Raw genomic sequence first — 235,119 nt, forward strand, 5'->3', positions numbered from 1 at the left:
CATACATCTTCTACATAATGCATAATTTATAGAATTAGTAAAGCTTATGAAATTACTAATCAGACTATTGATCGATGAGACCATATATAGGATAACTAAATGTCTTTATGGATCTATTTGTAATTTGTAATTTAGTTATCGATTAATATTTTATACCGGGATTCATTAATATAATTTGATCTAATTGATGTTCATTACCGCCACATTCGACATATGAACTTATTAAGAATTAAAGTACAACAAGTAACAAAGTCGAGGGTGCGCGACTGTGAGATACCCGCTACATATTTCTAATAAAACCATATTCTACGAATATACTAAATATACTGAAGGCTTTATTTATTTGGACTTTGCTATAGTATAGTGTTAAAAATATAACATACTAAACATTCCAGATTGTCAGCCCAAGCTAATAAGACCCGGTTGTAGTAAGAGTTTTTGACATGCCAAAGTTTTTGTTAAATAACTTATACAATTTTTATCTGATCGCAACCGACTTTTTATATATTTTATATACTATAGTTATTATTAAATTACGCTTGTTATTATATTTATGTTTTTTTTTTTTTAGGCGTGGCAAAAATTTGAACTAAACTTGATCTGCGAGCATAAGAAATTCTGTCGAAAAAAATATAGCTCTATCTCTTATAATCTCTGAGATGTAGACAGATTGATAGACAATCAGACGAACATTGCTATATCGTGTCGGCTGTTGACATTGGTCAAGAATATATACATTCTTTATGGGGTCGGAGATGACTCCCTAAGCCTGTTACATACATTTTCTGCACCTAAAAAACAGGTGGGCTATACATAGTCGAATGTGTTTATATGCATTGCAAATAAACATTGCAAATCTGATATATAATTATGATAATATTCGAATAATAACGTTTATTTATACGAGTATAAGGTGCAATTTAAATTGCTTATAATCAAAGTCACACTAATGTACAGTTCGTAGCGTTACTGATGCCTCTTATTACATTGTGTTGACGGGTAAAGAAATAATTAAGCGAATGATTCGGTAACTTAAGCGCGAGTTTGAGGAACTTTCCATAATAAATCACTATGGACTTTTGGTAGATATAAGAATCCTTATTATTTGGTTAAAAATCATTTCGGAAGTCAATCAACTTGATAGAGATGGAGCCCCTAGAACCGTTCGCAAAGCCTGAGCTGAGCTGCCAAACTACAAGAATGGCAATTAAACATTTCCCAAACAAAATTGTGTATGTCAACGCCCACGCAGAGCACGCCTCAAGAACAATTAGGCGAAACAGGGAGCAACACTTAGCTGAAAACTTTTAAAAGCTCATTAATGCATAAATTAGGTTGTAGCCCCGCTGACAAAGCGGACAGACTGGCCAACATGCCCTTAAATAGCCGACGCGAAGCTCACAGATGAGCAGTTAAAAGGCAAATAGCCTGGGAGCATGGCTGGTTTGCAGTTTCACGGCGGCATCGATGCGAACATTAACTACGCCGAAAGAGACCAGGATGTGCCTCGTGTGCCTCAGCTGTTTGGACTACAGTTGAAGTTGCAATTGCTGACGGGTCTGTTACCCACGCCGGAACTGTCACACTGCCTACCCCAATGGGTGCAGGTGGGACTGATTGGCATTACTCGTCTGTATTGCCTGCTGGTCATACTCATCTCGCTTCACCTGGGTCTGCTATTTAGCAAGACAACATTGGACGCGCTGCCCACGGGCGATCTCGAGGATATAACCGATGCACTCACAATGACAGTCATTTATTTCTTTACGGCCTACGCCAGCATTTATTGGTGTGTCCGCTCCAGGCGACTGCAGCTCTACCTGAACTATATCAATCAGGAGTATCGACACAGCTTCGTCAATTGCTACACCACCTACCGCTGGGCGCGAAGCTTTTCGGCTCTTTGGATGGGCGCTTGTTTGGCAGGCGTCATCTTTTGGGGGATTACACCTCTGGTATTGGGTCATCATGCGCTGCCATTGCATTGTTGGTATCCTTTCGATGCGTTAGCCGATCACATTTATCCTTTGGTATACGCGATACAGCTCTATGGCCAGATCATTGTAGGTGCCGCCTTTGGCTATGGCGGCTTGATGTTTGTTACCTTTAGTCTACTGCTGCTCGCCCAGTTCGATGTGCTCTACTGCAGTCTCAAGAATCTGGATGCACACGCTAGGTTGCTATCCGGTGAAACCTTGCAGCAATTGCAGTGAGTGTATAATTTCGTTGTTACTGACTAATTAATCGATTGCTATCTCTTTGAAAGTGCTCTACAGTGTCATCTGCTACTCGATGATGCCACCTGCGAGCTCGGTCAATACGCAATGCTGAGAGAGCACGCCACGGATTTGCAGAAAATGACAAGGCAACGCATGCAGCCAGCTCCCAGCTTGAAGAGAGCAGCTCACGACGGTCTCGTAGAATGTGTGCGTCTGCATCGATTTATCCTAAACTGCGCTGCTGAGTTGGAGCAAATATTCAGTCCATATTGTTTGTGTAAGTCGCTACAGATCACCGTTCAGTTGTGTCTGCTCGTCTTTGTGGGCGTATCTGGTTCCCGCGAAGTGGTTCGCGCGATCAACCAGCTGCAGTATTTGGGTCTGACACTTTTCGAGCTCCTTATGTTTACGTACTGCGGCGAACTGTTGCGACGACACAGCGTCCGTGTTGGGGATGCTTTTTGGCGTGGCGCTTGGTGGCAACATGCTCCGCAAATGGGCAAGGATATGATTATTTTCCTGGCAAACAGTCGACGTGCCGTTCAGGTTACCGCTGGCAAATTCTACGTTATGGATGTGAATCGGTTGCGATCGGTAGGTTGCTGATATAATATCCCATTCCTGCCTGCCAACCATCCTGACTTTTGTTTTTGCTTTCATTGCTTCAGGTTATTACACAGGCCTTTAGCTTTCTGACGTTGTTGCAAAAATTGGCCGCCAAGAAGGCAGTCGCGGAGTCCTAGCTCGTCTCTGTAAACTGCCGCTGATTGTTTGCCTTTGTTAATATTTATTTTTCTCATTAAAAACATGTCGAGTAAAATGCAAATATTATTTACATACATTTACGCCTTGTTCATTTATTTGCTTAACATTTTACAGCTACAGCGCCCACCTACAAGTGTCAGCTTGGGTGTGGCCCAAAGCGACGAAGATGGGATGTAAATGGAGTTTCTTTGCTCGTCCTTGACCTATCATTGATAAGAAACCCATGCTGACGCGAACAAGCGCGAGACCTAACTCAAAACTCTTAAAAACCAAGTCTTGAATGTATACTCTTCATAATGGATAGGGTGGTTGACAATACAAGAATAAATAAGAGAGAACGAGGGACATTAAATTTAATTTGCTTAATTACCCACTGCATATTCTTAATATTCTCTCTTGTAGAAAATAGGAAATTAAAGGTCTTGTATAGAGCATCAGAAGTTCTGCTTCCAGAAGTCTTGCTAACTATTTAATCGCTGTTTCTGTCTTTTATTTTGGTTTCTTCAAGTGCCATATCGCATGGCATAATGTCGACTGCAACCGCGTGCCTCGCGTATCTGTTGAGCAAAAGTTCTCAGATTTGCGAAACAGCCTAAAAGTCGACTTTAAATTTGGTCGTTCGCATCGCACGTAGAAAAAACTTATGGAAAAGTTTTCAACTCATTTACGCTTTGTATTTTTCATTGTCCCAAGCACACACTGTTATGTACCGTACAATCATATGGATGTGTGTGTGTGCGCACAAAAATGAAAGCTTTTGGCTCACGTACGTGAATGTACATACATGTGCGATTGTGTGTATGGGTGTGTATATTTATAGTGAGTAATTTGTTTCTGTTTTTGCTACCCGCTTTGAGGCGCCCACGTATTGTTTTTTTGCTCGTTAGATTATTACCTTTTTGCTTATTGTTCTTTGGCATTTCATGTCGTTGCGGAAATATCTTTCACTTTGTCGATTTGTTCTTTAGACAGGTAACTAGCTTTATGCGTGTGTGCCGGGCCAGGAAATATATATAACAGGATATTTTTGATAAGCGAAATGTATAAGCATCAACGGAATGCTATGTATTAATGTGATTGTCATATTTCTTTGGCATCTTTGAGGGTGACTTACATCCACAATGCGATTCATCTCAAGTTTCCAAGCAAAAGAGAACAAATAAAAAATGCATTTAATGGTAATGTATTTGTTTGCCAAGCAGGTCCACTGCACAAATTGGAAATTTTACTTGCGCCATTAATGCAAATCGCCATTGATAAACAAATCAAATTGAGTTGCAGATAAATGGGGCAGTCGCAATTCGAAATTGCCAATAACATCTGCTCGTCTAAAAGTTATCAACATTTTCTTTCCTTTTCTTCTGATTTCAGATCTCTCTATTTGAATTTAAAGCCAGTATCCAAATAACTATAATATTATTACTGTATTATGTTAAAGTATTGGAACACGCAAGTGATTACTTTTGGAAATGTAATACATATAACAGCTTAGAAATGTCATTTTTTAATCCTGAGTCCTATATAACTATCTTGTTTATCTCTAACGCACCTTTCTAGCTTAGAAAAGAATTTAATGTGTCGCATTATATTATTTTTGTATGTAATGTGTCGCAGGACATCAACACTTAATAGTTTTTGAGTGTGTCAAGTGCACATTTGAATTGTTAAAGTAATAACATAATACAAAGTATTGTTCATATTTATTTCTGCTCCAATATTTGATGGGTTTTTTTTGTCACACGTCTCAAGGCAGTGTGCGTGAGATGCATTTTGTGATCTTAGCCTTGGATGGATAAATAACCTCTACATTTCAGGAGATATTTCTTGTGACGTCTTCATATTTATGCATTAGCAAAAAGTATTTGACCTAAAGTGCGCCTAAAGTCCTAATGTCAAGCCTCAACACAAAAACCGATGAAAATATTGTAGAAGTAAGATGAGAAGGTTCATGACACGCATACTGCATTGTGACAAGTTATTTTTAGTAATCAAAAATGCACTTAACACCCCAAGAAAATTGCATTTCTCCTCTAAACGAGAAAACTCTGTTAGAAATAACTAACTATTGTTAGCCACATATACATATCTTAAGATATGAGTGGTAGATTTCGTTGAGAGTTTATTCGTTGCAGATGAAATACATGAACACTTGAGCTTAAAAACAGAGTTTCATCTCTTCGTTTTTTTAAGTAAATTGGGTATAGCTTGAGAAGTTCTTATATATTTGTTGCAAGTAATCTATAGTATATATATATACATATGTATAGCTGAAGACGAAAATATGTTTATTTGAACCATTTTTAATTCTCTTATGTGTTTATGTAATGCGTGTTAAGATTGAAACCTAATAGATAAAGGGTATTTCAAAATCAAGTATTCTCGGCTGGTTTATATAACTAACTATGCCAGCACTTTTTCAGATATTGAACCCATCGTTGACAGCTGTCTAGAAACGGGAGGAGACGAAAGCCATTACAAAACCTTACCTCAATCTGTGGATCCCTCTCGTAAATGGCTTTGGTTTTAACTTGGATTAGAAATATGTTTGTGGTCCAGCGAAGAAATGCGCGAAAATATGTTTATCAAACAAATTTGTTTTGCATTCTGGAAAAGTTGAGTGGCCTCCATGAAAAGTTGGGTAAATGAATAACAATCTACCACTAGCTGCCCCCGCTCCTTAGCCAAATTGGCTACCAGTTGGGTTAGTTGGAAGATGCCAGCTGTCTGTCAGCGGCTTGGCACACAGCCAGACAAATAACTAAGCCCGCATAGCATTTGCTATTGATGGAACTTTGCTGCTGGCTAGGACCTGTCGACAACTTTGAAGTAGTCTCCTGAAATTAAATTAACACAAAGGCATTTCGTGTCAACATTTTTGGGCTGTCAGATGGTGGCATTTTAATTGAAACCAATCAATAATAAACGGCACTGGCAATGGCGATAGCAATGGCAATGTCCACGCCAATGCCATTGGCAACTCTTCCTGTAGTAAAGGGAAGCAGCAGCTGTCAAAGATTTGTATTAAATGCACCATTAAATTGGGCTCAATCGCTTGTGTCATTGCCTTTAGCTTTTTACAAACTTTTTGTTTTTCGTTGTTAAATAGAACAATTCATCGGCATTTCAAGATATTCTATAATCTTTGAATATTGTTTAATACAAGCATTACAAGTTAATAAAAATGTTCTTGTAGATTGAAATTCTTATCAATATTGTCGCGAACAAAGTCTTCTGATATTGCCTTGCCTGCAAATTATTTTAACACTTTGTTGTATAGTATGCTGCCATTTTGGCAGCTAATCAAATAAATTTCCTGACAGGATGACACAGCTGCAGGGTTCTGACTGAGTTAAAGAGCTGCCTAATTCAATTTGCACAGACAATATTAAATTTGCATTTGATACATGAGTATTTTTTGGGCAACTTTAAAATTTAATTAGCGTGATCAAATTGTTGTACATAGCGATTTAAAGCACAATAAGTGCCAGAGTGTCGAAATATTGTTGTTCGTTTGCCGCTGTCATATATGTTTGTATTTCAAATATCCTGCAGAGATATGTGCCTCTGGCCGATGATTCAAAGACAAATCCACACATTCACAACATAACACTGCACAACATCACACACAATGCAAATGCCTTAGGACAATCAAACAAAAGCTAGCTATAATTTTCACTACGGCGACAATTTGTCTGCAAAGTGCTGTGGGTGTATGTGTGGTGTGAGTTGTGCGTGCTTGTGTACTCACGTGTGTGTGTGTGTATGTGCGTGTAAAGGTCTTTGTACAGTTGGCAAATGCCAACGACAAAATCAGAATGACAATTTTGAAGTGCTACTATTCAGTTAAATGCTATCAGAGACTTTTACTTCGCTCTGCCATTTCTCTCTCTTTTTGGCATCTATAAAGTGCTTTTATGAAATCTATAAGACCCACAATTTGATTTAATAACTATAATGCTACGATATCAATTATTTTGTAGTGGTCGTTAGTGAAAGCAGCTTTAGGGGGTGTGTAGGAACTGATATTGTGTTCACAACGTTGTACGCCTTGTACTCGTTGCATTGTTGGCATTTAAAGCCAAATGTTATGGATATTAAATGTGCAACAAGCTGCTTGGTCCATAAATCAATGCAATCGGACACAGATTGCGCAGAGGATATACTTTCTTTTTTTCTGCTTGGTTGCATTTATTGAAAATTGACATTTTTTTGAATGCATTTAAAATGATGATTTGTGCATTTTTAATTTTCATATTAATATTTATATTTATATTTATATTCTTTTAATCAAGAAATAATTTAGAATCGATAGATTTATGAAAACATTTATCAATCTTAGCTTAGTCATCTTTTGTTGTTACATAAAATTTGTTTATACCCGTTACCCTAAGAGTAAGAGAGTATTATAACTTTGTGCCGGTAAAAAATGTATGTATCAGACAGAAGCAGTCATCTCCGGTCCCATAAAAAATATATATACATATTCTTGATCAGCCGACACGAGTCTATCCGTTTGTCTGTCTGTCCGTCCGAATGTATTTCAATTCAGACAATTTAACCAAAAATATTTAACACTTCGCTGAGTTTTGGCTTGTCATTGGGAAAATAGCACAGAAAACTGAAGCCTACCTCTATTGTAAGGTGTAAATGTGTGTTTGTGGGTGAAATGTGTTTTTTACAGTCAATACCATTGCATTACATGCATGGTTTCACACATTGAATAAAGGGAGATTTTAAGCTCAAAAAGCAAAGAAAATTTAATAGCCAAATTCAAGTGCTGCACAGCGATGCCTTAGGTGTTTGATAGCTGACACTTAATTTATTGGCATTTATTGCTTGTTGTAAATCTAATCGATGGGTGAAAATTGTCAATAAAATGTGATATTCTTTAACTTTAGAATTCAAATTTATAATATGATATATGTATGTTGATAAATCGTGAATTCCTCTTAAGTCGATTACTATAATTTTTTTTGTGTTTTCCATTTATTGCGATGATATTAAATTTAAAATGAATTTAATGTAAAAAGTAAAGTTTCGAAATTGTGTAGAAATAATATCTAAATTAATTCCAAGCAGCAGTTTACAGTACAATGTATATCCGTAGGGAGAAAAAGCCTAAAAGTGCACTAAATTTTTTATTTTTGTTTCCTGTCCTCAGGCCACAGTTGTGCACAAAATTTTAAGTTAGCGTCGCTTTGCTAACAACAAAACAAGTAAGAAAGCTACAGTCAAGTGTGCTCGACTGTGAGATACCCGCTACCCATTGTGAATCAAAACAAAATAGTGCAGTATTATGATAAGCTTACAAAAATTTTAAATATACTTGATATGAGTGCGAACATAACAAATGCTGTCGATTAAAATTGATATCGTTATCCCTTATAGTCTCTGAGATCTAAGTGTTTATACAGAAGGACAGACAGACAGATTGACAGACTGACATTGATATATCGACTCAGCTGTTGACGCTGATCAAGAATATATGATATATGTACTTTATGGAGTCGGAGATGACGCCTTTTGCCTTTTACATACATTTAATAGAAGCACAAAGTTATAATACCCTTCTTCTCTATGGGTAGCGGGTATAAACAGCAGCAATGGTAGAAGAAAAAACCGTTTTTTTTCGTCCATACTTTCATATCCCAAATGCCACGCCCCACGGTCCTGCGCTGCTTTACGAGGCCCTTAAAGCTGGAATAAAATTAAGAGACGCTGAGTAGTCGCAATTTCGGACTTTTGCTCATTTTTTATGGTTTTGGCTTGCCACTTTGTACGGATTTACTTTACGCTTTTTGTGGTCTCGAAGCTTGCACACAAATTTGTGAAGCACTAACGTGCATTAATTTTTCAAAATGCCGTCAAATAATTATCATTATCACCATTCAACGAAATTTATGAATGTTCACTGCGCGCAGCCCGTAACATTATTTGTGTCATTTATCTGTCAGCAGCTAATTGAAGCTAATTTTTTAAGCAAGTAATATGTCAAATTAATATTATTTCTGCTCGTAACTTAATTATTAAATAATTTTTAAAAATGGTTGCACTTTATTTTTAAGTTCTATTGAATTTTGTTTTGAGATAACAACGGAAAAAAAGAGTTTTAACCAATTTTAGATTTTGTTTGATTATTTTATTGAATGCACATTTATCAGAAATCATAAAAGGCTTTTCAAGTACATTTGTTTACAGTTAAGTTAATAATAATCGTTAACCCTAATATGTTATACATATAATCATTTGTCTTTGACTTGGTTGAAGGAATATCTACTTACATTATTACATATATAATTGTATATATATATATTTATACACCGCCCTTGTTATATAACATCAACACACAGAGATATGTCCATAAATGGGTTATTAGTTTGGCTTTGTATTTCACTTTCAAAGCATTTACTATTCTTTTGGGATAGTCAACTGCAATTGGTTCTATGTCAGTACTCTAACACATATTTTTTCCAAGATGTAACGTGTGTTTGTTTAAATATAAATTCGAAAATTCTCATCAAAACTTGACGCTTGAAGGAAACCTGAAGTTTTGATCCACTGAAAATGCATTCCTTTAAAATGTAATTATATTTCATATATTGTATTTAATTGCAAGTGGGTGCTCAATAAATAATAAATTCAAATAAATTAGTGATGGTAATGGTAATTGAATTTAGTTTTGCATATTTGATTTGTAGTTAGAATACCCCAATGGGATTTGTTATGTGTATTTTCTACTTGTATAGTCCATTTATGTACATATTGAGACTGAAAATTATCTAGGGCCTAAAGCACATCTATTCAAATATCTAGTTGGTACATTAGTTTTCTATATAATACAGTTGTCTATTAAATTTAGTTGACTGAAATGCATTCAGCTTAGCATAGCTAATTGTAAAGCGTTTTGTGAAAATGCTTCCCCTTTTGGTTGTCTTAAATATTAATCGACTACTCTAAAGTTGTATTCATATTTGTGATTAATTAGTATTTACAATTCCCAGTTGCCCCTTGGAGGCAACATAAATCAGCACAATTAAAGCACAGATAATATTCAATTATTATTCTATATCAATTCATTCATTGCTGGAGACATTTATCAAGTTTAAATTCGTATATTGCCTAACTTACATTTACTTTGAGTGAATATTTGATTTAGTTTAGCATCTTGCCAACTTTCCAGTGTAGTTGTTGCCCAAATTTTTCTTTTTGCATTCCCAAGCACATAAATGGTATCATTCCAAATACTCGTACACTTTCAATCAGTTCGAAATAGGCAACACGTTCATTTTTTTCAGTGGTCTCAGAAAATTACTTTGGTCTCATCATTCGTCATTGATTTCCAGTCAATTATTATATATAGCACAATTCTCGGTTTCCGAAATTCTTATAAATTTGACAGTTTTTATTTACTTATTAATAATCTTTATACTATAAACTGTATAGTACAATAATATAATATAAACAGAATCTTCTAGTTAGTTGACTTTCTCCATACACTGCAATTGGCTTTTATAAAAACACCATATGCTCAGAACGGCAAAGCGGAAGCGGAAGTTGCTGCCAGTTGACTATCGGAGCTTTCAAGATGTTTGTGTTGTTCACCCTGAGGGCTAGAAGCGAGATGGGCGCCAAGACCATTAAAGTTCAATGAAGTTTTCACTTGAGTGTGACATTTTCGACCAGCCTATTGACCCTAAAAAACTACCCACTGACATCGGCAGCAATGAAGTGGAAAAATATTTCCGTTGGCGATAAAATAGCTATAAATTTTCAAGCACCGCGGGTGCTTTTACTTCATCTGCGTCTGGCGTTGTCTGTCGTCGTTGCCGTGGTCGTATGGACTGAAAAATTTGTCACCAAAATGATAAAGAACTGAAGAAGAAACAAGAGAGCGGAAAATGGTTTTAAACCTGACGTGTGTGGCAGCATCTTTTTGAGAAGGCGCTGCTAATGGCACCATTACCTGACCCCTCCTGTCGTGTTCTTACTGTCACTCTCACTCTCTATTTCTCTCTCTCTCTTTGCCTGTTTTCTTCCCTTGCTGTGTTCCTCTCAATAAGACTGTCCATGAGGCTTTTCATACACTTTGTAGCCAAAATTGCGCTTTAAACTTGGCGAGCAGTGAAACTTTTGAGGCATATATCTTTCATTATAGCGCTACTTATTCTTGTTGCTATTATTATGGGTTTTCCCTTGATTGTTGTTCTTATTTGAAGTGTTCCTCGACCAACTGTTTGTCTAGATTTGTGCATGTGTCTGCAATCGGAACTGGGACTTGGTGGTGGTAAACACCCTCAAGACGAGCATTGGCTTCTTACGTGACCGGCTGAAAATTTTCATTTCGCTCACGGAAGCAGGAGCAAATGAATCAACTTTTCGAATAAAAATAAGAAAATGCCAATCTCTTCGCTATTAACCATAAGAACAACAATTTCTATAGACATTGCGTACGTGATGATCGCTTCAATGAGTATTTCATGATTCTCGCATTTGCGGTTTGAAAATTATCATAAATTAAACACATAATTGCAAAAGTATACAACACAAATAATGCAACATAATAGTCGATAGATTACGATTCAATAAAGTATAACAACAATAACATTCTGTTAAAGATAAGCACTTGGATTGTTTCCTTTGAGAAAGTTAAGATACCGAAGAAAAACGTTCTCATAATAAATATCTGAACTTTTGATTTCGTTATATTCCATTTGTTCCATTTAATTAAAAATAAATAATTGCAATACTATTGATTAACTGTATGGAAACTGCTTGCGGTAAAGTTCGATTTGATTTGATTGATTTGCAATCAAATAGTCAACTACACAATCGGGAAGTTTATTCCATATGTTTTGTGGTGCTGGAGGCCATAATTAATTTAGGGAGAAATCATGCTCAGTTTAATAATCCTTAATGGGATTGCATTGCCTTATGGGGCTAACACTCACAAGCTTCGAGAGAGCCACAATTAGAGAAAAGAGCGAGACGACATGTTGCCGTTGTCAGTGTGGTCTGAGGCAACTAAGCTTCTTGTCCGGAACAACTGGGCGCTGGTTCGAAAAGGGATAGGGAATGCACATTGGTTTGGGTATCCTGTTCGTTGGCAAGGCATGCAAATTGAATTTTGAAATTAATTACGGGAACTCAAGACCACAAACACACACCCAAAACACACATTCAGAGTTTGCATATGGAGGGACACGTTCTGTGGTTAACCAGAATGTCAGAGGCGATTCAAATGGACTTGAACATGATGAACTGAATTGAGCTTATAAGTTGGCTGTTGATCCTTCACTGGGCCGCTTAAGCACACCGACCGTAGAGCGTTGTGTGGAGCCAATCTCAAACTCAACGCTAGCAAATTTGATGGGCGGTGTTGGCTTGAGAGAATTGCTATTTGCCTTACTGGAAAGCTTCCCAAGCCTCACGGGTGTCTGCTATCTACTCGGTCGCCAGGCGCTTGTGCTTGAGTAGCGGCAGAGCAATACCTTCTTGAAAGCTTGCCTGAATACCTTATTGAAGATGGTGTAGAATATGGGGTTCACCATAGAACTGGCATATCCCAGCCAGGTGACCACATCGAATACCCAGTGGCTAATGCGTTCCTCACACTCTCCACACACTGTGGGCAGCAGATTGAGTACGAAAAATGGTGACCAGAGTATTACAAAGGTAAAGAAGACAACGCCGAGAACTTTGGTTGCCTTCTGTTCCAGTCGAATGATGCGACCGTGCCGTGAAGAGTTCCTCGAAATGACGCTGGAATTTCGGGAGTGATGGGATCGCACTGTCTGTTGCCTTTGCAGCAGACACGGAGAAGATTGCGGTGTCCTGTTGTTGGACTTCACTCCATCGCCACTACCCTGGTAGTTCATGTTCTGATGGCTTCGCAAGGTCGCTGACCGTCGCAGAGGGGTTGTTGTCGCTGTGTTGCACGTCGTTTTTGTTGGGGTGAGAAGTAATGACGTGCGTGCACCTCCAAAGCTGCTTCCCCTCCGCCGATGCCGGTTGGCATCCCATGTGACCACCGATGCCGTCTTCGAAATGCTCAGTTTGCGTCGTCCTGGACATGGTGTCCCAGGAGCAGCTAGATAACTGCCTCCCTCGCTCTGATGCTGATGCGCCGAGTGAGGCGACAGAGTGTTGGATGTCGCGCCGATAGATGATGCCGCTGCTGCAGGTGCATTTGTAGTTGTCATTCCGCCGACGCCGCCTACTCCCCCAATGCCCACACTGACGCTACTTGTTAACCCGGCCTTATTGTTGCTGCTGGTGCAGAGCAAGAGCTCCATTTCACTAGGGGAACTACTCACTGCAGTTGTTGATGTTGTGGTCACTTTGAATGCTGAAGAAATGATCTTCACTTCAGCCGTTTTCACGCAGCTTTGCAGTGGTCGATCGCCGAAGTAGGGACATGTGCAGACTGAGGGAAGCTGCAGGTAATCGCTCTGATGATTCACATTGTTTGTTACTCGGCACTGCTTGGCCGGCTCAAGTTCAGTATCCGAGTGGCAACCCTTAGGTGTTTTCTCAGTCTGTCTTGCTCTGTCCACATCGCCACTATCGTCTTCATCATCGTCCATGTCATTCTCATCGTGATCGTGACTATGACTGTGACTGTGATCGTGATCATCATTGTCTAGACTCTCGTGCAGCGTCTTGTGATGCGTATAGAGGGCATTCTTTGGCAAGCTATTGTGGCGCTTCCTTCTTCGTAATGTGTCCTGATCTTCGTCTTCAGTTTCTTCACTGCCAGCACGACGTTCACGACCCGAGACTGCCGACGAGGCGCGTCTTCGGTTTTTGTACGCACGTAATCGTTGAGAGAGTTGCGAGAGTGTTCTACAAATATATGAATAAAGAGGAGAGTAAAATATTAATAACATAGTTTTTGATGTTACTTAAAGACAACTAATTTTAATAAATTAAAAAAAAACTTAGCTATTTAGTTAATTAAAATTAAATGTTAGCTTTAGAATTTAGGTAGAATTCACCATATGGGATATGCGTAGATAGTTCGGACTGTCTGTCAATCAATCAGTACAGACAACTTAATGCATACCAATTGAAAAAACATTTTGTATCCTACTCTCAACTTTAGTTGATTTGATGCTTTCCATGAATTTTTTTTAATTAAAATTGTTCATCCATCCAATTGTTAAACAAAGTGTCTGAAGTTATTCAGCCTGTCCGAATAAACACACACAAAACCAGACACAACCACTCACACAACAACACACACACACGGGCACGCTTCGCACACGCTTTGTGGTCACCTGGATATATATATATGCAGAAAAGTAGGCAACGTTTTTATACCCGCTACCCATAGAAGGGTATTATAACTTTGTGCCAGCAGGAAATGTATGTAATATACAGAAGGAGGTATCTCCGACCCTATAAAGTATATATATTCTTGATTAGTGTCAACAGCCGAGTTGATAAAGCCATGTCCGTCTGTCCGTCCGTCTGTATGAATACCTAGATCTCAGAGAGTATAAGAGAGAGAGAGAGAGAGAGAGAGAGAGAGAGAGAGAGATATAATTTTGTAATGCCTGCATGCAGATCAAGTTTGTTGAAAATTTTCTCCATTTTCTGATACCTGAGAATTTTGTTGTGATCGGATAAAAATTGTACAAGTTATTAAAGAAAAACTTTTGTATGGAAAATTACGCCAACTGCAATGTCTGACAATCTGGTATATTTTACACTCTATGGTATATTTTGTACGTAGTACTATACAAATACCCCAAATATACGAATTGACGTATTTTTAGTATTTTTGTGGTATTTTATTTTGGTATATTTTACGAACAGCGCCGCGCTGTTTTGCTTTTATTCAAAATGGATAACGGGTATTTCACAGTCGAGCACCCTCGACTGTGGCTTTCCTGCTTGTTTGGGTTGGCTGTGTGTACACAAAACCCACAAAATGCGCTTTGTGGTTTCTGCTGTTGTTGTTGTTTTTGTTTCTGCTACAATTTTCCTTTTTTTTTGGTAGTCTTAAGGCTTCTCCGTGTTTTTTTCAGCTCCCATTTTGGATTCATTTTAATAAAGCACATGAATTTCAGCGTTGGCTTTGCGGCTTTCTGCCTTGCTGCCATTTGCTTAGCATGCAAATGCTGGAAAAGCAGTAGGAGTAGTAATAGAAACAGCAACAGCAACAACACCAGCGGGCGCCCCAACTTCATTTACTGCGGCAAAGATTAGCAGCTAATGAAAGCGAAAGGGGCGTTGTGGGTTGGAACTGAGGATTGTTGGGAGCCAGAGTTGGTTGCCTGTCAGCTCATTATGCATCCTTGACGCTTCTGATTTTTGTTTGCGCGAGACGCGCGCATAAATTGAGATGCAAACGGAAGAGATGACAAAAAAAAAAGAAATGGAAGATGGATAAGCTAAAGCAAAAGGTGGCCCATCTCATTATGCACAAGTTAAACAAAGGCAAGCAGCTGGCTTGACTCGGTTTATTATTGTTTCAGCCACAAAGGAATTAAACAGCTGCCAACAACTCATCAGCCCATCCAAGCCGAGCAAAACTGAACCAAACTGAGACGAACTGTCGGCTGACAAATTGTTTCCAGTTTTCGCATACACTGCTTGACTTTTGCCCCTCATTTGTGTGTCGCGAGGGATATTTTAAAAGTACCTGTGTTAACCAGAAATGTCTGTATCCAAATGTGATAAAGTTTTTCCCTTGCCTGAAGTTATGGTTCTAAACCAAGCAACTTAAAGTTCAAGAAATATCGTCTTATATACGTATATACGATTTATTGAAATGATTAACAACATCAGTATATTCTCGCCAGATTTTATCTTACTTATGAAACAGTCCTTTGAAACATCGGGAACAAAATAAGTATTAACGTTCTGGTTTAGCTACTTTAGTCGACATGGTTATATACTTGATATAAAAATAACTTGTGTCAAAAGAGTTAATTTTGAATGCCTAATTATTAATTAGACATCAAAGTTAGTCGGGCCATCTATATCCATACATATTTTTATACCCGCTACCCATAGGGTAGAAGGGTATTATAACTTTGTGCCGGCAGGAACACTGGTAGAACGAGGCATCTCCGACCCTATAAAGTATATATATTCTTGATCAGCGTCAACAGCCGAGACGATGTAGCCATGTCCGTCTGTCCGTATGAAACACTGGATCTCAGACTATAAGAGATAGAGCTATAATTTTTTTTCGACAGCATTTGATATGTTTGCACGCAGATCAAGTTTGTTTCAAATTTTTGCCACGCCCACTTCCGCCCCCGCAAATCAAAAAAATCGAATAACAAGCGTAATTTTAAAGCTAGAGAATTTTGGTATATATAATAATAACTATAGTAGTTATGATTCCTGAAAATTTGGTTGCGATCAGATGAAAATTGTCGAAGTTATTAAAGAAATACTTTTGTATGGGCAAACACGCCTACTTACTAGGGGTCTTAGTTGCTTTAGATGACAATCTGGTATATTGTGCCGTCTATGGTATATTTTGAATGCGGTACTATATCAATATACCAAATATACCATTTGGTATATTTTCAGTATTTTTGCAGTATATTCGGTATATTTTGAGAAAATTATCGCAAAATATATTTCTTTTATTCAAAATGGGTAGCGGGTATCTCACAGTCGAGTGCACTCGACTGTAGCTTTCTTACTTGTTTAATTTGCGATATATTCATCTTGGAAATAGAAACAGACTATCTTTATTCACTGCCGCTTAAAACTATTGTAAATCCTTGCTTCACCGTTTTAATTCAGCATAGGGTATACATTCGATCATAAATTGTTAAGTTTATTGAGGGCACTGACATAAAACGACAAATAAATAGTCAAACAATTAAAAGCAATTCTTTTGATTCACCGCGATTTACCAAACGATGAGCTTTGTCATAAACGTCCTGCATAATGGTCGATGCATAAATTGAGAGCCATTGCGGATCAGGTTATCGGAGAAAAGAACCAAATTCAATACCAAAAAAAAAAAAAATCAAAATAATAAGAGATAAAATGGTTTATTGATTGCGCAACTCCCCCATCAAATTATAATATTCAGCAAACATGATGGCACAAAGGTATTGAAGAGAAACAGGTGAAACGGGGGTCAAAAAGATAAGCACTGACCTCGTTTTACATGTAGTGTTTTAATTTATTGCAGTATATAATAGTTTGAAAATAGTTGAAGGGAACAAAAGTGCAGTTTGCAAAGTCTAACCAAAGGTCAATTACGAACTACTTTGTTACCATGGTCATAAATGTATAGTCAAAGCAGAAAGATTGATGTTAAAATTTGTACTTAACACTTGCAATCTGATCACTAAAAGTTATGACTATAATATATTTTCGACTAGATTCTTTAAACTATTAGTTTGTTTATTGTATAAATGTGAAATCGTTTTGCTGAACAAAACGTCAACATTTAGGAAATGTTTTGATCTAATTTCAAAGCTCTCGCTCGAACAGTTTTTCGGCGAAATATCTTGGACTCAAAATCTTTGAAATGTGAAAATGTAATTTTTATTTTAAATTAACATTTTTAATTGAATTTTTGTGTGCGCTTCTCTTTTTCCAGCATAAACCAGTCAACTAAAATTAGAATATTAATAAGAAAGCACCGACTGATGCTGGGCTCTTGCTAAAATCACTTGAGCAAATCAGCCCATTTCCAACCTTTCCTTTAAAACGGCCTTCAAAAAAGGCAAAATAAGAAAGAAAAAAAATTAATTATTACAAAAAATTTCACAACAATTCAAAGGCGGAAGGACAATAAAAAGCAAAATCGTCAGAAAAAACGAGCATGAAACAAGGCCAAAATAAACGAGCCGAACACAAAAAAAAAAAACATTTTCGCTGAACATTTAGCTTGGCTTTTGATGCGGTCAAGCGAAAGGACAGAGACTGAGCCTGGGTAAACTGCTGAGACTGAAGAAGGGAAGGGAACTCAGCCCTTGAGAGGTAAACGTGTTCTGTTTGCTGGTCGCATCTGTTTGGCCTTTTATCAGGTGAAGTAACCCAAACTTTTTGGCATTTACTTCAATTTCGACTTCCGAGCGCTGTGAAAAGAGCTGTCATTTGAAGTGCTCCATTGATATATTGTGGTATATAGTATATGTGAACAATAGTTGTTTGCAATAATACATTTGTTGAGCATTCTTTGGGAACAGCTTGAGCCAGAAAGTCGACTAGCTCGTGACATTTTTTGTATTTACTAATTCTCTTCATACTCATTGCTACCATTTTTATATTCGATTAATCTCATTCGTTGTTCGATTGGATAACTGTGTCGCATTTCCAACTTCTATTCGAAAACGAGTAACGAAGCTTCAGTCGAGAGTGCTGGGCTGTGAGATACCCACTCTCCAATTTTAATAAAATCAAAACAAAACCAAATATACCAAATGCTGTATTTAGTATAGCTATATACTACGGCATTTAAAATATGTGAATAGTTTACTTCTACTAGATACCAGATTATAACATTTTTTCTTGAATTACTGAAATAATAATTTTTTTGGGTGCACCAAAAATCGTGACTCTATCTTTAAAATTGTTATTGGTTGTTTTTGATTAGCGAGGCGGAAGTTTTAATCTAAAACAAACAATAATAACAAAATATTTTATAAAAGTGTTAGTTCTATATGATCTCTTCTGCCTGCTACATACATTTCCTGTTGGCACAATGATATAATAGCGCTCTAGTCTGTGAAGAAATGTAGTTAGTATGTATTGCTCAGTTGAATGCATCTAAAAAATGCTGGTGTTCACAAATTAGCAACATTACATTAATAGTTATTTAACCAAGGCTCGGTCTTTACCAATTCTACATAGAATTTTTTTTTTTATAAATTGGTTGTTATTACTTAGAAATAAATTGATTGAACTTACCCATCGCTCTGCTCACCCAATCGACTGCTGGCCAAGGAGTTTCGCGTGCTCTCGCGTTCCATGCCTAACGTAGTGATGGATAGACCCAGATGATTGCTGGCTCCCTGTCTGCTCTTCGGCGATGTTTGCTGCAGATAAATAGCTCCATGTGAGTTGTGTTGTTGTTGATGCTGGAGCTGCAATGTCTGTTGATGTGTCGCATAACGTTGAGGGCTGCTCGGGAAGGGCAGATGATTTGATATGGAAAATTCGGATTTGGTGGGAGAGCCCGTCGTTGATGACGATGCGACAGATTCCAGGCCACGCGACAACTTCAACATTTCCGCCCCAAATTGATGCAGTGCCGTCATCGTTGTGGGCGTTGGCTCGGGTATGCTGAGTGGGATTTGAAGTACATCCTGGTTAGAATGCCTAAGGGCTTAGTTTGGATTAGGTTACAGCTTACCTGGTATCTGGTAGCCAGAGTTCATGATTGTCTAGAGTACTGAGATCTGTGTCCGTTGAGTTGGCTGAGTGGGCGTGCAGCACCGATGAGGCGTGGCTCTGTCCCGGCTTTAGCAGACGACGCCATGTGCAGCGACGTTCTACAACAGAGTTAAGCAGCGAAAAATCATATGAAAACCATGAAATTGTAGTCGACTCAATCATACGCTATGTGCATAGAAATCGCGTGCTCTGTAAAACAAATAATTGAGCTTAAATAAAAAAAAGAGGCGAACAGAGATTGAGCGCTGAAGGGGATCAGAGTTTGAGGCCAGCAGAACTCTGTTACGTGCTTGGCGCAACTTCAGCTGTCTTACAGAGGATTTAGCTTAAATAACTGCACACACACTCGCCACCCATCCTTATTACATCGTCACACTCATTCTCATACTCGGAACATTCATACCCATTCATACATCCATTCAACCATCTGCCAACTGCAAACTGCACTCAGAGCCCTGTCGCAATGCGTCGTTAAATGTTGAACTCGTTGTTCCGCATTGCGCCGCTTCTATCGTCGATTAGCTATACCAAATGCGCTGCTCCTTCCCCTCTCTTTCTCCTTCTCCATCTCCTGCTTCTTCTTCATCTTATTCCCTCTACCTTCACTTCTATCCACATCACCACGAGGTTTAAAGTTCCATTAAACGTGCTTAGGTTTTATTTTTATTTTTTGTTCAGTCTGATTTATCGATTATTCGTATAGACATACGAAGCGTCGGAAAGTACTAAAAATAGCTTAATATACATATTATATGTAACTTTTGAATATTGCCGTCGTTAAAGGTAAAATTCAATAGTCGCGCCATATATGAAGTGTTAACTTTCTGAGTTAGATTTGATAGTTGTACAAAATTTTTAAGTATAAATTATTAATTTGTAAAGGAAAACAAGGAGAAGGCTTTTGTCTGTTCACATTTGTTTTACAATATAAATGTATAGAAGTTAACATTGAAATTAATTTACTCAAATATGAAATACGAAGTCTATATAGTTATGAAAACAAAAATCAAAACATTTGAACATATATTAATGGATAACAGGATATTTTTATACCCGCTACCCATAGGGTAGAAGGGAATTATAACTTTGTGCCGGCAGGAAATCTATGTAACAGGTTGAAGGAGGCATCTTCGACCCTATAAAGTATATATATTCTTGATCAGCGTCAACAGCCGAGACGATATAGCCATGTCCGTCTGTCCGTCTGTCCGTATGAAACACTGGATCTCAGAGACTATAAGAGATAGAGCTATAATTTTTTTTTTCGACAGCATTTGTTATGTTTGCACGCAGATCAATTTGTTTCAAATTTTTGCCACGCCCACTTCCGCCCCCGCAAATCAAAAAAATCGAATAACAATCGTAATTTTAATGCTAGAGTTGGTATTTTTGGTATATACAATAATTATTTTAGTAGTTATGATTATGGTTGCGATCAGATAAAAATTGTCGAAGTTATTAAAGAAATACTTTTGTATGGGCAAAAACGCCTACTTACTAGGGGTCTTAGTTGCTTTGGCTGACAATCTGGTATATTGTGCCGTCTATGGTATATTTTGAATGCGGTACTATGTCGATATACCAAATATACCATTTAGTATATTTTTAGTATTTTTGCACTATATTCGGTATATTTTGAGAAAATACCGCAAAATATATTTCTTTTATTCAAAATGGGTAGCGGGTATCTCACAGTCGAGTACACTCGACTGTAGCTTTCTTACTTGTTTCTTTTCAATCTTTGTGCGCTTCAAATGGCGAAGTTAGAGATATTATAAATTACAATTGGACCTTTTCTTAATTGTGAATTTTTTCACAAATTTATCTTCTAGAGGATGATTTTTTTCAAAACATAATAAAATAATTTCAATTTACGACAAAAATGTTTGTGAAAAAATTGTATAAGGATAAACTCGGCTTCATTCGAATGCTGGTTACATTTAACTATTGCATATTTTAACAAAATGATAAGAGCATTTCGACTGTAGGTTTCTTACTTGGTGTAGAAATGTTAACGAAGTGTCGAGCCGGAATATACGAGAATTGTAAATGAACTTACCCAAGGCGGGCGCTTGTCCTAGCCAACCGCTGGCCCATCCAGGCGTGGCTGCTGACGTTGGCTGTCCGCCTCCCAAATTCTGACGCTGTCTGGCTAAAAGTCGCACAGTAAGGCAATATGTGAGCAGCATTACACCGAGTGGGATATAAAAACAGACAATCGAGCCAACCAACTTGTAGACCGGATCGGGAATCTGGCAAGTTCCCTTTACCAGCACTGAGGCATGGTCCTGTAAATAAAAAATTGATATTTGGTAATTTTAATCCAACGAACTAACGGTATGTTTACCTTGGAGTACATCAAACTCAGTGGCAGACTCATCGCAATGCTTAGTAGCCAGACAAAGACAATCTTGAGTGTCACTCTCCGTCTGGTCTTATTCCGCCCAAAACGCATTGGGTAGCGAAGCGATAAATAGCGATCCACGGATATAGTACACAGATGCATTATGCTCGCCGTGCAGAATAGCACGTCCAGGCATATCCAGGTCAGACAGTGTTCCGAGCTAAGTGGAAAGTGTCCTGCAATGTGGACAGTACCAATATAAGAGAAGGAAGTTTTGACTTTTATTAGGCTGGCGTTATAAATAACTATTATGGAATGTGTACGAGACGGGGAGAGATGGCGAGAGAGCGAAGCCAGGCAAAGTGTCGGCAATATTTTCCACCTAGCCTCAAATGGGAGGCCAACTGTCGACTGGCCATTTGATTTGAATGCCCTATACACTTTTGATTGTGACGGTTGGTTTGTGTATTGTGTTCAAAATATTTACGAAATGAAAAAATGAAAAAAATGCTACACTAGATATATCTAGTCTTTGGTCGATTCTAAATTCTAAGATATCCTTACTTTTTTGTTTTTCCTACAACTAAAATGTAATTTATAATTATATTTAGAAACTTAGGAGTACATTGGTAATTATATTTAAATTTATTATATATATGTATAACATACAATATATTAATAGGGTAGTTTTGAGTTGACCACAGCAACTTCTGCTTTTTTCTTTGAGCTGCTGTTGCAGAAATAACAAACTCGTATTTTGTTCCGCATCTGACCTTATGGCTGCTGCTTTTGCTGGTCTCACATGATATTGGCCATTGCCAGACGCTCATGCCAACGTTTTTGCTTCCGCCATGGCCCCCGCATTTGCCACCGCATCCACCCCGCGCTCACGTCCCCTTAGTCTGCCACTGTGCTTCCCTCGTGGCTTATGCAACATATTTGCGGCAGCTCTATCATATATGAGAGGCTCGTCCCTAGCCCTTGACAGTCGTTTTGCGCAGCTGTTGGACGTCATAACTCAGCGAGGTGCTCCAAGCCAAGGGTAGGAGCTATAATATATGCTGCATACTCGTACTGCAGACCGATGGGAGGTAGTTGTGATATGCAGACATATAGTCTACTATACATGTACATACATACATACGTATATGTCTGTGTGTGTGTATAAGAGTAAGATTTGTGTGTGGGATTTGCGGCTCAAATTTGACTGAGCATAAATATCGCATTGCAACTGATATAAGATTTCTCTGGGAGCTCAGATTATTTGAAATATATGACATGTAATAAAAGTAATTGTAAGTTGAATTCATCAAAATACTCTAGGCTATTCTCATTTTACTAATTTTATAAAAATTTGTAAATAGTATGTTGTTATCTCTGAGTCTTGTAAAATAATAAAAGCTTCGTTATATAGAAGATAGATAGATATCTATGCTGAGTTCTTTAGAGAAGTTGTTGAGGAACGAAAGGATGACTTTTAGTTGCTAAATGTTATATATGTATGTGACTAAAGGATATATTTTATGCTTCTTCAAATATGAGCAAATATTTCATCCAAAAGCCTAATACTTAACTGTTGCATGCGTTTTCCTTATGGCCATTCGCATTTGTTCAACTTCCTATTAGGCGCTGAAATTACGTACCATTTGATTTGAGCTCAAGTTGTATTGGAAGTGGAGCAAATACAAATGATACGGTCATTGTGCCAGACCCCAACAACGATTTATGTCGGGCCTAAAGTGTCAATTAAATCGATTTGGGGCTGGCCCTTTAAACCGTAGTCAATGCGAACAGGGACAGAGGCACAAGGCAAAAATGGCATTGAAATAAATTTGTTTAAGCAACGTAGAAATGTAAGGAAAAAAGGATAAATTAAATCTGAAGTTTGAGGGCCAGAAGTCTTCGAACGGATGCCATGCGGATGGTGGGAAAATTTCGTTTCCTTCGGCTCGGATCCTGTTTTCCCTGTGCTGGAGCCATTTAAGGAGTGACTTGGCTCAAACACAAAGAAGACCAAACTGCATGCCTGAGGTCTGAGGTCTGCCAGTGCCTAGGGGGCTATGTTACGCTTTTATTTGTGTTTCGATTCTTTCTTTCTCTCTGCTTTTTGTTCTTCCGTTGTGTTGTGTTTTGTTTTGTTTTGTTCACTCACAAAAACATTTCAACTTACAAATGCGAAACAAATTTCAAACAAAAGCGCAAAGTTCTCCTTCTTACTTAAAGAAATAAAGTTTTAGCTGATTTCTCTCCGTTTCTCTCTCTGCTTCCCTTTCTCTTGTTCTCCCTTTCCCTTTCTTTCGTGTCTGAGTGTCTGTGTGTGTTTTGTTTTGCATACTTTGAGATGCTGGGGCAGGTCCAGTCATAAAAACTAAACTAAAACACAAATAGCTGACGAGCTGAGCTCAACTGAAACTTTGCGCCCAAAATGACTTTGTAAATGCGTTGAAACTTATTTAATTTGCTTTTTAGTTTAGTGGGTCGTAACGAGGGCAAGGGACCAGATCTAATAATGACTTTCTTATTTGTCAAATCAACTTACAGACATGGCCCGAAAATACCCCAAAACAAAAATGCGAATCTCAAGTCATGCCGGAACCACGATGAAATGTTAGTTGTTTAGCTTACTACCATTAATATCCTATATTCGAAAAAGTATGTTAAAGACAATCAACCAATGAACAAACAAACAGTTTATAGTATAGAGCCAACAACTCCACAAGTTGCCGCTTTGTCGTTTGCTATCGTTAAACGGTTTCCCCATTACGTATATAGACTAGAATAAGAATATGAAGTCTCTGATCATTATCAGCTGTATGCTTCTACAGGGTATGTAGTATGTTAGTCATTTGATTGTTTTTCCTTATTCGCCGTTGCGAACCGCTGTTTATGACAACACAAGCTATTGTATGACAAACCAGCCAACCAACCATCCAACCCCTTTCTGCATGAGGGCAACAACAGCAACAAATATTTGAACACTTTTCTGCGTTGGTAAACAATTCGCGTGTAGCGCTCCCAGCGGTCATGAGGCAGTTCTCATCCCATTGTGGAAATATGCCAAAAATGATTTATGAATGTATCTTTCTTTGTATGCGTGTGTGCTGCATCGATTTCAATTTTGGGCTATGCTTTGTTTTGTTACTTTGTTGAGCTTCTCAGCATCAGTAACAACAGTTAAGCTGCAAGTATTTAGGACGGTTGTTCGCTATATTTCGAAAGCTTTTCGCTATAAGTAAATTTGTTTAATTCTGTTGCGGACAAAGATCTGAAGAACAAAGTATTTCTATTAAATATCCCAATACTTCTTAAATAAATTACTTTACATGCAAAGTCTATTTATAAATATATGGAAAAGGTAAATGTAAACACGAATCGTAAATCATAAAGCAATCAGAAATAAAATATCGAATAACTGACTGTAAATACATAAAATGCAACAATAGCAATTCGCAAAAAGCATCTCGATGATTCTTTGTCAATAAGAAACGTCAAATAAAATTTACATGTGCGCATTTCGAAGTAACACCAAGCGGAATGGATTAAACAAAATGCCGAAGTTGAGATACCCTGACTTAATTCATAATAATATGTTATTAGCAAGGAACAAACGACAAAAAAAAGAATATAGAAATAATATTATAAGCAATCTTACAAAAAATGTTAAGTGGATCTAAATTCCCGACAACATTCTTTAAAAAATATGTATGCTTAGCTTAGTTGAAAAGCCAACTTTTAACTTTTAATGAATGGTCTTTATACGTTGTCCTTCAGTCTTTAAATAATTTGTTCAACTGAAATTGAAATACCCTACAATAAGTAAAACCATTGTGAGGCAGTTGAAAATATGAAGAGATTATAAAATAAGCCAAATAAGTCAAATGTTTAGTGTTGATTGTTGTTGCTGTCACGAACATACGCTCGAACTGTGTTGAGCAACAATAACAATAACAATTTCAATAACGACATACAAAAATAGACGTGGCAAGAAAAAGCAGAAAAATACATTTCTTTGGCATATGACAGCTACTTAGAGAGGGTCGCGATGAGGTGAAGGGGGCAGGGCAAAGGTCGCACTTGTGGTTGGGACCGCATGTTACGCGTTGAAGCTAAACAAACAGCGGGTAGACATAACATTGATAGCCTGAAGCGACCTCTATGGGCGGGGGCTGCCAATTGATGACAACTGTTGGCTCAAGCGGAGGTGACACACACACACATCCATACACACACACCCATACACACACACTCCTACGCATCCACACGCACTCTCGTGAGCTTTTAGCGATTTGGCTTACATGCCTAATAATCAATCATTTCAAATGCTGCCTGCTTTTGAGTGCCGAATTTAAATCTCTCACGTAATTGGCCTGCCTGCTGTTTTCTGTTTTCTGTCTCTGTATTTCTCTTTGACGTCCTGCGAATTTAAAGTGCTGCCTGCTTTTGAGCGAGGGCTTTAAATCTCTCACGTAATTGGCGTGCCTGCTGTTTATATCTCTCTTTCTTGTTCACCTTCCTCTTCTATCGCTGTGCAAAAGACCTGCGGCGCTTGTTGACATGTTGTCACCTCTGCTGTCAGCAAATTTATGAGTTTGCCCCAACCACCACTTCGTCAGACTGCAAAATCCGCTACACACACATAAGCATATGTGTGTTTGTATGTAAGTAACTGTATTGCGTACTTTTTTTACATTACGCGCATCTGTATGTAAATATTATTTTCATTTCACGCTTCCCGTTGACATATCCGCATGCATATGCATGTGCTTGACAAAATACACATACAAACACACACATGGGTGTATTCCTATACATGCATACACACGTATGCACGTAAGTGTCGTGTTTTATGTTTATTCTTGTTTATGCGCTTGTATCTCTGACCCCCCATGAGATGTGTTTTGATGTCTTTCCCCTTTCTACCCTCGACAAATACTGCCCAACTTTGTCAGCCAAGAGTTTCTAATTGATGAATGATCTTTCGAATTATGTCCACCCAACGGATATATTATATGTTCTGTGAATCTCTGGTTTCATTCTAATTTCTTATTAAAGATTACACTCAGTGGCATTGATACTTTGACCACTTTCTTTAGTCATAGGTTTAATTAATTTTTCTAGGCAGGGTATTCAAGGTTCAGCAGTCCGAATGCTATACCTGACAGTTCAGAATCTGAATACAAATGTTGTCGCAGCTGTCGCAACTGTTGCTGTTGATATTTGTTGTTTTGTTGCGGATGTTCGTGTGTATGTTTTGTGGCCGAATATTTGCGTTGACAGCAGCAGGAGCAAGTGCCATCATGCGACAAATCTCTAAAGGTTCGACATATGGGAGACATAATGAAAATGTTCAGTGGACGGTCAAAAATGTCGTCTAGAAAAACATACACACACATTGGGACCTTCTCTCAATTACGAATTAATTATAATTTAATGTACACTTTATTTAAATTTAATTCAGCTCAGATATATTGGCTCATTACGAGTTCTTATTTCTTTAGCCTTTTAATTGCATCCAAATCGATACATATTAAATTGCAATTTATTTTCCACAATGCCTAGCAATGAAGCTACACTTTCAAAGGCAGGAGTTGATTAAATGAAGGGTGAATGAATTTAAATATGTGCTGGAACTGGTTTCAAGAACAATTTATTTTTCGGTCATTTTAACACATTATAAAATTTATAAGCCTTTCAAACTCAAAATGAAGTAAAAAGATTACATTTTGACACAGTGATAAGAATTCACAAGCCTTTATAATCAACAAACCTTTTCAACAAGCTTTCTTAATAATAAATTATTGCATTAAAATATGAATTTACTTTGAAAACCACTTTAGCAACTAAGTTTCGAGTTTGCTCGACTGTGAAGTAATATACCTGAAAAATACTAAGATGTACCGATTTCAATTATATTCGAAATCGTCTGTGATAAACTAATACCTATTATTTTGAATGACTTTAAGGAATGTGTAAGGAAGCGAGACTTTATATTCATTCCATTTTGGACAGCATATCTTGATTGCCATCTCCAAGTGGATCTCATGACATGTTGACATCAAACGACGTATTGACATTTTTCCCATATCTCTGACAGAGCTAGTTGAAGGTAAAATAAAAGTGTCAGCGACACAATGAGCACCAAAAGCCAATAATAAAAATAACAATAACAGTGCAAAGGCATCGCGCATCTCAGTGAGGCACATCCTTGGAGGCTCATACGGAAGCCAAAGTCATTTGCATTATTGTTAGGCTCTATCCCGTTGTGTATGTGTGTGTGGGTGTGCACACCTGTACCATATGCAGAGCTTAGCGAAAGTCAAGAACTTAAAAAGAAACGAAAATAAAATCGAAAGTCAAATGGCAAAATGGCAAAAGAAAAGAAATAAAAGGAGGACAGGACATCTTCGACTATGTCGCTGCCACCCAAAAGTCAAATTGCGTAAAATTTTGCATGAAAATGGAAAAATAGAAAAGAAGCGAATGGAACGAAACGAAAAGAAAAGCAAATGAGTTCAAAGTCAAACGATAGCGAAAGCGAAAGCATTGCGTCCCCGTCTTTCAGACTATCATCTAGTCGCCCACATTTCCCTGCAGGCAGCCTCGTTTCTAATAGCTTTCGATTTCCGCTTGGCTGTGGGTTGCCAGTCCCCATGCCCCACCCTTCCCCGCTCACCCGTGCCCCATCAACGCCATTGAACTGATGGCAACCATCGCCAGCAAAAGTCCATTAAATAGTTTACTTTATGCAAGCAGGCACATTGCGCCCTACAGTTATTTATTTGATTTGCCGACCATTTGCTGCGGATGATGATGACTATAATGATGATGATGATGATGTTGGTCGAGGAGGTGGAGGTGGTGATGTGGATCTGGATGACGACGATGATGATGAACCCATCAAAAGGATAAAGCAAGTTAAAGGCCATATCCACAACAATGGCCGAAAAACAAGCAAAGACTGAAGAAAATCGTAGCACTGCTCGACCAAATTTCTATACTCATTACCTTCACTAACCACAGAGGTCGTTCTGACTTGATGCTTACTGACTAGCCGAAATATAAGCGGGACTAAAGAGAGTCCTTAAAAATGTGCAACAAAACAGTAGAGAAATGGGAAACGGAAGTCAGTCACTTCTCCCTAATGTCGTATAAATCTTAACTATATACATAACTCAACTCAACTATTTTATTGCATTGAAAACTATAGAGCTATCCTTTACAGGGTATTTTTATCAGAAGTTACCTTGATTGCAGCTATCTTCACACCAAAGAAAAACTAACTTGTGTTTGCTTCGTGTGAATCTATTTGCCTTTTTATTCTTGCTTTTGTGGTTGTTGTTGTTGTTGATGTTGATGTTGATGTTTTTGCTGTGGTTGTTCAAGGGTTGTCCTAGTTGATGCACGTAGAGACCGCATGTTCCGCTTTGACTTTGAGTTCATGTCCTCGTCCTGTCGCGTCCTGTCAGTTGTGCGGAAGTGTCTATCATATGCATGTTAATAGCTTCCCTCAACGCTGAGACTTCTCACAACTTTCAATATGTGTACTTGTCGCCATATTATCTGAGTATCTGTGTTTTTATGTGTGTTGCTCAAGAGTTTTCAATGAATAGTAACTTAAAGTGCTAAGCATCAAATCATCACTTTAAGTTTATAGATTTTTAGCACATACTAAAATGTGGATGGGGGAGGAAAACTCACTTGAAACGATGGCAACACAAACTACATGACAATTATTTAACTTGATTTCATTTTGGTTCGAGGACTTTCAACTTATTGCCCTTATGAATATGTGTGTTCAATATTTGTGGAATATCAAGTGCATACTCAATATTCATTTTCTTTATGTTTATTAATTGGCAGAGACACAATGGATATATGTATATTTCTTCTCTTCCAACAATTTTTTTTAGCTGCAGATTTCTGAGCGACTTACTTGAATTTATTATTTTATACCCGCTACCCAAATGGTAGAAGGCTATTATAACTTTGTGCATCCATGAAATGTATGTAATAGGGAGAATGATGCAGCTCCGACCCTATAAAATATGATATAATATATATATATTCATGCCATATCCGTCTGTCTGTCTCCTCGTTCGTATGAATACCTAGAATTCAGAGACACTACGACGCAAATTAATAAGCCTTTTACCATTTCTTTAATTTGGCTAATTAAAATAAGAGAGAATTGGGATGACTTCAACACCGTATTTTTGTTCCTAGTCATATAGTGAAAACATGGGAGGTCAAAAATATATTAAATTATAACAATATTCTTAGCAATTCAATTCAATTGCCTTAAACTATGATTATAGATCTCACTTTAAAAATAAATAACAAATTTTGCTGATACAAATGAAAACCAAATATTTCGAGCTTTAGTTCTTCAGACATCAAACCATATTTTAAAAATACGAAGAATACAATCGAATTATAATTCGCTTCTCTGTTGAGCTAACATATAAATATTATACAAAAACAAGTGTTGTTAGCACTTTTTATTTACATGATTGTAATTGACGTCCTCTCTCTTTAGCTATGTCATAACTATGTCTTATCAACCTCTGGCCAACTTCTGCGCTCGTCGCATTTCATTCCAATGTACCTTTTTATATTTACACGCGGCCGCAGAATTTTTATATTTCCATTTCTGTTTTTGTTGGATTGTTAACGCTTCGCTTGTTCCGTGGTCCTAGGCTTGGACTGAACTGTCCAGTATTGTGTGGCTTCCGTGTTCCCGATTACTCTTACCCTTAATCTCTTTCGCCCTTGCCTCAGATGAATACAGCTTAATACTGGCTCATTTTGGTCACAACTCTTAATGTCACAACGCGCTGCAGCGATTGGAAATCCTCTTACAATATATGGCCCTTTTAAAGTGCGAATTTATTCATATATTCATTTTCATTTATTCCCATTTACTTCGGTGTCTTCAGACTTGGCCAAAGCCATTAACCAATAAATGGCCAACAAAATGCTTCAACTCTGTATTAACGATTTATTTATACTTGCTTGTTTATCTATTATAAATACTCGTCTTCTGCCGCACATATTTTTGTGTATTTGCGCGTGTTGTTTTTCCTAAAAACAAAGTTTTCAAATGGATTACAAAGCACTTTGTAATACCTTTTAGTTTAGTTGGCTCAATTGCCTTTGGCTGCATTCTCCAAGTTATTGCAACTTTGTTTAAATATCGCTCCACGTTTCCCGTGTCTGCCATGCAACTTATTGATGAGCATTCAGCATTTCAGTAGCAGTTGTTTTACTTGCAAACTTTTGCAAAAAGTTTCATCAAGAAAATTACGAAAAATTTTCCCGACGTTGCCTCTTTTAGGCACACTCAACTATCAAAGACAATTTGAATGAAAGAACTTTGACTGCAAAAGAGACCGACGATTAATTGTTGTAGTAGATGTATAGATAAATGCTAGGAATTATAATGTAAATATAGAACCTACAAGCGAATCGAATTGCTTGCTAAAAGCAAGGAAACATTAACTTGGATAACATATTTTAAGTGGCTGAAATGAGTTTGAAATTTGTTTTAAACGATTCAAATTGGGTTGCTATTTTTGCTATTCTATCCGAAGACCATTTGCATGCCTGATGAAGTTTAAGCGAAGTTTGTCGCAGTTTTGTCGTCAGGCAGCACAAGCACAAGACTTTAAGCAATTTTTTTGGGCATACTTTCATATTTCTTCATTATTCCAACAATGCGGCACAAAACTAAATTCTTTTTGTTGGGAATCATAAAATGTCTACGACGCATCGTTTGTCCTTAAAAACCCCTTGTTACGAGATGAGATGGGTGACGTAGCCAGCCTTCTCATGTAATAAAATAAAATTACCTAAACTTTGACGTTTGCTCGACCAGCCAGAAAACATATTTGAACAATGGAGATACGGAAACGTATCTGTTCATATTATGTATATGATTTATCTGTATTGCATCTTTAAATTGAATTACCTATAATCATACTCATGTTTTTTTTTAATTTTTCATATTACAAATTTGTAAATTTTAAATTAACCAAAAACAGCGAAAAATAAGTAAGGATAAATAATGTATCTAATTAATAATGTATTCTAACTTGACTTTGGTCTCCTTTAATTATAATGAACCAAATAAATAATAATAATTATAATGTTGCAAATAAAATTAAAATAAATAAATATACAATAAATAAAAAATTTTGAATGTTTAATCTTGCTGTATGCTTCTGAAGTAGTTTGACCTTTTCAAGCATGAGCTCATTTTGGTGAAAATGTTGAAAAACACCACAGTACCACAAAGTCATACATTTCACACTTATTTTGTATTTTAATTTGATCTTGTTATGCCTCGGACAGTGTTTATTCTATGCTAATGGCTTGGCAAGAAAGAAGCATGCTTTTTGCACCAGAGGCCACTGGACACCCGCAATGAAATTTTAATAATATATTTGGCAACTGACTCAAGGCCTTTAAAAGCTTTCCAGTCGGTTGAAGTTGCAACTTCAAGAATAACAACATTGAGCAGCATCTAAAATGCAGTTTCTTTTAATAAAACTTTTGCGACATTCATATGAATAATAATGATGAGGAAATGCAAAATAAACAGAAAATTTGCTAGTGCGAAATGATCGTATTTCTAATATTATATATTTTACGATTTCTTTTACCGAATTAAAGATTTTTAATCAAATTTGTTAAAGAATAAATGTATATTGCAAAAAATCTTTGCATGTAATGCGATCAAGTGGGTAAGTTATTTTACAGCGTATGAAAGGTTTCATTTCATATTTTGTACATATATACAAAATTGCACATCTAACTTCACTTTTTTTATATATATATTATATATGATTCAATAACTAATCAGAGCTAAGACGCGGTACACAGCAAGAATGTAATACTGCAATTAAAGATACTATACCAACCCAAAAAGAAAACATTTACTCACATATTTTATAAATTAAAGATACGTAGTAAGGAAAGCGTAAGACGCTCAGAGTAGAATAAATGTAAACAGGGACGCAAATTTGATAAATTTAAAGACGAGCTCAGCCGAATAAAAACCACATGCAAAAGATATCCAATTGGTGGTTTGATATCATATGATATTTTATAACAATTCTTATTATAATAGTTGAAGTGATTGTCTAACAATAGTTACAACGATTCAACAATTCGATTTTGTTTCTAACATTAGACATAATCATTGTGACTCTGCTTAAAAGAGCTTTGCGATGTTAACATAATGCCTCAGTCTGTCTCCAGGGCCCGTTAAAAATAGACAGCTTTGAATTTAACGACGACATTAAACGAAGGTCGCCGAAACTTTGTCTATCTGCTGGCAAAAATGTACATATTTAAATTTATGCATAATTCAAATGAGCTTGTCATTGCGACTAATAGGTTGATTACTTTCAACGTTTTGAGTTGTTCTTGACGCAATTTATCGTATTATAAATTCAAAGCCAATACGCTAAAAATACATAAATTGCACCTAAGCATGCGCCGTCGCTGGGAGTTTAAACATGTGGCTTTGCGTTTGGGGCTATTTTTATATTAATGCCAATAAATCGGCATTGCTTCAATTGTTGTTCCAAATTTATACATTGACTAGGTTTTGGTGGAAGTTCAATGTACTTATTTTTTTTTAGAGAAGTCTAAACTATATACACATATTAGTAGATAAGTTAAACTTGGGTGAATTGTTAACTATTCGAGCTTAACTGGATTAGAATAGTATAAGCGGTCTTATATGTATATGTAAACGATAAGTCAAAATATTAATTATAGTTGGATCAACTTAAGGAATTTATCCTATTATGTTTGATTTGCAGTGCTTATATCTCCATGTATCTAAGAAGCTACATATTCTATGGACTAATTTAGATGTATTTTGGGAATTATACAAGTATTACATTCTGAAGTCTATTAACAATCAAAATTTTATTATCGTCATTAAATTTATTCCATAACTTTTTTTGAAAATTTAACACAAAAACATTAAAGCTGTGTTTTAACAAGTGTCGTTAAAATAAAATTTGTGTGCTCGACAACAATCTCTAAGATATTCTATCTGAGAGACGGACATGTCTATATGATATTTTCTGTTGGATTTATTAATAATATTTATATATATGAAGTCTGTCTTGTGTTAGCTTTGCAAACAATTTTTATGACGGTTCCCTACTCAACACTTGGTGTATAGCTTAGAGAATTGTCTAAAAACATTTTCCTTACTTATTAAACACGTGTCAATGAAAGAACGACATGCCAAGTTAAGCAAGCACATCAAAATAAAAATTAAATTATTTGCCCACACAGCTTGCGAAATCTGACGCTAGAACAAGTTTACCCTAGCACTCACATAACCTCACAAAATTGCACACCTAACCTCACTTTTCATACAGCATTTACATTCACGTATGTTGGTTTATTTTTTTTTGGTTTTACTTCTACTTTACCTCTGCTCCGAAAATTGTGCAAAACAAACAATGAGTAATGACAAGGACTGCCACACTGCGATGGCTGGCAATACACCCCTTTGAGTCAATTCAATTAAATGAACATTGCATTTGTTCATGCTACATTTCACCAAGCTTACAGTTCTCACGTGACAAATCTGGAATAAAAATTCCAACTAGTACGCTGTTACAATGCACGTCAATTTTCATAGCCTGCAATGCATATTTAAATATGCTCTTACATATATAAAATGCATTCAAATTAAATATGAACAATGCAAATATACATATATGTATATGCTTCCTTAAAATGTTATTGATAAAAGCTTAACCGTCAAAGAAATATTTGCTTTGAGTTGAAATACAATATCAGCTTATATTTCAACGCTGAATGTTTAGTTCTATGGTATTGTTTTCAAATCGCTCAAGGACCATTCCTAACCAATAAATAATAATAATTATTGGGTATAAATTTTAAATTGACACATTTATGCATATCAATCTACTTATAAACTCATAGCTTTAAATAATGTGTAAATATGTACTTATGTATTTTATTTACGTTTCGACACTCTGATTATAATTAATACGCAAATTATACACATATGCTTTATTAAATTTGAATTCGAATTAAAAGTTATATCGATTTATTTCAATGAAATTATTCAATTGTTTTTGTAGTGCATATTTATTTTAGTCAGCTAAAACACTTGTCTGAAAAAAGTCTACAAAAATCAATACCCTCATGGAAAAGAGTAAATACCCTTGTAAAGTTTTCACTAAACAACTAAATATTATATTAGGAAGACATAGCAATATATATTACTTTTCCCAGCAAAAACACTAGAACAACTTACTATACCCCAACCAAATCTTATCTGATTTCATTAAAGTTACAAGCTGACACACATCTTTACATAAGCGTACTGTTCTCTATAACTAAAAGGCCAATCAGCATGTTAGTTGTGAATTCGAAATGAAATGAAAGTCGTGATTAATAAATGATTTGCAATTGACTGATTGCGTCTATGAACACTAATAAATATTAACTATTGATCTCATTGACTAATAAACTATTAAATAGCTGTTAAGCTTTTTAATAGTTAATTCACATCCTAGATTTAGGCAGCAACAAACAAATGAATTCATATTCATCATATTCATGACAATCGTAGCGTTGCTTAAGCTGCAAAAAAGCTTCAACCATTAGCTAGCCGCTTAAGTCACAGATAGGATTCTGGGCAACGGCATTGGAATACATAACGTGTATGTGCATGGGTTTCGTTTGGCTTAAAGTAATGCCGCGATGGTCACTTCATTTATCAGACTTTGACAATGACAGGACGAAACGGCAAAGGACACAACAGCCTCGCCGAATCTAGTTTCACTCTTTGAGTTGATTAACGACTTAGCGCCCCAAAATAAAAGAGGAGAACGGGCCTCAGTTAGCATAGTAATATCACTACCAACAGCCACAGCAACAACATGGAACAGAACAGCAACAATTTGGGTTAAAAGAACAGCGGCCAAACATTGCGGCATTGTCAAGTCATATTTCACTTTGAGAAACGCCCAGAATAGGACGGCAGAACAATTTCAAATGAATGTGTCTGCTTAACTTGAATACACTCTGCTAACGTATTTGAATATGCATGTGTACAAATAAAATTTGTTTTGTATAGTAGTGAAACAGATCAAATAGCAGAGAATTTGTAATATGTTAGCTACCGTCTGGACTCTCAACGACTAAGAGGTATTCAAGCAAACATCATATTTTCAGCCTGTGCTTGACAACTGGCAACTTGAGACACTGGCTACTGGAGAGACGAGCCAAACAACAACACACACAAAACCACGTGCCTAGAGGTAAATACACACGGCGTATGCGTAATATTGATAGGAGATCCAGCGAACGTCTTTAATGTGGCACGTGAGAGTCGCTTATGTACGCCTGTCATAAATAATTATGGACACCTTAGCAATCTGGCAAAAATACGAAATAATATTCTAGCTAGCATAAGATGCAAATCACGTTTGCCAAGCGGTTTACGGATTTTTCGAGAGGATTTTCGGAAGACTGCACATAAATATGTGAGGACTACGCATTTAAGGAATGCCCTCAGCAGGAAAGTACAGAAAACGTGCTTAAATTGAAATTATCGACATCATGACATCACAATTAGTAGCGGTAAATTGTCGAAGCAGATAATGACGCTATCTGTACGCCTTCAGCGCTGCCCGTGACAACCTTCACCTCAACCAATCCAGATATCGTTTATTGTGGCATAATTTGGTATCTTCTGTTGCTGAAATGAGTTGTTGTTTCTGTTATCGTGTCACCCAAGGCAAACAGCATTTTCTTTGGTGAGCATCACATTTAATGTAAGTATATAAAATAATACAATATTTGTTTGTAGTGCAATGCATCTAATATAATAAATAATGGATTAATTGAGAGCATTGAAACATATATTATATATTGTTGAACCTAGGCGATGTACCTCTGTTACACTCTGACTGTTCGTATTACCACCAAGAGTACACGGAAAGTAGAAACATGCTAAAATCAAGAATAAAATCTTGAATCACGATTGTTTGATGTCATAATTTAACCAAGAAGGTTTATTCTTAAATCAACATCGGAAATCAACAAAATATCTAGATTGGCCAATCTTGAATGTCAAGATCATAATCTTGTTTCAAGAATGGTAAAATCTTTAACTTGAACCAAAAAGGTAAAATCTAAAGTCATGATCAAACAATCCTAAATTTAGATTTCTTATAAAAATCAAAAACAAATAGATTGTGTGATTTTTTGTTTACATATCTATTTACCCATTTATGTCAATAATACATACTGTTGCCTATTTTTTTGAACAATAATAAGTTAGAATTATTTTTATATACCAGCCGACTAGGGTTTAAACCCAGGACCAAAGACAATGATTTGCGGCATTTGTACTTACTGAGCTATCAACAACAACACCAAAGTCTTGGTTCTAATTTCAAAGGAAGGAAATTCCAACATTTTAAGAAACAAGAGCAACATTTTTTTTTTTAAGATCGAGAATTTTAAGTACCAGATTTGCAATCTTCTTTTAAATCTACAATAAAACATTCTTGATTCAAGATTTTAATCTTAAAATAAGATGCTTTTAATCTTAAATGCAAATTCAGCATACAATTTTTTCAACCTAAAAATCTTATTTCAATGTTGTTTTTTTTAAGATCCATATATTTCAATCAAGATTTTTTTCTCTCTGTGTAGTTTTCACCATTTTCGCTTCACAGTTGTCCAAGTTGTCTCTTGAAAGTTGTCCAACAGCAACTGCAGGGACAAATACTTACAGAAAATATAAAAGGAATAGCGCACATTTCTGGGGCATATATACAAAAGCCAAAGCCAAGCTGGAAAGAACACCCGCCATGGCTTCAAGCAATATTTTCGCACTCTTTGCAATAGCAGCGAGGTGCAAGACACATAATTTACGTGCCACATGCCACTTACTTAGTAAGAAATGAACTTGCGGCTATTTAAGTCCGACAATTCCACGAGATGTGGGCGAGCCGTCAACGACAATGACTTTGTCCCTGGCCAACTTAAATATTAAATTCGACAATGTGACAAGCGAGCGACGGGCTATAAAAAATGCATCTATTAATCCATTAGCATTACTGTGCACCAGAAAATTAAACAGAAACAGAAACAGAAGAAACGTACAGTCTCTAAAAATTGCCCACACGTCATTTGTAAAACAATCGATATTTCAATAATTACCAAGTCCTTTTAATGTGGGCGCCCACAATTGGTTGCCATATTCACCTCACCCACACAATAGTCCACGTGCTCAGATGCAATCTGAAAAGTGCATTTGTATCGACTGCCTTTGAATGAATCGGATTAAGCATTGGCGTTACTATATTGCACACTTTCGTTCAAATTGAACTGAGTATTTAATAAGAAAACAGACTCTATAAAAGAGTTCGCTTCGTAATACTCTGTGGTTGGAATATGTTTCTTCAAAATTAAAGGGGTATTCAAAATCAAAGAGATTAACCGTAGTGAATAGGAATATGAATCCCCTACTAATGTACCAAATTTTAAATCCCCCATGAGCGAGGATCTAACATTATTTTCTGGTTAGCATTATGGGGGAGAAGTAGAGCACTTTAAATTTCGAATATTTAGTTTGTCAATGTATCTTATTAACGAAACTCGATACTATAGATACTCTACATTCATAAGAGTATGCAAAACTCGGGTTTCCCCAATCCCCCAGTTGATCGGCACATTCGTATGTATCTTTTCCTGCCAAGTAACCTTTAAGACAGACAGTCAGTCAGCCTTTCAGTGAACCTCAGTCATTTGCCTTGTAGTTGCCTGCCACAATTCAATTCTACATATATATACAATGTATGTAAATGTATAAGTTACTTTGGTGCTAACCTCTACCCAGGGCTCGACTCAATTGCTCTGGCATTGATTGTCAAGGTAAGCTAAACCGTGTGTCTCGGTCCTTGGTCTTGGGTCTTGGGTTTTGTGTCTCGTGCCTGTGCTTGAACCTCGCTTCAGCTGCATTCACTCACTGTCAGGTATGCTCGTCCTTACCTTCGCTTACCTGCGCTTTCCTGTCAGATGCCTTAACTGTCTTGGCTTGTGTCGTTTGGCAGTGTTTATTTTGCGCTCTGCAATGTCTGCCGGCTGTTTGTCAGTTTACTTCTTGGTGTCCCCTGCTCCAACTCTCTCTCTCTCTCTCTCTCTCTCTGTCTGTTTATCTTTTCTCTTGGGTATGACTGTATCTGCGTTTGTTCTGGCTCGCCCTGAAGGTATTTGCAAGTTAGGCAAGTTATCGAATGTACTCAAATATTATTAGACTAATGGTTTCCTATAGCATTAGCTTTTTTCGTAGAGTTACACAATTTCTGCTTTTCAAGTGCACATTCCCAAAATTTTGGAAAGCAATGCATCTATTGATATATTGTGAACACATTCATCTATGAAGCAATGCTTGTTTTTTGTTTCTTTTCACATTTAACAACAATATTTTTAATAATTAAAGACAGAACTTTAACGAAACTTTGTGTCTATTCAACTTGCAAGACAACTCTACATTGAGTGGCCTTGTCTGTCAATATCCATCTGAATCCCCATCAAAATTCGTTTCTGTTTTCACTTCAACCCCTTGATTACTTTCACACAATCAACTGACGTCGTCTGCTGTTATGGGGGCTCCTAAGTGCGGGGTGGAGAAGGCGAAAAATTTAATGCTTGCACGCGTCTGCTTCCCCCCATTCCATTTTCCGGACTTCCCGGACTTTGTCTTCTATCTTATGCCCCTTGCTTGGGATTGAGAGCCAACCTCGGTGGACTTTCAAGTTGATTTACAACTACATTTGTAAGTCGACACAAAACACTTAACAGCTAAAAAGGACTTTGCATTAGCAATGAGCAGCAGCGCAGTGCTAACGGTAACATATGCAAAATTGCGTCGCCTTTAAGACAAAAACTACAGCGGCAAATGCGCCGGAAACGAGTAAATTGGGAACTGCGAGCAAATCCAAAGAAAACGTCGCGGCCCAGCGAAGCGACTTTTCACACATAACTGCACGCGCTGGCAACAACATGTGGGATGAATGAGGCAAGGACGCAAGGACACGCTGTGAAGACTGAAGCTACGCTTTCTGGCATCTTGATTGATATGCGAATACCGGGTAGCTGTTGTTGTGCTCTGACCACATGTAAAAAATTGCCACAATGATTTTCAAAAAGGGTTCCCAGCCGGCCACGCCCTTAATCTAAACACAATTGCGCTTTAAAGCCAACAAGAAGAAGAAGAACAACAACAGCGACAGCAAGAAAATACACATCACATAAGGGCGAAGTTCATTATGTGTCGTGAGCTTTCTGTTGTCTACTTTTTGGGGCCTGGCCAAAAATTAATTGGCGTCCCGTTAGCCGACAGCTGCCGTTTGGTTGCCCCTCCATTTGCTACGCTCACGCAGACATGTCAATTTCCACAGCATAAGGTTAGAAGCCTTCAGTGGCCCGTCGCCTCTGTCTCCCATCGCTCGACACCCAGGTGGTAGCTTAAAGATTTATGATAATGTCAGGCGGATGCTAAGCAAAGGCAAAACTTTATCAAACTTTGGTATTAGATTTCGTTCGCTTATCTATGAAACGAATGAATCCGACTAACAGGCGCAGAGCACCGGCAAGCGATGGAAATCGAGGGTGTTCCACAAATCAATATCAATTGTATTTCAGCAAGAAGTTTTCCGATGCGTCTTTGATGAGGTATTTTCAAGATACTAACATGAATAAAAAAGAAAAAGAAATTATTTTTCATTTTGAACACAATGACTTATGTTTCGTTGCAAGTGCAATTGCATTGTCTTTGTACAGTCGACAACTTAATTTCACTTTGCTCCAATACACCGATCAAAGATATCCACTTTTTAAGAGGCGAAACCGATTTGAGAACGCACCTTGAAGTGCTTGGCAATTTGAAATTTGCTTATGCTTAAAGCAGCTCCCCAGTGAATCCTGCCCACACCATGCCATAGACTGCCGGTGACTGGCTGTGTGCGTGTCGCAGCTTAAGAGCTTAAAATGCTTTTTGACAACAACAATAACAGCAGCAAATGATAAATTTGCTTTAGTCTACGCTCTATTGTTGTTGTTGCTGTTCCTGTTGTGACTGGTCCTATTTCAGTCTAAGTACCAAGAACAGTTATACACTTCCCCTCTCACTTCACATCTCGCATTCTCCCCGATGTGGCGTCGATCTAGTCTTTGCTTCCTTCTTCGTCCGTCCTCCTTCGCTTTTACCACAATGTCAGCTGTAAAATTTTCATTGCCTACTTTTCAACGCCGGCAGCAAAAATCAAAACGACGCCAATTTGCGCTCAATTAATTATGCTGTTTATTATTATTTTCTTTTTTTATATTCTGTCCTTTTTATTATGAGTATTTGTGGGAGTTCTTTTCATTTTGCGGACGCTTTTGTGTTTATCATCTGTCACTTTTGCATTTATTTATTAAGCTGTGCGGGCATTTTTCACATTTTCACACATATTTGCTTCGACATGGAAATTATTTGCATGTAATTCAATTTGTTGTTAGTGGGCGTGGCGCAATCTTTACGCAGCACATTAATTGCATTTACCGTTATTAATTAACAGAACGCTTTCTGCAAATTTAAAAAACGAAATAAATAACGTGTTAATTATGCGATTATTATTTACGCGTTTTAAAGCCAAACACCACAGCTTTGTTTCTAGTGGTGCATGTGTTTAAGTATCTCAATTTAATGTTGGTCGCACACGGATCCCTACAAAGGTTGACTAACTGTTATGTTATTATTGTGATGCTGAGTAAATGGCCTTCGTCTTTTAAGTAAACTATTATTATTCATATATTTTCAATCGAGTAAAGCCGCTATCCGTTTTATATAAAAGCAAAACAGTGTAGTATTATCGTTAAGAAATACCAGATTAGTATTTAGAAAAATACTGAAATATAACAAAAGTTATATTTGTATAACCATATGCTTCCATTACTTAGTATCTTATTATTTTTATTTGAGCGGCCAGTCCACCATGCAGATGGAGCATTTGTGACCACGTAAAGTTTGTAAATTCTGAGTCAGCATCAATAGCTGAGAAATTGTTATCTGTCTGTGTTGGAATCAGAGGTGTCATTTTTTTCTAAGCAAAATAAGCTTGATCAGCGAAAATAAAAAGCTAAAAAAAGCGGAGAAAAAAGTTAGGAAAAAGATTATTTTATGTTTGTTTTATGATAAAATATATATGTAAATTCGTTAATTTTGCGAACGAATATGTTAATTTTTGCAATTATCAGATAAGAAAACAAAACAGAAAAAAAAATTCCAAAACCATTCGTAGCTTGTAGACTTCCTTCGGCATCGTCAATTTGTTTTAGCTCAAGCGTATTTCACAATGCTAGTTATGCAAGTCGCTCCAATTTAGGTGTCGATAGAAATATATTTTTAACATTTCAGCTGTTTATTCAATTCAATTTAAACATCACTAAAATTTTGAGAAAAGTAAACTAAAGAAAAAGCTTGGTCAAAAAGCCAGAATTCCCGCTGCCCGCTGTTTTCATATTTTTCCGCAATCACACTTCAAAAAAATCCAAATCTGACGGGAAAAAAGCGGAAATGACAACACTGGTTGGAATACCCCTATTCCCATATATACTTTTAAAGGCGTTAATGAAAACGTAGCCTTAGGTCACACTGACCGATACTCTTCCCTTTTATTGTGAGATCGTCGTTGAGATATGTAAGTTGTGGTACTGGTGTTGCGGTATAATAAAAGGAAACATAAAATATAAATACTTCTGTGTGAAGTGAGGTGTAGCTGTTTATACGGACGGATAGACATACAGACTGTTATTTTAATTGAATTATAGTCCCAATAATTACTATAATTCAATTAAAATAACAGTCTGTATGTCTATCCGTCCGTATAAACAGCTACACCTCACTATAAAAAAAAAAAGAAAATAATTTATTTTAGATTTTTGAAATCTTGTTCCAATAGGACTCATCTTCGGTGTTTTTATTTTAATATTTATTTTAGTTTTTATTAAAAAAAAAATTCTACATGACAGCACGTTCTTCTTTTATGCGAAGCTTCAGTGCAGTTCTTTCGTTTGTCTAAAAATAATCTGAGTTTTTTTGGACTTTAATATTCTTTTCTAGTTGCTACTTACAGATGTCAGGGATTAAACAGAATGCTGTTTAAACTAAAAATACAGTCCATATTTTGAATATAAACCCTTAGTACTTTGTCACTTGACTTGGAAAGTGCAGTCGACAATATTCTTTGTGAGTATGCACAGAACATCTGCTGTGTGGTTAAGCGACTAGATTTACATTTAAATCTTACGTCTGTCATTTGGGTTTGCCAAAAACCAAAACATTTTCATAGTCAGGGTTAAATGTACATTAAATATTTTATAAAAATAGATGAATCGATAAACCCAAGTAAATATAAATATTTAAATATTAAATTTTTATACCCGCTACCCATAGGGTAAAAGGGTATTAAAACTTTGTGCCGGCAGGAAATTTATGTAACAGGTAGAAGAACTCATCTCCGACCCTATAATGTATATATATTCTTGATCAGCGTCAACAGTCGAGACAATATAGCCATGTTGTTTTGTCCGTCCGTCTGTATGAACACCTAGATCTCAGAGATAGAGATATTATTGTTTTCAACAGCACTTATAATGTTTGCACGCAGATCAAGTTCGCTTCAAATTTTTGCAAAGCCACTTCGGCTAATTGACAAAACTCGAATAACAAGCGTAATTTTAAGGCTAGAGTTGCGAGTTTTGGCAACGACAATATAACTATATTATCTATGATTGTGTATCGCAAATTACGCTTATTCAATGGGGTTCTAGCTGTTTTTTTTTGACTGACAGTCTGGTATATTTTGCACTCTATGGTATATTTCGAATGTAAAACTTTATAAATATAACAAATATGAGCTATGAGGTATATGAATATACCAATTTTAGTATACTTGCTGTATATTAATTGGTATATTTTAAGAATAAAGCCACACTGTTTTGCTTTTATGGGTAGCGATTTGTTTTGCAAAGTGAGTAGCAGGTATCTCACAGACTTGGCTGTAGCTTTCATACTTGTTTTTTTTTTTATGTAGCTTAATTCACTAGAATCATTGCGATAAGTTACGAGGTAGATATGGTACAGGATATTACCCCGACTACGGCTGTGACCTTTTTCGGCAGTACATTGCTGGCTTTTTCAACACCGCACCGTCAAGGACCATGAGCCATTCGTTTTCGCAGCATCCACGCCCACTTCGCGTTCAGAACATTTGACTGCATTGCTCACTTTGCAAGTGCACTTTTCCAAGAGGTGTGAGTGAGAAATATGTGTGTGTGTATGTGTGTATAAGTATGCATGTGTGGGTAATGGCTCCCTTAGCGCTGAAACAAAACTGTCAACATCCGGCAACAGTAGGAGGCCTGCTGCAAAAGCTGTTACTGGCTCAGCCTGTCTCTGCTGTTTTTGTTGTTACTTCTTCAGCTGTTCCCAATTCCCAACCCCCTTCCCACTCCTCACCCACTTGACTCGTCGTCTACCCGGTGCTCATCCTGGGCGGTAGCTTCAAAGCGTTTCGCGCTTTTTACAACCGTCTAATGCAATTTTTATGCTGCAGTGAAGCCAAAAACGTTTTCGCTTCCAGAACGTCTTTCCATTGTTTCAGTGCGACGCGTTTATTAAATTGTTTGCATCATTCTCTCCCACTCACTTCGCTTTGGGTTTTTCTCGCTTTCTCTTTATTTTATTGCCCCTCTCGTTTTGGTGTTTGTCAGATTCTTTTATTCACTTTATTCTGGTTTTTGTTTAGTTGCTTTGAACGAAATATCTGGCGCATAATGCAATCGCCGAGGCGTGCTCCGACTTCGCATTGTGCTAGCAATCTCATTGACAGGCAGCTTCATTATATCCATCGTCCTGGGGTGCGTGTCAGCGACAGCCCAAGGACGAGTAAACGATGTTTTGTGCTACCGAGCACGCTGATTGCAACCTGACAGCGCATTTAATGTGCATTGTTATACTCCAACAACCGATAATGCGCTACTTGGCCTTTACAAGGACCCAGGTAAAGGCTATTAAATAAATGCTATTAATAATACATATAACTTGATGTTTTGATATTTCTCTCGACCATTAGTATTGCTTCTGTCATTAACTTTTTAATTAGTAAAACTAATAACTCAAAACTTGGATTAACACTTAATCACCACTCTAAATTAAAATTCCTATTATTTAGCTTTATTTGCGAATTTAATACATATAAGCATTAGCATCAAGCTTAACTATAGAATTAGCATTAGCATTAGCATTATTATACACTGCTCCATTTACGAATTTAATGCATATAAGTATTAGCATGAGAGTTAACTGGCCATAGCATTAGCATTAGCATCGATCAATGTATTAGCTCGATTTCCTAATCTAATGCATATAAGCATTAGCATTAAGGTAAGTCATTTACATAACATCAGCATTTGCATTATATTTAATATATGTTAAATTTATTTAATATTTTATATATTATATATATATTATTGCAATTATTTATATCCATAAATAAACAGTGTATTTAAAATTGTAATCTTAGAATTTGGCGAAATTTAATCATCCACTCATTTGTGAAAAAAACAGACTTTTATTCTGCTTGACAAACATCAATAAAAAATCGTATTATCAAACTTACCTTTCACCAGCGTGAGGATGCCCAGAGGCATGACAAGCACAGCCACCATTAGATCCGTAATGGCAAGCGACATTAGGAAATAGTTCGTCACGTTCTGCAGGCGACGCTCCCATGCGATGGCCAGACACACTAAAATATTACCAGCGGCTGTACCAAAGACCAAAACAAGTGCCAGCAGTGCCCAATAATTGTTGGCATCAAATGGTGGCTCCGCCGGCAGAGTTGTTGGTGTCATTATTGGCGTTGTGGACACATTGCTGAGATTCCAATTAGCCAGCTGGTGCTGGCTGTAATTGTCTGGATTGGGCAGCTGCCAAAGCAAAAAGTTCTGCAGCTCCTCCACGCTAAAGTCGAGGCTTTTCCAACCCCCATCTTCATCCTCTCCGCTACCAACGGTGCCACCATCTTCAGTGCCACTGCCTCCTCCGCTGTCGTTATAGTTGAACGTTGCATACACATCTTCTTCCATATTCGCAGAATGTCTGCCTGTCTTGTTTTTCTTCCTTTGTATATTTCAATATATTGCTCTGTTGAAACTTCCAGCAAGATATTAGTGTCGTTGTTGCACTCTTAACAGCCGTCCTTGCCCCATGTATAGAGGCTAAAAGTTTCTCGTGCCAATTGAAATGGCGAAATGCAGCGGAAAGCCTAGCACGGTAATGGGAACTGCTCGAAAAACGTCGAAGCAGCCACTTTCGTCGCGTTTCTAATCGTCAATACCTTCCAGCTGGGACATAACGTTGACTACAACCTGCCGGATATTGGTGGCAAACATTTTATGGCACAAAATTGCCGGAAATTTCTGCTGCAAAGAAGAACGAGAACTTGATTGAGGCCAAGAAATGCAATTAGAAAAATAAATCACGCACATCAACTAAAACCTTAAAACCTATTTTATATTCAATTCTCATATTAAATTCAATATTTTGTAAACATTGGTATTAAATAATACAGTAAGTATATAACGCGCATAAATGTTAAAGATTATACAAACATCTCGACGCTTAAATTTGAGTATATTGTAATAGGCTTAAAGAACACTGCAGATCAGCTTTTGTTTAACAGGATTCGTCGCTGTTAACATGGATTTTACATTCAGTTTACTGACTTTGTTTGAATGTGACCAGCTTACGATCAGGGGAAATTCACGCAATTGCTAAGCTGCTACAGTTTTAACATAGTAATGAAGCTCAGCTTTATATTTTAAATTCACTCCACTTCCATCATGAATGAATTTAAAGTTACTTAATGCTAACAAATTTTTTTATATGTATCAATTATTATAATTTGACTGCAATAAATAATTATTAAATATTTATTATTTGTATAAATAATTATCGCTTTAAAATTCTGCAAAATAACTATTTTACAACGTCGCTATGAAGTTTGATGGCTTAAAGCGACGTATGATTGTGGATAAATAATTGAGACGTATTTCATGAGAAATCGTTGAAACCACAAAAGCCAAAACAAGGAAAGTCAAACATACACACACACACAGTCAAAGTCAGTGGCGGTGAAAGCAGTTGGAAAATATTAACCAAAACATCCAACAAAGAGGAGAAAAGCAGGAAAATGAAATTTATTTTCGCACAGACCACAAATAGTCGAGTGAAATATCTTTTCAGTATCATTTTTGAAGTTGGCTACTTTGACGCTGATTGGCCTGTGGCCAGGTCAGAAACCACTGGTGTGAACGTGTGTGAGTGTGTGTGAATAAAAGTGTATTGTCCATAAACAGAAGCCACAACAACAATGACAAAACAATTCATACGGGCAAACGGAGCAGCGCTCGAAAAGAGGACTCAACTCGACAGCGCCACCTTGTTGACTTTACGAGTGCCTCCTCTCTCTCTCTCTGTCTCGCTCTGACTCACTCTCCTCCCTCTTTAGCTTGGTCCGCCTTGGTTAGCTGTCTGCATGTTCTGTCAAATGTTCAAGTGTCAATGTTGTTGTTAATTAATTTTCCTGACTGACTGACTGACCGACTGACTTACTGACTGATGCATGCCATAGATAAAAGCCAAACGGTTCCAACTCTACCAGCTCTAACCTGATCCCTTGTCCGATTCAAATTCCGAGTCCGAGCCCAAGTCCTAGTGCGAGTCTCAGTCCGAGTGGCCGTTGTCAGTAACCATGATAAACAGTTTATTGTGGTTGTTGTTGTAGCTGTTGTACAGCAGCTGCTACTGTTTACATCTCTGTTGTTGGTGGTGTTATTGGTTGTAATGGGGCTACTGCCTCAATATAGCTCTTGCAGTTGGCTAATGACAGTCAAACGACCACTTCGAATAGTTGTCGAGTGTTTAAATTTCAAGCCACTACGCTCTTATCCGTATTGTTGTTTGTGCTTATACTCTGTATACTACTTGATGAACAGAGAGGAATATCTGCTCCATTGCTGCTAGACAGACAACGCATCGAACTAAGCAATAAATTGAATACATTCTCAATGCTGAAACCTGTTGTCCATGCGCAGGATATGCCTGATGGACGAGCTTAACTATTTCACACACACATTTGTACATATGCATATAGGTTTATATTATACTAGTTGGATACTTACTATATATAGAATATCTCTCTTTTATTTCACCTGTATATAAATGGCCTGTCAGCACACAAAACGGCCTCAAAGTCGACCCGGAGCCATAATTTTTTGTTTGTGTATGTGTGCGTGCACACGCGTCTATGTGTCGGTATATGTGTGTGCCACATCAATGACGGCCATTTGGCCATGAATTGCACAAAGCCCATACACTATATACATAAGTCCAGAGGAGTCGGACTGGCTGTATCGAATAAAAAGCAGCGCACCATTAGTCATATTAATCCCAGCAGAGTCATTAAGTCGTAAAATTGCTATAGGTTCAGCATGGAGTGGAGTGTGGGTGGCGGCAGTAGGAGTAGGCAAGGGCGAATTCAAGCAGTCGGCTTACATTTCCTTTTCCTTCTTGACTGACTGATATATCCTTCAGGTAAGCACACAGACATTCATAGATTCATTCATTCATAAATACAAACGAATACAAATGAACAGATATGTATTTGGGTCAGCAGACGGGTCATTCGATGAATGAATACCCTTGACTTTAAGATGACCACGTCGTATATTTAATTTCGATAATGTGTTAAGTGCAGTATTTGAGTGTTAGGCGACAAATGACAACACATAACTGAATGATGTCAATCGAGTTCGAGTCAGAGGGAATAAGAGTATTAAGTGTCAACGAAGGTCAGACACATCAGAAAAACTTATCAACGGAATTTGCTAATTCCTGTTATGTTAGCTAACGAAAGAAGTATTGCCATTCGACAGGATAGCACATTTTTTTTATAACAACAAGGATTTGGCATAGAAGCGTACACATCCATCAAAAAAATGCTAGCGAGATTTCATCCTAAGCATTCCGGTTACTTCAATATGTTTGTTCGATAAATGCAAATAGAGAACAACTTGGACAATGTTAGACTCAGGCTTAAAGTGAACATTTATTATGCTTAAATAAATTAAAAGTCATGTTTATTTAACAGCTAACAGTAAAGACTACAAACGTATCAAGTATACGCATAGTATTTGCAAGAAAGCGACTTGCTGAGTTCTCGACTACAAAACGCTGTACAAATGTTTGCGTACAAGTATTTTGAACATGTCAACGACAACAAAAGAATCAACTTGTCAAGCCCTTCCACGCCCCTTCCACCCACCGCATCACATGGCCCCACTGTGGTTGGCGTTGGCGCCTCAAACAGTCAACGGGTGTCAGTTGGCATATTTATTTGCGTCAGCAGCTTAAGGTCGTGTTTGATTTAATTTATTGTATTATTTATTTATGTTTTTCTGTACTTGTGTTTCTTGTTGTTGTTGCGATCAAAGACGTTGTCGGCTTTAACATTTTGACAGGAGACGCCAATTGAAAGTTGAATTTGATAGCTGAAGCAAATTTCTGGCGCTCTTCCTTGGCTTCCCTCTGCTAATGCAAATTAATTTCATTTCTTTTCGTGTGTATTTTGTGTAATTGAATCTCGAAATTGATTTCCTTATTGCGCATATTTCAATTATAATTAATTTATTTGCATTTTATTTCGACAGTGGACACTCTGTGCTCAGTTTGCCACAGTGAACTATGGGAATGCAAGCACCAAAAATTCGTGATGAAACCTTCATTTCAAAATGTAGCATTGTTTGCCACTTACATATTATTCGCATTTGTTCACATTTAACTTATTGTATTAAGTTTATGATATCGGTTTGTACTTACTCAAACGTATCGATAATTTACATCGATACATTAATTTACATATTGCGAAAACTTGTTAGTATTAAAATATCGATGTTGACGATATCATCGATATCATTAATCTATTCGATAATTTTAAGCGTCACTTGTCTGAAGAAGACGCCAATCAAGAACAGGCACTGAAAGTAAATATGAGTGTGTTATTAGCTGAGTTTACGTAGCCGAAAAATGAGTGTAAGCCCCACAGTAAAGTACCGCAATGCCACAAGCGCCACATGGCCAACAAATAGCACGCACTCAGTCCGAAAGTTGGTCGCAACTATAGTCTACTTTTATGCGCTGATGTAATAGGTATTACCATTGACTAGACTTTTCCGGTTTTAACGCCTTCCGAAACTAACCCAAAATATAATTTGGTGCGCATTCTTTGAGCTCCGGCTGACACACCCACCGGTAAGATGGACAGGCAAACGAACGCAGCGGAGCGGAGGGACGAAGCACGCAGTAGTAACTTCTTTTACCCTCCCTTCCTACGCTGCCCAAAACATTCTCTGAAGCTAACGATTAATCACTGTTACAGTTGCGTTTTTTACGCAGTTCACAGCAGTTCAGAAAACCAGGTGAGAGTAAACAGGGAGTGCGAGTGTGTGTGTTTTTCTTTTTCGACGATTTACCATTTATTTTTAGTGACAATGACGAAAACACTTAATGATGAAGCATGAGGGAACTGGAGTGGGAATGGGAATGGGATCGCACCAGGAAGTCGCAAAGTACCAGCAACAGAAAAACACTTGACAAATATTTGCATACTCTATCGTCACGAAGTATTGCTGCTATTGTGTCTGACTTGACTTATGGAAAGTTAACATCAAGCAACCAAAATGAACGAGTAATTATGATTATAGAGAACTGAGAATTCGTCAAATTGTCGTCGTTATGATTCATTGTCCCATTCATAGAGAATACTTTGTAACGCGTCATTAATCACACCGACAGACAAATGCGGCAGATCCCCGCACTTCTTGGACCCCACCTATTTAGTTGTCATAGCGAGTTAGCACTTAAAACGTTAGCTAAATTTACACATGCACTCAGGACTCACTCAGGAGTCAACAGCAACAGTCAGGAAGGGATGCCGAGAACGAGAAGCAACCATCTGTGTATGTGTGTGTGAGGTTGGAGGGCAGACAGTCGCAAAGGCAGAAGCCGAGGCGTGACAGAATGTGGGCGGCAACTCTAACACTTATCGTTCATTATTATCTGTCTATCTACAACCACAGAAACACATGGACAGACACAGACACAGAAACACACACACACACTAAGACACCCACACACATGCACATAATTGATTTCTTTTCTGTTGTCTGTTGTTCTGAGCCACCGAAAACGCAACGGAGACAAAAGCAATGCGAAAGCATCGTCGCTGTGGCCTGGCCAGGACATTGTTGCCAATGCCGTGGAGAAAGGCGTCTCTCTAGCTTGTTATAATTTAGAGCATGGCACAAGCTGACATTGTGGGCGTGGCATGCTTAACTTGGCTTACGACTACAGCGTAAGCTATAAATTAAATTCGTTGTACAACCGACGGACCGAAGGATAGAAGGACGCTGCGACGGGATGTTCAATTAAGACGCGCTCCTGCTGTTCGACTCGCAAAGGCAGAGCGGCAGTAGGAGAGAGAGGCTGAATGTTGTTGTTTTCTATCGTATGCGATTATATATGGGTCTGTGTATGTGAGTGTGTGTGTGGGCCCTTGTGCTCGTGTGGTTTTATTAGCAATTTCATGAGGTTGTCGCTGCTGGAGATAAGCGAAAACATAGCTGAAGTCGGCCCTCAGGACGAATATCCTTTACAGCAGTAGCAGCAACAGCAACAGCAGCGGCAATTAGAAGCTTGCTAAACTAATTATCCTTGTCTAGTGATGCACATCAACCACTTGAGCTTACATGTTATGCCAATAGTTGAAGTTAAACTCGCGGAAGGCAGTCGCGCCTCATTTAAATGACAAGACGACCCACTTAAACCAACACAGCGCAGCACAACGCCACGCCCACCGCCTTCAGCGTGATTAAGTGAACATAACTTTGATTAGTGTCCGTTCATTTGTTTGTTTATACACATTCGACACGCCCACTTTTCTCTGGAGCGCCTCTAATTGCGGGGCAATTAAAGGCAAATTGACAATGACAATGGAAAAATAATTAGATAAACTGTGACAATGCCAATGACAATGGTAATGGGTACAGCGGGGGCGTTAAGCGTACGCAACGAGGTGTTATACTACAATGCATCTACCCCTCTCCCCACTCCCTATTAATCTTCCTCACACACACACACACACATACTGTCTTGCGGTCTTGGAGACATCGATATACATTAGAGCCACTGATTTGGGTCGCTGAATGACCAAAGGAAGACGAAATCAAATAAATATCCTGACGGCAAAATCGGAGTAAAAATCGTTGGGGTCTGCTCTTATCTGGCCAAGGCATTGGAACCCAAATCAAATTAAGATTTATGAGCCCAGCGATGTGTGTCTAGGTCAGCATATTGCTCCTCCAATTCTCTACAGTTGTTGTGTGTGTTTGTTGCAGCTGTTTACTACAATTTTTCACATTGTTTTCCGTCATTATACCATGCAAGCTTTTCACCTGCGCCTCGCCTCGTCTTGCTCTTGGCCAAGCATAGCAGCAGCATTAATGGAATATAACCAGCAGCAGGTGCGCAAATTTTGTTGTTTAGCTGTGCGTAAGCCAAAATACAATACCAGAAATAATACATACCGTTAGTACGACAAAGCTTCAATACTCTCTCAGAACATTCTGATAGCAGTCAATAGATAAGTTGAAACTATTGCGTGGAAAAGTGTTTTATCACAATTGTGAACAAATTTGATAGCTGCACTGTTATGACCGTTGTAAAGGGTATTGGCGTGTACTTATGTATGTATGCCTGAATATATGCATATAAATACAATTTTATTATATTGATTTGGTCAAGTCAGAGAAGCAGTAAACAATCAACGAGCTAAGGAGTCATTTCGTTTTCTCGCTGATCGTTTGTTTGGCAACAACATTTTCATTTTGATGACATATTTTGCTATTTGCGTGCACCAATTATTTATACTCTACGCACGCACACAAACACACACACACACATACATACGAAGTCATTTTGAGACCATTGCGATGGGCGGAAACCCTTCTTGCCACACATTGCACAATTCGATTTGTGTCATAAATTGGCAGCTGACAGGGGCAGCAATAAAAATAAGCGGCCATAAAATTCAATTATGGCCACAACAAGTGCACAAACAAACACACCCACCCACACACACACTCTTGTAATATAGATACTCACACTCATTCTCACACACTCATATTACTCCAGCTCTGACTCTGACTATTTTCCCGTCCCACTTCATATGCAATCAATGCAATCAATTGTGCATGCATCTATACTTCCCCCTTCCTCCTATCCGTCTGTTGCCACGCTCCTTAGTGCGTAGTGATGTTGCCAAATGGTTTGCTGGCTTGCCGCTGCAACCGCACACTCAGCGCACACACGCACACTCCAGGAGACACACGGACGCAACATGCAAAGCGACAATTTGGTTAGTGATGGGGCAGGGAGAGTTAGAGATAGAGAGAGAGAGAGAGAGCTTAGCAACATTTTTGGTTACTTTGTAATCGTCCTAACAAGAATATGGAACAGTAAGCTACCCTCTAAATATGTTAACATCGATTCCATCTCTTTTACTTATAGCTGAAATAGTTACGCTCATTGATCAACTAAACGTTAGAAGCTATTGATTAAAGGAGATTAAAAAAAATAAACATAAATAGAAATATGTTTTCTTTCTCTCTTTTTTAATTTACACTATGTCAATTTTAACAATAAGTAAATTGTATAATTAATATTAAATTAACAGAAATCCAATGAGCCTGCTATTATATGTAACATTTTTTTCAGTTGCTTGAATTTATCTATCGGGGAGATCGAGTATGTGGTATCATTTCAGTCTTCTTATTGTTATTTAGTTAAGAAATATGAAATCCAAAAATGTACTAGATTTTTATAATTTTTTTTTAATATTTATCGGAATAAAATACAGATTTTCTTGTCCTATAGATTAAATGGAGAATACCTCGAAAAAGTGCTCAGCATTTTACTGAGTGCGCTTACAACGCAGTTCTCCATGCACACACAAAAAAAATTAATACGTGTTTTTCATATGTAGGAGAATTCTTTTGAAAAGCACTTATCAGACGCCAACGAATAACTGTACGAAAATATAGTGTTTACAATGGGGCAGAGAGAAAGGAAGGAAAGAAAAAGAAAGAAGAAGTGCGTTATAAATTTGCAATATGCGGCGATATGCAAAAACGCAGCACCCGGTTCCGAACTCAATGGAAAATTTATTAGTTTCGTGCATTTGTTACAATGGGTGGAATGGGATGGAACGGAATGGAATGGAATGGATGGCAGTTGTCGAAGCGGGAATTGGCCAGTCAAATGGAAATGCAGATGCGACTTTCAACTTGCCAGGAACAAGTGAAACATTTTCAAGTGTTCTTTTGCCTTTATGGCTTAAAAAGAACAATACTGAAAATTGCAGCTCTATTTAAAGCGTCTGTCGAAAAACAAACTCTTCCAAATGGGAGAGCAGCATCATATTTTAATGAAATTTTAAATAGTTTGAATAGCAAATTTAATGTATTGCATACTACTAGTTGCATACGAGGGCGGTCTGATAAGCACTCGACTTAGGTAAGAATTAATATTTTTTTATTTTTATGAATTATATTTTATGTGATTACATTTCCATATGTGTGGAGAAGCTTTGTGAACTTTTGTCACCCTGCACAGTGGTTCGACTTGTTATATTATTACAAAATTCACCAAAATTAAAAAAAAAATATAAACATATACAATAAAAAATTTGAACTTGTGCGAACGGAACGAACAAATTTATTATTTTTTAAAATATATTACCTAAACTTATCAAGTTTTGTTCAAATCTGACAACGATAGCATATAACTGTCATAGGAATGATCGGTTAGAATCAAACATTTAATATGAAGAAAATCAAATATGATTCAAAAGGAAAAATAAGAATATTAAATTATTAACTTATAAATAAATAGTTTTGCAAAAACACAACCACAACCAAAGACGAACACTAAGCAACAGCACGACAGCTGAATAAGCAAATAGTCAACTTATACTTAATGCCTTACAGACATCCGCAAATATCTGCAGCTAATTTCTTAACACTTAGCGCCATAAAAATAAGGCAAACACAATGACATATTGAGAATTTTCTTGGAACACAACTAAAACTTTAAGTGCACATAAAAAATACAAAACTTTGACATCAAGTTAATAAACTCGATGTGATATTTTTTTTATTTTTGGCCTCTATCGGATCAATCTGCATGAGAACATTGCACATGCGAATTGAAATGCCTTTAAATAATTTTTTCAATTGAACCAGCTGAGAATTGATTGAAAATATAGTTTAAATGGTAATTCTTGATTGAAAATTTTGGTATGTCTCAAAAATGTATTGCTCGATTATTTGAAAATAAAAGGGCTCACTGCAGATGTTCGTCTCCTATATTATATTCATTTAACTCGCCGTAAGAATTATTTGATTCAACATTTGATAAATATACATGTGTATGTGTTATATAATATTATCAAATCTGTAAGGATTTTTGCCCATCTTAATCAATGGAAGTTAATGACAACTGACCATTTCGAAAACATTTTAAGAATCTTAGATCTTATTCAAAATGTAAAATGTTAAACAATTATACGTCCACAAATAGAATGATTCGAAAAAGGAACCGAAAATAATGAAGAGTGAGAGATATTACGGAATGTGAATTCGATCCACATCCACCCTATTCGATTAACTTTACTCCTCGTAAAAATTATTTATCTTAAAATTATAAAATTAGTTGACCAGAACTAAAAAACCAAAAATCAGTTAACTACTTTTAATAGCTGTGACTAATCTTATTTTTTGAAGAGGTTATAAGAATGGGAGGAACTAAAATAATTTCATATCGAAAAAATTGCGTTTTCTTAGTAAGCTATTTATTATCTATCAGTTCACTCTCGCTTACATGTGCACATATGTACATAAAAACATAAACAAAATTTACACATTCTTTAAGCTCTACAAAACTGAACTTTTATAATTCCTTCGGATTTTTCGAATTGTTGCATATATATTTTTAAATGAAATATTGCAATAGAGTCTCAGGGTCAATCACTCATTAAAAGTATGTCACAAAGATAATTGGTACTGATTGAGATAACTTTCACATTAGACTATATTTATAAGTATATATTGAAAAAGTGTGACACAAAAAACAAATTTGCTTTTCTATCTTTAGTAAACAAAGTGTATAGCTTTATTTACGCGTCTAATATTTTTAGTCCTGAATATACTGATATTTAGCAATGCTTCATTGAAAATTGTTATGCAAGTTGCGTGTTAACATCAAAAATTGAGTTACAAATTACTAAATTAAACATATATAAACATACATATATGTATTTTTTTAAAGAAGTCAAATTGATAATTGTCCATCATATTTAGTCGTCATTATTTTTTCTTCTTTTTAAATTTTTAATATATTAATGGATAGATGTATAGGATAGGATAGGATTTGCTCAGTTATAAATTGATAAAAATGATTTTAAGAATTTCAAGCACTAAAAATAGTTAAGAAAAACAAAAAATACTTCTTTAAATAAAATTAATACATGAAAAATCTCATAAAATATAAGCGACTCTATCACAAACAAATTTTTTGTAAATGTACATAATTCAAATATGTCTTTATGTGATACGATATAAAATTATTAAGATATTAAATTTATCCCTATTTTATGCATACATGAGTTTTAAATAGCTGAAATAATATAGTGTTACATTAAATACAAACGAGTATATAAACTGCACTAAAATTGATGCATGGAATCATGCATGACACCCTCCTTCAAAACTTGACAAGACTGAAAATGGTTCATGAAAAGTTATTTGTATATTTAACCGTTAAAAGTCAGTATTCGCGGCATTGAGTTTAACCTTTAGAAAAGTGCTGCAATAAATTGCAATTAATTTACCAGCACTTACCCCGTTTACGAGTATTTGCGAGTGGAGTCAGTTTTTTGTGCATAAAGTTAACTGTTAACAAGGCAATTAATTTAATGACTTTAATTCTTTTATTGGTTTTGGGAGTCGTGATCTATTGTCTAATGATTCGGTTTATGGCTTTTTAATGGTCCCAAAATGTTCGCTGCACAATAAATCAGGTAAATCTGTAAGTGAGACAATACTTAACACGTTCTCCCCGCACACATACATCTACGCACATTTCATCGCTGCCACACACACTCATACACACACACGGATCAAAGCACACATGGAATTGTTCTCGTGTAATATCGCATTAAAGGGGAAGCTTATCAAGGGCGCAGGCATCAGGAAAATCTGTCACTCTTTTGCCTTTGGCTATGGCTCGTCCTTAATGTCATTAAATCCTATCAATTTTCGTCAACAACAAATTTAAATATTTATATAGCAGCTTAGGCAACCAACAACGACAAAACAACAACAACAACAGGAGCAACAACAATAATCAGGCCAAAAGAAAAGGTTTGAAATTGCCAATAAAAGAGTGGAATATGGTCCAATGGATGACTGGCTGGATGGATGGATGGATGGATACTTGGGATATTCTCGTACTCGTATTTTATATGTTGATGATGCGTTGCCCCGGCCAGAAATGAACCCAAAATGCGTCCAAGCACTTAATTGAAGCTATCAATGTGTACATATGACCATGTTTGTATATTTGAGTATGTGTGTGTGTGCAGAGCCTTGGCCATTTCTTGCGCTTTTCACTACTCTATCTTCTGCATCCACACACTATCGATAGCAGTTTATACACAAGTACTCCACAACACAGCACATTAAATATGTGTAGGGTATCTATCAGCCAACTACCAAAGCAATAAACCTCTTTTCATTTGCTTTAGAATTTTTTAAAAACATTGAAATAAGAGAGAATCTATCTATATATCTGTATTTAATCCCCTCTGAGACTGTGTATGTGTATGTAGCAGTAGCTGTATCTGTATCTGTGTGATTACTGTATCTGTACTTTTGATGGCACATCTTTTAGTTAGCTGTCGGTTTTGGCTCTTTGTTCGTTTCATTTATTTTAGGACAGTATTTTTCTTCAATTCACTAGCTAATTAAATTCAGCTCTTCAGTTAACTATGCTGATGCTGATTTAAAATGCGTTTGAATAGCATCTTTTCAGAAAGTATTAATTAAGTTTTTAGCAAGGTGAGAGGGAAACATTAAACTCTTGCTAATGGAGTTCTTAAAGTTGGTCAATATATGTACTTGAAATTTGCATTAAAGGAAATAGCCAACTTTAAAGGAATTGAATAAAAGCAGCTCCCATAGCATAATATATACGTAGTATATATATGCAAACTGAGAATTCAAACTCTAGTTTTAAAGCCAGCTTAATTAGCTGCTGCATTTGCTTTTTGCTAGGAGCTTTTCACAGCTTTTCACTTGTCGCTTTCTCTTTCGCTTTTAGCAATGTTTCTGCATTTGTCTTTGCCATGCGATACCATGTGATGGACTAATGTGTTGTCTACATCCTCCATTCCCTCAGTCCCCTCTGCTCTACTCTGCTTACTCGATGTGTCTGCTCTGCGTTGCCGCGTTTAAATCAATTTACGCGCGCTTTGGCATATTTTGTGGTCCATGGTATCTCGAAGGATGGAAGAGCTGTAGTCGAGGACTTTGCCGTGAGGATGCTGCAGTGTGGCTGTGGAAAATTGTAAAATGTCGTTGACAGATTTTTCTTATTTTCGGCTTGCCGCTGTCAGCAATTGCAACACCCGCTATCTCGCCTCATTCCCAGCTACTTCAAATGGTTCGGCATGCCGCAAACACTCTCAAAATTTATGAATAAAAAGTTTTCCTTTTTTCGTAACTAGCACAAATATGCGCGACTTTACTCATGGGGAATTTGATAGTCTTGGCTTGGCTTGTCTTTGCTGCAAATGGAATGCGAATACAAAATTGTACGCTCATTGAAATTCCTTGAGTTTTAGATACTGTGCGATTTTGTGCCACCGGCTATACGTGTAATTAATTTAGTAAGACCTTAAGGTTTGGATTCTAATATTAGACATGGAAGACTCCAATACTCCTGAAATGTGTAGTACCGAGTGGCATTTAAAGAGTGATGTAATTTAGAATGAATATTATACATTTCATAAATTAAGCAATATTATTCAGAGATTCTTGATCAGACCAACCATAAATGTCGGCGCTACTAAATTAGAGGATTTAACTACGCGAAACCAAAATTTGCAATCCTGTGCAAGCAAACACAAAATATTTCCAGTTCATACGAGTATTACAGTATGTTAACGACTATCTCACTAATTAATGCATAATATTGTACACAAATATTGTATTTATTTACCCATATACAAGTGTTAGGGTATAGCTTATCGCTAAGCCAGAAACAGTTATAGTCGCTTAACAGTCATAAACAAGCGACCAAACAACGACGTCAAAAATGACAACAACAAATGAAAACCTGTTGCTCTTGGGGAGAGTATTCGAAGGCGAGATACCCTGTGATCAAAGAATAATCGATTAATGTTGTAATAAATAAATTGAAGATCTACAAATAAAGAGGATGTTAACGAATTTATTATGAAAGTAAGTCTACCCCTAGCAGAGAATTTTCCTTGGGATGGTGCCAAGTTCCTGCAGGGTATAATTATAATCCGCTGTCGGGCCAGTTGCTGCTCATAAATCTCTAAAACGTAGCCAAAATCAATTGGGCGTACTAAGTTAATACTTATCATTCGGAAGGTTTACGTCACGGCAAAAGTCACGGCGCCTGTCATCATTTATGAACGGTATGGAAAGAGTGCAGGGAATACAAAATCGAGAAGGGAATCGGAATGGGGATGGGGATGGAGATGGGGAGGGGGGAAGGGGATATTTGTGCCAGAACGTTTGATTGTTATTATTAACACGTGACTGAAATGAGGCTAATTCAAGCGAAAATTTAATTAAAAATGCGCTAAATAACTACAGAGAGGAGCAAAAGGCGAGAGGAGGTAAGGAAATAAATGAAAGAGGGAAGCAGAAAATAAGTAGAAAGAGATGAAACGTGACAGGAACAGCAGATTGGTGGCGAACACCAATGCACGGAGAGAGATAGAGAGAGAGAGAGGAAGCATCATTTGAAAATTGTCCGCATGATGTTGTTCATTTTGCAGATGCCTTGTAAATTGTTCAATGGTCACTTTGACTATGACTGCTGTTGTTGTTTTTATCGTCGTTGTCGTCGCTATTGGAGTCAAAGAATTTTCACGTTTTATGGGTATTTTTAATTGCACGACAGGAAGCTATGTTCGTCTTTATCGATGGCTGGCTGTCATGGTAAAGCCTGTGTGCTCGGGCTATCGCACGGACAACAATAGCTGAGCCAGCAGCTGACAAACAGAGGATAACCCAGAGCCAGTCATACACTTCCCTCCCCGCCCCTTCACACCAACCACCAACCACGCAAATGAAAGGGGCAGCAGTCAGATGATGCTGCATTTCATCGATGGCAATCCAGAGCTTCACATCGCATCAATTAATTACTTAATTTATTGACCTACCAAAAGCCAGTTTATGGGCATTTAATGTCAGTTGATTAAGTTGTGAGTCATGAGTAACTGCAACATGAGACATGCCCCAAATAGAATCGAACTATCCAACCAGCTGCTATGATTTTATTAAGTTATAGCATTGCACAACACACTGGGATTAAATTAGAATAAATTCACAACTCAATTACAATGCTATTGAAATAGGAATTGCCAACAAAGGGTGCGGGAAAAAAATAGCAACGAGAAAATGGGCAAATCTTGGCTAAAAGCGTGCTAGTGACGAAACCCATTTTCAATTGCTGCAATTGTACTCTGCTTTTGTACCGTTATTATTCTTATTTGCAAGAAAGGGGTTTCTTGCTCTCTCCCACTCTCTTTTGTTTTCCTTTCTGGTTTCGAGTTTTCCTGCATTTTAATGGGTATTTGTTATTGCTATTGCAGTATTTCACTTCTTGTTGTTGATGCAATGTTGTTATTGTTGTTATTTGCGGTAGTCGTTGCACGACATTGTGCGCTTAAGGATGCACGTTTTGCACTTGCCACTTGCCACTTGCCACTCCGCAAACAATTCCATGGCTCAAAGTGAGCTTTCCTTTTGACGGCCTCCTTCGTCGCTTGCCCCTCACGACATATGAAAACATATGTGTATGATTACGAAATGGAAAATTATGCTCACAATATTCTCTAGATGAACCTAACACGCTCCTTGCTTGTAGCGTTGTACAAGTTTCAACTAGGCTCTAATTAAATTTGTTATTCTCTAATGAGCTTCAAATTATCTTAGTAAAAGCAAAGCAAATATTCTTATCATGCTTTTGCTCTCGCTCTGCTTCTAATTAAATATTGTATCTTGAAATAATCGATGAACCAAAAAGTTAATGATTTACAAATTTTGCACAATCTAATTCAGGTGAGATAATTGTTTTAATGTTTGAAACCCAATTCATAATATTTTAGGATAATAGTTCTTTTTGTTCTCCAAATTTAGGATTAAATAAATCAACATTTTTTTGTAAACGTTAACATTTATAAAGTATCCAAAAAGAAAATCTTCATTGTTACATTTTTCAGATAAGTCTTTCACATTACTCCACCGACTCAGTAAATTTACTTGACGTTGTCTACCTGATTTTGTAATATTTCTAAAATCAGATTTAGTTGATATTACTAATTCTGATCTTGATAATTGGCTTTATTTAAATACAATAAATACAAAGGGAAAAATATAAAAATTAAATTAATAATTAATTGGTGACACTTGGTGACACGACTTAGGGAATATAGTCGAAAGCTTATGGAGTATGTATTTTTCAGTAACTATAACAAAGTTGAACGTCATCAGAAATATTTATTAACTGAACACTTCATATTTGTATTATTTGGTTCGTTGTTGACATTACCTCTAACAAGATCTGAATATGGATATTGAATATCAATCAGATCACGCACGCGGCATACAAATTGGTGATATTACAGTACGCTCATTGAATTGATTGTGGTTTATATTTATCACTGGATAACAATTAACGCCCACCTAAAATTGGTGGGTTAAAAAAACTTTTAAAAACCCCGCGACATCTAACTACACAACACTAAAATGGTATTCAAATTTCAATTTGAATAGCGTCACTTTGTTGTGCCTCAGTTGCGGACTGGGCTCGGAATTGGTTTCAGTTTCTGTTTCTGTTTCGGTTTCGGTTTCCGATTCGAACTCGTACTCGATTGCCAATGGCCGCGGCCTTTCGAAAGGTACCGTTAACGTGCAACGCCGACCAGGAACTGAATCAAAACACAAACGTTCAATTGAATGTGGCCCAAAACTTTCGCGACAACAAGACATGAGCAGCGCGAAACGAATGAATCAACCGACAGCCGAAACCAAAACCGAAACCGAAAACGTTGCCGAAGCAATATTCAACTGACGACCAACTAAGAGGCTTCCAGTTGCAACCCATTCCAGTGAGCTAGCTGCCTTTGTCATTGAATGGGAAAGCGTCGGACTGATAACGAAGTCAGCTGCCGTTGCCAGCTGCTAGCTAACTGTTCTAACAGCTGATAGCTCCTATCATTATTATTAGTTTGTTGCTCAATATGCTAGGGATATTTTCTTTATACTTTTTTTTACAACAATTCTAATTAATATATCTACTATTATACTTCCATAATTGTACACAAACTGTACAAAATGTAAATTCGTGCTCTCATTTTATTCGAATTTAAATAAAACTTGCAATTTTATTCATTCTTTTCGTAATGTTTGCTCCGCTTTATACTGCACTTTCTGCTACAATTATTACGAAATATTCACTCCACTTTCTACTACGTTTGTCGTATTTTTAACTCCCGTTATTGCTCGCACTACAATTTCACTCCTCTTTCTACTACAATTCGCGAGAGTGCAAATGCGCATGCTCCAATCAACCCTAACCTCAACCCCCGCGGTCAGTTCACACTGGAAATATGCCGCTTTCCGGCCCAGAAACGAACTGTTGCTCATTTGAAGCTAACTGTTTTGGATAGAACAGCGCAGAGCATCACATGTATCAACTCAACCAACTGAGTCGCCTTTGCCGGCACTAGAGCACTTTGAATGCAATTTTTTACACTATTACTCATACCTTTAGGCATCGAGTAAGCGAAAACATTTTGAATGTGTGTCTGGACTGCAGTTCACCTGCCTATCAATTTCCAAATTTGAGCAAAGGGTTAAGGGCGCTTGCAAAAAGGCACGTTAAGTGTTTTTGGGATGTGCACTTGGCGTGCCATGGCAAATGGCTATTCGAAAAAGCATTCACATCTGCTGAACATAGAAGTTTTGGGCTGCCCGATGGGGACATCGATTGGCTTGGCTTATGATGAAGCTGAACCATGTTGTCACATACTCGTATCGAAACAGGAAGTTAAATCGCTACTCATTCCACTTCCGCAGAGCAATCGAATTAAATGCTTATATGCCATGATTGCATTTTATTTAAATGCAAATATTCAACAAAATTCATTTATGGTTTACATGGCGACATTTTATTTGCACTTATTTTGAATATTTGAACAGTTTCATTTTTGTGTTCTCCGTTTTCATTTCCGAGCGGATCCAAATATTTAATCGCATAACGAGAATTTCTGCGCAATTTCTAATTGCTGCTGAATTTCACGCGATGCTAATATACCCTTGATAATTATTCAATATGAAACTATGAAAAAATCTCACTTTTATTTATTTCTATAAAATAAGAAAACAATACAAATTTTTTTTATATTTTAAATGTTTACAGGTAATAACATCACTGCAAACAATATAAAAAAACTTAAATTTTCATTTTCTAACTTACGTTCCCATGATATTCACTTTCAAGCCGAGAAAGTTTCTTATATTGTGTTGTAACTGGTACAATTACTTAATAAATCTTTAAATAAAAATATATTTACCAACATTTAACAAATAAATATGTGTTTTAAAACACTCAAAAATTATTTGACCGAAAAGTTTTTCTATTTAATAATGCAAAGAATTAACAGATTTTTATACCCCATATAAACTTTAATGCTGAGTCTGAAATGTATATTTAATCTGAATTTAAGTTGTTTAAAGCAATCAAATTGACATAAAACTATTTGAATAGTTGCAGCTTAATTAACTCCGAGACTAAAGTTTCCCACACACACAGTCATATATTAACGGACTCGCATTCAAGTCGACCGCAAATGCAAACCCTTTTTTCCGGTTAACCGTAAAACCGCTCAAACGTACCCGAATAACCGAAGCTACTGTAGCTGGCCTACTACAAATCAAACCCTTCTCAATTCAAAAATGAGAACTAATTAGATAAATATTTATAATCACTGCTCTTGTAACGCTCATGCAAGTGAATGCAAAAATGAAAACAACAAAAATCTAACTAAATTAACATTTCATAATGTGGTTAATTAACAACTGGATCTGACAGACACTCTCTGCCAGTGAAAATAACATAATAATTTATATGTATATATGTATGAATTGCAAAATATTTGTGATTTTATGCATACCTAAGCGTATTTTAAAATAAATTTCTCCTTTTATAAAACGAAATTGTTTTCACGGTTTTAAATTGTTCATAATTTACGCACAAAAGTGGGCAATGAAATATCCACAAAATTGAAAGCCAGCTTAATGTTGTGTGGCAAAATTATTTACACAGCTATTGAACAAATTTTCCACAATTTATTCACCTGGCAATTTGTGACATACATTATTTTCAGCTTGTACAGAAACAATATATACGTCTACATATATATATATATATATATATATATACATACATATGTATATTACTTTGAATGTGTGCCATAGAAATAATATAGTTAAGAATATCAAATGCAATGTGTCGAATAGACAAAAATTTATAGATTTAGCTGTTAATCTAGTTGTATGTACAGTTATTCAATAATTAAATGTGATATCTTACGAGTATGGCTTTATTTTTATTTTTTGCGACACTTTCGACGAGCACATAATAGCAACAAAAACGAAAACGTTGTAGTCAGCTTTTTGGCATACGAGTACATACATACATATGTACATATATGATATGCAAAGTTGACCCGGCCACAAAAAACACATTAAATTTTGACATGGGTACGTTATGTGGCGAAAGAGAAGGAGATAAAACAAGAGCAAAGATGGAAAACAGAATTTTGAATGCGAGCAAGAGAGACAGAGGTGCTGACAAAGTTTTTGCTGGAGTTGTTGGTCAGCCACTTCTATGCTTTGCTGTTGTTCTTGCAAATGCAGAGGCGTCTGAGGATACTTTAGCCAATTTCAGAATAGATTTGTGGACACGGACACGGACACAGACACAGACACTGACACTGACACTCTCGCATACAGAAAGGTTACACCTATCCTTTGGAAAAGCACACATCCACACGAGCAAACATTGCGGAGTTTTTTAAATATGCATGAACACCTTTTCGGTGATTGTGAGTGTGGGACAAGTGTGGGATACATACATGGCGTATACTTGATAACAGAAATCTCATTTCAACGCCGCACAGAAAACAAAAGGCAAGCAGAAGTATTACCATCTGTAAATAGATACGAATGCAAAAAATTTAATATAACTTATATAAATAAATTGTTAAGAACTCAAATGTATTTGCTTTAATTTTTGACAATTTTTATTTCAATTCTACCTGACAGCCTTTCAGTGTAAATTTATTATATTTAGCGCTGGATTTATAAATTTACGAGTATGAGCCATGCACGTTGCAAATGTGTGCACAAAATTAAACTTGTTTACCTTTATAATGAGATTTGATGTTTCAGATCTGACAGGTGCAGCTGACCTAGTACTCTGCTGCTGGTGAGCTGGTGAACTCATGAGTTCCAGCCTTAGCTTAACCTTGAACTAGTCTCAACGAGCGTTAATCATCATCGCCCATCATCAAACATCAATCATACTAGGGGTGTCATAAAGGCGATAAATAATGAAGAGCCTCGGGCTGCTCACAGATAGGAATGCAGAACTTTCGGGAAGATAAGTGTCGGTAACTGTAATACTCGATTATCTATAGCCATCAAAACATGCGACTTTATTAACTCTTAGGTTAAGTATGTTCGATGTTTAGATATTCTGCATAGTAATGAAGTAAACTTGCATGTCTTAGTTAGCCAAAGCAAATTGAAATTTAGCATAAAAAGGAGCAACTGGTTTGCTTGCTCCTTTGGTCTCTCGTATGCGTTGTCAAACTGTTTGGCATGCATGAGGTGCACTTGACAGTGGGCGTAACGACACATACACAGATACATACACGCCCACATACACACTCACACAGACATGCAGACAAACATACTTCTTCATTATCGTCCTCGTGATGACGTGCTTTTGGTGTCGCGCTGTGCCATAGGTTGATCAAAGGATTTTGGGTTAACGCATTGGTAATGAATGTCAGTTGGTGTTTTTCTTAATTTTAAATGCTTCCCCAGCCACAAAGACACTCCAAGCAATTTCTTACTTCACACACAATTCCATGCATCCAACTGCCACATTTCAAGAATTTCATCGTTTGTTGATTTTACGTTTGCTACCCGTACCAAGACTTTTAAAAGAGGTTTCTTCAATTTGTATTTGTATTGAAATATTAAGGAAACAAAAGCTCTTATCTTTCTTTCACTTTCATCGTGCAGTCTAATTTTATATTTCGCTTAAGACATAACTAAAATATATATTTTTCAGACGACGGTTTTCAAATGAAACTAATAAAATTGTGTTTACCACAGATCTCAATAAAATAAAATGTATACTTTGAAATAAATTCCATTTTATTAATATAAAACTATTAACGGGCAACTGGTATTCGAGCTAAGCCCCTGTAAATTATTCACATATTACACCTAAGAATTTGTGGAGTTCCTTCACTTTTCCCTTGCATGCGGTTCATTCTCTTTATATGTACAGATGTTTTGTCCCTTCACCCATGCTGTGTGTGTGTGTGTGTGTGTGAATTTTCGTATTCTTAAAAATTGCTACATATACATACAAAGCAAACGCGCAAAATGTGTTAAAAAGTTGCATGCCCATGGTGAACAGAAGAAAACAGACCATGAGAAACCCTTTGTTGTTGTGCTTTGTTTCTGCCTTTTGCTTGTTTGCGTTTTGCTTTTGAAGTCTCACATGCACACACATATACGCAGACGCTCGCACACATACACACATATAAACAGAGAGAACTTGGTAGAGCGAGCAAGGGGAGGGAGAACATACCCACGCTATGTGCGGAACGTGCAACTTGTAAAATTGTGAGAAAATGGAAATTAAATGAACTTGAATTTGTGAACATCCCCCAGATAAAGATATAGTCGTCGCATGTCCTTGCCCATTTTATAAATGTACTTGTAATACTGTCTGTCTTATGTACTTCTCTCTCTTACAGAATACCCACCTTGATATAAAAGCTGTATAGCTCTTTGCTAGCTATGTATGTATGTCTTAGCCTCTTGGCTTATTGCCAAAGTACATTTTTTTAGCTGACTTAGGCGACAGAATGGTAAAGTAGTTAAGTGATTTTTGATTAAATGAAAAGTTAGATATCAAGACGCCATAAAGCGATAATCAAAAATTCTTGATCTGCATCAGCAATCGCTGTTGAGATAGTTGCAACCAGGCATTCTTCACCAAGCATTTACTGCTGCAGCAGGAATCCAGTGTTTTAAAGCGCTGAAAAGTTTTGATATGAATATCCATATAGTATGAGCCTTATCCAAGTATCAACCTTAAGAAAAAATGGTTGATTGTCCAATTATAAATATATAAAAAAAAGTTCCAATTAACAAAATATTTTTATAGCATCCTAGCTATGGTTATTGTTTTAAATAATAAACAAAAAATTTGTAATACTTCATAACGTAAACAAAAACAAATGTTCGCATATACATATCAAACATTCTTACTTCAATCTTAGCACTTGCACTACTTAACTTAACGTATTATTATCAGTTAGTATCCGTTTAAATAACATAACACTGACTTTATTTAACAAGTTTGTCAAGATGAAATAGCAGCCTAGAATATACAAAAAATAATTATGTAATATTAATTTCCTATTAAAATAGTTTACGTACCTTGTGGAATCTCTACTTTGTCACCATTATTTAAAATGGCACTTTCCAACTTCGAACTTTCCTGCCAATTCTTAATTTCAAACATACCAGAAAGCACAATAAAATTCTAGAAACACACATACGAATGATTAATTGTTTTAATGTAATACATAGACGTACAAACTGATGTCTATTCTTACCAAAGTTGAATTGGTTGCAGCCATGCCCCACTTTTGAAATGGTTGAAATTTAATATAACTGAGGCTACAGCCAATTTCTGAGGGGTAAGAAGCACACTCAATGCCATTTAAATTCGAATGTTCCAAATTATCCAATGTCGCTGTAGAATAAAACATAGTTAAAAGTCATGTATAATTAGCTATGATTAGCATCACTTACAGACACTCTGAGAACGACATTCAGCCATAATTTGAAAATTTCTCTCGGGTTTCTCGGCTTGTGTATGCAAAAGCTTATCTGCCGTTGACTCTATGTTCACTGACGTCATCTTTCTTTTCCGTACATTCTTGTTAGGACTATTTCCCTGAGCATCATCGTCTTCATGTGGATAACGCTTACGCTTACGCGTATTGTCACCATTCGAAGTAATAACGTTTGAATTGCTGCTCAATTTTTTTTTTGACGATGTATTTGAGTTGTTGGTAGATTTTTTATCAGGGGAACGCATAAAAGCAAAGGGATCATCTAAAGTATGAGAAAAAGTATTGCAAAGCGGGACGTGACCACGCTCTGATTTACGAATACCACCTAAAAATTATTGAAATTAAATTATTTATTATCAATAATACTATATTTGACTAACTTACTTGCAAAATGTTTCTCATTTAGCGGATACGTCTCACTGTCCTCTAGTCTCTGTCTCTCCTTATTTTTTGGTTTTTTTAGCTTAGATTGCTGTGGCTCCGATGTCAATGGTGATTGCTTCAGACGTTTTTTCGTAGCTTTTTTTTCCGAGTTATGAGCATCCTGCTTATTTCTAGACTGCGATCTGTTCAGAGACAACTCGAGAGCTTCGCGTGTAGCATTGCTTCTGCTCGGCTGTTCATCTAGGAGACTCTGCTGAGGCAACTCCAGGCCTTCGCTTGCAACTTTGCTTTTGCTCGGCGGCTCATTTAGTAGGCTCTGCTGAATAATTGCGTCCGGTTTTTGTGCATCCTGCTTATTATTTTTCGACTTCGATCTGTTCAGAAACAACTCGAGAGCTTCACGTGCAGCTTTGCTTGTGCTCGGCTGCTCATTTAGGAGATTCTGCTGACTAATCGTAGCTGGTTTATGTGCATTCTGCTTATTATTTTTCAACTTCGATCTGCTCATAGGTAAATCGAGGGCTTCGCTTGGAACTTTGCTTTTGCTTGGCTGTTCATTTAGTAGACTCTGCTGACTGGTCGATGACATCGTTGGTGATGGAGTATCCATACGTAAGGTTTCCATTTTCAAACTGCTGTGTTCCAAATTATTTTGGAAATTTGCCGGCATCGCCTGATGCTGGAACTCTTCGTGTTGAATATTTCGATGTTGATGCGCTTCGAGATGCATGTTCTCATGGATCTCCTTGTCTTGAATTTGGTTGTATTGCATACCATTCTGTTTAATCACAATTGGCGGCTCTTCGTGTTGAAACTGCTTATTTACCAGCTTCTCCTGATTATTTGACATAGTTTGGTTTAAGTTTTGTGACTTGCACTTAACCTTGGAAAACCTTAATGAAGCCGGGGGCGGTGGCACAATCAGGATATCATCGACGTCAGTGGATTTCGATGGTGGGACAGGTGCTATATTTATTCTACTGAATCGAGCCACATCAGATTTATTTGTTGTATTTGCAAAGCCTTGTGTTGCTGAGGACAGCGCAGATATGTCGCTAGAAACTTTGGATAGGGGTCGCTGTTTATTTTGCTGTGATTGCGATAGGTTATCCTCTATATCGGAGTTGCCTTTAGTGTACAAGCTGCGCTTGCCGCAACTGGGCAAACTCGACTTTAGGCGATTGGTAACGGATTTCTGCAGTGTTAAATATTCACGAAGCTCTTCGGACTACAAATAGATAATGCGATCTTAATCCAATTTAATCAGATCAACAATATGTTTATGATACTCACCATGGGTGGCTGATTGCGCCTACTTTTCGAGCCAATCTTTTTCCGAGTTTCGGTTTTTTGTAAAGTAGATACTTCCGGTGGAGCGAACATAGATTGACTTGACTTAGTAACGGTATCACAAAGCTTTTGAATTGTTTCCGAATTCCTGGAGATGTCATCACGTCCACACTGTTGAGTCTGTTCGTAATGTTCTTCAGTTTTCTCTTCAGTTGGCTCAATGTGTTTTACGCTTTGTGTCCTGCACATTGCTTTAGAGAATCTTAAATTAGACGGCGGCGGCGGCACAATTGCAATATTCTCATTGTCTGCGGCATTTGATGCTGGTGGAGCAGGTGCAATTTCTATTTTACTGCAACACGGCTCTTTAGAAACGATTCTATCTGGTGCATCTATTCTGCTGTAACGATGATGTTCGGGATTTGAGGATACAACCATTGGTTGACCTTCATTATGCTGAACCTCCTTGTCGGCGTTACTTCTGGTATCCTGCATTAAAGAAATATTTATCAATTTCAAGTACTAACAAAGAAATAAGGTATAAGGAAGTGGAACATTAAATGGATCTCACCACAGGATCGTTGTTTTTAAGCGGCTCTGTTATTGTTTCCCTTAGTAGCGTCTGGCTTAGCTTGGCAATGGAAACCCTTAGTGGCCGAATCTTAATGAAATTTCCTTGTAACTGCTGTCGGGCCAACTGAGAATTTATTTTTTGTTCAAGAGTAGTTTGATCCCTCTCAGTTAGTTTCGACTGACCGTCTTCAACATGAAGAATCCCTGGTGCGTTGCGCATGCGTAAATCATAGCGACTCATCTGTTCCTGAGCATCATATTCACAATCAACAATTTGAACTGCTTTTGTTCCATTCGTTCTTTGATTATGAATTCGGAGATTTTCAGTTGAAACATTGTTTTCTGTACTGGTCAGAGGACACTGTTTCAGCGCAGTAACACTGTCAATATTCGTGGCCACCACATCCCGATTTGGCTTGGTAGTGAAATTCTTCAATTTATTTGGGGAATGTGTTTTCCGCATGATATCCTCGATTTGTTCCGTATTTGTCTGCTTAGCGCTAACACTTGCAGCTGAATTCGGACGCATGAATTCGCAAACTCTTGAAGTAGGACTCGATGATCGTTGTGCGATGTTCCTTTCGTACAGTGAGGGTCCTAAATTGAATGGACTTTCCATTCTCATGTTTACTAGAAAACTAGACTCAAAATCTTCGTTTATTGCTCTCTGCAAGCTCGGGGGCGACTCCTTTGCCAGTTGGGATTGTGGCGGCTTAGGCGTCAGTTGCCTCTCTGCGGCCAGCGTGCTGCTTAATTGTGGCAACTGAAAACAATTAATTTTAATATGAAAGTTGCATTGAGTAAGGTAAGAACTTACAAAATTCGACAAACTTGCAGGAGACGGTGACATTAAGGGACATATATTCTCAAGTTCATCCAATCTTAATTCTGTGGCTTGAGATTGCGTCTCAACAATCAAATTTTTTGCTGCTTCTGCAAACACATTCAAATTTAAGAATTGATACCTGCTTACACATAATTATACCTTCTGTATTAGATGCCTTCGACGGAAGCTTCTGCAAATCGACGGGATTATCTTTTGACCTATCACAACCGCCAAACAAGTATTGCGGAGAATTTCGTGTAGTTTGAGCAGTTTTCTCCTCCAGCAAGGCAAGCGGTCGACTAGAGTTCCTTTCAGGCATATTCAACAGTTCATCCAACTCAAGCAAAGTCTTCTCGCCTATGTTGGCCCTAAATCACAATTCAAATTGGTTAATACCAAGAATACTTAACTTTTTTAACTTACATTTTGAAGAGCCAGTTTAAAACATTGGTTTGTTTATTTTCGCTCTTCTATGACACTGTTTAGACTGACCGCATCATTGAAAATTCTAAAAACTCAAACATTCCGCGGCATCTTTCCATAGGCGGCTGTGTGTTAAAGCGGGACAGGAGGCGAATTCGACGATTCTCAAAGTGTGGTCGTATATTGGCTAAAATTTTGGTATTTTCATCGATAAAATTGCGATATCGATGACAATCAGTTAATTATTTAACTTATAAATTTTGTTCAGAAAACTGATCGTTTTAGAAAGTTTCTTCATACAATGCAAATCACAAATAAATTGTGTTAAAAAAATAAATAATAAATATAATATACCAAAATAAACATTTCCATTGCATTATTAAACTGCTCATTTCTAGTTATTTCAATTTTCATTGATATTCTTTTTCCTGACTGAAGTGTTTTATTTTTGCACTCCCAAATTTGCAAATTATGTAAATATAATAAAATGGCTTCCTTCATAAGAATACAGTTGGTGTGAGTACAGTTTATTGTTTACGAATCTTGTAATGCAATAAATGAGAATGGCCGCCCTAATTTACACCACAAGATGAAATATGTAATGTGTTTGTATTAATTCGATGCAGATATCCGAAAAATGGAAAGTAAATCATTATTCTAAATTATTTTTTTTTGTTTGTGTTTTAAGTTACCACCCGACCCATGGGCAGGGGGGAATTATTTGGCCGCTCCCTAAGCACCCGACCGAGAACTGGTCGACGCCTTTATAAGGTGAAAAACTCCACGACAAATTGGTTGAAGTGTTCAATCAGAGGTCCAAATTTTTTTTCTGTTATGAAGTCTATGATTGTTTTAATGTGCTCGACATTTCTTCCTTCAAGAGAGCGTGAATATTGTTGTTTCCTCAGTGTTGGGTAACGTTGCCGTACAGTATCGTATTTCGAACAGCTGAGGATTGCATGTGAAGCGTTATCGATAACTCCACAAGTATCGCACAAGTCGTCCAAAGTGACATGCATTTTGAAAAGAGTGGCCTTATCGAAGCCGTTACCACTTAATAAGCGATTGATCGTTTTTATGTCTTTTGGTTTCATATTGAATTTATTGTTGGAAAACCAGGGTTTCTTGATTAAAGCTGGAAAGATGTCACAGAAACCTCAAGGTTTGCGAACTACGAAGGAGGCGTACTCCTCTTTCCATTCCAGTTTAATGCGTTTGTATATCTTGTTGATTGCGTCTTTGACTGACCAGTTTAGCAATGTGAAGCTGCCTTCTGTAGGTGCGATTTTAGCTGCATTATCGGCTATTGTGTTTTGTGGGATGTTGGAGTGTCCCGGAATGTAATGAATTTCTATTGTCGTGGATTGTTTTGCATAGGTTGATAATGCTATTTTTGCTATCCGTAAGAATAGCGACACGAGGAAGATTGTTGGATAAGGCGAAGTCAAGTGCTTTGTCAATTGCAGGGAGTTCGGCAGAGAGTGAAGACAGTACTTTGTCTGTGTAACAGACATCGTCACGGGCATGATACAATTATACAAGGTAGTCTCGTCGGAAAAAGCTGTCCGACTTTAAACAAAACAATGAGTGCGAGTGAAAGAGTCTCAGCACAGCAGTGTGAGCGAGACGACAATGAAATGCGCATTAACCCTTAGACGATGATATTAATATTTACATATTTTGAAGTTGATATTAATGTCTCCTTGATATATTTTTAAAATGTAAATTGTTTATGAACAATATTAATAATATATATTAGAATTCTCTAATTCTCTAAATGTTTTAATTATATCCGTGTCTACGGCATACATGGCAAAAAGTCATTTTGCATAAGGGTTAATTGCGCTAAAAATTTCGTCCGCAGACAACCTCTTGCGTCAAAATACGAATGCGTACTGACGAAAGCTTTTTCCGACGAGACTACCTTGTATAATTGTATCATGGTCACGGGTGGCAAATTTCGACACTCGACTCACACCCGTACTTTTAAGAGTGCGAGTGCTACTCGTGCACTCGCAAAACGAGTGAGAGACACACTCTTATTCAAAATCATGCGAGTGCTGCGAGTATGAGTCATTGTCATACTCGAGCCTTTCTTGCACTTGCCTATTCGGCACCCGATCATTTTAGGCACTCGGCTTGTACACACTTGTGTCTCGCGGGTGGTTGTTCTTCGTGCAACCGATCATTTTAGACACTCTTGACGAAATGCTCTGACACTCGAGTGTTTTGCTCAGACCAGTGTTGCCAGTTTAGCCTATTTTAGGCTAGATCTAGCCTATTTTTAAATGATCTAGCCTATAAAATTTGTAAATAGCCTATAGCCATAAATCTAGCCTATTTTTAAAAATAATTTATATTTTTTAATGTATTTGTGACCAACGAAAAGTTTTATTTTTGGTGTTCAATGTTTTGCTGGTTCTTTTTTTTGCCGATTGTTACGTGAACTTTATTCATATGATCGTGCTTTCTGATCGATAGATTTTTTTTGGATGGTGCGATATGTTATCGCATTATTTTATGTGATCAAGAGCAAGAACCGGAAATAAGGCAGGTTTGCGTTAATTTTGTGAAACGATTAATAATGCAACTCCGTGAAAGGTACGAATAAGCTGCAGTTGATTAGATTATCACTATATTTATAATACACTTTTCCATTTTAGACTTCCCGACAACTTCAATATTTTAGAGAAGGTCAATATATTTGCAGTAGATAATATACTGCGACCCCACAAAAATATATTTGATTTCATAAATATTTTTGAATATTTTAAAATAACTGATATCGATGAATTAAAATCACAATTGGACAAAATTCACCTGATAAAATGGGAAAAAACAGAAGAATCGATGCAATTTTGGGCAGAGGTGCTAGCGTATAGAGACGCAGGAAACAACAACCCCTTTAAGGCGCTTGCATTATTTGCCATCCAGTTGTTTTCCCTGCCATGGTCCAATGCAGAGGTGGAACGAGTGTTCAGCCAAATGAACATAGTGAAAATTGCACAATAAAATGGTATTAAAAAGCTTGAATGCAATATTGAGCATAAGGTTTGTTTTTAAATTGTGTCAAACTTATTTATATTTTAATAATAATATATTTCAATGTTACAGATATGGGTTACGAAGACACAATGAATGCTGTCATAGCTATTCGTTGCCACAAAAGCATCTTGCCCAAATTAAAAACAAAGACAAATATTTGAATGACGGGGAGAACGACGATATTGAAAGTTTGTTAACTTTTAATAATAAAAACATGAAAATTACTTTAATTTGGTAGATATTATTGAATTTTAATATAGAGCTTATTTTTCAGCATATTTTTCTGAATTTTAGCCTATTCTAGCCTATTTTTACCCAAAATCTAGCCTATTTGCGAGCTCAATACCTGGCAACACTGGCTCAGACACTCGCGAGTGTTTGATCAGACACTCGCGAGTGTCTGAGCAAATACTGGGTTTTCCCCACCCCTATTGATGCTTGTGTGTCGCGGCTCGCGGGTAGATTTTATGACTTTTGACTTCTTTGAATGATTTTTTGGTGTTTTTTACTTTGACAAATGGTCAAATAAAATATCAGGTGGTTTTTCCTGAAATTTATGGAAATTGCACAAATTTGCAAAATACCCTTTTGTAATTATATAGGCATTTACAATAGTGTTATAAGCAGGTAATAAAATTTCTGATTTTCCGGTTATTGATGAATATAAAAAACCCAAAAACTCATAAAACAGGTAAAATTTCACTTTACAAACCCCGGATTTTCCACATTTCCTATTGAATTATAATATTAATTAGGTGTGAATGGGCGTTACATTTTGTCGTTGTATTTTGTTGTATTTTTACTTCTTTTGTTCCTTATCAATTTATAAAAATTCTTTAAAATTAAAATTTAATTTTTATTTATTATATAAGACATCAAATAAATACACTACACAAAGCCAAAAAATAGTTTTCGAATTTAAATTTTCAAGAAATAAAATGAGTGCAAGAACAGCGCACCAGCAATAACAAGAACAATACAAAAAGCCGACGGCATTTCTTGCATCTCAATATACATACGCACAAACGTACATATGTATGTACATACATACAATCGTGCCGGTACACTCATAATTTTTTACAAAGCGTATCGGAAGCGTATAACCACCGGCACCGGCTTTACCCGAGTGCATAGAATCACCGATCGCAAATTGCCGAGTATGCCTCGGCACTCGCACTCGCGAGTGTAAGGCTCGCGATACACTTATTGCTCATGAGTATAAGGCTCGCGAGTGTGTGTATTTTTGGCCACTCGCACTCGCGAGTGTAAGGCTACCGAAAAGGCACACGAGTAACGGGTGCACCCGTTGAGTGTGTATACCCGTGCCGTTCTCTGCTGTGTAATAACTTGCTATGTGCTTTGGCCTCCCAATTGTGTTTTAGTAGCAGACAACATACAAGTTTTCTTCCAGTCACGTCTTGTGTAGAGAAAAGAATTTATCCTTTCAGTTTGCCGTATACGCCGAACTGATTTTCTACAAGAAACGTCAAGTATAAATTCTGCCAAAGGGAAATTTAAATTTTCCTCGGCTGCGCTGGCAGAATTAGCTCAGAGAAGCTGGGTCCAGTGATTTGAGATATTAAAAAAAAATTGGTGCCCATTGCTTTAAATCGTTTGCCCATGTTGCCCAGGAAAAATTTTTTTTTGCCCACCCTTAGTTTCAAAATTATGAAAATTTTTTTTTTCAAAATTTTTTTGCGGAAATCGTTTTAAAATCGTTTGCCCATGTTTGCCCATCTTTTAGTTTTTCGAAAAAATTTTTCGTTTTCAAAATTTTGAATTTTGAAAAATTTTGACATTTTTTCGGCATGAATGACTCAAACTCGATCGCCCACACCTCGAAATTATGAAAACTAAAGCTACAACGGTAGCCTCAAGTGTTTTCAAGTCTGCCCATATCTCAGAATTTCAAAATTTTGAAAAATTTGAAGGTTTTCAACTTTTTTGATTGCCCATACAAATTCATCGTTTGCCCAAGTTTCAAAGTCTCAAATTTTTGCCAAATTTCAAAATTTTTCAAAATTTTTGGACTTTTTCAGACTGCCCATTCGCTATTTTCGTTTGCCCACCCTTTAGAATTTCAAAATTTTGTCGAATTCCAAAAATTTTCATACGTTTTTGATTTTAGCCTATGGCCCATACAAATTCATCGTTTGCCCAAGTTTCAAAGTCTAAAATTTTTGCCAAAATTCAAAATTTTTCAAATTTTTTTGACTTTTTCAGACTGTCCATTCGCTATTTTCGTTTGCCCACCCTTTAGAATTTCAAAAATTTGCTTTATTTAAAAAATTTTCATACTTTTTTGATTTCAGCCTATGGCCCATACAAATTCATCGTTTGCCCAAGTTTCAAAGTCTCAAATTTTTGCCAAATTTCAAAATTTTTCAAATTTTTTTGACTTTTTCAGACTGCCCATTCGCTATTTTCGTTTGCCCACCCTTTAGAATTTCAAAATTTTGCTTTATTTAAAAAATTTTCATACTTTTTTGATTTCAGCCTATGGCCCATACAAATTCATCGTTTGCCCAAGTTTCAAAGTCTCAAATTTTTGCCAAATTTCAAAATTTTTCAAATTTTTTTGACTTTTTCAGACTGCCCATTCGCTATTTTCGTTTGCCCACCCTTTAGATTTTCAAAATTTCGCATAATTCAAAAAATTTTCACACTTTCAAATATGGGCAAACGATGAATTTGTATGGGCAATCAAAAAAAAGTTGAAAACCTTCAAATTTTTCAAAATTTTGAAGTTCTGAGATATGGGCAGACTTGAAAATACTTGAGGCTACCGTTGTAGCTTTAGTTTTCATAATTTCGAGGTGTGGGCGATCGAGTTTGAGTCATTCATGCCGAAAAAATGTCAAAATTTTTCAAAATTCAAAATTTTGAAAACGAAAAATTTTTTCGAAAAACTAAAAGATGGGCAAACATGGGCAAACGATTTTAAAGCGATTTCCGCAAAAAATTTTGAAAACAAAAATTTTTTAATTTTCGAAAAAAAAAAATTTTTCATAATTTTGAAACTAAGGGTGGGCAAAAAAAATTTTTCCTGGGCAAACATGGGCAAACGATTTAAAGCAATGGGCACCAATTTTTTTTTAAATATCTCAAATCACTGGACCCAGCTTCTCTGAGCTGGCAGAATTTGTACTTGACGTTTCTTGTAGAAAATATGTGGTCCAGCTCTTGCAGAAAATCTGTGCTTAGATTCTAGTGCGTAGTTCGGAATATGCAAAATAAAAATACGCTCAAAAATATATGCAGTAAATAAAATGTTTATTGTACTTCAAATTAAATTTATTTAAAATAAAACAATGAGTACTTAAAATTATATATGTCGGATCTTAAATTATGGTAGTCAGTGTAAAAGACTTAAATCAAATACGCGTACTAAGTGACATTTCTTGTCTCTACACTATAACGGTTGTTTGTTAGTACGCTTTGATCCTTCTATTCGCCAGATGGTCAGGATAGTTCGATGCGAACATGAGAGAGAGAGATGTTGCGTGAGGTTAGAGGTTTGAGAGAGAGATGTTGCGTGAGGATAGAGGTTTGAAAGAGAGATACACACTACGATTGTTGTGCGTGTATGCTTGAGCCACTGCGAGAGACAGAGATAGAAGTATGTTCGTTGCAGCTTTTCTGAAGAGCATTTTCGGTATGCAAAAAGGTTGGCGAACACTTCTAAGTTGGCAGTGGCGTGATCAAGTTTATTCGCCGTATACAATCTGCGTAATTAAATATGGAAGAAAATAATAATAACCCGACATATATTATATTATTTATAACTAAACAGTTTTACTTATAACTAAATAATCTTATAGCTAAAAGAAAAAATTAATTTATTTATCTATTTATTTATCTATATTCTTCGCCCTGGACAATGCATTGTAGTTTATATTTTTATCATCCAACATTGCTCTTTCGTGGTCCTCAAAACTGTAAATATAAATACAAATACAAATATATTTCTTAATTTAAATCAGATTAGAGTAGTAGTTTAAAAATATTAACAACTTACCTCTTATTGTTTTATAAAAGACGCGTTGGAAAAAAATCAACTTTCTTGTACAACACTCACAAAACAAATGACGCATGATACACAAAATTGCACATGTTGAGAAAAGTAGGCGTTAGGGAAATTACGCGTTGCGCTAAGAGGGCGTGTACACCAAACTCATTGCAAGAAGCTTTCTACAAGACGAGTCATCTAGCGATCTACTGGACTGTCTTGCAGTCACGGGCTTGGCATTTCACGATACACAATTGGGCTCTCGTGCAATAAGGCTGCACTCGAATGTGTTCTTGTAACAGATCCGTCAGTAAAAAATAGCTCAAAATTATTGTTTTTTAAATGTGCAATTTTTTCATTAAATAGAAGGAGAATACTAGAATTGCAAATTGATTTTTTGTTCTTTGTGGAACCTTAAAAAAAGTCAGTAAAGCCGGTTAGTTTTTTGCAATGGATACCAGAGGATTCGATTCCCTCGATATGCTCAAGCACGTCTGCGAACTGTCTGTATGTTTTTGTGTAACTTGTGTTTATGTGGGGACTGACACATATTGTTTTTCTTGCGGGAAGGTTTAAGGCAAAGACTTTAACCAGTTCCTTGGCAGTTGTGAATTTGTAGCGATAAAGTGGAGGCAATTCAGCAGCAAGATGATAAATTATTGGGACGGGTGTACACTTAATGAGTCCCAGCGCTTTTCTTAACTGGCAATTTGCGTGGCTTTGAATCTTGGACAAAGCTGATTTGCTGAGGTTGCTGAAAGAAGAGCATGCATATTCCAATTTGCTTCTCATGTATGCCTTGTAAAGAGTTAGGCTTTGTGACGGATGTATGCCGAAACGACAGCCGCTTAGGAGCCGAAGGAAAGTACACGCTTTTGACGTCTCAGAGATCGTTTGGTCAATGTGCGCTGACGAGGAGCTGGAGGCTGACACGACTCTGCCAAGGTATTTAATTTGGCTGACTTCTTTTATAGGCCTGTTTTGATGGAAAATGGATAGGGGGTCTTCTGTGAATGCTTAAGTGAATTACGTTGGATTTGGCTGCGTTGAATTGAAGGTCAGGCTATTGCAAACAATTTGAAATTCATTTCTTTTGTTGAAGTAGATCGGATGCTGTATTGAATTCTTTGTGAAAACAAATTAAAAAGAAATCGTCTGCGTATTGAAAAAGAGTGCAATTTGGGCCATTTAGATCGTGGAGTCCTGCCGTGTACAAGTTAAACAGAGTTGGACTAAGGCAGCTACCCTGACACACACCTTTACCAATTGTAACTTCACAATTTCCCTTGACTAGAGTTCCCCTGCGTAAAAAGCTACCACTCTACTCGACCAACTGCCTATAAAAACCTAGTTCGTTTAGCTTACACTAGAGGATGTCTATGTTTACGCAGTCAAAAGCTTTTTTTTGAGGTCTAAACATGCTGCTAAAACTTGATATTGCTTGGACTTCAGTGATTGAACTTTATTTATTAGATCATTGATGCACAAGGCTGTAGATCTCTGGCGGCGAAAAGCGTATGATCTCTCTGGGATTATTAAATTCGCGCGAATATGCTCCTCCATTCTTTGTTTCACTAGCCCCTCTAGTATTTTAAAAGGGACACTCAATAGGCAAATCGGTCTGTAGTTGCTTACTATTGAGGTGTCCATACCTTTCTTAGGGATGGGGACTACTCCAATCCTTCTCCAGCTTTCAAGAATGACGCCCATGGACCATTTCTTGTTTAGCATTTCTAGAAAACAGCATTTCCTTCTGTGATCCAGCTTTTGGATCATTTTGTATGAAATGCCATCAAGACCTCTGGCAGAGTTTGGATTTCTAGCTGAGGAAAATTCGTTCACAAATTCTTGGAAGCTGGACTTTCTGCGATTTTTAACTAGATTTTGAAAGTTTCTATCTGCTTCAAAAGCTTTCAGTGCGTCTTCTCTCTTTTTTTGTGCTGTAAAACTTTTTCCTGCAAGCATTTCTGAATCTAAACAATCTGTCTACTTCTGAGTCCCACCATTTCTTTGGCTTATATCTATTTTCCAAACTAATTATAATAGTGTGTTGCTTTGTGAGTTTTTTAACACTCTCGCTTAGGTTCTCTAGGCTGGTGAATTCACACTCAGCGAAGGCATCTGCGATTTTGTTATGCAAAATTTTCCTATGTGATGTTGCTGAGGGAAAATTATCAAAGCAAATGAATATTGGGAAATGACGACTGTTTGTAATACGCACATCGTGCGCTGACCATCTAATATTGCTAGCTCTTGAGTTGGTAAACGCTAGATCTAAGACGGAGGATTGGTTTAAGCTACGGGAAAATGTGGGGGAACCATCATTAAGGCAAATAAAGCCCGCGTCCATGGCAGCATCTTCCACAAGTTGGCCTTTGGAGTTAGAGCTTGGGCTACCCCAGGATGTTGACTTGGCGTTTATGTCTCCCGCGACTAGAGAAGGGTTATTAAGACCTGCTGCAAATTGAAAGATACTCTGCAAACCAAGTCCAACGTCCGCAGCTGAGGTGGAGGGGGAGGAATAGATACTAAAGATATTTAGATTATGTTTCAAATTTAGCGTTTGAATACCAACGCATTCGATTTTGGTAATGGTATTTAGTATCTGAAAGGTTATGTTGCTTCTAATGTATATTCCTACCCCTCCATATCCGTCATCCCTAGGCTTGCAATAAAATTTGTAATCAGGTATGCTACAATCGCTGTTGTCCATAACCCAGATTTCTGAAATAATAGCTATGTATGTATGTCTATGTTGTTGTTGTCGAGGTACATACATATATACATAGAAGTTGTTTGTTGTTGTATTAGGTCAGGCTTTGGATGTTAAATTGGAGGATCTTCATGATGATAAGACGTTTCCAAGAGAGAGTTGGCTAGCTATTTTATAGGCATCTATCTCTGCGTTGGCTGAATTTATAAAATCTCTAAGCTCCACGAGAAAAGCTGAAAATATACTGGTTGTGGTGTCTTCTCTGCACTCAGTTACAAAGGCAGCAATTTTAGTGCTTAACTGACTGAGTTTCTCCTCAGCAAAGAAGTGGTTCGGGCTGGCTGCTCTCACTGGTGTAGGATTTGAAAAGGATTGGACTGGCGTATTCTGAAGTGAAGAATTAGAGGATCTGGCTGATCTAGGGTTGCCTGTTTGCTTGGGTAGCTGTGGGACAATTTTTTCGCTGGACAATTTGGGTCAGTCGCCACGTGCTGCTCCTTGCAGTTGACGCATGAGATTGGGCCGCAAGGAACCTGCTTGTCATGTGCAAGACCGCACCTAAAACATCTGGCCTTACTCTTGCAATGTTTAGCCAGGTGACTAAACCGGAAGCAGCAGAAACATTGGCAAAAATAAATGAACGGCTGAACAGACATAAGCTTTATCTCTTTAGGAATCACTGCTCCATTAAAGCAAAGTTTTACTCGTCCAGTCTGGATAAGCTGTCCGTCAATTCTAGATTTTTTTCATTATGCGTTCGACTTGTGATGTCAGATTTAATGTTTTTCAAAATATCGGAATCTGAAAGGTTTAAAGGAATATTGAAAATAATGCCTGCCGTGTTTACTAGGTGGCGAGGGATCTTCGGCTCGTAGCAGCTTGAGCGTAAATCGCCACATTAAGCCAAGTTATTAGCGGCCTGCGCCGAGTTGCAAGAGACTTTGCACCGTCCGTACCCCATCTTCGTAATCTCCTCTGTGCTCTCTATTCCTTTTGACGACAGAAAAACCTCCAGCTCGATGGAGTTTATGGCTCCGCCATTTCCATTTAAAGTTTTTTTTCCAGATATACCGCATAAGGGCTCTTGTGGTTGTCGTTGTAAAAGTATCCATTTACATTTTCCTTGCTAGTTCCGTTATCCATGGTGATTGTTGGTGTTTTTACTTTTTCCGTTTTATTCTGCTTTGTTGCTTTGTCCGTTATTTCTGAGCGCGTGGCTTCAGAACTGGTCATACTTTTTTTATTGGTTTGTTTTGCAGTGTTCATTTTGTTGGATGTGCTTTCCAATTTTGAATTATTAATTTTTGAAGAAGCCGAATTGATTGAAGAGGCAGTTGTTCGCCAGGTGGCGATTCTCCCACTTGAGTTGGACGTGCTGGCCATGATCGCGCCTACAAATTCTCCTATTTTTCTTGTGCCTGTGGGCTAGAGAAAATAGTGGGAAAGTAGGGGAAAAAACCGCTGAAATGATCGAAAGGGGTTGAAAAGGGACAGAAAGAAAAAGCGTCCGCGCAGGATGAAAGCTAAACGGAGACTCTTCTAAATTATTTAATATGAAAAAGTAATGAAACCGGTAGTTTTCGAAAATTGAACGTCTACAAAAATGAAACCTAAACCAATTATAATAACATTATATGTATATTGTAGACATAAACTTTCAAAATCAATTTATTATGTAAACTATGTGTTTATACCCGCTACCCATAGGGTAGAGGGTATTATAACTTTGTGCCGGCAGGAAATGTATGTAAAAGGAGGCATCTCCGACCCTATAAAGTATATATATTCCTGATCAGCGTCAACAGCCGAGACGATCTAGCCATATCCGTCCGTTCGTATGAAACTCTGGATCTCAGAGACTATAAGAGATAGAGCTATAATGATTTTCGACAGCATTTGTTGTGTTTGCACGCAGATCAAGATTGTTTTAAATTTTTACCTCGCCCACTTCCGCCCCCGCAAATCAAAAAAATCGAATAACAAGCGTAATTTTAAAGCTAGAGCTGCGAATGGTATACATATACAATAAAAATAATAATAATAATTGTGATTCCTGCAAATTTGGATGCGATTAGATACAAAAGTGGAAGTTATTAAAGAATTACTTTTGTATGGACAAAAACGCCTAATTACTTAGTTGCTTCGTCTGACAATCTGGTATATTGTGCCATCTATGGTATATTTTGAATGGGGTACTATATCGATATACCAAATATACAATTTTGAATATTTTTTAAATTTTCGGTATAATTTGAGAAAAATATCGAAATATTTTGCTTTTATTCAAAATGGGTAGCGGGTATCTCACAGTCGAGCACAAACGACTGTTTCTTTCTTATTTGTTTTTTCTTATAACCAAAGAAACAGGTCCACGCAATAATTGTATCAAGAAATAAAAATTTCGATAAACATATGGGCATTTCCACAGAAAGGTCCACCGCGACCAAAAAATTAAAAGTTTTTGAAAATGATTTCTTGCAACATGGTTACATAAAGAAATATTCAAATTTAATAAACTTGAAAGAATTTTGCATTTATCATTTATAGATTTCAAAATATTCGAATGCAAAGTCCCGCAAACGCACCTGTTGTGATTATGATGTTTTTAAGGCATATTTTGTTTTGATAACAACTTCTAAAATAAATGCGTTATGCTTTGTCTTTTGCTTTGTAAAATCATTTGGAGATTGCAAGAAACGAAAGAGAACGCAAAAGTAACATGGGATCACCAATAACGGTAAAAATTTTGATTTGCTTTATCACTTATTTTAATGTCCCGTGCGCGACCGAAAAACAACATTTCTTATCAGTAAATCCAAATCACTGGCTCGAATTGCATCAAATTTTTTTTGCAAACAGAGTTTATGCGCGCAGTAAATATATAAAAAAAATTTGGAGAAAAAAAAATATTTGTATTTTTGGTGATCATTTAAAGTTTGTCCCGTGCGCGACCGTAAGTACACAACATAAGTACCAACTTATTCCTCTCTCTTATTTACACAATATGAATGATGGAGTAAGTTGGCAGCATTGGCGCAAAATTAACAAATAAGAAAGCTACAGTCGAGTGTGCTCGACTGTGAGATACCCGCTACTCATTTTGAAAAAAAGCAATATATTTTGCGGTATTATTCTCAAAATATACCAAATATACTACAAAAATACTAAAAATATATACCAACTGGTATATATGATATATCGATATAGTATCGCATTCAAAATATACCATAGACTGCACAATATACCAGATTGTCGGCCAAAGCAACTCAGACCCCTAGTAAGTAGGTGTATTTGCACATACAAAAGTATTTCTTTAATAACTTCCACAATTTTAGTCTGATCGCAACCAAATTTTGAGGAATCATAACTATTATAGTTATTATTCTATATACCAAAATAAGCAACTCTATCTATAAAATTACGATTGTTATTCAATTTTGTTGATTTGCGGGGGCGGAAGTGGGCGTGTCAAAAATTTGAAACAAATCTGATCTGTGTGCAAACATAACAAATGCTGTCGAAAAAAAATTATAGCTCTATCTCTTATAGTCTCTGAGATCTAGGTGTTCATACGGACAGACACACACTCACACAGACAGACAGACGGACATGGCTAGAACTTTATAGGGTCGGAGATGCCTCCTTCTACCTGTTACATACATTTCCTGCTGACACAAAGTTATAATACCCTTCTACCCTATGGGTAGCGGGTATTCAAACCACTTGAATGACGTATCAATTGTTTTTTTAAAGGTAAGGTAAGTTCTGAGAAGGAAATCAAAGATCTACCAATGAAGTTCTTTTGGCGTCACAACATCTTTTTGAAAAGCGGTGGTTTTGGATCTATGGCCCAAAAAGATCCTAAAAGTTCGGCATTTGTGCTTTCTTTACCATAATCTATATTATTCTCAGCAAGTGCTTTGAGTTTGTCCTTGTGTATTTAAGGTGACTTCGATGCAATCAAAGTTGAGGGTGACAATAGGTTCGCCAAAGGAAGACTAGTTCCGCTCAAAGTTACACAAACCTCTGCAGACAGCATGGAATCTAATATTTGCATCGCTTTTTCAATCACTTTTTCTACTTAATAATTGACAAGAAACGCAACCTTGTAAGCAGCAATTTTAAAATCAATTCAATTAAAAAAAAATTAATCTCCACATTGGAAAGAAATTATAGCTAACATCGTCGTTTATCTGTTTCTGATTACATGTTTACTGAAGCACTTATTTGAGCTGAAATGTGCCTTAAGCTGATCCACTTTTAAACTTACCTTATACAGGCATTCACTTTTGGTTTTCGTTTTGAAAACGAAAAAATTTGTGCTCCCGTTTTCACTTTCACAAAATTCTTTCGAATTGCAAAACGAGAAAATTGGCCGAAATGAAAAGTAAATGCCTTTTTCTATATTAAATTGGAATTTATTTGCAAAATGAAAAAAAGTAGTTGACTCATTGGTTTATTGTCGTACTTTTAAGACCGCCAGAAGATCAATTAGGCTTGTAATTATTTTTAAAACAACTAATTTCTGACCGCACCTCAAATTTGGAAATAAAATTTTGCCGTCGGCAACAACAATTTTGTTAACCGAATTTTACCAATACTTCCTCTAGAAGATCTACATTATAAATTTGTTTATTAATATACCTAATACTATCAACAAGACAAAAATTATTTTGATTTTAGAGGTGCACTTATATTAATAATAATTATTTTTGCTGAGCTGCACACTTTTTCAACTTCCAACGACTGCAGCAGCTAACGCAACTACGAAGTCAAAACACAATAATGACAGCGAATAACGGTGCTTTGCCCGTCTAGAGGCAGTCCTAAGCTCTGTAATAATGTCCCATTTCCACTGCCACTCAGTTATTTTATGTTCGAACCGACTTTTTTCTTATGGGTTTTACATGGGGCGAACATTCGACGTGAACGGAAAAGAACCGAGGTGTTCAACGCATAATATCGGAATGGTAATTGAGTCTACAACTCCTCGTCTTTCCCACCTTATTGAATTAATAAGACTGACAAAAAATTCGAATTAAAGAAAATACCAATGAATTTTATTTTAATTAGTTTAAAGTGGTAACGATTAGTGCACCATCATCAAAAGCGATACTTTTAAATATATCGATAATGCTCAGATTATAAGATAAAAGCAAATCACATCAGCGTATTTCTCAAAGGAAAAGTTTTAACAAAGTGGGTGTCTAAATCATCTCAGTGTATTCATTGAGTGTTGATCAAGGGTATATTGGTAATCTATAGCCCAAAAGAACAAGATCATAAAATGAATTTCGAAGACATAAAAATACCTGGTAAACTGGTGCCCGACAACTATTTGCAGCTATCCTTGGCAGCGCGGCGCCGGAGGCAAAAAAACTTTAAGGAATTGCTAGAAAAGGTAAACAAATGTTGGCAACTATGTTACTGATCTCAATAAAAATTGTATTTGTAGCGTAAATTGCCAGAACATGGTTGGAGAGATGAGGAGGTCGAAGCCCTGGTCCATGAATTGGCCACACTCGATAGCAACAACTTCAGCCATAATATTGGTATGGGCGAGCGAGAAGCGCGCATTGCTTGCAGTAAGTAGATTGATACATTAAACAATAAACATTATAGAAAATGTTTTAAAATTTTATTAGATCTGGTTGCTCGACGTCATTACAACTTCGGACATGGCATCGGTCGCTCTGGGGATCTGCTTGAGGCGCAACCAAAAGCCGCCGGCTCCACGCTGCTGGCCAATTTGACAAACGCGCTGCTGCTGGATCTGCTGCAAACGCTGGGCATGCGAAGTTGTCGTGGCTGCCTCCTGGTGCCAATGGCCACCGGCATGACTTTGTCTTTGTGCCTCTTGGCGCTTAGCAAACAGCGGCCTAATGCACGCTTGGTGCTCTGGTCACGTATTGATCAGAAATCCAGTTTTAAGGCTATCACCGTTGCAGGTTTGCATCCAATTATCATCGAGACCTTGCTGCTGGATAAGGAGCAGTCCTTGGTCACAGATGTGACCAAGTTTCGGCAAGAAATCGATGAGCTGGGCGCCGAAAACATCCTTTGTCTATATACGACCACTAGCTGCTTTGCTCCTCGCAACAGTGACAACGTCGTGGAACTGGCGAAGCTGGCCAAGCAAATGGCGTTGCCGCATATCGTTAACAATGCTTATGGACTGCAATGTGAGCCAATAATTGCGCAATTGGAGAAGGCCTTAAACACGGGACGCATCGATTACATTGTGCAGAGCTCGGACAAGAATCTTCTAGTGCCAGTTGGTGGCGCAATTGTGGCCACCCGTGATGAGGCAATGCTGAAGCATCTGGGTAGCAGCTATGCAGGTCGCGCTAGCAGCTCGCAGTCTCTGGATGTCCTCATGACGCTGCTCTCGCTGGGTCGCAGTGGTTACGAATCTCTTCTGTTAGAGCGCAGTCACAACTTTGAATATCTGCAACACCGTCTGCAGGAATTTGCTGCCCAAGCCAGCGAAATTGTACCTCAGTGCGCGAATAACGGCATTTCGTTAGCTCTCACACTGAGCTCATTATGCGCTAATCCTGGAGACCATCGCAATGCTCTCACTGAACTGGGATCAATGCTGTACACACGCGGAGTCTCCGGCGCACGAGTTGTGCCCCCTGGAGACGTGAAGTGCATCGATGGCTACGAATTCAAAAGTGAGCAGAAATAATTACAAATTATATAATTTCCATACTATAATTAATTGCATTTCTAGATTTCGGTTCGCATCGAGACGAGCAACTGAAAGTGCCATACTTGACAGTGGCTGCTACACTTGGAGTCACCAAAGCGGAGATCGACAGATTCTTTGAGGTCTTGCACAAATGCTGGGCCCAGCTGAGTAAATCTAATGTTAATTAGTGATCAATAAGGAATGTATTTATATATTTCTATTTAACAATTGTGTCACCTGCAATTTGGAATACACTTGGCATAGATAATATAACTACCGATTGCTGGGTTCATTCTCCTTATTCTTCGTACTAGTTTTGGCCTTCGGTAGCTGATGTTCCTGTTGCTGCTGCTGTTGCAGTTGCTTGCTTTGTAAATGCTGATGCATTTTCGCCTTAATCGTGGCTAACGAATCGTGATACTCCTGCTTGATGCGATCGAGCTCGCGTTTCATGTAAGCATCCTTATCGTCAGCATAGAGCTTATAATTTTGGGCAGTTCGCTTTGCGCTCTGATAACGCTTCTCGGCAATGCGCAGCGCCTCCTCGTTGCTTTCGTGCAGTGTCTGCATCTTCTGCTGCCAGTGTTCCTCCAACTGTCCCATTGTATCCTTTTGTTTATTCCATTCTGTCATTAGGGCTCGCATGGAGCACCGCTCCGATTCGATGCTCGCATGTTGCTCGTCCATCTCACGTACCAAGTCAGCAATGCGCTGATTTTTTGCCTGCAACTCGTCGTGACACTTTTGCAGCATTTGCTTCTGCTTCTCATCCTTGTCACACAGCAGCTCCTTCATTTGATCGCGCTCCGCAAGTATTGTTTCTTTGAGCAAATCCACCTCGGTTTGGCGCTGCATCAGATCGCGACAAACCAGCTGATACTCACGATGCAAACACAAACTACGCTCCTCCGCCTGCTGCAGACGCGTCGATGAACGCTTCAACTCGGCGGCAAACAATTTGGCCATCTCATCACGCACTCGCTGCTCGATTTGTTTGACACGAGTCTGAGAGAACTCTGGCGATGCTGAGCCTTCTTCCGCTCTAGCATCACCAGCGGCGCCCGCTTGTGGTACCGGACTGTCGTAATGCTGCTGCAGCCTTAACTTCTCCTCAAGTTCCAACTTCACTGATTTTAATTGATCGAATTCAGAGGACAGCTCCGTAAGTTGCTTTGCCTGCAACGAGCTAAGATTCTGCAACTTGAGCATCTGGATTTCCATCTGCAATTCAAGATTAATACTCAGCACACAGTCTAATGTTTTCATCAAAACTCACCTTGGTAATCTCAGCTAGCTGTTCGCTGCATTTGCTGCAATTACCCATCGTACCTTCCTTGGATACCTTTTCTAGGTCGAGTTTCTGTTTTTCGTATTTCAAGCGCACCGTCTCGAGATCTCGTTCATGCCGTTGCTTCTCCGCTTCGAGTAGTTTGGCCAGCTCCTGTGATTTGAGCTCAGCCAGCTGCAGATTGCACTGAAGTTGCGCCAACTGTTGACGCTGCTCTTGCAGCTCCTTAGAGCTATCCAATTCGCTTAGTTTGCGCAGCTGATAACTGAGACTTTCCTTGTCGTTGGCAATGTCGGTGTACAATTTCTTTAAGCGATCCACCTCGCCTCTGGAATCCTTCAGCAGTATCTTGTGCCGCTCCAGCTCCAACACCAAGTTATCAGCCGTTGAACGCATTCGCAACTGGCTATTCTCATCTTTAAGCTCATTGTGTTGACGCTGCAGCTTCTCATGCTCGCGCCGCAACTCATCCAACTCCATATTAGCTTTCTCCAAACGCTGTTCGATCTCTTGACGTTGCTTTGTCAATTCTTCAAGATCACTGTGGAACTTTCTGTCACTGAGTGAAGCATTCTGCTGCCGTTGCTCTAATTGATCATGCAACACTTTCACTTTGGACTCCAGGCGCATATTGTCGTCCTTCATGGTGGCCAACTCCACCAGCATTTTGTTCTCAATATTGCGTTGCGAACGCAATTCAATATTTCGCTCATCTAGCTGCTTCTCCAACTTGCGCACCTCTTCCCGTTTGCTCTTCATCATTCCAAAGGTTCGGTACAGGTCCTGTTTAAATTTGCTAAGACGTTCAACAGGATTCAATGGTGTGCTCACGATTAGCTGATTAGCTGGTAACTGAAGCTTGGCTTGACTTGGGGACTCCGATACATCTGATTGGTGCTGCTGCATAAGTGTGTCCATTAAATCCATCTCAGCTGAGGTGCCATGCAAGCGATCCGTCAACTCGGCAATCGTCTGCTCCATGTTACCCATCTGCCTGTGCAGATCAGCGATACATTGCTGCTGACGCGTATACTCCGCCTCAAAGGTGGGAGTGGCTGTCAATTGGTTGCAGCGACGCTGCGCTACATCCAGCGCCGTATTTAGCTCGTTGATCTTGTCGGCCTTGTCCAGCAGCATGGTCTCATGGCTCGACTGCAGCGCATTATAGCGCATATGCATTTGGTCAAGCTCCTGCTGCTTCTTATCCAGCTGATCCGCCAACTGGCTTAGCTGATGTTGGCTTAGCTCCGACTGAGCGCGATGCTGCTCTTCCAGCTGTTTCAGTCGTAGCTCGGCAGTGTGGTCGTCATGTCTGTGCAGATCACGTTCGACCATCGCGTACTTGCGCTGAACATCGTCCAGCAGCGTTTGTGCCGTCTCCAGCTTACCCACCAGCTGTGTGTTTTCTGCCTCTAGCTTCTTTTTATCGCTACGGAGTTTGGCAACATCATCCTCGAGATGTGAACACTTCTCCTTGCTATCGACGAGCAATTCGTGGGCATGCTGCTTCTCCCGTCGCGCCCGCTCGAGCTCCGCCTCTGTGATGGTTACACGCTTAAGGTAATCGTTTGTTTTCTTTTGCGCCTCCGTTGCTAGCTTGTTGATGTTACTCAGCTCGCGGGTCTTCGATTCCAATAACATTTTCAGCTTATGCATTTCATTGCTACCATTTGCATAATCTAATTGCTGTTGGTGTTGGGGTTGTGCCGTTGGAAGCGCCGGCAAAGGTGGCAAGAGACTTGACGGAAAATTTGTAGTGGAGTCAATGGTGCTCTCGTTATCGTCGTCATCCAAATCATCAAAAGCATTCTCCAATAAATTACCCAGCTACAATACACAAGAAAACTGAAAACATAAAGAGGTGGGTCGTCATCATCTACTTACCTCCGCTTCACGCCTTTTTTGATCCTGCAACGCTTCTTCTTCTTCCTGCCGCTCCAGCGTTGAGTTGACTTTTAAGGTCTCTGCTCCCTGGAACAAGCTAACTCCTGGGGTGTTCATTTTTCTGCCTTTTAAATTTTTCTTTTCGTGTTTAGAGTTAAATTTAATTTAAATTTGAATTTGAGCAGAAGGCGCATCCGCAATTTGTTTACTTCAATTTTAAGCTGATTACGCAGCTTCAGTCTTAGTGTGTGATGTTACAAATAAGCTGATCATTGAAAACAACATTATTTAGCAATATACAAAGAAGATACTGTTTATTAATATGCACAAAATTAAAAATGTATAATATTGGAATATTATGCTTTAGATTTTTTAATTGATTGCAAACAGAAATCATTGTTGATGAGTTTATCGATAATTCGATTTTTTTAAAATTATTTCAACATAGTTTAATTTGCCAATCAGGAAGAATATTTATAAATAACAGAATATCATATATTTTGGTATAAGATTACTTTGTCGTAAAGAACTGTGCTAAGGTGCAATTAACATTTGAGAAATATTTGATTTGGCGCCAATAAGATATACCAATCGACAGATTAATCTCCACCTGGTTACACTTTACAGTATATTAGTGGCAGCGTCGCTGCAATTTGTTCACGGAACCAGGACGGTGGTAGGAACTATTTTTTCTGTTCGACTGTTAATTGCAATATTCTGTTAAAGCTTAACATAAGTATATATGTACATATATCGCAATACGATTTCTGCATACTGATAAATTCTTGAATGTATTCAAAAAATAATAACATATTAATGTAATTTTCACTTCCAAGCTTCTTTTTTACCATACTTATGAAAACAAAGGAAGCTTAAGATGAACTTATAGCAACCATATATGTACATACATACATATGTATTTTGTATATTAAGATATATTACAATTTATATATAATATAAAAAGACCACAATCTGAGTTCAGACATACTGTATTGCCCTAGCTGTTGACGCTGATGAAGAGTATACGTATGAATATAGTTTATAGGGTTAAAGACATATGTATGTATATTCTTCTGGGATATGGATATCTGACATAATTTTTTTTTTTTTTATTAATTTTTTAAATTTTTAACTATTCCAAAAAACCTATTTATTTTCAAATGCAAATCTAACCGATAGAAACTCACTCGCATACAGATTCGAATTTGATTGAAGAGTTTTTAAATAGGCTATTTATTGTAATCCATCATTAATGCAAGTACTATTTATGTTATTTCCCACAAAAATATCAAAACCCACAACTTCAAAAACAGAATTTTTAATACTGCACAACTATACCAATAATAAAAACAAAGTTTTGCATAAGTTTTGTTTTACTTTTTAAATTTTTTCGTTTTTTATTATTATTATACAGACTTTCCATTCATAAACGCACTTACATTGGGACATTTATCTAATTTCTCGGCATCTATTTGGAAAACCTTGGACAAACGTTTCCAACTTTGCGCATCAAAGTAATAGAAGGTGCCACGCTCTTTTGTACCATTTTTTTCATATTGATTAATGCCAGGAATTCGAGTTATCCAAATCTTCTCCTCCACATGATATCGCCATTCGCGACTATGCCTAAACATACGATAAAATGATTAATTCATTCTTGCGAAAAATATGCTTCTACTTCGAAGAGCCACTTACAATTCAGAAGCTGCCATTAATTGCATTTTATCGCCGATGTTTGTATAGAAGAGGAAAAAGAGCAGATCTTCTTGCAGCACTTTTAATGCCGGCGCTGTGAGCTTATCTCTAATCGCAAAATTGATCAGATATTCGGGTGGCACGTTGTATTCAACGTCTTGTGCTCTGTGGATTACAAATCATTCGACATAATTAATATGAAGCCCTTCAATTAGATCAAGAATCCTATAGTCACCTGCAGGGCTGTTCCACGAACGGTCCAGCGAATGTTGGATGCAAACTCTCTTGTGAATTTAGATTTAGTCCCAGGCCCGTTAAGTCCGTGCCCAACGATAATGTCACCAGATTGGGATCCGTTTCGGCTGCTCTTATGAATGTCAGCAGACCTACCATGCCAAACTGATTGTTGACCATGCTCGCTGGTATATTTGTGACCTTGCCTATTACCGTTTGATGATGGAAGTGTTGTTAGATTCAGTTTTATACATTTCTATTGTACGCTTACCATCTGGCGATGTTTGTACGCCGCTTTTCACAAGCTTATCATTGCTGGAATTATCGTTCATATGGTCGCCGCCAGCTCCGCTGCCAAGTCCTCCGCCAACGCCCATCATAGCATTTTGCCCGGTGACGCTATTGACACCACCGCCGCCTCCGCCAGAGCCAACTAGCCCTACATGCGTAGCGCTACCAACTCCACTTGCTCCACTACTGCCGCCGCCACCTCCAACAACAACACCGCCAAGTCCACTGCCAACGGCACCAAGCCCATTGCCCCCAACAACTGCACTAGCGGCACTTGAACCTCCGCCGCTGACCACAATGGAATTCATCGTCTTTTCCGTGCCATCGAGATTGTTCTCTGCAATGCCACTGCCACCAATGCCGCCGCCACCAGCCGCGTTTCCAATGCCACCGCTGCTGCTGCCTATCGCGTTCGTTGTGCCATCCGAATTCTGGGTGCCCGGTAACGCTGGAAAGTCTTCGTTAGACATCGTAAATTCCGACTGCTCCGACGTCGGTTGTTTCACCATGCCGACTGCAAGGAGCATCAAAACTCGATCAGTTGAATGAGTAAACACAAAAATAAATATGAACTATTTGTAATCGGGGACAATAATGCAAGAATTTACAACGAACGTTTCACAGACAAATTATCTATACCAAAAGATTATTAAAAACACCACCATATTTTCGCTTTACAATACAATAAAATTGGTTTTACAGTCCTGATGTTTAACTCAGTCCAAGTAACGTCGAGAACTATCTTATTGATCGATCATGCTATATCGTGTTCACAAGTACCATATCCCAACTTCTCAAAATTAAAATTTTAAATTAGTCCGGGAATGGATCTAATAGCATTAAAACAGAAAACATTGAATGTACTGAAATCAATCCGTATACCAAACAGACATATTTCAAAATTAGCGCAGTAACTACGGTTCAAAGTGACTAATATACATAATAATATATATAATATAGACTAATATACATAATTATGTTTATATATGTTAGAAGAAATATATATAAACATCAATATAATTATACCTTCATAACTATACGATAAGAAGCCTTAACCAAAACCATAACCAATTATAATCTTATGACAAGACATTGTAACAGAAATTAAAATTAAATAAAGTTGGATTTTTGATTTGAACTCACAAGAGGTAAAGAAATTACCGTAGGGTTTGCTGCCCGGCGGCTGGAGGGGATTCGATTGGGGCAGTGTTTGATCATTCTGACCGCGTGCATTCGTTAGGGATGGAAACTCTGTTGGATCGAGCAGCGCTGGCGTTGATGCGTCAGCCCCACTGCCACCACCACCGAACACGTGAAAGTTATTTAAAGGACCACCCCCACCGCCCCCGCCACCTGTTCCATAGCCGCCGCGGGTGGACTGCATAAAGTTGCCCATGTTCGACTGCAAAATATAATTTTTGCACAAAATGATTAATGATGAATGCCAAGCACAGAATGATTTTGTAGTACTCACCATGGGCCCGCTGCCCAAACCCTGCATGGCACGACGCTCCACGAACGGCCGCTGGCCAAACAGATTCGAAGTTCGATTGCCACTCGATAAGGCGGGACCGCCGACCGATAACTGCGCATTACGATTTGGCGATAACTGTTGCGGTTGTTGTGTTTGTTGACCGTAATTCGTGGCGCCTGGATAGGAGGTGGCGAAATCTGCTGCAACATTACATAAATTTAGGTTCTTTGATCTTCTCGTTAGTTAATTAAACAACTCACCGGTTTGAAACATGCCGGACGTAGGTGTTACATGACCAGACATAGAGCTACCACCAAAGCCGCCTGTTGTTCGGCCCGTTAAAGCTGCGTTTGCTATGCTTCTCGGGGGGTTGTTGAAAATTTAAATTCGCCATAATCTAAATAATATACAAAATATTAAAATTAATTAAAAAGAAACAAATATTTGTGCAGTTGATAACAAAAATGATTGGTGATACCGAAATCATGAAGTTGCAATTGATATCAAAATTATTCTATTTTTATCGATTTTATAGCTACCCCACAAGATGAACCCAACGATATTTATCGCTGGATTGCAATGTTTATCGAACATTTATTCAATGCACTGTTGCTGTTGTTTTTGGCGCGAACCCAAAACGACACCCAATTGGACAACAACAACAGATGCAGCACAAAAAAAAAAAATTCGAGGCCGGCTATTGTTTATCGCTAGGGTGAGTTAAATTAAATAAGTAGACAAGAGGTGTGCTATGACAATGACTCATTTAGATCGAAGGAGAGCTAACAACAAACAGCAACCAGAGCGCTCATGATAACAAACTGGTAGCATTTAGATATAGATAGACAATTCTTGTTGCTCGTCGAATCAAAAAACGAATCACAACATATGCTGCGTTAAAAAAAAAATATAAATAAGTCCATAATCGAGATTTTCTTTACTTTCATACTATCATTGATATGCAAGTGATTTTTATTTAAGCTACTATTGCTATGATATTAAAGCCAAGGTCGCTGGAACTTTACATAACGCTTATCGTGCATACAGGCAGAACAATAAAAACTAATCAGTCGTTCAGACGTAATAAAGCTGTTTAGCTGTTACAGCTAGAATAATAAAAGTGGTAGATAATGTGAATCGAGTACTTAATACGCAGGTAAACAATGTTGTATGCATTTTACAACACTGTTTTCAGATTTAATGGCTGCGCAACCAACTGTCAAAAAATTAAATGCAATTCGCATTTAGTGATACATATTTGTAAGGGCAAGTATTTATGTTCTCTAAACCAGAATTACAGGATGCGAAATAAGTGAGCTGGTGAAATGGAAGACAGAAATAAAAAAGGAGCCGCCATGCACTTGTCTGATGGGCACTCGTAGTAGTGTGCGTGTACGAAATACAAGAGATGAACCCTCACACATGTAGTTGTAAAACGAATTTTAAATTGCTTATGCATTTGTAGGGGTGCTGTTGCCAATCTCGAAAACTGCCTTTTAAAATTTTTACGAACTCGTCTGTGGTTCTTATTGTATTTACACAGCATCAGTCAATGCTGTTGATCGCTGTTTGTAACTTCATCAGCTGACCAGCAGCGTGCATTTTACAACACTATTTTCGCTTACAGCAAACTAACTGGCTACGAATTCAACTTTGACCAATTAGCGTACAGGCATTCAGGGTTAGCCTTGAAAGCGGCATTAAGTACCAATAGCAACAACATGATGAAGATGGAGACGAGGGCGAAGAAATAAATATACAACTTACCTAAATGAACGTTGGATGATAATGCTGATTCCACTGTTACTGCTACTGCTGTTTGCCAACTTCTGCTACTACCAACAACATACACTGAATGTTTTGTTCTCACCGCATTTAACATTCCAAAGCGACTGGGACTTTTTTTTGTTGCTGACAAAGACGCGCTGCCGCTGCCGTCGTCGTCGTCCTAGCGCCGTTTATTTGCCCCAGCTGCAGTATTAACAACTGAGGTTGTTTATGTTAACGTTAAATTTTAATTCCGAATGCTTTTTAGATCACTTGATGTTGTTTTAACAGTTACAAATAAATGGCACTCTCACACAACAGTACATTTAGGATACACGCTCACGCATACGCATTAACACATACACCCACGTCGATGCCGTCGATATAGAATAATGATGCGCAAAGTGCGGTGTGGCGAAGAGGTTAGTTGGTATTTTTCCGCGCCTTGTCGTCCCTATGTATATTTCATATATATAAATATGTATATATATATGGATGTAAGCACACACACACGCGCTGTCTATAACAATGTGATGGTGAACTTTACTTCGTCGTACTTGCCCGAGAAAGAAGGAAGAAGTACCGAAGGTTTTTTCTTCTTTTTCTTTTTTTTACATGCGTTCCTTTCTTTGCCTTTGCAGAAAAGCGGCGGCGATTAAACAAGTTGGATTTCTGCTTTAGGGGCCACAGTTGTGTAAAACTTGAGTGTACGCGTTTTAGTTGGTGTTTCGAAATGTTTTATAGGTTTATGAATTGTTTTGCTTCCACTTATGTATAATATGTTTGTAAGTAAATAATTGTTCGCTATTGCGCTGTTGCCTCTGCTTCTTCTGCTGCTGCTTTTTGCTCTGCTTCCACTGTGTGTGTGTGTCTGTCTTTGTTTTCTCAGTTCATTGAAATTTCACCCGAACGCGAATTTGGGGTAAATTCGCTTGGCAATCAATGCACCTTTCACGTTGTGCACAATCGACCGCACTTTAATTAAACACAGGCAAATGCCTAAAATTTACAATTGCAAGGCTATAATCAATTTTTGTGCGCTCGAAAAACGCTTAAAATGTACACAAAAATGTTCCGCAAAAAACTTTTGTGGCTCGTCACATACGAATACAAACACACAAAAGACGGGGACGGATAATTTTTATCGATGTTGCAATGTTATCGATGTATGCGATAGTAGCGTTGTCACAGCCACCAGGGTTGTCTTGGTGTCTTTTTTTTTAAAGGAGACCAATGCACGCCATATAATAAAATAAATAGTGTATTATAATAATGTGTGTTAACTAAATTGTTTCATTTTGCGATTTTAGCATAATCAAAAGTGGTTCGAAATTTTTTACAAATTTATTTACAACTATAAACAACAGTGGATCCGAATTAATCGATTGTTGACAACAGTTTTGCATGCGGCTTTTTAAGTTGTGCATTTTCTCTGTTTTGCAATAAATAATTCAATATAAAATATGGCTGATCCGAATTCAGATGATGAAAGTGGTAAATGTAAACTGCATAGAATTGGCTGATATATGTTTATCAACTTCTCACATTACAGGTTCCGGTTCTGGAAGCAGTCGAAGTGGCAGTCGAAGCGTCACTCCGCAAGGCAGCGCAGTGGGGTTGGTTTTTAATTTGAATTGTGTAAATTGAGTTATGTGGCTTATTTGATATTACACTGTTGCAGCTCACCAACAGGCAGTCGCAAGTCAGGGAGTGGCAGCGATCGATCGCGCTCTGGCTCCAGATCCTCTGGATCGCGGTCTCGATCACGTTCCGTATCGGGATCACCTCGCAGTGCTCGGTCTGGCTCAGCTGGCAGTCGGCGGTCTCGCTCCAGATCAGCACACAGCCAGCATGATGAGGCTCCGGCTCGTTCCCACTCTCGATCTCGCTCCCACTCTCGTTCCCGCAGCGCAACTCCACACAGCAAGCGCTCCAAGTCGGGCGGCAGTGGCAAAGAGGATTCACGATCAAATTCGCCAAACCTGCAAATTGATGACCGGCGTGCCGCATCGAAGAGCAAGAGTCGCAGTCGCAGTGGCAGTCGAACCCCGTCTCGATCAAGATCGCGTTCGCGCTCAAAGTCTGGAACACCGCGTTCCAGGCGCACATCGCGTAGCAGGAGCCGAAGCGGATCAGGCTCTGGATCTGGCAGTGAAATAGGCGCGTCCCGGAAGAAGCAGAGCCGCAAAAGCGGCAGCGACAGCGATGCAACATCGCCGAAAAAAGCGAAGAAGGCACGCTTGATTGACTCTGACAGCGATGAGGATGCATCGGTAAGGAAGTAATTCTCTACTTGTTTCACTAATTCAATTCTAACAATTAATGCAGCCTAAGAAAGCTCCCGCAGCTTCGGACATCTTTGGCGATGCGGATGACATCAGTGACGATGACGATACGGCCAAATCTCCAGCGGGCAGCGCAGCACGCTCACGTAGCCGCAGTCTGAGCAAGTCTCGATCTCGTAGTCGTTCCGTTAGCCGCTCCCGCAGCCGTTCTCGCTCACGTTCCCGTGACGCAGATGCGCGACAAACACAGACAACAGCTGCCAAGGAGCTCGAGCCGGAACCTTTACCCGAGACGCGCATCGAAGTAGAAATTCCACGCATATCCGCTGATCTTGGGAAAGAGCAGCATTTCATCAAATTGCCCAATTTTTTATCCGTTGTTACACATCCATTCGATCCCGAGACGTACGAGGATGAAATCGACGAGGAAGAAACCATGGATGAAGAAGGTCGTCAGCGCATCAAGCTCAAAGTGAGCAACACGATTCGATGGCGTGAGTTTATGAATAACAAAGGCGACATGGTTCGCGAGTCGAACGCTCGCTTCGTTCGCTGGTCTGATGGCAGCATGAGTCTGCACTTGGGCAATGAGATTTTCGATGCCTATCGCCAGCCGCTGGTTGGCGATCACAACCATTTGTTTATTCGCCAAGGCACCGGTCTCCAGGGACAGTCGGTATTCCGGACGAAGCTCACATTCCGTCCGCACTCGACCGAATCGTTTACCCACAAGAAGATTACCATGTCTCTCGCGGATCGATCGAGCAAAACGAGTGGCATTAAGATACTCACTCAGGTTGGTAAGGATCCCACCACAGATCGCTACTCACAGCTCAAGGAGGAAGAAGCCAAGCTACGACTCGCGATGCGCACTCAGCACAAGGCGCAGCCCAAAAAGAAGAAGGCTGGCGCTGGTGAAGCTCTCATCGGTGGCGGCAATTCGTCCTATCAACATGATGATGGCAGTGATGACGAGAATGCCATTAGCCTTAGTGCTATCAAAAATCGCTATAAGAAGGGCGGCAGCGGTGGTCAATCGGAACCAAAAGCCTCAACCATTTACTCTTCCGATGACGACGAGGGCTCTGACTTTGAGGCGCGTCGCAGCAAAAAGGTGAATAAGGCCAAGGCTAGCAAAGCCCTACGCGACTCGGATAGCGAATCCGATGCTGGTAGCGGCAAAAGCGGGGCAGCAGGCAGTGCCGCAAGTGGAAGTGGCAGCGGCAGCGACAACGAGAGCCGCAGAAGCGGCAGCAAATCTGGAAGTGGCAGCGGCAGTGGCTCTGATAGTGGCAGCGGCAGTGGCAGTGACAATGATGATTAGTTTGTGGAACCCAGCGAAAGATTTATTTGTGCATGACTAAACTGAGAAATGTAAAAAATAATAATAAATTGGGCGACATATATCAAATCTATTTACGCAAGAGATATCCCGATCTAAAATAATAAAATGGTGAGATACTGATTTTAGTCTCTGAGAGGTGACAGCGCTGTAAAGAGAAATCTTAAAATTAAAAGAAAAACATACTTTCCAATATGTATTTGTTTTGCTTTGATTTAAATATATTTTCCATAAATTATTCCTTAAATACTTTATTTTTTATACAATTAGTCTATGCTGCGTTAAACATTTACGATTTATGTGCCGTTAGTTATGATGGTATTACTTCTTAGTTATGTATGTAAATATCTACTATACAACTGAATTCGAAAAGACTCTCCAGTTTTTACGTTTGATGAGGGATTCTTCATTCGACAAAAGGTACACGTTCTACATTTGCATTTTTATTGGTTTTGGGTTCTATAAATATATATTATTATGTATACGCATCTAAAAAAGAAGTTATTGCATACTGTTCTCGTAAACAATTAAATTATTCACTTTGACGGGTTTAGTCATATCTTTGAAAAAATGATTGTGCGACAATTTGTTGTCAATCTTTAAATAACACTCTATAAATGCTAAATCAGCTCTGTAAAATTGCTTTTCTAGTTAGACGTACATACATACGATATATTCACATACATGTATGTACATATATAGTACATGTGTTATGTATGTGGATCGGATTCATTAGATGTGTGTGGAGTGTGAGAAAATGCGCAGTATAAAGTAAGGCAGTTCTGTTCTCTATAATTTTTGTTGTTTGTGCAATTCGATATAATATTTGGGGTTTAAACATCAATGTTATCTGATTCCATTAAGTACATGACTGACTGACTAACTGATTCACAACAGCTTCGCTCGCTCTCTTTATGCATATATGTATGTTACAATGTATAACGATTTGCAGTCATCTTTTGCGATTTTTCATCTATATAATACTCACAAATGCTTCTGAAGTTTGGCTACACATGTCATGTATTAATACAGGCCGAATTCGAATTTCATCTCTCTTTTGATTAGTAGCACAAATACATTCATACTCAGGCACGCATACACACACACACACACCCGCACACACACACACTCTGACATGCAAACTCACATGGAGTCCATTGTCCGCTTATATTATTCACAATCCACATTTACAGTTGTGGTTGGTGTGTGGCTCCCATAAATGCTGTTTCTCCTCTCCTCACGTCCCCGCCTTTACCCCAATACCTTCTGCTACTCTATATGCATTTTTCTCTTTTCTCTTTGAGTCACCCTGATAACACGCTCGCGTTTAACAAAGAATTATGAATATGGTTCTTGTTGATGTAGTTGTTGTTGTTGCTCTCGTCGTTTTTGTTTAAGAAAATTGCACAAAATGCATTTGGTAGCCATGTTGTAGAAAAGTTCCTTCATCAGCAGGCCTAAATAATGAAAAGAAAATATTATAAGTTTACATATAGTCGAGTGAAACAATTGTTTTTGTTTTGTTTTTGTATCTGTCAGCAGCTTAAATGATGTACTAGACCGTGGCGTTAAATGCAACTTTAACTGGGGCTGGGCTGAGTATAAACTGTTCACTACTCATCAAAGCACAACTGCGAAAGGGGGATGAAGCGGCAAGAAAGGTTGTTGTCAGATATAATCTGCACTGCGGACCCCAATTAAATGGCTGCATATCATGCACGTGAGCGAATAATTCGACAAATTAAATTGAATCCTCACTTGGTTGTGGAAATATCACTTGTATCACCTTGTAATGGCCAGTACAAAGTGTATTGAACTCTTCCAGCTGTAAAGCTTGTTCTTGGCTTATACGAAATATAACTGAATACGTTTTTTTACTCCAACAATTCCTAATTTAAGGAAGCTTGAACTTTCTCAGAGGTAGTCAGAAATGCATGGTTAAATAGAATCTGCTGTTGACTGATTACCTTTTAGGATCAGATATACTATTCTACTGTATTCCCCCTTTTTAATACACTTAAAGTTGGCGCTTAAATATAATTCTCAAAATTTATATGGCCTATAACAACGTTGTTTATTCTAGTGAGTATTGATTCGCCTTGGGTCGCTTGCTTATTAGTTCAATAAAAGCACCGCAAACATCAACACAGACAGACAGCTGGCAACAACACTTTGAGTATTGATCGTCACCTTGCTAAAGTGTTGTTGGTCGTTTCAAATTGCACATTTGCATATCGCTTGAAAACAAGTTGACTAACGCATACAATTTATAAAATGGTTCTAGAGATGAGTAGTCTACAGTTGATGTTGATATGAACGATAATGAATAATTTTAAATAACATGAAAGACTTTTAGGCATATTTTTGAGGACATAGTTCAGTTGAATCTTTTCGTAGATATTCTTTTTACAATATAAATAATAAAATTTGCTTTAATATTATATAAAAATTAGAAATAAATATATTTAAAATTTTTTGTTCAAATATGGAACTACTAAACATATTGTTGAATAAAAACACTACAAGTTAAAGTATATAATCATAAACCATGTCATTTTATATGTACTTTCATAATGCTAACTGATTCAACTTTCGATTACTCAGTGATAGCCACGCCCACACTTGCATCGATCAGTTAACTTACATGCAGCGAATGTATCGAGTTTGTTTCATAGCCGCCCTTGCTCTGCATTTGGGTTGAGATCGCATTGAGCCGGTTGGCGGATAACTCTACATCGGCAGATCCAATGTGCCCAGTATGCACAAAGTTTGTGGGGTTGCCGATCATGGAGCGATCGATGCGCAGGCGTTGATGGGGACGGCGTGAGGGGGATCGCTGCTGTTGGAAACAGCAGGAGAACCATTGCAGCCAAATCTCGCCAGTGGATGCCATTTTTTGTGCTACTTTTCCCGACAGCGGCCTCTCAGTCTTATTATTGCGTGGATTGTTATAAATGATGCCCGTGATTCCGGTGGTGCTCATGGGATTGACACTGCCGTTTCCGGCCAGATTGAAGTCTTTCTGCGCGAATCACGCGCTTTCCTGCAAAAACAAACACAAAACAGTTGCTGTTACTTTAAGTCCAAACTGGTCTGCAAAGCTACTACAAACTTCTTTGAAACCACAATACCATACAATATAGAATTCAAAAACCAACGACCCTATCAACAAAACAATTTTAGTTCTTACTGATTCTCTGCTCTACTTGTTCCTCATCTTTTCACATGGCTACACCTCCAAGCAAGCTTTGAATTGATGAAGCTTTCGACCACTGAACGAAGAAAACGGCAGAAACCAGAATACAATACATTACATATTTTTTGTAAGCCTCAGGGGAGGTGGAATGGTTTGAAATAAAAAGAAGCAACAACAATTAATTGGCACTTTTAGGTAATTAAAATCGAATGAAAGACATAAAAAGTTGAGAAAGAGAAAAATTGCATGAAGTGTGGTAGAAACAAGATGAAATCAGCAATTCACTGCTCACAAAACCTTTACGCTGATGAATTGTCAATACTCTTTTTTTCAATCTAATCTAAATAACAACTAAAAAAATGTGTCTATTATTGAAAAAAAAATTCATTTTTAATGCACAAATTAGCTAATAATATAGTAAATGCCAACAAAAACTTATAAATAAATAGATGTATGAATATATGTATTTTAAATAAAAAAAAATACATTTTTATGAGATATTGAGATACAAAATATTAACATAGTCAAATTGATGCCCTTCCATTTTAAGTCTTTTCCATTGAAGTCTCCAAATTATATAAAGTGGTGCATCACCATCTGTTATTCTTTTTTTTTTTTGCTTAGGAGAAAATTATTTGGATTACCTACATCATAATGATAAATTTGATGGAACAATACTTAAAATGAATTCAACATATTTTATAATTTAAATATAATTTTATGCAATTGTCTTAGATGACCAATTAAAAGAACTCCAATTAATCTCAATAAAAACGCATACTGAAGAATATTAAAATTTAATCCATATAAAAATTTGATCAAAATTTAAATTCTAATAGAAAATAGACTAAAATTCTGAATTCATAATGTTTGCTATTAATTGCAATGGAACAATAACTACTACGTGTATTCAAGTGTATTCGTGCATTGCATTTACTATCAATTATAATCTATTAAAGAAGAACATACCGTGTCTTGAAGTAAATACTATTCTCTGCATAGAGTAATTTTAGTTCTATTGTAAGAAATACGACTGAAGCTAAAGCCAAGTGTTTGGCACAGTTTTGACTTAGTGAATGACTAACTACTGTTTGACGAACTGTTGGTAATGTTGCCTTCATTAAGTGACAACATTTTCCACGCAATTTCCTACGTCACACAAACTTCTTGAGCTTTCTACGCAAGTTCGACACATAACGTTTGCCATGCACTGTTGCTCTGCTGCTGTTTCTGTTATTTTTGTTATTTTCTGTCGGTGTTTTATACATTTTTGTCTGCCTCTGCCATTTTCTTGAGCAATTAAAGCTGCTCGAGTGTCTTTAATGCGCAGTGAAAACGAAATGAAAGTGGTAGAAGGCAATGCTGACGATGGTGATGGTGATGGAAAGAGGCGGGGATAGAAACGAAGACAGACTCATACATACATGAGGACGGTTGACGAGCTAAAGTTGACTTCGTTTTAATAGTGGTCATTGAACATATATTTATACATACTTATGTATGTGTGTCTGTGTGTATAAAGCAATAGAGCAATAGCAACACGTAACGAAGAGAGCGAGAGAGATAGTGGGAGCTTTTGGAGGAATAGACATTAAATGTGGCAAAGCATTTACGATTTTTGTGTCAAAGGGTTATTAAAGTAAAAGATGCTAAATGGGGATAAGCAACATGACCTATACATATGATTTTATAAAGTATATGTATATATGTAAGTAAAAGCGTATGAGTGTGTGCAAGTTCATGCTTAGCCGCTTTTGTTTTACAAGTCAGCAGGCATAATTAATGCGTTGGAAATCGAGTCTGGGCTTTATCACAAATGGTGTCCGCAGCGGATGAAAAAACGAAAGCTCAAGCACCGTTAATTATCTACATACATACTATGAACCAAGACGTCCAACATATAACAGCAGTAGAAAATAAATTGATAAAAATGAAAAAATAAACAATCAATTCAATTACTCTTTGCAATAATATCATAAACAAATGGATTTCCAATGAGCACTCCAATGCGTCTGTTTCTCTGTCGTGCTATTTCTCGCAATTGTTTATACATTTGTATTTTGTATTTGCTTATGGTTTATGGTTTTTTATATCTTCTTGCAGTTGCTGACGTCATCAGATCACAGCAAAAGCAATAGCAACAGCTCCATATGCCGGCAAAACCCAGTCGAGGTTATTGAATTTCACTAACAAAAATCAGACAATAAAATCTTCACAACACACCTTAAAAAGTGCACCTCAATATTGAATGAACATTTACTATCGATTTTTTATTCCCTTATTACATTTAAATTTTTATTTATATTTAAACTTTTATTTCTGTGCAATTAATTTCGAAAAAGATAGCATTTAAATGATACTTGAATAAACATTTCTCCAATCCATTTGCCTTGTCTAATGTTGCAAAACACTTTAAGAGGTCAACAATCTTTTAACGTTTGCAATTAAGCAAACAGCTGTTGAGATGATCTTAACATAAGCATGTTATGTGATGTAAAATTAAAGTTAACATTGACTGTTAGACAGAATTTTTACCGTCTTACAATGTTAACATGTCCTCCTCCCTCTCTGGCTCTTCTTTTTCATCCTCATCGTGCATTTTAAAAGTGAGTCATCGCAAAAATAAGATTAACCCGCACTTGCCGGCAAGTTTGTTTGTCTTTCATTGTGAAGCAAGTTGGAGGAAACAAGATGTGGTAATTTGAATGTGACCCATATAAAATAGTCCAAAAGCAATTCACACGCGTCAAAGACGTAAACATTAAGCATTTATGCAAAACAAAATAAAAAAGGCTATACCATGTATTTTGCACAACGGAAATGAGAAAATGTCTGCAATCCAAATTCAAAATACAAATATTACATCATTTTTGGGTTGAACAAGAAAAACCAAAAGAAAGGAAGGGCATTAAATATGCAAGCGACGACGACGACGAATAACACAACCAGTTTCAGTTTTGCATGCAAAAGTTCAAGAAACCAATAAAACATACATTTTGGGATTCCATAAAACGAATCAGTGTGATGTGATGACAATAAAACAATAAGCGCTTGATTCGATAGTATAATGAACAGACAAAACAAGAACGGTATATAGTGATTGCTAGTCATCTTTTATTACACATTTATAGTCATATCTGCTGTATATTGTTTATTCGCAACTGGTTTAACAATAATCATCAAAGAACATTCACTGCACTCAACAATCATTTCACTTGCTTTCAGATGCTCACTCTCTCCCTCTCGTACTTGTTGTTGTTGTTGTTGCGCTGACTCATCATCAAGCACATATTGACCGCCGCAGCGACAATTGTACGCATAGGCAAAGCTCAGAGTTGCCGTCTCTTTGTCTGATTTGTTCGTTTCAGCCCTTTCCTCCTCCTCGTCTTCCATAACTTGTACGCGCTGCATGTCGCTTAATGCGATTGTGGCATAAATGTTGATGTGCGTTTGAAATTTGGTCTGCAATAATTCGGCATCATAGAGTTTACGCTTTATGGGATCTTTTAGTGTATTCCAGGCCTTGTTTATCGCATTAAAATTGCTGTTGTCACTCTCTCGATTTGGGTCGTTCTCATTGGCATTTACAGTTACAGTTCCTACATTGCTCTCTTCACTCTGTTTTTGTTGTTGAATTTTATCTGGATGGCATTGTAGAATTAATTGCTTATAATTGCGCTTAAGCTCTTCAAAAGTTGCCGTTGTCGGTACATTGAGCAGCTCGTAGAAGTTTACGTTTGCCATCTGCAGGGAAAAAGAGCATAAATAAGACATAAACCATATATTTCTGTATTTGCATACTTACATTTAGTTTTTAAAAGTTTGCGACAAACAAAATTTTCACATTTTTTACTCGCGTGTTGATCATATTATACGACGTTTACTATCACTGGCTGATCCGAACAGCTGTTTGTTTTTACGCACTGTTTTAATGGGAATTTTAATATTCAAAAATATTCTTTAGGAGAGAAAGAGTACGAATAAAGAAGCTATGCGCGTTGCTAGGCTATCATCAAATATGGAGAATTCATTAGGAAAATTAATACCGTTTTCTGGCTGTTCGAAAGATTCTCTTGCTATTTTGTCTCTACAAACTTGTCGTCATTGGCAACAAACACGCAAACACACATACGCGCGCAGATAAGTTGCCAAAAGTAGAACACTCAAATTGTCAAAAAGCAAGAGTCAAGCGCCAAATGCACTTGGAAAGAAGGAAACAAGGTTAACAAACTGGTTCGTTGAAAACCTCATATATAAAGAAAATAAGTAAAGCAGCAAAACGATGCATGCATTGACCCAATTTAAATTTGTTTGTACCACAAAAAAAACTTGTAATGCCAAAAAATGGGAAATGGGGAAAGGCAAAATAAAGAGACAGACAGAAAGGATGAAGAACTGCGTTGAGGAGGGGAGTGAAAGAAACGTTGCATACATTGTGAACATTGTATGTTTGTGAAATGCATTTAATTAAAAGTAAACGCAAAGAATACTAATTATTATTTGAAGGAAATCAACGGAGTCCATATAAACATTGGTAGACATGCCACAAACCCCAACACAAACCACACATAAAATATAAATAAATATGTATGTATATTTGTGTATTTCTCATTCGATGTTTCACATTAAAATAAGACTTGCCTTATAAGGTGTTGACTTTTTCCTGTCGGCAACAGAAACGTGTCGACGCTACTGCTTCTGCTGTGTTGTGCTTATATGACTGAATTGATGATGATCTCGTTGATTTTTGGTTTTTTTTTTGTTTTGGGACCAGTTAATTGGAGAATTAGAAACCACAGCCTTTGTTTAATATTATTCTGTTGAACACAGCTTTTTGCACAAACACACTGCACACGCGATACATTTGCATAGCCATTGGCCGTCGTCAGCACCTTTTTCAAAATGTATTTATTTATATTTTCGTTCCATTTATTTACAACTTTTGTGTAAACAATTTTGGCACCGCGAACAACAACGATCCACCCCAGTCGAAGTCAAATCAAACCTAATAATAACTTATTTAAAAGTGTGACCGTGTAATGTTAAACTAAAATTATCACATATTGCAACACTACAATCGATATCGAAAAAGCATCCCTGTAGCAATTAACTTTTTGTGGTATGCAATTTTCCAAAGCAGCTCTGCCGTATGACGCCTGAACTGTCAAGTCGGTTTCCGCTTTCTTTCCGTGCGGTTCTTAAACATGACTGGTTTAACGAACAGGGTAAGTGCCAATATTTTGGCTAAAAAACCGTGTTAATGTCACCCAAACTTGAACAAATGTATGGAAATCGGTAGTTAAACCAATATGCTATGCGAAAATGTGACATTTGAGTTAATTTTATCACGCTACAGTGTTGTTTTAAGTGCGCAAAAGTTGGATCTGTGTACACGTGCACAACAAGAGCCTTTTGAGGAGGGTGATGGAAGTGCTTTCAAAAATTTGTTTGTACTTGAGTGCACTTTGCGTGGAATACGGTGAACACCTATGACCAACTCATATTAATGTGTCAATATTTTCTAGGGTTTTCTCAGCTACGTACATTTGTTTATGTCTGACAATTGCTCATAACCTCACTTAGTTCACTAGTTTCTAAAATGTTTTTTCTCTTAATTTGCAGACCGTTGTTATTGATGGTCGCGGCCATTTGCTTGGCCGTCTGGCCTCCGTTGTCGCCAAGTACTTGTTGCAAGGCGGCAAGGTGGTTGTGGTGCGCTGCGAGGAGCTGAACCTCTCTGGTCACTTCTACAGAAACAAAATTAAGTTTTTGTCCTACTTGCGCAAACGTTGCAACGTTAATCCCGCTCGTGGTCCCTTCCACTTCCGGGCTCCCTCCCGTATCTTCTACAAGGCTGTACGAGGTGAGTGTTTCATCAAGAACTGACATTGTTTTGTTTACCATGATGTACCAATTATTTTACCTACATTATTTGAACGAAGAAAATACATGTAAACAAAACATGACTGAGTCCTAGACACAACAAGTATCTTACACACAAGCTACCAATGTATTTACTAATTTATATCGTTTTATTTGTAGGTACGTAAACGTGACTTATTTGTGTCTGGTTTAAGATGTCGTGATGATTAATATTCTTACCTACATTATTTGAACGAGAAACCGTGTAACAAATATTCAACTGATCCAATTTAATGAAATTTCTTTATATATAATGAATGCAATGGATATGAATATTAATCAATACTTTTACTTTTCAGGCATGATCCCACACAAGACCAAGCGTGGCCAGGCTGCACTTGCTCGTCTGCGTGTCTTCGATGGCATCCCATCCCCCTATGACAAGCGTCGTCGCGTTGTCGTCCCCATCGCATTGCGCGTGCTTACTCTGCGTTCCGACCGCAAATACTGCCAGGTTGGTCGTCTGTCGAGCGAGGTGGGCTGGCACTACCAGGATGTGATTAAGAGCCTGGAGCGCAAGCGTAAGGCAAAGTTGCGCGTCACCCTCAAGCACAACAGAGAAATGAAGAAGTTGACAGTGAAGGCGCGCGAGAATATTGCCAAGGCTGCCGAACCTTTCAACAAAATCATCCAATCCTACGGCTACGAGGTTTAAGAAGCGCCACAACAAGAACATTTACAGCCGACTTTGCTTGTATAAGCGTAGCGTTTTTTAAAAGAATAAAACAACATCGTAAGTTTAAAAAAAGGATAAATTTGTGTTTATTATTTCATATGATACATTGTTTCTGTGACAAAACGACGTGCTATTTATTGTTATCTGATTAACGTTTTCGTTCTTATTCGATACGTTACATCTAATTGCCGCAAGTTGTGGAAACACAATTGAAGTTAAATCAACATCCCCTCAAAGATGTAATGAATTATTCTTGGATGAATGAAGTGTATTAAAAGTAGATCTGAAATTACACCTGTGACGAGGTGTGACCATAAGCAAAATATTAATAATTTGCGATTTGAGAGCGAGGATATATACCAAACAACACGACCAGCCATAATTGTCACTTGGTTACACTACATATAGTATTTTGATACCTTTTCAAACGCGCCCTTTTAAGGAGCTATTATATTTTACAGTTTTTTTTTTCAATAAATTCATACCAAAAATATTACGTTTATTAACATCATATGCTACTCAATAATTATTTCCAATAATTGGCGCTCAAATCAAAATAATCGATTTTTTTGCGGAAAAAAATGAATCGATGAAAATCGAATCGATTCTAGCTCTGGCATTCATTTATTGAGATCATCTCGTTATGTCAAGCTTCAAGGACAAAGTAATTATAGTAACAGGTGCTAGCTCCGGTATAGGAGCAGGAGCTGCTGTCCACCTGGCCAGTCTAGGAGGCCTACTCACAATCGTGGGTCGCAATGTGGACAAACTGAAGGAAACTGCCGACAAAATTGTGGCAGTTGGAGGTTCTCCTGCGTTACAACTACAAGCGGACATGAACAACGAGGCCGATGTGGAAAATATTGTTACGGCAACGCTTGAGAAACACGGGCGTATCGATGTGCTTGTCAACAATGCTGGCATCTTGGAAACCGGTACCATTGAGAACACTTCGTTAGCTCAATACGATCGCGTGATGAACACAAATATACGTGCCGTTTATCAATTAACTATGCTGGCCACTCCCGAGTTGATCAAGACCAAAGGTAACATAGTTAACGTTTCCAGCGTAAATGGCATTCGATCCTTCCCTGGCGTGCTGGCGTACAATGTGTCTAAGGCAGCAGTGGATCAATTGACTCGCTGTGTGGCTCTCGAGCTGGCATCCAAGAAAGTTCGCGTCAATTCAGTTAATCCTGGTGTTATTATAACGGAGATTCACAAACGCGGCGGCATGAATGATGCTACCTATCAACAGTTCTTGGAGCACTCTAAAACCACTCATGCCATGGGTCGCCCTGGCGATGTCACCGAGGTAGCGCAGGCAATCGCTTTCTTGGCCAGCGATGCTGCCAGCTTTACAACTGGCGTTAGTTTACCTGTGGATGGAGGAAGGCATGCGATGTGCCCACGTTAATTAACATAATTAGTTATTTTGGTGTGTTACGATGTTTGCATTTAATAAACATAACATTTTCAATAATTAATACTTGCAAGATTTCACTAACATCAATGCATTTGATGATCGTATTTTCGAATATCGTATTGTATTACGCCATTTTATTGTATTGCTTCCAAAAATAATTGCGTGCGAATTATTTTAATTATAAAGTAGCAGAATAGGCCAAGAATATTGTTAGCTTTTATCTCATTTGAATTTCACAACGCCGATCCCTCTCGAAAGCTCAATGCTAACTTATCGATAATGCTGCTATCGACTTGAACAAATTAACCGCTGCTGACAAACTTCAATGTCACGAATTCAATAGCGATTCTACTATCATTCTAAATAGACGTATCAACAGCACTATGCCGAGTTTCAAAGATAAAGTCATCATTGTGACAGGTGCCAGCTCTGGCATTGGAGCAGCAACTGCTGTACATCTCTCTAGCCTTGGTGGGCAGCTTGTGATTGTGGGGCGCAATGTGGCAAAGTTGAAGGAAACTGCTGACAATATTCTAGCAGCTGGCGGATCAGCTGCTCTGCAACTAGAAGCGGACATGAACAAGGAGTCAGATGTGGAGCAGATAGTTGCAGCTACGATCAAACAATTTGGAAAACTTGATGTACTTGTCAACAATGCGGGCATCATCGAGCTGGGCAGCATAGAGAACACTTCAGTGGAGCAGTACGATCGCCTGATGAACACCAATGTAAGAGCTGTCTACCAATTGAGCATATTAGCCACCCCAGAGCTGATCAAGACCAAGGGCAACATTGTGAACATTTCCAGCGTGAATGGCATTCGATCCTTCCCTGGTGTACTAGCTTATAATATCTCCAAGGCGGCTATTGATCAGTTTACACGGTGCGCAGCTCTTGAATTGGCGCCCAAAGGAGTGCGCGTTAATGCCGTCAATCCTGGCGTGATTATTACGGAATTGCAAAAACGGGGCGGACTCAACGACGAAGCCTACGCCAAATTTGTTGAGCGTGCTAAGGAGACACACGCCTTGGGGCGACCAGGAGAAGCGCGGGAGGTGGCAGCTGCCATTGCCTTTCTTGCTAGTGATGAAGCCAGTTTCTCGACGGGCATAAGTTTGCCTGTGGATGGCGGTCGTCATGCTATGTGCCCTCGCTGAATTGTCTATATTTAGCATTTAATAAATCATAAACAATCGCAGCTAAACAAATAGATTAATTAGCAGCTCAGTTTTTGTTCACGATTTGTATTTCACAACTCCACTTAAAAAACTTATCGATATACTTGATTATCGATTTGCAAGTTGTAAATAATAAATATTCAGCTCACATTATGACAAGAAATAAATATTAAAGAAAATTGATATTCCAGTAAAATAGTTTAATTTAATTCGAGAAGTAGCAAGAATAACATGAGTTGTTAAATAACGTTCGAGTAATAATTGACCTTTGAAAATAGCTAAACTCGTAAAATTAGCTAAATTGGTTATACTTGACCAGAGAAATTTATCGATTTGGCTCGTTTGTTGATAACTCGATAGGGTTTCAATTACTAGTCCATCAACGATAAGATTAAGATGCCGAGTTTTAAGGACAAAGTGATCATTATAACAGGTGCCAGCTCTGGCATCGGAGCAGCAACTGCCGTGCACTTGGCCAGTCTTGGAGGAAAGCTTGTGATTGTAGGGCGTAATGTGAAGAAGCTGAAGGAAACTGCCGACAATATTCTGGCAGTAGGAGGATCAGCTGCGCTTCAACTAGAAGTAGACATGAACAAGGAGGCAGATGTAGAGCAGATAATTCCAGCTACAATTAAACATTTTGGCAAACTGGATGTGCTTGTGAACAATGCCGGCATCATTGAGCTGGGTAGCATAGAGACCACTTCCTTGGAGCAGTATGATCGCATTATGAACACCAATGTGAGAGCTGTCTATCAATTAACCATCCTAGCCACTCCAGAGTTGATTAAAACCAAAGGTAACATTGTGAACGTGTCCAGTGTGTGCGGCTTGCGGTCTTTTCCCGGCGTGCTCGCCTACAACGTGTCCAAGTCAGCGGTGGATCAATTCACACGTTGTGTGGCTCTGGAACTAGCGTCGAAAGGAGTGCGTGTTAACTGTGTTAACCCTGGCGTGATTATCACAGAATTACAGAAGCGCGGCGGCTTGGATGATGATGCGTACGCCAAGTTTCTAGAACGCTCCAAGGAGACGCATGCATTGGGTCGCCCGGGAGAGGTGGGCGAGGTGGCTGCAGCCATCGCATTCTTGGCCAGCGAAGATGCCAGCTTCTCGACGGGTGTCAACTTGCCCGTCGATGGGGGTCGTCATGCAATGTGCCCGCGTTGAAGATGGCAGAGAAGTTCCAATAGAAACTAATGAACTCCAAGTCAATACCAATTTGTTGTATCACATTATATATAAAAACAATTGTGCTTTTAACGTTTATTAGTCTTGTAAATATGATTAAAATAAATGCCTTTTTGCTCAATAGGGGAGATTGTTACCTTCAGCGTGGACACATGGCGTGACGTCCCCCGTCAACAGCCAAACTGACTCCTGTGGTGAAGCTGGCCAAGTCACTGGCCAAGAATGCAATGGCATTAGCCACTTCATCCGTTGTGCCTGGCCGTCCTAGAGCGTGTGTGCTCTTCGAGTGCTCCAGGAACTTTTGATAGGTCACCTCATCCATGCCGCCGCGCTTGTGGAGATTAGTTACAGTAACGCCAGGATTCACGCAATTAGCACGCACACCTTTGGCAGCTAGTTCAAGGGCAACACAACGCGTTAATTGATCCACGCCCATTTTGGAAATGTTGTAGGCGAGTACGCCAGGGAAGGATCGAATGCCATTAACGCTGGATACGTTCACAATGTTGCCCTTGGTTTTGATTAGCTCAGGAGTGGCCAACATGGTTAAATGATAGATGGCACGCAGGTTGGTGTTCATCACGCGATCATACTGTTCCAGTGAAGTGTTCTCAATGCTGCCGCTTTCCAGGATGCCCGCATTGTTAACCAGCACATCGAGTTTGCCATATTTCTTCAAAGTCTCGCGCCACACTCGATCTGCATCATCCTCCTTGCTGATGTCGCCCACAACAACAGCGGGTGCTGAACCTATTTGTCTGCATTGATCTTCAACCTTCTTCAAATTCTCTACGTTACGTCCATTGAGCGCAAGGCAAGCACCAAGTTTTGCCAATTTGACAGCGGTTGCGGCGCCAATTCCGGAACTAGCGCCTGTTATGAGCACAACTTTGCCCGCAAAATTCATCTTATTTATGTATTGCGTTATTACGTAAACAGCTGGACTTTAAAAGCGCATCAACCGCAGCTTCTTGGGTCTTGTTTTTTTTTTTTCTTAGAGATAAAGCTTTTTTTGTCTTCTTTGATAAGAAATTTGTGCACATCTCTGTTTAATCTAATATACAATTTGTATATTCAAACTATTGTGCTAAATATACCAAAATTGTTACAGTGACTGGAGAAAGTAATGAAATAAGGAATTTATTTTAACTATTAGGATGAGAAATTTAATGTTAAATTTAGCGTTTGTTTTCCATTAGCAAAATAAACAAATAAAAACAAATAATAATTTATCAAGTGTAACTAGATAACGCTCTGTAAAACTCTGGTCACACTTCATTTAATTAATTCTCTTATAGTACTAATTGCATATTCTAAATATCTTAAAATCAAATTTAAAAACAATAATAATGAATTAAATATACTTTATATAGAAAATCAATAACGCACATAGAGAGAACTGTTTGCGTCTACGCTGATCACCTCCCACCTGTTAACCAGCGTTGCCACCCTGTTCCAATTCCACGTTCTAACGCCAGCGACAGGTTGTTTTGAAACGAAGCCAATAAATAATTTGAACTTAAATTGCAAAAGTTTTTCGTACATAGTTTATTTATTGAATTTTGCAACTTGATCATCACCTTACATGCTCAATGTCCAACATTCACATACATAATCATGAGTGTGAATGTTATTAATACTATATTATGTGTATTTTTTTTACAGCGCATTGATATAGATTTTCTTCATCTTAAATTTGAAACAACAAAACGGATTTGAGTTCAAGTTATATATATTTTTTAAAAGCGCGTGTTTCATCAACTTTAGAAAAAATATATATGTGTATATTTATACCGTTATATATACGTATGTTTTTATATGGTAGCAATATATTTGATTACATGGACTGGGTACAAATTTTGTATACAATTCTTTTCAATACGATTGCATTTCTTTTCATTATGTGTATTAACAACATTAATTCTTTCTTTCAATTTCATACAGCTTAGTAATAAATGGAAGTAAAATTCATTTCAGTTTTTCAGAGGTGAGGTGGTGTCTACAAAGCGAACTATAGATTGTATATCAAAGTGTATCGAGCGAAAATTTTTTCAGGCGTGCATTTGCAGTAAATCAATTAACTAATTTTTGTTCAAACCCGAACTCTTCCAACTTCATATAAAATAATAACTAAATAGAAGCTGCAATTAAATAAATTATTAATATATTGGTTTTTGTTTTTTAATTCATAAATAGTTTTTTGTTTTTTTTTTCTATTATTCATTTCTTTTTGTTTTAGTACTATTATGTAATACAGAATTATATGCTTAATAATCATTAATTTTTTTAAATTTTAAATTAATCTAATTGTAAACTTAGACATTTAGTAAAGGGCGCGTGTCTACCATACGCGATACTTTTAATTTTCCGCATTAATGTTATTATTAATTTCATCAGTTAATAGAACACAACAAACAAAAAGAGTGTGTGTGTGTTTGGATGTATTGGTAGAAGGATGAGAGGGAAAATAGCAATTGTCATTTGCCTTGAAAATGGCTGAGGGATTTTCAAGCAAAACAATGCGATAATATCATTTGGGACAAAACCCCGTAAGGCGTGTGGATCTCAACGTGTGTGGAACTCATTCGATGCTCAGTTGTGTATCGTATGTTGGATGTTCTATCTGCGGTTGTTGTTTTTGCTGTGTTGTGCTTAAATTAGGCAAACGACAACTAAAAATCTAGAAATAGTACAATACGTATATGGATAGTTAGGTATATAGTGGGGGATACTCCATTCTAACGACGGATAGCGTACAAAGTTGAGATTTCATATGTGGAGTTCGATTCACGATAACTCACGAAAGCACACAACAAAAGTTACAAAATGTAATGAGATAGTATGCGTTATGAGTGAATATCATGCGTCAAACATGCATGCCACATGCCCTCTGTTGTATGTATGCATATGAGAGTTTGTATTATAGATGTAGATGTGTGTGTGTGTGTGTGCGTCTGTGCGTTTACAGCTTTAAATTGTATGAAGATAATACATTCAGGCCGCAAAATATTGATGACATTGGGTGAAGTTTAACTACTACCACCTTGTCCTTTGTCGTAAATTAATTCCTCGCAAATTTTAAGCAGATCGGCATTCTCTCGCGATTTCTGTTGCAGCTGCTCGGCCGTTGAGATGCGCGACACTTCCTCTTTTTTGAGTAAAGCTTTCAATTTTTTCACCTCATCCGTATGCTCCTTTGAAATAGTGGCCAGTTTTTTGTTGGCACTGCGAAAAAGAGTATAAAGATTAGTATTTGATCTAATTGCAGTATGAACTAAATTCCCATACATTTCCATTTGCTGCATGGCATGGCTTTTCATTTGTTCATATCTCTGTTCTTGCTGTCGCAATTTCTCTTGCAATTTTTTCTTTTCATCCAGGAGATTTTCCTCGATCTGCTTCAGATGAGATGTCATCTCTTTGCTTTTTTCATATTTCCTATAAAGAGAATACATGTATACAATTATGAATCAACAAGAGTGTGATTCAGCATCATTAACTTACACATGCAGGTCAGAGAATGTCGTTTCCAGCGACGTTAGGTGATGATAATTGGAATCACGATCTGTTTGTACCTCCTGCATTTCCCGTTCATGGTTTTGCACCAATTGCTCCTTGTCGTGGATTAACTCTGCAATGGCTTTCTCGTAGGCTTCAATAACGCCACTGAGCGGATTGCCCATATAGAATTAATGTGATTTAGTTGACACTACATAAATCATTCGCAACTTACTTGAGCTTTGTGTTTGTCTTATCCTTATCTGTAATGCGTTTGACGAGCGCTTCCTCACGTTGTTCGGCATCCTTGAGTTTCTTTTCAATATCCTCAGAGCGGGTGCTAAAAATATAGAACCGGGTTGATTAAAACGTCCATTTTCAAAATGCCAGCGGATGGGAGCAAGAGACTAAAGGATATTATATATATATATTAAGCTTTAATTTCTGAACAGCAACCTTACATGAACATTTACTTTTATATCAATCCACTTATAAAGTGGACTGGTCTTAAGACTGGTCTAAAAATCAATCTACTCAACTCAGATATTTAAGTTTTGAAATCTCTGATTATAGATACGACACATATTTGCATTTTGCAAAATTTTGCATTACTTACACTTCATTCTTTATTTTCTTCTCCAGTTCATCCATATTGTTATATTTGTTGGTCTTGTCCTCCGAGTTCAAGCTGAAAATAGAAGATTCAAATAATATGTTATTTTACAGTTAAGTAGGTTCCACATAGAATTTATTTACTTGGAATTGTCGAAGGGTTTGTTGCAATCGTTATCAATGACGTCCACACTCATTTTAGCATGCTTCTGTAATCAGAAAAATATGAATAAATTTAATTTTAAAAGTTTAATATCGGTAAACTTACTTTTGATCTATCCACAGGCGGTTTTATCTGCAATTCTTTTTTGGGTTCCAGGTCCCTCTGACTTTTTTGGATGTTTTGGCACTCGGTTCAATAACAAACGACTGATTACTGCCGCTTGTCTCGTGCTCCTCCAATGTGGGGCTCAATGCACGTGCTAAGTTGTTATTATTGCTTAATATATTAAGCAGTGTTTGCTCCTGCTGATGCTGGGATTGATTCACAGGCACCGGAGCACCGAGAAGCGGATCGAATTTCAATAGCAACGAACTGCGATCGATGGGCGCATTGTTGCTGCCTTTTGTGTATAAATAATCGAAATCTGATGAATTGAATATTACTGTGGATCGTATTGTGTAATTGTATGATGTATGAGTTGAGTAATCATGCGCGTGCGTTTGTTATTGTGCGTTTTTTGTTGACATTGTTGATAATGTTGTGAGAGAAAGTAGAGAGAAAAATACATATAATGTTAGTCAATAAATATGAACAATCAAAAGTAGATATTTTTCTAATCAATGGAACTCTTAATATGAAACGTAAAACTCACGATCTAGACAAAGACCAAATAAATGTTTATAAGATATAAGGAATTAGTGACGCGCACATGACAATGTCGAGATTGTGGAAGGTTGCGCATAAGCGACATTTGTATGCCTCATAGCATAACATAATTAGATTATTTTAAAACATTGAAAGTGGATCCCATTCCTCTCCTTTTCTTGTAAGTAATTATGGAAGGGAGACAAAAAATACAAATATTTCATGACTCAAAGTTGCCCAACCCTTGAGAGACCACCTTCTCTCCTCCCTTGAGCCCCTTTTGAATCCATATAGCTAGGTGTGTCGCACCGTAACCGCATTATTTGCCCAAACATATACATATACACATTATATACAGATTGTATATATACAAAACAAATGTCAGTAAAAATAGTGAAAACTAGAACCCGGGCAGTCCCAGATAAGCACAGATATCTTTGAGAACATAACGTAGAATGCGGGTCACTCAACTGCAGGCGCTAATATAAGTATTTCAAGATAAAAAATGCGAAAACAAAACAAAATGAAATGGAAGCAGCAACAGAAGCAGAGTAGAAACAATGAGAAGAAAGAGAAGCCGCAACTGTGACTTGTGAGTCATTTTATGCAATCGCGAGACGACCCCAAGAAGTGGGTTGCTTTTATAATGGACATGAACCAATTGACAAACTGATGCATTGACAAGACACAGTAGTAAAAGAGAGCCGACAAACGAATTGGAGAGCATGGAGCGTGAGAGTGTGGAGCGTACAAATGAGCTGTAAGAGGAGTCACAGAGACACAGAGACACAGAGAGAGAGAGAGAGAGAACTTTTCACACAGCACTGCGTTTTAATTGCGTGTCCGTCTTGTCTTTCTTGACAACTTTTGCATTTCCAAGATTCTTTACAATTATTAGAAGAAATAATATCCGAACTTAACCATGACCATTGAGCGCCCACACTGGTGCACACAAACAAAACATATACATACATACACACACATATAATAAAGAGTTGTTCTCTCATACAATGAAGTTTTTCGCTCTCGTTCAATGTGAAAAAATATAATTTATTTTTGTTACTCGAGTTAAGTCGAGTTGTGTTGAGTCTACGTCCTCATCTCGGTTTTATTTATGCTCTTGTGTGAGTTTTGTCATTGACACTTTTCTGTTACTTGGCAAGTTGTTGTTGTTGCTGGTTGGACCCACAACACACACACACAGCTGCTTTGCATTTTTGCAAATTTGGACAGATAACAGTCAGAAAACAAGCAACAAACAAATGGTATAGACAGGCACGAACTAAAATATTATTTTTTTTTAATTTCAATTACATTTGCACTTGCAGCACTGTTTTTAAGCTCCATAAAACGATGAATAGGCGTGAAAGGAGCAAATGTTGTTTTAGAGTCGTACAAGAAGCGCGACGTGTGCAGAGGATGATTAACAGCAGCGACAACGTCAGAAGTTGAAAACTAACTGAATTGGAATGCTAATGTGCTTACTTTTCTCCGATGCCAATAAGAAAAGAGGCGCACGGACGCACATTCACATACAAATATACATACAGACACACAATGAGTGAATCCAAAAGAGAGAAAAAGAGAACCTGAAACACACATTGGCAACGAAAAATGAGAGCCGCTAGTTTAATTCTGACTAGAGAGTGCGTCAGTGACGCGTAAGCAATCATGGTGTAACATTACAAGGTGGATGTATCTTACATCTGTTGCCTAACGAGAAATAGAAAATAGCAGAGCGGATAGTATTTTAGTACCATGCTCTTATACCATGAGTAAGCGCGATGCGCCAACATCAAGAGAGTACTGTCCATATGTTTTCATCCGAGTTCATATTTTCAATGCGATTTTCTAGTTGCTCTTCTAACTACAAGTGTAGTAAAACTGCATGAGCACGTTCTACGCAAAATTGACATGCGTCAAATGGCTGTTTTAATATGAGAGTGCCAGAGCGAAAAATGCTGTTTTATTTATTATTTATTTGAAAATTGAAATAAATGAAAATTATTTGATAATTAAATATGGTCTAGAATCTGTTTTTTGTTTTTGGCTTGGTTTTACCTTTCAGAAAGAGATTTATCGCTTATTGTGAACAGAGTTGCATTTTGTTAGTCAGCGATAACTATGCCGGCGCCAAGTTAAATATTTATTTGAAAATATGACAATGCAAAACAAAATTATTTAAAAGAAAGGTAAATTGGATCGAAAACATTTTTCAGAATTCGGCAATTTTCACTTCAGGCAACGCCTTCTGTCAATTAGCTAAAAATACAAAATGCGTTCATCGTACATTTGTACTTATACAAAGACATTTCTTTAATTGAACTTAGTGACGTCACTTAGAAGACATTTTCGTTTATTTTAGAGCGACGCGACGATTACGACATCTGAAGTTGATAAGGGTTCAAACACGCAAAGAGAGAAAGACAGAACGTAATATAAAGAGAGTAAGTATTAAAGAGATTGCAATTTGAGAGAGTAAGCGAGGGAGCAGAATCATAAAAACGTGCACACGTACTTTGTAATTGCGGGTGTATGACTACTAAAGAGGCAATGCGGCATTTTGGAACAGCATTAAAATGCAGTCAAAACAACAACAACTGAAACGGCATGCAGACAGCTGCGCGTCGCAAGAGTCAAAAATTATGCACCTAATTGACGATACAGCACAGCCCCCAGTTTTTTTCCTGTAGTTGAGTTTCCTGTTTTTCTTGTACTCTTCAAGCGATAGTTGTGAAGTTCAGGTTCATTGCCTTGCATGTGGGGATTTATTTTTCTACCCTATGACCATTAAAACCCAAGAAGGCATCTCTAAACATATATGAAAGTACGACTTCAATAAATTTACGACTTTTTGAATAAAATTCAAAAATTTCTGTATTTATATTTCTACTGCTATTGCTTTATTCTTGTTATAATGAGTTGATATTTCGAAGTCGAGCACACCCGATTAGACTGCACAGGTTCTTTAAGCAGACGGTGGCACATGCAAACAAACTAACCTCGACCCTGCCGTGCCCCAAACATTTCAAGTTCAAATGGCAAAGCGGAGAGACTGCCTAAGGTCACGAATATACCAAGGCGATTAGCCAGATGTTGATTCAATGAGGGTACAGTCGATGCAGTTAGAATTGGGGAGAATGGGGAGTGGTGCCATATGCATTTACAACATACATATGTATGTACATATGTTATCATTACAGGGATAATTTGCTGGATGTTACTCACTGTTGTTGTCGCTGGCTCCATCCTGGAATTCGGCATCATAAAACTGCTCCTTGGTGGAGTCGCTAACCGCTGGTTCAATACTCTTGCCCTTTGCCATCTTACTAAAGCTGCTGCTGCTATACTGCGGAGCCTTGAAGATGTCATCAGAGATGGGTGATATGGCACCAAAGTGCTCAACGAACACATCATCCTTCTCATCGCTGGCGCTGAGCTGTTCCTTGGCTGACAATTTTTGCTCCTCAAGCAAAACGGTTGCATTGGAGATGGACGGCAACGGTTGGACGACTGCGGAAGTGGATGGAGACACATCATCATGTATGGACGGACGCTTAAGTTGTGGATGCGGCTTATGTGTAGGTATGGGCGGTGAGTGGGTCTCCCGTTGTAGCTCCTTGGGACGATGAGTTGGTATGGGTGGAGATTTGGTCTCATGCAATTGCTCCCGCGGCTGCACGTCTTCAGATGTACTAAGTTGTTTTGTTTGATGTGTAGGTATGGGCGGTGACAGCGGAGCCGGGGCAGAAGCTGGCTCAGCCCTCATTGATATATCCACATCCATAGGCTCAAACTCATTACCCATGATATTCTCCTCGGTTGCTTCCATTGCTGGTGATGCATTTTGCTCTAGAGAGAAAGTGAGGCGGCTTTTCAATTTTTCCTCAACGACGGGGCTTGGGGACTTCTTAATTCCCTGCTCATCTTCGCCTTGGTTCTCTTGTTGCAGATCTGATATGGTAAAGGTCTGACGTTCACGACTTTTAGCCGCATTAAGTGGCAAAGCATAGGTGTCGTTTAATGGCGATTCTCCGTTTATGGCTATAGTTGCATTAAGCGGAAGAGATTGTTCCTCCAGAGGTTGCTCCGCCTGTCGAGTGGTATCATTCAATGAAAATGTGCGACGCTGCTGATGATGAGCTTCACCTAGCGGCACTCCAAAGACAGCATGCGACTGTTGTGGATCACTTTCAATGAACTCAGATTGTTTACCGTTAAAGGTCTCATTCATTGGCGAGCCATTGTCCATAGAAATAGTTGTACTTAACTGCTTCTCGGTTGGTTTTTCTGGACTTGGCTGCGTGACGGTTACCTGTATCGGAAGTGGGAATTTAGCTATAGCTCCACTCAGGTGGAGCTGGTGTTCAATCGACGGCTCAATGACCGCCTGCTCCAGATATGGCATTTCCTCACGCTCGGGAGGTGCGTGCGGTGATCTTGGAAAATGACAGGGTATCTCAGGTTCTTTAATCGGAAAAGATGGAGATGTGGGTGTCGTGCTACCTTCATGGGACGAATCGACCATATTTAGTTGAAGCGGTTTCATATCGGAAACAGGCAATGGTAAAGCTGCCTGTTGCTCAGACAAATCATTCTGATCCATAGGTTTCTTTTCTACCGCATCCAATGTAGACTCTAATTGTCTTGTTATTTGAGTCGCAGGCTGTTGTACTGTCGATGGTATTTGCTCCGATGGCTGATCAAATTGTTGTAATACCATTTGCTCTTGTAACTCATCAAGTGTCTTTGATCTATGCGTGGGTATGGGTGGAGAGGCAGGAACTTCAACTCTCAGCTGTGAGGATTCCTGCTGATATTCTTCATTCTTTTCCAATAATTGTTGCTCCAATTTTAGTTCACCATTTTGCTCATGCTGTCGATTATCCAATAGTTGCTCACGTATCTTATTATCATGTTGTTTGAACAATGGTTCAACCTTAGCCAATAAGTCCTCGATTATTGGTTCATTTTTCTCTTGCTGTTGAATATCCATTTGTTGCATCAGTAATTGATTGTCATGTTGTTTGAGCATTGGTTCAACCTTAGTTAATAAATCCTCGACTATGGGATCATTTTTCTTGTACTGCTCACTATTTAATTGTTGCACAAGTAATTGATTTTCAAGATCATCAAGTGGCGGCTTATTTACATCCAGATGTTGCTCAGCATCCAACTTATTCTGCAATGGCTGGTGATTTTCTAGATCCTGCTGATCCACCTGTTGCATCACTTTCTGCTCCTCGTTTTGTATTTGCTTTTCCAGTACCTTATCCAACTGTGGTTCTTTATTCGTCCGATCTGGTTGCATTCCAATCGACTGTAACTGTTGTTGAAGGAACTGTTGGTCCTCGGGCGAGAAATTGAGTATTTCTATTGTTTCTGCTATTTCATCAATATCCATGGGCTCACAACTATCGTTATGGCTAAGAGCAGCTGAATGTTGGTCGCTGCTTAGTGTATTTTCCAGAGTAGTGGCTGTCACATTAGACAACTGGTTCTCCAGCACCTCATTCAGTGCACTCGAATATGCTTCCAGGTCGCTGTGCTCCGCTGATATCTTGGCACTATTCATGGAAAGACATTCAGCAAAGACATCTGAATCTGAATTGTAGTCGCGATCTGAAGACTTTGCTGTAGATGCATTTACATTCTCTATAAGTTGTGCTGTTGATAAATAAAGGACAGTTATTTATATACGGATCATTCAGATTTGTTTAGTTGCCACTCACTTTCCATTTCAGCGCGAAGTGGAGCCAATTCCGGAATTTGTGCCTCATCGAACTCAGGCAGTCCTGCAAATTTAACGATTCCGGTCTCCACATCCTGTTGTCGGAAAAGATCACCGCTAATTGTTGGCATTGTCGGTGTTCCAGGCTGCGATGCAGTTCGCATAACTGCGGCAGCGGCCAGCGCCTTTTGTTGCTCCATGCTGTTGTGTCTCGGACTTGCCTTTACCACCAACGGACTGAGCTGCAATAACAACCAAAACCAACAAACATTAACAAATTAATTAATTCACATAGTTTCGAGCATCGCGTGTCAAGTGAGAAATGTGAAAATCTAACGAAAAATGTTTGGGAAAAATATAAAAATAAATAAATGAAGATAATGCAATAGCGCGAACATGGCCCAGGCAATCGCTAGCAAAATGTAAACAAGCCATAACCTAATAATGCAAACATCATTATGATCATCTTTGAGCCCAGAGCTTATTTATGGCATGATTGCAAGCGGCAAGTCTTAACTCATGACTTTCATATATGTATAAAGATGTCCCCGGTGTAGTTTGCTGTTCACCAAAATAGCACAAGATCTGGGAATTATATAAGATAATTCTACAAACAAGATAATACCCTTAAGGAACTGAAAGGAAAAGGGCATATTATAGAGAATATGTTATTAGATCTTGAAATTCACATCTTGGAATACTTCCAATACCAACTAATTTTTCTGCTTCCTTAGTCATTCAAAAATGACATAAAAAGTAAGGTAAAATAGATAACGAGTTTGTGAGTTTAATTCCAATATAAATTTATGTTTGCTTAATAATATAGCAAACCATGATGTTGAATATGAGTAAAATAGTGTAATTTGGAATTGTAACACTGTAATTTCATTTATAGGAATATTTTCATATTAATTAAACATATGTTAGCTTCAATCATTTAAGTTCAATGCATTCCGGTCAATCCAATTTTCGCCACAACAAAGTGCGAGATCGAACAACCCGGTTAGCTGTCGGTCAGTTGCCCGTTGTGACGCGGCCCAGAAAAAGCAAATGTCATGAAAGAAAGATGGGCGTATAGAAGGAGGGAAAAGCGGAGGTGCGAGTGGGTCGAGGTGGGTAAGTGGGTCGCCTGGCGTCGCAGAAATATACAAACGAAAAGGAAAATAAAATCTGAGCGTGTGGCGATGCATTCGATGTAGACGACAGTCAACAGCCACGGAGACAACGAATACGGCTGCCGCAGTCCGTTGTTGCGTTGCGTTTAGAGGCCTTGCTGGTCGTCAATGCACGCGAAATTTAATTAGAGCGATGGCAAGCAACAAGGTTAAAGTCAGACAGGGGGACAGACAGCAGCAAATGGGATGAAAGGGTGTGTTTAGGCATTAGCATTTAGCTATGACAAATTGTATTGTGCTATCAACGGAGAACATTCAACAAATGTGTGAATTCAGAAAATATTTAATAGCGAGTGAACCAAAAGAATCCACAGCACAATTACGAAAGATGTTCGCGCATATCTATATATTAAAGAAGTCTGGCAGCTACGGCGAAACGCAATTTGTTGACAATATTGATAAATCCCGAACACAATCCACACATACCTCTAGGCTCATTGCCTGCAAATGTTCCATTTCATGGGCGGTAACTTGATCCAAATTCACATTAATCTCGCTAAGCAGCTGTTGTATGGTCTCCCGAGGACTTGAGGGCGTCGATACCACTTCAGGTTCCTTATCGACATCATCAATAAGAAGATTGTGCTGTTCTCCTAAACTATTCAAGTCCTTAGCTGCCGAATCAAAAAGATTCTCCAGTTCGGTATCGATATTGCAACGATCCATGATTAAATTGACTTGTGGCGGCGGACTTGAAGTTGTCTCGGAGCTGGCTGAATTCGTTGTGAGACTGTCGGTTTCTGGGATGGGCAGCATAATGCTGCTGGGTCGCTTAATGAGATTGGATAGGAAATCCATTTCCTTACGCGTTAAATTCTCTCCACGCACGATTAACGATTAAAAACCAAAATCGTTTACTGCGCGGCTCACTGCGTCGTGCCACATATACGAAAACAATCAAAGTCTTTTTCAAATCACTTTTTGTATATAATGTTAGTTATAAATTTTCGGGACTAGATGTATTTGTACTGATGGGTATGAGTTATTCTATGTGGCCTACTCGGGCCGTCGACGTTGAGTACTCGATTTTCTAGCGCTCGTCATTAAATAATAGATCAGATTTTATTTTATTCTACGCGTCGTCTCACGATCACCAACTTCCCGTGCCGTACGCTGGCGTTTGTCTTTTACGTTTGAAATCAATTTAAAAATATTTTTCGTTTCAATTTGCTTTGCTCACCGGCACTGACAATCGAGAGCGAAATCGTGAGTATGGCGCGCTCATCTGACTGATCATGAGAGAGAGACAATAAGAGAGAGAGAGAGAGAGACCCCACTCTATTTATTCGAATGACATCCACAAAATGTATTCCACGTTTAGCTGCCATTCACTGCTAGTTGTTCTTGTTTCTGGGAGAATTCAACCCCCAAAGTAAGCATTATCAGTCGTCGAACTCTCGCAATGATGATGATGTTAACCAGTACTAATACACTTATTTTCTATGTAATTTGTTGAGAATATATATTGTTATATTCAAATTGTTCTGTTTATATATAATATATTAATTAGAATAAGCGTATACGCGGTTTGCACAATCTCAATCAATGATCACAAAATCCATCATAAGTTTTACACCCCCTTTAATTACTCCCATCGGGTGTGGATGTTTGAGATACAATTTAATTAAACCGTTTAATTGAATTGGAGACCATTTATTGATCGTGCTACTTGAAAAATAAACAATGAAACGGAGGAGTGAGCGAATGACCGTCTTAGAAGCGATTTCAAAAGCAACTAACTTGTACAAATATACAAAATGCAAAATTGCAGCGAAAAACCACAAATAAACAGAAGAAGCAGAGACTGAGAGAGAGAGAGAGAGAGAGAGAACAAAAAATTAGCAACTGAGAATAGGGCGAATAAGTTAAGCTAATGAAAGAAAGTCTCGTTTTGTTACACTATATATGTATATAGTAGATATGTATGTATGGTGCACCTATAGATGCACCCTGTATAACCCATGTGGATGCCAAGATATGCAATCCCGCGGCGCCCATTGTTGCGCATCGTGCACTTGAGGAAGTGCTCCACATAACCAGCCCTAGCTTAGTCTGGCTGTTGATTGCTGATTTCGCATATTTTAAAAGAGAAACCGAATATCACACGATGAGGCATGACGCCACATGACGCTGCTCTGCTGCTGCAACTGTTAAACAGCCAAAGCGTGACAGGTGACAAGAGAATGGGAAGCAGTAGTTGCACTTGCAGTTGCACTTACAATAGGCTGCAACATTAGACAAACGATAAATGAAGTCCAGCACATTCACGAAGTAATTAAATAATTGTACTTCAACTCAATGTGTAAACTATACTGCAATAATATTAGTAAAAGATTCTTTGGAAAATTTGCTTATAATACTAGACTATAGTATCAAAACAAACAAATAAACGAAAAGCAATAAGCGACGCCATAGACGACAATAAGAACAAGAGAAACACGAAAAGGGGGAGTATGCAATAATTTGAACGTAACCTATAAATAGACAAAAGGAATGAAAACGACGTCGTTTAATGTGGGGGAGGCGATTGCTGCGCCATCCGCAGAGAGCGAACAAGCTGCTTGCCAATGAACTTTGGCTTCACAGGAAGTAGTTCAAAGCAGAAAGCGAACGTTCTGTCATCTCTAGAATAGATCCCATCCCTATTGCTTGGGGGAGTGCAATCACTGTCGTACACTGGATACACTGATTTATTTTGGTATTTTTTGGCAAGCGTTCATGCACATCTGGACTCTGGTGACGTCAAGCAAACACAATGGAACATGTCAAGTGCATATGGCAATAATAGAACATTTAAACACACGACTCTTTTTGTAAATAATATACATAATTATTTTCCATACCGGCGTCTGCTGCCAAGAGTCCACCACAGTAACAGGCTCTGCAGCTTTCATGTGTTTGGCTGATTTGTTGCCCATCGATAAAATGAATATTGCTCATCAGATGGAACGTCCGAACGTCCGATCGCCACGGAACATAGAACGCACTGATCAAATGCGCTAAAAATCATTGAGACAGCAGCTGTGGAAGTCTTGCCAGACCCAAATAGCAGCCATTAGGCAGCAGCTAGTAATAATAATAAAAGCCAAGCAAAAGAAATGTAAAACATTGGGGAATACACTGAAGGCAAGAAAACAGCGATGACATATTCGGGTTGCAACTAAAGCGCTGCGCATCGAAGCACTGCGATTCTCTTGGTTCTTTGTTTTGCTTGTGGGCAGAGAGAAGAGAAGTCCATCATTGATCACAAAAGACAGCGACGCCAATAAAGGCAGAACGCTATGAATGCACATTTACACACAAACGCACACATACACAATAAGCACATTCGTTTAACACTATTAGAAAGTGAACGTCGGCTAAATGTGTTATTTAGCAACACGCCCACTTGCCGGCTTTCGTAGATGAGCGCGCCACTAATTTCTCGTGGCCAAGTTATACGCTCCAACAACTATGATTGATTAATTGCCTTGCTTACCTTTGAGCCGCCATCATTTGTGTTCAATTCCTTGAGCACGCTGCGGTTGCCAAGACTAATACTATTTGAAGCACCTTCCGACAAATTGTCTGCCGTCGAATGCAAATCTAATGCATTGAATTCCATTCTGTGAGCACCAATTAACAATAATAATTAACAAATAGGACAGATTCCACTTGCAATAACAACAATTTTTTTGCAACGCGTTGCGGTGAAAATGCCGCTACAATTTGAAGTCACTCAGCAGACGCCTCTGTTAAATTACATTAAATTCTAATGTTATTAACAGCGGTGTGACTTTAAGTTGGCGGAAAAGCTGCAATTCAGCTTATTTAATGTTGCAGAATATTGTATATATTATACAATAGAGAGAATATTAATTAATCAATAATATCATATTAGTATTTTCTGTTAAAGTAAATATAATTTCTTTTCAATTTCAAATCTAACAGCTGTTTTTTTTCTATTAATTTGAGGTTCTGTTAATATACAGGGATATCTCAAAACTGTTTATCAACCTATATCGATACATCGGTAGTCTAACCTATCGATGCCATAGCACCGAGTTGTCATTTTACTTATCGCAAATCAAACTGATTGTCAGCTGTGCGGCGGAAAATTTAAAATGAAAATACACAAAGTACACAAAATGAATATTAATTTTTGATAGTCTTTATTAGAAAAATATTGCTCGCTTTGTCATGCATAACATTTCCTTTCATAGAATAACCATAATTATTTAACAATGAACGAGATTCTAGTCGCTTTAATATTTTAAATATATCTTGAATTGTGTACATAAAATAGTTATTGAAATTTAAAGTCCACTAAATGATCTTAACTTATTCGAATTTTTTGCTTGTTTTTTTTTGTTTATTATGATGTACTTTATAATACGTAATGGTATTGAAATAATCAGAATTAAATGTGTAAGTAGTTTTAAAATTATTATTTATCTAATTAAATCGTAAAAGTTATGTGTAACTACTTATATGTCTTTTCATGTAATTCTCTCCAGGTGTTTGCAACACAATCACTTTAATGTGGAACAGCTTTCGGGATTCTCAGAGGACTTCTCTAGTTCATATTATTAAAATTGGGGTTATATTAGCTATGATTTAGGAAACAATCTTACGATATAATGTATATTGTGGAGACTTCAGGTATTACACATTTGTTGATAATAGAATAATACTGGAATTCTCTCTCAGCATGTTCCACATTTGATTTTCTAACTTACGATGCTATTTTATGGCTGCGCTGAAGGTTTCCCAGACTTTTCGATGTGAGGTCTATCAGCATATGTTACGACTTTAGATTAATGAAAATTATTTTGAAATATTTGCTAAAACTTATAAATATTGAATCATTCTTTGCGTTTTTCCTACGAGCGTCTTTTTTGTATTTAATTGAAAATTGTATAGCTTTAAGCTTAAAAGTTGTGTCTACTTAAAAAATGTATCTTTGCCATTAGGATAATATAGTATTTATATAATTTTCTCATTTTCTGAGCATTTAAGTTATTGTTGTTTTGTTTTTCATTCAGTTGAGTTCATTTGTAAATTGTGCTCGATTTATTGTAAAGGGAGTGAACAGGCTGTCACTATTCAAAGCGAAAAACGCTTGAATATATACACTTAGACATAGCAAAAAGTTTTGGTAATGTGAATTATCAAAAAAAAATTGAGTTAGCCCCGATAGTAAGGTAAGTATATCAAAACTCTAAAACTCTTGTCAACTCATTGCGTAATTGGTTTGCAGGACATCAAATCACCAGATAATTCTATACTATGCTAGATCAAAATCAGCATTCTATCCTCATGTTTACTACAATTTCATAATTCTCAACAGCTGTTTTGCTATCAGCACCCACTCCATCGACACTCGGCACAAACTTGTACTCATATTATGTGCAACATATCACATTGGTGGACTGTCCTCGTTCATCTTGGTCGTCCAAATACCGGGCATTAGTTGTGGAGGTAGATTTGATTGTGGTGTGGTCAGTTTCCTAAAAGTATTGGCGGCATAGATGGTATTGGAATTCGAGCTTGGCACATAGCCCTTATTGTCCATTCCATCGATGACTGTGAACTGTGTCGCCATGTTTTGAGTTCCACGCGACACCGGCGAGGCTGGCCTCGAAATGGGATGTGTACGTGGACTGCTAATCAGTGACATACAGATGCCCCCAATGATGGCCAGAGCTGTGTATGAAGTCTGCGGAATCAGTTGGCCAATGACGACAGTGGAGCCGATAAACGGAGCACCCAGCAGCCAAAAGCGAGCCCAGCAAATTGTCGAAAATGAAGTAATCTTGCGCTTCTCTGGACTAACGAGTTCCACTGTGCTGGTTGTCAATATGGATAGCGAAGTGGATATGGCCATCTTGGACACCATGGCCGTGCACATCAGCATCGCCACATTTGCATCTAGTGAGACTACACCCGGCTTGGGTACCAGCCAGCAGCACCAGGCAAAGAACCCAGCCAATATATTAAATATGCCTGCCCAGAGCCATTTACGTGTGGTATTCATGATGAGATACAGACCGAAGAAGGTGCCCAACATCTCACTGAAGCCAGCGACAAAAGTGTTGATGTACAAGTGCTCGCGACTGAAGGAGCGAATGTTAAGCAGACATCCATAGTAGACGCTGATGTATAGCGACCAGGCGAGGTGCACGCAGATCATGTGCCGCACCGCCTTCTCACCCTTCCAGATGGTCCACCAGCCGGCAGGAGGCGGCGCATCCATCGCTGTCTGAGCCTGCAGCTCCAACTGTTGGTCGATATCGTGCGGCAGATTGTAGCGCGTTCCGTTCATTTCGGTGCACTCGAGCAGTATCTTCTTGGCATCCTGCACACGACCACGCTCGATCATCCAGCGCGGAGAGTCGGGTATCCATCTATGGAAGAGAGGAATGTTTAATATATTGAACACATAAGTACAAGTATTCAACAATTCAAATAAATTGATCAACTCAACTTAGCTGTTTTGGCTAAAATTTTGGTGAATTTCAAATGTAGTACTTCATCGATATATCAAATATGGCCGTCAAAGTATTTCCGTATTTTGTTGGTATACTATTTGGTATATTTTATAACAGTAATGCCGCACTGTTTTGCTTTTATTCAAAATAAGTAGCGGGCATTTCAAATTTTTTCTTTAATAACTTACACAATTATTATATGATCGTAACCAAATTCTTAGGAATCTTAGTTGTTAAAATTCGTAACTCTGGGTTTTGATTTGCGGGGGCGGAAGTGGGCGTGGCAAAAATTTAAAACAAACTTGATCTGCGTGCAAACATAACAAATGCTGTCGAAAAAAAAAATATAGCTCTATCTCTTATAGTCTCTGAGATCCAGTGTTTCACACGGACAGACGGACAGACACACAGACGGACATGGCTAGATCGTCTCGGCTCTTAACGCTGATCAAGACTATATATACTTTAAAGGGTCGGAGATACTTCCTTCTACATTTTACATACATTTCCTGTCGGCACAAAGTTATAATACCCTTCTACCCTATGGATAGCGGGTATAAAAATTGCACTTACTGCCACAAGTAGATTAGGATCACTGTTGGCCATGAGATCGCCATGTAGAGATGCGACCAACTGGACCAGAAGCTGGCCACTCCTGGCAGCATCATCACCCCAATGGACCAGAACTGCTCGAAGAGGGTCGAGACGCAAGTGCGATACTTGCCGCCCGTAATATCCGACACTGGAATAAAGGAAAAAACAAAGATTAATGGTGGCTAGACTTAGACATGAAAATTATTGTAACTTACTGATCATGCCACCTGCAGTGTACATTTGGGCGCAACAGACGGCGGAGAGGCAGCGGAAGAAGACGTGCAGTTCATAGGAGGCCACGTGACCCGTTAGATTGCCACAAAAGATCTGAGTGATCATGCCAAAGAGCATGACACTTCGTGGACTAAAGCTGTGAGGTGATCGTAAAATAAGTAAGTGAAAAAGATGGCGGAGAAAGTGTTGTTAATGAACTTACTATTTAAGCAGATGATTGGCCAAAATGCCGCCAGTTAGCACTCCGAACAAATGGAAGAACTGTGTCACCGAGACGAGAATATCACGCGAGCAAACCAGATCGTATTGCGTCACCACGGAGTGATAGTCGGACTCGTGTTGAAATTCGGTGCAGGGGATGACGTTGGAGTTGCGATGCAGGGGCTTCTCCCAGACTCGCGGCTCCTGGGCGCTGTCCTCATAGTTGTAGTAGTGATGTGCGTGATCCTGGGCATCCTGATATACATTGCAAAAGTCAATGGTAAACTCTTGATCCTCCTTCTCCTCCTTCTGTGGATGCGACACCTTGATCCATTGCGTCTGATTCTGGGCTCCTAATTCTGGAGGCGGTTTGCAAAAGAATTCGCCATGCCGTGGCGCTGGCGCCGTAAAAATGATGCACGCCATAAACCATGACGAAGGAATCTTGCACAGAAAGATTAATAGAACGGTCCGCAACTGCCACTTGCCCCACTGGCCAGTTATGCGACCCACTGCATCCACTTTGCTTTGCATCTTGCTGTTCGCCCTGGCCGACTTCCCCTCCAGGCGTGCAAAGGTGTCGTGCGGATAAAGCTTGCAGTCGTGCGTGTGCTTGTGATTGGGTGTCTGTCCGCCCAACGGGGTGTAGAACTCCTCCTCGTTGTTGTAGTTGTTGTGGTCGTCGTTGTTGTTGTTGTTATTGGCTTCGCTATCTAGGATATTGAGTGAGCTAGTGTTGTTGATGGCTGCAGTCGGCGAAGGCGGCAAAGTCAGCGAACTGCGACGACGACACTCGTTGACTGTTGGCGTGTGTGGAGCTTCAGCTTTGGTGCCTAGCGCGGAGTAGGATTGGGTTGGAGTTGCTGATATGTGTGGATTACTGGCGGGATGCTGGACTCTGCTGGGCATAGACTGCTCCTCCTTAATGGGAAGTAAAGGTGATTCAGCCTGCAAAAGAGCGAATAGAGCAGGTTTAATATATAATACTAATCGTAAAAGTCAATGCTCAGATCTTTGCATTTAAAGTATATTGAGTATATATATAAAGTATATATTATATTATCTAAAAAATTTACAATTAATAAGACTGCATTAAATCATACTTGAATTAATACATGAATACATAGCCTCCAATGTAATTCTCTTATCTTTTCACTTGTGATTTATGAGACTAACTAAGGTATTAAGTTGGATTAATTAACCCTAAGGACAACTAGGCTGACAATCAAGTATATTTTACACTCTATGGTATATTTGAAATCGAATACTGTATCAATATCTTATATATGTACCTCAGGAATATTTTTAGTATTTTTGTTGTATGTTAATTTGGCATATTCTTAAATAAACTATTTTACACTATTTTGCTTTTATTCAAAATGCGTAGCGGGTATCTCACAGTCCAGCAGACCCGCCTGTAGCTTTCTTTCTTGTTTAAATTTTTATCCCTTCCTGACATACATGATATCTGATAATGTTGCTAAGCTTAAAGGTTGGTTTGAGATATGATAATACATTAATGGCATCAGGTGTCACACATTCGCTCAAAATATGTTGAGCTCGCATAATTTTTATATTTACTTTAAGTTGAGTTTATGCAGTTATTAAATCTTATTCCTTTCAGACGATATAAAAATGTTGTTGCACCAATCATTCATGAACTCGCTTAAGATGGGAAGATTAAGGACACTTGCTTGATTATCTCAAGTCGACATAAGTGCAATTGTGCCTGCTTTTAAGCACATCGTCTGGAATCTGTTATAGGAATACGAAGAGGATACTTTATAAAGAAAGCTACAGCTGATGCGATATAAAAACAGAGAAAAAATGAATATAAATTGCATTCGGCGCCTGGGTCGGGCAATTCTCGGTTCATCTCCTTTAACCAATCTCTATTTATAGTGCTCTTCAAGTAATTTAAAACCCCAAAGCCAGCCAGCTACATATCAATTCATAGCATACACACTCCCACTCCAACACACACACACACCCATACACACACACATATACATAAACATCAACATCAACACACACACGCAGACCCTTGAGCTGGCTATCAATGACATGATTGCAATGCAGAAGAGGCAACACACATAAAGGACACCACAGTTTGCTCTGAACCAAGACTTGGGAGGCGGTAACCGGCAGCGGCTGTGGCTGCTGCTGCTGCTGCTGCCAGACTGCTGTCATGTCCTTGGCCGGTCGCGAATCAGGTCGTCAAAATGAACGCACAACTCGGAATATTGAATACTTGGGTTACTATATTCTTCTTCGCATTGTGTTTACAAAAATACAAAATACATTTGCCTGCGTTCCGATGGGAAGAAGTTACCATGTCGTTTGTCTTGTTAAACATTTCAAGAATACCACAAAAATAGTAAATTGATTGAGCATAAAAAATAAATGAGAATGTAATATTAATACATCACTAAGTTAGGCATTCGAATTGAATAATTACCCCCTGCAGAACTATCGTGAAAGTCTCAAACAAGAGTTTTCTTCATTTTTCAGTTGGTAAAGTTTTTTGTTGTCATTTTTTTGCGACTTTGGGAGCTTGACAAATGTCCTTGGCACACCAGCTGCAAACGTTGGGGAGTTCTGCAGGTGAATTCACTGGAATTTCATTTGCAACCCTCGAAAGACCAATCCAAACAATTGCGCATCATATTTGCTTTACTTCTTCTCATCTTCTCGCTTGATGTCCTACTTTCTTGTTGTTTTTGTTTGTTTTTTCTTCTGTTTTTTGGTTTCATAATACGGTAGTATTTCGTTTGTTTCGTGAGACAAAACAGTTAAATGCGTTTCGTGCAGGGTTTATTGTTACTCGCCCCTATACTATATATCATATAATATATATAAAATAATATGTAAAACGAGTACGTAAAAATGTTGCCTTATGGTTACAAATGAATTTACAAAATTTAACTGATGAGCTCAGTCAAAGGGAATGACAATAAATACACGAAAAGGAAACTCAACACACATTTAAAATAATAGTGCAATATTCAAAAATAAGTTTGAAGTAAGTTCTTAATTTGATTTAAAGTATGTAAACGAAAAGAATAATGACATCTCAGTCTGAAGGAATGTTTTCATTGCTATAGTCAATCGACCTTTAATCACTCATGTTACATTGAAAATATATGCAATATGCATATGGATCACAGTCATGAATCCTTGAATAAACTGAAAAATACCAGGCTAAAATTGAGAAACACAACTCAATCTGAAGGTCGCCCACAGTTCAGAGTCGTCATTCAGCCTATAAATATGCAAGGGCCGCTTATACATAGATCCAGTTAAAGTATCGAATCTATTTTTACAGTTGAGTTAAATAAACAAATAAGTTAGTTCATTTAACGGCCGATTGTTTTAGTCTGATTGTTTAATCGCCTTATTGATATATTCGGGGCGACACTTGCGCAAATACTCGCAGTAGTTTGAAGGTTAATGACGGTTGTCTTTGTTGTTGTCGATACAGTTGTCGTTGTTGTTGTCGTTGTTGTGGTTATTGTCGGCTGTTGCTTTTGTTTGTCAGTCGTAAAATAGCTGACGATAAATGAACTTTATTATGTGGTCACGTGACGGTTCAATAAACTTCCTTGCAAGGGTTGAGTGCGAGTTATTACATAAGGGAAAACAGTGTGAATATTACAGATTACGGATTACGCATTACTCATACGTCCCGTGCGCCTCTAGTGCCGCACACCAATTAGCGCTCGAGAAATCCTAACTGTTTGTGACAACTGATTGAAAGGCGTGTCGCTGTGGGCGTGACATTGATGCTCGCCTGCCAAACTGTCATTAACATTCTACTCGCAATAAGGTGTCGCTATATCGCTTGTAAATTGATTTTGTTAATCGTTTTTTACTCAGTGGCTATTAACTTTCAATTACTCCAGCCGCAAGATCGGCAATGAATAATGTATACTCGACTGCACAATTCCAATTTAGAGATTTTTTACCAAGTTTAAAACCAACAAGTAAGAAAGCTACAGTCGAGTGTACTCGACTGTGAGATACCCGCTACCCATTTGGAATAAAAGAAATATATTTTGCGGTATTTTCTCAAAATATACCGAAAATACTGCAAAAATACTAAAAATATACCGAATGGTATATTTGGTATATCGACATAGTACCGCATTCAAAATATACCATAGACGGCACAATATACCAGATTGTCAGCCAAAGCAACTCAGACCCCTAGTAAGTAGGCGCTTTTGCCCATACAAAAGTATTTCTTTAATAACTTCGACAATTTTTATCTGATTGCAACCAAATTTTCAGGAATCATAACTACTATAGTTATTATTGTATATTCGGAACTCTAGCTTTAAAATTACGCTTGTTATTCGATTTTTTTTGATTTGCGGGGGCGGAAGTGGGCGTGGCAAAAATTTGAAACAAACTTGATCTGCGTGCAAACATAACAAATGCTGTCGAAAAAAAAAATTATAGCTCTATCTCTTATAGTCTCTGAGATCCAGTGTTTCATACGGACAGACACACAGACGGACAGACGGACATGGCTATATCGTCTCGGCTGTTGACGCTGATCAAGAATATATATACTTTATAGGGTCGGAGATGCCTCCTTCTACCTGTTACATACATTTCCTGCCGGCACAAAGTTATAATATAACTCTAACTCTATCTAATTATAATTAGATTGCATATCAGATGTCACTATATCAATTCCATAATCTCCTAACTTATACTTTAATCTTAACTTCCTTCTTTGAATTGCTTCCGATTAGTTAGATCCGATTTCAATGGGAATTTTGGCTTTATTACATTTTAATGCATTTTAAATTGAATTTTCACTTATAATCTTTTCTCCCATCCGCCAAGAAGTTGTTTGCAAGGCTGAAACTAATTCGATTTGACAATTTTAATAAACGCAAAAAACAAATAATCCAGCCATTAATAATTCATAAGCTGTTGCCTAGCTGGCAGTATGCTTTGTCTGCTTTTCCAATGATTGATGGCCACATCACTCTAAAATCACACGGAACAGACTCATTCCTCTGACCTGCCTCAAAATTAATGCATGGTGTTGTCACTTTGGGCTTTGCAGGAAACGCACAACTATTTCAACTAGTTAGCTAGGTATTTTGTTTTCTATATTCACTTGGAAGTATGGCAAGAACATACTGAACTCGGGTAGGAAATTGAATTTCTTTTATCAATTGCTTTGGGGTATTTATATTTAATTGCATTAAGTATTCGCAGCATTGTACTGCTGAGCTAAGCGCTAAGACTGAAATTGCAAGCATACTTATTGTTATTTGAACAAACTCAATACAAGTACATTTCGAGGAAATTCACAGAAAATGAGCTTAATGTATTGTCGCAATATACCTTCTATTTGTATTCAAGACATCTGCCGAAGTCTTTCCAATGTTATGACGATGAAGGTGTTCCCCTAGGAAACCAATTGAAATTGCTTACCGTTGTAATGGATTTTTCTCGCTTTTCTCAAATATTTTTCAATATAGAATTAAAGAATATTCACGGCCTCATCCTAAAGTTGATCTCTCTAAGAATTGGTAAGAATCAATTGCGAATTACAACCGCAGTTTGTGGGATATTCTTGTCACTTAGGCTTTCCCATTAAATAAGTTACTAATAAATAATGTACAATCGAACTATAAACAATTAATTAGAGCTTCAAAACCCCCCAGAAAATAACATGTAAGAGATTTCGTAATCAATATTCACAGTTGATGAAATATATTAACACCATTTCAATACTCGTGACAAAAATTGTTTATTCATTTATTATGAATGGAAAAATATATTTTTTGAATGTGTCGTGAATTTGTTATTTGTTTTAAGGGAAGGACTAAGGCAGTGTGATCTATCAGCTATATCTATCAATCAGAGCTTCAGGCTAATTAACTTATTAAATGTTAATTGATAAATTTGTTTATTATATCATTAACAGGTGTATCCTTTGCACACATTTACTCTAAGGTATTGATTAGCCAATTGTTAAGTCAGGCGGCAAACAGCACACTACTTGGGTTACTTTCCTCTCTGACTTAGACACGTGTATACAATGTATATAAATGTATATGTATGTATATACCTGCCCAGGTATTGTTGTTCTTTGAGCAGGCTCATCTGCTTTGAGCTGTTGACAACAATGGGCGCCAAAGTTAATTGGAACAAAGCTGAAGCAGCTGCATGCTAAATTCAAAGATGGCCATAACAAACTTACTCGCACACTTGAACGCTCACGCACACACACGTATGTTATGTACATGCAAAAAACACACACATACACACACGTGCCTGTATACCCCACATCCCTTAGCCCAGGCTACTCCATCTCGTGCTCTCGAGGCTGTCATTGTCATGTCAAGCTGTTGTCGTCTTCAACGAAAAGCTAACTGACGAATCTATTTTCATTTAAGGGCACCTCTAAGCCAGTTCAACTGTGGCTTGAAGCAGCTGCAGCCTTTTGGGAGCAACAGATTGGCTTATTGAAGCATTTACATCAAAACAAATCGACAACTGATGAAAATCACTTTACAAACATATCTACTGGTTATGCGTAAAAGATTCTCTATTAAAATTACAAAATAATCTTTGTTTCTTATAACTTTGTGCTGGAAGGTATCCCAAAGAGTATATATGTATGTATATTCTTGATCAGTCTGTCTTTCTCTCTTTATGAAACACTGGATCACGAGACTATAATAGATATGTAAAAAATTAATCGAATTCCAAGTGCAACAACAAGAACTACAGTATTTTCGATTCGTGAAAATTTCGTTGCGATCAGATATAAATTGAAAATGTTTATGAAATAATTTTGACTTAGTTGATTTTGTTGACATGTTAGTATATTTCGATCTTAATAGTATATTTTGAAGACAATAGTATACCGTATATCGTAGTATATATATAATTGTATGTTTCTGGTATTTTAACTTTATATAGTTTTAAAATTGTAACGAGCTTGTCTGCTTTTATTAGGTGGCGGATATCTTACAGTCGAGCAGACTCTAGCGTTCTTACTTGTATTATTATTATTATGACAAGAATTTGTTGAAATAGTCAAGATATTTACATAACATAGAAGCAACGATAGCACATCAACAAAACTTGTTGATAAAACTAGTATTTCTTTAATGATATATATTTAGGGTATATTAAATTCAATTGATACTCTAATAACTGAGACATCGTTTTCAGAGTTCTAAGCGTATTTCCAATTTAAGCATTAGGCAGTCGTTAATTATATGCACGCATGAAATAGGCTTATCCAAAGTTGACCGCTGGGCCAGCGAGTCACGAACGTAATCGAGGCTAGACATGGAGCCAGACATGGCAAGGTTGAATGTAATATTTCATTAGGCAACTTTTGTCAGCTGCAGCAGAGGGAAACATAATACCCGGAGCCTTTCCATATTCTTGTAATACCGACAGATGTGCACTGCTGGCTTATTCTTCTGGTTACCTCTGGCTGTGGCACGTGTTTACTATACAAAATGTATTCGAGTATTCGATGAGTGCCTCATGCGAGTGCGCAAAACATCAACTGCTGCAGGGCTGTAGAAACAATTTAGCGCAGCATGGCGTATTCATAAAATATGCCAAATTGTTATTAATGTCCTCACATACACACACATATATATACGTATTTATGTGTACAGTGTACACAAGTACAAGTGTGTGTGTGTGCGAGTTTCTTTTATGACGGACTTTCTTGAATTCCTCAACGTATATTCAAACTGCCTTCGAATGAAAGTCAATAAAATATGACCAAAGAGCTGCATTGGAACCTCAAAGCATCGTTAAATTTATGAAGAGAATTATTGGATTCTAATTGAATTAGTTTATTAATTATCTGTTATCCATAAGAATTATTCAAATCGTTGTCGTGTGTCTCTTACTGCTTAACCAAATGTCGGCCAGCGAATTGTGTGAACAACTGTTTCCATTTTATTATCAGCATCATCAGTATATTATTTTCATTTTTTTTCTGGCTATGTTTTAATGTTTGTTTGCCAAATGCCAATTAGGTAAACAACAAGTCGGCCAACTTCAAGGTGGCTATAAAAGTACTTATTATTGTTATGGAGCATAAAATTTAATTTTGTGAGGCACTGTTTATGCAGTTGCGACGCAATTGGGCCCGAAAAGGAAGACCTACTCCCCTGGTTATTGGACCACATGCCTTAATCCCCAAAAAGGAACCATAATTGGAGACGGCTCCCGAAAAGAGGCGGCCATGATGTTGAGGGGTTTCAATTGCGGCAAGGCCAAATACAATTATTTACGAGAATATTATAACAAGGGGCCAGAAAGGGATGTCGACTTCAGCTCAGTTTAGCCAAAATATCGAATCATCTTATATGGCTTGACTTGTTACGAAATGAACAGTAAATGGATCTTTTATTTGTTTTATTATAGGACAAACTGCTCGCAGCTCTTTCTTATAAATACAACCTAAAATTCAATTGATTTTTTTTACTTTGCCAGAAAATGTTAAGATATTTTCAAATGGATAAATAAATGTTAAATTCTGTGACTGCTCGACTTTCTGATGCTGTGTATCTAGCATTCACACTCATCGGCTTTTAATAATAGTCCTTCTTGAGTAATGCTACAGGGGGTGAAAAAGGAATTTTCATGTATTACGTTCCCTGGGTGGCCTTGGCTTAGGTTTACGCCTCTGATTTTGATTATCTTGTTATTGTTGATTAGCAGCGGGCTGAACGAAACATTTGCGAATTGCGAAATGGAAAATGAAGAAGTCGAAAGAAACGCACAATTTATAAATAAAGGGAAGGCAACGTGTTATTCTTGTATACCCTGTGATTACATAATCCAAAAGTTGGGTGTGCAGTACTGTTACTTATATATAGAGGGAGCAACCACTAATTAAAATATGTATACTTAGGCTTTTTGTTTTTGTATTTTTAATGTATCATAAGTGATTAAGCGAATGGTTTCATTATCGTAGCATATCTAAGATAACGACAATCATGTTCCAACCTCTTACTTATTTCCCATTCACTTCTTGTGTAGACAACAAGATTTCAAAACAACCCAAACATAAAACAAATGAATCATTTGACCTTGATTTGATATACAGATTTCTCTTCACTTAAGTGCAGACTATGCGGAGAATCCTCGAAAACTGCAAAGTAGGCACGTTTACTTAGATCTGCGGTCTGTTTGTTTGTATCGAAGGAGAGCGGAGTAGAGAAGACTTTAGCCAGAGCTTTAATAGTTCAATCCCGTCATCATATATGACCTTTGGAAACTCAAAGAGGCAGCAGCAGCTGTTGTTAATGGTTCGATTCAGAATTCAAATACTAATCCGCTTATGAATCAAACAGTGAAAGTTTTGTTTATTTAATCTCATACTATTTATATAAAAAATCTTCAGTCGAGCAAGTCATAAAATAAATCACAATTTGTAGATCCTATCTGAAGGTTTTTGCATACGTTTTGAGTTTTGAGTCACTGTCTAAAGTATAAATTTGCATGTCTCAAGCACATAAATCAATAAGGAACCTTTCAGTATTAACGATAAGTGGCATATGCCGCAAAATTATTGAAAGTCAGCTAAATAATAAGATGCGAAGACGGAATGAAACTGCTTTGCCATTTTTTGTCAATGTTGCTCAACGTAAATTCAATTTTCTTTTAATTTTGCTGCCTACCAAAATTACATTAGATTCAAAATTTTCAAGTTTCAATTTCCGTAACTGGTCTCTGCCCCAGTGCCCTCAAATTAATGAATCCTAAACAAGACGAAATTATGGCCCCCATCATCTAATAATCCCCTGTCTCTTGTTCTCTTTTGTCAGTCAAGTAAATTGCGCAACGCAGCTGCAAAGTATGCAGTATAATTTTATTACACAATATGTAAGTGTGTATGTGTGCATGTATTTGCAAATGGATGGGTACATTGAATACGTTATTGCGAGAGCTGTGAGTGTCTGTCAGCAGAAAATATTTCAATTGCCGTTTAATGTTCTTCGGAGTTGCAATTGCTTTTCCTGTTGTTTTAAGGATGTTGCGAGGCAATACTTAATTGCCATATTATTTACTTATTTCCTGTCATTTGTTTACACAATTGTCTTCTTTAAGCAATGTTGTTTCGTTAGTCAACAGCATACATTTTGTTTACCCTTGGGGTAATTAATAATATCAATATTCTGAAAGATTATGCAGTAATACTTGATGATAAGAGGTAAAGTGTCATCGCTTCGGTCGTTCATAGAGTCAAATAGCAACAACAACCACAACAAAAACAACACTCGCAGTTATCCTTTCTTTGTGCTTTTGTTTTGTGTTTGCTATTCAATTTGTTGGATATCGTATGAAAGTCTTCCGTGGTGCGTGGTGGACTTACTCAAGCTTATATCGTATAAACATGCATTAGTGGCTTTTCAATCAAACAAACAACAACATAAAAGGTGTAATGCCTGCTGGCTGCAGCTGACAAGTTTGAGTTATCGATATTGTATCGATAACATTATATATATACAATATCGATTACTACTAAAGTAGCAAACAGATTTAATGTTGTGGCATTCACTAAAATTGTGTGTGGCCTTCAATTTTTACTTAAAATCAGAGCATAAATTATGGTCTACTTCCAGACCCAAATAAATTGCCGGCAATCTCTTTTGTTAACCGTGCTCTGTGATTAAAGTTTCAAATGCGCGACACAAGCGACGCCAATTGATTATCTCAGCAAGGATGTAACGAAGACATTTTTTATACTTATAATTTGAGCTTATCCAAGAAGAAGAAAAAATCTGTATAGGATGTTGGTGTACGAGTATGTTTGGAATCTTATGTCTAAAAAGGGCGTTATTCATGGTTTGTCTACTTCCACTTATCTCTTTGCGAGAATCTGTGCTTTTTTATGTGAAAGCTTAACGGAATTGTTTTGCATAAACTTCAAAGCATTTTTGTGCCCACGCTTGATTAAACGTGAACTTCGAAAAGTGGCACTATGCTCAGGATTTCTTCTAGAAAACATCCAGGCTTGCCATTTACAGAATTCCCAATTGAGTTGTGAACTTGTTCTCAACTCTTCAAGTTCAATGAACGGTAAAGTTTACAACACTTGCGATAAGTATTCGCATTAAATTTCTTGGGCAACGTGCTAAAAGGTTAATCAACTGTCCACGAGCAGCTGCAATTGAAAAGCCAGTCAAAAACGTAATTAAAAAGCACGCTTGTTTAATTCATTTCTTGTATTTTCTCATTAAAAATAATCCATGAGACTCTTCAAGAACGAACCCAAAGTTTTATTGCTTTTCAACATTTCAATAATTTGAAGTTTGCCTTTTAGTTTGAGTGTCCTTTGACCTAACCCAAAGTGCAGGCTTTTCGGATAGACACAGTGAAAACTTTAGCGGTCAACTTAAAGCAGAATTAATTTAGATGTTGCCTCGTTGTTTTGGTTTTGGTTGGGTTGACATCCAAACTTTTTGTTCGTACCATAAAAGCGTCCTTTTTGCGTGCAACTTCTACTTTTATGGTCATGAGTATGTGTCTATGCACGAGTGTGTTTGTGTTTCTGTTTGTGTATCTGTCTCTTTTATGACATACTTTGGACATAACACTTTTGGGTACAATCAGTGCCTACAACTCTTCTGACTGTGCAATTACAGTAACAAATGTTCCAAAATATATGGGCACAAACAAACTGCATGTTCTTCTTTCTTGACTAGACGAATTACAAATTCAAACTTTAGTTCGCTACACTTCTCAATTATGGTCTTTTCTTGCTTAGTTAGATTCTAAGAGTGTGTTCTTGATTTCCGATGCTGTTCGAAGCATGACCATAAATGTATGCTCGTTTATTATAATATATATTAGCTGGGTGTTTTTACATAATGCATATCCACAAATGCAAATACGACCATAAAAGCAAAAGAAAAACACAAAGAACAAATGATTTGCATAATCTCCCAGGCAGTCTCTAGATAGATTATATACAAAATCGAGCACATCGCATACACGAGAAGTACATGTGAAATTTTTCAGTTGAGCTATTAAAGAATTATTACAACACTCCCGCCATGCGCAGGCATTTCTAATGAGCAGCTTCATTGCTGATTAGAATAAGCGAGAGTTGCCTCCGTTTTAACGAAATTACCTGTGAGACTCTATCAACTGTCAAGTTGACACGTGTCTGCTCTCCAGTTAGTTTTTCCTCTTTTGTTTCCCGATGTCTATGCAAATATTATCTTAAAAAACGCGTCACAGCGTTATTTTTGACTTGTAACGATTTTCACAGTTCAACTCGAATTCCCTCTTCTAATTGTCAGTGAGGAGAGTACTTTAGCTCTGTGTAAATTTAGGTATAAAAGAGAAGCAGCTAGTTGTATCTCTAACATACATATTACTTGACTCTTTCTGCTGATGTCATCATAGAAGTTAGGGAATTTAATTAAACATTCAAAACAGCTGCAAGCCAGCGAAAAAGGAAGCCTGGCCAAATACAGATATTGAAGGCCTTTTCACATAAATTGCGGATAAGAAAGAAGGAGAATACAAAAAATATCCTTAGATTGCAGCACACAGATAGCGCGGCAAATCCTCAGCTCACCGTCAGGTTTAAAAGGCAAAAGCAAAAGGAAATAAGGAAGGTGAAGTAAACAACACAACGAATAAGGACAACAACAAAGGTACTCTTAAGTGTCTCTATAGTTATTTATTTATGAAGAATAAAAGGAGCCCTTGCAATTGTTCGCAGAGCGAAAGTTCTTTAAAAGTCGCGTTTTCTTTTCCCTTATTAAAGTTTATTATTCGGCGAAGTTGAATTGCGTATAAGCTGCGTGAATAATTGCGTGAATAATTAAAGAAGAAAAGATTTGATTAATAGTGTGCTGTCAGGCAGGAGTCGTTAGTGTACTCTTTACTCTGTGCGTAGAACTAACTGAGAATTTAAATATACATTTTAAAAGTTTCTCAGAAGAGTCCACGCAGACGCACCCTGAAATTCCCAAAAAGACACAACTTTGTAAGCCTCGCAAATGAAACCAACTAATCCCCAGACCCCAGGCATATATGACTTCTGAGTATCTGGTGTGGCTAAACGACAGCTAACCGAGTTGCTGGGCCTATAATCCATATCCAAACTACACACACTGAAATTTGTTATACTTGCCACCCAAGACCCTCAAAGGTCACCCCAAAAAACTTATCTTGGCCACGCACAATTTGTCTTCTGCTATGGCAGCACTTTTCTAATTAGCCGACTATGCTTATGAGCAGGAGTTCATCATGGCACTTATCTCTAGCATGAATTTAAATACCGTTGTTTCATCCTCATCCTCATCCTCGTCCTCGTCCTCATCTCCATCACCCTCGTCTTCATCCTCATCCTCGCCAGTGGCTTTGATGTGCGTCTCATCACATCTCGTTGCTTGTGTCGTTAACTTTTCGCTGGATGAGTTGCTGTTGTTGCCGCTGCCACTGGCGGAGTTGTTACCACCACCACCGTTACTGCTGGTGGTGCCATTGCCTAGCACGCTCTGACCATGGCCATGACCATGACCAACATGGTTTTTTATTGCCGCTGCTGCAGACGCCGCCGCCGCCGCCGCTGCCGAAGCCAGAGCCAATGTTTGTAGGCATAATGAAAGGCAGCCGGCAATTCGGAAGTTGTCCGGAAGTTAAACCCGCTAAACGTCAATTATCCGCAGATTTATTGCATCTTTTTGCCATGCTGTTTCACTTCACGCATCTTCACATATCAATCACACTCACACACACTCACAAACAGTACAGAGTGAAAACCCGCAATGAATTTTAAAGAATTGGCAAACGTTTTCACTTTCAAATTCAAATTTCAAATTCCAATGAACTATATACTCCACATACAAGGTGAAGCTCATGAATTTGCACTAATTTAGCTATTTTAAAATGTTCCCTGTATATTTAAGGTTAATTGGAATTGTATAAAGTAGTTAGCATTGCCATTGAATTAAAAATGTTCAGTTACGAGTTTGCGAAATTAGGACAGTTTGATAGTTAGGCCATTGGCCATAAACGCGCTCAACTGCATTTAATTTGACAAATTGTCACACTCTTGCGGCGTCCGCTTTTTGTATCGTACTGGCGTTCGCCCAACGCGCAACTGATTTCCCGAAATGCGGCAAAAAAGCTCACGACAGCCGAGCTCGCCATCGTCGACGCCATCACCTCTGCCTTTTTCCTTGCACTTTTCCGAGGGGCCAATGTGAAAGCAAAAGCGTGAATGTGAACGTGAACGTGAACGAGAACGAGAACGAGAACGAGAACGAGAACGAGAACAAAAGCGACACGATAACGAAATGGAAAACGAAAGCTTTTCCCACTACACGACTTCTGGCTTCATTCATGACCAAGGTTTCGGCTCCACATGACCAAAATGTCACGTGGTTTTGCTTTTCGCTTTCACTACACGAAGTCGAAGTCAAATGAAGTTGGAGCTTTGAAGTTCTGGCAGCTCGCAACAGCTGTTGCAGCACCCTCCATTCCATTCCCTACAAGAAATTTCTAATCCCCTGGAAGGTGGATATTATCTCTGCATGGTACTGATTTGTTTTTCGCAACTACTAATTACAGTTAGTTAAGCATTTATAAATTCATTATGTTGGCAAAGCAATAATTGGAATGCGTACAATGTATTTGAACCAACATTTCCATTCATGTTATCGTGCCGTAAATATAGTTTCAGTTCTTGCCAAAAATTCGCAATTGCCTGTGATAATCCTCGACTCCAGTCAAATTGGTGACGCACGTGCCACTCCGAGCAATGCTCTGACTGAACTCACTTGCTGCTAAAGAGTTGTCATTGTGACTGTCACAAGTTGACGAGAAAATATGGGAAGGGTCGCGATTTCGTAATACTCAAATAGATGATACCCTAAAAAAGTTGTTGTTCAAACTTATTATAAGAAAATAACCGATTCTAATTAAATTTTAAGAAACTTTAAAATGTTAAAAGAGTGAAAACTGAATTCCAACAGATCCAACAGTTTAAGCTTAGGATTCACATGCATATATATATGTATACATCTTCGATTCACTTTATAATGCTAATGAAGGAAATTCAAGAAATTGTATAATCTTTACAAAGCACAAACTTACATCGACAATTTCAATTGTGCTTAATAAGACTTTGAAGAGTTTCGAGCTGGAATCTATTAATCATGATATCAATTCATCAAAATAATTTATTAAGATGCTATTGTTGATGTGTCACAGTTGTTAGCGCTATTTTATTTATTTATTTATGTATTTATTTGCTTATTTACAAATTTAATTCGATGAAAATGACAGGTCGAGTGGTTAGGATTCAACCGCTAATAAATTTGTAAAACAGCAAAAAAGCAAGAAAAAAAAATTGTTTCTGCCACGTGCTGCACACAAATTAGATGGAAGTTCGTGTTTTGCACTGATTACGCATACGCCACGTAGCTCTCATTCCACCAAAACGAAACTTGTTTATGTTGTACAACAATAAAGGGAGACAACAAAAATTACTTAGAAATTTAATGAGTTTAAAGGTTGTACTCAGATTTGTTTGTCTTTGGGTCTTTAACTTCGAAATCAAATTAGTACTCCCCATTGTTACATGCGGCGTATGCGTAACAAAAATGTTATTAAGGTATTCTATGCAAATTGCTGCTGCCACATACAATTAGAGACACGCAAAGTTGTGCGATATCCTTGAAGATTTTCATGGACTTTCGCAATATGTATAGTATTTGCTTCTTGTTTTCAGTGCTTAACTTGCGCAACAAACTATCAATGTAAGAAGCTCAGTTCCAGCAGTTATATGATGAACGAATAGTTAAATCGTACTTTTGAACAAAATACGTAAAATGGAAAGTGGGAGCAGCTATTCTGCATTCTGAATCAGTTATAGATGATGATCTTTAGCTCAGTTATTAAGAAAAGTGTGTCGATCAAATAACCTTGAGAGAGGTGAATATTTGACCCAGAAAGAGAGGGAGAGAGAGAGAAATAGTGAGTTCAATAACCCGTAGTCATTCCCATACTCGTACTCATTTCGTTTGTGAAGTTAATAAGTATCTGCGATTAAGTTCCCAGGAGTAGTAGGCTCTGGTACTCAGCTTGATTCACTCGTTAAGTGCCTAACCGGACGTAGTACTCGATTCTTAATACGACTATATATGTATGTTATTTAGTTATTTAGCTTGATCAGACACGAAACAAACCTGCACTTTGAGCATCACAATCTTGATCTCAAGTTTATCGTTTAGTGAGATGCTGCCACGTGTCGAATCTCCCAGCTCTGTGAACTTATTGCTGTTGTTATTGCTGTTGCTGATGGTGTTGTTGTTGTTGCTGTTGATGCTTGTCACAATTGCTGGGGGCAGATGAGCCACTAGTTCCGCGGGCTCCTCTGGCTCCTCTGGCTCCTCTGTCTGCTCATCCACTTGCAGACGACAGTCAGTGAGAGGATTGCCGTTGGTTCCCATTAGGCTGGCATCAGGGTGTATGAAACTCATTTGGCTTCAAAGCGAATTGCACTGAATATTCAAGTACGAGTTTGCAACAAGTATTTAAGGTATTCACAATTGTTATTGTGTAATTTCGTTTTTTGTTGTTTTTCTTCTCGCTATATGCGATTGCACTTTATATAATCACTGCACAAGCCAATTGATTTATTATATTTTTCTGCCTTTTTAAATCAAGCCAACAAATTAGTAGCACTTTGCATTTTCTTGCCTTTTCAATTTCGATCTATTTCCGCTGGATGCAAAGTTTAATAAATTTCAAATTTCACAGCTATTGATGTAATCACAAATCGGCCACTGCGTCGCACTGAGGCTGCCGTAAGGGCCCCGTGTATGTCTTCGTACAGAATTGTGAGCGTTGTGGCAAGTGTTGAGATTTCCGCTTGTATACTGTTTTTTTGGCCGTTCTTTCGTTCCGTTGACGCTCAAAAGGAAGAGCGTCGCGAGCATCATGTCAGTATATTTATAGATTGAAACACCTAAACAGCATTCAAGCATCAAGCAGCTAGCATACAAATCTATCTGCGACTGCATGCTGCAATCTGTTGCAAGCTACTTCCGTGCGGATGGTCGTGGCAATGTTCAGAGTCAAGTTCAAGTTTACGTCCAATGTGACGCCAACGTCACTTGTGGCTGTGAGAGGCACCGTCCCGAGTATATCACGCCGCTCTATGTTGTACTACTAGTAGTTGATCTAATCTCGTTGCTGCCAAAACTATTCGCACACACACACACACACTTACACGAACACCAACAGAAGCACAAGTACAATCACACACCCACCTCAAGTGTTGTGCACATATTATTATTGTGTGGTTGCTCTTGTTCGAGGAGGAGCACAATCAATAGAGCAGCGTTTGCCAAAAAACTAGTATGAACTAATGTCGCTATGTTGTGAAATACTGAATACCCTTTCTGTTATGATATGATAAGCTAAATTCTCAATGAATATTGAACCAGCAAAGCTGACAAACGAACACACAATTGTATGAATCAAAGACATATGAGAATTAATGTATACTAGAGTCGAACATTCACATCACTTTAAAATATTGTCTTGTGTTCAGTAAGAGTATTCTACCCAGAACACAACGCAACAAGTACGAAATTAGAGAAAGACTAGTACTCATACGCCATGTCAGCCAACAAATGTTTTATTCACTTTCTGCCTTCCCCATCTTAATTCATCTCATTTCTTTTTCATTTCATTTCGTTTGCTTAAGTGTTTTTCTTCGTCTCTTTGATGTGGTTGTTGCAGTTGTTGCTGTCGTTGTAGTTGTTGTTGTTGTTGTTGCTTTGCTTCAACTGCCAAGCAAACGTATTTGTTTTGTCTTCCACGCAATACATTTATTTGTTTTAATTTCAGCAAAATTTGTGCCTGGATTTTAGTATTTATTAACAATTATCACAGGTCCAGGTCTTGCTGAATATTTTGAAATATATACATACATATAATGAGCACAACACGTTACTTGTAGCACGTTTTACACTTGTGTTTGCTTAGCCAGTTAGTTTCTCTCTCTAAGCCAAATACTATTGTCATTGGTACTTCGAGGAAATTAGAGATTTAAGGATGGGATTTCGCTAAGCTAGTATTGTAAAATACTGAAGCAATTTATGATTATACGATATACATAGATCTGAGTATTATCAGACACGCTATTGCATTCATGCAAAAACATAAGAATTTCCCACCAATTAACATCTCTCATATTCCATTTGATAATTAACATTGAATTCTGCGCTAAGATAATCATATAATTACCATAAGAAGGGGTAATCCATCTACTTTGCTTTAACAGGGTAGCTCCCAACTCGAAAACGCTTTGTTTACATCATTTGCATACAGGTGGAAAAAATGCACAAGCATGACAATAAAATAGACTATATTCTATGTATTATGTATAATTCTCATTATACAGTGGGTTCCATACATTATTGCATTATCTAATGCAATTAACTACACACGCATTGTCAATAGCATGCACTTGTTTTTTGTCCAATTAATTAATTTTATGCTGCAATTAGTCATGCATTAAGAGGAAAGAAAATGACAAAGGCCTGGAATTTTTCACCAAGCAAAAAACAGAACAACAACCTGACTAATTGTTAACTAAGTGTCGCAGTTTGCAGGTTAAATCATAATGTTAAAATGACGTACTAACAAGATTCCCAGTTGATTTCGAGTCGAAGTACTCGTACCCGATATTAGTCATAATATTTACTTAAGTGGATCTATAATGAGGGAAAATTGTGAACCTGTCACGTGCCGAGTTAATTGTTTATCGATTAAAGTGGGACTTTTTAGTAATATTAAACATTTGCTAATCGCATTCGATCGACGATGAACGTTGAGTAAGACATCTCGAGCGTATTTTCCTTCTCCAGTTAGTGACCCCAATCAGTGGGCGGAACACAAAGCACGTTTTTCTCCAATACGGTTGCATACGGGTTTAAGTACGTAGTCGCATTCATACTCATGTTCGTACACTTATTAAATGCGAGAAACTTTTCTTTAATTAATTTTTTGCATTATTCATTAGATCTCGGCTCATTGCGCCAAGTCGTGTGTAAATCGCGCGAGAAGTCGCCACCGATTTTTGTATATTCCCCCTGACTCTGTATTTTCCCACAATGCGCTCCAATAATTAACTGGAAGATTTCACAGCATCTACTATTCCCATCTCTTTCTCTGACACACAGAGAGAGAATCTCTGAGTTCTGTTGAATGTAAATACTGTTAACCACAAATACTAAAATCGTCTTTAATCGACAAGTATTGCAATAAATCGTGAAATACTATTTTTAGGTGTATTACACGATATAAAAGATTAATTATGGAACACAAATTGATTTGTTTTACAGCAAAAATAATCACATTCACTAAACCTATAGACAGCTACTTGTTTTTAATTCGATTTGCATTTTAATTATCTATATTTTGTTATTATGGATGGCATTCTTTTAATGGCACTTACCTAGTTTAGTACTTGTTTTCTAATATTGATTTGTAATCGCTGATATCCAGTCAGGATCAGATTGCTATTCTCGGAATCATGCTCTCTTGCTGGGGCTCAGAATATCTTTTTCAGAAGATCCTTTTCTTGAAAAAACTTTCTCTTTAAACTTGTCAGAATCTCGATCTTTAACCGAAGTCCGTTCACAGCGAGCATAAATCGGATACTGATCGCAATCCCGTTTCGCTTGTTTTCTTCACACTTCACTTAAAGTGCCAAAACTCAAAAAACTCTAGTAGTTTCTACACATACACACATACACCGTCATACACTGGGAGCACAATGTCGCCAACTGGCATCAAAAGAAATATATGATAACTGTATATAAATATTGAACAAATATTTATGTTAATAAACAGTGAAATTAAAAGAACGGCGAATTGCGAACTACGATACAGCGCGCTTATTTACTTTAAGAATTTAGCGCTTGTTGCAAAATGAAAACCGTTTTTGAAACTGAGGTCGCGCGCCAAGCGACGTCAACAGAAATGCCTCGGCGAAAACAGACCTAGACAATCGGCGATTAACAATCGGCGATCGGCGATCGACGATCGTCGATTTGCGGACTGAACGAACACTCGTATGCACGTTCAGTTTAGCGATGACGCAGCCGGCCGATGGTCGATAACTGGCCGACTGGTTCTGCTGATTCTTTGTTTCCCTTACGCGGTTAGGAGTCTGTAAACAGCCGATGGACTATAACTAACCGGCTAACGTGTTCTGCTTGATTGTGGTAATTCTATTAACTAGCATGGAAATTTTCGCATAGCCACGTGCATGGCGTTTTAATTTGCACTCTTTGACAAATTTGTTTATCACACGGTTAACTTTTACTAACATCATTTATACCCTAGTGAACATTCCAAAACAATATCGATCAATTTTCTTCTGATATACTTACTTATGACTTTCTATAAAACCAAAAAAAAAAACAAACCATCATATGCATTTGATTAGCATTTAATAACTAATTTATTAATTAAGTTTTAACTTGTTTTCAACCAAACTCAATTAATAAGGAGTCACGTTTTTTCGCACGAACGCCAGATAACGTATGATCATGACGTATTTTGTGTTTATCCTTCAACTATTTGAGATATAAGCTTTGAGATTAAATCAACAATTGGTAACATTTTATATATAATAATTTATATTATATTTTTATATATACATATGTGTATTAATTTCTCATCAAAATTTAATTACGTTATAACCTTTGTAATTCGTTCATGATCTAAATTTCAACTGTTATGTGGGTATATTCCACGGTGTGGGGAAAATTTGCGAAGATAATAATGTATTTACATATATGTATACATATAATATTCGTAGCCGGAATGAAATACTTTCGTTAGATTTCGAATTCGGCTTGAATTTCTCTATTACTCAATTATTATGTTATTTATATTATTCAATTTTATCGATCATTCTTCAAATTCATGCACTGCTATCAAACTTATGCTAATTACTTGTGACGATTATTTTGTCAACTGATCCTAGACGACAGCAAAACAATGCAAAATGTAAATAAACAAAAGGGGGTTTGTGCATTAGGGGGAGTATAACCTTGTTATTGAACTCGCCTGCGATTTTTTCGCAGCATCCAACTAAATGATTGCCTATTAAATGTGCCTTAATGACAACAACAGCCAGAGTAAGAAAACAGGTGACAATATTTTTTCCAACAAAAAAATATGTGATGTATAATATTTCATTGGTGCTAATTCAATTAAATTGTTGTGTGTTTATTTACTTTTGAAATTTGCCATGTGTACGTTATTTGTAAATATATTTCACATGCCATTATGTATGTCATTTTAAATGAATAATGCTCATACAACAGATCCCAATTTGCTTAAAGATATGTGCACTTAACAACAACATCGATGTGCAAAGTTAGTTTATGTGCTTAGGACATTTAATATGATTAGCATACGATTATTACTTTTTATTATATTTGAATTCCCTCAAGGGGCATAACTTCCTCGCAGCCATGCGTGCTGCCTGGTTGAGCTCCAGGATGCGGCAAGGGTAGTTCCGTGATATACATACCCCTAGATAATTCTTCAATTTCCTTATTGGCGTCTGAAAAAATAAAATTGATTAAGATACACACAATTAGAAATAACCTCTTACTTTTATAGTTGGGATTCCGGATGAATGTTCTTTGCTTGCGTATTTTGATTTTTCTATTGTCATCATGTATTACACTATTTTCACTTTCGCTATAATCCGCCGCTGATTTTCCCGGTGGTATGCATTGCACAGAGTGTGAAGCCGACTCGCAGAATATGGGAAACAACAATACGACCAGTAGCCAAACAACCATTTCAGTTTTAAATAATTTTATACAAATTAATCAACATATAAAAGTTCATCTACAACTTCCACATTTTACGATTTTCCCACGATATAAAGAAACAGCAGCCAAGTTGCTGAATATAATCCGTCATTTTATGAATCTTGACAAATATTGAATATGTACTTAGAAATATTAACTAATTTTATACAACTTTGAATCTTTGTTGCGACAAAGCCAATTTAAAATTGCCTAATTAAATTATCCCATAGGGTTACAGTTGGTTCTGTCAATTTTCTTTGGACAGTAAACTGGTTTTGACGAAAAGAACCTTGAATAAAAGCTAAAAGAGTACAAAAAAATGTAAAAAGTTAATTTTTCAATAACCCATATGATTGGAACATTTGAAAACGTGATTTAAGGGCTTATACCAAACCAATTGATCATAATTTTGGGCAAAATAATTTGTTAAAAACAACATTTGCAAAACTTTCAATGTCTCCGCTCCAAATTTTTAAAGACTTGGCTTTTAAGAAAAGCCAGATTGGATGGAAACTGCAAGGTGGCATCACTGGTACGATTTCATATCATTTAGCTCTTCATTAATAACGTTTATTGCACGCTTCAGCACTTAGTGTGACCTTTTCAGGTGCATTGTGTATTTAGCATATTTTTATATTAGTACTATAAAGGCTATATATAACTGTTGATTACGGTATCCACCCAGAAAATATAACTCTAAAAGCCATTTGAAATAAGAAATTCAGGTATACATGAATACATTACCTTCAAAACATCGATATTTGCCATAGAAACTCGATGTTAAAATCTCGATGCACCGATATTATCGATATTTTTCCACCTTAAATAAATACGTCCACACTTTTATCTATCGCGTCGATTTGCAATTAGTGTGGAATAAATAGTAAAATATATAAATATGCCGCCTACAATAAACTCGGCGGTTAATAGCGCTGCAGAAAAACGACCACAGAGGCAAACGGAGAGAAAGTAAGTACTTTAAAATGGCAAATAGATAAAACTACATACAAATCCAAACTATACCTCAACAAACTTCCAGGTCGGAGATAATTTGCCGCGTCAAATATGGAAATAATTTACCGGATATACCCTTTGACTTGAAGTTCCTGCAATATCCATTCGATAGCAATCGATTTGTGCAGTACAATCCCACATCATTAGAGCGTAACTTCAAATACGATGTGCTAACCGAGCACGATCTTGGAGTCACGGTCGATCTGATCAATCGTGAGCTCTACCAAGCAGATCCTATGTCACAGTTGGATCCTGCAGATGAGAAACTACTCGAGGAAGAGACGCTGACGCCAACAGACTCAGTGCGCTCGCGTCAACATTCGCGCACAGTGTCCTGGTTGCGTAAATCAGAGTACATTTCCACGGAACAGACCCGCTTCCAGCCGCAGAATCTTGAGAACATTGAAGCCAAGGTGGGCTACAATGTGAAGAAGTCGTTGCGCGAGGAAACGCTCTATTTGGATCGCGATGCTCAAATCAAGGCGATCGAAAAGACATTCAGCGACACAAAGAACGACATAACAAAACATTATTCCAAGCCGAATGTAGTTCCAGTGGAAGTACTCCCCATCTTTCCAGATTTCACCAACTGGAAATATCCATGTGCTCAGGTCATATTCGACAGCGATCCCGCACCATTGGGTAAAAATGTGCCTGCTCAATTGGAGGAAATGTCGCAGGCCATGATTCGTGGTGTGATGGACGAAAGTGGCGAGCAGTTTGTCGCCTACTTTTTGCCCACAGAATCGACATTGGAGAAACGACGCAACGACTTTGTCGATGGCGAGCTGTACAAGGATGATGAGGAATACGAGTATAAGATTGCTCGTGAGTACAACTGGAATGTCAAGACAAAGGCATCGAAGGGCTACGAGGAGAACTACTTCTTTGTCATGCGCCCTGATGGCATCTATTACAACGAGTTGGAGACCCGTGTACGCCTGAACAAACGTCGCGTTAAAGTCGGTCAGCAACCAAACAACACCAAGTTGGTACGTATAGTATAATATATGAATTTATATGTAGTATCCTTTGACACCTCATTTGAATCTTTTCTGTTCTTAAGGTGGTTAAACATCGTCCCCTTGATGCTATGGAGCATCGCGTGCAACGCTATCGTGAGCGTCAGCTAGACGTTCCTGGTGAGGAGGAAGAAGAGGAAGAAATGGAAGTGGACACTGAACAAACACAAACGCAAACTGCACAAGATAAGTCAGCAGGCAATGCCGCCAAATCCAAGTCCTCGGAAGATAATGAAACAGCTGCCGGTGGATCAACACCTGCCGCTGATGCCCAAGAGCAGCGTGAACGGCAATCGCGCTCCAGAACTCGCTCGGGTGGTTCGCGTTCTCGTAGCCGCAGTCGCAGTGGCTCCGCCAGCGGTAGTGCAGCGAGCGGTTCACGTAGTCGCAGTCGCTCCAGTTCGGGCAGCGCATCTGGATCACGTGCGAGCAGTCGCTCCAAGTCTGGTTCCCGTTCACCAAGCGGTTCACGCTCGAGGTCTCACACACCAGCAGGCTCCCAGAAGTCACGCAGTCGCAGTGGCTCACGAAGTCGCTCACGATCCAAGTCCAAATCGAAATCAAAATCAAAGTCCCGCAGTCGCAGTCGTTCTGGCTCTCGTTCTGGTTCCGGCTCGCGGTCGCCTTCGCGCTCGAGGAGTGGCTCACCGAGTGGCTCAGGCTCCAGCTCTGGTAGCGGCTCCGATGAAGATTAAATGCAGTAACTCAAACCTTTCTATGATATACATTTAAGAGCAATATACAAAACTGGACACATAAAACAGAAAGTATCAAACTAGTAAAAAAGGGCATCTTTTTTTTTGAGTAGTGCTTTCTACGTGGCATCCATCAAAAAAGCGGCGAAAAAGATCCCCATCGGAGCTAGGCTGATCTGCTTGTTGCTGCGGCGAGTAAAGTCGCAGATTCTGCATTTGCTGCAAGGGCGAGTTGCTGCCATCGTAATGCTGCACATTGTTGTCCATAATTACAGGTTGCTGTAGCGGTTGGGTCTGGCGATGGGGTTCCACACCACAAATGCCAAGTTTCTGACAGCTTTCAACGACAATATCATCAATTGTTTGCGATAGCAGTGCCTCATGGTCGCCGCCATTCATGGGAATGCCAATCAATGCTGGACTGGCTGATGAGTTGAGTTGAGTTGCAGGCGCAGTGTCAACTACCCCATTGGAGTCCAAAAGTGCTTTGATCAGTTGTTCAGGGGTTTGCTGCGAGTCGTCTGCTTGACCAACAGTGCATTTGTGCGTGCGCAGCGATACCTTATAGCGAAAGGTCTTCTGACACTGCTCACACTTGTACGGCATCACCCCAGTGTGAATTCGCGTATGCACCAGAAAGGAAACGCGTTGCCGGAAACATTTACCTGCAAACAAGGACTCGATAAATAACGAAACCAGAGGACAAGGGAGACTCGTCTTACCGCAGACTTCACACCTGAAGGGTTTCTCGCCACTGTGGATACGCTGATGATTGTGCAAGGTAGACAGCTCCTTGAAGGCGCGGCCACAGATGCCACAAGCGTGTGGCTTCACCTCACTGTGGTAGAGTAAATGCTTATGGTAGGACTGCTGGAAGGTAAAGGTGCGAGCACAGAACTGACAGGTATACGGCATCTCTCCCGTGTGCAGTCGCTTGTGCTTCTTTAAGAAGTATTTGGTGGTGAAGAGTTTGGCGCACACATCGCACTCCCAATTTTTAGGTGTGCTGCCGTATTCCGCTGTCGGTGCCGCATCTGCCGGAGTCGTGATCTCCTGTTTGAGCATGCAAATGGCTCCACTCAAGGCGTAGGGCTGAGTGCTTGTGCTGCTGTTATTGCTATTGTTGTTGATGTTGTTACTGCTGCTAGGTATAGTCGATGCATTACCATTGCCTGCGGTTGCCTCCTTGTGTCGTATGCGATCGCAAATGCTGATTTTGGGCGTAGGATTGATGGCTTGACCGCCATTGGCACAGCCCATATTGTGGCTGTTGCTGCTGCAGCCAATTGTGTGCAGCACCTTAAGGTGCACACGCAGCGAACCCTTCATGCGAAACGTCTTGGAACAGAGATGACACTTATACGGCTCTTGTTGTTGCCCTACTGCTCCTGCTCCCTGATCCGCGCCATCGCCATTCTCATGCACCAGACGAAAATGAATGTCACGCAACTCATCGTTGCGAAAGTTAAACTCACAGATCTCGCATCTGGCCGGAGGCGTAATTGGCGGGGGCACAACAACAATCGCCTGTTCCACAGCCTTGGCACGTGACTTTTTACCACGCCTCTTCGAGGCAGCGGTGGCAGTCGACGGCGAACTGGTTGCGACACTTGCTGCGGAAGAAGCAGCATCTCGAACAGCTGTAGTTGCTGGTTGAGGTTCTGTTTTGGCGACTGTTTCAGATGTGGATGTCGTCATCAGGCTGGTATGACTGAACAGATGAATAGTCAGTTTATCGAGGCCTAGAAACAGCTCTTTGCAGTTTGGAAATGGACAAGCCAATGGCCCATTGGCTGCCTTGATCAACCTCTGCTGGAGGGCATCGATGCTATTGAAACTGGGAACCGCACACAATGGACACAGCACTGTCGTGGAACACATTTCGAATGGCAAAATGAAGAGCACTTGCGAATCTCGAACTAATCCTCAGGTGAACCGTATTGACGCGGATGAATTTTAAGTAAGCCCATAGACCATTCTCCTGACCGACAAAAGTTGAAAAGAATTTTTGCTTTTTCACAAAAATTAAATCTAAAAATACTTGCGACGAAAATATTGAAAAATTGTGCCGACGTCGACGAAAGCTACTACGGCAACGATATTGCTCTGCGTGCTCCTCTGGGCGAAACGGAGAATAATGAAATGAAAAATATTACGAGAGAACTGAAAACCGAAATCCAATTTCGAAAATCCGAACAGCGTCTGCCGAAAAAAAATAGAAGCAGCAGCAGCTGTCTGGGTTTGTTGGCTCTCTCGGGGCTCTGTTTTGGTATTGTGATCACATAGAGTACTGGGCATCTGCTATGTCTGAAAATTAGATTTCGGAATAGCAAAATATCATCTTTAGTCACCTGTTTTTAAAAGACGCATACAATGTAAAGAATATTTGAATAATTATTCATCTTTAATCTATCAACATAACTTAAGATCTCACAATAATACACATTAGTTTCATTAGTCGAGACCCATCAGAAGGGTATTCTGTAGTGCTATCCGACTACATCTCTATTTATACTTAAATACTCGGCGATTTGTTGTGGTCTATTTTTAATGCTCTTATTTTCCAACTGTTTTTCTTTTCGTGTTGTTTCTTGGTGTTTCTGCTTCGAAGTACGATTTGTAAACAGTTTGCTGACCAAACACGTGAGGGGGAATCATCGTCATTCAATGTTCTCAGCATCACAGTCCATTCAGGAAAACAAATATGTGTGTTCTACTATTTTAGTGTATTTGTAGGTGAAATTATTTCTTCTTTTTAACGGGAAAATCGAGAGAGACGACACTAATGCTAGCTGAAGCAGCTTCTCCCTTGCTCAAACTTATATCCGAAATCGAAGAACGTGCGCTGTATCCTACAAGGATAAATGAGGAAATTTAGTAGAGCCAAATCAATGGGATTTTATTCATGTTTACCTTTTACTGAATAGCAATCCAAAGAGGAGTATGAACCCGTCTTTGATGAGATGCAACTGCGAACGGGTTTCAAATGCTGAGGCAATTTCAATCCCTTGCTCAGCATATAGTGAATGATCTGCGGTCCATCCTCATCGCTATTCGCCATGTCGGACAGCAAGTTCAAGGTCTTGCGGTTACGATTCTCCAGCTCCTGCAGACCTAGATCGCGCTCGAATAACTCAAGATACTCACTGCTAATGGCTTTTTGTCGTATGTCCTTGAGTAGATTTTGTATCTCACGATTGGCTCGATCTATTTTGGATTTCTGCTCCTGCAGCTCTTTGGTTAGTTTCGCCAGCGCTTCAGAGTCTTCCAAGCATTTCTGCTTCTCGGCCTCCAATTGTTTCATCAGCTCCTCCTGTTCCATTTTCTGTTGCTCGTGCTTGACATCGTAACACTCCGCTTTGTGTCGAAGCGACTTCAGCTTTTGGAGCTCATTGCAGTAGTTCTCTTGGACCCGCTTTAGTTCATCTTCGGCACGCTGTTCATCTGTGAGTTTATAATATATGTATATATATAAATAATTTTTAAGAGTTCCTATTGCAGTAATTACTCTTAGAGTTGTCTTCATAAGTTTTCAGATTCTTGCGATAATTGTCGTTGGATTTGTCAAACTGCCTCAGCGTATTTTCCAATGCAATAACCTCCTTCTCAGCCTTCAGGACCTTCTTGTTGAGAGCGTCGCCCTCGTCGGCGAGCAGCTGACGCTCTTGGGCATTCTCCACCTTCAGCTGGGTGGCGGTGATCATGGTGCCATCTTCATTGACGCCCAGCAGCGCCGACGTTATCTCAAAACGAGACCTCATCGCAGAGATGTGCTTCTTGCGATCTCCCAGATCAGCGCGCAATGTGCTCAACTCATCGTTGAGATGCTTGCGCTTCAATTGCAGTATATCCTGCTGGCTGCGCAGCTCCACAAAACGATCATTGATGATCCGCTGAAAGGCCAAGCGATGCTGATTGAGATTAAAGGTGCCCTTGACACAGCTTTCGATGACATTCTGCAGATCACTGCAGCGCATCTTGAGAAGACTTAGCTCCACAATGAACTCGGAGTTCTCATAGCGATTCATCCGCATGCGTTTTATGGTGCCTTCGCAATAAACCTGCGCCTCCTTGATCTTGAACTTGAAGGTCTCCAACTCCTTGGCATCACTGTTGTACACAATGACCAAGGCATTCATGCTGTAGTTAAGCTTCTTATTCTGTGCCTCCGTAGAGCTGAGGCGACGTTGCAGCTTCGCATAGTTCTGCTCCAGCTGACTGAGTATCTCCTGGTTGCGCTCCTCCAGTTCGGGATCGGCATTCTTGCCCTGCAGCTCGGCCAGACGTCGTTCGCACTGCAGATACTTGAACGACATGTTGTAGTGGATCTCGGTCTGGCGCTTCAGTTCGTTCATCAGCTGGCGATGGTTGCGATAGACGGCCAACAACGTCGACTGCAGTGCCGAGTTCTGCATAATGATTGTCTTCTCCTCGTCACGCAAGTCGGTTATCTGGCGTTGAGTGCGATAGAGCAGATCGTTGCAGCGTTGTTGTTGCTTGTTCAGTTGGTTCAGAGCTTGCTCCTCACCCTCCATCATCTCGTCAAGGATTTGCAGTCGCTGATTGGCATCGGTTGCCTTATTTTCGATGGCTTTGAGGCGGGCCTCCACCTGGTTGAGCACCTCATCGAAGTTGGCAATTTCTAAGTTCTTTGCATCACGCTGTTGCAGAGTCTTGCGGTTCTCCAGACGCTGGGAGTGAACCATGTTCGATAGATTCTCAAGTTCGTGACGCAGCGCAAGAATCTCGCGCTCCTTAAGCAGCGCTGCATCCGTTAGACGAGCGATCTCATTCTTTAAATCTGAGGTCTCCGAGTTGAGTATCTCGATGGACTGTTCCACCATCTGATTGTTCTCCAGCACGTCGTTGAGCTGCTCATTGGCGTCGCGATAACTGGCCGCCATGCTGATTGCTCGCTCCGTGAGATGCACGCACTCTTCCTCGCCCATTTGTATGTCCATCTCACGCTGTGTCATTTGGTTAACTGCCTGCTTCCATGTGTCCACCATCTGACGACGCTCCAAGTGCGCCGCCCTGTAGAGGCAGGCGGTGCGTTCCAGATTCTTCTCCAGCGTTGTCTGCTCATCATACAGCTGAACGTTCATCTTGCGTCGCTTGTCAATGTCCGCCTGCAGCAGCTGACGCTTTGTGTTGAGGTCTCTCGCCTTTTGCTGGTCATCCTGGTAGTATTTGTCGATCAGCTGGTATCCCTTATTGCCATCTTCCATGGCATCGGCCCAATCAACCAGGCTCGACTTGGCAGTCTTAATGCGCTTCGTCAACTCATCGATCTCACGCTTATTTTTTGTAATTTTGCCTGTAATCGATTCTGTGCAGAGACTAACATATGATTAAAGATAGTTGGGAACTTACGTAGAGTGTGATCAGCATATTCCGTATACTCAGCCAGTTCTTTTTGATTCAGGCGCAGATCCTCCTTCAGTTTGTTGCGCTCTAAGATAACCAGCTGAGTTCGATGCGCTTCCTTGATTACATCGTTCTTAACAGAGCTGAAAAATGTCTAAAGGCAACGGAAGAGATCTCATTAAGTAGGCCTTCTATAGAGAACGGGTACTCACAATGTTCTGCTGCAATGTGGCCTCAATGTTCCGCTTGTGTCGCTCAATCGCCTTGTCGCGCTCATCCAGAGCGCGGATCCTTTGCTGTAGTTCAAATTTCTCGGCTCGCATGCCAACCATTTCGTGGAGGATGGCCAGATTCTCAGCATTAGCCATGGGTATGTCCGCTTCCACCGCCCAACCCATGGAGCGCATAGCCTCCAGCTTGAACTCGTCCAGCGACGAGCTCTTCATGTCGTCCGTTTTATTCATTTTGTGATTGGGATTGAGGAACTTCGAATTGCAGTTCTCCCAGCGTCATCAAGCATACGCTTAAATGTATCGAATTCGATGTATATTTAATTCAACTTTTGGATGACGTGTTTCAAATGTGTATTCAAATAAACAATCCGATTTATTATCTATGGCAACCTGATTGATACCTTTTTCCCTTGACAACATCAAACGGTTTCTTTGTATTATGGCGGTAAAAAAACAAACAAACCGAGATATATACACAACTTACTCAATTTGTTTTGAAACTCAATTACAATTTTATAATTAAGCTTTTGTAACAGACATGATTAGGCATCTGCTACATGGATAATTTACAGTTATCAGTAGAAGTTCTGTAAATCAAGTATTTGAGTTTGAGTAAAATCCAATGAACAACAGAAAATCTTATTTGCAGGTCTTTCTAAACTATGTTACATTAAATCTGAAGAATTAGCTCTGTAGCTTTTGAAAATGTGATAATCTATTATTTTTTCTTTAAATCTGATGCGTAAAAATTCGGCATCTAAACTTACAAAACTGAAGACTTCAATAGTATCTTTTATTCGAATATGTGTAGTTATAAATTTGGATACATTTTAAGGTTCAGAAAGTAGGAAAGAGTAAACTCATAAGTTATTTTAATCTTAATATTTAATTTCTTGCTATTAAAAGTTCTAATACACACCCAGCGTCAAAAAAACATATTCACCTCAAAAATTTAAGATCTTTTGCAAACTCTATGCAGGCATTTCCATAAAAGCTGTTTTACGAACAATTTTTTTCCGGGTCCCCCTAAATGTTTGTCGCATAGCTTAGACATTTCACGAGCTCAGTTGGCGAGTCGGCGTGGCAAAAAATTGAAACAAACTTGATCTGCGTGCAAACATAACAAATGCTGTCGAAAAAAAATTATAGCTCTATCTATTATAGTCTCTGAGATCTAGGTGTTCATACGGACAGACGGACAGACACACAGACGGACAGATGGACATGGCTAAATCGTCTCGGCTGTTGACGCTGATCATGAATATACATATATACCCGAAGGGGGTCGGGCACAAAGTAATAATACCCTTCTACCCTTTGGGTAGCGGCTATAATTATTTTATTTGCTAAACAAAATGTACGTTGTAATGAAATATAACATGAAACTGGTAAAGTGGAAAGGAAGCAAGGCAAGGTGTTATCATGAGAAGGCACCTGCAGGATCGTAGCTGAGATAGCATCTGAGGTAGGGAAACAATTTACAATGCATGTTTCGGCCCAAACGTCGTTTAAGTGAAGTGGGTTTCATGGCAAGCCACTCCAAAAAAAAAAAAAGAATGACGTACAAAACCGGCGAAACTGTGCTTCAAATAAACAAATTTTATTGATTCCGAATAGTTATGATTGATTGTTCAAGTCTCTTCTGGTGTACCTAGCTGCAGCTCATCCAAAGGCAAAGTTTCTCTGCATGGTTGCAAAGTTCCGAATTGATCTATTTCTTGAAGAATTACAACTTGTAGAGCAGAGCAAAGAATTTAGCGTGTCCATGATTACTTACGCTCCAGTCGAGTTGCTGGAAGAATTCTTGATGACTCTCGTACTTCAGACCACGAGTGAATGGTCTGTGTCAGCAGATCCTGGTTAGGCTTCGTGTAAGTCACCGTCAAGTTTTGTCTACTTTCTGTATTGTATTGTGTCAGACATCCCGCAGCTTCACAAAGCGATGCACATTCAGCGCCGCCAAGCTGGTTAGCTCTAAAGCACAGTGGCCACACGTCTGGCTGGACCATAATCGATTGCGTCTTATATTATGAACAGCCAATATGTGCAGCGTCTCGTTAATGTTAATGAGGAGGAGAACAGATGTCGTTCGGCACATTGCAGACCAGGTCTATAGAAACAATATTCAATATATTGAAAATATTTTGGCAGCCAATATGCTTCACGCCGGGGGCACTCAAGCCCTTCTGACAGTAGTTGCTCTGGTCGCGGACCATAGCCAGAATCGATGTCAAGCCGATTTGAAAAAGTCACAGTATTTTCGAAAGAAGAAAACTGATTCAAGCAGATCCCATGTTGTTTTAAATTCGATTTGATTTCAATTGTGTGCTGCCAGCTACATATATTTACATTCCTGGATTATACAATTTTATGTTATCTGTAATAGCCTAGTCGTCTTCTATTTGTTGTTATCAGGTAGGGTCCTTTACAAGTGGATTGCATTTTATCCAATTCTCGATTTCTCTAAAATAATTATTCTTATTCTTATTCAGCTATTTAAAGAACGCAAAATCTAACAACTAAATAAAAAGACTTGCAGACATTAATTGTCGTATTTTTTTCTCTTCAGTTTTATTTGCATTTGATGTTGTTGTTGTTGTCGCTGCTGTTGGTTTCATTTGTTATTGTAAAGCAATTGTTGCTGTGTTTATGTTGTAACTATTTTGTAATTATAATGATAATTTTAAACACTAGATTTTATTCAATTTAATTTGTATTGATATCTTGATGCATTTTATAATCTTTTGTTGTTTCTCATAATATTAATCGTTATCATCATTGGGATCATAAATCAATCAGTACTGCAGAAGTCAATAATCGGTCGTAGATTTCATTATTCAATTCTTTAGATCGATTACGCAATTCGATTTATTAGTTTTGTTTAAACGAAAACACAAAGTTAATAATCGTTAAATACAATTACAATTACAGTTTATGTATATGTGTATATATGTAAATATTTATATGTACGTATTTATGTATAGATATAGTTTGTATGAAAATGTGAACTAAACGCTAGAGTCAACTTCAATCTGTCCATTTTTGTTTGACGATTTTAATTGAATTTCCCATTAGATCAATTTCATCAGTTGTATTTGATTTACTTTCGCTTTCGTTCCACACTCTATGTTTATGTTTATGTTTACTTTTCTTTATTTTATTTTATATTTGTGGCTTTTTTGCTATGATAGATTAACACAGCTTGCAGAATATTTGCTTTAGAGGCATGGTAGATACACAATCAATTATTCATTAAATTGTATAATTATTTTATATTTATATATATATGTATATGTATAGATTTTATTTTTATTATTAATTTTAATTTTTTCAAGGGTGGGCGTTCTTATTTCATTTATTTTTCCATTATCATCTGAATTTAATCTATTTCTACATATATAAGATTACGAGGAGAAATTGCCGCGTTGTTCTCATTTCCTCAGCTTCTAAGCGTTTCCATCAGTTACAGATATAAATATTATGCTCACACATAATGCTTATGCTTTTCCAACAAAAAACTTAATGAAATTTAAAAAAAAAATTAAAAACAAATCATTTGTAACTATAGGCGAATTATGAGCCAACTTGAATTTTTCAGAACTAAATAAAGAACAATGGGGGTTTTGCTAGCAGCTCTTGCTTTAGCTTCTACGCCGCCTCTTTCTATATAGTTTTTGTTTTCAGCGATGTACTAATTATTTTATTCAATAGCATTTTCAATTCTTGATCTTTTGTAGTATGAACACTATATATATTATTAATATATATAAATACATATCTATATATAGTTTTTATATAAGTGGGAGTGACGCGACCAACACATAAGTTATGCAATTTGAGAATGTTACAAAATATATTTGCTATATATCGAAATTTGGCCAGTTGACTGTGGGATTGGGTGCGGCGGTTAAAAGAGAAAGATTGATGATAAATTGCATAGGATAAGTTAAGCACTAGAATTGATTGCATAAGTGATTGTTGTTGTTTTACTCCTGTTGTTGTTGCTGATATTGCGGTTTGATTGGGTTTATCCTGCTATCCGGCAAAATGATGAGCGTGTGTGTGTTGGGTGTGCGTGCGTGTTTACGCAAATCCCCCATCTATATACATATCATATATATATAGTATAGATACATTGGATTGAGTAGGATATAGAAAAGGCTTGTTTTGCATGTCTTGAATATGAATTAAAGTTTTCTTATTGTTGTGGATTTGTTTTCCCATGTGGTTTGCTTGTTGCATTGTTGCATGTTTCATCCTCATGTCTTGCTTGCTGTCCTTCTTAAGATAGATGGAACGACATGCTGCCTTCGTTGGCAGCCACTTTCAGTTTCTGCCGCATCACATCGCGATTGGAGTAGTCCGGCAACTTTAGATAGTTGACACAGGTCATCACAGATGGTAGATAATCATTGGGATTCTGATTCCCATCCAACGTCTTGCGCACAATGGTTAGAGGCGGGGTGAGTGCCTTGAATCCCCCAGTCGGCAGACGCGGTGATCCAGTCACGAACTGCAAAAATGCGCGCTGCTCATCACGATTGTATGAGGCGAGAATCTCATACAAATATTGTATGGCCTGAGATTCCTGATGGAAGCCGTGATCAGTGCGGCAGCTGTCCTGCAGCATTTTGAGATCCCAGCGTTGATGCTGTTCGCTGCCCGAACCGCAAAAGACGCACTCCAGCTCCTCCGGATAGAACATGCGCAAACGTTGTATGGGGAAAATTGAATCGAAACCTGTCATCGAAATTAAAAAGAATTAATAAATCCTGAAAGGAAAACCATTGTGTTTGTATCGCAGCTTACCCTCTCGCAGAGCCTCGAATTGTTTTTGCACGCCCTCGATGAGGAACCAGTAAGTGACCAACGAAATGTATTTATGGAGATTGTGCACGGTAACGGGCGTATCCCGTCCGCCACGGCATAGTTCAATATTGGCATGTCCTGGTAGCACAAAGTCCAGCCCCAAGTCAGCTATTGGACAACCATCCAAGTCCAGTTGCTCAATCTGTATAGCAATGATGATAATGATTAGATTTGTTCAAAAATGTGTAGATAGAGCGTTCGCCTACCTTCTCGCTTTTCTCTATGGAATTTAAATTAGCATCGGATTCAATGTCCTCGCGCTGTCGCACCATATCTTGTAGTCGCACCAAAGTGCTTTGTACCTCGGGTGCCACACGCAACAAATCAGCCAGTCCCAATTGAGTGCTCCTCGCTGACCAGCCAGCGATAGAAGGGTAATGAGAACGGCAAGTCCAACTAAAAAACAAAAGAATGTTGTTTAAAACGTCAAGCTCAAAATTAAGACTGTAGAAGAATACACTTACCATGCGGCTATCCATCACCGCCTTGGCCATAAACTTGCCCAGGAATTTGAATTTCGATTTGGCTTTGGTCATCTGTGGCAACTTGGAGGATTTGCCCAACGGCAGCGGGAATAAACCGTGTGCAGTGTGCACATAGCTAACCATTGAGGTGGCTGTGGCAAGTGTTGTTCCCATTGGTGTCGTCGTTGTGACTGTGGTTGTTGTTGTCTGTTGGTCGAGCACTTGCAATGCGTTTGCTGTTGTTGTGCTGCCGCCGTCGGTGGCAGCCATATCACTATACTGCTGTGCAATGATCATATTTAAAGCGTTATCATTAGTTCCTGCACTGGTAGAGCTGTGCTCCGCCTGGTGCTGCTGTTGCTGTTGGTTGCGCAGGGCATTGCTGCGACTGCTCGAGCGGGTCAAATGTGCGGTGGCTGTTGTGGTGGTGGTGCTGCTAACCAGAGTAGTTGCTGCAGTTGCCACTTCGCTGGTTGCTTCAGACGCATCCTCAATGTGCAGCACTGCGCTAGATGACTTGACAACATCCGCAATATTGGATGAATTGTGGCGATAACTGTCACTGCCATTCCAGAGTCCAAGATCAGTGCGCTGCAATTCAGCCGAGACGAGAGCATAAAACTCCAAAGTGGGTCCCAGTCCAGTGCCCACTTCATTCTCGTACTGAATCTCGAGCAGAGCCTTCGAGTTGCCGAAGTCCTGGAGTATGTGTTCCGCCTGCTTGAGCAGTTCGGCACGTGAAATAGCCCGCTTGCGTCTGTCGAGACGTGGAGCAACACGCTCCGATGATTCGGCTGCATTCAGATCTGGTGTTGTGTCTAAAAGGCGTTGTAGAGCACGATCCCGATCAAAGCTGGTCGCATAGAAGAGCAAATGTCGCGTCTCGAATGGGAAGAGGAAGGGACAAGCCATGCCAATCTGAGGCAGCCATTGTGGTAGATTTCCAGTCATAATGACCAGTGGGTCCTGCAGCTGTCGATTCGCCTTTGCCGTGATCTTCGGATGTACAAACTCAGACTGGGGAATAATATTCTGGCGCACAACGCAACCGTAGAGATGCTCCCAGTGACGATTGAGGGCGTGTATGACTCGCAACATGCAAAGGGCATCCAATGAAGCATCCTGCACAGTTACCACATCGGTGGGCAAACAGCTGCTCAGGAACTGTTTCAGTGGCGACAATACAGCTGGAGCGATGCCCTCGTGCCAGAGCTCCGTCTTTTTGCGCATGAATTTGCTACTAGATTTGTGCGATTTTTTGCCACCACTCGATGTGGCTGCCGAGGACGATGAGGAGCATGATGAGGTAGCCACGTGGGATGAACTGGACGTGTTGCTGCCACTACTGGCCTTGTGCTGGCCATGAACCTGGTTATTGCTGCTGCTACTGCAAGAGCTGTTCGCTCCGGAGCCAATGCCCTCCTCTTCCACTGGACGATAGTAAATAGTATGCTGTTGCACCCAAATGCTGCTGTTGCCTGTTAGGAACGCAGATGAAATCGATTAACTTGAGGATGGATCAGTTAAAGTTAATAGCTTACCTAAAAGCATCTCAGATTCGTTGTCCGTTTCGTGTTGCTCATTGACCAGCGGCGAGAACTGTTTGACAGCCTGATAGACGGTCATGTTATAAGGGAGCACATGCTCCCCAATGAGGAATTGTAGCTTGTGCTTGAAACCCGACTGTGTCATTACAACAGCAGCCACATTGTCATCCATATCCTCTTCGCTGTCGTCATCAGAGTCGGCGCGAATGCCACCATAGCCGCGCACCACCAGATATCGTTCGATTGCCTGGACCATAGCCAAGGGATCGATCTTAACGGTGCCGCCCTTCCATTGACGCAGATTGCTGCACTGTGGATGCCGCTGCAAGTTGCACTAAAATGATGGAATACAATGTAAAGAAACGTTCTTCAATTCAAGAGCAAGATGGGAAAAACATACCTTCAATTGATGCGTATTGAAGAACCGCAGAGCACTTTGATTGGACCGACCACCTGGACCAGCTTGGAAATCATGCACCTTGACAGGAAATTGCTCCAATTGTGTGACGCAAGCATTCAGCTTGGCCACAAATGCGCCATACGCCAGCGGCTCAATGGTTGGCAATTGTCCAACATTCTGGAGCAACGGTTCCAACGGCAGTCCGGCAAAAACGTGCATAAAGCTGCGCAGACGAGCATCGCGATCCACCAGACCCGACTCGCTGGTCATATAGTTGAGCATTGCTTTGATGAGACCCGAATGGTTCACTTCAAATGGTGATATGTCGCTTTCCAGCAGGATTGTCTTCAGCTCAAGCAGCGCATCCAGACAGTCGTGATAACTTCCGTTTAGCTTGAGCAAAATGCTCGACAGCCGCTCCAGTACACTGGTGCTCGCCAGCGACGTGGTAGCTGATGCAGCCGATGCTGACGACCCCAAGCCAGAGCCACCAGCGCCAGTGCCCGTTCCGCAGTTGCTCTCACTGTCTCGCTTACTGCGGCGTGCCTCCTGCTCCGTGTAGCGCTTAACAAAATCAATGGCCTGTTCTCGCACCCATTGGCGGGCACGCTCGCGATTTGCGGCCGCAATGAGATTGGCATGCGAAATGCTCTTGCTGATGCTTGCGGCAACTGCTGCGGCATTCATCCCAGCAGCACCGCCGTGCTGTGAACCTGCGTAGGCCAAGCCAGCTGAGGTGCTGCAAGCTCCTCCACTGCTGCTGCTGCCGCTGTTGTCTTTGGTCAGTCCGTGATGCGACGACGACTGTTGTTGCTGCTGATGGTGATGATGATGCGCCGTTTGCCGGCCCCAACGTGCCGGATTAAGCGATGCCAGGAACGATGATTTCGTTGAGGAGCCGCTCGCATTGTTTGTGTTGCCGGCGCTGAAACGCGACTTGGAATTGCTCGACCCTGATCCTGAGCCAGAGCTGGGTGTGTTGCGACCGCCAGTGTTGCTACCGAGACCTGTTGAAAAAGCAAAAAGACAAATGAATATATATGCAAATTGTGAACTGTTGTTGCACTCACTTGTGGCACGGCTGAGCAGCTCGTGCATCGCTGAACTAGCCGAGCTAGCAGCAGCCACAGCTGCTGCGGAGTCCTCTTGTCGCGACTTGGCGCGTCCGCTGCTTTGCGACTTGCGCTTGGGCGGCGCCTTACGCTTCAGCATGTCCGTCATCTTGTGCTGCAACGCCGATGACGAGCAATTGTTACTGCCACTGCCGCTGTTGTTGTTTGCCGCCGCTGCACTGGTTGATGCCACAATCAAATTCTGCTGCTGCTGTTGATAACTAGCGACGCCTTGGGAGCTATTGTAGATGACTTGCGTCGACAGCTGTTGCTGCTGCTGTTGACCACCGCTGCCCGTTGGCACCAGTTCCAGTTGTGCTGCCGGCAAAGGCGCCGCCGGTTGTTGAAAGTTTAGATACTGGCGTGGATCAGTGGCTGATGTGGCAGCAACAAAATACGCTGCTGGGGCTGATCCTGCACCTGCTCCTCCCGCTGCTGTTGCCGCTGAGGCGGACGACGAGGGCGCCGAGCTGCTGTAATTATAGCCAGTGCCATCAGCAGCTGATGCAGACGAACTCTGCTGCTGCTTGGGCACTGCATTGGCACTGGCGGTGAGCGCATTCATGGCATGCGAGAAACTCTTGACGCTGTACGATTGATGCTTGGAGCTGCTGGGCGTGCCACTGGCACTGCTCGAGCCTGTTGACGGAGCTGTGACATTGTCCATGAAGAAGGGATTTACTTGCAAGCTATTCGCCGAAGCGGGTGCACTCTGTGAGCCACCTGCATTGGTTGTGGGTGTGGCCAGCTGACTGCCACTGGTGCTCAGTGGCTTGGGTGATGGATTGGCGCAAATGGGATTGCTGGGATCGGTCAACTGGGTGAACTGATAAATGACGCCTTCGCGTCTGAAGTGTGTGCCAAAGACATCAGGCAGCTGGCGCATCAATATCTCGGCCATTTGGAGAGCGCCCACAACGATGCGCAAGTCATTGCTGCCCAGCATGCCGGCAATGTGACTCGATACCAACTGATACTTAAGCACCTGACGCAGCAACTCCGGGGTCGCATAGTAGACCATGCGCAGCAAGGCGCGCAGGCACTTATAACGCACATTGGGACCAGCTGACGAGCTGTATACCTCGTAGAGTACATTGAAAATGTGCTTAATAAAGTCAGCAGCCAAGCCGCGCTCCTCCTTCAAGCAGGCGATGCGCGCATCCAATGAGGGACGACGTTTGGCTTGGTTTGCATTACTGTTGGCAGAGTTGGCGCTGGAGCTAGTGATATTGTTGTTGTTGTTGCTGCTGGAGCCGCTTGCTGCGGCCGAAGTAGAAGCCGAAGCACCGGTTGTGCTTAAATCCTGTCCGGCAGCAGCGGGCGCCACATAATTGGGATTGAGCTTGCGCTGCACAAACCTTGTGGTGCCGGTGTCTTCGTTGATCTGTTGCATGGCATGGAAATCGACAGTATATGTGCGTCCCAAAGTGCTCAAGTTGATCTCATCCTCGCTGCTCTGATGCGCAGCCTCAATAAGACGCGAATCGATGGTGGAATAGTTGTGCCAGGCTCCGCGATCATCGCGCCATTGCCACTGCACCTGATCCTGTGTATTGAGCGTGGGTCGATCCAGCAGCGCATCTACGGCAAATATGCCATCCAGCGGCAGACGCGGCATCAGTTCGCCAATGAGGCAAGTCAACTCCAGAAGCTCCAATGGCGGACGAGTCACCAGTTCCACATGAGTGGCACTTGCAGCCGCCGGCTCTGCGTTGCCCGTCAACAAGTATAGCAATGTAGCGGCAATATCGTTGCGCAGCAATGAGATAGCCAGGTCGGGGCAGGCGGCGCACATTAGGCTCAGCATGCGAACGACGTTGGTAAAGGTGCCGGTGTTGAGAATGGCAGGCGTCACCACCAGCAGTTGCTGGCAATTCTTGAGTAGATCAGGGCTTGCAATCTGCTGTAATCGTTTGCCGTCGTGTGGGAAACTCTCGACGAGGCGCCAAAAGGCGGTGCAGACGCTGTCCACACACTTTTTGTCCTGCTGCGAGAGCAATCGGGCCAGCTGCGGTAAACTGTCGGACACAAAATGAAACTCCTCGGAGTGCATGTTCTGGCAGCAGTTGGCGGTGATGGACAAAGCAGCTCGTTGCGCTACAATCGAGAAGAAGTCCAGATAAGTGAGGCAAGCGCTGATGCCGTTTGCCTGCAGTATGGCCTTGTTGTGGCGACGGGACAGTATCTCTAATGCGGTCAGACTCTGCTCAGCCACGTCCATGCACTGGATGACCTGCAGCTTCTCGAGGAATACGGGCACAGCTTCTACCACCGTTCCAGCAGAACGGGGCAACGCCTCCAGCATGTAGGCCAGGGCGCGGCACGCATTGTTCATGATATCGAAGTTGTGCTCCATACGCAGCAGTTGAATCAGTGCCGGCACAACCTGCTTCACCGGGAAGCCGGCCAGCGTATCCTCATTGCCCATAACCAGCATTTGACACATCTCGATGGCAGCCTGGAGCTGCTGACTCTCGTCATGCGATTGCAAGCCCTGCAACAGCTGATTTGCCTTCGATGTGCTGCTGTTGCCAATGGTGCGATGGAGTATGTGCGTCATTCGTGGTCCCAATGCCCCAAACAGATGCGGTGGCAGACCGCGTGCCTCAAGCAGCGCCTGCAGTCGTCCCACCTCGCTGTCATCGCTCTCTGTATCCGCTGCTGCAGCGGCGGCGGCAGCTGCGTTTACTGCAGCGGCACCAGTGGCCGCCGCTGCAGCCGTTTGCTGTGCAGCAGCAGCAGCCAATTGGGTTGATGATGTGGTAGTCACATTGCTGCCGCCACTAGCCGAGGCACTCTGGTTGCTGTTGCTGCTGCTGCCACCGCTAGCGGTGCTGCTGCTGGTTGCGCCCACCGCGCTGCTAATGTTCACGTTAACTGCCGAGTCCCGTGCGGCGCTCAATGCCGCCGCGACAATGCTGAGATTTGCTGAATTGGAACCTAAAGAAGAGCAACAAAAAACAAACGAAAAAGTCGTGATTAATTTTGCATTGCTGTAATTGTAATTGTGTAAAATTTAATTTTTTCGATATATACACAAAATATAAACGTACAAAGTGTACAAATACAAGAAAATAGTGTGTGTGTGTGTGTGTGTGTGAGACAAAGAGATAAGAGAGAAAGAGCAGCTGACAACAACAAAAACGAAAAGAAAAAAACAAATAATAATCGATAATCGAGAATAGAAGAGTACGATGACATGTAACAGTGCCGTTGTTATCGATAGTGGGTTAGTTATGGCAAATTAAAAACTGAAACTGTCTGATTGCTGCCACTTGCTACTTCCCGGGTCACCCTGTGTGCCGTAAATAAAAACATTGGAACAGTACTGCGGGTGGGAGAGTAAAAAATGAAGATGTATATAAATGAGATTAAATGAAAAGTGCATGTGTGTTGCTGCGGTTAAATGTTATTTGTGTATGGGTTAATAATGCGTGTTGTTGTTGTTTCTTTGCTTTGCTTTGTTTACCTGACGTCAATTGCTGTCCACCTGCATGCGGCGGTCCATTTGGAGCTTGTTGTTGCTGTTGTGCCATCAAACTATATGTTAATGCATCCGAAGCTGCTGAATTGAAGAATTTTTTTGTTGATGTTTTACAAAACGAAACGCGCACAAAAAGAAGTGTTTCAGAGAGCGAGCGAGAGAAAGAGGGAGAAAAATGCAAAGATAAATTAAATCAGTCATTGTGGTTCTTGTTTTTAGGGAGGGGGAGTGTTTTTTTTAAGGGATGAATACCGCGAGCAAAGCGACGAACGACGCCAGCAGGGGAAGAAAAAGGGGTCATATATTATTTATGCACAGGGGGATGATGGGATGATAGTAAAGCTCACAAACTATCAAGGCTGTCACAACATCATGTTATCGATACGAATGAAAGTGAAAATAGATGGTGAATATGCGAGATGCATGTTGATCAGGAAAATAAAAGAAAATAAACAATTTCTTTTCATTGAGATGATTCGTATTCGTGTTGATTGATTGATTGATTGATGACCCAACACCAAGATAAATATATCCAAAATATACCGATACCGATACCAAGAATATGAATAATTTTTGGATATATATACACTATACAAATTAGCGGACCACGGCTAGTCTGACACTGATGACACTCCTTCAAGAAGACGAGTATCTATTATTCAATCTACTACTCAATCAACTCAGCCGAACCTAAAAAGTACGTGAAGTGCTTACGACGTGCGTATGTGTGTGTTTATATGCGTGTGTGTGTGTGTGTGTGTGGGACTTTTAATCAAAATCAAGAACTAGTCAAAGTGAGTAAGGTTATGGTGATATACGACAATCGCGCTCCGCTTTGCTTTCGGCTTGGGTTGCTCCTCCATCTCCTCGTTTTTCTTTTTCTTTATAATTTTCTTCATCTTCATTTTCATCTCCATCTTTAATCGCCAGAAGAAGACACAGGAACGAGCTCGTCCTCCGGCTCCTCCTCCTCTCGACTGCCACTTACCACTGCTATGTGTCGCCTTGGGCGTTGCCTGTTGCTGTGACTGTTGCTGTTGTGGCTGGTTGTGGCTACTTCGGTAGCTAAACAGAAAACCGGGCTGAACAATTGTGGCACGTTGTTGCTGCTGCTGTTGCAGCGCTTGTTGATGCAGTTGCTGGTGCTGTTGCTGCAATGCCGCCTGTTGATGGTGTTGCTGCTGCTGCTGGCGCACAGCAACAACAACGGTATTGCCACCCAATTGCTGATGATATTGATATTGATTAGTCGGCCCCTGTTGTTGTTGTAGGCTGGCAGCAGCAGCCGTCCCGGGCGCAACAACAGCTGCCAGTTGATGTTGCTGCTGCAGATGATGCTGCTGCTGCTGCTGTTGTTGCTGCTGCTGTGCGGCTGCTGCGGAACTCACACAGGAACCCGTTTTGCTACGTGAACTGCGTCGCAGGGATGAATGTTGTTGTTGCTGCTGCTGTGCGTAGACAGTGTGCTGTTGCTGTTGTGTTGGTGGCGGCACAAATGTTGCTGCGGCGTAACGTGGTTGCTGATAGATAATAGGCGGAGGCGCTGGCCGAGACTGTTGCGGCCCTGTAGAATTATAATGGTGTGTTTGTTGTTGAGGATGCTGTTGTTGTTGCTGCTGCTGCTGCTGTTGTTGTAGATTGAGAACAGCGACAGCAGCAGCCGAACTGTGATAATAATGCGGCTGTTGTTGCTGAGCCTGATGATGTTGTTGCTGATGGTGTTGATGTTGTTGTTGCTGCTGATGATGATGGTGTTGCTGCTGCTGTTGTTGTTGTGCGGCAGCTGCTGTAAAGAAGGCGGCTGCTTGAAAATGTTGCGTCGCCGGTGCAGTAGGAGTCACAAAGGAAGACAAATGCGCAGCAGCAAACTGATGAGCTGGCAGTAACTGCTGCTGCTGTTGCAAAGGCGGTGGCGGTACTGGTTGCTGTGGTTGCTGCTGTGCGGCGCCGTATGGCGTCATGTGAACGCTGTAATCGACAATGCCAACAGCGGCAGCAGCATTGCTACGTGTCGCCCGTGCCGCTCCGCCCCCGCCAATTTGTTGGCCCGGGGGGGCGGCACGCTGATAACTCCCCGACGTTGTTGTCGCTCCTGCCGCTACTGCAACTACTGGCAACGGCTGTGTTGCTGCTGTTGCCGCCGACGCTGCTGTCGGTGGAGCTGTCGATGAGTAAGTTGCCAGCGTGTTTTTGTTTTGTTTGCTGCTGCTATTGTTGTTGTTGCTGGTGATGGTGGCGTTGTTGTTGGAAGTTGTTGTATGTTTGCTGCTAATGTTGTTGCTGCTGCGTCTGTTGCGACTCGAGTGTGGCGTAGCTTTAGTTGTTGTTATTGTTGTGGCGTTGGTCGATTGATTTGGTTGTTTTGATTGTTGTTGTTGTTGGGCGGCAATTAGAGAGGGGGGTAGAGTAGTGGGAGACAACAGTTAAACAGCTTTGTTTTTTGTTTTTAATTTTTATAATTTTGGTGTATTTTGTTATTGTTGCTTGCAGCTACTTTACTACGTTAGTTGTTGTAGTTGTTGCCTTCTCTTCATTTTATTTTACTTTCGTTTTATTGGTATTGGGTATTTGAATGCAAAAGAAATGTAAGAGCGCAGTGTTGGGTGGCCAGGAAGGGATTTGGTGGAGTGGCAAGGGGCAAGTCTGGTAAAAGGGTGGGGTGGGATGGAGTTGGGTGGAGTGGGATGGAGTTGGGTGGTTTGGTTTGGTTTCGTGGCGGGTGGTGGAAAGATTCTGCGACGCTCAGTCGCTGACAATGATGATGTTGCTGCTGCTGCTCTTATTGTTGTTGCTGTTGCTGCTCGGCACTAAGCTACTCTGTTTGTTTGTTTGATTGTATGTAGTATAGATGGACACACACAGAAGCACGCTCACACGCACGCACACACGCACTGCTGCTGTTGTTGCTGTTGTTCGTCTTGTTCTTGAGTTGTCTTGAGTTTTTGTATTCCCCATTTTTTATGTTTCGTTGTTGCTGCACTTTTGTTGTTGCTGCTGCTAAGAGTTGTCGTTGTTGTTGCCGTTTACTTGCTGCTGCTGTGTTGCTACTTTATTCATTTCTCTTTTGACTCTCACTCTGCCTATGTCTTTAGCATATCTCTTGTTATGTTTACCTTCCTTTCTGTGGACGTCGCTTTACATTATTTATATATTATATTTCATTTGATTGCATTTGATGTACAATTATTCTTTTATTTTATTTGAATTTCATCTTTTTGTTATAGTTTGTTTGCACAAAAACAACAACATCATCATCATCATCAACAACACAAGGCATCAGCAATGAAATATTTAATACATATTCTTCGCATACGTATAAATAAATATATATTTTGTAATACATATGCCTTTATTTTGATTCTTGTAAATTTATTTACGGTTTAATTGTGTTTGAGAAATAGATATCGTAAATTTTAGCAAGAGACTTAAAATGAAAACTAATTTGCAGCTATAAACAACAACAACGTGCAAAATGAAACGAAAATAAAATTTCAATAAGAAGATAGGGACACACTGGCCAAGACATACTGCGCCATAAAAATTAACATTGTATGTATACACTTGACAGTTTTTAAAGGGACTCATAATAAATGGATAATTATAACAGTATGTACATATTATGTGCACATATGCACATCATACATATATTGTCATTAAAAAACTATAGGTTGCAATTCAATGGGCGTATGAATCAATCGAATGATGAGAGTAAGTGTATTATATACATATATGTACGACAATTAATGCGATTCGAAGTCACTGTGGTGAATTAATGGGCCTGAAAACAGCACACAGGGCCTCGGCCTCAAGTTGGAGGAGGGAAGTTGTTGTTGGATGAGGTGGAGTTGAAAAAGTAGTGGGGTTGGTGAAGATTTAGGCAAAAAGAACACACCTGCTTTACAAAGCTGTTAGGTATTTTATTTACACATGCACTTTCCTATTTCATTTTAATACTTTGTTTTGTTTAAGTTGCCGAGAATTTGTAGTTCCAAACGTCGCGACGCAAAAGTTTGAACTGCCTTTTGCCGAAGTGCGTTGGCATTGCGAATGTTATTTTTTTTATCAACATAACAATTAATAATGTATATATAAGTGCACATACGATGGCATACATATGTAGAGTGACGAGCAAGAATTGTTTCATTTGTTTGTTGATAAGAAATTCGCGACACTTATCAAAGTGAACGCCGAATGCGAAACGAATATGTTTTTGGTGTGGCAACACTGGCCCGTTATTTGTTAATTAGGTGAGAGTTAAGTTTAAGAGGATGCGAAAAGAAAACATAGTTGTCTACAAGCCAAAAGATATAAATAAATACATAATAACAAAAAAAAAAACAATTATTGAACTACATCAATATAAATATATACATGTATACAAAATGCAAGCGACAGATCATAGTTAACAAGTGAGTGGAGTGAGTGAATGCACTCAAGGATTAATCCAAAACAATTCTTAAAATGTGAACTCGAAATCAAATACATTAACATTTCAGGTCACAGAAATCATTGGTATATTAATTGATAATTTGTTAAGCACTTACTACAAATGTATCTACAATTTTATATACATATATGACACAGATTCATACACTGCATATGTACTATTTAATTTATTTCCGCGAGTTTTAGTCGATCAAGCCATTATATATGTATAATGCATTCGCATTTTTAATTTTTAAAATAAAGACATAAATGAGAAACTCACCACCAAGTTCACCAATAATATGCTCAGCGAATTCACCCTCTGAGAGATCTTCTTCTTCGTCGAAATCTTCCTCAAGATCGTCGTCGTCCTCTTCGTCGACGTCCTCCTCCTCACTTAACTCGTCCTCTTCGGCAACTATTTGAGCGTCCTCCTCGTACGATGAGTCCGCCGAGTTAACTATTTCGTAGAAACCCACTTCTTCTTCCTCTGGCTCCACTTCTTCCTCCTGATCGTCGTCGTCCTGCTCCTGGTTTTGATCCGGATCTTGTTCGTCCTCTTCGGCGTCTGACGTGGAAACTATAGCAGCTTCAAAGCCAACGCTCGTTGCGGAAGCACCGCCGTCAAATCCACCGACGTCGTCTTCGTCGTCGTCGACCTCACCACTGTCTATTTTATTAGTTTCCTCAGCTTCTGAGAACGTAGGCAGTGGATGCTGCTCGACTTCCAATCTGCCGTATTCGTTGATGTGAGCCTCGTCGTCAGATGTGATCTTATTCAACGTCGTGTCAATCCTAGTGAGCACTTGCTGCTGATGATTACGCCGACTCTTGCGATATTTGGTGTACTTATTGTTGTTGCTGTTGCCCCCCTTCTTGGACAACCGCTTGAGAGCAACGTTGCTGTTGATGCCCTGATGACGTTCACCAGATGCCGCGGCGTCAATAGCCGCTGCAGCAGCAATCACAGCTGAGCCGCTGGCCTGTAAGCGGGCACTGCTGCTCTCTCGATCGTTGGCAGAGGATTTCTGAATGGAATCCTCGAGTTGTTGCTGTTCAGATGCTGATGGCTTGGCACGAGTGTGGCTAACTTTGCGCGTCTTGCGATAATAATTCAACAAATTGCTACCGCTGTTAGAGCTACTGTTGCGTGCTGCTCCTCCGGATGCTGCGCGGGCAGCTGCACCGCGCTGTGGCGTCACTCCAATGACGTGATTGCAGGTTCCACTTGTCCGTCTGGTGTTATTATTGTTGGCAGCGAGCCGCGCTGCACTGCTCGTACTTGGCAGTTCCTCGGGTGTGTGAGTCTTGGAGCGCGTGCGTTGAGCGACACAATCTCCGCCAGATGCCAGACGTGGTGTACTCTCCAAAGATGTTGCTCTTGGTGTGGCACCAGCTCCGGTTGATAGTCGTGATAACTCACCGCTAGTTGCTTCACTAACTGATGTGGGCGGTTTTTGAACACGACGCTTCTTGAGCGGCGAGTTTAACTCCACGTATTGATCGCCGCCAGGAGCTGCTGTAAGGGACATGATAACAAGAGCTTTAGTTTTCGTGTTCAATGGTTACTGCTTGGGGGTTGATGGTATGTAGAAAAATTTGCTTCTAAATTTGATTCGATAAACCAAAAAAAACTTAGCAAAATTATTCTACTCATTTAGTTTCTTAAAATATTTTTATTGTTGAAAGGTCAGGCGCAGAAGATGCAGATATTGAAAATTCTGTAACTTAAATTGTCTACAATGAAAATTTTGTCAAATAATCTCCTTTTCTAAATTTGTTTCGAATATGTCTGTATCGATAATATACAAAATCAAAAAATGTTTGAATATAATTCATTGTCAGAAAAATACATCGCACATATGTGTATTTGATAGTTAAAAAATATATATAGATACACTCAGCAAAACATCGAAGCAATGAAAAAATAATTTTATTTCTGTGCTTTAATTTACAATTGCAAATGTTTTTTAAAAATGTACACCTGAAGTCTAGTATTGCCGATATATTCAGACAGCTTATCGCCGATTATTAGGACATTGCAAAGTGTCTTTATGTACTTAAATCTACAATCACAAAATAATAATAATGCCAATAATAACAAAATTTCCAATTTAATCACTCGTATTACAATAATTATTTCTTCATTCTTCTTCTATATAAAACTATCGAAAATTTATCGAATAATATGAAGTGAATATTTTTGCTAATCGAATTCAAAGCTGTTATGCTACAAAAGAGTAAATCTAAGTTTACTTACATCGATTATGACTATGATGACGACCGCTATTGTAATGTTGATGCTGACGCTTACGACTGCCTGGTGACAACGAAGTATCGTTGATATTATTTGACGTGGTAAGCGACTCCGATAAACGTGAGCTGGTCACACTGCCGCCAAAGGTTGCAGCAGTGGAGCAACGTGAGAGTTCTTGAGATGCAGATTTCTTGTTATTATTATTTTTGTTGGTTCTTGCTGGTGTTGTAATCGTAGTTGTTGTTGTTGGGGTGGATGTTTGAGCAAGGTTGCGACCCTTGCTTCGCGAACGAAGTGCGGAGGCGGCGACGACGGAGGATGATATTGTCAAAGTCGAATTTGCAGGCGTTGAATTTCGTTTCTTGCTGCTTTTATGGTTGCTATTATTGTTGTTGTTGTTGGTGGTGTACTGGCGTTGTGAATTTGATGTTATTGTACTACCGTCGTGCTGCCCCTCCGTCAATGCAGAGAGCGTTTGACTTTTAACGGACTCGGCCATAGACGACACTTAACCGCACTGGCATCGAACTCACTTAACATGCCAACTACACAAAATATTGTTTGCAATTGTAATTTTGTTTAAATTCTACACTAAACAAAACAAAAACACTTTTAATGAGCCACAAGCCGAATTTTCCTTGCACACAATTTAAGTTTCTCTTGGTTTTATTTCGATTATATGTATTCTTTTTAGATCACGGGGCGTTAACAGTTTTTACTTCGAGCCGAGTTTTGTGCTAAAAATATAAAGAATTCAATATATTAGTCAACGTGAAAAAGATTATTGTAATTTTTTTACTGAATTCTCCAGAAATGTCAACCAAAGAAAAAATGTTTTTAAATTTACTGCATTTGTTACAGTGTTAAAATTTATAACAGGTACAAGACCAAAAAAAAGTAGATGCGCGAATGCATTTTAAATATGACCGTACTCGACTCTGACCCTTTAGCAAATGAACAAAAGCGGACAGAACAAGCAAACGAGAAAAAAGAAAAAGATCAGTGGGAAAGAATAGAATAGGAAGTTTTACGACGTCATACACACATAGGGGAGTGCGAACGGGAAAATGGAAAATGATAACAAAGAAACAGCCGTTGTCATATGTATGTGTGTGTGTGCATGAGGGTAAGTAGCAGATTTGTTTCCCATTTTATGGCAAAAAGGAACAGGTACTCCATCCACTCCTCGACATATACATAGAAGAGCAGCAGAAGCGAAAAGCATAAAAATTGATAACTATGCGGTACAAAAGAATACACCACCAAAACGCACACGACGAACTGCCATGCAGCCAAGTTTCTTATATATGTATACTCGAACACACACGCTCACACTGATAGTTGAGCACATTTTATTACCATATGTGCGCAGTAAACACATACAAATATGTAAATAAATTAACAGCTGTTTGTAAGCAGCAGCAGCCACCAACACGTGCACGAGAGTTCAAGAGAGAGTTATTGAGTGAGAGTAAGAGAGAGAGAGAAAGAGAGCAGAGCAACTTAACGTGCGCAGCAGATGATTGAGTGAGCGACTTGTTTTGAGTGAAAATGTTTTACAGCGAGCGACGCACTCACACACTCGCGCACAAACTTACACAAAATGAGCGCGCACATGCTGTGCTGCTGGTAATCAGCTGTTCTCGGCCGTTTTGTTTATATTTTGCTTTTCGTAAGCAGCGCTGCTGTTGGCTAACTGCCCCTTCTTTCTACTACATGCATGTATATTCAATATGTATGTGGATGTGTATGTTGTTTGTCTGTGTAAGCAACCCAGCTAGCTGGCGAGATGAGTGAGCAACGAATTCGAACTCGTTCCTCAATGTGTTGTGTGTGTAAGTAGCTGACTTGTCATGCTTGTTTCCCAATGAGAATCAATGCATGATCCCGCATACACTCGCACTCACACTCTCACAAGTCTGTATATGAAAATACAATAAGCATACGCGACGAATAAAAGATGTAGTGAAACGCCAGGCAAGGCAATCCAAACGGCAATTGTATCGGTAGCAGCAGCAGCGATGCGCCGCAGCTAAACGTGTTGACGTCGCGACGACGTTAACTGAGCCCTTTTTAACTCAGCAGCGATGCGACGCCCGATATACACTAAACAAAATAAATGCGTAGTTTACGCTCGACGTCCGCCCTCATCTTTTGTGCTGTTGAATTGGCTGTAACTTGAAAACGTAACTAACCATCTGTCAATTACAACAATAAACAAAACTAAAACCAAATTGGGTTCAAGGTCACTAAAAATGAAACCAACAACAACATTGAGACATGAAAATTAGTAGAATCGGTTTTTTTCTCTGCTTTTCAGCTACTTTACACACGATTTGTATAGCTTAAACCACAGGTTTTTCACACAGCACGAAAAATGTGCGAGGCCGCAAATGGTGCGCCTTCATCTATGTGTGTATTATTATATGTGTGCGTATGTGCATGTGTGAGAGAGCAAACAACATTTTCTTTGCGTGTGGCAACTCCAACATATGGCATGCGATTGTTGTTGCTCGTATTGTAGATAATGCTTTATCAGCAGCAATTGAAAACGTGTAGGGCCTCGAACTATGTATGTACATATTCATATACATACATACAAACTTATGTATATATGTAGAAAAATACACACTGCATATGCAGTTATATGTAATTACCTTTATGCTGGACTTGTCAACCCTACTCTAGTAGTCCGCATAATTGATAAGCACCGTGTTCCTCCCTCTTTGCTCTAATCACCACACTCGAAAAAGTCACTCTATTGCTCTCTCTTTCGCACAACCCTAACTATTTGTTGTGCGTGCATTGTTGTAACTATTTTTTTTCTTTTTTTGAATATGGATGTAAAGTCAGTCGAGCATATGACGCCAGCAACAACAATGAACACAATGTAACGGACTGCGAACAGTGTTGCCCTGTCTGGTTTTTTCTTTTTCCCCCACTTTCTATTACGAAACTGCTTTTGTGGCCTACGCACAGCTGAGCAGCAGCGAGAAGCAAGTGTGCGAGAGAGAGAACAATAGAAGAGTAGGGTGCGCTTTCTATGGTCTCACTGCGGCTACAACAATAATAAAGTAAAGGGCCCGATGCTAACGTCAACGTTGTAGCAACCTAACCATGTAAAGCAAGTTGCATTGAGCATTTTCCTGTCGCGCACTTCAAAACTTTGCGTCGTAGCTATAAGGGAAGCAGCAAAGGAAACGAAAGGAAAGGCAAGAACGCAATAAAACAGCACAATAAGTCAATTTGACTGGTTGGCAACCCTACTACGAGATCTAAAATTCAACAATTAATTAGAAACCTTGCCTTGGCTTGCCATTGTTATTGCTACGCGGTTGCCACGCCGTCGAGGCCCGCAAAAAGTCGATTGAGAACGCTTTAAAAAACAATAAAATCACCTAAATATAATACTTGTTGCAACGCAGAATAGAAATGGTACTAAAGCAACATCAAACAAAGTTTAATGCATACGTCATTGACATGTATTTACACAACTTGTTATATGTAGGTAGATATGTGTGTACACACTGAGCCACTTTGTATACTAGTATAACATCAGTATACCAGCTGGAATACACACAAAGATACCAAGTAAATACATACATATATGTACATGACCCAAACGAATTTGGTGCATTCCTAATATCGAGATAGAGTTGGACCAAATCTCAAATTATTAAACAAAAACAGTAATAGGATGATAAAGTTCGATTTGTTGGCACATCTACTTTTCTTTCCTTTGCTGACAATTTGACTACTGTCGATTACCAGTAAAATATATGTATAAGGAAGCACACGGCACAGCACAGACAGAAATGAAGCAGAAGCAACGTCGACGTTCGCCTTTACACATACATATACACACATACACATACAGGCACAGACAGGAAAGAGAACGCACGAGGGGCAAAGCTAACACATGACGACGTTACACCAATACACACAAATATATACATGCAAACAGCCCCAATCTTAAACACACAGGCACAAACACATTCGAAATATGTGTGTATATGTATGCATGTACATAACGAAACCAAAATGAAGGCAGGCAAAAGAAATTGTTGAAATAAAAGAACGTATGCATACACAGCATATTCAACCGATTCGTATGATATTTAGTATTGTTTATTAACGTACTGCAATGGAAATATTACTGTGTACTGCACCTTTTCGTAGAATACTTTTTACAATCTAGATATATACGGTATGTATTTGCACTCAGGGGTATATAGAAAAAACGTTTGCTTCCATTAGCACGACCATATTTTCAGCTGTGCACGCACTCAAAACCAACTCAAGACTGAACGCAAAAGCAGAAACGACAACGACAGCGTCAGTGGCGACACCTCGAAGCTCGAGCGTATGAGCGAGTGAGGCAAATGAGCAAAATTGAGTGAGAGCACAACTCTGACTCAGCCAGCCGAGATTACGATTCATAATATAATGAACAGAATTTAATTATTCTGTGATTATTTACACCGCATTTTACTTTTATCAATTTGAGTTAATATTATAAACTCGAAAGTGTTCTCATAAAATGTGCACAAACGGGGGCACGCAAAAACACTCAATTGACGTTAAACAGGTCACTCAACCCTCATCGCTAAACGACAATGAGGTCAACAAACCAATTTGGCCGACTAATGCGTTAGTCAAAGTACGACGTATTTTTGATTATTAAGAACAAATATTGGTATATAGTATATTAATTTATTTAAACAAATTATAGTTTTCAAACAAAATGAGTTTGCACTCTTTAAAACACACAATATTCCACTCAAAATGGCCACAAATGCTAATAGAGTGAGAGAGCGCTCTAATTCTTGTTCGCTCTCTCAACTGGGGGATGAACAGAACACGAACTACTCGCTGGAATTTTTTCGTACCTGTGACGATGTTGTTGTCGTTCGTTGTTGATGAGTTCAGTGGAGTGAAGTTAGTTTAACCTGATCAGCTGATCTGATGAGTGTTTTCAGTACGTCTATAGTTACATTCACAGCTGTTTTGTTTCTCAATATGCACACATACAGATCTACTTTCACACACATTGACGGGCTAGGTATATTTATGGGGTATCGAATAGAAACTAGTGTAGACGTTTTCTATGTATGTACATATATATGGGTAATTCTATGGTGAAAATGTCGCATGCGTGAAGAAAAATACATACACCAAAGAATATTTTTATTTTGAATAAATATGAATTTTATAGCTGTTGATTAGCACTTCAATTCGAGCTAACAATGATTTTAAAATTGTTGTTTCTTGTTTAAGATAATTGCATTTAAGATAACTATCGCATTTATATATTTAATTGTAAAACATAAAATGTTACTAAAATAAATCTTAGTTATATAAATAACCTTTCTCATTTTTAAAACTGTTTCAGTTTGTTTTTCACTGTAAATAGTGACGCAAGCGACATTTTTCGGCAGAGAACTATCCATATACACATGTGTAATTTGAAATGGAATTTTTAGAAAAACTCGACCAAGGATGATAACAACAAATATAATCGCCTTTTTAAAAAATGTTTTTAGTTACGATAGCATTGCTAATTTTTGCTTACAAGTAATCGAATATAATTATTGACCTGAGCACAATTTTTTGTGAGAGCCATTTTGAGCGACCCACTCAGCGCTGATTCGTATGCCTCAGTTTCAGCCTGAGCGTCGCTGACGACGTCGCTGCTTGGCCTACTTGAAAAACTACTCACCTGCAAATGCAGCGTGTAGAATCAACAGCAAATCAGCAATACAAGTCAATTGTAGTTTAGTGTGTGGTGTTGTGAGTGAGCAAGCAGATGTGGTTGTAAAACCAGTAACAAAAATATACAACAAATATGCAAACAACACAACAATCGCACACACACATATGGAAACACTTTCGTGTATGTGGTGTATAGGCAATGCAACATCAACAGCAGCAGCAACTCAAGAGAGCGCCGAGTGTAATGAAACAAAAAAAGAGGCCACGGTCTGTGCAGCAGGCGTCGCAGTCGCAGCGCTGCTGCCAAATTGGGACGAAGAGCAGGCAGAGCAGAGAGCAGAAAATAAAAAAAATATATAAACTTTCGCTTATCGTTGATTACATAAAAATAGTTATCGATAGAACATCGTACTTATATATCGATTGCATTTATTTGCAGGGTAAAGATAAATTATTTTAAATTCTAAATACAAACAGCTGGAAGAATGGAATGCAACACAACATTGTTGCGTATGTCTAGCTGCAAATAGATGCAGTGTTCCCGATCGATGCCAATAATGATCTCCTCGTTGGGCAGCTGCAGTGCCCCAAAAAATGCCGATGCCTTCCGTGAGTCCACAGAGCATGAAGCCTCCTCGCAACTTGCCACCTGCTGCGACTCTTTGGTGGCCGGATACGGCATCAAACGACTAAAGCGTGTGGTGATTGTGGCCATATCCGATTCAGAAACCAGATTCAATTCCCCAGCCGCACTGCCATGAAACACAAGACTCGGCGCGATGTTCTTCAGCTTATCTATCAAACTGCGCATAAGGCGCAACGACGGCAAACCGAGCACAATCTCCGCACGCGGCACTTTAGGCAGCACATAGGCGGCCCAGTCGCTGGACGGGATTATCGTGGCTGGCACATCATGAACCACTTCGCGTGACTCTGAAGAGCTGGGCGAAACCACCGAGGCAATCACTGAAATACACGGGAATTGTATCATCTTCAGCTTCAACTTGCAACTGTGCACCGAGCTTGTACTTCCGCTGCGTAGTACCGCGAGAGAGCGACTCAGATGAGAGGCAGACATGGCCAGCACTATGAACTCGTGCTCGGGTCGAGCTGGGCTCATTTTGTACTCAGGAAAGTAATCTTTGGCCGCAATGCTGGCCCAGACTAGTGGCGACGATGTCGAACTGTGATCCTCATTAACTATGAAGTGCATTCGCTCCTGCGCCAATATCATTACACAATCCTTGGCCAGCTTGGCCAGCGTTGCAACTATGGCCTGGAACTCGCGCATGTAAAGCACATCCTGCATCTTGGCGCGGAACTTCATCTTAGCAGCGAGGAAATTATCTGTTGTCGCATGGCAAAACAAGGGAATAGAACACGAAAACGAAAAAAAAAAAGGGAAACAAAAATAAAGTACCGACTACCAAAAGCAAAACTACAACAACAAATAATCGTTACTATATATTCTATCAATACTTCTTTACTGCAACTTATTTATCAGTCAGGTCAAGACCCAATCCATTTAAATTTTGTACAACATGATATTCAATACAACATAAGGTGTAATAACTTTGTGCCAACATTAAATGAAGCGTCTGGATTTCCGAAAAAGTTTTATACACAAAAAAAAAAAGAAGCGGACAAAAATTACCTATTCATGTTCTTCGCACTTTTTTCGTTGATTGTTCAATTTTGTTCTTTAGTTCGTTCTTGATCAGTTCTTAACTTTTTACATTAAGTTTATTGTTGTTCATATAGTAAATATCTATATTATATTTCATTGATGTACGTAGTATGCACATTCAAGTTGCCCAAGCGACATTAGCAAAAAACATGAATGTTGAAGAACAACAACGAACGATATCATCATTTACACAATACTAATGTAGTATATGATCTATTAAATCAACTTTTAAAGTATCTAATATTGCAGCTTTCTTAATGTTAAGATATTTGTAAATGTTTCCCAGCATATAATACCACATATATTTAATCTTTTCAGAATATTCTAATGTAATTTTTGTAAGAAATGTTTTAATTAAGACATTTTCGAATTTAAATTTCTTACTTACATTTCTATTAAACGAAGTGTCACTAAGAAATATATATAAATATAAAATATATTTAACATACGATATCAAAGAAGAGAGGCAAGAATTTCAGCTGCACTTTCGATCTGGAAACGAACATGCCACACAGCCGTATAAAAAAAAACAAATGCAGAACGTGATATTCAGCGCTATACTCCAGGAATAGGACTGGAACATTGGGCCTGGGCCTGTTCTCGACACACCAGACTGCAGACTAAAGAGTTCAATGTACAAAAGGCACACTTACACATACAAGCGAGCGCTCACTCACTCACACACACTCTCACACCTAGCAAAGTCAGCCAGGCAGGCGATGGGCAGAGACAAAGCACAGAGGAGCAAGTTCGAGTTGTGTTTTGGCATTTTGAGGGGGCGAAACAGTGTAGAAAGAGTAAAGCAAATGAAACGCACCAATACCACAGCACTTCACAAACACACACTCACACACCAACCCAAGCACGCTCGCTCGTTCTGTCTGCTGACAAGCCGACAGCCTTACAACAGGATTTGCTTTTTTTTTTTGTTGTTCAGCCTGCCCTGGTGCAAAAAGGAGGAGCGGAGAAGTTAGCAAGGACAGGAGCTCCTACTCTCTCTCTCTCTGTGTCCGCTCCTTCTCCACGCCATCAGCAACGGAAATCAAATTATGTATATGCTGCCCGTAGGCGGCGGCGATTGACTGCTCTGCTCTGTTTTGGCTCTGAAGTGTGTTTGCATTGGGACTTGGGGTCAAAATATTTTCCTTTTGCAGTTCAATCAACTTTCAAGGTTGACTTTCCGAGGCAGCGTCTCATAACAAGGCTGACATGCCATCGATATACCCTATAAACGATATGGTTTTTATCGAGGCATTGCTAAACTAACAAGACCGATCATTATATCGTGCGGAGATCTACTATCGATAACTTAGCTAAACTCACGAATGATGCCAGGAAGTTCATCCTCATCCTCCTCCTTCATATCCTATTAACACAATTTATAAGTTTTAACAATGAATTAGCAGAAGAACGTGACTTATAGGTCTAGTGTTTTCAATTGTAAAGCGAATGATGACGTCACACATGACGGTAATGAATTTCATAAGAGTATGTAAAGAATTCGAATGAAACGTATACATTATGTGGCAAAGTATTACTTGCAAAAAATACATGAGTTGCCAATCACTAGAACAAACCTTCATCGAAACTCAATGCAATGTGACCATAAAAGCTAAACAAATACATATAAATGCATGTATGTATACAAACAACAACAAAGCAACGGCACAATGCAAACTCAAGCCCATATAAAAAACTGACAAGAGGCCAAAATTAAATACAAATAAAATAAAATACTGAGCGCGCATGAGACTCAACGTGACTGCTGCTTGCTGCTGATTGACTGCACTGATGGGCACACAAATACACTCACTCACTCACACACATACATACATAGCTAATCGCAGCAGCTTGAAGCATAAATAAAAGAGAAAGTAAAAACTTAACAACAATATGATCCGCAGAAGACACAATAATGCACACATACGCTCACAGCATAAATATAAAAGCACAAACAAATGCACATCTTATAGAAAAACAAATTCAAAATAGAATTAAAGAAATTTTTTTTACGCATACATTGCCATGTTTACCCTATAATGATTGCGTTGATCTGCGATGCCAACCAAGTTGAGACCGTCGTCGCTCGCATTTCTCGACACTTAATTAACAACACAAAGACGTATGTACATCAGAGATCGTTTAAATAAAGAGAGCAGTTGTGTTATTCAAATTTAGATAGACGCAAATTTCCGGACAATTTTACACACAAAAGCCATTGTAAAAATCAATATTGAAGCTTTACCTCACACACAAATTCACAATCTCTTCACACTTTCGAAGGCGCTGATGAGTGTATTTTGAAAGATATCTGTATCATCAGTTCATGCGATAGATAGCATAATCTATTTTCAAGTACTCGAGCATCGAGTTATATTAAATAAGCAGAAGTTATTTTGAAAAAATCAACAGCAATTCAGAAATGCGAATGGTCGACATTTTGTTTTCTGTCTGTGTGTATGTGTGAGACAGACCAGACCACTCGCTGCTCCACGAAATACACAAATATGCTTATGTGTGTGTGCTTGAGTGTATGTGTGACTGTGTTTGTGTATGAGTGTCTCGTTTGAGTGGCCAGCGGAGCACCACCAGCCAAGCAGCTAATTGCTTGATGCGCCTTGTAAAGGGCCAAATGCACTGCATTTACATAACTTATTTCATTTACACGATATGCACATATGTAACACTTACCTTTTGGTTAACGGTTTAGAATGATTTGCACAATTTTCACAGAGCTTTTATTATTTTTCTACACGTAACAAAACTCTGACTCCGACACTGCCGTCGAACAGCGCAGGTCACACTGTTCCCGATAGCAGTGTTACCAAATTGCAGATGACTGTGACACCAGCATAGATTCCAAAATATACCAAAATTAGCACTTTGTAGAATTGTTCGTGGGTCACACTTAATATCGATATATTGATTTGTAAAAATCACAGGGTGCTTGCCATTACAATGCAAGTGCTATGAAAATGTCGATAACATCGCTAATTTATCATTTGCATTTCTTACCAGAAAAAATAAATAGCCCGCGCACGTATCCTGGACAGGAGTTAATTCCAAGTGTATTTTGTATTGTAATTAATTCTCTGCTAGTGAGTTGAGCTACGCTACGATATTCTAGCCTAATAAATAAGAATTTACACACATATATACACACACTCACGACGACGCTCCCAATAGGAACGCGCCAACAGTAAATACAAAAACAACAAAAATAACGACAACAACAAGCGGCTTATCAGAAGCAGGTGAAACAACAATGTACCAACATTATTGCCCTCTAATCAAACTAGCGACAAACAATATCAAACTCAGTTGCTTTAGTCATCACACCGAACACAAATTCTCGCTTGCAGACTCCGCGATTCTCTGACGTGTCCCAAATCAACACCCAACACGAAACGCAAACATTATAATGTGTGGCTCTCCGAACACAGCTTCTGGAAATGGAGCACGAGCTCTCATCTTGGTAGGTGGTTATGGAACACGTCTGCGACCTCTTACTCTAAGCACCCCAAAGCCTCTGGTGGAGTTCGCCAACAAGCCCATACTTCTGCATCAACTGGAGGCGCTGGTGGACGCGGGTTGCCGTCAGGTAAGTTTGTTCTATCACTTGTAACAATAGTTACATAAACAAAGAGATTGTTTGTATCCAGGTTATACTGGCTGTTAGCTATAGAGCTGAGCAAATGGAGCAGGAACTGAAAGTGGAAGCAGAAAAATTGGGCGTCGAACTAATCTTCTCGCATGAAACTGAACCGCTGGGCACCGCAGGACCTTTGGCACTGGCCAAGCCCATTTTATCAACCAGTGCGGAACCATTCTTTGTGCTCAATTCGGATGTGATTTGCGACTTTCCGTTCAAGCAGCTGATTCAGTTCCATCGCAATCATGGGAAAGAAGGCACCATAGTGGTGACCAAAGTGGAGGAGCCATCGAAATACGGTGTAGTGCTCTACGACGAGCTCGGCTGCATTAAGAATTTTATTGAGAAGCCCCAGGAATTTGTTAGCAACAAAATCAATGCTGGCATTTACATATTCAATCCATCAGTGCTGGAACGCATTGAGGTCAAGCCCACGTCCATTGAGAAGGAGGTGTTCCCCGACATGGCGGCGCAGCAACAGCTCTACGCCATGGATCTGACGGGTTTCTGGATGGACATAGGACAACCCAAAGACTTTCTAACCGGTTAGTTGACTCATAACCAGCACCAGGGCTACTCGCAGCTTCTTATCAGCAATTGACCCATTAGCATTATCAGTTGAGTAGAAAGACTTTAATCACTGTGACAATTTTGTTTTATCTCTTTTCGTGGAATAGTAAGCAGCGAAATTTCCTACTACTTGATAGATCGCTTTTAAGACCCGTTCCTTTATGAAACGATTAGGCTTGTCAGAATCAAAATATGGTTAACAATTAGAGGGAGACAAGAGCAAAGCCAAGTGCGTATGTCTATTAGTTGATATCTAGGTGTTCAGCTAAAATTTAGATCATAAACTTGTTGTACCTTATAGACTTTAAATTTTTTATAATTCTTAATCTTTTTTCCTTCCTTTTAAATTTATAATTCTTTGATGTATTTATTATATCTTCCTTTGATCTCTCCCTTGAGATGTAATTTATTACAGTAATCTGAAACTTACATTTTACTAATAGTTGATAATTATAGAAGATAGGTAAGAAATGAAACGGGTCTATTGAGATAGCTTATAGCTCGTTTTTCTGTAGAAAACTGATTGCGATTGATGATTACCTGGCGGAGGAGTGTCTCTTTTTGGGGGTTCCGAATAAGTGCACGAGTCGAGATAACCGCTGATATGTACAATAACATATATTATATTAATGCGAATTGTATAACTTATCTCTTCTTTTTGTTCCGTAGGCATGTGCCTTTATCTTAGCTCATTGCGCCAAAAGCAATCAAGCAAGTTGTATACGGGATCAGGCGTGGTAGGCAATGTGTTGGTGGATCCCACGGCGAAGATTGGCAATGGCTGTCGCATTGGACCGAATGTGACGATTGGACCAGATGTGGTCATCGAGGATGGCGTGTGCATTAAGCGCTCCACTATACTAAAGGGCGCCATTGTGCGCTCCCATTCGTGGCTGGACTCATGCATCGTGGGTTGGCGTTCGACCGTTGGACGTTGGGTGCGCATCGAGGGCATCACGGTGCTGGGCGAGGATGTGATTGTCAAGGACGAGCTCTATGTGAATGGGGGTCAGGTGTTGCCGCATAAGAGCATAGCAGCCAGCGTGCCAGAGCCTCAGATTATAATGTGAATGTGAATAAGAGGAGTAACTTATTGTAAATATCGATAAATTTTATTTAATTTTATTTGGTATTCGATGCACCGATTGCCTTTATACTACTTATATGTGTACTTTTATGCTGAATAATTGTCAACATAACAAAATATTCGAAAGAACATTTCCATTAATTAGCCTGGCTAAATTTATATAAATAGCTTAAAGTAAGACTTTGGTCACAATTTCTATTAGTATTTTGCATAAAAAACAACACAACTGAAAACATTACATTATATATGAAACGAAATTGTAGTCGAAATATACGGAAATTCATAATGTATTAACTTTATCCTCTGACGTGTGAAGTCTTATTTGAGTCCAATTTGAAACGTTGCCATAGCGACGTCTTTGTCACAACAATAATACGAGCCATTATTTGCAGTTGTTGAGAAGAAAATGCTGAAGACACTTGGCAAATCGGATGCACAGCATCAGAATCTGCTCTGGGAGGACAAACAGGTGAAGTTCGACAGCCCGCAACAGTGAGTAAACTTTTATAGTTGGTCAGAAGAATGATTAAAGTAAATTGTCTTTATCAGCCACACGCGACTTCGCAGCGGCGAGAAGTTGTTGGACACTATTTACCACATCGAGGACAGTAAGGGTAATCCAGGTGACACCGGCAAGCTGCTGGTTACGAATCTACGCATCATTTGGCATTCGCTCGTTCACAAGAAGTTTAATCTGTGTCAGTCTCACTCTTGCACTCTGTTTGATGTTGCCAATCGTTAACTGCCCTCTGCTTGCAGCTATTGGTTATGCTAGGATTGGCAACACGAACACTCGCCTAGTGCACATGCACACCAAGGGACGCATGCCCAGCCAGGCTCTGTATATTCTGGCATTAAGCAATGAGACGCGGTTCGAGTTTCTCTTCACCGATGTCTCTGGCGAGACGGCAAGGCGCGATCAGCCCATCTTCGCCAGCGTTTTCGATGTGCATCTGTGGGTATTGTGGCCGAGCTTAGTTTCCGTTTACCCTTATGTATATTTATTAATTATGTAGATTATATCAGCGCACATTTCTGTATCGAGATCTGAAGCTGCGCGGAGCCATTGTGCAGGCGGGTCAGCTCATTATATTGCCGGATGAGCAGGTTTATAGCCAAGTGCAGGGCGTGTGGAACCTCTCCAGTGATCAGGGCAACCTCGGTTGCTTTGTAGTCACCAATGTCCGTCTTGTGTGGTATGCGGATGCCAACGAAACGTTCAACATAAGTCTGCCATATTTGCAGATTGATAGCGTAAGTGAATTGTGTTGAGCTAGTCATGCAGCAAAGCTAACATTATGTTCTTTGATTTTCAGGTGCGCATTCGCGAGTCCAAGTATGGTCCGGCCTTGGTCATTCAGACTGCAGAGACTGGAGGCGGTTATGTGTTGGGCTTTCGCATTGATCCCGTCGAGCGGCTGAACGAGCTCTTCAAGGAGCTCTGCTCGCTGCACACCATCTACACGGAGCAACCGAACTTTGGCATCAACTATGATCCACATGATGCACGACAACGCGTTGCCGCCGCCGCCGAGGAGGCGGCTCAGGCGACACAGTTCAAGATTGACGATTACCAGGAAATGGATGAGCGTCAAGAGCGTGAAATCAACACGAAATTAAACAACTACCTAGCTGATGGCTGTCTGGGCGTCTTGGCCAGCGACAGCGAGCCAACTCGAGAGCCAATCTATTGCAAGGAACTTGGCTTTGCTATGGAGCGTATTCCCGATGGCTACAAACTACAGGATTTGTGGCAAGTCTTGCCAACCAAAATGGCCACTTACGATGAGTAAATAAAGGAGAATCCTCATTGTGCTTGATAAATGCTACCTAAATAGTTGAATCAGGTGTAGATTGTTTTCAAGAAGCTATGCTAATGTTTTGTATATTTACAGTAATCAGTTTCGAAGTCGAAAATTGTAAAATAGACTATTTAAATATTTGCATATTGCTGCACAATAAATCTAATTACTTTAACATCTACATATTTGTATTATAGTTTTGACGATTTTATTGACGCATACAGCTCGCTGTGTGTTTAAGTATTTTAGCTTTTTGTGTGCTTGGGTTTTTTTGTGCGGAAATCGAAATTATCCATGCCTGGGGGTTTTCTTTTTTTTGCCGAGTTCGTTGATTGATTTTAGTATGCTTATAAGTTAAACTATTATCATAATTCGTGATTGATCGGGAGAGATTTGCCATATTACATATTACAATTTTGCTGTGGCATTTTGCAAGCAAAGGTTTTCAATTTGTTTGCTGTCATTAAGATTTAATTATATATATATATATATTTGTATATATATACACGTTTGTTTTTATGTTTATAAATTAATTCATATCACAACACACAGTTGATTTGACCGGCATGCATTATAATCATCGTGTCTATATAGAGTACATATAATTAATATAATTGGATTTTGTTTGTATATATCAATTTGTTTTTATTTGTATTGGTATTATTTATAAGTAAATGAATTGTTTAGTTTTTGTTTCGTGTTTTTGTTACTGTTTTTTGTTTGTTTTCTATGCTATAAATTCTAACAAACTTAATTAAAGTAGGAAGTTAATATTAGTTGTGGCGTTTTCTCTGCGTTTATCTTCTTGCGATTGCCTCAAAGGCAGTTTGAATACATACATTAAACATTATACAAATTAAAATAAAACATTTTTAAGACAAATGGAGAAGTGACTGAAAGTTTGCCAAAACAATTAACTAAAAAATACATGTAAAATATAAAAAGAAAATATCATATCCGGAATGACTTATACATAACGATCTCTATGGATTTCGTTTTTATAATTAATTTATGTTTTCTTCATTTCTTTTAAGATTGTTTCTTGGTAGTTTGTTGTAATACTTGCTTATGTTTAAAGTTCAGTTGTGGGAAGGAATTTTCTTTAAACATAAATTTATAATGGGCTGAGTTCTTTCAATATAATATTCGGTTAGTTTATCATCAGTCTTAAAGACCAGTTTAATATTATTATAGACTCAAATCAAGTACAGTTCTGCAGTTCATTGAACATTACACACAGAACAGAAATCGATTTGGTTGATGACAGTTTAATGCTTTAACATTGAATACAAACCAGAATTTGTAAGTTGTAGGGATCAAATTGTCCCTAGCTGCTTCACGTCGCTTTGACGCAAGGAAAACAATGGAAACACGCTTGGACTTAAGTGTTTAACTAGAACCAAAGACTTAGGATTTGTAGTCTAATTTAAATCTATGATACATCTGTTATAGGTGTCGGATTACCATCGGCCTGAGGGCGGCGTTCCAATGACTAAACTTGAAACTTGAACAGAAGCTGACACAAACATAGAAGGAGAAACAGTTTGTGTGTTTTGAATGATTGAGTGTTATGCTTATTTTCTGCTTGCGGAGATCTGTTGACGTGCACGCTGTCGTGTCATGGGAGGAGAGCGACGCATTGGCGATATGGTTGTGCTGCTCTCGACTGTTAGTGCATCTGCATTGCGTCGCTTGCGCTTTGGAGCCGCAACAGTAGCCACGACAGCTGTAATTGGTGGCTCTTTTTCCTTAACTGATGCAGCTGTTTTGCGGCGTTTTTTGGCTGTGAACAGAGGCGCACGTCGTCGACGCTTTGTGCCAACTGCTGGCTTTGACTTTGATGAGCCAGCAGTCGAGGCAGAGGCAGAAGCTGAGGCAGAGGCAGCTGCCAGGACAGGAGCAGCGCTTTTTGCTGAGTCTGAGGTGTGTGTGTTGATGTTGTCCTTGGTGTGGACAGGAGCATGTGCTTCAATGCTAATGCTCCTCTTGGTGGCTTCGTGCGGCGCAAAAGCCGACGCGGTGGCATGTTGTGGCAATATCAATGTGCTGTAAAAAAAAGAATATATCAATGTTAACTTACGCTCTTGCACTACAATTGCGATGATAAATACCTGAACTTTGGTTTATAGGCAACCTCCGTCTCCGTTTTGACCGTTCCTTCATTCAGTTGCTGCTCGCCATCATCATCACCGTCTTCATCCTCCTCTTCGTCGGTATCGCTGTACATATTTGTGATGGGCGGCATACATTTGGGTCGCTTCAGTTCAAAGCCGCGTGCTTTGTTGCTAATAAGTTAGAATTATATGTTAAGACTTTTCTTATTGGTTATTTTTTTATGGCACTCACATTTTAATTGGCGTTATGGGCATGGGGCGAATGGGCTTGAAGAGACACAGGTCCATGAGTAAGCTATCAGTGCTGGGATTGCGTTTGCGTGCCGACGCCGAGCGATGCAGCGCTGAGGGGGCCACAGTAAAGTGTCGCAGGAATGCAGGAGTGGGTACAACATATGGCTGGCTAACTGCATAGTGGCGACTGCTTCCAAGACCTGAGCCCATCCCAGAGCTAGAGTGCATGATGCCACCGTGGCCAGTAAATTTGCGTTTAAGGTTCTGACTCTGCTGGCTCTGCGGCTGCTGAGTAGACATCACTGGCGTTGTGGCGGACATAACGAGCGCCTTTTGCACAGTGTCCTTGATGAACTCGGTGCCGCGATGCAAGCGCACAGACAGCGTTTTCATGATGGCACAAGCCGCTGTGGATGCTATGCTGCTGCTGCCAGTTGTTGGACGTGCTGCAGTCGCCATCGATCCCGCTGCATTTGCTGTAGTTCCCCCTGTTGTTGTGCCGCTGCTGTGCGCTGGTGATGATGAACTCGTGCCTGCGCTGACATTATTGTTATTATTGTTGTTGTTGCTGGTGATTTTTCGTGTCGCGTTGGATTCGTAAGACGTGTAGGGCGCTGCTTGCCCCGCTGATGCCGCCAGCAACATTATTATTGCACTCCTGCTCTTTCTTCTCTTTCTCCTCCTCTACGTCGACCAATTGCCAGACCCTCGTCTTCTAGTTGCTTTGGCTCCTTCGTCAGCTGCAACTTTAACATACCCGGCGTTTTATCTCTCGTTCAGCTCTGCATGCAATTATTTTTGCATTTGTCTCAACATTGTTGCTGCGTATTTACTTTGCTTTACCTATTATTATTATTTGTATTATCTGTGTGTTTTGAGTCTGCTGCTTCTTCGCTTCTTCAATTTTTGCCAGTTGCGGCTCACACGCTGGTTCGTACGTTTACACTACACTACACTACTACAAACTTATACTCAACATACTCCTACTACTGCTTTGCCTTCTTCCATTGTGTGTGTGTTTGTGTGGCTGACTGCTGTTTTTTGGCTTTACCGGTCCAATACACTGTCTATTTTGTAAGTACACACTTGCTTTTATTGTATATTTTACACGCACTTTACCGTTTGCGGTTACTTTATTGTTTTTGCGTTTGTTTTTTTGCGGTTTTTGACGAGGAACGCACGAATTTTTACGTTTTGCTATGTTTTACACCTTACTACTGCACGTTCATTCATCAGCAGCTGTAGCTCATGCCAATACTCACCACACTCAACAGTGGCCTTTCTGCTCAACTGTTGTGGAGCAACTTATTTAAATGTGAGTGAGCAGAATAAAAGATGTAAATTAAAAACAATTAATACAATATACTATTTCCTTATTATTAAAAATTGCAAATTATTATTATTAATAATTAGTTCATACAAATTTTTAATATTAAAAACAAAAAAAATAGCTTGCCTTAAGCAAGCAAATACATTTTTACTCCAAAATTGTGTGGACACACTGGCAGAGAATTTACCTCAGTAAAGACTTCTGTTACGATTTTTTTTTTTTTAATAAATTATGTTTTCAAATATTTAGTTTAAGTTCTACGACTTATAAAATATTGCGAATTTATAAACTTAATAACTGCATTAAACATCTTAAACTATTGAAATAATTTTTTTTATATTATTATTAAACAAAGTTTTGTTATTTATTATTGTTTTTAATATTAACATATTAAAATAAAATGCTTTTGTTTCAATTAAATAACAAATAAATTTGTAATGTAATTTTTAAATTTTGCGCTGCAAATATTAAACTGAGATTAGTGTGACCAAATGACTATAATTTGATTTTTATGCATAATTTAATATGTACTTACTGGTAATATTTTGCGCCAGGTTTTAAATTTCAAAATTAAATTTATAATTATAGTATAAACTATAGATTGCTTGATATATTGCTACTAGTTTTAATAATAATTAATATGATAAGCTACTGCGGCTTCTGTATACGGGCTAAAAGCCAATCTAACTCGTAGACCACTGGCATCAAGTTTATTATGGCTAAATAATTGCCAAAGCGCATGCGGCGCTCAATTTATGAGACCACTGGCGCCTGCGCTCAACAAAGACAGAGACAGAGATAGAAGCAGAGACAGAAGTAGAGTCGGGCTTGGACTGCCTTCTCCTCTTCAGGCACCAGGCACCACCTAGAGGTGCACTCCAGTTGCTGCTGCTGTGACAGAAGTGTTTTTTGGCATGTCAAATGGCCGTTGAACACTCTTCTGCCTCGCCCCTCTTCGCTTTGCTTTAATAACATTATGAAAACGCGTGTTTTACAGCTCATCAGAGTCGAGGCGCAATGTACTATGGCGGACACATTGCTTGCATTTTTTCGTGCACTCTTTTCGCTGTCCGAGTGCTTCGCTAGTCAACCAGCCGTCGAAGCATCGAACCATTCAGGCAAGCAGGCAGGCAGCCTGTCGGACTGCCAGTTGCGAGTCAAGTCCTCGCCACAGCGTCACCGCTGGAGGTCGCTTGGGGGTCGTCGTCGTCGTCATCGTCATCGTCGACAGCGGCGCCCTCCCATTGCGGCACCACGCAGCCACGCGCGTCGCCTTCTGCGCAACCGCAGCCACCGCGTCCATGTCACAAAAGCCAGAAGCAACCAATACAAATACAAACACATACGAAAGTCAAGTCGGAAGGCTATAATTTTCCAATATGCAAATGTGTTGGTGACTCAAAATGGCGCAGCCAAAGCTGAAGCCACAAACACCACGTGGGATGCAAGTAAAAAAAAAAGAGAACAAACCGCATCCAATTACGTCGTGCGCTCATTAAGGGTCGTGGTCGGGTGGAGTGTGGAGTGGGTCTCTAGCCGAGTGGCTAACCATTGACAATTATGCAATTTTGCAGCACGACTAAACAAATTATTTTCACTAAATTAAATCTTAACTCGTGCTGGGCGCACTTCTCTATACAATCCACAATTATTAAGGCATCTTAACGGTTTGCGCAAAGTGAGAGCCTGTGGATTGACATGTGGCATGCATGACGTTGATAAGTTCTCGGGAGGAGCACTTTTGACGCAGCTGTTGCTCCCCAAGAAGAAAAGCTGCGCGAAGCGTGCGTTAACAAAGCGCGTTAAACAACAAATGAGAGTGATGTGCTTAAAGACAAAAGCTGCCTGCTGTGAGATGCTTAATATCGCATGCGATTGTTATGCAATTCAAGATGTGACATCAGTCATACATACTATACAAAATATGTATCTTGACCTTAGCTAGGGTTATTTGGTTGAGAAGAAAACCCAATTAAAAAGAAATTGTCTGTTGTTCATAATATACGATGTTTATAATCAAGAAATCCATTGCACAAGATAAATGATTATTGAATAAAAGCATATAACAAATTTTAGCGCATTGTCTTCTAATTTTTCAACGAATTGTTCAAGTCTAGCAAGAAGAAAAAAGGAAAAACTACAAATCGATTTATATTATGCCGCCACCAAACAACACTTACAACACACTCGTAGACCACTGCGATATGTAGTACTTTCCTATCTCCATCTATTATGGCGATTTCAATTACATTTCGTTTGCCCTCCACTTGCTCACAGGTGTGAAGAGGTCTGAAGAGGTTGGCTATTTTGTTTTTCTTTTATCGTGGTTTTTTCTTTCGCCTCTTGCTAATGAAAAGATCATAAATCATTGCACAAATGAACTTCAAGTTTTCTATTTCTCTTGCCTATCCATATTTTATTCTCATTTTTTTTTTCCTTTCTTTATTGTAAAGTGTAACATTGATTAAGCATTATTAGCGTTTATTGTTGTTGTTCTATTCTCTAGGCATTCTACGGTCCATTGTAGACACATTGGCCGCATTTTTCGTCGTCGTTGTTGTTGTTGTTAGTTGTGCCCGCGCAGTGGGACATTTTCCATCATCAACACTTTGGAATGATGGAACGATTCGTTGCTCAACTCTGTCAGCCCCCAGTAACCAGCCCCTAGAACATGCGCCTGCGCCATTTGTTGAACGAGGTCTGAACATATTAATATATACGTGTATATGTACGTATGTATATGCATGCTCATTTATATACATATACGCATATACATATGAATGTATGTATGATATGTAAGTCCGTCGTTGTTTATGCTTAATGTATGTACATCAAAATTGATTTGTTAGATGGCAGGGGCTAATCACGTTTCATAACGAACCCATCGATTAGCTATAAGTGTAAAGGTAATAAATACACTACAACATTACTATATTGGAATTTATATTTATATTTTTGTAAAAACATTTTTATTGATTTACAAACGAGTACAATATTCCATTGAACTTAGAACTATAAATGACATGCGAAGTTGATTAGGTAAAGAATAAAAAATTATCATTATTACGTAATTACAATATTACAGTGTTCGAATTTGCCTTATACTGAAAATATATTTCGTTATTTGTGTGGTATTTTGGCTGTTAAGCTGAACATTTCAAATTATTAGTAATTTAATTAATTTTAAAATAAGTAAACTTTAAGCTTTTGACATAATCTTCAAACTCTTAAGGTCCGACAATTATACAAGTACTATACTGGTTATTATTAAAAGATAAATTTATAGATATATCAACATTGTAGTATTCGAATATAGATTTTAATGGATATACAAATATATTTAATTATTTTAATTTTATAAACAATAAACTGCAAAAATTTGATTGATTAATTGAAAATTGGAAACTGAAAACAGCATTATTAAGAAAATATGTTAAAAATATAAAATCTGTGAAGAATTATGTATACTATAACATTACTGTATTGATTAATGGTATTATAACTTTGAGCCTTCACGAAATTTATGTAACAGGTAGAAGGCATAAAGTTTATATATGTATGTATTCTTGATCAGCGTCAAAGATATACACTAAAAAAAGGTCAAATTCTAAAATCAATAACATTAGTCTTAAAAAATGTGTCCTTGGCAGAAAACCACTTTAAGAAAATATTCCTAATTAAGAACATTAGTCTAAAAATGACAAATTTTCGAAATAAGTCCAAAAATTCCAGATTTAATCTACAAAATTCTGCAATCCATCGAAATTCGTATAAAGTTTTTATCTCTATTTAAGTGTTTTCGTTCATAGCTCAGTTAGCCGAGCTCTTTCGAAACATTCTCAATTACATTCTCAGTCGTAACTAAATTATAAAATGGTAAAATAATAAATAAGTAAGAAATCAAAAAAAAAATAAAAAAAATTATTATTATGTTAAATAATTTTTTTTGATCTTAGAATAAGATTTTTGTCCAAACCTATACTTTAACTTCTTTTTTGCTGTATAGCATCTGCGTCTTTCTGTCTGTCCGTTTGAACACCTAGATCTCAGAGACTATAAGTCATAGAACTATAATTCTTCTTCGACAGCACTTGTAATTTTTGCATAGAGATCAAGTTTATTTCACGAAGCTGTGAATTTTGGTTAAGATCTAATAACTATACTATTTATTATCCCTCAGAATTTGATTGCGAACGAATAAAAATTGTAGAAGTTATTTAAGAAATACTTTTGTGTGGCAAATTTCAAATAATACAGAAATGTTTTGCTTTTATTCGAAATTGATACCAGATATCTAACGAACACTCGACTATAGATTTTTATACCTGCTTACCCATAGGGTTGAAGGGTATTATAACTTTGTGCCGGCAGGAAATGTATGTAACAGGTAGAAGGATGCATCTCCGACCCTATAAAGTATATAAATTCTTGATCAGCATCAACAGCCGAGACGATCTAGCCATGTCCGTCTGTGTGTCTGTACTTCTGTCCGTATGAATCACTGGATCTCAGAGACTATAAGAGATAGAGCTATAATTTTTTTTCGTCAGCATTTGTTATGTTTGCACGCAGATTAAGTTTGTTTCAAATTTTTGCCACGCCCACTTCCGCCCTCGCAAATCAAAAAAAAAAATGAATAACAAGCGTAATTACTGTAGTAGCTATGATTCCTGAAAATTTGGTTGCGATCAGATACAAATTGTCGAAGTTATTAAAGAAATACCTTTGTATGTGCAAAAACGCCAACTTACTAGGGGTCTTAGTTGCTTTAGCTGACAATCTGGTATATTGTGCCGTCTACGGTATATTTTGAATGCGGTACTATGTTGATATACCAAATAGACCATTTGGTATATTTTTAATATTTTTACAGTATATTCGGTATATTTTGAAAAAAATACCGCAAAATATATTTCATTTATTCAAAATGGGTAGCGGGTATCTCACAGTCGAGTACACTCGGATGTAGCTTTCTTATTTGTTATTACTTGCTTTGTAACATTTTTTTTTTTTAAGATCATAATATTTGACATTTGATTCATAAAACTATACATTAAATTCAATTTATATATAAAATTTATAATTTAAGAGTAAAAAAACGAAGAAATAATTTCAAAAATCTGTTGAGAATATAATTTTTTTTAGCATTTTGCTTCAGAGTTTTAGTGATTTGCCAAATTCGAATTGGATCACTGCCAAAAAGCTGACAAAACAAATAATGTGTACATGAAATAATTGACTCGGTGACGAGGAAACAGGAAAGAGAAGGGAAGCTTCAAGCGATGGCCATTAGTCAAACCAAAGGGCAGCTGGCTGAACGGCAAGCGGCCAATAAAAATGCTGGAGAAATGGCCATAAACACAGAGGATTGCCGAAAAAGGCCACCGTTGGCCAGTTGGCCTGTTTAGCCAAAAGGAACAACAACGAAGCTCGAATAAAAGTTATGGGGAAAATTGATTTTGCGGTAGCCGAGGCAATAAATGTTTTGCCCAAATGCTAAATACAAGTTCGACATGCAACAGCAACACGAATCGTGGACTAAAAGGCATGGGAATATGGAAAGCAGAGCGACAGGAGGCAGGCGGGCAAATCAAATGGCAACTGGGAACGGGCAACTGGATTTACTGTCTTGCGCAGTGCATGGAAAACCTTTTGACAAAGTGAGAAATATGCATCGCAACAACATGAAGAGCAGGACACAGGATATGGCCCCGTGCACCACTCTCCAAGTCTACACGCCCCGGCGGGGTCTGGAATGTGGTGCGCCAAGTGGCCGTTGTGGCTCCATTGGAGGAAATATGATGACATATCGCGTCATAGTTCAAACGGCAGGGAATCCTCTGATCAATTTTGTACACAGCAAGGCGCCATCTTTTGGACCCCATTGCACAAGGTTCGTTTCAAATACACTTCATCTCTGGATCCATGCGTTTTTATTACTGATTTGCACCAAAAAAGGCAATTTCAAAGATGTTTACCGTATAGAAATATTATTTCAAAATATATATTTTCCACTTAGAATAACTCAACTTGACAATCAGTCTTATTTTACGTTGGACTAAATATTCTAGAATTAAAATATTATGACTATTCTGTGTGTTTTTTTAGCTTAATGACTAAAAAATCTGGTTAATTTTTGGCGTTCTTCAATAGCTCTAATTAAAGCTCTTTAAATTTTAGAATTCAAGAATAATATTGTAGTATATTTACTGAATTCAAGATGCTTTTTTATACAATATTTTTATGATTTCGTTTTTATAAGCTTAAGTTTGTAAGCTTTGAATATGATTGAATTTTTAATAAAATTCCTGATATATAGTTTGTTGTATTTTTTTGTAGAGTCTGTAACAACGAGAATGAAAGCGTATTTAGCAATCTTTATGTCAATTCTAGACTTGGTCTTTTTGTTGTTTCTTAGCGTTTCTTTTTTGTTTTGCGTTGGGTTCTGTGTATGCAGTTGGTCTGGTCAGCGGCGCATTTTTCTCAAGTGCGCCAAATCGTGGCCATAATTTTTTATTATCCAGCCGAAGCCTGGATACGGGGCCCTGCACCTTGGAAGGTTTTGGGGAACACATAGTTGATTTTCAGTTGGCTTCCGTTGGTTATATTCGGTCAGCTTTTTGGTTCTCAGCAACGTATTGCAGTTCCTCCTTGAGTAGCCATAAAAATAATTAATTGGCTTTTATGTGGCAGGAGCCGTTGAAATTTCGCTTTGACCATTACCAATGCAATTTTTGCAATGGCGTCTCCACTGTCTACCTCTCTCTTAGCTTTGCCTTTTAATTAGTGTTATTAATTAACATCATCATCATCATCATCGAGTGCATCTGTTTTGTGGTTTACACAAAATCCCATTTCCGCTTCGACGTCCATTTTGGTGTTTCGCTCATTTTTAGTTGAATTTACATTAACAAACAGCTTTGTGAGCTTAATTAGTTTTGTGGTTGCCCGCAGCTTAACATGTGTGTTCGTATGGTTAGTCCAGTAATAAATTTTGTTGTCATTGGTTAGCTTTACTAGAAATGCATGTCCAAAATATTTTTAATTAAATCAAAGAGAGATTCAGAGTTTTCCGTGTTTAATAATAGGTAAAATGATTTCTTGAATTTTGTTTTAAGTTTAAGCTTGTAATCTCTGATATCTATGTTGGTTAATGCTATTTTGAAAGTGAGCAGACACATTTGTGAAAGCGGTATGTCTATTTTATAATAATTATTCAACTGTTAATTATTTTCAGATTTTAATGCTCCTTTGCATTCTTTCAACTGTTTTCACTACCCATCATTTCATTAGCGTTGCAGGTTTCATTGTTATTTCCATTGCATTTTAATGCCGCTTGCTTAACTATAAATTCATTATAATTTTTTTCCTTTTCTTTCTTTCTCTTCCCTCGATTCCATGCCGACCATCCACGTCATGTGGTAAACACAATTTTCTCCTTCTTCTTTCAGCTCTAGTCTCATATCAGTATTTTCATTAATGTATGTATGTGCTGCAAACTTTAGCACAGTGTGAAGCATTTTCCTTCGTATACGTTGCTGTTGTTGCTCGCAAATGTATTGCATAAACTATGGAGAAAATGGTTGTTGGAAATGTACGAGCGTCAGCAAACGAGAGCTAAATTAATTGCTTGTAATAACTAAAATAATTTTATAATACCTGTAATCATCGCTGCGGTGTTCAGAAGAAAACAATAATCAAAATAATTGCTTAGAGTTATTTAAAATGGGGAAAGTAACCAAAGAAATATGTAAAACTAGTTGAAGCTTTACGAAACTTTGCCGGCTGGTGCCAAAGATTAATAATTAATACTCGTTAAACAACATACATATTCATTATTTGTTATTTTTGTTTTCTTTGTAAAACAAGTAAGTCGAATCCTAAAACTGCTTATTATTAAATAATAATAATAAAGCACAATACAATTTCAACATTATATATTTTTGTCATTTCAAAAATAACTTATATGACTCACATTTATTGTTGCATAAACAGAATTGCAATGATAATTATTTAAGTACGTTCATATCAACAAACCTAAAAATCGCTGACTATTTTAAAAGATTGTTTTTTTCTTTTTGATATTGAAAATTATATCTAATCATTAAAATGATATGGCTGGTATTTGGAATACCGCAATAAATTATATAAGACTTTAATTCATGAATATCGTGATTCTAAATAATGAATACTGTAATACAGAAACAAAGTATTATTAAAAAGTTCTTCAACTTTGTTTAGCTTAAAACGGTTGAAGGGAATTTAAAGCAAAAATTACGCTCATAAATATTATTAAAGTAATATAAATATTGATATATAAATAGTTGTTGATCAAGAAAGAATGTTCAGATTATAATGCTTATTTTTGTATGTTTCTTTCGTTTACTTAAATTTATTGTACCCATTTACCACTTTTAACAATTTAAAAAGATAGAAAGCAATTCAAATAATTACATTTAGATACTAAAGTCATTATCTATGTAGACTGAACGCGAACAGCGCGACCCATTGAAATTATGAGGGGTAAAGGACGCATGTGGTGCGGGTGCTGTAAAGTGCCATAAATTACAAAAGGTCTGAATGTAATGAGTTTTCGTAATTTGTTAAAAAAAGTTCAAGTAAAAGTTAAAAGGTTACCAAGCCCAAAACAATATTCAAAGTACAAGCCGTTGACGTTGAAAAAGGCAGTCTTAAACTTAAATAAGAAAAATATACAAATTAAACTGCGCAATTTGTGGTGGGCATAAAATGAAACGCCTCTTTTCCAATACCTTCATTTTGCGCGCCAAATAATAACAAAGAAATGTTCAATCGAGCTAAAGCCGCATATATCGCATGCCACATCCCTACTATATAATATGCTGTATTGTCCAACTTATTTAGTCGATGTGTGCGCAGGTAATGAAGCGGAAACGCAAATCAAAAAGGTAAAAATGAAACGTGACAAGTCATTTTTATGATGACAATAATTCAAATACTCTGCATCTCAGAAATTAGGGTATTGTAAAGTGGTCAATATTTATTATTTTTTTTAATATAAACTTAAAAGTAATGTGAATGTAGAATAGCTTTTACTATGTTTAGTGTATTTTGATGCATTATAAATCAAATAAATAATATACTGTGCATCTCAGAAATGAGGGTATTGTAAAGTCGCCAATTTAAAGTCCAATATTTATTAATTTATTAAAATATAAACTTAAAAGTAATGTAAATGTAGAAACGCTTTTACTATGTTTAGTGTATTTTGATGCTTTACACTGCTTACATGAAGAGCTATAAAGAGTATTTAATAACTCCATAGTTGTTGATCATAGCCAGGCCAATTGTTCACTTACTGGGCCGTCAAATTTAGCATTGATGACGATGTCGTTCCTATTTGACCTGGTAATGGGTCCATTGTTCCACACGCATGATATTTCAATACCTACGATATTGCGAAAACAACAACATGAGCTCTCCTTCTCTTTTTCAGTGTACTGCTGCGCTTTTGTTTGTTTGCATTCGCTTTTTGAGACCTTTTTGAACTCAACTCGATTCCATTGAGTGCGAAATAAAACAAAAGCCAACGAAAAACAAATAGGAATATTTGGTCTGTGTTGTGTGGCATTTAAGTAATAACAGCTCATTGCATGCCAAAACGAATATTGAACAGAGCTTAGAAAACCCGGGAATAAAGAACGCATTATAATCGAAAATAAAGTGAAATATAATGTAAATATCACCATATAAAATAATCATATAATTAATAATAATTCTTTTTATCTTATCTGGAGTACCCAGCTATGAAAATTAATATTTATCAATGAAATAAATAGATACAAATATTTACTTATTTATTCTTTATATTAAATCTAGTATTTAATACTATATTTAATAGAAAAGAGAGTACTAACTGCAGGGGCCTTCGATTCAAAAAAAATATCTTTTCTTATTATAGTTTTGTTTAGTTTTCACTATAAAATTGGAATAAAAATGTATGAGATAAACTAAGTTCGAAAAATGTAACAAAAGGCGACTTGCTGAAAATTACAATCTGATTAGTCTCATATCTGTTTTCAATGACAGTACCAGTTTAATACGAATCCAATTGATTTTTCATTATGCATTTTAAGATGGGTTTTCTATGAAAAGCCAGAGTTGTTGAAGAGGTATCCATTATAAAGAGTGTAACAATTATATTGCAAATTAAAAAGGGATGGTAAATTATAATTATCATTCCAACTATTAAATCAAATATTCAAAAACTTAGTTATTAGACATACAAAAGAAGATAACACCGTACTGAATATTTTTCGACAATCGCCGCATTTCCATTGTGAATTTAAAATTTTGGATTCTACCCATTAATAATTATTCATTTAGCGTAATTTTATAAAAAATCATAGGTAATTATCATGTTTAACAAAAAAAAAAATAATATAAAATAATATTTTTGTAAGATTTTTATTTATTTTAATGAAAATAAAAATTGCTTTTATATTAGAGTTTTTGTACAGAGCTTTAATGCGTTTTTTTTAGCGTAAATGATTCTATTCAAAGTGAAAAGAAAACATATACTTTTTTAAATTTATACAATTTGAAAAATTAGTAAAAGTTATTCTTATAGATCTAGCTTAATATATGTAAATATATTAATGCATACTTATCATTAATATATTTATATTAAGCTAGATCTATAAGAATAACATTTACTTATTTTTCAAATGGTTTCAGTTTATGTTTTTATACCCGCTACCCATAGGGTAGAAGGGTATTATAACTTTGTGCCGGCAGGAAATGTATGTAACAGGTAGAAGGAGGCATCTCCGACCCTATAAAGTATATATATTCTTGATCAGCGTCAACAGCCGAGACGATCTAGCCGTGTCCGTCTGTCCATCTGTCCGTATGAGCACCTAGATCTCAGAGACTATAAGAGATAGAGCTATAATTTTTTTTCGACAGCATTTGTTATGCTTGCACGCAGATCAAGTTTGTTTCAAATTTTTGCCACGCCCACTTCAGCCCCTGAAAATCAAAAAAATCGAATAACAAGCGTAATTTTAAAGCTAGAGTTACGAATTTTGGTATATAAAGTAATAGCTATAGTAGTTATGATCCCTGATAATTTGGTTGCGATCGGAGAAAAATTGTGGAAGTAATTAAAGAAATACTTTTGTATGGGCAAACACGCCTACTTACTAGGGCTCTTAGTTGCTTTGGCTGACAATCTGGTATATTGTGCCGTCTATGGTATATTTTGAATGCAGTACTATATCGATATACCACATATACCATTCGGTATATTTTTAGAATTTTTGCAGTATATTTGGTATATTTTGAGAATAATACCGCAAAATATATTGCTTTTATTCAAAATGGGTAGCGGGTATCTCACAGTCGAGTACACTCGACTGTAGCTTTCTTACTTGTTTAATTATAAAAAGTGTCGCACGTGATTTTCGCCACAGAACTACCGATATTGTTTATAGGGTCATAGGTACATATCTTCTTATGACTTTTTAAAATGTGTATAAGAATTTAAAAACTTAATAGGCTCTTTTACTTCTAAAGTATACAACATTATCACATTTTTTTAAATAAATTGTTTAATGATAACGGTCTTTGAAATTAACTTTATGGGAAATTCTGTGAAAATTATTACATTTGTAGGTGTTAAATTTGCTTAATATTTTTATAATTCGTGGTGCACAGTTACATTAAGGGACTTTACTGTGTGACTTTAAATACCCGTAAATTAAACGGTCCCTCCTATTGAGGGCGTTTCCATCTGCTAATAGAGTTGTAACACACCAAAATGACTCCCTAGTCATTTGAAAAAATGCGAAAAACACGTAAAATTATATGGAAAATGTGCCAACAATAATACTATAATATGAAACAAATACTGTGGACAATAAATCGCCCATTCGCGCAAATGTCGAAGGTCTCGGGAGAAGGACTCGTAGGGAAAATGCAAACAGATGTAAATCCTAGCGTAAAACCCAATAACAGAAAGGCTCGACAACACGACAAGACGCCGCCGCAATGGAAAGTGAACTCAGGGATAACAAGGAATGAAAAGCGCTGCATGTGGCTTGAGGCAGAGTAGTCGAATCAGCGGGGGCGACGACGACGGCGGTGCACAGGTCAAGTACGAATGCATTAGGCCAAGATGCGAATGTGAATGCGAATAACACCAATAGACCAAAGTCTTTATGGAAGTCAGCAAGCGGAAACGAAAACAGTTGGCAGCGCTTTAAAGTGGATCCAAAATGAGCAAAGAATCAACGCGTGCCAAGGTGCAAATGCGCAAAACGGAAGTGAGGAGCAGCTGCTTCTTTGCCTCCCCCTTCTCATTCCAGTGTTGTCCATTCGTAATTATGCAATCAAAGTTCGCAAAGTTCTGAGAACTGTACAATAAACCACGTGGACACGGGACACAGGACACAGACACAGCATGTTCAGCATTACAGCCCTTTTTATAATATTTAGAGTGCCCAGCCCTGTGCGATATTATTCAGTATCTCTCCATCTCGCTCGTTCGCCGCTTCTTCTTCCTGTGTCTCCGTCTGTGTCAGTTTACCGTTGCGCTGCGCCTGTCATCATTTCTCATCGTCCGTATTGTTTCCCTTGTAATTTGTCACCGCTGGAGCTCATTTCTGCGGCGTAATTTGTTTGCAACACATTTCGGATTCGTTAACCCCATCTCCCATCTCCCATCCCTACTCCATTTTTGTCATATTTTTTGTGCTGTTTTCACCTTTGTTTTTGGTCTCGCCTTGATGCATTTAATTATAATTATTACAGGGTGTAATGGAAAGCCTTGAGACAAACGATGAGCTGGGTGTGACAAATATGGAATACACATAAATAAATGAATTTGTTGGTCATGTAATGCAATTAGAACTCATAATTAAATATTTGTATTGGGTTTATTGAGTTTGTGAAATACAATTTAATAAGATGGAGAACTTCAAGAAATGAAGTTAACTAGCAATCTTGCTCTGAATACTTAACAATTTCAACATTGTGCCAACGTCTATCCGTGTCGTTCTTAGGGTGTAATTGATATTTGCTTAAGGTTTAGTAAAACATTTGTGAATCAACAAGTCTTTCCATTTTTCAGCATATGTTTAAGATTAAACTTTAATTTAAATTATGTTACAATTTTAATTTGAGTAAGTGACATAGTGAGTCAAATCCTCAATTTCTTTTTTTAAATTTTATATTCAAAAATAAAGCTTTAAGGAATTAAAGCAAAGAAATATATTCTTATGTTAATAAAAAGCAGTAAAGCATTTAATAAAAAAAAAATAAATATATAATTATGTTAATATAATATAATATATATAATTTTTGGTATATTACATATTTATTTGAATTCAAGTTGTCAATCTGCCTTTTCGAAACGACTCTGGCTAAAATAAAAACTAACACAAACTAAAAATAATACAAAAAACAACAAATTTAAAAGATCTTGCTTTTAGTTTTTTTAATTTTTGTAAACTTACTGTTTATCAAAAACTCTGCAAATACCCTTCTTTTCGATATTTTCCACTCACTTCACTATCAAGTCAAGCATATCAACAACGGCCCACTAAACACACTTGAGAAAACTAATTTTTGAGCATTAGAAAGGCTCAGAATGCCGATACGCTATTGTGATCGACCATGACTTTGCTTTGAAAACATATTTGTAACGGCAAAAGCAAAAAGCCGACAATAGATCGAAAACAAAGCAAATAAGTCAAAGAGAGAATGTGCGTGAAAGAGATGGAGTAGAGAGAGCAAGCGAATGAAACTGAAGCACGCACTTCTAAACGCAATTACATGCCTACATTGAACTTTGCACATAGGGTCTAAGTAAGCTGCTGAATGAAATAAGAATGCATGTTTCTCTGTTGCTGTACATAAAAATGTACATACGCACATGCGTGTGCTTATTATGTACAAAGCACTTTTCAGCCTCGCCCCAGGTGAAAAGAATAACGCAACAGCAGCAACTACGACTACAGCTACAACAACACGAATACGTTCGTTCAAACGAAGGTCTGCTGTTGATGCACTCGCTCCCATTGCTATCTCTCTTGCTATCGTTTCGCTCTCGCTCTCACTCCGGCTCTGGCTCTGCTGTACTCTCGCTCATACTTGCAATCGTGCCTGCAGCGCTGCTTTTCAGCAAACGCCATTGGGGGTTTGGCATTGGGCCTACGCACATTCTCGCTCGTTCTCTCTGCCTTCTTTCGAGCTAGCATGAGAGTGCACCATCTCGTTCTCTCTTTTTCCTGTACCTATGCGTTTCCCTTTATTAGTTTGTCTAATTGCTTTTGGCAACTATTATTACGCTGTCGCTGTGGCGCTTGTTGTTGTTGATGTTGTCGGTTTGTCAGCGCGCAAAAAAAGTATCACAGATGTCATGTTTAGGGCCCGCCACTGACTGACTGTCTGACCGCCTGGCCCCCCGTTGATTGCCAATGCTTTGATTTGACTCTTCACTTTTGGGTGTGCAGGGCCGAATGCTAGTTACCAGCTTCGGAGTCGAAGTTCCTGGATACGCACACAACCACGAGTCTCTAATACTCTTTTAATAAACGCTGTTAAAGAAGGCGTGAAATTTCGCTGTTTCACCATTTCCATTTCCGTTGATCACACGCTGCGAATTGCCTCATTGCTGATACGAGCGGTAGGAGTTGCCAAAAGACTTTTTTTATTAAATTTTAAATGCAATATTTTATAATTTCGCAAACAGCTAAGCAGCTGTCATAGTTACGATACAAATAATAAACATCTCGTCTATTAACGCTACCGATTTTTTGTTGTTTTCCGATCTATTCTTCAGTTTGTGTTCTATATATTATGGAATCACATTTATTAATTTGAATTATTCTCTTTTACTTTACAGAACTTTTGTTGGCATTCTAATGTTTTAGTCTACAGTTCGTAGTTTGGTTAAATACTATTTTATATCACCTCACAGAATGTGTGGCTCCCACATCATGTGTTTCAGGTCTAAGTTTGCCTAAAACTACACACTCCAGTTTTTGCGCGGAGCTAATGTTATTTATCATTTGTCAGCGCAATTTTTCAAATGAAAACTTTCAGTGCCCATATGCTTCATATGAGCTAGATGGACAGAGAGTCAGGCAAGGAAGAGAAAAGGAAAGCAGAGAGTAGTTCAAGCCTGCAGAAATAAATTTTTTCTTTGGTTTTTTTTCGACATTTATTTGCGCTCAGGCGAAACAAAAACAACAATCAAAATTGTAGCAACAACGTGCGATATTATTAATTTATACACATAAAGCAATATGTTGGTCGCATTCCTCAGCTTGGAGCTGTTCCAAAGGCACGCTCGCACAACAAACGTCGATGGCATCCCAACCCATATCCATCCATCCACCAACCTTTGCAGGGGATGTCCATATGAGTGCGTGTGTGTGTGTATTGGTTTTGTGTGGAGGAGTTTCGTTTTGGCCACCTTCGCGTGTCCATTGGTTATAACTCAAAACCCATTGGACTCGAGACTTGCGCACGTTGAAATAAATATAAATGTCAAAACTGAGTTGAGTTTTCGGTGCGACTGAAACACATATAAAAAAGATGAATAAAGAATCTACAAACACACACACACACAAAAAAGAAAATAAGAAAATAAAAATGAAAAAAGGAAAAGAAACATTGCACTTGGCCAACAAATGAATCATCATACGAGATGGACACTCTGCGTGAGATTGAAACAACTGCTGCACTTTGGGTGGCATATTCAACGGTTGATTCAACAAAACTTGCCACAAGAAGCAGCTTGAATGGGCAACTATTAAGCTATGAGTTATAATTAATCTATCAAACTGGTTTCTCTATTCGTTTTGATTCGCTTTTGACAACATAACATATGTTATATCTATACAGTATTAATAGTCATAAAGTTTAAAAGCTTTCTATATCTGAGTGATAATATCAAAGTCTTTATATTTCTCTAAAAATATAATGATTTTTAAATAATGAAAATTACTAAATCGACGAATATAATTGTGAATATAAGGTGATATATTATTAACGATTCAATGTTTTAGAATCCAAATTTTGAGATGATCATTCTCTAAGGCAATCAGAATAATAAGATAATTTACCTCTTCTTCAATAATATTGGAATTCTGATTTTTTGTGATAAAAACTTTCGTAATTATGAAACTTACTTATCATTTAAAGTATTAATGACAATTTTTGTAGTTCCTTAGAGATCTGTTGAGTTTGCCATTTTAAGCTGTTTATTTGCTCACACATTTTAACAAACTAATAGATACATATATCCCGAGATTTATCCCGAGAATGTGTGCGTTAAAAATTAAAATCCACTGTTAGATCTACACTAACTGGGACCACCAACTGCGAAATGTTCTGCTCTCAGTGTTAGGCTCATCAATCTTGCAGCATTACATGGAAATCACAAGATGTTTTTAGCGAAGATTATCATCATCATCATTTGACTGACTTAAAGATCATAATGTCTGGCCTTAAGCATAAAACGGACAGAGAAACAACAGCATATATTCTCTTTAGGGCGGCGCTATATGGCGCCTGTCGTTTTAAATCGAAATGCAAACATAAATAATACAAACACCCCCCCGGTTTAATGAAAATAACTCCAAATTCGACTTCAACTCCATCTCAATATTTTTGGTCTTTTTTCGTTAAATTTTTATTAATGACACACAAAAACGCAACGGGCAACTTTTTATGTGGCCAAAAGTTGCATTGAAAATGTATTAACACTAAAAAAAAATGCGTTAATTCATTCATAAGATGATGAGAAGAATAAGTAGAGGGCAAGATAAAGGGCCAAAACACGGAACGAAGCACTTGGCCAGCTTGATATGCTCTACAAATTGTGACAAAAGAGTACACTCGGTCCAAAGAAGGAAAGTAATGACAAACACTTATGAGAAAATATTTCATTTAAATTCCAATTTATTTAAGTGGATAGAGTAGTTTGATCAATTAATTTGAAATCTGTTTCGGGATTTCTGAGGGTATCTCATGGTCGAGTACTTGTCTTTAACACAGTTACTTTCTGTTACTGGCTTCAAACGTCGATCGTTTTGTCCCCAAAGAGATGTTGAAAATTTAAAGCGCCATCATTTATTATGTAGGGCTCATTGTTGTTGTTGCATTTATGCACAAATTTATGTGATTTTTATGCGTAGACATAATTATAAAAGTCGCGCTCTCCGAGTCGAGCATCTCTTAAACCCAAAGCACGGCTTGAGCTGGAGGCCCGTTTTCAGGTCCGCGTCCAGCTCCATCTTTAACTTCATTTGCTGACCATTTTGAGGGTCTCTCTTCTCTCTCTCTCTCTCTCTCTCTCTCCGTAAGTTTCGTGCGCCGGCGCTCCAGCTACACCTCGCATTGTCATAAATTATAAAACTTTATGCGTAAATTAATGATCTTTTTTTTGTCGTTTATTCGTTTATTTGTTGCCCTTTTCAGAATACTCTTTAGGCTCAAGAATGTTGAGCGACTTTGTGATGAAACTTGTAATGCGCAGCAAGTGATATCTCTGAGATTTCAAAGTTAATATTTTAAATCATTACAAGATTTAGCTTATTGTACTACTAAATATTATTTTATTCGTTATATCATTTGTTAAGTTTATCATTTTCAAGTTCTTTAATCTCGATTTTACGAATATGTTATGATACCTTTATGTTAGTGTATTTCATATTCCTTAGGGCCTTAACTTTTTTGTCTTTACTGCTTTAATCATATTTTTTCGAGTTTGTTCCAGACAATTTTTGTCATGTCTTTAGTAAGCTTAAGTGTTATGGTTCACTAAATCAGGTAAATTTTTGGAGATTTCAGCTTAAATCTAAAAGTTTTTATAAATTCATTTCACAGACTGTGACAATATTAATGAAGTGTACGTTGCCATCTAAATGAAAATGTTATTCTAGTCACATACCACAATCTCTAACGTTTTCCATATTTTCCTAACTCTGGCTAGTCAATTTCCATTGCCAAAGCAACCACAGAAACCACAAAGCAACAAAAATTGCAAAAACAATCAACGATGACAACGTTTAAGTTCACGACTAATGAATTCCCTGGAATTGGGTTTGCATTTTTGTGCTCCAATTTATTTTGTATGTAACATGAACAAATCTACAGGGTATAGAGCTTAAATGTGAAAGTAAATGCATAAATAGCAACAACTTGAAATGAACAATTGCTTTTGATTAAACAAAAGTAGCCATGAGAGCACAATTTGCTCGCACATATCAACAAAATCAAGTAAATTAGTCGAAATGAGGGTGGCCTTTTGATTGTTCAGATTGCATTTATTATTGTGGTTTGTTGTTGGGGTTATTGTAAGGGATACACACAAGTAAAACCGCAAAAAGCGCAAAAAGCTGAATTGTAATTTGTTGATTACGACAAGTTAGATCTGCGTAGTAAATACGCTACCTATATACAAACAGGGTACATCAATGATGATAACATAAATGATTTGAATTGATGCGAAAAATAGAACTGCAAGCTAAAATTATTCAAATTAACTAATTATTTTACAAGCGAACGTTATGAAAATAATTCATTAACAAAACTTTCCAACTTCTTTTCCCACTTCGTTTTTGAATTTAAACTTTTACTTTCTTATATTTCACTTCTCAGCACCAGTCCACGCAACATATTAGAAGTATATCAAGATTTGCTACACTTTCTTAATTTATAATTGAGCACTTATTAGGTTGAGTGCTCTGCCTTCCATTCCTGGGTTCAAGTGGTCTACGCGATCAATTTAAAAAACGACGGAGGAGAAAAGACAAATTAAATGCAATCTGCAAAGATAAGAACAATATGCTGGCTTAGTTGCTCACATAAAAAGCAGCTCAATTTGTCATCAGCTTTCCTTGAGCTGTAATACACTTAATCAACCCGTCTCAGTTGAGTTAATATTGTTTTGGCTCTACGAAATTCGTCACGTCGCATAAGTCTTATTTTATTGAAGCTTGGAGGCTTGGATGTCATTGCTAGAGCATATTTACATAAATATGGAGTAGTATTATCCCTAGGCAACGCACAGGGTTCGCATGACATCTTGTAATACGTCAATGACGACGGGTTGTCTATTAGATTGTTTATTCTCATGCCCTGTATTCAGATAGCCAGACTGGAAGAGTATGCTAGCCTTTCTGCATTTGCCCATTGAAAATTTCTTTGGACAGATTGTACACAGATTGGACAGATTGTCTACAGTATTTATTTGGGTACACAGCAAAAGAATTTCGCATCAGATTGATTACAGAGGGTATCTTGGCATCAACAGGCGCATTCTAATTGAGCTTTCGCAGACTGCGTGCATTTTTGCTTTGATGAATTATCACAATTTGCCATATACTATCCTCTCTGGCAGTAAGTACATACATACTCGCATATATTCATTTATTTATAGCCCAACGCAAGTCGGTCCCCGTCGGGGGCTATAAATTTTCACACGAAGGTGTCACATTACAAGACACGTACGAGTATGAGGAACAAGGCACGAGGCTTGAGGCATGAAAGAACCGGAACCATTCAGGTAATTTGTCGCCTTATCTTGTCAGCATTTACTACACGACCGACTGGGAAATGTGGGTAGCCGAGGTAGGAGATAAGAGAGACCCTAATTGAAGAACCACTTGATTACCACTTGGGCCTAATAAAGCTGCTACTAATCGTTTGGAGTCTGTCCGCCCTCTGTTTAACGCTTCCACTGATGATCCATTGGGCTGCAAGGTAGACATTGGTATGGATCACCTAGCAGCGTTTTGGCACATCAATCATCGAGCAAAGCAGGCATAGCTTACGGATCGCACGCTTGATTAATTAAGTTAAAAAATTGCCTGCCATATTTAACAAAAGGGCCAGCCCAGACAGACACCATGATCCTTCACCTGACGCTGAACGGCTGCATTCAGCATTCAGCCTTCTGACTCCTGCCTCTTGCCTCCTCTTAGTCAAATTAATTAACAGACATCACTCCAGACACAGACAACTCAGGTTTGGGACACAGACAGAGACGAAGACGAAGCCAGAGCCAAACTTAGAACCAGAACGAGAACCTGGCCTTCTTCGTTCTTTGAATAATGTTTGTTTTTGTTGTCCGAACAGGCGCACAAACAAAACATATTTATCAGGAATTGTGTGAATTGAAAAACACCTGTTTTTCCTTAAGGGTTTTTTATGTGTTTTGTTTTTTTAATTTTCTCTTTAATCGGTTGGGCGTTTAATTTTGTTGGTTTTGCTTAATTTTGTTATAATTGTTGTTGATGAACATCAATTTATTTTCCCATTTATCAAAACAAATTGTTAAATATCTATATCTATATCTATATCTATATCTATATCTATATCTATATCTATATCTATATCTATATCTATATCTATATCTATATCTATATCTATATCTATATCTATATCTATATCTATATCTATATCTATATCTATATCTATATCTATATCTATATCTATATCTATATCTATATCTATATCTATATCTATATCTATATCTATATCTATATCTATATCTATATCTATATCTATATCTATATCTATATCTATATCTATATCTATATCTATATCTATATCTATATCTATATCTATATCTATATCTATATCTATATCTATATCTATATCTATATCTATATCTATATCTATATCTATATCTATATCTATATCTATATCTATATCTATATCTATATCTATATCTATATCTATATCTATATCTATATCTATATCTATATCTATATCTATATCTATATCTATATCTATATCTATATCTATATCTATATCTATATCTATATCTATATCTATATCTATATCTATATCTATATCTATATCTATATCTATATCTATATCTATATCTATATCTATATCTATATCTATATCTATATCTATATCTATATCTATATCTATATCTATATCTATATCTATATCTATATCTATATCTATATCTATATCTATATCTATATCTATATCTATATCTATATCTATATCTATATCTATATCTATATCTATATCTATATCTATATCTATATCTATATCTATATCTATATCTATATCTATATCTATATCTATATCTATATCTATATCTATATCTATATCTATATCTATATCTATATCTATATCTATATCTATATCTATATCTATATCTATATCTATATCTATATCTATATCTATATCTATATCTATATCTATATCTATATCTATATCTATATCTATATCTATATCTATATCTATATCTATATCTATATCTATATCTATATCTATATCTATATCTATATCTATATCTATATCTATATCTATATCTATATCTATATCTATATCTATATCTATATCTATATCTATATCTATATCTATATCTATATCTATATCTATATCTATATCTATATCTATATCTATATCTATATCTATATCTATATCTATATCTATATCTATATCTATATCTATATCTATATCTATATCTATATCTATATCTATATCTATATCTATATCTATATCTATATCTATATCTATATCTATATCTATATCTATATCTATATCTATATCTATATCTATATCTATATCTATATCTATATCTATATCTATATCTATATCTATATCTATATCTATATCTATATCTATATCTATATGTATATCTATATCTATATCTATATCTATATCTATATCTATATCTATATCTATATCTATATCTATATGTATATCTATATCTATATCTATATCTATATCTATATCTATATCTATATCTATATCTATATCTATATCTATATCTATATCTATATCTATATCTATATCTATATGTATATCTATATCTATATCTATATCTATATCTATATCTATATCTATATCTATATCTATATCTATATCTATATCTATATCTATCTGATTTTTAGAATTATTATATTACCTTACAAGTCTTACACTTGAACGGAAAGTGTTGGAAGAACAGAGCTAAACGATTGGAGGCCACTTAAGAAGGCATGGAGAGAATGGGTTAAAAGGAGTAAAGCCATATAGAAAAGCCTAACGACTTCCACTTGAACACTTTTCAATGAAAATCATGACGTGAAGAGAAGTTTTACTGAAATGTGCAACGAATGTGACGTCGAATGGAATTGCGCATTTGCAATTGGAAAGCTGTGCGATGCCATTTGGCGCTGAGGTCGGGCCTATAATTATGAACTAAATGCTTAACGGCAAATCCTGCTAAAATGCAAAGGGAAGCAAGCAGGAAGTTGTCCAAATGCCCGGCCGAGGATATTTTGAGAGCGTGAGAAACTTTCAGTACGAGGGCTGATGTTAACATTGTTTTCTGGCGGGCTTTTTGCGAGGCTGCGAAGTCAAATGAAGTCAAGGCAGCACCAAAAATAATTACACACCTTTTACGCTCCCGCGGCAGAAGTAGGAGTTAGTTCTTAGACAATACGGGTCGGCTTGTTGTTCTGATTCCCGTGCTATAGTCCCTGCTCTAGTACCCATTTATGCTACGCGCTTCGCAGCCAATTGTCCAACTTCCGGCTATATCGGATTTCGGAGTCAAGTAAATGTCAACATCTTGACTTGTATGTCGCTCTTTAACCACCATCGTCGTGGCGATAACGATAACGACTACAACTACGACTACTATGAGTTTGAGTAGGACCTCGACAATGTGTTAAGCCCTTGCCGCCGTGCCCTGGGCAATGATCGTAATTGTTCAGTCAGTCGACACGCCCAGTTGAAGGGCAGAAGGACAATCGCAAATCGCACGAGGAGAATGACTAGGGAGGCAATCTTAAGGGTCTCTTAGGCGTTGTCGCTTCATTGTTGGGACGTTCTTATATCGCAGCAACATCTCGTCCTTGTCCTTTGCTCACCTCAGCTTTCTGCACTAATGAGGGTCCTTCAAACCGCCCTTCTGCCTTTGACACATCGAGCGTTGCTTTTCTTTTGTATTTTCTTAAATATTTTCGTTTGCAACTGAAGGCAAATGTTGAGCATTTTTCAAAGCGCACAAATATTTATGCAATGAACTAAAAATTTTAAAGTTCTTTATTGAAGGGGAAAGAAAGGCTTGAAAGTTTTTGCATCAGCAACTTGATGAATGATTTTCATATTTTAGCTGACTATTCCAATATTTGAAAGCGTCGGAGACCATTTTACATAGGGAAAACGTAGATTCTTATAAAGTTTGACATTCATATAATTGTAAAACTGTAGATAGATAAGAAATATTTTACATTACTTGTAATTAAAGTATTTTCTGATGAAGTTATATTTTTCAAGTAAATTGCTTACTGCAGCTGTCAAAGGACTCCATTAAATTGGCTTTTAGTGTAAACATTCAGAAAACTTAATGGGTATTCTCAAATGTGTATATAATATGCCGATAAATTACCAATTAAATATGTATAAGCGTAATAGATGCCGAGAACGAAGAGGCATAATAAATTAATAATACGTATTACAGTCTACTTAATTCAATTTAATTGCCCCAACCATAGGCTAGAAATAATGTCAATAGAGGGAGGCAGAGCTGAGGGAGAGGCTAACAAATGCTATTAGAGCTGAGCATATGGCACACGAATGATTTTTTATTGTTTCAGACTCTTGATGCAGGAGGAAGGAAGGAAGGAAGCAAATAAGGACGGAAGAAAGGAAGCTGCTTGGTTGACAAACCCCAAAATGCCCTTTATGCCATTTATGTCACAAAAGGCCACCCACTTAAGTGTGAACAACAACAGCAACAAGATTGTTTGGCTAAGAACAACAATTTATACAACGAAATCCACCCTCGAATAGCAAATGGCAATGAATTGAAATTGATACACCCCCAAAATTTTAACGCCGCATTGAGAGAAGCCGCAGGGAAGCCAGAGCCAACAGCAACAACAAAAAGGACAACAACTAGAGCTAGTTGGAGGCGGTGGCTTTGACTGTGGTTGTGCCCCACAACGCAATTGGTTCGCGCATCGCTTTTTTCGTTCGCTCGGTGGCTGCACGGAAGGACTCCCCGCCTGGTGCCCTCGTGACTGTGCCCCTTTTGCATTTGCTTTTGCGACACTCACTCTCTCGGTGTGGCGTCAGCAGCATCATCATTGGCGGCATTTAAGCTCGTGCCTTCTGGCATCCTTCTGCCAGTGCTTAATTCAATCAAAATCCATCTGCGCTGCGCCCCGGCAAAGGCAGTGCGTCATGCTCCGCGGGAAATTTAATTACCCCTGGATGTTGCATAGAGGATATCAATACGGCACGTTCTATGCCCGGTCTTCTACGGTACTATCGCTGTCCTTTTTAAAATCCAATAAAGTGTCACACAATTAAGTGACAACGATGTCCTGCCGAGTATCGAACAGTTTCATAGGCTGGGTCTAGCCATCCGACATCTGCTTTTCACTCCACTGTATTCTTGACTGTTTGTTTTTCCGAGCTAATTGAATTTGTCAAATTGTAGAACTCAATTAGTTTCAATGTTGTATTAATCATCAGATAATTGAGAACCACAAATAGAAGTGCAGACTATCATATGCTGCTGTACTTAAACTAAAGTTGGATTAGTAATAAAATCTGTGTACAAGATATTGTTTTACTTAATATAATATACTTAATACTTAATACTTTATAATTCTGAATTTTAATTCTGGCTGGAGTTGATTACTTTGCTGTAAGTATGTTATATGTTCTCTTATACGGAAAAATGAATTTATTATACATTTAAGTTTTTACTATATATTCTACTATAATTTGTTAATATATTTCGTTTTTATTTATGAAATATCTATTACAATTGGCAGTACAGTAAAATATAAGATTCAGACAAGATTTTTTAAAGTGATCCATATCGGGTTTATATCAAATTTTTGTTCCTCCAACTGACACACGATCGTGTGTTTTCCGTTTTCGATTCGAATCGAAAAAAAAAAAAAAACAAATGGGAAGCGTAATTCAAAATGAGATTCATATCGAGAATTTACTCCACAAATTCGAATTTTGGTATATACAATAATAGCTATAGTCCTTGTGATTCCTAAATTTTTATTGGTTGCGATCAGATAAAAATTGTCGAAGTAATTAAAAACATACTTTTAAATGACAAAAAGGCCTACTTACGGGGGGGGAATTAATTGCTTTGGCTGACAATATAGTATATTTTGCAGTCAATGGTATATTTCGAATATATCAATATTCTAAATATACCAGTTGATATATTTGATGTATTTTTGCGGTATTTTATTTCGGTATATTTTAAGAAGAAAGCCATGCTCTTTTGCTTTTATTCGAAATGGGTAGCGGATGTCTCACAGTCGAGCATACTGTAGCTTACTTACTTTTTTTTTGTTATTTCACAATTCAAAATTATAAATAAAAATCATATTGTCAAAAAATAATTGTTGTTGATGTTTGCCCTTAACAAAGACTTTTTACAACAATAAATAATTTAAAGTGATGTCCAGCAGCTTTCACTGTTAGGATAACAAAGTAATTAGACGAAACGTTTCAATTTTGTGAAGCTCTCGATTTGACCATCATTCATTGTCAGGTGGCAAAACAAAATATGCTGAGCTCATCACACAAGGGTAAGCGGAGTGTGGTAACTAAGAGGAAGCCATGGTGAACTACCTGACATTGAGTTGCAGTCGAGTAGCGGGAAATCAATTTAATCACATTTTAAAATCAAACAAGCAAAACAGTTTTTCTCAGTTTTTGCACACGCCCCGAGAGAACATAATACCCAATATTGACAGAGAGCGTGAATGAGAGCGAAATAGAGAAAGAGAGAGAGAGAGTAGAAGAGATAGGTCACATATTTAGCAAGTGCCGTTAAAACTTAATTAGCTGAGATTTGCGAGGCAGGCAGAAAACACAACCTCCCACTGAGTGTGGCACAGGATAAAACGCCCCGAGAGACCTTTCCGTCCATGTTTTTGTGTTTATTATGCCCGATGTTATTGTTGTTGCTTCTTTTTTGATAAGGCCCTTTCGACTTGGCCCGAAACGCGTTGTCAACAATTTCCACGTGTTTACACTTGCCGCCGTTTTGTGGTTGGCTGTTCTCTTCGTATTCGTACTCGGACTTGGACTCGGGTTCTCTACTCAATTGTTTGTGTGTAGGTTTGGGTTTCGGGTTTCATGCGGTTCCTTCTATGGCTATGGCAGCCGCTATCTCAAAGCGCGCATCTGCAGCGAGCTCAGCCGATGAATTTCATTTCATTTTATTGATTACAAATTATGTCTCGAGACAAGACAAGTCGAGGCAAGCATCATCATCATCGCCATATCGTTATATCGTTTATCTGTCTAACAATTTTATTAGCCAACTTTGCGACGCCACAGCCCAAGAAGGCTCTTCAGATTCTACATAGGTTCTGGCCATTATGATAAATTTTCGGTTCTGTTACCTGGATCTCTATCTCTTGGCTTAGTTAACAATTATTAATCGAGCATAACATTTATCATAGTCGAAGCGTTTCTTCTCTTTAATATGTAAATTACTCTAAGCGCTTTTTATACCCGCTACCCATAGGGTAGAAGGGTATTATAACTTTGTGCCGGCAGGAAATGTATGTAACAGGTAGAAGGAGGCATCTCCGACCCTATAAAGTATATATATTCTTGATCAGCGTCAACAGCCGAGTCGATATAGCCATGTCCGTCTGTCCGTCTGTCCGTCTGTCCGTCTGTGTGTCTGTCCGTCTGTCCGTCTGTCCGTCCGTCCGTATGAAACACTGGATCTCAGAGACTATAAGAGATAGAGCTATAATTTTTTTTCGACAGCATTTGTTATGTTTGCACGCAGATCAAGTTTGTTTCAAATTTTTGCCACGCCCACTTCCGCCCCCGCAAATCAAAAAAATCGAATAACAAGCGTAATTTTAAAGCTAGAGTTGCGAATTTTGGTATATGCAATAATTACTGTAATAGTTATGATTCCTGAAAATTTGGTTGCGATCAGATAAAAATTGTGGAAGTTATTAAAGAAATACTTTTGTATGGGAAAAACGCCTACTTACTAGGGGTCTGAGTTGCTTTGGCCGACAATCTGGTACATTGTGCCGTGTATGGTATATTTTGAATGCGGTACTATATCGATATACCACATATACCATTTGGTGTATTTTTAGTATTTTTTTAGTATTTTCGGTATATTTTGAAAATGATACCGCAATATTTTGCCTTTATTTAAAATGGGTAGCGGGTATCTCACAGTCGAGCACACTCGACTGTAACTTTCTTACTTGTTTGTTTCTCCAATATTTCCCTTTGACAATTTTCGTTGTTTTTGTGGGCAGTACCCAAACCATTTTTCCAGCATAATTTTATAGCATAGTTTTCATTTTTTGGTTTCCAGATGCCCATCATGAGATAACTTTGTCCTCTGCTGCCGACAGAGACAACCTTTGAGATTTCTCTGCTGATACCCAATGATTTCGTATAATGGGGGATAAGATTATGATTGGAAAATGTGATGAAACCAGAAACAACTTGAAAGTTTTGCTTGATTTTTTCCGCCGGAAATAGGAATTGAAAAGTGTCCACAGAAAATGTTGGACACAATCAATTGGCTGTCACTTGCCTGATTTTCAATCTCACTCATCATTAGATGAGGTAAATGGAATTGTTATTTTTAGGTTTGCTTCAGGACATCCTTAAAGCATTGTCCTTCGGACACGTGGACAACGTTGCAGGGAGAGCTGACATCATCATTGTAAATTTTGAAATGCCAACGTAATCAGGAATTGAAATGAGCGACTCAATTTGTATATCGATTCGTTTATTCATTGCCGTGGGGCCTGGTCCTTAGGATCCGTGACTCGGAGATCAGGGGCTTCCTGGTTTTGTGCACCCGCCGAGAGACTGCAATTTGCCTGTAGGCCAAACAGTTGGTGGTCTCTTTTCGGGCTCTCAACTTTCAGGGAAATGTCCCGTGTCCCATGTCCCGTGTTCCGTGTCCTTTGTCCTTGTAGGTGTTCAGCTCAAATTAGTGACTTGAGCGTTGTTTGAGTCCGATTCTGGTCAAAAACGGCGTCTTTGTTTTAGACTCTGCTTGAGACTCTTGCGTAAATCAAATAGTTTTGGCTGTCATTGAGGTTAGTTTTGCAGCTGCAGTTGCTGTAATGACACCGCACTCCCCCTCATCCTCCTCTCCCCCTCTCTCTCTCCACGGACGGAGTTCGTACTCATTCCCAGTACCCCGCAAGTTGTGCTCATTAGTTATGATTTAGTGTGCGCATAAACAAAGTTATTAAATTTCCATCCACGCTTCGCCAAACTACTAAATTGTCTGACTTTCTGCTGCTGCTGTTGCTGTCTCCGCCTTTACCTTAGGCTCCTCTCTCCTCCACTCTGCTGCCGTTTATGACGATGATGATGATGGCCCCAAAGTTGTAGCCATAAAAATTAAAACCATAAATTAAATGAGTATTTATTTACTGCCCGCTTGCTGCATTTTTGCCAAGCCAAGCCAAGGCAACTCAAGGCAAACCCGAACCCGAGCCCGAACCCAAGCCCGATCCCAAACATAAGCGCAAGCCCCAACCCCGGATCCGAAGCCGAGCAGCGAGTCGACGCCATGCAGAAATTTAATTAACGCTTCTGTGTACATGTACTAGACACAGCAGGCATGGTCGAGAGGGGGGCGTAGCTGCCAGTGGGGGAGTGCGGAAGAGGTGTGGCTAGAGCGCCTGTTACATGGCCATAATTAACGATTAATTAAATCGCGACAGCTTCCACAAAAATTAAAAAGAAAAGCAATCAGAGGAACAACAAGCACTTGCTGTATTCGCGGCCTTGTCAAATAAATATTTATTGTTCCGAAATTAAATTAAAATAGCTGCAAATGTCCCACATTAGTTGAATTTCTTAATCCTATGAAACAAGTATTGCGTAAAACAAAAATTCCATTGAATTTTTTTCAAGTGCTAATGACATTTTATTATTTTAAGTACTATATGAATTAATTTAAAAGCAATATTTTTTTCTGTTATTAGGTGAAGAATTTGAGAGACAATTTTGAACAGTTTTCTTTACAAAGTGATTTTAGAAAGTGATGAAGTGAAAAGAGAAACAATACAGTCAAATTTCCTCAGCTTTAGTTATAAAATAAGTAACACACGAGTGTACTGTGAAATATCCGCTAATCATTTTCAATAAAACATGTTTGAAAATCAAATTCATTTAATATATATATTCGTAGGAATCATAAGTACTGTAGTTATTATTGTGTCTACCACAATTCAAATTAGGCGTGATAATCGAAGCCGAAAACAAACAAACAAACTTTATCTAACATAGTAAATAGCAAATGCTGTCAAAAATTATAGCTCTATCTCTTGTAGTTTTTTTGAGATCTAGGTGTTAAAGCAAACGGACAGACAGACAGACGGGCATGACTATATCTATACGAGATGTCTCCTTCTGCCTGTTACATATAATTTCTGCAAGCACAAAATTAACATACAATACCCTCTTACCCTATAGATAACAAGAAGAATCAATTTATTAAATTCTTAATTTCAGAGCAATTTTAGTTTTAATATTTAGCTTTGACATTTAAATAATTTGTTATATCTTTAAATTCTCTTTATAACAGTTTAAATGACTAGCTATTTAAAAATATACATTTTTAAATGTGGCTCAAATTTTAAGTGATTTTCCCAAATAAAAATCTCGGAAAACTTGAACTTTTCTTCATTGGACCTCAGCCAAGTCGAGACGAACATTTTAGTGTTGATTTTTATTATAGGCTAGTTCTGGAATATACAAAGGCAAGGTATGTCAAATGACAATAGATGCTGTTTTTTTCTAGTGCACATTTCTTGGACATGAGCATAAAAATGTCTTCCTCAAAATTGATTCGCATGCAAATTGCATTGTAAAAAGTCAGAGGCAAGGGTAAATACAAATGTCGGTTTAAACACGAAATGGTGCGCATAATTGGGCTCAACAAAGAGTTAAAGGCTTGTTTAGATGGGCCAGTTGCAACGCCTTTGGTTGTACTTGGTAAATGACAGCAATGCAAACAGGTAACAGGTAAGTTGGCATAGAACGCCCACAGAAACAACTTGACTTGGCTGAGAACGTCAACGCAGTGTAGGCATAATTTACAAGCTGTGTGGAAAATGCTGGCGAAAAGTGCCCAAGTCGCAGTCAGAGATTGAAATACGCAAACATTTTAAGATACAGATACAATTCAAATGAAAATATCTGGCAAGCAGCTCTTCTAACAGGTCATAAATCACACACACATTCTGGTCTCGCTCTGGTCAAGTTGACTGACTTGTCCAACGTGTCTTGACTTTCTTCAATTTTTCAGTCTGAATTCTCCTACCTGGCCAATCCAATGTGTGTGTGTGTGTGTGTGTTGTAGATATCATAAAACTTTCAAGGTTCGAGGCTTCAATGGAAAATGCATAGCGGAAAAAGGATATGTGGTTGTTGTCTACCGGGGGGATTCACCTTGATTTTTACGACATGTAAATATTTATGGTTGACACGACCTTGTCAAATCACAAATCTTTCCTTGCTGCATCCTGTGGTACGCACACACTGCCACAGAGCCACACACACATACTTTTTTATGATTCGCACGAAAAACAAACAATAACCATTTGGCCTATCCAGGAAAAACGCTGCCAAAATTTTTATGATGCGAATAATTTTCCAAATGGTTTCCCTCTTCCATTCCGTATCGCTGATACGAGTCCTGCTTTTGGCCTGCTGCTGGTTCCGGTTGATGGCCATAAAAAAATTGACTTTATAAGCTGAATTTTTGTCTCTCGTCCGGATTCCAGGATATCTTGATCCGGCCCTCACGCCCAGTTTACAATAATGTCCGATGCAATTTTCTTTACGGGTTCTTTATTTTCTTGCGGGTTTCGCAATTATTGCCAATATTTTGCGCAACTTTACCTGTTGCACTACGAAGGCGTGAGGACGCATTATCAATTGAATGGAAATTGCGCATGAGGTAGGATCCGAAACTAAAGATACACATCTTAATATTTTGCGACTTGCACAGTTGTTAAATTTATAATCTTAATTTTCGATCTATCTTTCATATTATAATATAATCAAATAGTATTAATAATAAGCTATACAAAGTTCATAAAGACTGCTTAATATAGAAGTAAAAAATGTATAGAGTGAATTTAAGTCCGAATTCGAACATAAAAAGTGGTGATTTTATATTATTTTCAGTACTTAGTTTTCAACAGTATTATTTATGATTCTTATCCAGCATTTTTCATTATATTTTACAAAATGCGTTTACTTGAGGTAATAACTTTTAAATATGGCCTAAATTAAATGGGAAATTCATTGTCGAATCATAAAAATGGGAATTACAGCTTCCGAATTATTCATATTTTGGTTCTTTTAATCACATATTCTAAAGAGAAATTTGCAGTTCGTTTTTGTTAATCAATTCCTTTTCTGTATTAGAAGAAGTTACGAGTGTATTATAACTTTCTACCAGCAGGAAATGTATGTAACAGGCAGACGAAGGCTTCTACGATCTCATAAAATATATATATTCTTGATCAGCGTCAACAGCCGAGACGATCTAGCTATGTCCGTCTGTCCGTCCGTCTGTATGAACATCTAGATCTCAGAGACTATAAGAGATAGAGCTATATTTTTTTCGACAGCATTTATTATGTTTGCACGCAGATAAATTTTGTTTCAAATTTTTGCCATGACCACTTCTGCCCCGCAAATTGACAAAATTCGAATAACAAGTATAATTTTATAGCTATAATCGAAAGTTTACAATAATAAGTATAGGTTTTGTGATTGCGATCAGATAAAAATTGTAGAAACTATTAAATAAATATTAGTATGGGCAAAAACGCCTACAATCTGCTATATTTTTTAATTCTAATTTAATTTTGAATGTAATACTATATTAATATACAAAATATACCATTTGGTATGTATTTCGTTTTTTTACGGTATTTTGTTTTGGTATATTTTAAGAATAATGCCGCGCAGTTTTGCTTTTATTAAAAATGGGTAGCGGGTATCTCACAGTCAAGCACACTCGACTCTTGCTTTTTTACTTGTTTTATTATATGCTGACTCAACTTTTTTGAAGCTTTTAATATCTGTTTTAAAGAAACTGCACACATTTTTTGGCAAATTAATTGCTGTAAATAACTTTGAGTTCAGCTGTGTTGCTCGACATTTTCCCACCAATGCTAAACACATTCCTTCAATCTTTCCTTCATCAATCACTCGGAATTCAGAAAACCTGTTGTGGAAAATACTCCCTCGCTTTTAATGACAACACGCATCGCATCACATCGCACACACTTAGATAGTCGGAGTCACAGTTGCAGTCACAGTCACAGTTCCGGCAGTGAACGGTGGTTAGAGAGCGACACTTGAGTCGGAAACCCCAGGCGCAAACCCGTGCACCGCTGGTGATCGCGGCATGTGCCAAAGACGTCCCGTTCCCGTTCCCATTCTCATTCGCAGTTCGATTCCCATTCCGATTCTTGCTTCGGGGTCGCTCGCTTGCCCCGTTACTCGATTTGACTCGTGTCCACAAGCAAAGTGGCCAGCCACGCCCAGTATTGGCAGAAAAGTGCTACGGTTGCGTGACCTGTGCGATAGAGGGCGCTCGCGTTGTGCAACCTTTCTACGCGAGTCTCAACGAACTTAACTTGGCGATTGATGTTACATGCATCCATTTGTTTTTATTTCTTCGCCTGGGGGTCTTGCCCTGCTGGGGAGTCTTTCACCCAATGTTTATTTACATTTTTAACAATTCGTATTTGTTTCTGCTCTTTGCAATGGCTATAGCTGCTACTGTTGTTAGCTTTGTTGTTGTTGTTGTTGTTGCAACAACAAGTTTATTGCAGTTTTCAATCTTTCAAGTGGCTTCTTCGAATGCATTATTTATGCGCCTCGTTCGCCATGTGCTAGAAATCCACTTGGCCCATAGCTGCGTCCCATCAGCCAACATCTCAAGTCATGTGGCGAAAGCTGCCTCGTCTTGCCCCTCCTTCTATCTGTGTTGCATTGCATCAGTTTAGTTGATGTGGAGCAATGGCTTCATTTGAAATGACAACTGCCGCTTGATGCGCCGCGGGTAGGACCTCATATTGGCTTCGACTAGTGCAATTTTTTGTGTGTGTGTGTTTTTATGGATCTGCCCAGACCCAAAAATGGGCAACAGCGCTGTTTCTTTTGACATTTTAATAGTCGCATCGTTTGGCAATTCTGATGGCCATTGCTCAATGACATTTAATGTCACAATTTGTGCGAGTTTTAATAGCCCCCATATAATATAAGCCAACATTATAGCTAAGAGAATTTAAGAGAACTTCTGTAATGATAGAAAAATTAAGAATGACGATAATTCATATATATTAAAAATATGTATTCAATTATTTTAATAAAAGAAACCTTTCATTTTGTAATGAATTTGATAAATTTGATATTTGCTAATACTTAAAACTAACATTTTCACAGTACAAAAAAGTCCTTGAGCATAATCAAATGAAATCGAATCGAATCAATTAAGTAAGCGCTAACAATGGGAATTAATGAAGAGCAATTAGTTGAACCACTTAAAGATTAAATAAAAAAAACTGTACCTCATCAATTGGCACCAAAAAATTGTATGGTCATGCCATACATTTTTGCCTTATTTAAAATTCCATAAATTAAGAAACAATAAACTAAGAGGGGGTCTAATGAAAATTTATGTCTTCATTACGCAAAGGCGCAAATACCAAAAACGATAAGCAAAACCAAAAATGAAACGTTTTTCATTTCCAATTCAATAAACAAATGCTCGAATAGAATGTGGCTAAAATCATTAAAATCAATAAAATAAACAGCGTAAATAAACTGACATGGCGCCAGAGATGCTGAACACAACACAATCTCCCCAATTTACAACAACAAATACAAAATGGCTGCCAAACATGATAAATAAGTGTGCAACGTTGCAATTAGTGTAAAAGCAAGAGTTCCACATCAAAGTTGCATAGAGCTCAGCTCTCCATTGGCTGCTGTCCCCAAAGCCAATTGCAGCTGTGCAGCGTTCAGCGCATGTCGAGTCACTCCCAATGCGCCTTTCACCCGTCTTTCCACCCACATGCCCCATGCCTCACGCCACAGTGGAAGTACATATGCTGCTGCTGCTGCTAAACCGGTTAATGCGCGAATGCAATGGCAATATGGTGTGACCACTTCCAATTGGATTGCTGCTCAAGTCAACTGCTATTGGTACTGCTCTTACTCTGGGAAGAACAGCCATTTTGTATGTGCCTCACGCTCGCACCAACGGCGATGGTCGAACTCACCACATCAAACACACCACTACAGCAGTTCTCGCTCTCGCATGTGGACAAGAGGTGATTGAAAAAAGAGAGCGAAAGAGAGCGCGAGAAAAAGGCGAAACAGACGTTTGCTGTTAACTAACAGAACTCTCTGTAAGCTTAGAAACTCGATAGGCGATCATTACATTTCGCATTCGCTTTGGTTAATGTATTTGTAAGTATTTTGTAAATGCTTTTGAATGTTATAAATTGATATTGAGACATTTTGCATTTTGCTATAGTTACATTAATATTAATTTTTAATATAACAGTAG

General features: G+C 38.4%; 25 protein-coding genes across 38 annotated transcripts; 10 read left to right on the forward strand and 15 right to left on the reverse strand.

Annotated features, from left to right (window-relative positions):
* Positions 1–1,436: 1,436 nt before the first annotated feature.
* Positions 1,437–2,962, forward strand: LOC132783904 (putative odorant receptor 85e). Its single transcript, XM_060789215.1, has 3 exons — positions 1,437–2,209; positions 2,267–2,813; positions 2,888–2,962. Exons 1-3 carry the CDS (start codon positions 1,437–1,439, stop codon positions 2,960–2,962), a joined length of 1,395 nt encoding a protein of 464 aa, XP_060645198.1.
* Positions 2,963–9,122: 6,160 nt separating this feature from the next.
* On the reverse strand, positions 9,123–62,174 carry LOC132786565 (dopamine D2-like receptor). The gene is made up of 7 exons (XM_060793121.1): positions 61,814–62,174; positions 45,447–46,251; positions 21,709–21,941; positions 21,421–21,649; positions 19,321–19,459; positions 18,876–19,250; positions 9,123–13,826 (listed from the first exon to the last, which is right to left on the reverse strand). The coding sequence occupies exons 2-7, from the start codon at positions 45,913–45,915 to the stop codon at positions 12,422–12,424; spliced, it is 2,850 nt and encodes a 949-aa protein (XP_060649104.1). The 5' UTR covers positions 45,916–46,251; positions 61,814–62,174; the 3' UTR covers positions 9,123–12,421.
* Positions 62,175–67,729: 5,555 nt separating this feature from the next.
* Positions 67,730–72,082, reverse strand: LOC132786127 (uncharacterized). Its single transcript, XM_060792550.1, has 10 exons — positions 71,932–72,082; positions 71,668–71,876; positions 71,500–71,615; positions 70,681–71,445; positions 70,113–70,598; positions 68,820–70,047; positions 68,392–68,760; positions 68,193–68,332; positions 68,014–68,119; positions 67,730–67,954 (listed from the first exon to the last, which is right to left on the reverse strand). Coding segments are annotated over exons 1-10 (3,510 nt in total). The 5' UTR covers positions 71,934–72,082; the 3' UTR covers positions 67,730–67,865.
* A 14,729-nt stretch (positions 72,083–86,811) lies between these two features.
* Positions 86,812–88,782, forward strand: LOC132785007 (O-phosphoseryl-tRNA(Sec) selenium transferase). The gene is made up of 4 exons (XM_060790958.1): positions 86,812–87,099; positions 87,154–87,283; positions 87,344–88,375; positions 88,435–88,782. The coding sequence occupies exons 1-4, from the start codon at positions 86,986–86,988 to the stop codon at positions 88,578–88,580; spliced, it is 1,422 nt and encodes a 473-aa protein (XP_060646941.1). The 5' UTR covers positions 86,812–86,985; the 3' UTR covers positions 88,581–88,782.
* On the reverse strand, positions 88,666–91,949 carry LOC132785006 (protein lava lamp). The gene is made up of 3 exons (XM_060790957.1): positions 91,565–91,949; positions 89,669–91,507; positions 88,666–89,613 (listed from the first exon to the last, which is right to left on the reverse strand). The coding sequence occupies exons 1-3, from the start codon at positions 91,679–91,681 to the stop codon at positions 88,666–88,668; spliced, it is 2,904 nt and encodes a 967-aa protein (XP_060646940.1). The 5' UTR covers positions 91,682–91,949.
* Positions 91,950–92,930: 981 nt separating this feature from the next.
* LOC132784398 (regulator of gene activity) lies at positions 92,931–95,655 on the reverse strand. Its single transcript, XM_060790002.1, is given in 8 exon segments — positions 92,931–93,190; positions 93,260–93,424; positions 93,495–93,699; positions 93,765–94,298; positions 94,946–95,186; positions 95,259–95,455; positions 95,519–95,627; positions 95,629–95,655. Coding segments are annotated over 8 exon segments (1,695 nt in total). The 5' UTR covers positions 95,653–95,655; the 3' UTR covers positions 92,931–92,970.
* A 2,604-nt stretch (positions 95,656–98,259) lies between these two features.
* On the forward strand, positions 98,260–100,890 carry LOC132784397 (another transcription unit protein). Its single transcript, XM_060790001.1, has 4 exons — positions 98,260–98,519; positions 98,578–98,641; positions 98,707–99,298; positions 99,354–100,890. Exons 1-4 carry the CDS (start codon positions 98,489–98,491, stop codon positions 100,632–100,634), a joined length of 1,968 nt encoding a protein of 655 aa, XP_060645984.1. The 5' UTR covers positions 98,260–98,488; the 3' UTR covers positions 100,635–100,890.
* Positions 100,891–101,092: 202 nt separating this feature from the next.
* Positions 101,093–108,627, reverse strand: LOC132784405 (CDC42 small effector protein homolog). The gene is made up of 3 exons (XM_060790009.1): positions 108,490–108,627; positions 103,297–103,695; positions 101,093–102,109 (listed from the first exon to the last, which is right to left on the reverse strand). Exons 2-3 carry the CDS (start codon positions 103,633–103,635, stop codon positions 102,101–102,103), a joined length of 348 nt encoding a protein of 115 aa, XP_060645992.1. The 5' UTR covers positions 103,636–103,695; positions 108,490–108,627; the 3' UTR covers positions 101,093–102,100.
* LOC132784402 (DPH4 homolog) lies at positions 106,934–108,606 on the reverse strand. Of its 2 annotated transcripts, none has more exons than XM_060790007.1 (2): positions 108,490–108,606; positions 106,934–107,592 (listed from the first exon to the last, which is right to left on the reverse strand). In XM_060790007.1, the coding sequence occupies exon 2, from the start codon at positions 107,590–107,592 to the stop codon at positions 106,966–106,968; it is 627 nt and encodes a 208-aa protein (XP_060645990.1). In that variant the 5' UTR covers positions 108,490–108,606; the 3' UTR covers positions 106,934–106,965. The 2 variants fall into 2 exon arrangements, with proteins under 2 accessions (XP_060645990.1, XP_060645989.1); XM_060790006.1 differs by lacking the exon at positions 108,490–108,606 and adding an exon at positions 107,654–107,762.
* Positions 108,628–108,947: 320 nt separating the features above from the next.
* Positions 108,948–110,525, forward strand: LOC132784404 (large ribosomal subunit protein uL13). Its single transcript, XM_060790008.1, has 3 exons — positions 108,948–109,073; positions 109,471–109,711; positions 110,070–110,525. Exons 1-3 carry the CDS (start codon positions 109,053–109,055, stop codon positions 110,423–110,425), a joined length of 618 nt encoding a protein of 205 aa, XP_060645991.1. The 5' UTR covers positions 108,948–109,052; the 3' UTR covers positions 110,426–110,525.
* A 523-nt stretch (positions 110,526–111,048) lies between these two features.
* LOC132784400 (3-oxoacyl-[acyl-carrier-protein] reductase FabG-like) lies at positions 111,049–111,933 on the forward strand. The gene has a single exon (XM_060790004.1). The coding sequence runs from the start codon at positions 111,090–111,092 to the stop codon at positions 111,861–111,863; it is 774 nt and encodes a 257-aa protein (XP_060645987.1). The 5' UTR covers positions 111,049–111,089; the 3' UTR covers positions 111,864–111,933.
* Positions 111,934–112,183: 250 nt separating this feature from the next.
* LOC132784406 (uncharacterized oxidoreductase TM_0325-like) lies at positions 112,184–113,029 on the forward strand. The gene has a single exon (XM_060790010.1). It carries the CDS (start codon positions 112,256–112,258, stop codon positions 113,027–113,029), a length of 774 nt encoding a protein of 257 aa, XP_060645993.1. The 5' UTR covers positions 112,184–112,255.
* Positions 113,030–113,429: 400 nt separating this feature from the next.
* LOC132784399 (uncharacterized oxidoreductase TM_0325-like) lies at positions 113,430–114,362 on the forward strand. Its single transcript, XM_060790003.1, has one exon. The coding sequence runs from the start codon at positions 113,447–113,449 to the stop codon at positions 114,218–114,220; it is 774 nt and encodes a 257-aa protein (XP_060645986.1). The 5' UTR covers positions 113,430–113,446; the 3' UTR covers positions 114,221–114,362.
* LOC132784401 (3-oxoacyl-[acyl-carrier-protein] reductase FabG-like) lies at positions 114,302–115,299 on the reverse strand. Its single transcript, XM_060790005.1, has one exon. It carries the CDS (start codon positions 115,146–115,148, stop codon positions 114,381–114,383), a length of 768 nt encoding a protein of 255 aa, XP_060645988.1. The 5' UTR covers positions 115,149–115,299; the 3' UTR covers positions 114,302–114,380.
* A 475-nt stretch (positions 115,300–115,774) lies between these two features.
* Positions 115,775–129,766, reverse strand: LOC132784394 (uncharacterized). Of its 7 annotated transcripts, none has more exons than XM_060789996.1 (11): positions 129,544–129,758; positions 124,892–125,132; positions 122,388–124,826; positions 118,682–118,914; positions 118,620–118,646; positions 118,496–118,560; positions 118,356–118,427; positions 117,975–118,079; positions 117,746–117,907; positions 117,530–117,679; positions 115,775–117,466 (listed from the first exon to the last, which is right to left on the reverse strand). In XM_060789996.1, exons 1-11 carry the CDS (start codon positions 129,667–129,669, stop codon positions 117,271–117,273), a joined length of 3,816 nt encoding a protein of 1,271 aa, XP_060645979.1. In that variant the 5' UTR covers positions 129,670–129,758; the 3' UTR covers positions 115,775–117,270. The 7 variants fall into 7 exon arrangements, 4 of the variants coding, with proteins under 4 accessions (XP_060645979.1, XP_060645978.1, XP_060645977.1 ...); XM_060789995.1 differs by having other exon boundaries at positions 118,682–118,956; positions 129,544–129,757; XM_060789994.1 differs by lacking the exon at positions 129,544–129,758 and adding an exon at positions 126,492–127,189.
* Positions 129,767–130,194: 428 nt separating this feature from the next.
* Positions 130,195–153,333, reverse strand: LOC132784396 (solute carrier family 22 member 3). 3 transcript variants are annotated; one of them, XM_060789998.1, is made up of 5 exons: positions 153,063–153,333; positions 133,566–134,512; positions 133,345–133,499; positions 133,109–133,277; positions 130,195–132,451 (listed from the first exon to the last, which is right to left on the reverse strand). In XM_060789998.1, exons 2-5 carry the CDS (start codon positions 134,471–134,473, stop codon positions 131,464–131,466), a joined length of 2,220 nt encoding a protein of 739 aa, XP_060645981.1. In that variant the 5' UTR covers positions 134,474–134,512; positions 153,063–153,333; the 3' UTR covers positions 130,195–131,463. The 3 variants fall into 3 exon arrangements, with proteins under 3 accessions (XP_060645981.1, XP_060645980.1, XP_060645982.1); XM_060789997.1 differs by lacking the exon at positions 153,063–153,333 and adding an exon at positions 149,782–150,441; XM_060789999.1 differs by lacking the exon at positions 153,063–153,333 and adding an exon at positions 139,019–139,038.
* Positions 153,334–154,810: 1,477 nt separating this feature from the next.
* On the reverse strand, positions 154,811–155,586 carry LOC132785519 (uncharacterized). Its single transcript, XM_060791655.1, has 2 exons — positions 155,238–155,586; positions 154,811–155,186 (listed from the first exon to the last, which is right to left on the reverse strand). The coding sequence occupies exons 1-2, from the start codon at positions 155,428–155,430 to the stop codon at positions 155,053–155,055; spliced, it is 327 nt and encodes a 108-aa protein (XP_060647638.1). The 5' UTR covers positions 155,431–155,586; the 3' UTR covers positions 154,811–155,052.
* A 675-nt stretch (positions 155,587–156,261) lies between these two features.
* On the forward strand, positions 156,262–158,173 carry LOC132785518 (RNA polymerase II-associated factor 1 homolog). Its single transcript, XM_060791654.1, has 3 exons — positions 156,262–156,411; positions 156,482–157,448; positions 157,523–158,173. The coding sequence occupies exons 1-3, from the start codon at positions 156,341–156,343 to the stop codon at positions 158,171–158,173; spliced, it is 1,689 nt and encodes a 562-aa protein (XP_060647637.1). The 5' UTR covers positions 156,262–156,340.
* Positions 158,174–158,247: 74 nt separating this feature from the next.
* LOC132785516 (zinc finger protein 43) lies at positions 158,248–160,334 on the reverse strand. Of its 2 annotated transcripts, XM_060791653.1 has the most exons (3): positions 160,215–160,334; positions 158,896–160,154; positions 158,248–158,838 (listed from the first exon to the last, which is right to left on the reverse strand). In XM_060791653.1, the coding sequence occupies exons 2-3, from the start codon at positions 160,052–160,054 to the stop codon at positions 158,249–158,251; spliced, it is 1,749 nt and encodes a 582-aa protein (XP_060647636.1). In that variant the 5' UTR covers positions 160,055–160,154; positions 160,215–160,334; the 3' UTR covers position 158,248. The 2 variants fall into 2 exon arrangements, with proteins under 2 accessions (XP_060647636.1, XP_060647635.1); XM_060791652.1 differs by having other exon boundaries at positions 158,896–160,334.
* A 246-nt stretch (positions 160,335–160,580) lies between these two features.
* On the reverse strand, positions 160,581–164,146 carry LOC132786393 (coiled-coil domain-containing protein 39). The gene is made up of 5 exons (XM_060792908.1): positions 163,753–164,146; positions 163,547–163,694; positions 161,682–163,490; positions 161,087–161,617; positions 160,581–161,025 (listed from the first exon to the last, which is right to left on the reverse strand). The coding sequence occupies exons 1-5, from the start codon at positions 164,002–164,004 to the stop codon at positions 160,916–160,918; spliced, it is 2,850 nt and encodes a 949-aa protein (XP_060648891.1). The 5' UTR covers positions 164,005–164,146; the 3' UTR covers positions 160,581–160,915.
* A 3,461-nt stretch (positions 164,147–167,607) lies between these two features.
* LOC132786392 (E3 ubiquitin-protein ligase TRIP12) lies at positions 167,608–192,527 on the reverse strand. The gene is given in 13 exon segments (XM_060792907.1): positions 167,608–168,513; positions 168,583–168,784; positions 168,849–168,977; positions 168,979–169,038; positions 169,107–170,584; positions 170,648–170,987; positions 171,054–172,060; positions 172,124–175,105; positions 175,635–175,730; positions 176,638–177,213; positions 180,358–181,593; positions 182,335–183,068; positions 192,422–192,527. Coding segments are annotated over 12 exon segments (9,060 nt in total). The 5' UTR covers positions 182,831–183,068; positions 192,422–192,527; the 3' UTR covers positions 167,608–168,055.
* LOC132786394 (checkpoint protein HUS1) lies at positions 188,437–192,527 on the reverse strand. The gene is made up of 2 exons (XM_060792910.1): positions 192,422–192,527; positions 188,437–189,390 (listed from the first exon to the last, which is right to left on the reverse strand). Exon 2 carries the CDS (start codon positions 189,368–189,370, stop codon positions 188,507–188,509), a length of 864 nt encoding a protein of 287 aa, XP_060648893.1. The 5' UTR covers positions 189,371–189,390; positions 192,422–192,527; the 3' UTR covers positions 188,437–188,506.
* A 165-nt stretch (positions 192,528–192,692) lies between these two features.
* Positions 192,693–195,346, forward strand: LOC132784686 (mannose-1-phosphate guanyltransferase beta). Of its 3 annotated transcripts, none has more exons than XM_060790460.1 (4): positions 192,693–192,828; positions 193,093–193,331; positions 193,393–193,927; positions 194,622–195,346. In XM_060790460.1, exons 2-4 carry the CDS (start codon positions 193,152–193,154, stop codon positions 195,020–195,022), a joined length of 1,116 nt encoding a protein of 371 aa, XP_060646443.1. In that variant the 5' UTR covers positions 192,693–192,828; positions 193,093–193,151; the 3' UTR covers positions 195,023–195,346. The 3 variants fall into 3 exon arrangements, with proteins under 3 accessions (XP_060646443.1, XP_060646442.1, XP_060646441.1); XM_060790459.1 differs by having other exon boundaries at positions 192,700–192,984; positions 193,061–193,331; XM_060790458.1 differs by having other exon boundaries at positions 192,700–192,984.
* Positions 195,347–195,395: 49 nt separating this feature from the next.
* Positions 195,396–197,017, forward strand: LOC132784685 (Bardet-Biedl syndrome 5 protein homolog). Of its 2 annotated transcripts, none has more exons than XM_060790456.1 (5): positions 195,396–195,531; positions 195,589–195,737; positions 195,799–195,994; positions 196,056–196,293; positions 196,356–197,015. In XM_060790456.1, the coding sequence occupies exons 1-5, from the start codon at positions 195,446–195,448 to the stop codon at positions 196,830–196,832; spliced, it is 1,146 nt and encodes a 381-aa protein (XP_060646439.1). In that variant the 5' UTR covers positions 195,396–195,445; the 3' UTR covers positions 196,833–197,015. The 2 variants fall into 2 exon arrangements, with proteins under 2 accessions (XP_060646439.1, XP_060646440.1); XM_060790457.1 differs by having other exon boundaries at positions 195,418–195,508; positions 196,356–197,017.
* Positions 197,018–197,455: 438 nt separating this feature from the next.
* Positions 197,456–200,423, reverse strand: LOC132784684 (uncharacterized protein DDB_G0280205). The gene is made up of 3 exons (XM_060790455.1): positions 199,188–200,423; positions 198,953–199,126; positions 197,456–198,887 (listed from the first exon to the last, which is right to left on the reverse strand). The coding sequence occupies exons 1-3, from the start codon at positions 199,832–199,834 to the stop codon at positions 198,416–198,418; spliced, it is 1,293 nt and encodes a 430-aa protein (XP_060646438.1). The 5' UTR covers positions 199,835–200,423; the 3' UTR covers positions 197,456–198,415.
* Between the last annotated feature and the right edge of the window lie 34,696 nt (positions 200,424–235,119).

The sequence above is a fragment of the Drosophila nasuta genome, chromosome 2R (assembly GCF_023558535.2).
Source record: "Drosophila nasuta strain 15112-1781.00 chromosome 2R, ASM2355853v1, whole genome shotgun sequence".
NCBI lineage: Eukaryota > Metazoa > Arthropoda > Insecta > Diptera > Drosophilidae > Drosophila > Drosophila nasuta.

Excerpts from the sequence above, each read along its gene's own strand:
- LOC132784405 (XM_060790009.1), bottom strand. The coding sequence starts at position 103,635 with ATGAGCACCACCGGAATCACGGGCATCATTTATAACAATCCACGCAAT.
- LOC132784400 (XM_060790004.1), top strand. The coding sequence starts at position 111,090 with ATGTCAAGCTTCAAGGACAAAGTAATTATAGTAACAGGTGCTAGCTCC.
- LOC132784394 (XM_060789993.1), bottom strand. The coding sequence starts at position 126,863 with ATGGATTTCCTATCCAATCTCATTAAGCGACCCAGCAGCATTATGCTG. Across the intron at positions 118,957-122,387 it reads TGGAGCCAGCGACAACAACA|TAATATTCAATTCATCAGAT; the intron begins GTGAGTAACATC and ends TACGATCCACAG. Across the intron at positions 117,680-117,745 it reads ACATTCTCTGACCTGCATGT|GAAATATGAAAAAAGCAAAG; the intron begins GTAAGTTAATGA and ends TTCTCTTTATAG.
- LOC132786394 (XM_060792910.1), bottom strand. The coding sequence starts at position 189,370 with ATGAAGTTCCGCGCCAAGATGCAGGATGTGCTTTACATGCGCGAGTTC.
- LOC132786127 (XM_060792550.1), bottom strand. Across the intron at positions 70,048-70,112 it reads GGCGCAATCAGCCACCCATG|TCCGAAGAGCTTCGTGAATA; the intron begins GTGAGTATCATA and ends ATCTATTTGTAG. Across the intron at positions 68,120-68,192 it reads CTGCAACCAATTCAACTTTG|AATTTTATTGTGCTTTCTGG; the intron begins GTAAGAATAGAC and ends GTGTGTTTCTAG.
- LOC132785007 (XM_060790958.1), top strand. The coding sequence starts at position 86,986 with ATGAATTTCGAAGACATAAAAATACCTGGTAAACTGGTGCCCGACAAC. Across the intron at positions 87,284-87,343 it reads AGAAGCGCGCATTGCTTGCA|ATCTGGTTGCTCGACGTCAT; the intron begins GTAAGTAGATTG and ends AAATTTTATTAG. Across the intron at positions 88,376-88,434 it reads CGATGGCTACGAATTCAAAA|ATTTCGGTTCGCATCGAGAC; the intron begins GTGAGCAGAAAT and ends TTGCATTTCTAG.
- LOC132785006 (XM_060790957.1), bottom strand. The coding sequence starts at position 91,681 with ATGAACACCCCAGGAGTTAGCTTGTTCCAGGGAGCAGAGACCTTAAAA. Across the intron at positions 91,508-91,564 it reads AAAAAAGGCGTGAAGCGGAG|CTGGGTAATTTATTGGAGAA; the intron begins GTAAGTAGATGA and ends TGTGTATTGTAG. Across the intron at positions 89,614-89,668 it reads AGCTAGCTGAGATTACCAAG|ATGGAAATCCAGATGCTCAA; the intron begins GTGAGTTTTGAT and ends CTTGAATTGCAG.
- LOC132786393 (XM_060792908.1), bottom strand. The coding sequence starts at position 164,004 with ATGAATAAAACGGACGACATGAAGAGCTCGTCGCTGGACGAGTTCAAG. Across the intron at positions 163,695-163,752 it reads CCACATTGCAGCAGAACATT|ACATTTTTCAGCTCTGTTAA; the intron begins GTGAGTACCCGT and ends CGTTGCCTTTAG. Across the intron at positions 161,618-161,681 it reads TTATGAAGACAACTCTAAGA|ATGAACAGCGTGCCGAAGAT; the intron begins GTAATTACTGCA and ends ATAAACTCACAG.
- LOC132786565 (XM_060793121.1), bottom strand. The coding sequence starts at position 45,915 with ATGGAAGAAGATGTGTATGCAACGTTCAACTATAACGACAGCGGAGGA. Across the intron at positions 21,942-45,446 it reads CATCCTCACGCTGGTGAAAG|GACACTTTCCACTTAGCTCG; the intron begins GTAAGTTTGATA and ends TCCACATTGCAG. Across the intron at positions 19,460-21,420 it reads AGGACAAGCGCCCGCCTTGG|AACGTCGCTGCACATGGCGT; the intron begins GTAAGTTCATTT and ends ACTCTGTTGTAG.
- LOC132784397 (XM_060790001.1), top strand. The coding sequence starts at position 98,489 with ATGGCTGATCCGAATTCAGATGATGAAAGTG. Across the intron at positions 98,520-98,577 it reads GAATTCAGATGATGAAAGTG|GTTCCGGTTCTGGAAGCAGT; the intron begins GTAAATGTAAAC and ends CTCACATTACAG. Across the intron at positions 98,642-98,706 it reads CCGCAAGGCAGCGCAGTGGG|CTCACCAACAGGCAGTCGCA; the intron begins GTTGGTTTTTAA and ends ACACTGTTGCAG.
- LOC132784684 (XM_060790455.1), bottom strand. The coding sequence starts at position 199,834 with ATGTTGCTGGCGGCATCAGCGGGGCAAGCAGCGCCCTACACGTCTTAC. Across the intron at positions 199,127-199,187 it reads CCCATAACGCCAATTAAAAT|CAACAAAGCACGCGGCTTTG; the intron begins GTGAGTGCCATA and ends CTAACTTATTAG. Across the intron at positions 198,888-198,952 it reads GCCTATAAACCAAAGTTCAG|CACATTGATATTGCCACAAC; the intron begins GTATTTATCATC and ends TTTTTTTTACAG.
- LOC132783904 (XM_060789215.1), top strand. The coding sequence starts at position 1,437 with ATGGCTGGTTTGCAGTTTCACGGCGGCATCGATGCGAACATTAACTAC. Across the intron at positions 2,210-2,266 it reads GAAACCTTGCAGCAATTGCA|TGCTCTACAGTGTCATCTGC; the intron begins GTGAGTGTATAA and ends TCTCTTTGAAAG. Across the intron at positions 2,814-2,887 it reads ATGTGAATCGGTTGCGATCG|GTTATTACACAGGCCTTTAG; the intron begins GTAGGTTGCTGA and ends TCATTGCTTCAG.
- LOC132784686 (XM_060790460.1), top strand. The coding sequence starts at position 193,152 with ATGTGTGGCTCTCCGAACACAGCTTCTGGAAATGGAGCACGAGCTCTC. Across the intron at positions 193,332-193,392 it reads TGGACGCGGGTTGCCGTCAG|GTTATACTGGCTGTTAGCTA; the intron begins GTAAGTTTGTTC and ends GTTTGTATCCAG. Across the intron at positions 193,928-194,621 it reads ACCCAAAGACTTTCTAACCG|GCATGTGCCTTTATCTTAGC; the intron begins GTTAGTTGACTC and ends TTTGTTCCGTAG.
- LOC132785519 (XM_060791655.1), bottom strand. The coding sequence starts at position 155,430 with ATGGTTGTTTGGCTACTGGTCGTATTGTTGTTTCCCATATTCTGCGAG. Across the intron at positions 155,187-155,237 it reads CCGGAATCCCAACTATAAAA|ACGCCAATAAGGAAATTGAA; the intron begins GTAAGAGGTTAT and ends TTATTTTTTCAG.
- LOC132784402 (XM_060790007.1), bottom strand. The coding sequence starts at position 107,592 with ATGGCAAACGTAAACTTCTACGAGCTGCTCAATGTACCGACAACGGCA.
- LOC132785518 (XM_060791654.1), top strand. The coding sequence starts at position 156,341 with ATGCCGCCTACAATAAACTCGGCGGTTAATAGCGCTGCAGAAAAACGA. Across the intron at positions 156,412-156,481 it reads CAGAGGCAAACGGAGAGAAA|GTCGGAGATAATTTGCCGCG; the intron begins GTAAGTACTTTA and ends ACAAACTTCCAG. Across the intron at positions 157,449-157,522 it reads AACCAAACAACACCAAGTTG|GTGGTTAAACATCGTCCCCT; the intron begins GTACGTATAGTA and ends TCTGTTCTTAAG.
- LOC132784406 (XM_060790010.1), top strand. The coding sequence starts at position 112,256 with ATGCCGAGTTTCAAAGATAAAGTCATCATTGTGACAGGTGCCAGCTCT.
- LOC132784399 (XM_060790003.1), top strand. The coding sequence starts at position 113,447 with ATGCCGAGTTTTAAGGACAAAGTGATCATTATAACAGGTGCCAGCTCT.
- LOC132784685 (XM_060790456.1), top strand. The coding sequence starts at position 195,446 with ATGCTGAAGACACTTGGCAAATCGGATGCACAGCATCAGAATCTGCTC. Across the intron at positions 195,738-195,798 it reads TCACAAGAAGTTTAATCTGT|CTATTGGTTATGCTAGGATT; the intron begins GTCAGTCTCACT and ends CTCTGCTTGCAG. Across the intron at positions 195,995-196,055 it reads AGCGTTTTCGATGTGCATCT|ATTATATCAGCGCACATTTC; the intron begins GTGGGTATTGTG and ends TTAATTATGTAG.
- LOC132785516 (XM_060791653.1), bottom strand. The coding sequence starts at position 160,054 with ATGTGTTCCACGACAGTGCTGTGTCCATTGTGTGCGGTTCCCAGTTTC. Across the intron at positions 158,839-158,895 it reads CTTCAGGTGTGAAGTCTGCG|GTAAATGTTTCCGGCAACGC; the intron begins GTAAGACGAGTC and ends CCTTGTTTGCAG.
- LOC132784404 (XM_060790008.1), top strand. The coding sequence starts at position 109,053 with ATGACTGGTTTAACGAACAGG. Across the intron at positions 109,074-109,470 it reads TGACTGGTTTAACGAACAGG|ACCGTTGTTATTGATGGTCG; the intron begins GTAAGTGCCAAT and ends CTTAATTTGCAG. Across the intron at positions 109,712-110,069 it reads CTTCTACAAGGCTGTACGAG|GCATGATCCCACACAAGACC; the intron begins GTGAGTGTTTCA and ends TTTACTTTTCAG.
- LOC132784396 (XM_060789997.1), bottom strand. The coding sequence starts at position 150,075 with ATGAGTTTCATACACCCTGATGCCAGCCTAATGGGAACCAACGGCAAT. Across the intron at positions 133,500-133,565 it reads GCCAATCATCTGCTTAAATA|CTTTAGTCCACGAAGTGTCA; the intron begins GTAAGTTCATTA and ends ATCACCTCACAG. Across the intron at positions 133,278-133,344 it reads CACTGCAGGTGGCATGATCA|TGTCGGATATTACGGGCGGC; the intron begins GTAAGTTACAAT and ends CCTTTATTCCAG.
- LOC132784401 (XM_060790005.1), bottom strand. The coding sequence starts at position 115,148 with ATGAATTTTGCGGGCAAAGTTGTGCTCATAACAGGCGCTAGTTCCGGA.